This window comes from Ixodes scapularis, unplaced genomic scaffold (assembly GCF_016920785.2).
Source record: "Ixodes scapularis isolate PalLabHiFi unplaced genomic scaffold, ASM1692078v2 PGA_scaffold0__279_contigs__length_252992795, whole genome shotgun sequence".
Classification (NCBI taxonomy): Eukaryota; Metazoa; Arthropoda; class Arachnida; order Ixodida; family Ixodidae; genus Ixodes; species Ixodes scapularis.
In genome coordinates this window covers 38,341,607-38,629,964 of record NW_024609835.1, presented here as the reverse complement: position 1 = coordinate 38,629,964, position 288,358 = coordinate 38,341,607, and the positions used below count along the sequence as shown (strand labels likewise).

Here is a 288,358-nt window from a genome sequence, read left to right as displayed (position 1 = left end):
AAGGTCTCCCCTTCTGACCGCCCGAAATGAAGATTTACACGCTATGAGGACACCGCCTCCATTTTTAATATTCTCTGTGTAGCTCCGGTCCTTCCTGAAAACGGAATACTGATTTGAGAAGTATGACTGATTGGTGCAGGAGGCATTTAACCAGGTTTCAGTCAGAGATGGCAGTACCGAAATTATAAAAACTGAAATTGTGCACTACTTTACAGAAGCCCGTTGCAACATTGAGCATACAAAAGAATCTCCGTCAAATGTCGTATGTGTGAGACGCACGTTACGCTGAATGCGCCAACGTAGCTCCTTCCATTGAGTGGGAAAATATATACGTTCGGTAGTGAGTTGAATAATGACAACTGAAGATTTCACCTGACATTCAGGATCGTAAAAATGACGAAATTCTAATTTCGACGAAAATATATGTTTTACCGAAGTTTCTTTCAAAGAGAAAAGGCTAAAAAAAGACGGTTTCCGCGAATTGTTTGCTTTGGGCCTATGGAGCGTGGAAGCAGCCGCAGCGGAAATGAGTGTTTTCGCGACTGTCACAGCTCCCTTGTTTGAGTCCTTCTTCTGCCGTTATTTTTTTGCTATAAATCATTCGAGGATTTGACAAAAACTCTGTGGGTACTACAAAAGATGTCTTGGTTTTTTGTTGGATTTTACCTGCAGGTAAATATTTTTAGAATTTTAGCGAAATCTGGATATTCTTAGAATTTCACCTCAAGCTAAATGTCTTTAGAATAATAAAGCGTTTTCTTCTGCAATCCCCAAAACAACAATTTTATCCGAGACCGACAGCAAAATAGTAAAGAAGTTTACAAATCTCTGTAATGCAAAATTATAGCGCAGCTCTTGAAGCGGAGGGAAGGGCATGCCCCTCCTACTCCTCCGTACCCGTTCCTCGCCCCCTCCTACTTATCTCTTCGACCTCCTCCAATTCAGTTTCCCCGCCAAAATTAACGGGGAAAATGATGTCACATGACTTGGTGTCACGTCACCTAGGAACAAATTCAGTTTCTCCGCTAGATCTAGCGGGAAAATTGACGTCGCGTAACCTCAACACTTATTTAATTCCTCACTAAAATTGTGAAAAATTGAATTGGTGTTCAAATCATGTGACATCAATTTGCCGCTAAATCTAGCTAGGAAACTGAATTTATCCACCAAATCTAGCGCAAAAACTGCATTTCCTCGCTAAATTTAGCGGAAAATTGAATCGGTGTTGACGTCACGTGACGTCAATCTTCAAGCTAAATTTTGCGCGGTCACGACGACGCCGACGCCACGAAACACGGAAACGTTCGCCTAAGAGCTACACTTATAGATCTAACCACATGAGAGGAAGACATATACAAAGGCATGCATCTTTGCAAATGAAAGGACAGAGTATTTCAATCAATCAATTCAGCAAATTTCATAGTCCCATTTAACACTGATAATTTCGGTGTCCGTGTAACGCCCTGACATTTATTCACAAGTTATTTTACACCTTGAATCAAGATGGATTAAGTGTCAACAAAAAATATTGCCTTCCAAAATTTATGCTTCTAAAATTCTCTTTATGCTTCGGCCCTTAAATTAATTTATAAAAATGAACCACGCTTACAAATCTCTGTAATGCGAAATTAGAGCACAGCTCTTGAGGAGGAGTATGCCCCTCCTCCTCCTCCGCCTCCCCCTCCTCTCTTCCACCCCCTTATACTCTCAACCTCTGCTCCTCCTCCCCTCCTTTCCTGATCCACTCCTCCTCCCTCTTCGTCCTCCCCCTCCTCCCCGAATTAGTTCATAGGTGACGGGACACGAAATCACGTGACGTCATTTTCCTCGATAAATTTAGCGGAGAAACTGAATTGGTGTCAAGGTCACGTTTTATTAATTTCCTAACTAAGTTTAGCAGGGAAACTGTGGGAGGAGGGGAGGAGGAGGGGAGAGAAGGAGGAGCAGGAAGGAAGAGTGAGAAGCAAAAGGGGAGAGTCCTCCAAACCCAGCCCTCCTCCTTCTAGTCCCCTCCTCATCTCCTCCTTCCCTCCTCCTCTCCTCCTCCTTCTTTCCTTCTCCTCCTTTCTCCTTCCCTTCCCCCTCTCCCCCTCGTCCTCTCCCTTCATCCTCCTCTACCATCCTGATCTCCTCCCCATCCTCCTCCTCCCCTCTTACATCCATGCCCTACCCTTCTACTACGTACCCTCCCCTACTCCTCCTGTGTACTCTGCCCTCCTTCTCCTCTGTACCCTCCTCTCCTCCTCGTCCATACCCTCCCCTTCTCCCAGTTTCCTCGCTAAATTTAGCTCGAAAATTGACGCCACGTGTAAACACCCACTCAGTTTCTCCCCTAGATTTAACGGGAAAATTGACGTCATGTCACCTGAACACCAATTCAATTTCCCAGTAAATTTAGCGGGGCGGTTACACCGACGGCGACGCCGCTATACGCAGAAACGGGCGCCTAAGGGCTGAGCTCTAAATATATAACTAATAACACTATGTTACTAGTATTAAGACACATGAGATTTTGCGAGACGTTTGCTAGCGATACTAATTTCGCTATTTTTTCTAAGAGCAGAGCTCATAAGCACCCTTTTCCGGGTTTCGTGTCGTCGCCGTCCGCGTAACCGCCTAAACAACAATTTATATCTCCGCGGAATTGAATTGGTGTTGACGTCACGTGACGTCAATGTTCCCGCTAAATCGTGCGGATAAACTTAATTTTTTCACAGGTGACGTGACATGCAGTCATGGGACGTCGTTTGCCCCGCTAAATTTAGTGAAAAAACTGAATTGGTGTCAGCTAAATTTTGCGGGGAAACTGTGGGAGGAACAGAGGGTAGGGATGAGGAGGAGGGGAGGGTACGGAGGAGGGGGTCGAAAGGTGGACGAGGAGAGGATGGGGAGAGGAGGAGAAGAAGGGGCATACCCTCTCCTCCGTACCCTCCTCTCCCCTCAAGAGCTGCGCTCTAATTTCTCATTGGAGCGATTTGTGAACATATTTCTTTTTAGTTTTTGTTGTTAAGAACGTTTTTATTTGTTTGTTTTTTTTTGTTTAGTGAATACTATGCTTGGCAGCATTCATATGAACCTTAAATGACTTACTACGTGTTTGCTTTTATTCACTTAATATATGCTTGATAAATGTTGCCGCGCGCGCAGCTGACCAAGTAGGCAGCGCGCTCGTGGCCTAACGGTTATCGTGCTTGGTTCCCACTCAAACGGGCCACGGTTCGATTCCCGGTATATTTAGATTAACTCTATAACTCTCTAATTCTAGTAAATTTGGAAACCTTGTTTGCGTATTCGAAGTCCGAATGTTCAGCGCCGAACGTTCCACGCCCAATGTTCCAGAAGCCCACGCGTGTACATAAGGGTCTCCGTGGGGCGAGCCTGAGTCAGTCTCGCCTGAAACGCTTGACTCTGCTGTTTCGCCGATATCGACGCCTGCTACGCTAGTCTTGCTCTATTTTGTTTTGGGCACACGTTCGCCCTATTAAACTTTTAGTTTCTTCAGTTATTCGCCTCCTCATCATTTGTCATTCGTGACATTTTGATGGAGGTGCGGGGTATTGCATTCTATGCCCCTAAAGCGTACCCATCCGAAGACACCCCGGCCAAGGGACGTGGTCAGCCCCGGAAGGCTACCCTTCGCCGAAGACACCGAAGGCCGAACACGCCGTCGTGCTAGAGGTCAGTTCCCCAAACTTGGTCTCTTGCCCGAGAGCCGGAAGGAGATCCCGGCCATGACCACCTCGCCCGTCGTCGTCCTGCCCGTCGTTCCGCGGGCATTTGCACCCTTTCTCGGTGAGATCTATGAGGACGCCGAAAACTAGAACAACCAGTACGATCGCGTGGCCCGCCACAACGGGTGGAGTGACGAGCAATGCCTACAGAACCTCTATTTCTCACTTGAAGACACTGCAAGGCGCTGGTTCGAAATTCACAAAGCCTCCCTCATTTCGTGAGACCTTTGCAAGAATGAGCTGACGCGTACCTTCGCCACTCAAGGCCGAAGAGAGAGGGCCGAAGATCTCCTACAATCGAGGACCCAGGGCCCTAATGAGAGCGTCACGAGCCTCGTAGAAGAGGTCTTATGCCTAAGTGCCCGCGCCGACCCTATGGCTAGCGGGAAAATAAGCTGCGTGTCCTGATGAGGGGTGTGAAGAGCCAAATCTTCGGCGGCATTGTTCGTCATCCTCCGATGACAGTAGATGAATTCGTCGCTGAAGTCACGAACATAAAGCGGGCTTTGCAAGTACTATCGAGCCACTACAATCGACTCACCGGCTGAAATGCTGCTTCGGCGATTGCATCGTCTCCACTTGACATGGGCAGCCTGTGTGTCGACAATCTTCGCCAGATCACCCGTGACGTCGTTCAGGAGGAGATCAGGAAGGTGCTGTCCACTGCCGCCCTGCCTTGCTCTCCATGACCGAAGTAGTGCGAAGGGAGGTGAAGCGAGCCCTCCAGGCGGAGGCTCCCGTCGACCTGCCATCATCGGAACAACCGACGTTGAGCTACTCCGCCATGGCCTTACGACCGCCACCTGCTGCCCCTCAACCTCCTGCGCCGCGACAACGGGACGCACCAGCAAAGCCGTACTCCCGATGTCTCGACGATTGACCTCAGTACGTCCGGCAAGAACAACTGGCGCCCACGAAGACCGACCTGTGGCGAACGGCCAATCGACGTCCGCTGTGCCACCACTACGGTAAAGCGGACCACATCTACCGTCGATTCCCCTAGCGCCAGTTGGGCCTACGAGGGTTTGCGTCTTGCGCCGAACGACCCTCGACCACGTCTTGGAAAGCGACTTCGGTACATTAAAAGCTACCTCCGCCACTCTTCATCTCCTGAGTCGTCTTCCCGCCGAGGATTCAGTTCACCGTCTCCCCGACGCTCACCATCACCCTTTCGCGGGTCTCACTCACCTAAACAGTTTGTCACCCATTGCTTCCCGTCGGGAAAACTAGGCGCGGCAATGCCGGGAGGTGGTGTTGCCGAATACGAACGATGCCAAGATCCTTCAAGGTCGTCGGAGCGTTTCTGTAACAGTGCCGAACAACCTCAACGTTATCACCGACGGCCACGACGCGACGGCACTCGTCGGCACCGGAGCAGACTACTCCGTTTTTAGTGAAAGACTCTCTCGTTGCCTTCGGAAAGTTACGGTGTTGTGGGACGGACCGCAGATACCAGCGCCGGCGGACATCTCGTCACACCTATCGGCAGGTGCCCTGCTCGCGTTGAGATCCATGGTGAAACCTGCCCTGTAAAGTTCGTAGTTCTGCAAGACTGTGCGAGGGAAGTCATTATCGGAATGGACTTGTGTGCACACGGCGCCATCATCTACCTTGCGGAGAACAAGCTGACGCTTCGGAACTTGTCCCATCGGCGGAAGATCCCAAAGCGACGTTAGCTGCAGTGCGAGTCCTTACCAGCCACGTAAACCTGCCGCCGCTGTCGAGTGTCTTTGTGCCCGTCGGGACCGAAGAAGCCACCTGCGGTGTAGCAGTGTTGGAAGGAAGCGTCCAACAGTGCTACACCGTTCTGGAGATGACCAAAGTGGGAATATATAAAACCGGTGCGCGTTTTTGTTCTGGAGATGACGTAGTGTTCTTTAGATGACCAAAGTGGGAATATATAAAACCGGTGTGCGTTTTTGTTCTGGAGATGACTTAGTGTTCTGGAGATGACCAAAGTGGGAATATATAAAACCGGTATGCGTTTAAACAAATGTTAAACTGTTGTACTAAATATAGAAAAACTAAATCGAACCTTTACTGGGCTACCGTGGTACATGGTGTTGGAGAATGGACACGGGACGACGAGGAAGTGGGCAACGGGGTCACGCGGGGGACATGCACCGTCTTCTCATTCTGATAAACCTTTACCATCACGTCGATCGGGTCGTAGTTTCTTCAGATCCCAAACAACTGGTGCCAAAACCCGGGATCTAGGAGACGCCCGACAAAACGAGTGACAGCTGCCCATCTGACAGACACGGAACCCCGACAACAACTCGCCTTCAGAGAATGGACCGACTGCGGAGGAAACGAGCCGTCATCCGGTCAGTGGTGACCAGAGCCACCAACGAGTTGCAAGCTCTATTGGATTCCTCGGATGCAACCGCTGGTGAGCTCACAGAAAACTTCAATATCCTCAAACTGAAGGAAGCAGCATTGAAGGCAGTTGACGGCGAGATTGAAGATGGGGTTGATATTGATCACCTTGAAGAAGAAATGGAAAGCGTAGAGGCTTATCAAGTGTCGATCTGCCGTTTACGGACAAGAGCCACGCTCAAGCTGGATGCCCTGCGCACGCCTAACATCGCATCGAACGCTGTGGAACGACTACAGGATCGGGACCAAGGTCATCCAAGGTCAAGAACGATAGCAATCAAACTTCCAAGATTAGAGATCCGAAAGTTCGAAGGAGATCACCATAACTGGAAACCTTTCTGGGATCAATTTGAAGGGGCTATACACAACAACCCCGACCTTGCTCCTATTGATAAATTTAGATATTTGACGAGCTATCTATTCGGAAAGGCGGAAGACAGCATACGGGGATTGTCTTTACGGACAACAACTATAACATCGCTGTGGATCTATTGAAGAACAGGTTCGGCCAGACCCAGGCAATAGTTGACGACCACATGACGCGACTCTTGAATTTAAAAAATGTTACCACGTCGAGCGACGTCACGGCTCTGAGACGGCTGTATGATGATATCACGATAAATGTCCACAGCCTGGAAGCACTTGGCGTCAAGGCGGAAGAGTACAGTGTGCTGCTTCATGCTGCCGTGAAGAAGAGACTTCCTGATGATCTTGTCCTCCGCTACTGCCAGCAAAGAGCCACCGATATCGCGGATAGCACCGGTAGCCTGCAAACGTTTTTTTTAATTTTCTGGGGTCCGAGGTAGAGAGCCGGGAGAGCGTCCTTGAAATAAAGCCCAATCGACCCAATCTATCAAAGGCCCAAAAGGAGGACTCATCAAACCAGGTACGCAAAGCAAACATCACTCCATCGGCAGCAGTTTTAGTTGCAAGGGCGGACGCTCAAAACGCCGAAAGCTTTTTTTGCGGTGCACGTGAGCACTCGTTCGACCAATGCAACGTGCGTTCCATTATGCAAAAGATATAACCGGGCAAGAGATTGTCGCAATGCCAGATTTCTCCGCTGCGCCAGCTGCCAAGGGAGACACATGACTTGTCTCTACGATCCTGATCTTAAACCCACCAAAGACAGTCCTCATTCGTCGTCAGAGCCAGGCACTTCGGAAGTGTCAGTAACGAGTGCGGTGTCTAACAGCATCGAAACAATTCTGCTGCAAACCGCCACAATCTGGGCAGAAGGGGAGACTAAGCGTCGCCTATTCCGGTGCTTACTGGATGGAGGGAGCCAGCGGACGTTCGTGACGACCAGGCTAGTCAACCAGCTGTCTTGTAAGGTTCTAGGAAAAGATGATTTGAGCATTACACTGTTCGGCAATACTGCCCTTGGTAATGCGAGTAAACTCCGGAAGGTAGAGGTATGGCTCCAAAGCCAATACGATCGGAGACGTGTACGAATCGAGGCTCTGGAAGTTCCTGCCATCTGCCGTTCTTCCGCGTTCCCTGAAAGTCTTTGCAGGACAGCTGAAACGTGCACGCTGCAATTCGCTGATCTTTTATGCTCGGGGCTCGAGAGAGACATTGACATTTATATACTGATCTTAGCGGATAATTACTGGAAAACTGTCACTGGGTCCATCAAGAGACTTGACGGAGATTTGACAGCAGTAGAAACAATATTTGGTTGGACACTGCAAGGTCCAGTACGACCATTTCCGGAAGTGGGCTGGCACCAAGCAACTGTTATGCAGGTAATGACACGACATCAAGGCAACCAGCCTTCTCAGCAGCTACGGGAAAAAAATACCCTACCGGTTCCTGAGGAGGATGTGCCAGGCCCTAGCAGTCAAGCATCAAGGGTGAACTGGTGCCCGAGGAAGCAGTTCAGAAAGACAGTGATTTGGAATCCGACGAACCGGAGGCCCTGAAATGGGCGCCTAAGGCGCTGACACCTTGCAATAGCCCCAGTAATAGCAGGATATCTGGCTTCAAAGATGAACGGGAAGCAGCTGGCGCTCAGCTAGTATCGGAGCCTGTCGGTTGCCAGCGCGAGCTGAGTGCCAGTAACTTTAAGGAGGACAGTGGAATCCCTGACGTGAACGTCATGAGCAATAGTAGGGAGGGGGATAAAGAGACTCCCACTGGTGCTCTTGAAACACGGGGGAACATTCTGAGACCGACCAGCCTCATAAGCGTTTTCACTGAGATTCAGGAGGGCAAAGTGGTCAGCGTCGACGGAAAGAAATTTTGTAAACGGGACCGAACCGGACGAATTATGAGTTCACCTTCGAAGACGTTTGCATCAAAGAAGGAACAGCTGAATGACTCAGCAAATCGAAAGGCGGGGGAATATGGTGACGCAGTTGGCGAAGTTCTTCGTGGCCTCATAGAAAAGAGTGTGCAAGGGCCAAGTGAACCACTGGGTTACAAAATCTCTACCGAAACCCTTAGACATCTCTTGCGAACGTTCTGCGAGAGCAACGGTTACCGCTACCAGGACTTTGTGAATGACGAAGCGGGGCTCAATTTAAGTGCTCTTTTTGAACAGCCTTTGATGGAAATACAAGATATTGCAATGAAAAAGCGTCGCCGTGGTAGCTCGTACAATGGGTCGTCATCCGATGACGGGCTCGAAGTTCCACCCAGGATAACCAGAATGTGGCAGAAATGTTCTACTCCCGTTCCCGAGAAGCGAATGCTCACACGGAGCCAGCGGCGAAGAACAAGTAATGTGAAATATTTCAGATTTGGCCGCTTGGAGTTGCAATTTGCAAACACGGTAGGCTTATCTGTCTCAAGCGGCATTCAAGTGAGAGATGTTGCGCTTCTCAGGAACAACGATCGCCCAAGAACATTTTGACATCTGGCCGTCGTCGACAAGAACTTTGCAGATGGGAAAGTGCGTGCCTGAACTATTCGACTCGGAAGTCGCGTGAAAAGAAGATCCGTTCAACTTCTTTACCGTCTAGAAATTCGACGAAACCGTCGGTTTGACTTTGTTGGGTGCGAGGATGTTGGAGAATGGACACGGGACGACGAGGAAGTGGGCAACGGGGTCACGCGGGGGACATGCGCCATGTTCTCATTCTGATAAACCGTTACCATCACGTCGATCGGGTCGTAGTTTCTTGTTCATTGCAGGCTGAAAAGGCTTTACAGTGGGATCTTTGTCTAGACACTTGCATTCATGTTTCAAGTAGGTGTAAATCAGCGCTGTGTTTGTGTACTTTTTCCACTTGTCTTCCGTCTTTTGCGCTTTTTTTCATTTTAAGAAAAAAAATCTTAATGTTTAAAAACATTCTACGTCTCCAAATCCCAAAATTTATATGAAAAACTAGAAACAAATAAACTGCGGATTTCCTAAAAGAAATAAACACAAATCTGGGAGCCACACGTCCCACATAGGGGTTCAGGACTAGTGGTGTATATAATTTGACTTTGACTTTACACTAATAAATTATGATATAACTTTTTAGGTTTCGAGTTCATAGCAGGGGAGTCGATCGAATATCGTTAACCCACATTCATGATCGTTTTTTTTTTCTTTTCAATTACCCCATGCCTCCCAGAAGGAATACACTATATAATATTTTACTTTGATTGCGCGTCATTTTTTAATAGTTCTACACTGGGCGAATGGACAACTCGGTTCTAGTTTTCACGAAACAAGGTACAAGGCGCGACTTATCCTTTTGCAGCCGAGCAATGCTGCTTTTTTCTGCAATCGTTTTCTTTCTAGATTTTGTAGTACTGTACTGTGTGATGCGTATGTGTTAACAGCTGCAAGGAACGTCCTGCGTTTTTCCAAGGCCACATCATGCCGGATATTACACGCGAACAAAATAACGAAATACAGTTAAAAAAATATGCCCTGTATTTTACTCTTCGTTTCTTTCACGTGTAGCGTCATGTCATGGGCTGTTTCCAGAAAAACATCACATGATCGCACAGCGCTTCTGATCAGACAAAAAAAAACGTACTGCACAAAAAGGAGGTCGAATAAAAGTATATTATGTACTGTGCGGCTCTTTTTTTATAGTGCGTGCTCTCAACACGTGTGCCTTGTAGTCCGAAAGCTGACTTAAGGTTCAGTTCACAAAAGAAAGGTAAGCCCAAGTATAGCACTCTTTAATCATGCAAAAGACAAATAAAATGTGCGGGAAAGCTAAACGCATTTAGTTTGCAGTCCTCTGAAGCGCGTTAAGAATTATTGAAGAAGAAGCAATTATTTATATTAGATACTTATTGGTGGTTTTAACTTAGAAGCCCATGCCATCCTCCTTTAAAGTTCTGAAATGTTTAACAGGTCTTTGCGTTGTCGAATATGCCACATAATTATCACACTCCATGATTTTTCATGTTCTTTCGGAAAGTGACTGTCAATATTTCTTTTTAGTTCGGCTCCATGGGTCAAGTGGACGTCTTTCTAAGCTGAGAAGGGTGTCAAAGTAAATTATCTATTCGGAAATTACATATCACGATGCTGGATCACTTCGTTTGATGCTTGCCAACCCAAAGTTTTTCATTTAATATTAGCGAGATTTGACCAAATACATATCCAGATTACATCAAATTAATGGTTAAGCAATCCAAAATAGCAATGCAAGAATTTGTGTCGATCTCAGCCAATTGAACTTTTCTCGCTTGCTCTCATTAGAATCAAGTTCTCCGAAAAGATCAAACAAATTGGTCAAATATATTTTATGTTCTTAGTTGATATTGAATTGCCTGGGTATGTTTCTTTTTATTGTTTTGAGCTAGAATGTTGATTTTCAAAATCTATAAAAGACGAATAAACAACAAAATTACCTCTACATTTACAGTGTGTATGGTCGGCCGCCCATGAGATATGCGACAGTACTTCATACAGGATGTTGAGCGATCTAGCCAGCTAAGCAGTAGTGTTAACCTGAGGTGTTTCACACACATCGCACATATGTGGTTATGCAAAGTCCATGGTAATGCGAGAATAAAAAAATAGTAAATTTAAAGTTCCCTTTTTATTTATGCGTCTAGTACAGGCACTCCTTTCACGGCACACAGAATTCAAAGCCTCTAGCTGCGTTTAATATTGGTGTTATTGCATTTTCAAGCTGCCAGCTTGCAATACTGCGCGACACTGAGTTTTGACCCACACATACGCGATTTGACCAATATTTAAACGGTTTGGGTTGTTGGAACACCAGTTACGAATTCGTTCATATTTTAATATCTGCGGCATGTTAAACACAATAATGGTCCCTTGTACCTCGGTGCTAATACGCAACCTAAGTCCCCGAGCTGTAACAAACTTGGCCACCAATCCACTTTCCTTGTCACCAAAAGAGCAGATCAGCACAAATATGTGGCATAATGGTCAAGAAACCTTCAGCCGACGAACGACTAACTCGGTTCACCGGCCATCACCAAAGATAAACTCAAGAAGTGTTTACAACCGTTGAATTAGATTCATTGGGATATACATTTTATTCTGAAATTTGTGCTTGGACTGTATAGTCCGATAAGCGGCACCTGTCATAAATTTTAAATATACTTTGAAGTCTCGCAGGCAAAACGCCAGAGGACCGCCTAACCTGGCAAAAGTTTGGAAATTCTAGGGGCACACCAAGAAATGAAACCACGTTCTGGCACTTGCTTGGATATTTAGGGAAAATCCTTCCCAAGCGAAAGTTAAACGACTAGAAATGAAACCTAATTCTAGCATTTGCCCGTGAACAAAGGTCAAAATGAGCCAGGTGACAACCCAACAACATAGCAGGAAGGCGCCTAATTCCGGTACTGGTTTGCCAATTTAGGGTAAGAATACCCATGACTCTGGGCAGTGAACATTAAGTTTGGTTGCACCTTGGCATTTTTAGGCATTTAGGTTTTTAAATCCCATACAAAGCCCAATTTCGACCCCACCAACTATGAAACTTGGTCGTTTATATAAAACGACATCACTGATGGCTATTAATTTAAATCCCAGTATTGCGGCGCACATTTCAGATAGTTTGTGTATTTCGCATGCCGTATATACTGGGGTGCGTAATTGTCAATAACATTGCTAATAAGTTATAACTGGGTATATCAAATGCCACTGTAATCAAATATTTTGTTCGGCATCCTTCGCGGTATTTTAGTCACGTCAATATCAGGCCACGGTTTAGTACACGTATCATTAAAAAATGATGAAAGGGAAAGAAACGTTTAATGACAAATATATGGTAAGAGCAGAAATACCGACTTTTTACTTGGCGTACTTCTATTTTAGAGACTTCGTAGTAATAAATGTTGGAAAATGGCTTTATTTGCATAAATCCCTCTTTTATAGGTAAGGTAGCATTGGATAAAATATTTTTTCTGGTGTTACACCTCCATATCCTATGCCAAGGAATAATTAATTTTGAACTGATATTTTCTTTCCAAGCGCCCAATCCTCTTTACACGCGGACGCCACGCGTTTGGGCAATGTTTCTTTTTGCTCAGGGCTTTTTTCTCTCCTCGTTTAATCTGCATCTTGTACAGCTGATGAATGGATTTCAATGCATAATTAGATAAGTTTGGTCAAAATATTTTGTATTTCATCTGATTCATTTTGCAAGCATATTCTTAGTCCTGATTGTCGTTATATTTCGTCGAATGTCCTATGACTCAAATTGGATCTACTTCTTTTTTGGTATTCTTATCGACACATCTAAAGCCACACCTGTAAATGTGTACTGAAATTACATACCCAGGTCAAATTTACCTATATTAAATCACACAAATGAGCATCTCATATTCAAGGCAGCATGATACATCGCTGGTTTTAATTTGTATAAATCTATATCGACCGCCAATATTTGTAGATTTCCTGTTAGCTATCTTCGAACCCTTTCTAATGATTTTCTTTGTATTTTTCAGAACTAGTTCACGATGACAACAGTCAAGCTGATGATAATGCTTTGTTCTTCTCTTCTCGCTACTTGCTACTCCAGCAACCCGACGGAACAATTCCTTAAAGTATGTTGCACTTGTCTTATAGATATTATTCTCCGGGCTTGCAAAGAGAAATATGCTGAATTAAAAGGTTATGGAAGTTATTTACTGTTTACCGGGTGGTCCCGCGGACACGTGCAAGGGTTGCATCGGCACAATAATGAACTGTGTATAGTTGAATAATGAATTTCACTAGATAGCAATAAAAATATCAAAAGCAAGATGAGAAAGTTTTAACCCAATAGGCTTCCTGAATACCGAGTTGACATGGCAACTCGTAGATGATGCTACATCTCATTTCAATGCGACCTGTATGAGAGGCAACTTTTACGTCAAGACATCACCGAAAAAAAATAAAAGCTACCACCATCTCTAAGGCACCCGATGAATAAAAAACCTTCCCAAAACCATTCTAATTGTATAATGATGCAAGGAAGGTTCAACCCTTTGCATATTTTGTCACCAGTAGATCTCCGCTTTGGTGAACTATCAGCAATTTGAAAACTATGGCTGGTTTATGTTCTACGGCTAACACTTTGCACATTTTCTTATGATCGGTAGAACCAACTATAAAGATTACACGTAGGCAACTGAATGTGAACCTTAAATTGCACTCAGGCGCTACTTTGGTATATGTTACGATAATCAAATTGTGCATTTATTGTGTTTAAAGAAATTTAAATATCGGAGTGTCCGTTGCAATATTTCCAAGAAGCACGTTTTACCATACTTTGAAACGCGAAGCTTCTTTTCACCCTTCTACCTCGGAAATGTAATACCGAGACTGACTTTGAGTGTGAAAATATTTTGTATGGTTTGCTCGCACCAACGGCGTCGTGGTGCGCCACCTGCAATTCGAGCAGAAAACGATAGCGTAAACATGCAAAAAATATTAAAAGAAACAAGATGGCGCTCCAGCTTTCAGCCGAGGTTGGGTATTTCAATTGTCTGGTGATGTTATTTTTGTCAGTTCTTTACGTCCCTCTCCAGTAGTACAGCATATTTGTTTCTTCGTATTATTTTCAAGTTTAAATCCTGTTGCTTTTATTTCGGATAATTTTTGCATAATCATTTTTGACCCTGTCCCCACATGAGAATTTTGTCACCATTGATTGGGGAGCGCCGATTCGGTTCTTCTATACATCTGAGCCATAATAATTTCAACTACATGTAAGTAACACACAATAACATGAAACGGTTGTATGAGAATGTGGCCGTATTAACACGTGTGAATTGTAGCTTTATATTAACACTAAAAACGATTGAAATGCATGATAAAAATATAATGCAGTGAATAAAAAAAACAAATTGTATCTCTTAAAGTAGTAGAATCTTGATGGGTTTTTTTCCCGTCGTTGATTCAACTTTTTAAGAGTTATTACTGTTAACTATTACACACATGCCTATTACATGATGGGCTATGTACATTAAGAAAAATTGATGCTGTTAGAGTAATACTTCTCATGGTTTCTGGAATTCAGCACTTCTTTCCTGCGTTATATAAACTTTGCGAAAATAAGCAGTAAAATGCAGAATCACTACAAAACTTTAATATAGGCGGCCCCAGCGTTTGGGTGCCCCTAAGAAATCGAGGCACCCAAACGCATCAAGATTGAAGCCACCGGCTTATAAAATAGGCTTTTTACGAACGTAGCGCGGCGAACGTGCGTTTCCCGCTTACAGCGCCAATACGGTTAGCAAGAACAATTAAAAAAAAGAGAAATTATGAAAAATGCAAAACCTACGCACTTAGCAATTACTTTTTGTTTGCAAATATTAGTTAATTCAAAACCAAATCAACCCGGCTAAACAAAAGACAGTTTAAATCGGTATATATTATCACGAATGGGCAGGCGATGAGGCAGGCGAAAGAGGAAAGAACTTAAGATTTCATGGGGGCTAACTTGTACCAGAAACGAAAAAGAACACACGTCGAGAAAGCAGCAGCAGCGTGCGTCAGCGGCGGCAGCAGCAGGCGACGGTACGTCGGCGTAACAGCTTCTATCGGGAGAGAAAATTAATCAATGAATCAATCGGCAATACGGCGCACCGCTTCTTATCTACTACGCTCGACATCTGAAATATTCAACCTAAAATGTTCAGGAATGAGCTACGGCGAGCCTGACTAGGAGAGGTCATTATGGTCTCCTTATCGTTGACGCTGGGGGCAAGAGCGTAGGCGAATCTTTTAGATGAACGGGGAAGCGTATCTTCGCAGTCATGCACGCGACAATGTATTATTAGTTGTTTTCAGCCAAAACAATCCGATCCGTAGCACTCTAATTTGGCGCTCGCTCTCGGGCGGATTTCGGCGTTCGTGCGCGGCTTTGAGCGTCTGTCGTGGATGCTTTAAACATTCAACTATGCCAAAACTGAGTCGAACGCGAGTGAGCATACTCTGCGAGCAGATGCCTTATTTAGATCTTAGTTGGAGCGACTTTAAAGTCTTGGGAAACTTTTTTTTAAGCCACTGCTAACCGTGCCACGAACGAAATCCACTCGCGGTCTCGTAGTAGCGAGATGCTGCATGTCAACGGTTACCGCTTCTCTTTAGGCTTAAGAGCGGCCAGAAGCTGAAAACGATCCTTAAAATGGGGCGAGCTCACCGCTTATTCTTTGTTATTTGATCGAGATAAAGCGAAGCGAAAGTTGGCTGCACTATTCACTGGTAATAAAAATGGCTTTTACGGCAGTGACCATGACAAATTTCCTCCGAAGCGAGCGGAAAGGGCGCCGCCATGTTTGCCGATGCCACCCGGCCCCAATGAAATAGGCGTCCCACACTACTTCTCGAATTTTGCGTTAGGGGTGAGCGCCAACCCAAAACCCAAAACTGAGTTTGGGTTCGACGCATGCCCAGTGGGAGGCCCCTATTTTATGAGGGCCCTCAAGCTCTGGCCCTATTTCTAAAGCTGTCAGCTATTCTCACGGCCTTCAATTTTTCTAATATAACGCCAGTAACGTCAGTAAAAATTATTAATCTCCTGGATTTGAAGTCCAAGTACTATAAATGATTTTGCAGTGACTTTGCGGATTTATTTAAGCTGGGGTTGTAAATTGGGCCACTTGTTATCAGTTCAACATGATTAAATACAGCCTCAGTAAACACTGACGACGAACAAGAAACGAACACTGTCTTGTCGGGTTCGTTTCTTGTTCGTCGTCCGTGTTTACTGGGGCTGTATTTCCTCAGATTTACTTCAAATTTAAACTCTCCTTGAATATTATAAATAAAGTCACGTGACATCTGGTGAAGTTAGACCTGCAAATTTCTTAACGAGAAACGTACGTGTGTTTAGGGCGTTTCCTACGAGGAGTCATTAAGAAGTTCCTGTACTAGCAGCACTGAACATTGAGCATTGTACCGCAGCACAACGCCAGGGGATATTTCCGCCAGATTTGCCAGCCAGTCGGCCAAACTTAATTTTGAGGAATCAAAGTGATTCCAAGTTGCGCTTTTATGCTTAGAAAATATATTTTACGGCGCTCACTCCGCTCGAGATGAATAAAAAGCTTCAATGAAATGCCTGAACAAAAGTTTTACTTAAAAATGAATAACAACACGCCAGAAACCCAGAGACTTCTACGGCAAGCATTTGGTGGCCATGTTCCAAGAAATGCACAAATATGTTAGTGGTGTGGGTTTTTAAGCCATGTCAACAACCACTTGAAGACAATTTCACAAACAGTACGCCTTTAACAACCGTTTATCCTGAAAGAGGTTAAAAAAATGGGCGTATTGCTTCATTGAGGCCGTGAGATTAATATTTCGGACGTCTGGTCAAGTCCGCGTCGGCTGTTTCGAGTGACAAATTTAACATGAAACGAATGTCCGCCAGGTGTGTTCCACACATTCTCTCGATCGCGAGAAAAATACAAACATACATTCCAAAGACTTCAAGTACAGTTTTTGGTCCGGAACAACATAGCTGCAGTCAATCCATATACTCCTTATTTGGCCATTAGTGGCCTTTGCATTTCTTTTTTTCTATTGAAGCCTTAAGAGACGGCTTACTCGAGCAGATTCGGGAAAAGACGAGGGTTATCCTGAAAAGCCTGAATTACACGAGGGTTTTCTACAATGGCAGACCTGCTGGCCAGCTTTAATCCAGTCAGTACTCATTGGTATGAACTTTATCGTTCCCCCAAGGCATCGCCCATAATGCTAGTCATCCATAATAAAGAGACAAATCTGCGGGTATTCACCAAAATCGTTCTCAAATCTTTGGTTTATATAACGTGGTTTTAACAGTAACGCGATTCGTTTCAAAGGGCATTGCGGTGTTTCTTTCATAGTCCCCAATTTGCCTGAATATTCGCTAAACACGCTAACCAACGTCGCTGAAATAGTAATACAAATATTGGGCAAAAAGAAAAAAAGATGCCCGAACTTATTGAATTTACAATTTTGGTCCTCACCGTGCTTTTTAAAGTGAAAGGCTCCACTGGCAACAATCAAATATTGACGTCAGAGGAACGCAGTGGTTCACTCTTTGGGCTGTAGACTTTGTTCCCAACTGATTACAAACAGTCTCAGTGTGTCTATCGAATGCTTTGGGAAATTCGCTTCAGCTCGCGTGCAGCAGCACGAAACAAATGTTCGGCATAGTCGCCCGCTCGACCAGCAAGCCTTCCTTCCCTTGATGTCACTGCAATGAAAAGCGCGAGTATATATGAATTTTGGTTTCGGCGTTATATGTATGTGCCGATTCCACAATAACTATTCTCAATTTCGCGATACTAAATAACCTCCCGGAAAAAGTAAAGGCCGGCGATTTCGAAAATACAGTTAGTTGCGGTAGCTCGAAAACTTGCCGGACTAACAATTTTGACGAGAGATGGCTGAAGACTACTTTGAGGGACATAATAGTAAAGTAAACTTGGTAACTTCGTACGCTTCTCTAAAACGAGTTCGAAAACGTTTTGATGCCACCTCGTATTTCGCAGGGCGGCACATTTATTACAAAGAGGTTTATTTATAAGTAGTTAAAGAACTGGAGAAAAATAATATACTGGTGATTTTTGTATTCATAATTATTCTACCCAACGTCTTTGTTATTTTATGTTATATGAAAGATACTCGATGAGAAAGACTTAGGTTGATTTTCAATCCTAGAGATTTACTTCTAAGCGCAAATTTTATTCAATTTTGTATTCAACGTAAAGCGTTTCGGCATGCACTACGACAGCATAATGCGCATGCAGTAAATAATCATGTAATCAATTTACGCTCCTTTGTAATCTCAAAGATTCGTTCAGATTAACTTTTTTTTCCTGCATTTAACAGTTGTACATAAATATATTTATTCTAAGGAAGTGCGCTTATTTTGATATTCCAACGTCGTGCGACCAATGAATTAATCCTGTTAAGGCTTTGATCTAAATAAGGATGTCTCATTCTAGATACAATAGTAAGGGTGCAGGCGAGCTGGTGGATGTTAACCATGTTGAATATACCTGAGACTGGGGTAGAAAAACATAAAAGTCGAAGAAACAGAAACTGGGGTGAGACTGGGGTAGAAAAACATAAAAGTCGAAGAAACTGTTTCTTCGACTTTTATGTTTTTCTACCCCAGTCTCAGGTATATTCAACATGTCTCATTCTACTGGTCTAAATACCACTGTTCACGTTTTACATTCATTAATGTGGAATGTTCTATTCTTAAGCATCTTAAGGCAGCCTTTTTCGAAGACACATGTTCAAATTTAGTTAGATAAATACACGTATAATAAAATATCTTAAAGTTTAGTATTCAAGCATTAACAACAAGTAGTCAATTTAAAAAGTGACGCATTGATGTAAAATTAAGGTTCGCGCTATGGAAACGTAGACTAGAATTTTTGAACTGTATAATAAATATTACAGTCCACCATTCTGAAACATCAAGTGGACTCCCGTGGAACCACTTTTGTGCATGCAATCTAGTCTTACAATAGCATCACTAAACTGAATAAAGAAGATTTCCTAATAGTTATGGTGATCTCAGTGTGAGCTTACACATTAAACGTAAACAATAATCATAGTTTATGTCTATTGTCTGTTATACCAAACTTCGTTCAACACTGTGCTATGCAGCTCTGTGAAAGAGCTCAAGTATTGCGCTGAACCCCTAACCTGTGGGCTTTGCTCGACCTTTTTCTAAGGACACGGAAACAAGACCAATCCTTCTCTACGAGTGCTACCAGAGCGGAAACAGTATTGATGCGCCAGGAACCATTAACTTTACTGCTCTCTATGACGGCACGAGTCAAGCAACGACACTAATTGAAGGTGTCACGTGGGCAGCAACAAATGGAAGTACTGAATCCTACGTTGTGTACGTATGCACGAATTTCTAATTAAAAATAATGTAACAACTGTAGGCATGTATAGTAAATGTGATTACCCTAAGATTATTAGGAAGAAATATGTGGTGGAGAATTCGTTTCTGACAATCCGTAACGGTTTATTGTACACACTTTAAATTATCTGCACAGAGACACTGATTAGGCAGATTGATTGCGCCGTCCGGAATGCATGAATCGTGTAATGAGAGTCTAGTGGCAGGGCACATAATATTAAAATAGCCATCATCATTGCCTATTTTAAACGTGAATACGCGACCGAGTAATATCAATTCTTCTTATAGGTGTACACACGATAGCTCACAACTACTGGTGTTTTTCTAACAATATTTTTATCGTAATTCAAGGTTCCAAAGTGTGCAGAAAAGCGTAAAATGTGTTATCTATTTTAACTCCAATGTGAGGACATCAGCCATACAGTAGTTCCGTAGCTCCTCCAGGATTCTATAGATAATACTCAACGTTACGCTGATGGAGAAAGTGATTTATTAAACGCTTAAATAAATGTGTGTGTGTTTTTGTTTTAATTTCCAGTGGTGCTTTTCTGGCTCGCTACGATGCGGAAAGAAGTACCGGAGTGATCTATACCTATAGTGAGTAAATAGAAACTAGAGAATGGATTACAGTCACTCAGTACATACTTAGAAGAGCGGGGCAAAGAAACATTGGTAGCTGCTTTTGATAAGGGATCTGTGTTTTAGCTGACGAAGAGATAATCCTCGAAAACGATATAATTCCATGGACAAATGTAACATTATATTTTGCACACTATATTTCGAAGGCAATGCTTTTGTTGGGAGCCTTATTTTTCCCCAATAACTCGAACGATATAGATGCTTTGTTTACAGGATTTTGACACCTGTCAAGTAACACTTTTTTTTTAGAGGTGTAGAGGCAACGCTTCTTCTGCTGGAGTTGAATCTGTCCGTATAATCAAACAAATATGACAAAAACATATTTAAAGGCGTCATGAAACGGTATCGGGTTGGAATGTCAATGACTTTGCAGAGGCGCCTGGTCCAAGTATACTTACACAGTCCGCCACTGATTCAGAAGCTTCTTAGTCGCGGTGACATTGCGAGGACAAAAGGGGACTATTTCGTAAAGCTTGATGACGTGAATGTGGGATCAAAACCTCCCACCTAACGACAGTCGAGCGCGGTCTATGGATTGGACACGAAAACTGCGTGAGCACTCGACTTCGGCTCATAACGACCCAATGCCACCTCTTTTACTTTCCTAACCCCAGCGGGTGGCTTTGATTAACGTTGGCAGGCATAGGATAAGCACCAGGCCACGTAGCCGCTTGATCTAGCTCCGAGTTGAGAGGATCAACGATACTTATATGTCTCGAATGTTTTTGCCGACTGCCACGGCATAAAAAGAAAAACTGAGATAGGTTTATTCAGTGATTAATGTTACAGAGTGAATCTACGTAGAATTTAGCGAAATTACAAACCGTTTTTGATGGCTCCTTTAAGCTAAATTTAGTACAGTTTAATTATTTTAGGTGTATAAGTGCAGCGTGCATTAGGGACACATCTATACCGGGTGTTTCTGCGAAGACTTTCAAAAACTCTTAAAAGTAGTGTGTTTGATTTTTGGAAAAAAAAACGGTAAGCCACGCCGAACATCGGAAATTTCATAAACATACTAATTTGCAAGCTATTTATGTACAATTTACTAATTACTCCTAATTAGTGAAAATAAACATATGGTCTAAGTTAGACATTGGCTGTGAGTCATCGGAAACCGCTAGAATCAGTCAGTTTTAGGATGACTTGAAGAACGTGGAAAAAGTGTTGGTGCGCGAAATTTAACACTCGTGCGGCAGACGGAAGGCCACTTTTCCTAAAGCGCAGATGATATTCTGATCACTCGTGTTATCGCGCCCCCGGCGGACTTTTTCTTTTTTTTTACATAACGAATTTAATTGTGGGCCGATGCAAACTTGTGGTGGATAAGAAACGATATAGAATTGGCTTTAATTTCAACTTGTTTAGGGTACCAAAATGAAGGCCACAGTGACCCGCTATGCTATTTTAAAGGTTTCGCGTTGGTAAGGTCTATTTCTAAAGGAGAAACTTACCTTTGTTCAGTCCCTATTTATTCAGTTCTACTCATCCTTCCATATTTCTGCAAAACAAATATAACATAAATAACACCTCTACGTTCATATACACAGCGATATGTTGGAGAATCACGTGCGGAAACAGCTAGAACACTAAATGATTACACAGAGACAGGACTGGACACACACAAAGCTGACTATCCACAATTCTTTAGTATTTGATCTTCCTCTCTCGTCGGTCTAGTCTTCTTCCTCTTCTATTTCACCAGACAAACACACACACACGCACAAACACAAACGCGCGCGCGCACACACACGCACGCACGCACGCACGTACCCGTGTACACACACGCGAACAAACATGCGAGCGCGCGCACCACGCACGCACGCACACAAACATACACACACACACACATTGATAAAACAAGGAATACATCGCAGAATATAAAGCAATACGAATGCAAATATCTTCCAAAAGTCAGGGGTAGTCATAATGAAATAAGTTTACTTTGGCTTAAAGGGACCATGAAATGACCTTTTCTACTTTTGCCCGATAACCTTTACATTAAACCGTCAATGCTCACTGAATGCCGAACAGGCGTCCGTTTTCGCATCGGTTCATTAACTTTTACACAAAAAATTAATGAAATATCGACTTTTTCTTTCTCTCCCACTGACCGCAAAACAAGTCGTGACGTACACTGCTTCCGGAACCGGAAGTTCTCCCGGCAGTAGGAGAATGGGAGCGTTAGCAGCGGCGAGTTGGCGGTGTGCCGGTAGGTTTTAGTTTTACTGCGCTGATGGCGCTGATGTCATCGATGTTTTTCTGAATCGGCGCCTCTCATCGCTGCGATAGCCATGAATACATCGCAACTGAGCGAGATGCAATTAGATATGTTGCGCTATAGCGACAGCATGGGACTAGTCCTATACGCCGGTATGCCTGTTGAGAAGTGCGGCGAGTCTTTCGACGACGACTCCAGTTCTTCATCGGAATCGGACGACGAGGAGTGGGGCGGCTTCAAAGTACGGAATGGTAGGTTAAGTTTCGGCCGTATATTCAGATGCACGGAAGTAACAAAGATATAAAATGATATATTTCTTTGAAGGTGCACTTGCAAGTGGTGCATATTAGCGCCGACCGCTCGAGAGTGCTTCTGCTGCCGGGAGTGCGCCGCCCCCGTCCCAATTCAAAACAACGGCTGCATCAACCATGCATATTTTCGCATTCTATGTCTGGACCCCGTTGTGCTACGGGTAATGTAAGTACTGGGAGCTGCAAGAGCAAGGGTTCCAAATGAACCGTGGAGCGAGGAAGTACGTAAGCTCTCAAACTTTGATTCGGCTGTGCTGCAGCAGTGCGACGGCCCGGCACCAACATTGTTGATTCATTTCGTGCGAAATGCAAGCGGTGCTTCGCCGACTATATGTATTATATTTGTTCTTTGCAGTCGGCTATGTTTTGTTGCCTACCGGCAGTTCGCCAGGTGGTTGTGGCAGAGGCTGGGCTGGCATAACAGGCGAGTTCTACCTGCGTGTGTTGTGGCACGGATTGAAGAATTCGTGTCCGAGCAGTACACAAGATTTTTGGAGGCTCAGTAAACGCCTAACCTGGTTTGGGGGATTTTTTCAATCATTTTACTCTTACCAGCTCACTTGTATCTTTTTGCCGTGCCTAATGAACCTGCCATAATAACATCACAGATTTATTCGTAACATACTTTCAGAAATGCTTGTCCGTCAACTTTCTTGCGGGGCGCTTGAACAGCCAATTGCTGTGGTCCGCGGAGCAATCTTGGCAAATGACGAGGCCAGAAATATGTTTAGACGCAAAAAGAAAGGCTTGAAAGCGACACTGCACCGTTTTTGTCTTGAGCGTACACCGTTAAGAACCTTTGGATCACCCGAGACCCAATTCATCTGGTACAAAAAATAAATCAGTGGAAAGCTTTGGTCCAACAGTTCCACTAGTCGAAATTTAAAGCAAACACTTATGACAAAAATTCGTGCAGGTAGAGAGTTTTCCTATTCTAACATGCAACAAAATTTTGGCACATTCTCACTACAAATGAACAGAAAACCGTGGATTCCGTTCGAATTGAAGAAACCATGAGTCACAAGCAGAAAATGGCCACTGATTTTAATCTGTTTTCACATCTTGGCCCGCGACAGACTTCTTTCGATAATTCAACCAGATTAGTCGAGTTCGTAAAATTTGAAGCCGAAATCATTGTGTGATCCTGATAATATTCGCCACGCCTTCCTTCGTCGTCACGCTGAATCACTTGCTACGTTCCTTGTTGTCATTTTTCATTCCTTGTTTTCATGTGTTGTTTCCTTAGGTTGGCATATTGCACATGTTGTACCTGCCTTTAAAAGGGGACATTGTTCACTGTTAACTAATCACCATCCCATAAAACTTACCAGCACATAATGTAAGCTCTTAGAACATATAATTTCTAAAACATGACTGAATTCTTAGGTAAGCATGACATCATCTCGCCTTTCAGCATGGCTTCTGGAGAGGCCTTTCCACTACCACAGAACTTATTTCTACTAATTCTTTCGCTTCAATAGTCGACAAACCCGGCCGAGTCGACGTAATTTTTCTCGACTTGAGCAAAGCATTTGATAGGGTTTCTCATTCCGGTATTTTATTCAAACATAACAAACTTGTCATGTCAAACTTCTAGCTTATAGCACACTAATAAGGTCTCGGTTGGAGTACACTTGCACTAGATGGGATCCCTTTCGAAAAAACATTAACAGGCTTGAGCAGGTCCAGAGACTAGCAGTTCGTTTTACATATAATTGTTATCGCCGGCATGACTCTACTACCAAATAATTAGAACCAATATCATTCCTCTAGAACAGTGGTTCTCAACCACTGTTCTAGAGGAATGATCGCCGATCCAAAAGGGGTTTGCGGACCCCTTTTGGATCGGAGGAAAGGACGGAGGACCCCGTTTATGATGATGAGTGAGGAAAAGCTTGGGTTAAATATAATACTGATTAAATAAATGGATATAACTAAAGGCTAGTGTTAAGCAGACCTCTCTTATTGACAAACACACGTAAAAGTTCGCCCGAAAACTGAAACATTTCTTCTCAATCTGAGAAAAGACAACTTTTATTGTTGGGCTTGACTGATGAGGCCGGGCTTCGCGGACCCCTAGAATGCCTTCGCGGACCCCAAGGGGTCCGCGGACCCCCATTTGAGAACCACTGCTCTAGAAGATTGCAAGAAGGTAGCTAGATTAAAATTCAATTTTCAGTTTTGGTATCACAAACTTCGCCTCGAGTCATCATCCTACGTTCAGCCATCTACTAAACAGACAAGACATGACCACACACAAAAAATAACTCCCATATTCGTTCGCACAAATGCTTTTAAATACTCTTTTTTCCCCAGAAGTGTAACAGATCGGATCTCCTTGCCTCCCCATGTTTTTACTTTGGAGAATGTTCTATGATCAATTGAACAGCTTATTAAAGTGTGCTCTGTGTTTTATGTAGTTTATGTGTTTTCAATCGCTCCTCCTTTCCGTTTTATGTATAAATTCTAAGTACCGTGTGAAGAAAAACAGCATCCATTCCTGCTTGGGCCCATCACTGGCCTGCGGTATATTATAAATAAATTTAAAAAATGTTTTAAGTAGAAGACAGCTGAAGAGAGCCACATGATATTTGGTAGTTCAGATCGTAATGATAAGTTACACAATCTGCGGCTTCGCCTTGGCAAAGCGGCTGACTCTGGAGTCAATTAACTCTTTTTTTGATGGCCGTTCCGATTGGTCGCTCATATTTGGCTTTGGAGGTGTTCTTGTGGCCTGGAACTTCTTCAGAAAGGTTGAAGAGCCGCACATTCCAACAGCCACAGCCATCAGCTCCTGGACATAGCCTGAAAGAAATGAGACCAGAAGTCATCAAGAGACAGACCAGGTTTTACTTTAGAAAGCATAAAAGAGTGAACTGGTGAACCGTCGGAGTCTAGTGAAAAAAATAAAAATGGCTATCTGCGTCTCCAAACACATGCTTTTAGACCCTCATTAGAAAGTTTTGCGATTTATCTGCCGCACGATTTGATGTGGAAGGGCCATAAAAAACGCAACTCTTCGTCGAGGGGGGTGGGGAGCTGCAGTGCTGTCAGCACTAGCGCGAGCACCCATAGTGCACAATGCGAAAACTGGCTTTCCATAGCTTGCATACTATGGCGACTAATGACTAACGCACTGTGCTGTCTGCCGGCCAGCTAGAGCCATTGCAATGATCACTAGCTGTTTCAGTCCGCTGCCCCGATGGTATCGCTCTCTCCAGATTCTTGACCTGTTCAAAGTTTATTTAGCATGCAATAGTTTCGTAAATATTTAACTATACTTTGTTTCACTTTAGACGTTGCAACCCGATGGGGCTAATTAGGCAGCGCCAAATGAACTTTGATTATGGCCTCGAATAACACCACTCAATTTGATATCTGTGTCAAACACTGACAATACTCGCAAGTCTCGCAAATTTCTCATGTTCGTGATCTGTTCAGGCAGGTTAGCTCTGTTGTGCCATGCTTTGGTGCACTGCAGTGAAGCAAAAACCGCGAAGCAGGCATCGCAATTTTGCGTCTTGCCTTATCGCAGGTACCTAATATTATTCTGTTCTAATATCACGTTGGTTTACCTTTGACTGTGTACCTAAAGAACCATTCACGGCAGTTTAGACTGTCCTTCATCAGTCAGCATGATGTTGTGCCTGGTGTTTCTATTTTGAAGTAGACATCTAGTTTTGTTTTTAGAGCGAATCAAACCTGCCATACAATTGATGTCAATAAAAATTTGCACGGAGGTCGGAAGACAAAATAGACAGCGTCTTCTAGTTAGACAGGTCAACGCAAGAATCTTCAGATATGCAGTGGTAGGAATGCAAATGAGGTGTGTGCCTATACGCTCCAAAAATTATTTTTGCAGCTCCGAAATTCATTTTTGGATGCTCCAAAAGGTGCTCCAAAATGACTGAAGCCAATCACATCACCAACATTGCCTGAAAGGGTGATGTAATATATGTGCATAGTTACCATATGTTATCTCTGTCTTTCTTCACTGGACACACGACATGGTGCCCCTTCCTTGCCTTCGGTGACTTCACTTTCCACTGATGTTCTCCATCTTTCGTCATCGCTTGTTGACGTTCTGCATTCTCATTAAAGTGCAGTGCTGCCAGGCGGGTCCTAAATGGTGTGCAAAGGCCAGGTATTACGACAAACCACAGCATTCCATTTGTTTGGCATGGCTTTGAGTTTATTGTGCCGCTTCCCCCTCCCGTCCTTCTTTTTTCCCAACACTAAAGCAACCAACGTATGCAATAAAAAGATTTCTGGGATAGTCTCTTTATGATTTTTAGATGCAGCCTCAGCATTCAAAAACCTAGAAAGTATTGCTCTGTGTGCCTTCTTTTCTCATTTAAAAGTGCTGTCCAGCTTTCACGGAGGGAGAAGCCTATACAAATGGCCCATTTTAAAGGACTGCCCGTTGGGTAATCCCAAATTGGCTGAGCAATTTTTTGATCTGCAGGCTGCTTCAGTTGTTGGGACTTTGATAGCCTTATCCCTAAACCCACAAAAAGAGTCTCTGAGCTAAATGTCAGGGGGTCGAGTTCCTTGTGGGGGCAAATAGAGATTTCTTTCCGAAGCATCAAGAGTCAGCTGTCAGATTTGTTGTTTGGTGCTTATACAGCGGTCAGTTAGTCTGCAAGAGGTTTTATAAACATTCTTACTTGCTGTAGATGAGAAATTTAGCCAGTGTAGTATGTGCACATTAAAGACCGCTAATCTGGGCTCAGTAGTGACACAGGACCGCATGCTGGTACGACGCTCATTCAGATTGAAATGTGCTGGGATGAGGATTGAACCCACGGCTCCCGAGTTTTGCAGCACGAGCTTATGCTTTACTTCAATCACTGCCGCATCAAGAGGGACTGATGTGCTTTCACCTTGATTGCAACATCATTGGATACTTATGATCACATCATGTAAGTCACTGTTCTGTCAATTACGGCATGATATAGCAGCCTTGAGTTAGTGTATAGCTGGGTCACATATTCACATTACCCAGGATACGCAGACAAAAATGTCATGGTGAATTCCACTCGTAGATCTGGAGCGCTTTCCAAAATCCGTGAGGGAGGCAAAATTCCGCTCCGTGGGACCCGCTCCGAATCGACGAAGGGAAGATAAACTTGCATTTTTGGAGCGACCTCCCCCACACCCCTCCCCACCCCTTCTCCCTCCGCCGTACAAAATGGCCGCTGCTCGAACTTGACCAGCCCACCAACACCTCAGCCGGCTGATCTTTCCGACGACCAGTAACGACTGTCACTGCTTAGCTGCAGAAGTAACACGCAACACAGGCCGGGCGAAATTATACGTACCACGGCACCCATGTCACAAATAACGAAGACGTCCGCGTTCGGCACCGTCGCATACCATTCGGCCGCCTCGAAGCGGCGGGGCACTGACAGCGATTGCCAGCAGTGGAGTTCAGATTTGTAGTACGACTTCAATAAACCCAGAGGTAACAAACCATCACTTGCGCGGTCGTTGCCTAACTACTTCTTGCTTTATTTCACGGGAAAACGCCGACGGAATGCAGTGTAAAAAGGTAAACAATCACTGGCTGCAGAATGAATAGGCCTAACCTTGCGTCTGCCTCCGGCTTTTCTGTCATTCTTTTTCTCGTTCTTTCTCTCACGATCACAGATGTCAGCGCTTACGATTTGCCACTCCACATTCCCGGCTTTTTATCCCTGATCTATGCGAGGTAGAAGCGTTCGAGCCGTCACAATCCAGAGTAAACAACCCATGCACCCGAACAGAACCAACTCCACGACCCGGCCACCCGGCCGTGGCCCCACCGGCCCGCCAATCTCTCCAACCTTGCCGCGCGTGCGCACCGCCGATTTAGACGGAAATCACGTGGGCCGCTCTATCAACTTCCGGAGAGATCTGTGAAATCCCGCAGAGCAAGTTCGGCGGAGTTTGGGGCGCTCCGTGGAGCGGGCGCTGCCAGAATCTACGAGTGGAAGATGACCAACCTGAGCCAGATCTGCGAGCGGAATATGCGCGCTCCAAATGGGAGCGCTTTTGGAGCGCTCGAGATCTGCGAGCGGAATTCACCATCAGACTTTAGTATTGTAAGATACATTATGTTGATCTAAAACTTTGGCACGTCACGTATGTTTGTGTATATGTGTGTGTATGTAATATATATATATATATATATACCAACCTGGCAAGCATGCCCTCTGATGAGAATGCTGTCGACTTAGGAGCGAACCCATTCAAGACGTTGTGGAATGACTCCAGAGAAAATGTCTGGGTGTCGGGCGACAACTGGCGCAAGTCCTTCAAGAGGCGTTTCGAGGTCACGATGGCGGCAAACTTGTCGTGAGCAGGCATCCCTAAAAAGAGGGTAAAGTCCAAATGAGATCTGCCCATGATATACTTCAACTACAAAAAAAAGTTGCACCACTGAAGGTGTCTGCATCTCACAAGCACTTTCACCACCAAAATAAGTTACAGTTTAAGAAGATAGAGAGATGGAAAGGGAGACTGGGGAGGGGGAAGCAGACAGAATGCTTGACAGAGGTTTCTATCTCTCCTCTCCAGCCTTCTGTTTGCTTTGTCCTTTCCAGCCTTACCTTTCCTCGCCCTACCGTCTTGACCTGCAGCCTACTATAGGTAGAAAAAGAGGTATGGCTGCTCACAGTGCTTGTACTGCCGAGACAGCTGTCTGAAACTGTCCGTTTAAAGTAAGATTTAGGAAATTTAGATATGTCATATGAACAAAGATTGTCACGTAGCTTTTTTGAAGTGCTCTGGTGTACCACAATAACGCATGCCACATATACCTTAAAGGGATACTTTAACGAAATTTGAAATGTGCCCGTCGTGTTCAAAAACAGGTTGAATATGATCCACAATATCCGTAAATGACAATCGCACGTTTGTATTTTGAGCCTGGTGGCTGTATTTTTTTCTTATAAACGGCCCACTCTGGCAAGCGCTCGGAGAAAGCCCAGTGGAGACCACGTGACATCCAACGCAATTGTGACGTAGGTCGTCTCGGGACGAGCAAAGCTACGGCAAGGCTGACGTCGAGAGGATGACCTAGTCGTTCCAGCCACCGAAGGGCTGCTTTTGTACGAATTTTGAGTGACGGGTTAATCTTCTATAATTTTGTAGGGGGACAATAGCAACTTGTGCGACGCACAAAAGACATTCCCGGGAAGAGAGGAGTTCCTCCTTCCCCCTTTCTCTCGTCGTGGCCGGAGGCAAGACACTCACCATCACTATAGTCGGTTACAAGTCAAGAAGGTAGCAGCAAATGCCCCTCAAAGGGAATCTTGTATTCCTCCGCCACCAATCGCGCCCCGTTGTTTCCGTGACGTCACGACCCGCCCGAACCAATCTTGTTCTGGCAAATGAATATTTTCAACATGGCTGCTGGGCAGATTTTCTACGACTCGAGTATCTTGCAGCAATTATTCTGTTTTTTAATGCGGTTTTTCACTTACCCGAGCATACGTCGCTAAGTCGTAACCGCGTCCACTTTTATTCGCAATAGGTTCTGCGCGACAGCTTGAGAATCCAGCGATGGCATTGCCATAGAAAATTTCGATGCAGGAGTAAGGCCTAGCATCGTACATACGTCGAACGCCGTCTGCTTCTCTGCCTCAGGTTGCGCCTCGAACATCGTGAAGGCATCGGCTTTTCTTCGCAGTGATTTCCGTGGAGCGACGTTAAAATGCAGCGGTCACCAAACTCTTCTTTATAAGTATACAGTGGGCTGTGCGGATGGGCATAAGTGAACCGCAAACACAGTAGGTGTCTTTACCCAATTTCGACCGTATCTTTGCTGGCGTTAATAAATGCTCTGTCTACTGAAATGACGCCTTCGAAGCAGTATGCATTAATCTGTGAAACGTGGCATCCTTTTCAAGTTTCCGCATTGCAATCAGCTGCACGGTAATCTATGACTGCGATAGTACCCGCGGGTGCACCCTCGTTCGCAATAATGAGCTGTTACATACAGGTGGCACACAAATGATAAAGCCAGTGATGCGTATGTTACAAACATTTAATTGATATTGTTTTGGACGTTAAGAAGCTGATGTCTTCTTTTGGAGCAAATACCAGAGAATTTGAGGGAAGCAGATTCGGTTCTCTCAAATGCTTCCGAACATTCTGCTTGCTCTCGAGGCGGTGACAGTCGTATGTTTATGCTTCGAAACCCGGGTACGTGACGTGTGTACCTCCACTCGCGTCGCACCGCGGCCTGAGGTATTACCGGTAAACACGCACCAATTTTTCCAATTTACTTTAGAAGTTAAATGTGTCCACAATATTGGATCGCAGCATTGGTTTGATAATTTGTAAAAGATGAAAAGTATGTCAATGAAAATTGATTGTAAGGGCAGCTTCCCGCTTCATGAATTGTGGCTTTGTTATATGCGAAATATTTGTTTAAATCAAGAATTGAAAACATACCGAATACTCGTGATGTCCTGATCTTGGTCCGAATGCAAGTGGCAGAATGATTTGTCTTTATAACAATAAAATCAACAATGTTTGAATCAAGCAACAGCTCAAACCGCCTAATTACATTTCTGATGTATGTTTATCTCTGGATTAGTGCTGTTTTTACGATATTTTTCAAGCAAGTACAATGGCGTCGAAAGTTCAAGGGAACTTTCGACGCGTCTATTATGCTTCGAAACGGAGCACTAACACTGGCATTTTGCTCTCCACTGTGCTAACACAAGGTATTGTTATTCCCAGGGTGGCCTCAGTCGTGTGAATGGCCACAGACGTCCTGTTTGTTTCGAAACGAGATCATTAGCAGTTAGAGTTAGCTCCCCGCAGCGCTGATGCACGTTATTGTTATTCTCAGAGTGGCCTCGGTCGTGTGAATGGCCACTGACGTCCAGTTTATGCTTCGAAACAGGTCATTGGCAGTTAGAGTTAGCTGCTCGCAGCGCTGATGCACGTTATTGTTATTCTCGGAGTGGCCTCGGTCGTGTGGATGGCCACTGACGTCCAGTTTATGCTTCGAAACAGGTCACTGGCAGTTAGAGTTAGCTGCCCGCAGTGCTGATGCACGTTATTGTTATTCTCAGAGTGGCCTCAATCGTGTGGATGGCCACTGACGTCCAGTTTATGCTTCGAAACGGGTCACTGGCAGTTAGAGTTAGCTGCCCGCAGCGCTGATGCACATTATTGTTATTCTCAAAGTGGCCTCGGTCGTGTGGATGGCCACTGACGTCCAGTTTATGCTTCGAAACAGGCCATTGGCAGTTAGAGTTAGCTGCCCGCAGCGCTGATGCACGTTATTGTTATTCTCGGAGTGGCCTCGGTCGTGTGGATGGCCACTGACGTCCAGTTTTTGCTTCGAAACGGGTCACTGGCAGTTAGAGTTAGCTGCCCGCAGCGCTGATGCACATTATTGTTATTCTCAAAGTGGCCTCGGTCGTGTGGATGGCCACTGACGTCCAGTTTATGTTTCGAAACAGGTCATTGGCAGTTAGAGTTAGTTGCCCGCAGCGCTGATGCACATTATTGTTATTCTCAGAGTGGCCTCGGTCATGTGAATGGCCACCGACGTGCAGTTTATGCTTCGGAACAGGTCACTGGCAGTTAGAGTTAGCTGCCCGCAGCGCTGATGCACGTTATTGTTATTCTCAGAGTGGCCTCAATCGTGTGGATGGCCACTGACGTCCAGTTTATGCTTCGAAACGGGTCACTGGCAGTTAGAGTTAGCTGCCCGCAGCGCTGATGCACATTATTGTTATTCTCAAAGTGGCCTCGGTCGTGTGGATGGCCACTGACGTCCAGTTTATGCTTCGAAACAGGTCACTGGCAGTTAGAGTTAGCTGCCCGCAGTGCTGATGCACGTTATTGTTATTCTCAGAGTGGCCTCAATCGTGTGGATGGCCACTGACGTCCAGTTTATGCTTCGAAACGGGTCACTGGCAGTTAGAGTTAGCTGCCCGCAGCGCTGATGCACATTATTGTTATTCTCAAAGTGGCCTCGGTCGTGTGGATGGCCACTGACGTCCAGTTTATGCTTCGAAACAGGTCACTTGCAGTTAGAGTTAGCTGCCCGCAGCGCTGATGCACATTATTGTTATTCTCAGAGTGGCCTCGGTCATGTGAATGGCCACCGACGTGCAGTTTATGCTTCGAAAAAGGTCATTGGCATTAAGAGTTAGCTGCCCGCAGTCCTGACACACATTATTGTTGTTTTCAGAGGGGCCTTGGTCATGTGAATGACCATAGGCGTTCCCTTTAGACTTTGAAACAGAGTACTGGTACTGCTATTTCGCTCTCCGCTGTGCTAACACACGGCTTTGTTATTCCCAGAAGCCTCAGTCATGTAAATGGCCACAGACGTCCCATTTATGCTTTAAAGCAGAGCACTGGCAGTGATATGTTGTGTCGTTTTTCTTAGACAAAAAAGAGCTTATTTGCAATCAAAATTCCATTTGCTGCGTGGCAAAGATGTTTAGACAGCAGGAAGGGTCAATATGGCATCTGATGTCTTTGCCGTAAATGGGCTGCAAACTTTTGTTTTCGTTAAGTTGAAATCTATACTGGTGATTCATGGCACAGTGCAATGTATTGACCAGCTTAGACATTATCGTAACAAAAATAAAAAGTTTGTCTGGTGGCTGCATATCGAAATGCTATACGGCAACGAGCAGAGAAGCATGACAACATGAGATACGGGAGGTTAGTGGTGATCAAGAACAACAATCCGATCTCAAAGCAAATGAGTGGTCCTTAAAAGGAGCGTTTTGTGTTCTGAGATGTTCCACGCTTTCTCCATAATGGTGGCCTTAAGCTTCGTCAAGGGGCTCGACACCAGACAGGTTACTCGGACGGGATGTCCTCTCCATTGAGCTGGATGACGATGGGCTGGATGTGGGCACTTGTGGCACCGCCTCGTCGGAATGTTGCTTCAATGTCAATAACGTGCCTGACAGCATTAATCCAGTTGTCAGTGGTGACCTTGTCAACTTCTTCGTTGAGGAGTCTCCCCACGTTGACAATCTTGAACGTCGTGTTTCAAGCAGCAGCGCCGTTCTTGATCTGCGCCCATATCAGTTCAATGGGGTTGAACTCGCAGTGATACGGTGGCAGCCTGACCACAGTGCAGCCAGCTGTCTCGGCAGCAGTGTCCCTACGATACTTTACGTGCTGTGGCTTCACCAAGGCCACAATGTCAAGCAGCTGCTTCTTCACCATCTTGGGGTCCCATGAAATTTTCTTAGACGTGAGCCACTGTCGGATGTCATCCTTCCGGGAACTCGTCGTCGGCACTGCTTCCAACCGCCGTGAATGGTAAGAAGCGTTGTCCATGACGATAACGCTTCCTGTCGGCAGTTTGTCGAGGACACCGTCGAACCACATCTCGAAGCGGGCACCATCCATTTCCTCGTGGTAATCACCGGTCTTTTGTCCACGGAACACGTCCAGGCAGCCGTCAACGAAGCCTTCATCGCTGCCGATGTGGGTGACAATAAGACGCTGGCCCTTCCCCGATGGCTGCTTGAGGCCAGTCGTCATGAGACGAGGCCACTGTCGTGTCTACCCACACCCTTGAGACAGTGTGCCCTACCGTCACCCACGTCTCGTCCAAGTAGAAGATCTTCCGACCATCTTGTCGGTGACGTGCGATCTCATGCAGGTACTTCTGCTGCCCGGCAACTATGTCCTCTCGTTCAATCAACCGGGACTTTCGTTCCCTCTTGTCATGCTCGAATCCGATGTCGTGGAGAAGGCGACGCACAGTCCAAGCCTTCAACGAGGGAAGTTCAGTGCTTGCGCAGAATTCGGCCGTTATCTTCTTGACCGTGGGGACCTCGTTTCGTCGAAAGAAACGGTGGACGCACGATCTCAGCACGCACAACGTGAACTCGCCGTACCTGACTTTGCGCCGCCTCTTGCCTTCACTTGCTGGGTGCTTCTGAGAAGGTGTCACAACTTGTCCCTCGGTTTCTTTCGCCTGCTTCCTAATCTCAAGGACGGTGCATACACCAACGCCAAGCAGTTTGCTGACTCTGATGCAGAACTCCTTCACAGTGAGGCCGGGCTGGCCGGACTTGACGGGCGGTTCGTGTTGCACCTGAACGTACGCGTTCATTATCAGCTGCCGTGCAACTCGGTTGAGGAGAACGCTGCTCTTATGCTTCTTGTAGAGGCAGCTTGGCGTAGGCGGCGAGGCTGCACCAGACTCTCTTGAAGAAGAAGAATCGGAGGAATCGCATTCCGCTGTCTCCACGTTGGGATTCATAACGGAAAAGGATGACTTCGGCATTGTCAAAACGCGAATGGCAGGAACTTTCAAAACCCGAAACGCAGGATTTTTTTAACAAACGCAGCAAATACACGGAATGTACCTAATTCGAGTAGGAAGGTTATCAAGCTAAAACCAACAACCATATATGCATTACTTATAAAAGTTACAATTTTCGTTGCACTGAAGCCGTCTTTTTACGTCAACCTTTTGGAGCGAGTAATTTGCCTCGGCTAGGTGGCGCAAGCTGCTGCCTGCTACAAGGTCTGTCTGTAGTCAATATCCATCCATTGAAGCAGAAGGGGCGTTTTCAGCGAACTATTTTCTCGACTGCGGAGGCGTCTAAAGCGGGCGCATCACGCTTAGTGGGGAGGGGCTTCTACTACCTTCTTAACTTGTAACCGACTATAGCTGTCAAGGTTCCTAGACGGGCATTACAAGCGAGGCGTTAGCGACATCCACCAGGTGCTCTTTGCGAATCGTTTAATTCGTTTTAAAATTCCTTTTCGAGACTTTTTCAACAAGATATTGGTATGTTCGATATGATACTGCTGTGCCGAAATTTCGTTGTAGTATCCCTTTTTTTTCTTTTCTTTCTTTCTTTTTTCTCACCTGGAGGAAGCCACTCTACGTTATCCAGGGGTCCGTGGAGGCACGTAGTGTACAGACCGCCATGGCCATTGTGGATATCAGCGACGTGGCGTGCTATGCTTGCCCACGCTTCCACGAGCAGGTCCCCATTGCCCCTGCTTGCTGCGGCGCACCAATGCATATGATTTGCAGCTGCCTGGACCCAGTCATGAAGTGCGCTGAACCCGGGGGCCTTGCTTGCCGCTGTGATAGCCTTCTTTATACCTGGAGTGAAATACACAACTCAATGATGTGATAGGTCTAGGTCGTTTTGGAGCAGCAAAAAGAACTTTTAGTGCATGATTGCACACTTCATTTTCATTTATAACGCTGCAAATATTACTAAGATTCATGTGTTGACAAATCCAACTAGGCAGTGTCTACTTTGCCTTCTCACTAATGTGCAACCTTTTGTTATCATTGATTACACAGCAGGATGATTTCCTCAAACACAAAACTAGCTGCTTAGTTGCGTATAGAAGCACCAGACGCAGTAACAAGGTGACTGATGACGGACAGCACAAACTGCGGTGAATGGTTATTTTAGGTACGGAATCCAAGTGAAATAATGTTAGAAGTTCTAGAGGTTGTGATAAAACTAAAATTTTTAATTCAGAAAAGAAAAAAAACCTAATTTGATTGTGAAATTACAATTTATTTTATATCTAGAACTAAAATTATTTAATGGGCTGATTAATTAAACATAGCAAACAAAAAACAAAAGTCCCTGTCTTCTTTGTACCATGCTCTTGTGCTACTTTTCGTTTATTATATCTAGAACTTCATAACAATTGGCTTGTAAACAATTCATACACCTCCATAAAACAGTTCTGCCTAACTCGTTGTGGTTCTTCCCAAGCTTTCATTCATTACTCCTGCTAATTTAGTTATAACTTGCTCATTCCTATGTAAAACTTATGACTAAACCAAAAAAATGAAAGCCGCTTACAACTCCCTGTAACGCCGAATTAGAGCGCAGCTCTTGAGGAGGAGGAGGGAAGGGCACTGGGGGGGGGGGGTTAAACTAACCAGGGGGGGGGGGTCACGTTACCTTGGGGGTCACGTGACCCCCAATGCCGATGATGTCACCACTGACGTCACTGATGACGTCATCAGTGACGATGACGATGCGGGTACCGATGACGTCATTAGTGACGTCACTGATGACTTCACCAGTGATGATGACGATGACGATGCGAATGTAGGTGACGTCATCAGTGACGTCGCTGATGACGTCATCAGTGATGATGACGATGACGATGCGGATGCCGGTGACGACATCAGTGACGTCACTGATGACGTCATCAGTGATGATGACGATGACAATGCGGATTCCGGTGACGTCATCAGTGATGATGACGATGACGATGTGGATGCCGGTGACGTCATCAGTGATGATGACGATGACGATGTGGATGCCGGTGACGTCATCAGTGATGATGACGATGACGATGTGGATGCCGGTGACGTCATCAGTGATGATGACGATGACGATGCGGATGCCGGTGACGTCATCAGTGATGATGACGATGACGATGTGGATGCCGGTGACGTCATCAGTGATGATGACGATGACGATGTGGATGCCGGTGACGTCATCAGTGATGATGACGATGACGATGCGGATGCCGGTGACGTCATCAGTTATGACGATGACGATGTGGATGCCGGTGACGTCAGTGATGATGACGATGACGATGTGGATGCCGGTGACGTCATCAGTGATGATAACGATGACGATGTGGATGCCGGTGACGTCATCAGTGACGATGACGTCATCGGGGGGTCACGCGACATCGGCGGGGGTCACGTGACCTCGAGGAGGGGGCCACGTGACTTCGGGGGGTCACGTGACCCCCCACGAGGTCACGTGACCTTGGTGGGGGGCTCGCGCGGTGCATTATGGGACATTTCCCATGATGCACCGCGCGGTTACGCCGACGCCGACGGCGACGGCGACGCCGACGCCGACGGCGACGCCGCTCAAGCCGGAAACGGGCCCCTAAGAGCTGCGCTCTAAAAGTTGGCATAAAATACACCTAAAGAAGAGTCCATATAAAATTTTTCTGCAATAGAGAGCTATACTTGACAAGTCTAGAATTGGAAGAAAGGTACCGCCAGGATATCACAGTCAGTCGATCATATATAGAAGTCGCAGTTTTATTAAAAAAACGGTCACGTCTCGCTTTGGAGGAATGCTTTGCCCTTAGCAGAAAGGTGCGCTGCAGCAAAGCAACACACGCAAAATAACGATGTCAACTCCGAGGTTGCCGCTTCACAGCAGTACACCAATTTTTTTTGAGAATGCACTCAACGAAGCTAACTAACCTGCCAGAACAGAACACAAACATAAGAATTATTGAGGAACTTCAGTACTGCGAGGGCTTGATGCAAAATCAGATCAAATAGTGTGTTTTTCACGCGATAATCTAAAGTTCTAAAAACTCACATTCTTATAGCAGCAATGGGCCAATTTGCAAGGCCTCAGATATTATATTTTCAGCATTACTTTTTGAAGTCAAGTTTGGGCGCAACGTTGGCACGAATTCCTTACATTTTGGTAAAATGCAGCAAGATGTAGCAGGTTACGCACTTTGGCGCAGTTTGGCCCAAATAGCGCAGCAATCACATCACTGTTCACTACAAAATGGTGCTTATTGATGGAGGCCAACTGATCCCCTTCAAACAATAGCAAAAACGTGAGCACAACCAAGACTACATCGAAGTGCGACCCTATGGTTCAATGGGACTTGTAGCCAGCAACCACGCTTGGGGATATAAAACTCGTACAACTTTTGCTCATGCAGCTTCTTGTCGTATTTGAAACAAGTGTTTCAATCGCTCAGTAAGCAGGCAGTATTCCCAAATGTGCCCGTTCTTTCTTTATCAACCACCGTCGGCTGGCATGTCCAAACAAGCTGCAGTGACAACAAACTCCTAGTCATCGCTGATTCCGACTTTCCGTCAGATAAGGTGCTTTCGGGGTTTCCTTTTGATTATGCTAAGAAGAAAATGAATATTAAACTTACTTTTCGATACGTGCCACACATCAAAGTAGTGAAGAACTTCAGGCTCCACCTCCCTCATGTGCTTCGCTATTGAGCGGTGTCGGTCAGTTGTCAAAGAGCGCACCTTGATGTCCTTGGTCTTCAGGAAGTCCAGACAGCGAATAAGTCCCTGCTTCTCCATCTGGACACTGGCCCGTACTTCCTCACACTGCATAAGGTACACAAATGCCCGAATTCTACCCTGAATCATGTCTTCTCAAACTAGATACCCAAAAACTTAATGGTTCCACAAACTTCCACGTTTTCTTGTGATGCCGTTTAAAATATGAGACTGTAGTGCAGAAAAGGAAAAACTTTTAGTCGAAGTGACAAACCTGTGTCTGTTACTTCGGCTAAAAGTTTTTCCTTTTCTGTAGCATATAGTATCAGGTGTTGCTACATGATTAGCTACCACCAGCTTGCCTGTACACTCTGTCTTTACTTTTTCTTGGTTGTTCCAGCCTCCAAGTATAGCTTTTCTTCCAATCTAGCAGTTATTTCAGTAGATCTGAACCAGACGTAAATACAGAGCCATGAAGTGCTCCCTAGTTTGGGCACTATTTACCAAGTTCGCAGGCTTTTGCATCACTTTATTCTATCACTTCTGAGGCTGTGGAGTGGGTTCCTTGGCTGTTAGCTACATATGCTTAGCGCCTTATAATTCTGACAGGGGAAACAGGGGTTGTAACTCGTGGCATAAACTATATTTGAAATAACATGTTTCGGTCGTATTGCATGCCACAAGTATTAACATTGACTTCTATGACATCACAATCATCATTATCTCTTACCTCACCAACCTGAACTTGTTCACAGTGCAAGATCTTGTTGATTTGAGGAGCATAAACGGAGTAAGTCAGGTACTTTGCGGAAAAGCCTGGGGAGTCGCATCTTCCATCTCCGCTCAAGTCGACAGGACTGTCTTTTAGCTGCTCCAACAGCTCATCCTGGTGCTTTGTCCATACCTAATCATGAAGATAAGCACAGCACATCTGTTGCACAATTATGCTATAACAAGCAATATTACAATTTTTCAATTTATTGGGATAGTAAATGGCATCGACAGTAAAGTGGAGATGCAGCCAAGTAGGTTCATGAATCATCAAGGTAAATACAGTGCATCGAAGGATAAAGACAGAAAGAAGATCACAGGACGAGTCCTGAACAAATGGCTGAATTTGTATTGAAAAATGGCTTAAGCAAAAAGCCAACAGAGAAGCTAAATAACCTGCCCGAGGTGACGTCTGTGTTCACATGTGTAAACAAATGTTTAAAGAATGGTTCTATAAACAAACTGATTTCATTGAAATCTGAACACTGACGTCATCTTTGACATTTTATTTTACTTTTTGTAAACTTTTTGCATGAGATGTTCTTTTTTTGTTTAAATAAAACCACAGTTGTTACTTTGGCGCTCGTCCGGTGTGCTTTTCTCAGTCTTTGTCCTGTGCGCTGTCTTCACCTTAACAGTAGTTTGTTTTAATTCTCACCTTCTCTACAGTGGGGATGAGAAATGCCGACTGATAGCTAAAGTACATCCTCAGCGTCATGACTTGGACGTTCATTAGCTGCAGCACACGTAATGTGGCTGTTGGGCTAGCTCCAGAAAAGAAGATTGCTGAAGACAGTAGCAAGCTCCCAGCAGCCTTGCCCTTGATGACTGGCTGACTGCTCCAGGTATGGTAGTGCGAGTCTTTGCAGATGGTCTCCACCTTCACCAGGGTGCCTTTCACAGTTAGGCTGGGCTCGCACTTCATAAGGCAAGTCCGGCAGATGGTAAAGAGTTCCAGCAGGCAGCTTTCGAAGACAACATACTTCTTCTCATCCTGCAAGGGCAACCCGGATTCTACGGTTTCATCCCTAGAAGGAGTATAAATTAATATATGATTAAACAACACCTAAATGTGTTCGTTGTTTCATTTTTTTATCAGCAATAAGCAACAGACAGCTAGGGCCCCTACAAGGCCACAAACAGCTACAGAAAACAAAACTCAAATTTAGGTCAGGTGTAGCTTGATACAGTGCCGCATAGTCGTCGCATGCGGACAAAAAACGATAGCGTGTGAGCGAGGTCGAGCTGAAATATAAGGGGAGTTCCCAACCTGGTTGGATGCAAAAATGTATACAGGGTATTCTTGTTCGTTAGTAAATCGAGTAGGGAACATCAGCTTCTCTTTCACATGAACAGGCATAAAGTGTAGGATTGTCTCAAAGACGGAGATACTAATGTTTACCTCTTCAATATTTCCTTGAACTGTGCCTGTAAAAAAAAAGAAAGGGAGGCACCCTACCCTGAACACGTGTCGTCTTCCGACTGCTCGCTGAGTGGGGTCCAGTCTTCATCCTTTTCTTGGCCGCGATCAAGGTCGTCCTCAAGGGGGGAAGCTGGTGAAAGCGGTGAGGGGGTAGGAAGCACGGGAAAGGAAGGCACCCAGCTTTCCGTTTGCACCGCACAGGCCATCACAGCACAGGCCTCCTTGACCTGCGTGCCTGACCACAGGCAAACAATAAACAATTATTACATCTCTGCTCAGTGTCTCCAGGCAAAGAGAATGTGCAACGGCATAAGGAAAAGTTTAGTAACTATACATGGTATTGTTGGATCCCCCGAGGATTGGGCCTTCGCGTATGACAGTGACTACCAACGAATACATTCCAGAAACAAACCATAAAGACTAATTGGATACAGGTATTTTATGGTTGCCATTATATGGCTAGAGAGCCAATGCCGATGTTTCTTGGAATGCTTACCGACTGCCGTTCGACCAAGCAAAGAACCTTGGATGTGTGTAGCTGCTTGTTGAGTAGCCACTGAAGCTTGCACAGATGCATCCTTCATAGCTGCCTTGCCTTGCATATCAACTCGCAGAGCTACGTCGTGTGTTGCTGGCCTCTCTTGTATGCAGCGATATGTAGTGTCTGCTCCTGCTTTCCAGGCTACGCAGCAGCAGCACTCTTGAAGAGGTGCACTCTCCATAGGTGCTTCATTCGCCGATACCGAATCATCATCCTGGTAAAGGAAAATCGACCACATTATACAACCTGGAAGTGGACATATCGACTAGGTTACGTCAAATCTATAAATTTAAATCATCAGTAAAAGCAACAATCAGTAAGTCCCTACAAGTCCCTAGAGGGAAGTGACATATCACATATCCATTGAAGTCCAAAAAGCAGCTTGTTTATTCCTTGCTGCCTTAAGTTCAATTGTTCTAGTAGTGTGACACCATATTTGGTAAAGTAAAAACAAAAGAAGAACAGTAGTATTCAACAGATTAAATTTTATTCCTCGTCTACAGCAGGACCCGTCGTCCACTCGAGGCAGACCAACAGCCCTGCTGTCTTAACATTCCCCAAAAAAATTTATTTGCGCAAGCACCTCATCTTTAAAAGTCTCGAGCTCATGCTAGTAGCACCTCGAGAGCAACTTTCTGCGGGATTTTGGGGGAAGGAAAGAGCATCTTGTTGCGTAGCAATGATCGACACTCAACGTACGCGCGCGAGCCGTAGCTTGGGGTCGTAGCTTTGATTGCATACCCACAGAAATTTGACAGAGTACAGCACCGAAGCCGCGTCCTTCGGCTCCCTTCCGAGGTTGCGGATCCGCAATGGCTCGACAGTAATTTAGCACATGCAGATCGTACTGTTCGTTAACAGTAGAGTTAATGCACTCGTTATCCTCCGTATGGTGAAATTCGTTTGATGCTCGCGACGTGACTCACCGTGGTCCTTTGACGCTTGGCGACTCTCTCCTGTTCGGGGGGCGACGGTAGCCGAAGTTTCGGAATCGTATCGGGTTCCAGGTGGAGGGCTTTTGGAACCTGCCCGCATTCACGGAGAACACTGTGGATGTGGCTGTAGTCACGCTCGGTGTCAAAATGCTCTGAGCATACAAGAATGACCGTAGACTCGGGGTCTCTCAAACCGATGAGCCTGCACCAGGTGCTTCTACGTGGTTCATCGAGTGGCAGGCGGTGAAACAGCAGTTGTTTCTTTTTAACCTCCGGACTGTAGGAACTGTAATTCGGGCACTTCGGTACACTGCAGCCCTTCGGCATAGCCACCGAGCGATCGATCACAAACGTAAACACTACTCGAGCATCCAGAAAACGAAAGTGCTCCGCAAAGAAAGCGCGACCAGAAGCAAACCCGCCTAGCAGACGACGCCGACGACGCTCGGGGATTGAGTGCGCAGGCGTAGTAGGGTTTTTCTTGCTTCGTTTACCACACGATAGATGGCGCTTGGCTCTGAGCATTATCAAATTCGGCAATTTTCGTCAAATCTCCAATTATGCTACAAAATGCGGATCTGAATATTATTTAACAAAACTTTTAGGAAACATTCGCCGGCTATTTATTGTTTACGATCGCGGTGCTGGTGAGGTAGGCTCTTACCCAATAGGCGACGTGGATTCGGCTGACGTGCACCGTTTCTGCAGTGAAAAGGCTGAGTGCTTCCGAAGGAAAGAAGGCGCAAAAGAGTCCGGTTTTCTTTTAAAAGTTCTATAGCGAAGAATTTTTTTTGGCTCCCTATTTTTGTGTTTTTGTGTTTCTTTTCACACCTTTTACGACGTGCGGTGGATGAAACTCGATTTTAAAATCATTTCATGGTCCCTTTAACAACACAAAAATAACAACAACACAGCCGTTTCGCCATCTATCCGGGTGGCATCATCACTATGCACTGGCCCGGGGGTAGGGAAAGTCTAAACCAGTCCACTCTAATCCAACAGGTCCCCGTAAACGTCCCGTAAGGGGCCACGGTTTGTGTTGCAGGCCTTGGGGTCAAGGCGGATAAACCACGATTCCACGAGCTTCCTCGGGCCCTAACGCTGCTCACGAGCCAAGGTTGCCGCATTGTCAAAGTCAAACGTATGCCCAGTCGTCCAGCGATGGTCCACGAGCGAGGATTTACTTCTCGTGGCCGTGCGTGGCCTTTACCACATTCTTTCCGTACTCCTTAAGCCGGATGCTTCTCCGTCTGCCGGTTTCGCCAATGTACGTGGCGTCGCAGTCAACACAGTTCACCTTGTAAACCACACCTGTCTGGGCGTAGGCAGGGGTAATGTCTTTCGGCTTAGAAAACGCGTTCGCCAAAGTGTACACAGGCTTGAACAGAGTCCACATGCCCAAAGGGGTCAAAGCTCTTCGAATCGAGCCCGAGGTTCCCCGGACATAGGGAATACACACTGCCGACTTCCTTTTGCATCCAATGTCCACTCTGCACTGTTGCATGCGCTTCCGCGTGTCACTTATGAAGCATCCTGGATAATTGCGCCTGCCGAAGGAAGTGGACATCCTTGTCAGTTCTCGGGATCGGAGATAACCTAAAGGTTATCTCCGCTTATCCTGAAAAAGCTGAACATGCAAGCTTTCCACTTGCCGGTATATAGTATTCATACGGCTATCCAGTTCACGTGTGAAACTGAAAGGGATTGTGTGCTGCCGTTTGTGGGCGTATTGATGCGCCGGGTGGGTTGTGGTGCCGTAGAGACTGAAGTGTACCGTAAACCATGTGACAGCGGAAATGTTTTGTGGTTTGATTCCCACCTCTCGGCGAAACACAAGCGCGCCGTGGTACGGACTTTGTTGTCGCGTTGCGTTGTGTTGTCTCTGAATGATGATCTCCGGTCCCAAGAACTGACAAGGATCCTTCCTTCCTTGGGCAGGCGCAGTTATTCAGGATCTTTCATAAGTGAGACGCGTAATCGCATGCAACAGTGCAGAGTGGACATTGGAGGCAAAAGAAAGTCACTAGTGTACGTTCCCTATGTCCGAGGAACCTCGGACTAGGTCTGAGGAGCTTTGACCCATTTGGGCATCTGGACTGTGTTCAAGCCTGTGCACACTTTGGCGAACGCGTTTTCCAAGCTGAAAAACATTACCCCCGCCAACACCCAGACAGGTGTGGTTTACAAGGTGAACGGTGTTGACTGCGACGCCACGTACACTGGAGAAACCTGCAGACGGAGAAGCACCCGGCTTAAGGAGCACAGAAGGAATGCGGTGAAGGCCACCCACGTCACGAGAAGTAAATCCGAGCTCGTCGACCACAGCTGGACTACTGGGAATACGTTTGACTTTGACAATACGTCGAACTTGGCTCGTGAGCAGCGTTGGGGCCCGAGGAAGCTCGTGGAATCGTGGTTTATCCGCCGCGACCGCAAGGCATGCAACACAAACCGTGGTTCTCTACCAGACGTTTACGGGGACCTGTTGGATCAGAGTGAACTGGTTTTGACTTTCCCCACCACCGGGTCAGTGCATCCTGATGATGCCCTCTGGATAGGTGGCGAAACGACTTTGTTCTTGTTATTTTTGTGTTGTGTTAAGCCAGAATAAACTTATTTCATAATGAAGCAATACATAAGAAAAGGAAATAAATTAGATAAAAAGACGAACTAAGAAAAAACGTTCAGCCTTTCCACTCTCGCGAAGAAGGAAGACCAGCGGAGCTGTACTCGATACACTGCCGCAACCCGCACGCGCCCGATTCCCGCGTCTTCTCGTCCGGCACGCCGCCGATCGTGGATACGTCTCTGGCGAACCAGAGTCGGTCGCACACGGCGCACGTGACGCCAAACGCGTTCTCCACGAACTCTCTCCGGAACCCCGCCGTCGCTCCCGGGGACCTGTTCAGCCGGCGTGGAGTGCAGTCGTCGCCGGGCCTCGAGCTTGCGCTTGGCTTCCTAGGCACGATAGTCGTCCGTGGCGTTCACCCGCCGGCGGCTTTCCAGGCGAGCGATGTGCTCTTTGACAAGGGAATCTGAAGCGTTGGACGCAGTGGAAGTCGAGGGACAGCAGCTTTGCGGCGGTTGCGGACCCATTTGCGCTGCTGCGTACATCGGCGCTCCTTCCGCAGCGTCTCACCTTTCCGCGAAAGGGCTCGCGGCCGACTCATCGTGATTCCGAACCGAATCTGATAAGAGCGTAGGAGCGTAGGAAAGAGCGCGCAAAACAGACGAGGACAAAAAAACAAACGTGACGAGCGCTGCGCTCGTCACGTGAGCTTCTTCTTCATTGTCGTCTGTTTTTCGCGCTGTTTCCTACGATGAAGTCCCACCAACGCGCCCAACTATCAATTCTTCTGTGATACCTGCAGAGTGCCTTCATACACACGCGCGCTTTTGCTCGAGTGGTGACATCTCAGCCATTTTTCCGCCCAATCGGTTTTTTTATGCATTTTTAAGTGCGCGCAATTCGGTGTAACTCAGCTCGAGCGCGTAGCTTTGGCTTATGCATAGACGCCATTTTACTGCTCAAGTCACGCACCGAGTGTGCGAGAGCGCCACGCGCTGGCACATTCAGGGCGAGAATGGATGTCTTCACCCTGAGACAGACAGACATGTAGGCACCCTAAATAGCTGGAAAGGTTGCCGGCATCTACGAGCGACGGCGAAAACCATACTGGTTGCGTGCTTGCCGCCGTCGCTTATGGATGGCGGTAGCTGTCCAGGTAGGTTTGTGTCGACATACCGGAAACGATCCTGGGGAACCTAGCCCTTAACAACTCCGCTGTAAAAAAAAAAAAAAAAAAAAAAAAAATCATTAGCCACGGCGAGTCAATGGCCCTCCTTCGCACATAGCACATATTGTTTTTCTTGGTTGTGAAGCGTGCTAAAAGGACTGTCAAATCGGGGCACTTCTTCAAAGCACACCGTGCTACCATATATATTTTGTTTTGTTTTTCCCTTTGTGATAAAATGTTATTGAAGGACTGCTTACGCATTCTTAACATTTTTCGGTAGCGGTACTTCGATTGAGCTTAAGTCCATACGCTGCCCACGCCACGAGCTAATGGGACCAATCACTCAGCTTCAAAAGCGCAAGTCACTGGGCATTTATTTTTATGACTGGTTCAGCGTGATAATAAAACACGTAAAAGAACATGACGAACACCATAAAGGTGCGTTTCTGACGCTCTCTGATTGGTCCCGCCAGCTGGGAGCGTCGGCTGCGTCCGGGCTTATGGTGAAACGAGGTATAGTGCCTCTAGCATGTCCCGTAGTTGCAGATTTTTGTACTTGCAAGAATGCTGACGCTGGTAAAGGCTCGACTATACTCACATGTTTTGCAGTGGGATGAAAGTGTCCTGCTGATGTGCGCTTCACCGCCGCTGCGTGTTCTCTTGTTCTATCACTAATACATTGGCACATTTTGCCGACCTAACACGTGTAGCACGACAAATGAATCCGGTAGACTACTCCTGTTTCGCACTAAAGCTAAATTTGAGTGTTTTATGCGCCAAACCAACGACGACATCTGGCACGCCCCAGTGGAGGATTGAGGATTAATTTCGACAACATGGGGATCTTTTGACGGGCAACCGAGAGCTCGGTTACTCGGCGCCTTCTCCGCAATAAGCCTCCCTCAGATTGCGGGCTCCTCGGTCGGCCGGGATTCAAACCCGCCACATGGGGACCAGTAGGCCGGCGCTCTCGCCGCGGAGCCACCAAGGCGGCCCGTTTCGCACTGGGGCAAATCTTTCTGTATGAGCAATGCTGCTTGCTTTCTTCTGGTTAGTTCTCTTGGTTACCCAGTCACACATGGAGTAGTGTGTGTGGCGCAGGGTATGTTACATGTACGTTCTGTTGTCCGCTATCTTTTTTAATCCATGAGTGATTTCGTAAATGTATGAGATCCCCGCGATTTCCTTTCAAGTCTTTTACGACTCTTGTTTCTTTTCTACTTGCTGGCGTGCGTTCTAGTCTCTTAGAAATATTTTCGTTCATCCCTACTAGGAAATCGTCCGGAAATACCAATGCTCGTAGTCGAGGCATTTGCCTGGCTAAGCATAACTCAATTTGATGTACATGTTGTTTTGTTGTTGCAAGCTGCTTCCCCATGATCAATGACCATGTACAAAGTTGGTACCTCAACCAAAACCGGTAACCAGTTTATGTCGTTAACCAAAAAGGCCATAACGCCACCGAAACCTCAAGGACCAAAGAAACTAGATATGTGTTATGATTTTCGTTAGTTTGTTTATCCACCATTCTCTTGTAAATTTTCTTAGTGTAAAGAGTTTCTGCCAATGTAATCTGTTCATGTCCCTATTTTCAAACTCAAAAATATAAAGGTGAAAACACAACATCATTAATAGAACATAAAAGCTGAAAAAATATCTTAGTGCGAAATTACGTTTCTTGGCAGGCACCCGGCTCTTAGATTATTAAATTCTAAATATAAAAATATATAGAAATTAATACAGTACATAAACGCATACGAGGTTCAAATCAACTCAGGCAAGACGGTTGTTTTAAAAAAACAGGCAGTCATTTTTGTGTTTTTTTTTTAATATAATAAGTTGCTTACTTGCAGATGTCAATGAGGACTTCACTGTTCTTGAACCGTTCGAAGGCGAGACACTTTATCTTAAAATCGGTAAGATAAGGCAGTATTTTGTTTGTTCTTCTTTGTAAAAAGAAACATCACATGTGATAAGGGTCCGAGTTGAAATGGAAAAAATTTCAATCTTCAGTACAGCTCGGAGATCTAGGACTATTTTTATGAACGTACGAGCATAACTATTATATTGCAATACTCAATAATAAACAAGCCACACACATAGTAAAAAAAAATCATAAATTGTAAAGTTTTCTTTCTTTTTGTGTATCACGTTGCTGAAAGCAATCAATTGTAGAATAGAATAGAATAGTTTTATTTTCCAATACACACATATTGGCAGATTAAGCCTAACCGGACAACTGAGTTTGAACTTGTGGTTCAAACTTGCGGTTGTTTATTTTCTACCAGTGTAGAGCGAGCATTTAAGCGGCATAACTTGCTGATGTACTGAAAATAATCAAACAATATATTATAACATGATACACCTTTACGTCATGCATCTTCATCTGAATTCGTCGGCGCGTAGACAAATTGTGCTATGCGCGATATTTATAGTTTAAAGCGAAGACAATTTCCGCGCTTCTACTTTGCTCGAGTGATGTTGCAAGAAAATTAGTACAGCTTTCGTGATTTATACATTTATAATAAGTTCTCAGATCGTTCTCAAACGTTTACAATGGAAGATATTTATTGTCATGGCCTTCCATGTCTTCCCGTGACAATTACAGGTCTAAAACTAATACGCCAGCAGCTTACTTTATAAAGTCACTCAATTGACGATATGTAATGTGTTTTTTTTTATTATTGTTTTATCAAAATGTTTGACAATGCCCAAATGTTTTATTTTAGACATCACCAGACCGAGCCCTAGTACCGTGTACAAGATATACGACGAAGATTTCGAGTGTGAGAATGCCAAGGAACTTTTAGAGAAGGTGTGTCCGGACCCGTGTGACATGACGCTGAGTCGACAGCTCTCCAGTGATTGAAACACAAACGAGTTCGACCCATCTGTGTTACTTCTAGCCCTTGTTGGTTATTTTGAGTTGTCATGTTATGCAAGCTGAAATACTACACGTAATCGAGGAAAAAAATAAATATACATCAAATCTAAAAAAGTACACTTCTTTGCCCGTTTAATATTGTCCGCTTTTTAAATCATATAACTACGTTATTTTATTTGCCTTAGTTCTTATTTAATCCTCCGATTCCCGCGTCAGGTAGCGTGCTTCCAGAGCACCACCTATTGCGTTTTGGCATTTTAGAAAACCAGACAGTGAGATCCTTTTACTCACTGACTTACTCATGATGAACTCAAAAATAAATTTCAACAATGTGGCAGTACTATCAGAGAATATTCAAAAAGAAGGTGGACGTGTTCGGTCTAAATGACAGCCCTAGACAACTAAAAACCATTCAAGACTTCAAAAACTGCGGGTGTGGTCGGCTCATGTCGTTTTCAGTTCGGAGAAAAGTAGTAAGCTTTTATTATCAAAATTACACTTGATTTTTGAGGGACATCTCTCGATTTAAGTTCTTTCCGCTCCCTGGCATTCGAGGTGAGTTGCTTCCACTTTGGGGGCGAGACCGCCTACATTTTGTTTCAAGTCGGAGAGTGTAGTTGATGCTGCGAAGCGGTGAGGTCTATCAAGTAGCGCTAAATGATCAAAGTCACGGCGTTTGTCGTCTTTCGGTGTGTTAGCTATCACGGGCTAAACCAATCAAGGTCAGACCACGCGTTGGACATTTCATTTTAAAAGCATAGTATTTAGAGGGCCACCACCTAGCCCTTTTGTCCATTGAACGTAGCTCAAGCAAGGAGGCGCATCAAGAGGAGGTGCAGGCCTCAATGATGTGGCAAAGGGGGCTCAAGCGCTCAGACCAGGAGGTGAAAAGAAAGCAACGAGGTGAATACGAAGCCAGCAGAATATCAAATACTAGGCGAGGAGATCAACATTAGCGGGCGGTCTTTGCAGCTTGTTTTCCCCAGAGCTCGGTGTTTACCCAGCACAAGACTTGTGGACCACGTCTTAGTCTTACATAACGTGAAATGCGTTGACAATAAACGGAGTTACGTTGGCGGGACACGACAAGCCGGATCACTTCCAAAGCAGTCGTCGGAGGATGCGAACGAGGCCCACTCCGGCAGCAGAGCGCTGCGTCATTGTTATTTTTGTCCCCATGGGTGTAGTTCTAAAGTTAGCCACTTGGAGCGCAGCGGTTGGATCTTCTCCCCAACGGCTGATAACAGAATAAGAGTGCAAGACCCACATCTCCCGCAAAACCCTGAACTCTTTCTATTTTAGCAGAGCGAACGCTGGCGAGGAGGTGAGTTCCTCCCTGGATCCTCTCGAGCGGTCACTCTGCTTGAGGACTTCGCTGGAGGAGCTTCTCACGCACGCTTAACCAATCAACGACTATATCAGAATGCATTCTACTCCGCACATTTGCATTCGAAAGCGCGCATGCAGCACCAAATAATCTCCTACCAAGGGGGACAGCCCGCTTCCGAGATCGCATTGGAACCTTTCAATTTCGACCTTGTGGCCGCGCGCGGTGGCGGCTCCTCGTGAGATGGCGAAGTGGATGACGAATCTGACCCCGAGAAGCAGAAACCGCGTGTCTACAGTGTTCTAGAGGGTGTAGTGGCAAGAGCGGCGCCCGCTTACAATGGGCCGCGTGAAGACTGCCAACGTACACTCTAAGAAAAAAGGGTGTACACGGGTACTCCCCTCAGGGGAGTTAGACTGTGTCCCATATGTGACTCCCCTCGGGTGTTTGTGGCATCCTCTCAAGTTGGGGACTTCAAGTACTCCCCAGAAATACATGATCACTTAGCACCCCCCTCAAAGTCCACGGGCCTTAACCGACACCCCTTACTTCGGGTGCTGTTTGGCGCCCTCTGTTACATTCAGGTACTTATGTTACACCCCTAATTAGATGAATTATTTGGAACCACTTTCAACTCTCAGGGAGTCAACGGATCCCTTCTGAATAGGGTGCTTTTTGACGCCTTTTGTTACACCCAGGTACTCATGTGACACCCGTAAATTCAGGCATTATTTAGTACCGCGTAGAACTCTCAGGGAATCACTTGATCCCCCCTAAATTGGGTGCTTTTTGGTGCTCTTTTTTTGCACCTAGAGACTCGCGTTATCCCCATAATTGCGAGTGCCGTCGGACACTATACACAACCCCCATGGTTTTCCGCGACTCCCCACTTTTGTGGTCGCTTTTGGACACCATGGGTCTCGCGGAGCTCCAAATAGTGAGGGCACTTTTTCAGACCCCGAGACTCAGCTAACTGGCTCGTTCAGGTGTGCTGGTGGGGCGATTCCTGAGGTCAGCTGTCACACGAGAGACTTCTGAATTCGAGGAGGTTTCAGGGATCAGAGAATAATACTTACGGGCAATGCGCCGGCATCAAAATTTCACTAAAACTTTTGGAAACACATAATCCAGACATCTAAAAAAAGTCCTGCCAGTCATGTCAGCCAACAATATTGTCAACCACATTTTTATTGTAAAATCCAAAAACTTGAGAAGGGTCAAAACCTTAAAAAAATAGTAATTAGTAAAAGCTTGTAGCCTGCCAAGAAGCTTCAGGGCAATCCTTTCCAGTGGTGTTTCTTTCAGCCCAATCGTGCGCTCAAAGAGAGCCAAGGTGGACTTGATCCCTGTTGCATATTTGATATTAAAAGTCCAATAAATTACGAGGCTGAAGTCATGGATAAGGTCACCAACATCCACCGACAGGTCCTCCACCTGGACTTGGACAGCTGCAGAATAGAAGACGTCCTCTGAAGAGAATAGGACCGTCGGATGAGTTTATCTTTCTCCTGGAACCTGCAATATAATAAAGTACCACAATTAAAAAAAAGTATGCAAACATGGGTCATGATTATACGTTCTATTATTTTTCATATTTAGATATAATAACCCGAGATTTCCTGCTTTCGTATGCTGTGTGAGTGAATAATTGTTTTTTTAATGTCACGTAATGATTTCGATGCTCGCTGCCATTAACTTTGCATAGACTGTTGAGGCTTTTCACGAAATGGTTACCTATCACAAGATGAAGTGAACAGGTAGTGTTTAAATTATTTTTACATAAATGAGACCTTTATGTCCCTAGTACGAAGCGGGCAAATGTTTTGGTGATGCATATAAGTCGAATATGAATTTAGCTCAATTTGACCCAATTAGTGCAACGCCAATTCTCGAAACGCCGCACAAGATTTGGTCATGTACTAAGCTAGAAAACTGGGCCAGTTTAACTTCGTATTTTTTCAGGGCTCATAAGGAACCCTGCCGGGCACGCGCAGAAAAAAGAAATATTGTCCTGCGCAGATCGCGTTTTCGATTTAAACAGTGTTATGAGCTGCGTCATTCGCTTGGAGCGCTCTGTGGATCAAAGTGATTAACCCACCGCGCATTCTGTGAGGACGTCGACACGGGTTTCGCTGTATTTTTGTGATGGGTAGGTTTTCTTGGTCGGTTGCTTTAGCTACCCTGCGGATGTTTGAGGAATAGCGAGGCGTCCTTTGTGAGCCCACCTTCTCCATGTGCAATTCGAGGATCGGCTAGGACTTTTACTCGAAAAATACAGTGAGGCTTTCATAGGGCATCTTATCGCTGCACTACTCAAATTCATTAAAAATCTGTGGAAACAAAAATTATTGTCTGAAATTAATATTGTTCTTAGAAATAATTAGTATAGATTTGAAGAAGCGTAAAAGGTTGAATAAGCATAGAAAAAACAAGTACCCTAGTGAATAAAATAACAACCTCTTCGCATTCCCTCAAAGTCCTGAAGAGATCAACAATGATAGACATTTCTTTGCCGTAATGCAAGTGGAAGTTATACGTGTCCCAGTAACGTTCAGCGCCTGGCGAGAGACCGTTTAGCGCATAATCAAAGCAGTTCGCTATTGCCGGAGAATATGAAGGAACCTCTTTGCCTCCGTGGCTGGAGTAATAAATTGGGAGTGTGAATGCCTTTTGGCTGATATCAACTACACATCAAGGTCGATTTAAAATCCTGAATTGTATATTACGCCGTTTACAACTATATTCAGCAAAAGCAAAATATATCATTTCTCATTTTTAATATACTATTTATGGTAATAAGCGAAACCGATTAATCAATTAATTAACACAATAAAAAAATTTAATCGTGTTAACATTTTTTTATTGACGTTTATCCTTACTAGTAACCAAGCGATTGAGATGCTTTGAAAGACTAATACATGAATGGTTTACTGAACTTCCCCTGAGAGATTTAAGTAAGAATTTTCTAGACAAGCCAATATCTATGTTAATATGACGGTATTTAACATTTCTCAACTTAAATAAATATTCCGGGAATATTCCTGCTTGCAACATGAGCTCGCCAATTTTGGCAAGCCGTTTATTATGCGACTTTTCTTTTCGAACACCAGTTATTCGACTATAACACCCGTCGATTGCAGACTATTCCAATGGCCTTGGATATAATTTTACGGAATCAATACGCTGTAAGCAATTTTCACTAAGAGAAATATGAAGAGCCACATCTTACCTGAATCATCAGTCTCGTTGACGAGCTCCTTGAGGTCCGATTCTAAAAAAGTTTGGCGTGCTCCTTTCTATGTTCGACTACCACCAACAACGATATTTTTTGTAGATGTCTTGTAAGTCACGAACAAGTGACACTGGCGCACGCCGTTGAAGGTAGGACGGGAGGAGGAAGCAGACGGATTGCTGGAGAGGAGAGTAGGGAACATCCCCTCTCTACACCATTCCGCCTGCTTCCCCCTCCTCAGCGTACTTTTCCCTCGCCCTGAACCCTTAACTCTAGTTGCTTTTTTTTTTTTTTTTTTTTTGTAACATATTGTTGTTTTTTTTTGTTGTTTTTTTGCGACACCCAAAGTCGTACCACGTCACCGGTGACGCCATACGGCCGGGTACGGGATGATATGGCTGTGAACCGGACTTTAGAGGAAAGTCAATGCTCATCCAAGGGCAGAAGGGAACAACAAACCTGTCGAGTCCGTCCTTCCCCTAACTTAGCGAAATCGGGTTCGAGGACGTAAGGGATTATAGAAGAGCGGCCGGGTGCTGGCGCACCTGCCTCCATTGTGAGCGTACGCTGGGAAAGCTTCAGCGAAAACATTTTAGAGCCTCGGGAGAAATCACCTTGACGTTAGTTTTCATAATTACTTCGTCTTCTTTAGGCCGCGCTCTGTATTCTCCATCATGATTCTATGGGAGAGCAGAGCAATTAATAAAACATTGACCAGACTTGTTCTGACGTTTTGTTTATGGAACCACGCCTGTGTAAAAAAAAAAAAAAAAACTTTTTTTGAGAAGCGAATATTTATGGAAGTTTTTAAAATTATTTTTAGCTTTTATTAATTATTACAAAAATTATTTTCATAGAATTACTGAGTTACATCCCGGCCACTGCCCGTTTGGATTCGGATTATCATCGTACAGGAGTGCGATAAAGGGACCATAAAACTGCTTCCTACTATCGTCGGATACCTCCAGTTTATAACCTATCAAACACTTTAGCTTTTCTGGCCACGCACGTGTAGTCGCAAAAAATGTTGAATAAAAAAAATTGCTCTTGCACTTTGAACCGAAAAAGCTGCCACGAGTTTGAGACTATGAGCTGTGTTGTCTGTTTTTTTTTTTTTTTCGATGTTCTCCGTCCCAGGGTTTACAAATACAGCATGTTCTTTTCCAACCAGCTCGCCTGCCCTATATTTCTCTCAGATGATGTGCCGTGAATGATCATTACGGCAATGTGCAGCAGTTGTCAATAAACGGTGCACGCGCCGCACTCCGCACTCCGTACATTTGGTTGTTCCTGCCGTCACTGCAGTGATTGGGTTCGAGCCAATATTTGAATGTCCCGCAAGGCATCGACTGCGGTTAAGCCCAAGTGCAGTGCCAACGCAGTGCTCAAGTCCAACACATGAACCCCATTCAAATATCAGTCACGACAGTTCAGAAGGTATACCCGTGGTATATCAACATCGTGGTTTCCCGAAACTGCGTCAGCAAGCTTTGCGTAGGAGCGACTGCAAGAGAAGTTCGCTTGTACTTTTGAAACTAAAAGAAGAAAAAAAAACAAAAAAACGCACCGTTCAGAGGCACTGTATGTGAGAATACAGTTCACATACTTCTGTCAGCATTCTTTTTGAAGTGCTTAATCTTCAAGTTCAGTATCGTTTCATGGCAAAATTTATTATTATTGCATGATGAACGTTAAGATCCCACGTTAGCTTCCGCACTGCGGTGGCAAAACTGTCCGTCTACAGTAGGGACAGTTTCAACCCAAAACAACTTTTCACTGCCTAGACCTCCTCACAGAAAATATGTCCTTTTGAGTTTGTGACATGTCAAATAGAGTGCATTGCAGCAAACACCCGAAAACATAAACTGCATTTTTTCAACTTAATCACGGTGTTGCTTTTGTTTTGTTTTTGGAGCATGTGTTTCGAACTTTCGATGAATGCGTGGGATTCCTAGATTGCTGTAAAACAAGCATCTGAATAGCCGGTCATCGCACTAAAGCGAAATGTTCTAAAAATAATGGCGTAAAGTACGCAGAAAACATTGCGTCATCCAAATTGTCTCCTTTGAGCGGACACCCCCATAAGAAGCCTTGTTTCTTATAATAAACGCCGTGTAAATATTCTGATATTTTCCATCTCTTATGACAGCTTATACCACCAGAAATATTAGCCGAAGCTAAAGTAGTAGGGACAGTGTATGAAACTCACAAGTAGCACAAAATTAGATGATTTTATTTGTATTTTAACATGGTTGTTTATGGGGTCCTTTGAGTGGCAAAAACAAAGTATGGGACGGCACAGTACCTCGAATGAAATAACAATCAATATATTGCCCACAGGCAGTGCCCATAATGGACGGAGTGACGTTGATCGGCCGCTACAAGCTGCATCTCTTACGAAAGCAGTTGTAAAAAAATGTGAGCTTGACCCACTTCGGCCTTTATGCTAAGCAGGTGCTGGACAGATCCACCGTGCATGCTGCATTGTTCATACAGGCTGGAGGGTCCCTCGCGCGTTCCCCCCAGGCGACGGGAGAATACAAGTCTGAGCCGAACGCTCACTCAGCGGTCGGGTATGTCAGCCGAGCGCTGAGCCATTTTCGTTGTCCCCATCGGTGTAGTTCTAAAATAAGCCACTTGGGAAAATACTCGCAATATTATTTGCCCACACGGTCATTATGTCGTGGTTGTAAACACACATGACCTCGAAATATCTTATCGGAGTCAAGAGGTGTCCTCACTAAACAGGACAGTCTTCAACTTTCGTCAGGATTTTTTTTTTCTCTCCGCTGGTGCGTACGCAAAGCGGAACGACGTCCAGGGAGCACATTTGCATGCGCTCCCATGAAGCTTGAAGTCTTTCATGGCAGAAGTCAGAATAAACTGTATTCTGTGCCGACAATTTTTTTTTACGCGAGACAGCAAATCCCAGTAAATATGACATGTAAAACTTTTTTTTGTTTTTTGCTTCGGGAAGATGCTATCGCTTGAGCAGTTGTAGTAGATTGGTGTTTTATGGCGCCAAAGCAACATCGCTTGAGAGTTTGAGCAATTCAGACAAATGTTATCTGTGCACAAATCCACCATTCTAGAAATAACTGGTGCAACCTGACCGAAAGCGAGGTTCGGGGATTTTCGGGACGAAACAATACTCTCATTAGAAAGGAGAAGAAAGAAGCGTCCCAGAACGACCTCGGGGGCCAAAGATAGCCAACAATAAGCACAAAGGGATGTTGGGGGTCACTGCAGCTCAATAGAGCCAATGGGATCTAGCTTTCATAATCGAAGGAGTGCCCGCGCTCGCTTGAACACGTACTTACATATTTATCTCTTGCACCGGCGATTTTATAAAATGGTCCACTGTGGAATACGCCCACAACTGTTGAAACCATTGCAATTTTTAATAATTAAAAATAATCTTATTTCTTATCTTGGTTGCAACACCACAGCAAAGAGGTTGCCCGTTGTCGAAGCCAAACTTAGTGGTGGGTTCCTAGTTAATGTGACTTAGGGATTATTCATAAGCAGCCTGCTCCCCGACTCGATGAGGAAGGGCGTTCTGTTAACGTTATGATATTGAACGGGACGCAGAAAAGACGGTGGGCGGACATGAACGCCAGAGAAGCTGGGAAAACTGAACTTGCGGGGCTCGGGCCCTTTGTTTCTCTTGGGAAATGCTCGCCTGCAGGCCACCTTCTATCGTCGAGGAGCGCCTTCCCAGTGCTGCAAGCCGCGCCCCAACGTTGTAAGCCTTTTTGCTAGCCGTGACTCATCGAAAAATGAGAGAGACAAGCCCTAACAGACCCCGGAATCGTGAAGCAAAAAATAAAAGAACACAACCATGCAGAAAAAAAAAGTAATGTTTTGCATTTTGGACACTTTGTTCCCTAAAAATGGCCCCAACCACAACTTTAGAGTTGCTTGTGAACACGTTTAGCTATTTCGGAGGTAGTTGTATTGGTCTTGACATTCCTTTTATGCTCATTTAATCTGTCGTTAATGCGTCTTTATGTTTGACCTACATGCATAGACCCACAAGCTAGAGATATTTCATATACGACACTGTTCCTGCAACAAACTTATTTTTCAAGGTGAGCCTTTTGCACTCATTCGTACCAGCGTGGAATGGCGTCATTCTGTTCTACTTGAAAACCGAAATAGACACAGGTATCTACACCAAAGTCATTCGCATAAAAACAGGCGCACAGGTTTAACCTGTTTGTCTGGGTTCTGTAAATAGTGTTTTTAACGTCGAGCCCCCCTTTATCTTCCCTTTTGTGTCTGAACGTGTGTGTGTGTTCGCATTCTTTCACCACAGCATCACAGGGAATGGTTTTGTGCGCCTCATGCAGATGGCGTCACGAAAACTCACCCAGATGTACCAAGATATCCGTCACACCGGCCGCCGCGCGTGGTTTAAAGACCCGAGATATTACCGTTTTCTGCTTTGCATTTTACGATACGAAATTGCGATATTTATAAAAAAAATAGGCGCGATTTTTTTTTTTTTTTTTAAGATAAACGATACAAAAATTACGAGCTACAAATTCCTTCAGCATTAAAATCATTGCATCGCCCCTTTAAATATTCTTGTTTTCGATCCACCACCCAACTCGTCTCAGGTTGTATTATTACCTCTATTCGGTCGGATCTCTCGTACAACAGGGACATAATAAACGAAAACGACCTAAACTCCGCTCGCAGTTTACGGCAGGACCTTTAGCTTGTCGAAACTGGAACACACAAAATGTAATTGACGGAATGGCGTCTCGGCCCATCAGGCAGTGCGCCAGAGCCGTACATGAAGCAGTCAAGAAACTTCTCAAACTGACAAAATGAAAAAAAAGAAGAAAAAAGATGGCTCTGAGAAATTTTTATTCCAAAATACCCTAACGCGAACAGAAGGGTCATCATACCAAGTGAAATATTCCGACGATGTCCTGATTCCCCAGCACTAGTAACTTCGGTTGAGCGAGTTAGGGCGCTGTGTAACAAAAACTTTGTGGAAAGTTGTGCCTCGAATGAGTATGTTCGCTTTCTATTTCGCAAATTATTTGTACGATATATAAAACGCGGCATAAATTTAATATTGGTTGAGCTTTGAGAGTTCGCAAAGACGTTGTGCCCGCGGAACTTCAAATCTAGAATAAATAGTGTCTTTACGCTTTCTCCGCGGTTTTATTTTTTTGCTATATATTTCCTATGTTAAAAGCTTTTCGGTCGCCGGCGCGTGGAGCTGACTAAATTTGTTGTCACCGGGCTGCACCTTTCAGTGTCTCCCACCACTAATAAATTAATGGCGAGATATTTTTATTATCGTTTTAGCTACCCAGATTGTCTCACATTGGTTTGTGTCCTCTATCTTTTCGGATCAGACCTGCGACAAAAACATTTGTATCAGAAGCGTAAACAAAACCGATCTAAACCTCCTTTGAAGGTTACATGCTCAATCGTAAGCTTGTAAAAACTCGAACTCCCAAAATGTAAGCCACGGCATGGTGTGTCGGTCTGTCGACCTGCCCGCCAGCGCCCTCCATGAAACAGTCAGGCAACTTCTCGAACTTGGAAGTAAGTAAGAAAACGTAAAAAAAACAAAACGAAGAAAAAGGGGACGTTAACAATTTCAAAGAATCTACGAAGCAAAAAAGAAAAAAAGAAGTAAAGTAAAAGCTTAAACTCCAGGGTCGGATTTAACTTTCACAAGGCCGTTCCACCTTCAGTCTGAGCGGAGTGGACGCCACAGGCCATCCCAGCCGATCTAGCGCCGGGAAAAAATCGCGTGACCTGCCGGTTGGGCAGAAGGACACAGGGGGCTCAGGGTCACATGACACTCTCTCCACGCTGGATTGGCTGGGATTACTCCTAGCGTCCGCTGCGCTCGGGCTGAAGGTGAAACGGAGTAGTCATCCACGTTCCCCCTTCGCAAAGGAAGCCTGGCCCGAGGGAAGGCTTCCCTGCCCATAATCCTTTCGAATCCCCAGGGGACTCTTGTAGCACCCCATTCTCTTTCCCCTTGCTCGCTCCTTCTGTTTGAGAGAGGATATTCCTTCCGAAGGGGTGCTAGCGCACGCTGTGGGTGTTGTCACGCAGTCTAACTCCCTCGAACTCCCCTCCTTTCTTAGAGTGTAGATGCCGCGAGTGGCGCTGGAGTTCTGTGCCCTAGGAAAATTTGTGGCAGATGGCAGATGTGCGATGAGCGAAGAAGACGACGAAGCTGTGGCGGTGCGCTTCTCCCGAACGTAGCGCCGTAGCACTTTTCTTTGTGGTGTAGTGGTGGGGAGTCTTCCCCGTTCCGTTGCCATCTCGGTCATAAATGCGAGGAAAAAGACTGACGCACACACTGCTTCGCACCGGGATGCAAGTCGGGCTACAGGGTCAACAAGGGCAGCCACCAGCGACCGTAAGCCGTCGCTGTTTCGTGCGCCAAAGGAGGAGTCGCGCAGACTACACTGGGGAAAAAATCTTAATCAAGAAGATAAACGCCTCGCCGAGACATCAACGTTGCGCGAGAGACATTTTGAACCGCGCCTTATCCTTCGCTGCTATGTGCGCATCGTCAATGGTGAAGACGTTAGGATTTTATGCCGCAATATATTGACTATTTTGTAGTCTTTTTGCGTAGTATGTTGCTGGATATCTGTCTTGTGCTTGCTGTGTATGTCGATGAAGTGTATTATTACTTTTCAGAAGTCATAAAGCAGTGAGTTGAGAATAAAATTTTTTTTTCATACTAGGGGTTGTTGAAGTTTGTGCTCATATCGTATTTTAATGCTTCATGTACTCTTAATTGAGGTATTTTTTTCTTAGGGCCACGGTCCCACTGAATGTGGAAGTTTAGGTACTTTTTGGCAGGTCATTACTCATCTCCTTATAAATACTGTTTTGTGGGATTGATGTCATTCGAAAGGTGATGCAATCCTCTTTCATTTGATTTTATGTATGTGTTGGATTTTACTGTTCATGCGCGTTTGTAGCGTTGCGAATATGATGGCGCGGACCCTCACTTGCTCCGCTAGTTCATGTTTTATGAACGATCCATTAAAGATAGCACGGTTCCAATATAGCAGTTTTGTTAAGATGATGTCGGAGCAAAATGTAACGATACACTTTTTTGGTATTTGCACTACTTTGTTTTTTTCCTCCCTCCAAATATTGCCCTAAAATTGACATTTTTCAGCACAAATATGTTTTTATTGACAAGAGCTAGGGCAATGAAATTAGCTACAGATGTAGTGCTTATAATTGGTAATATGCAGAAAAAAATTTAATGTTATGTAAAAATTTTTGTTTAGATATTTTATATCAAACGTAGCACTTTTTTGTGCTTTGAGTCATCGTACTTCAAATGCCTCTGAGGAAATATTTAAACTATGATAAAATATTTTATAACATTTAGAGCTACAATGGTTGCCCAAGAGGTAAACGATGGCTTTTTTTCATTTTCAAAGTCATAACGCTCCAGGAGCCCTTCAAACTTACCTGTTTTTGACGCATATCTTTTTGGACATCAAACAGATTTATCGGCATCTAATAACATTTATTGTTTGGAATAGGCATACATTGCGATGTTTTATATTTTCACAATGATCTTGCTTTGGTTTCATAATAGGTGTAGAGCTTAGCTAATTTTAAAAACAATTAAAAACTGTTTGGGTGTTTTGTTGCGCTACCTGGCGGATGGCAGACAAAGTGCTGATTTCCAGTGTTCGAAAAAATTCCGAGGGCGGCGTTGGCGTCTGTATCATCATCAATCGCCGTGTCTTTTTACCTTCACATTTAAAAAATATATTGGAAGATTTACTATCGATAAATGAATGGTTTAAGTACTGGGTCAGGTTAATAAATCTAAGACAAATAATTACACGCGCGTAACGTGATATAATGTGTTAATTATTCGATATGATTGAAATCAATAAACAATAAAGACGAAGAGGAAAATAATACACCCGAGTTCACTTCATGCCTAGAGTCATCGAATGAGCTTTAAAGTATCGGCACTCTGTTCCCCAAAATTGTTTTGGGCGCCGCCATTCTGGGTCTTGTTCAGTGCAAACGCAACTGGCGATCGTCATGATCCAAAAGCACGACTTCCTCAGCATTAGATGCGGTGCTAGGAAGCTAATGCAATATTGCAATGCTCTGTCGCGGGTAGTTTAAACATTTGTGGGGGACGGAAAAGCGTTTCCTGTGATTTTAAATAATGCTTCAGGTAACTGGCAACAATGATTTTAAGCCACAATATGGCCAAGTGTCGTTACTCTGAACCGTAGCTAATTTACTGGCACAAGCGGGAACAATGAAGAGGAGGCAGGTGTCAAAAGATAGTGGCTTGTGGAATCCACGGGGCTTACGTCTTGGCCCCTCCAGGTATTAGAAGCCTCTTGAACAAGAGCATGAATAGTGTCATTAAATAAGCTACGCGTCAGAGTAGCGACACTTGGCCATATTGTGGCTTAAAATCATGGTTTCCAGTTATTTGAAGCTTTATCTGAAATCACAAGAAACGCTGTTCCGTCTTCTACTTTAAACAGTGTGCGACAAAGCGAAGCAACATTACATGAGCTTCCTAACACCGAATCTAATGCTGAGGATGTCGCACTTTTGAATCATGACGATCGGCTGTTGCGCCTGCTCTGCACAAGAGGAGGAAGCGGCCAGGTAGGAGAAACGCGGGTTTTATGTGCGACCGTTCTAACCGTCTCAAAAGAGAGAACGCGCGAGCTTGCGCTGGTTTAAAAAAACAGGCATCCAAAGAAAAGAGGCGGCACGCTGTGCTCTTTGTTATTATGCGTCTAATTGCAAATTGTTGTGTGTATATGTTGTGGGATTTTGCTACCAACACAGGTACCGATAGAGTAACCAAAGGATTGTCTCAACAGCGGCGATATCTCAAAGGAGACGTCAAACCTAGTAGCGCGGTCCCCACATCTCCGCGGCAATGTAGACGACGTTTAGGGCTACATTACCGCGGGTCGGTTCGATTAATTACCTCCGTCGGTGCCAATGATCGTCTATCTTGTCTCACTCTCTCGGATATAGCGGAAGAGAAGACACACGTACCAGAGTAAGGACAGAGTCCAAGAGCATTTATTAGAACACTCTTAAAATGAACTGCAATGTCCCCACCCAAAATGCCCCCCGCGCCGGCAAGGTAAGAAAAGGTCCTTACCTGGCCAGACGCGGGGTTCCGGAGAGCCAAGACCGGGGAAGCATCGGAGAAGTCGCCGACACACGTCCTATCTCCTTCGCGGTCACCCGGACGAGTCCCTTTCCCGAAAGCGGGATAACAAGAGGCGAAACCTCCTCGCCTGTCGGCAGTGATTTGCGTCCGAGCAACACCACCTAGAGGAGAAGGCCAGCACACGCCTTCGGTGACATCACGGCAGCAGGCTGACGAGCGCCGCGCTATAGAGCTGAGCTGAAGGCTTCGCGCGTAGCTTTTACGTTGTAGAAACACGGGTTTTCGCACAATTTATTTTTTATGAGCTAACGTGAGAACTGTGAACGCCGAGTGATATAAAGAACCAATTTTAGAACGCAGGAAAATTCTTACAACCTACGAATATTGTAGTGAAATACAAGAAAGTGATATCTTGAGACAGATGTGTTATTTTTTTAAGCGATAGGCTGGGTGGTGTAATTATCTCTGAACGACATGGGACTTGTGTAATAAAAAAGAATCCCTATGAAATGACAATAATCGAAGTTGTAGGACCAAATAAAACGAACTGAAGTAACAATTGGATAAATGATGCAGAGGCATTTATTTCATTTAATTTCATTCACCTCAAAGGCATCCAAAGACGCATTACATCAGGGGGAATTGAAAAAAATAAAAGACAAAATAGTACAAAAGAGACACCAACAAAAAGAAAATGTCACACACACACACACACACAAAACCGCTTATTAGCATGTTATTGTTATGATGCAGTTTTACAAATCAAAGTTCAGTTACACAAATTGATGCACTTCTTCAATGAAATGGGATATCTCTCAGTTACAATATGGTCAGGTAGTTTGTTCTAGTCAGTGTTGCAAAGTACTAAGGAAGAAAAAAGGAAAGTGTAATTATGGCACTGAAATGGTTCAATCTTGAATGAATTATCTAATATGGATGATATGAAATTGGCAGCCCAGCACTAAGTAGATTGAAAATTGGAATCTGAGTAATATACATCTTGGAAAAAAAAACACACACACACAATCAGACTATTTTTCGTCTTCTTTCTAGATTAGGAAGATTTATGCTAGCTTTTAAAGCGGAGACACTAGTTTCGAATGAATAATCACTACATATAAATCTGTCTGCTTTGTTCTGAAGATTCGAGCCTCTAGATTGGTTACGTCCCAATCCGGCTGATGCCTCAATTCGGCTATTGCCTCAATTCGGCTAGAAGTTTCAATTCGGCTAGACGTTCCAGTTCGGCTACATCCTCAATTCGGCTAGAAGTTTCAATTCGGCTGGACGCTTCAGTTTGGCTAAATCTTCAGTTCGGCTACAAGTTTCAATTCGGCTGCATGCTTCAGTTCGGCTAGATCCTTGTTTCAATTCGGCTGGACGTTCCAAGTTGATCAAGCTAGACATCCAAGCATAAGGTGCCCCCAATTTTTTTAGAGAGACGTTAACTATATCTGCATCTTGCCTTAACATTGCAACGTGCAAGCTCAGATCAATAAGTTCAAGCAGCTACGAAGGCTTTGGGCAAAGAAACATTTGTGTTTGTGTTGTTTGTTCTGTGGAGCTGCTGTGCAAACACCAGGTCTCTGCTTCAAAGAAATTTATTCACTTGCCCAAAGAATGGATTACAGCAGTCCAAAGATTGCTTCTTCCAGTGCTGGCCACTGTTCACGTGAAAGGCACAGGACGCCTTGGCAGCTCCTACGTCGAACTGAGTTGAAGAAAAAAAGAAGATACCTGCATCAGTTATGAGACAAAACAATATGGTAGGGGTTCAATCCAGTGATTTACATCTTCAGGAGGCTAAGGAGAATGTAACAGTATACCTGTAATTTTTTTCAAGGTCACAAATCTGCCTCAAAATTGGCTAAACACACCAGTAGCTTTGACTGACCTCGTAACCAAAACCTTACGTCCGCAAAAAATTGTTTGGCGACATTTAATTTTCAAATTCGGTCCTCATCATATTTTCAAAGTGAAAGTTTCTACTGGCAGTATTAAAAATATGGAGGCTCGGGCAAGCTGGTGTTGCATACTCCTCTACAGCGCGAAAAATTCGCAACCAAGCACAGGCACACACAAAAGGAAAAGACATTCATGAAGCTCCGACTTGCAACTCAGACTTGTATTATTTCTTCTCTGCCTGCGCCTGTCTTTTTAAACAATAAGATTTTTTTTTTTTGGTTTTATCTGGATGCAAGATTATCTAATTCTTTTTTGTAATAAATCTGGACAAGGTTTAGTGACAGTTTTCTTCTAACCTCGAAATCTTTTCAGCTTCAATAACTTCCCTAATTAGTTGGTTATTATTTTTACTCATTACGGGGCAATGTTTTTAGTTCTGCTTGACATCTGCAATCTTGGCAATGTATGCCTTAGTGTCCAGAAGTGATTCTGTTTATGTTGTAGTCGTGTTCCCCTTGTCTATGTGACATCAGTATTTGTGACGTCGGGGTGGGGAGGGGTTGGGTTTTGGCAGTAGAACTTGTTTCCAACTGATTAGAAGAATTTCGATGGCAACAAATAAAGCCTGCGGAACCCCAACAATAGCTCAGCAGCACGAAAGAAATATGTTCCATTCTGCTCTCTGATGTGGTTGTGCTAGCCATGCTCCAAACAAACAAGAGTTTCGAACAAACCATTTGGGCTTCGTAACGTGAAGAGGGGTACAGTTTCTATCATGAAGGAAGCCATTAGCCCGCAGATTTTGTGGGACGAGCGAAGGCGGCGGAACTTTCTAGATTTCACACTTCACCCCGCACAGCCATGCAGCATGGCACGTTCCCGTGGCACCTACGGCTGTGAGTAGCAAGTATGTCGGGAGCCTTTAAAAAGGTGGGTAAAACAAAGTTTTTCAGTGACCGAATCGAGGAGACTGATAGCTTAATGTACCGACACCTGGATAAGTAACCCTGTTGTTGTTTACGGGTTTTATGGCGCAAGAGCTCCGACGGCCATACTGCGCCAAACTAGGTAGGATAAGTAACCCTGGTTTGCAAGTTTTGTCGTGGGAGAGTTGGTATTAACTGGGGTGTACTGCGAGTTGTAGAGGATCTAGAGTCACACCGCCATATTCAGCTCAAGAAACCTCGTCTAGGCACAGGCAACTCCTTCCGCAATCATTGAGACTATAAATTAATTAATACACTTGTGTCTGGTTATTTTTTCTGTTTCTTTTGACTTTCTGAGAATCGAGAAACTCAGCAAGCAAATTTAATATCTAAATTCTGAAAAACTGAGAATTTTATCAAAACAAGCTCTGAGAAACATCAAATTTTCCACAAAGGTAAACTCCAGAAAGCACCCTCCAATGCCGCAAAGGATTACATTCTTTTCCCGTCTTTCTTCTCCGACATTGTTTCCCTGCTTTTATCAGTCTCGGGTTCTCTAGATTATGATCGACAAAGGATTAATTCTGGAAACACGGAATGCCGCTTATAGTGATGCTGCTATATGTCACGCTAGGGGTAGCCAGGCAGGCTCTGGTGCAGCTTGGTTATGACCTTCCTCGCAAAGGGAAGTTTTGGCATTGCATACGAGGCGATACTTGCCCAAGTCTAGAGGTTACCTTGTCAAGGTTATGGAAGCACCCATGCTCACAAGTACGGTAACTGCCCAGGTCACCTTGGAAGGTCTCAGCACACGGCAGGCACCACCGTCTGTCGTAGGTATGATGTGCTGCAATGTCTGAAGACACAAACTGCAGCAAAACAAAACATATTTTCCTGTGAAACAGTATCCATAGCTGCAATCTCCGTACCAGCACACTGCATGAGTAGCTAATTTCATTGTGCACTTCTTTCTACATTAGAACCACAGTTTAGCCTGAAGGTGTCGGCATATATTGGTTCCACGTATAAAGTCACTCATACAGATTTACGTCAAACAAACATATTTCGCCACGTCTGTGGCTGTGGCAGAAAATACTAAGAAAGGCGAGATAAATCTATGATTGCATGCTTGAAATGGTCAGAAATGGGAGGAAAAAGCCCCGAGACACTTTCCTCCCATTTCTCCTCCTGTGAACAGCAAGGTCGAGGGAGCACACCAGTGGTGCAATCGGTGGTTTGTACGCGGTGCTCGAACGCGATTAATTTACGATGTTTGGATACCATCATTTCAGCCATGTTGCGATTACATCGATACCTTAAGAACTGTCAAACGCTGATTGAAAAAAAATTGTACCGGCTCATTCACGACTTTCTTAGCTTTGGTTGCTCCCATTACGGAATAAAGGGTTTGTTCACCAAATAAACAACGCACTCCCGAGCTTCACCCAGTTTGTCACTGAAGGCTTTGTTTGTGTTCGAAGCTAGATCTTCGCTCAAAAAGCACTTCGAAATTACAAACAAATCTACAACGACTCTCAGCAACCCCCGTCTCATTGAACCGCAGCGCAGTTTTCGCCCAAAGGAGCCGCAAGTAACGACTCTTGAGAACAAAATAATTATCTATAAAAGCAATGCATGGTTCCGGCATTTGAGCACAAGGTATTTGACGTCTTTCGGAGAACGCTACAAAAGCTTAGTATTCCAACAAGAGCCTAAACGTAAAAAAATTTCAGTTTTCTTCGTATCTGCCTGAACTGGGCGGAGCCACCCGAACGACCCGACGTATGCAAGATCCAAAGCATGTGTCGCAAACTGCTGTGTGCAGCACGCCGGAGCAGCCATCTTTCCGACTGTTTGCACGCTGGCTCACATTGTTTCGATGCACATGTGTCTTGCGTTTAACGTTTCGATGGCAGCCTTTCAATTTTAAGAACAAAGCGTCAAGTGCTTGCCTGGCTGTCACTAACACTGTTCACACACACAGTTGCTCAATGCAAAGTGTAAACAAGTACGCCCATGACATCCTGGAAAGGACAGCCTGGCGCCTAGGCAGTACGGCCACGCAGGCCCAATCAAAGCTCGCAGGATGCTGTACATAGACTGTGCGACACTGTTAAGCACTAGACACAACAAAGAAATAAATGCACCTTGATCCTACGAGAAAACTCTGATGACACAGAGTATAGTAAGACTTGCGAAGCTTGTAACTGGGTTCATGAGCTTTTAATCATTCCCGCGACACACACCTGCACACAATGTGTCATCCGAATTTACCCATTGGATCAAGGTACATTAAATTTCTTTCCGCTGCCAAATGGAAGGGAAGGTGCGACAACATTATCCTTTTGTCTTACCCTAGCACGAACTAGCTGGTAATGGTACAATTACAAGCGAGTTGCTTTCACTGCTGTCCCTCCTGCTCAAGCTCTCGTACAACCAAACCACAATTAAACGCAAGGCGCTTGCCCGCACTTGTAGCCACTCCGGCTAGTCCATGTTAAGACGCGACAAAGCATGGCAGGAAGCCTGCCACTACAGCACGTCGGCCGCCGGGCATGACTGGCGAGTGCAAGCGCCACGCGAGTCACATGAATGTTCTGCAATAGCTGCGTGACTTAAAAGAACCCAGATGAAACGCCGTTCGTTGTGCCATTCAGTGGTGCAGGGGTAGAACATCGGGCTCCTAATCAAAAGGCTGTGGGCTCGATCCCCCTATAGGGGAGACATATCATTGATCTTCTTTCATTAAGTGAACCCTATCTTTGCTTTTATTCTCTGTTCTTCTCATTCGACGTGCTTCAGTGACCGAATGGGTAATCCATGTTGATCTACAACAACTGGATCGGTCGTTGCATGCTCTCAACCCTAGATATATAACACAGAGCTGCAAACAAAATCACAAAATTTTCAAGAGCCGCAGAGGGAGGGAGGAGGGGGGGGGGGGGGGGCCGCGGCAGGTTTTTTGTTTAGAGCAATAAACGAAACTCAAACTAATTTCGGTCTATCTTATACGAGTGAAAAGCAGTCCAATTGTGCATAAGGCAGCAGTAGCACATTTAAAACGCGTTTCATTTCTCTTTTTGGGGAAGTGCTCCGGGAGAGAGGGGGGGTGGGGGAGAGAGAGGAGGGATAAGGGAGGGAGCGGCGAGCCGCACTTTAACACGCGGAGAGCCGCAGCTTGGCCACCCCTCTACTAGGGCATCGCCATGCAGGTTCTCAAGGAGCTTGGGAACGGCCTTTCCCTCTAAATTAATTCCTGGCATTGTATAGTAGGCGATACCTGCTGTAGTCTATGGGTTACCTTTGCAGGGAGATGGAGGCATCGATGATCACACGTACGGCAATTGCCCATGTCGCACATCATCAAGGAAGGTCTTCATCAAGCAGGCAACTTGTCCTGTCGATGGAGACCCAAACATATCCTGCATATGTGGGTAAAGTGCCTAAAATTTAATTTAATTACAACTACAACTACTTCTCTCCAAAAGCATCATGACATCAAAGCTTGCCGCTTTCCATAGATGGACTCGCTAGCACAGCCTGGCCTTTTTCGGTCGGCCAGGGTGTCGAGAGTGTTTTGTAGCGACCCGCCACACGCCCTCAAAGTTGAACTTGTGTGTTACTCAAATTTCGGAAGAGAAGCCTACTACCAAGTATGATAGAATTGTAGCAGGGGATCATGATGTTAGCTCCGTAGCCCCCGCAACCCAACCTCCATTATCGCCAGCCCCTTTGCCGTCTACTTCATCGCCCATCATGACTACCCGTCATCCCTTGTGGTTGACGCTTGTTCGTAGGGAAGGACTGGCTGGCACTGCTGGGCTCTGCGCCGCTACTCATCCCAATTCCCAAATGGAGACTGCGGCTGACCGATGACATCTGTCGTCTGCTTCCTTTCTTCGGTACTTTGCTTCGGTTAAGGAACTGTTTTTTGCAGATAGTATAACGTGTTGAAATCGCTTACCTACTAATTTCAACGGCAATTCATCTTGGAAGTGCCCGCGCAAAGCTGGTGTCGCGATGTGTGGTGATATCAAACGCAGAGAGTGCCTGAAGAATTTTGCACTCTAAAAAAAAAAAGGTGTCAAGGGAGAGTAAGTGCCCTAACTTACTCTCCTTTAACTCTATCTGAATGGAAGTTACTCTTTCCCGACCGCTTCTTTCGATGATACTCTCCCTTAACCCTCCCTCGACCTCGAGAGTAACTGTAACGAGAGTTAGTTTCTCCTCGCGATATCACGGGCTGTCGATAGATGGCGCCGCTATGGGTTCGGCGCTAATTCGGCGCAAGTTCGACGCTGTTCGGCGCAGGTATTTTTTTCGTTTTCTCGGGGAAACCTTTTTTTCCTATCCGCTTTTCTTTTTTTCTTTTTTCTTTTTTTTTTTGGGGGGGGGGGGGAGGAGATGGGCAAGGATGTTTTAATAAATGAGTTGGTACAGCCTGCCTCGACGGGTTTATATTTCCGTATTTATTAACTTAATTATTACGTGCGGCAGGAAGATCATTGGAGCGGGGACACTACTTTATCCAAGCAGTAAGCACTTATTGTTTTTGCTACACAGATATATCAAACAATAAACATATAGATCAGTGTGTAAACGGGTGTATGAGCGGGTGCTGACGCGCGTGTGCGATTATGTTTCGTTACATAAGTGCCTAGGGTTGTTATGTAGCCCAGGGATGTTTTTGGGGCATTGTTATATTTTTGGGGGGTCGTTTCAAGTTACTGCTGAGCCCGACCTCACTGATCGTAGGAACAGGTATATGTATAAAAAAAGTATTTTTTCCACATTCGCATTAAAAGCAAGCAAAGAAGAAAACCTCCCTCCGTGACAGAAGAGGTCGGCTTCGCGCGGTCTATTGCATACGCCACGTGACGATCATTTCATAAAGCGTCGCCCTAAACACGGCGTTCGTTTCGAAGCCATGTATAGGTTCAAAAAACCTATACATGGCGGCAAGCCAGGTTTATGGTACGTGACACTAGGGGCTCCCTTATTTTCACCGCCGTGGAGAAAATAAACGACGGAGCCAGAGCGTTTGGAAAAGTTGTTAGCGATGATTTCCAAACTTGTTATGCGGTCTTTGTTTTGAGTCATTAAATAAACTTGGCTTGACTACTACCTTTTTTTTTCAATGTTTACATTTTACTTTCCGAAGCGCGGGAGTCGATCAGTCTTCTGCTCTGTTCAAGAAAAGCTCTGGGGGGTTAAACCTTTAACTCTGCACAGTTTGCTACATCCTTAACTGTTTTAACCTCTCTCTCCGAAGCTCCCTTGACAGGAAGGTTTTCGATATAAGGGAACATTCAAGATCGCTGCTCTTTTCCGCTGTTCATCAAACAGTTCCTAATGTACAGCGGAAGCACCGTGTAGCATTCCGGATATCGATATTTGTGGTACGGATCTCACTGGCTTTAAATATAGATACATTAGTGTGTATTACAGAAGTCTTATTTCGCTGTCCAACAGAGCCACATTTAAACTGCCATTGACGGGTTCACCTTACGTTCAGTTGATTCTACACAGCAAGCGATAGCTCAATTATTTTGGGTAGAACGTAGACTGCTCTATGTCGCCCTACGATATGTTAAAAAGTATGCTAAGCTTCTTATGTTCAATGTCCCCGAGGTAGGAAACACGGACGACAGAAGCTCAGTTAAAATGAATGAGCGAAAATATCTCTATGTTCTGTAACTAGCGGTAGCTTCCTTCATCTAGCATGGCCTTTGAAAAAGCCTGTGTCTAGAGTGCCGTGGTACTCTTGCCAAGCGTTCAAGTGCCCACGTCCGATGGCACTCTAAGCACGCATTGGAGTGCCGTCCGAATGCCCTAAATGGACTGTACAGAAGACGTGGGTCAGCGCGTCCCGAGAAGCATAGCCTGCCGCATCCGTGAGCTAAAGAAATCCGATTCACAAAAAACATTTCACCATCGAAGTGCTTCGGAAGTGAGGGAAGTGTCGCAAGCGAAAATTTAGAGGACCCAGAGGAAATTAGAAAGTAAATAAATTTAGAGGAATTTAGAAGATAAATAAATCTGTCTTTTAGAGACAGCCAAATTTACTTATCAGCTTGGTCTTGGTACCAATCCAGCCAGCTGAAAGTCATGATGTGGAAAGATTGTGAACTTTAATTTGGTCTCCTGTGTTTGTTAGTTACTGAATTGACAACAAACCAGCACCGACCAACTAGCTCTTTTACGACGCAAATATTTTCACGAAAAAACTTTTAAAAAAAACTTCGAAAAAACAAATAAATAAACACAAAAAAGATAGTGTGGAATGGGAATGCTGCGGACACTAAAGTTCGTTAATATTTTTCTCTTTTTTTTTTTTTTTTTGTATGGAGCATTAGTGCAAGCTGGGTCACGGTGCAAGGTGCGCAAGGAACGAGCGAGGCGCCCGTTGAGTCCGGATTCCCTGGATTACCGCCTTCGGAAGCACACGCTGTCCTCAGTTGCCACACAAAGCCTTTAGTCATGGATCGGGGACTTTATCCGCCGTAAGCTGACAGCGCGGTGGAAACTGCGTGCTTGTTAGACCGTTTGACTGTCAGTCTCGCACCACGTGATCACCCCTTCTCCGCATACACACGCGCGGCGAGCGAAATCAAGCGATAGGAGTCAGGCCACTGAATGGTTGGCTAACGCTTAGCTTCACCGCATTGTCAACTTAGAGATGAACGAAATAAGAGCTCACCTCTACAATCAATTTCCGGCCTGTTATCGCCTGACATCACTTTCTGCGCGCGAAACCTCCAACCTTGAAAGCAACAAGATCGTTTTGACCACGAGCAAGCTTCCCGGAACTTTAGAACGGATGCCTTGCGAATGATGGGGCCTAGGAAGAGCAGCGCTGCCATTATTATTATTTTTTTTTAATTCTGTTCTTGATTTCACGAACGGTTTCGGAATATATGACCGAATACCGTTTTGGCATCTCCACAGAACTAAGATTTAGTGACACTATGAATGTGTCATTGATAGTAGGCATTCCATGCGCAATTATGCATAAATATATAGGACAACGATAATTTATTTGTTATGTTTGTGAACACGGAAAATACATAAATGAATTAATTAATATATTTATAAAAGTATCTGTTTCACATTTTTTCTCAAGAAGGTCTTTCTCGCGCGCTGCATGGGTAACAACACAATCATCTAAGTACTGACGTGTGCACTTATATGGCAGCATTTTTTTTATACAAAAGAATATTACGTTAATTTACCTTAATTACTTGTCTCGATTAAATTTTCCCTATAATAAGGGACGTGCTTAAATGCATATATGCTTCTGTGCAACCCTGCTGTCATTGCTGCCAAAAAAAGCAAACATCTTTTTGATAGGACAGGTCAGGAGTGCTTATATTATAAATTTGAAATAAACACCCGTGCCAAAATCACCGGTGCATTTCCAATGAGAGGGGCCGCCATCCCGTGCTCGCCTGGCGTATAAATGATCAGTGACTCGTCATTCGTAATCTATCGATAGTATTTCGGATGAAAACATTATTTCAAAGCAAATAAGGGCGAAATTACAGTCGATGTGCCATAGTGAATCGTTAATTAAACAAGAGTCCCACCTACACCAAATCTAGCACGTCGCGCTTAGGCGGTGGTGCAGCCTGTTGAACGGAGCATGGCCGAACGCTTCACACTTCGGAAAATGGGTACATGCAGCGCGTCGTGCGCGGAGCTCTTGTGTGCAAACGCGTGCTTGTTTACACGCAATGAGTTGGTGTACACTCGATTCAGAGGTCAAACTGTTCGTGAGAGATTATTCGGCGTGAAGTCGGTCTGCCTTTCAAGATTTGCGACACTGGTTCACGCTGTACATGAGACACGCGTAGCTAGTGGAGCACGACCGCTAACCTGAGGTCGTTAACGTGCATCACGCGCTATACTTAGTTTCACCTCCGAATGAACCGCAGATGCTGTTTCAGTGCTTGTGCACCCGCGAGCGCTCGTGTGCCCGCCGAGGCGTCATCCAAAACAATTAGCTCGCGCTTTTAGCAGGTGTGACCAACAATGGTCCATGCTGAGTTGAGAGGAAGTATTCCTGGTGTTCATAGCACGTTCTGCAGAATGCGCTTGCGCTCCTCGTGCTCCTAGCTCCAACCAGTCAGCGACACGCGCGGGCTAGCGCGAAATCCTCCCTTTGAAACAGAAATTTCTAGCGCAAGCGGTCATTCCGCAAAAACACCTCTGAAGGCTGCACTTTCGTGCCGGAAGCCTTCGCTGTTTAAGGGGTATTCACACGAGGGAAAAATCCCGGGGATATCTCCACTGCACGCGCAGCCCGCGACGAAAACGTCAGGCTTTGCGATGTGCAAAAGTCTCCCGTTTTCGTCTCGTGATGCGCGCGTGCCGGGGAGAAATCCCCGGGATTCCTCCCTCGTGTGAATAACCCTTTAAGGACAAGCCTCGGGCACGTGCAGCATTCGCTCGGAAATATATTTTGGTGTTGTTGTAGTATTTTAAAGTGCAGGAGAAAAGCTGGAAGCCACCCGCATCTATTTCACGAGCAGAGTGCTCGCGAAAGTAGCGTAAGTACTTTTAACGTAAGCTACCACTTTTAGAAACAGATTGTAATTGTTTGAATAATCTTCTATTTGTTCTTTTTTCCCCAAAAATTAATTCGTGATTGGAGTGATCTCCGAGAATACCGGTCACCAGTGATACCTGTATAGTGCCATATTGGCGTGACATTTGAGTGCTGTGCTCTTGATGCATCGTGTCCCTTTTTATTATTCCTCTTTTTTTTTGTGTGTTTTTTTTTTTTTTTTTTTTTTTTGCAATTTGACAACTGGAAATTTATGTAGTCGGACGCTGCGTTTCTCTATCTGTGACAATTTGATAGTTGATATACAAAATTCATCCCTAAAATAATGCCGTCTGCACACTGTAGGCATTTTATAAATAAATAGAACAAATAAATATTCGCGTGAAGGGTGCGCTAATAACTGAATGAATAATTTTCGATTAGTCTTTCAAAGGTTGGTATTTTACGGCAGTTAATCATTCAAATATTAAGCTGAGTTCTGTTTTTGTAGTGAAGGCAAGTGGAACCGTTCGCGGGTTTTAGAGATTCGAAGAGCTATCGCTGTAAAATGGTAACCACTCTCCAATGTACTTTTTTTTTCCTTTTTCGGACATGTTGGTTTGAATATATTTACTGTGGCGGATGCTTTCAACGCGTGAGCTCTTGTCTATTGGAGGCATTCCTTCATTAGTTCACCCGCTCTCTCTTGCCTCGGTATTACGTATATCATATGATTAATAACCCCTCCAACTAGCAATCCGGAAAATGGGTTTTATCGACGTGTTGGATCCGCTATGGCAATCAGTTTGTTGGAGGATGCTTCATCGACAAAATCGTCTCGTCGACACTGCGCTGTCCCATCGACGGTTTCATCAAAACGAGCGTTGTGTCGTTTCACAACATAGCTAGCTTTGCTATAGCATTTATGGGCGAGCCCTGCGCACTTCACGCGTACGTAACGGTCCGCCGGTCGGTCGTCTGTAACCATACAACAGATTGGAGCCACCACGTAACCACAGTGGAAATAGCGCTCCATATAATAGTCACAAGGTCACGTGACTATAATCCGTGGGGGCGATGTAAATATCGTCACTGATGAATCCATGAATCCCGAACAAGAGCTCTGCCGGACAAAAGCTTTTCACGGACCCGGATAAAACCTCAGCACTTTTTTTCAGAGACCCGGATAAAAGTACATCATTTTATGACTACACATGAGCAAAGGATTAATGAAGAATTTCTTTAATTTCATTGCCGATCTTGATATGAGGACCGTATGTTTGTTTCTGGGGACCGAAAACTACGTTCAGAAATGTCTCGATATGGGCTCATCGGGGCCGCCAAATGGGGCTGCCGATGTTCGCGTCAATGCCTCGCCGTTCCGTCGCGGTCAAACGCATGGGACCTTTCGCTCCAGATTATTAAGTTGACTCTATGACCTCGAGAGAAAAGCTTCGTACCCTAACTACGGGTTTATGGACTGCATTTCGTGGCCAGTGAAGAACCCCGTTGCGATTGACGGGACAAGAACATATTGTGAAACGTGGTTATACAAGGGCGGCTCTATGACTTTACGGCACAACTGCTGCCACAATAACACGCCGAATGCTTCCAACATGGCACCACCAAGGCACTGATAGCAGACGATAACGTCGTTTTTGATTTAGAGTTTAGCCGGAAATAACGTCAGCTGCAAAACGCAAAAAAAAAAACAATCATACGAACGCTTATCACAGTGGACTGCCAAGTTCCACAAGGGAGACCGCTTTACAGAAAGTTCATGCCCTCTGTACGATCTGGTGGTGCACGAAAGCACCCGATGTCAAAAGCCCGTGTCAAATGCCTTACGACTGACACTCCATCCTTTTGCCCCGCCTTTAAAAAGCTAGCTTGATCAGAAGCCCATGACGCGAATCCCCAGATCATATGGCCGGGTTCTCACCGTGATGGTGAAGCATTCTGCTTTTAATTAAGAGACAGCAAGTGTGCACGCGAGCGTGTGTAACGTAATCATGCCGTCATTTGTAGACCTTCAACATATTAGGTTAAGGAACAATGATGCTACACCTGTACGATCGCCCACATGTGGTTGGTATTTTAGTCTAGAGATCTGGTGCAATCCACATGTTTGCGTGCATTTTTTTTTTTATGCGCATGTTTTGCTGTTTTGTTTATGTTGAGGCATAACCTAGTTAGCCTCGCTGGTGCTCCGAGGCAACGGGAAGTGGCTGACGATTTTCTTAAAAATCATATTGCCTCTTTTTTTTTTTTTTTTCGTTGGGAGACATTTGATTTATCATTCTCGTTTTAATGTTGACATTAGGGTTCAAGTTGAGTTCGGAGCGTCGTGTCTGCCAGACTCTTTTTGTCTTCTTGCTCTAGAGCTGTCATGTTTAAGCAATCTCTATCACATTGGTTTTTTCGATACCGGGCAAGCAAATACCAACAGAGACAAACGACAGAATTCGAGCGCCCTTCCCCCGCACGGGGGGGAAGGGGGGGGGGGGGGGGGGGGGGGGGGGAGGCGCACGCATTGACGGCCTCGAAACGGAATGCTTACAAGGTCGCTCGGCCTGGTGCAAGAACTCGTTCTTTCCCTGGGAAAGGGCGAGAGAATGTGATGAGAGAACAGTTCCCCTCCCGTTTTCCCCACACTGCCCCCCACACCCATCACCAATCTCTTCTAATCTCTTCTTTGTAAGCGAAGAGGACTCGTCCTTGAAGGAGGACTCCCTTCATTTTTAAGCTGACAGTGTCGAGCGAGCTAAGCGCCCACCGGACCAGTTATCACCTGCCTCGCTCTCTGCGCCTGGTTACAAGAGGGAGCGTGATCACGTGGTTAAAGACAGACGTGCGATTAGTTCACCGGGCACCCCTTAGCTTCCTCTACACTTTCAGCTTAGGAGTGACGGAGCCCAGCAAGCAAATCACACACACTAAAAAAAAAAGAGAAAAAGAAAAAGAAAAAAAAAAGAAGAGAAGAAAGCGTTCAGAGGCGCGCGCGCCAAAACGCCGTCGAGTCGAGATCTCTTTGCTTTGGGGCATTTCGCCATCGGAGCGGCGGAGGGAGGCCCACCCGAAAGCCGGCGCACTCAGCTCGCGGACGAAGACGTCTGTCACGTGATGTTCAGGCCGCACCGTCGGCACCCCTGCGTAGGCTCGCCGACGGCAGCTCTTCCAGCTCTTCCATGACTTCGTTGACGCGACCACTTGTCACCATTCAACCGCACTTAAAAGGTAAGTAGCTCATTTTCGCATGCGCCTCTAGAGATAATCGAAGTGCAGAAGGACTGAAAGATGCGTAACTTAACGCGATAGCGCGTGTTGTGTCAGAAAACGCGCTCAACCTTGTTGCTTCCGCTTTCCCCACTCAGTTGCACGAGGGCAACGCATCCTCGCATCAGACTCGACGCAATTGACGTGTGCAGAACAAGGGCTTATTGCCATGGGAGTTTGGTTTGCTCTGGTTTCTTCCAAACACTTTTTGTTCGTACCTTTTCGCTTTCCGGCGCCGTAAGAAGAACGGAAGAAATCAAAAACACTGAACCGCGCTCGGTGAATAGTTACGATGGGCGCTCTCGCGTGCTGAAATTCAAAGAGAGCATGTCATATCTTCTTTAGTCTATTTATTTATGTAAAAAAAAAAAAAAAAAAAAAAAAAAAGTTCTTGTCTTAGGCAGTGGTGTGTTCGTTTCACATCGCGCATCCCCGCTCCGCGAATGAGGCCACCAGACGGTCATGTTACATGTCGAAAAATTGCCTTTCTGGAGCGTTCCGGAGGCTGGCGGCAGCGTGCTGAAGTTACGTGTTTTACTCGTTCGTCGGTATTCGCCGAAAAAGTTATTTAAAACCCTGTGTAAGCCGTGAGACTTGCCGTTGAGAACACGTCAAAAGTTTTACGGAAGCGCAGTGCCGTAGGAAAAAGGCGCAACTCGTCGAAATCAAGTTTACCGCGGCGTGATCAAAGCTTCCTTGGCACGCCGAAGCGCTGCGTGTCTCTGGCTTCGCGCGCTTGGATACCGATCAAGAATCGGCGCCGCGGCAAAGTTTTGAAGGTGTGTCGCGCGTAGATGTTTTTGCATCATATATCGGGCACGGAGTTCTGGGTCGTCCAGCTGTTCCGGCAAGTTGCTTTGAATAAAGAGGAAAAACAATATGGACGGTTGCTCTTATGCACTATTAACCATGGCTATTAACCATGTTCCATATCTGCTCTAATGGATCACATGGCAGCACAAATAGAGCAACGCTGTGGAGCAAGTTTGGTTTTCGAGGGCAAAACTACAAGACAATGAGAATTAAAATTTTTGAAGCGCGACCCATATGGTCATGTGCAGTCCCTTGGCCAATCACAATTAGGTGAGTCGCGCTCAAACGTCAAGTGCAATAAAGTAGGTTTATAATGGTTCAGCACTAATCAGTGATGAGGAGCTATCGTGCACAATATTCTGTAAATCGTCTAACGACGAAAAAAAGACGTACTGAGTGCGACACAGTTTGTGCGAACAAGTGATCGCTGGTTTTTCCAGTTTTTCTCTTTGAAACCAAGGGATGTCATCCAAGTTGTTATTGCTACGGAAAGAGCTCATATAATGTAAGCAAAAACATTTTGTGCTCGCTAATACTAATTGGAAGTGAAATGTGCCGATGTCGTGTTCGCGCTAACAGTATCATGATGTGTACCTTCCCCTCCTCGTTCGTTGCCACTGGCCACTGGATCAAGCTCTTTCTGGACCGCGAGTGCGGAAGTTACAAATACAGTCGTCGGGGTAAAGTAAAACGCTGCTCCAGAAGCACATATATGGCTTCACACACATTGCACTCGCAAAACAGATTTACACGTTGATTCTTTATTGTCATCCGAGCATGCGAAGGCACAGAGTCGCGGTGCTTTTGTGGGCCAGGGAGCTTTCATCACGCCACTAGACCGATGAAACGTGCTTTCGACAAGTTGTGCCTTTTTCCTGTGGCAGTCTGCTGCCGTAAAAATTTCCACGTTTTCTTAACGGCAAGTTTCACGGCTTACACAGGGTTTTAAAAAACGTCTTTGGCAAATGGCGACAAACAAGTAGAAAACATGTCTTTAGCTCGCTGCCGCCAGCCTCCGCCACGTTCCAAAAATAATTTTTTGATGTGCAAGATGGTTGTTCGGTGGTCGCACTCGCGCTGCAGCGAGCAAGCGGGGATGCGTGATCCGGCAATTGTCATAGAGACCAGTGGTTCGTTCGTTTCGCGGTAGGCCTACCGGGCGAACGACAACCGTGCTTGCATAACCTACCGCAGGATGGCGCCACCGACATCATTAGATGCTGACTGGAAGCAGACGATGACGTGCCACCTGCTTTGGCCGCTATGATTTATTAAATACTTTCAGCGGATATGATGTGTTACCGCTTGATAATAAATAGGACTGAGGTACACAAACCACTTCTGTCCCACGGTGAGCTGAGCGAGCACTCTGCCATAGACGGAAACAATTTTGTCCTTTTATGAAATTAAGGAACTCCAAGTTACTCGCTTATATTTCCCTACATAAAAGCAACTATTAAAATATGTGCTCGAGCGAAAAGTAGCCACTTTCCAAGAAAAGTGTTCAACTTTTACTTTCCCTTTATAGTTGCTTCCCTTTGGCTGGAACGATTATTGATGCCTTGCATGGGAGGAAGTGAGGTGTCAATCATTGTTTCAGTGGCCCCAATTACTTGAGGAACACTTCTATGATCCTTCCTCGCTATATTTGCATTTTAAAGGGATGCTGAACTGAAATCTGGATTCCACAAAACACGGCGGCACAAGCGTGCAACGGGATGCTACAAACACCAAAACATCACCCATATAGCGATATCTCGACCATATTTTTTAAAAAAGGAGGCGCATTTGACAGATATGTTGACGTCTTGTTTCTTTGAGAAGAGTCGAGAAGGAGAGGGAATGGTCTTGCGTCTTGCTCGCCTCGTCGCCTTGATGGGGCGAAGCAAAGAGAGGAGAAAACCAGATACATTGACTCCACGTCCCTCGTCGGCCTCGTTCAATCTCAATCTCTTTTTCCAAAAATACTGCCGTCCATTCGAAATATCTCCTTACCAGTAGTACTGTAGGGATTGTAGCGTCCCATCTACAGCTCCTGTATTGTTTTCTGAAATCCAAATTTCGGTTCACCATCCCTTTAAGGAAAAGTGCATGTTGCGACGTGTAGTTTATTCGCTCTGTTAAAATAGTTTTATTGCAATGCAGTTGTCGAAGACTGAACTGATTTATTAAATGAATCGAGATTTAAAGGCATTTTGCGTTTTTACTTTCTATACCCTTCTATTACAACACTTCCAACAACAATCTTTTTGCTGCTAATATTTGTCTGTATTATAATCGCAGTTAAAATAGTTTTTATGGCACTTTGAGGAACTGCGGGGTTTTCTATAGTACTTGCATCGCTTTTTACAAGGTGATGAACGAGAATCACCTGCTCCAAAAGCTGAAATCGGAGGGGTGGGGGACACGCTACCACAGCCATGATGGAGCACTCACACATATTTTTGTTGCAGTATATACTTCTGAGCATCGCCAGCAATGACGGGCCCATGTGCTGGACGGACCATGGGACGCCACTGAACCGATCATTCTCGAGCCAACCACGGGAAAACAGCGGCTCCCAGAACCCGTCCTGGTGGATTTCAAGTTAAGAGCATTAGGAGCCTGCCAACATTGGTCGTCAGCTGCAATGCCTCTATAAAAGCCGCTGTCCCATGCCAGCCATTCGGGGCACGCTACCACAGCCGTGATGGAGCGCTCAGACATCTTTTTGCTGCAGGTTGGTTATTTGAAAACTTCAGCTTGCTGTCATTCTAGCAACTAATGTCTGCTAGTTGTATTGTATTTAACACAGCTCTCTCTAAATTTTCTGACTATTATGTTGTAAATTTTTTTTTTTGATTGTACAGTTAATGACAACTAGTTACTTTCCAAACAAAAGTTGCTAGAATTTATTCTTGCCTTTGTTCTATGTGTTCGTATTTGTTTAGACAGTACTAAACCCCGGTACAAGGAAGATCTTGAAAACTAGGGCAACAGAAAAAAAAGACTAAGGTAGCCAAAAACTCGAATTTCGAGGCAGCCTGGACCAAATATAACTCTCGGGCCAAACTCTGTATCGAACGTATGCATTTCTTCGAAGAAAAACTTTTAGAACTGACCTGCCTTTAATATTAAAGAATAACGAAAAAACGTTTTGGAAACTTATTTTCCTATATCAGTCATTCCGTTCAATACTCTTGATGAACAATGATGGCAGTGTTATTTCGGACGCTGAATGTCCTATGGTTTTGAACAATTGCTTTTAGTCTACTTTTACTGATCGAGATAGTTCCTTCTTACCTTTTGTACCAGATGTCGATTTTAGGTATATGGACCCTATTTCTATTACACCGTCTGAAATTGCGATATTAATGATAACCTCAAAATTTTCAGCTCGGCTGGTGTCGACTCAATTAATACGAAAATTCTCAAAAATACCAAGGGTGTAACCAGTGAAATATTGTCACAAAAAATAGGTGACGAGGCGAAGTAAAACTGAACAAAGTGAAAGGTTTAATGGGGCAAACTTTGCCCAAATTAAAGGGAAATAACAGCACGTCGGAGGCGTCGAGTGTCTTCAATACAACAGGGTCAAGCACAAGCTATAGCTGACTGCATAAGGCCACGCGGGGCTTCTTTTATAGCACTCTCCTTTCTAGAACATTCTGTTTTAGAATTAACCACGGCCTTCTCAAAGTTTCTAGAAGCATCGTCTTAGGAGTACATAAAAACATCTGCCGTCCCAGGATTCAAACCCGGGACCTCTGCATGGCAGTCGGGCGCGGTGCTCACTGGGCTACCCCTAAGCACGTAGTAATATGCAGTCTACTTTTCCAGCATTCGTCCACTGGTTGCGTCCCACCCGAGTGGAAGGTTGGGAAGGTCGTTCCAATCTACAAAAGTGGCGACCGTCACTCTGCGGGAAACTACCGTCTCATATCAATAAGCAGCGTTGTATGCAACTTGTTAGAACTCGAAATATTTTCTCATGTAGTATCGCATCTGGAATCTACTAACAACTTTTTCTACCGAAATCAGTACAGGTTTCGTAAAAGATAATCATGCTAGAGGCAGCTGCTGGAGTTCACCCGTGATATTCATGTTAATATGGACACTAACTCCCAAATATGATGCCATATTTTTTTATTACTCTAAGGCTTTCGATCATGTATCTCACTGTCATTTAATATCAAAACTTTCCTCACTGAATCTTGATTCTCTCACTTTATCATGGATTCAAAGGAAGGACTACCCAGGATAAGTGCTGAATAACAACTGATTTTTCATTGGAATGTGTAGATGGCACTATATTCGCTCAGGCATGGGGCACACCATGGATTTTGCACTTTTTTCTTCTTCATTGCACACTCCACATGCTAACCAAGATCCAGAAAATGAATCTCACCGTTCGTTGGAGTCAGTGAAGGTTGGCTTACTCAAGATGGTCTGTTTTTTTATTATGTAATAGGTTTCCTTCATTTCTCTACACATTTGGTTTTGGTGTTTAAACAATACAGTGGTGTTGGAGAACTGCGGTTTGCGCCCGCAATCTCGACAGTGCAGCGCTAAATGCTAGTATGCGGTCCCTTGCAATGAGCTTTGGTGTTCTCAGAGTCCGATGTTCAGGCATCGCCCGGTCACCTAGGTATCCTGGTCACCAGATAAAAATCAGAAATATTAAAAGATGTATTTTTGTAATTATTGGAGCTTTAAATATTCTGAAAGGTTTTCTGTACGTCCAATAACCTATGGTGGCTGTCATGTAATGAATATTCTAACTTGCCTAATTTCTGTGTCCTGGCCCCTTTCAAGCAATTTCATTTGGGTTTACAGCTTTCTCAAATCACGCTGGCACCTGCAGTGCACTTGCGTGTAACTCATAGTTTGCAGGTATCGGGTGGTTTAGTTTGTCATTGCATTCTGTTCAGAACCTAACCACATTCCACATTTTTTGTTTTCTTTGTTTTCAAGGTTCTATAGTTGTTCATATAGACTTGATTGCTGTGCAAGTTACAAACATTGCCTTCCACTTGTAAGCTGGACGTAACCCACTAATTATTTCTCAAGAATAAAGATACAAACATGTTTTAGTCAGTGCTGCATCTTGTGTGCACTTGCTTGAAATTTCTTACTAACACGGTGTTCAAACACCTATCTCTGGGAGTTGCACTTGGCAGTAACCTCTGAAATTAACTTGTGACAGCAGGCTTGAAGAAACTCATTGAATGTGGAAATATTTTGAAAAGTATTTTTCAAACTTGCCTTTTTAAAATGGTTTCATAGCATAAGTCACAAGTTGGTTGCACTGTTTAGTGCCTGCCAGAATGAATCTGAGTTACCTGCACTGCGATTATGTATAACTCATAGTTTGCAAAAATCGGGAGGTTTAGTTTGTCATTGCATTCTGTTCAGAACCTAATCACATTCCACTTTTTTTTTCCAGGATCTGTAGTTCTTCATATGGACTTGATTGCTCTGAAAATCAGAGATTGCCTTCTACATGAAAGCTGGAAATGGCCCACTAATTATTTCTTGAGAAAAAAAGGTATGAACATGTTTTACCTAGTACTGTATCTTGTGTGCACTTGCTTCAAATTTCTAACAGTGTTTAGGCACCTGCTAATCGCTGGGATGCGCAGCTGGCGTTAACTCCTGAAAGTAACTTGGCCTCACAACCTAGTTACATTTCATGGGCACTAGATATTTAATTTGAATTGTTCCCGCATCAAAACTTAGTTGGCGTGTTGTCCGTAACTTGCGGCGGCAGAAAGCTGCAACTTTTAATCACTGAGCTGCACGTCATGCCTGACAACGGGAATCATTCAGACATTACAAATTAGCTGCCGTGAATCATTCAGACATTAAAAATTAGCTGCCGTGAATCATTTAGACATTAAAAATTAGCTGCCGTGTGGTCCACACCTTGCAGCAACGGCTAGAGCCTGTTGAGCTGCTAGCTGCAATGATCTAATAAAACGGACGTCTCGGGGAACAATAATTATATTAGTAAAATGCTCTGCTTATTGTTCACTGAGACGTCCATTTTGTTAAGCCACTGCAGCTAGCAGTTCAACAGGCTCTGGCCGTTGCTGCAAGGTGCCAGCTACACGCCAGCTAATCTAAACGATTCCCGTCGTCGTGCGTCACATGCAACTCGGTGTTTGAGAGTTGCGGTTTTTCGCCGTCGCAAGTTACGAACAACATGGCAGCTAATTTTTGATGCCGGAACAATTCACGTATCCGTGCATCACGTGCAGTACAGTGACTGAGAGTTATAGTTTTCTGCCTTGCTTCTACGGGTCAAGTTACGGGGAAAACCGCAGGGCCTCATTACTGTCATGCACGTAATACATAGTTAATGCTGTGACCTTGATGGAAGACAACGGTAATTGTACCGGCATCAAAAATTAGGTGGCAATTTCTATTAATTTGTCGAATTTTTTTTTTTTTTTACAGTGAATGTATTTTTTTGTCAGGATTCTAGGAGCTTGGATTGTGTCTAACTCTGGACCAGGAATCTCCGACGAGTCCAGCGTGTAATCCACGGCAAAAGGCCCTTAAAGCGCTATTTGTAAGTGCTTTTTATTCTAATAGTCCGTGAGAGACGTTATGATTGGTTATTTTTGTGTTCGAAGTCATGTTTATTTAATTTTTGCTGTTAAAATATGGCTGTCTTCTTAATGGTAGATGTGTGGTGTAGTAAAGTCCTCCCAGTAGGTCCAAAGCGAAATGCCACAGAGTGTTGAGTTAGTGCTTATTTGCCAAGATTCGGCATGTTGGGTGCGAGTGTAGTGTCAGTTACGTCACTGCAATATTTGAATATCTTTGCCAGTAATTGTCTTTACTCAACGAGTTTTTTTTATGTGACTGATTTATTTTAATTTCTTGATTCATTCAAATGTCATGTTCTGTTCAACTGTCATGTTCTTTCGTATAACAGAGTATTTATTCGACTTAATTTAGTAGTACATTTGACACTGGTGAGCTGAAGAGGGAGGCCAGCGGTTTGATTTTTAACTTGTAAATAATATGGAGGCAATATGGGTACATTTATGACTACATATTGCTGTGCCGCAAATACCGTAAGCCTTAAAACATTTTTTTTTGTTTTCAAATCAACATACAAATATAGGCGTGAACTTAAATGACAAGGTTGTATGTTAAAGAAAATTGAAGCGAAAAAAAAAATTATTTTAGGGAAATATTGATGGTGCGAGGTGCCTTGCAATTAAGTCAGTAGTCACCCCCTTTCAACTGCTTTTCTCTTGGCATTCGGGCGTGTGGAGGAGAGGTGAATCGGCTTCGCCTTCACGTTGAGGTGGAAAGAGCAAATGACCATTCTGCGATGTCATGGACTTTGCCCGCATAATTTCATATCAATCTTTTGCCGTCAATATTGCTCTATACTTTTTTTTTCGCATAAAATTTATTTTTTGACACGTGCGTCCCAACCAAACTGCTTAAAAGAATTTTTTTTTTTTTTCAGAGGCCCTTTAAGGTTAGATGAAAAGTTAAGGGTCACTATGATGTTGCGAGATAGGCCTAAGCAATTTATAAATTCACCTTCCTACTATTTGAAAAAAAAAGAGCTCTAAATTCGACTTTGCAATGCGTGTGCCTGCACCTCCATTATGAGTGGTGCAACCAGTTCATTCACATGCAGCGAGAAATATAGAGGCCACATCTATTGTGCAGCTAGCTGCACGATGAAGTGGCACACATGAACAGCTTGCTGACTTCTAGTAGTGTTGGTTGTGGTGGGAGCTTAGGCACGCCACAATGCATCCTTTGTTTTGTCATGTGGCTCATTTATCAATTATTTTAACTCTTGCGAACCAAAACCTGTGTGTTTTTGGGTTGGGCTACTTTTATATATATATTTTTTTTTTCTAGAATTTGTGCATTTTAGTGTGTATAATTGTTTTCTTTATTAAGGTTAAATGGTACTTTATAGCAAATTAGCTCCTTGTAGAGCTGAAATTACATTTAATTAATGGTCTCCCCAAACTGAGATGTTACATGCATTCGCTGGCTTTTTTGTCTAAAGTTGTAAAATAAACTATAATATACGACAGTCAGCACTGAAACACAATAAATTGTTCACACTAATTAATCTATAAAATTTTGACAATTCCACTTGGACAAATCCAGATGTTAAGAAATTGCATTCATCCTACCCTTCGGGAAAGTCTGTATAAATATAGAGCTATGTCTTTTGCCACTGTGGGCAGAGGCCAGCTGAATTGCTACCGTTTGGAAGGTGGAGGGGTGATGTGCAGGGAAGCTAAACACTGTCCCCCTCTCCCATATTGTCTGCTATAATTGTTTCAAATGTCACGAAAAAAAGGGGGGGGGGGGGGGCAACTGCCCCCTCCCCTTGTACCCTGTACCCCCTGCCACTGGCACGGGGTTCCAGGCATGTAGCCAGGATTTTGTTTCGGGGGGGGCCCGCCCATGACAAAATGCTGTATGAGGGGGAGAGGAGGTCCCAGCAAAATGGAAGATTTTGAGGGGGGCCTGGGCCCCACGGGCCTCCCCCCTGGCTACGTGCCTGGGGGGTGCTAACTTGGGGATGCCATAAATGAATGCAACCACTTACGGCTGCCATTGCATACAAAGGAGAAAATAGAGAGAGAGGGAGAGAGATGGTGGATTATCTTTCTCTTAGGTGTTCATGTCAGAAGGGGTACTAATGGTTTTGGATGGTTAAGGCTGAGCGAGCTAGCCATGAGTGCTGCCTAAGTGTTCGGTTTGGACTCTTGTTCAGTCGGCAAAAAAGCAAGTCCCAGACAACTATTCAAGTATATCCTATGAATGGCTCCTGGGATTTTCGAAAATGGTCTATTGTTTTGCAAATGAGTGCGCCGGTATTAACTAAGGGTACTTAGCAAGCTGTTTACTCTTTTTTAATATTGCTGACTTTACATTTATGCATTCATTCTTCACAGGAGGAGGGGCACGACGGATCGACCTGTCCGGTGATGCGCATTGATGAAGAGGACTCAAGTGCCATAACTCTGGTTTCGGAGGACCACTTCTTCGAGGTGACGGATATTGTGGCTGGTGCTGCGCTCGTTCTTGCGCTGCACTGGGTCCACGACATATCTTACCGTCAAAAAGCAAGCCGGTCACTCGCAGTGATTGGGCACTTCATTGGTTTGAAGTACAAGATAAAGTCCGTCTTGGCTTTGGATCTGATATCAGAGTTAGAACCTTTTAGCCAGAGGGTATTTAGGTGCCAGTTTTGCTTTTTTTGCCATGTGCTGAAATTAAAGTCTTTGTTTGTTAAGCTCTTTTCTACTGTTTTTATTCTTTCTATGCTGACTTTTGATGAAGACCTGTAGCCTCTGTACAGGCTCATGCTCTATGTGCCGTTCCACATTTCCTATGCAACCATCTTGTGAACATGTACAGCTGCAACGGAAAAAGAGTAGCACAAGTGACCGACGACCGGAGCGGCAAAATCGCGACATGCGGCGCTATTGTTCCCGAGCGCGCCGATAGCGAGAGTGCCAGTCACGTTCCATATTTTTAGCGCGGGGGTGGCCGGCAGAAAATTGAGAGATAAGATAGCTGTTAAAATGAGGGCTTTAGGATGGGCTGTTTTTTGCCGGCCACCCCCCCCCCCCGCAATCAGACATGGAACGTGACTGGCACTCTCGCTATCGGCGCGCTCGGGAACAATAGCGCCGCGTGTCGCGATTTTGCCGCTCCGGTCGTCGGTCACTTGTGCTACTCTTTTTCCGTTGCAGCTGTACATAGCCGCTTTTAGATTTTAGGGCTACTGTTCTTTGCAAAAGAGTTGTCCCTAGTTGTATGCAACAACTCCTGCAGTAAGGCCAAAAGTATTCCACATTACAGTGAAATCAAGGGAGGTATTGACATTCATAAAATAATTGCAAAAAGAAAAGTACAGTGGTTGCACTTCAACTGGCTAGGAGTGCCAATTGCCAGTAGAGTTTTTTTTTGTTTTTCCCAGCAAACTTTTTATTAACAAAGAGCCAATTTTACACCTATGTTCTTTTAATTATTTTTTCAGGCGTTTCTGTTACTTTTTACTGGGTTAACTTGCACTCAACAACACAACAAAAACAACATATAACAGTATAATTGAGCAGAGTTTGTGTGACCCCTTCCTGGAGAGTGTGTTTAATTCTTTTATACAGAGTTTAGGCACCACTTCTAACGGGGGTGTACTCTACGCAATTCTTTATGGAGAGTAATTAACTCTATTAAAGAGTTAAGCAGTCTTTGAAAAGGGGTCGCACAAACTGCTTAAGTGTGCTGTTCTTTGACATTAACTCTTGCTAGAGAGCATATTTAACTTTCAGTACAAAGTGTAGTCAACACTTTTAATGGAGTTGTATTTACTCTCCTCAAAATGGTCATCACAACTCTTCCTAGAGAGCATGCTTAATTCTTTAATACGGAGTTTAAGCAACACTTCTAAAGAGTTGTAGTTACTCTGCACAAACAAGTGAAATCATCTCCTGGAGTGTTTTTTTAACTCATTACTACAGAGTTTAGACAACACTTTTAATGGCGTTCTCGTTACTCTACACAAAAAAGTGAAATCAACTCTTCAGGGAGAGTATGTTTAACTCGAATACAGAGTTTAGGCTACACCTCTAATGGAGTTGTAGTTACTCTACACGATGGAGTGAAGGTAACTCTTCCTGGTGAGTACGCGTAACTCTTGAATACAGAGTTAAGGCAACACTCTAATAGAGTTGAAGTTACTCTACATGAAGGAGTGCAGGTAACTCTGCCTGGAGAGCATCCTTGACTCGTTAACAAGGAGTTTAGGCAATACTTTTGATAGAGTTATAGTCACTCTACACAAAGGAGTGATATTAATTCTCGTCAAAGAGTTTAGACAACACTTTTTATGGAGTTATAGTTACTCTACACAAAGGAATGAAATTAACTCTCACACTTACACATCAAAAGAGTAGTCCTGACTCTTGGAAAAGTATTGGCGTGACTCTTTATAGAAGAGTTAAGTGAACACTCGCATGGGAGAGTTAAACAGACTCTCGTCGTTGAAGAGTAACCGTTACTCTTCATAGAGAGTGCGGTTTGCGACAACCCAGATACTCTCCAAAAAGAGTCGAGTCGACACTTGTCGACTCCTTTTTTTTTTAGAGTGTGAGGTTGCTCAAACGATTTGTGGATTTGTTTGGACGCACTTTATGACAAACAAATCAGCGGCAAGCGGCTCATAGTCAGATCTTCTAAATTGCTGATTGGGACACTTCCCTGATGACTTGCTAAGTGCTTGGATATGGTCAAAAAACTTAGAGTGAAACCTATTCCTTCAGACTACGGATACGGAAGGCTCCGCTTCTCAGGGCGCGATGACCCAGGTCCCCTCTACAGCCCATCGAGACTTTGGACGGCGCTCGAATGCGTGCTCAGAGTGCAGTCCAGTGTTACTTTACTGCCATCGGACGGCACTCAGATACAACCTGGATTAAAACAGTTCGCTTTTATTGTTATTGCGGTCACTGTGTAGGTCACTCACTGAGGTGAAGAGGAGGTGAGACGGGGTCAAGTCACCGCCGCGATCAACGACCGAAATCCAACGGTTCCGCAACTTGCTGACCCTTGTAAAACCAGGAGAACTGCCCACAAATTCACTTTACTGCGAATTGTATTATGCTGTGGGACTGAACGGTGAAATGTAATGCCTGCGGAAAAATAATCTCAACGGTCCTTGTAGTCGCGCACACTGCAAAGCCCCATCCTGGCCCCTCCGACGCGCGATGCCACATACTTTCGATTCCTAGAGTTCGCCTGTTCATCGCAGTTCGCCCAGTCTGCCGCTCACGGCAGCGCTCGCTATATCCCTTCCGTTCTGATAAAACCCACTAGACAGAACAAGTGAACGGGTGTGGTTTCGGAAAACGTAGTGTCTAGAAAACTGTCCGACGGCACTCTTGCAGAGCGTTCAAATGCCATCCGACGGTACTCCACTCGCGCGTTCAAGTGGCGTCCGAAAGTCCCGTATAAAACGAGTTCTCAAAACGACTTTTACAAAGGGGAGTGTGGCGTATTGGTAAGATGTGTCACATAAGCACGTGATCCCGGGTTCGATCCCCACTGCGGGCTTATTTTATTGTTTTTGTTTTCTCGAACATTTTATTTTGCCGACGCATTTGGCGATATGTACATTTATTTTTTTACCATTAACACAGGAAAAAAACGAATGTTGTCGCCGAAATTTCGCTGAACGAAATAGCATGGTACTTGGTTTCCGGAGGTGCATCGGGGAAAGCGGGGCTTGGTTTGGACGCCGCGAAGCGGCGTGTACGACAGGGCCAAATGGGTCAATAGCTTTGTAATTAGCAGCCGCATACTGTCGCCGCGAAGCGGCGTGAACGCAGGCGGGGGTGTGTGTTAACGAGCTCCCCAGTGATACACGCGCCGTCCGACTCCCGGACGGCACTTGTAGGCGCGATTGGAGTGCCGTCGGGCGGCACTGTAGACACAGCCTTCGGAAAGTGCTTTGTGGCCCCTTCCCGAACTTGTGCTACCATGCTTTCGTGGATAGTCACCCTTGATGAACGAACTGTGAAGTGGGACCGGTCAGTGATGCGGTATTACTTTCGCTGCAATCGGAGGCGTTGATTTGAACCGCTCGTTCTCGAAATAGGAGCCTTGTCTTGAACAAAACCATCCAATAACTCAAAGGCCGCAACCACGTCGCACACAACTCTCTACCTGCCCCACATGCGTTGCGCCATCTTGGGTCCCAGTGTTGCCAGGTGAGGAAAACAAAAATAAGTGGATACTGGATAGAACTCAATCGAACTCCCTAAAATCAGTTAATAAAATTATACACTTTTTTTACTCCGAGACTAATCTTTTAGCAAATATCATAAGCTATAAAACAGCAGTTTAGATAAAACTGTATTCCGAAATTGAGCTATAATTAGTATTATTTTTATTGCGTCACTCTGCTGCAATGTCCGACAGAAATGTTTTAACGTCCAAAAGTCGGTTTGAGTGTATCAACTATTCCGATGACTTGACTCAACGCTGCAATACAAAAACCCAAACTCCTCTGCGTGAAAACGGAACTACGTGGATGTGAGTTGCAAAACCTCTTCATGGTCTGGAAACACTGTACGGGTGGCCGTCTTGAGTTTCGGTTTCTCCGCATTTCCTTCTAGGGCATGGACGCTCCGCCACTGAGTGCGATTCGGAAATTTTATTGTTTTCTGACTTCCGACCGATCACACAACGTGGCCGAAGAGCTAGGCCGTCATGCGCTTCATCTCTGAGGACACTCTTTTTTCGATGCGAACACCGATGAAATCGTACTGTTTAGCGGTAGACTGTCTACCGTGTTACAAGCGACTCAATTTTTTTTTTTTTTTTTTGTTATTGACAAAAGTGTTTTATTATTATTATTTTTTTTTTTTTAGAAAGCTCTGTGTTTCAATGGAAACTGTGCCCTGGGAAATATTTTTCAGAGGTTGCAAGAGCTAAATTGGTTTCAGATAGGAAAAATTGGGTTGTGTGTGTGTGTTTATACAGCCTAGAACTTGGTCTGCCTCACAGGGACGACGAGTCTCCCAGCTGTAGATGAGCAATTTAGCCAGTGCAGTACAATCGCTAGCCTGGGGTCTTGAACGTGCACCACGCAGTAGTGATACACGACCGCACGCCGGTACGATGCTCATCCAAAAGATAGCACTTACCTCAAGCACAGTTGACGGATGTTTCGCTATTATTGAAGATTTGTTCAACCCTGGCAGGATAACTGCATTGACTTTCTCAAGACTAAACAACTTTTTTTTTCCACCTCGGCTGCAAAAAAAAAAAAAAAAAAAACGATGTAAAAAAATGAGTGTGAAATGAGGTTGGCACCACCCGTGTTGCTCCACTCGACGTCCGCCACGTAAGTTTTCGCCGCCGCGGCCGTCGAATTTTTAGCCACTGCGATAGCAAAATCCCTTCTCCATGAATGGTGAGCAAACAGACACGTAGTCTGTGTCTGTTATGTTTTCTATTCAAGAATATTTCAACAACAAACTTCTGTTTTGTTTTAGATGTGTGTTACAAACCTCGTTTACCGACGCCAGACAAAGTGTATGGAAATCGCTGCAAAGCAACGAGGTTGTTTTTTGGCTTTCCAAAACATTAAAGCAAGACCTCTGTGGTGTAGAATATTTAAACTCTCGGTATTTTCCGCACACATTGAGCTACTTGCGCATCAAGAAAAACGACTCTACAACGCGCATAAAAAAAAATTCATAGAGAGGTTCGGTACAACTTCGTGAAAAGATTAGAGCCCAGTTATCCCAGTTCTAGTACACCATAGCCCAGTTTAACAGTTGTAAATGGCTTCACGCCGCGCGATAACGTGCGCATGTTTCTTCGCGTTGTCATTGATTGTTTTCCTAAATTTTTCTCAAGATTTGTGAAACAAAATATCAATATTAAAAAAAGCTGGAAAAAACGCCCGTTCCTGCTTACATAAAATTGAAAGAATAAAACACAAAGGACAAGCACAGGACAACCACTTTCTTTCGTGAAAGAAAGTGGTTGTCCTGTGCTTGTCCTCTGTGTTTCATTCTTTCAATTTTATGTATTCATGTTCAACCCGCTCGCCTTCACCAGTCCTGCTTACGTCGAGAAGTTTGGGTTGGGAGTCGCTATCAGGTGGATCCTTTTCGCATCCCAAAACAAGATTGAATCGATGTTCTTTTTTTTCCCCTTTTTAAATGTATTTTTTCACAGATAACGCAGGGCTATCTGGCTACGTTAGCACTGAATCAACATTAGAAACAGGGACATAGGTACTTCGCATGAAGCGCAGCAACAGGAGCAACCTAAATGCGGTATACGAGACACGGCCGGACATGCCGGGGTGACTCGCGGTTCTAACATGAAAGCTACATCGGTGCTGTATGTGGGAACAAAAACATCAGCGCTTGATTAGCGCGTGTAGCCGCCGCAGTGAGGTAAAGCCCCTCATCTTGGGAAAAGTGGCGTCATTAATTGTTTTGGAAATGCTCAAGACACGTGCCGCGCGTTACTTCTGGGAAGAGCATAACGTCTGAAATATTGATCATTGCTGCGCTGTGCAGCCATGATCTTCCCAAGTACGGCACGTGCCTCGTGGATCCACGCACGTTGCGCTACTTTTGAAACGTGAAGGGGCTTTAGAGTGAGGATCGCTGAAGCGCCCCTTACGTGCTTCTCGCCGGGAATACATTCGTGTTATCTTAGTGCTGACAAAGCCCCAAGGCTACGAGCGCGAGCTCCTAGTGTGACAGCGGCACGGCTAAACGAGCGCTCTAGCTGCAGGACCAACTGTAAAAATTATTGACACCAAGTATAGAATTTCGAACGGGGGCTGATGGCGCGTGCTCCATTTTTGTTTTCTTGGTTTAAATATTTTTATTCATTAGCGCGCGTGGATAGACGCTGTAGTGCCGCTTTATATTGGCACGCTCACGCCCTCGCCAGACAACACGGCCGCCGCTCCGCCATCACTCCCTCTGACCAGACAAAGGAGCCCCGCAAAAGATGGGACGTTTGCAGTATTGATCTCTATGAAAATATACCTACTACTAAATTACCCAAGCATCAAGAAGAATGCAGGGATTGGTGTTCCAGGCGCCGCACGCCTATGCCTTCCCCGTGTAAAAGATTCGAAGTAAATAAGCAAAATAAAGCGTTGACGAACGCGCGTGTAAGATGCAATTTGTTTTAGACATCTGCTTTGGAAAGTTACTAATGTGAGGCCAGCACGTGCGGCGCGTGGAACACCAATCCCTGCATTCTCCTTGATGCTCGGGTAATTTTGCGATAGGTCTATTGTTGTCGCGCATACCCGCTTGGTCGCTGAAGTGCTAGTGAAGTCACCGGGCGGCCATCTTGCAAATAAACAAATTGCGGTTTTGCTAGCGTTACAAAGGCAGCCGTCAGCGTGCTGGAGAAACGTTTTCTACTCGTTCGTCGTCATTCGCAAAAGAGGTTTTCCAAGACCCTGCGTAAGCGTTGAGACTTACTGTTGAGAACACGTGGAAAATTTTACGAAGGTGCAGGGCCGCACGAAAAAGGCACAATTCGTCGAGAGCAAGTTTCACCGGTCTCGCGACGTAATCAAAATTTCCTTGTCACGCCGAAGTGCTACGTCTCTCTGCCTTCGTACGCTTGCATACCGATCAAGATTCGACGTCATGTGGATGTGTTTTACTAGTACAATGTGCGTGAAGGTGTGTGTGCCTCTACAGCAGCGTTTTACTTGACTCTGCCGACTGTATTTGTAACTTGCGGCACTCGCAGTCCAGAAACGAGCTACATCCAGCATTAAGTGGCGGCGGAAGGAGGGCGGAGGGGGGGGAGTACGTTTTTTTTACGGGTTACAGAATACCAAGGAACATTAGCTCATCACTGATTAGTGGTCTGACCCGTGGGTCTGACTCATGATCAACAACTGCACGTGACATCAAATTTGAGCGCGGCTCGATTAATTATGATTGGTGAACGGATCCGCTTCAAAGATTTTCAATCTCGCTGTCTTGTACTTTTGCCTTTTGCCTGCTCAGCAGCGTTGCTCTATTAGTTCTGCTATGTCATCGATTAGAGATCAGTGCTGCAATCTTTTGCGGGGCGCCTTTGTCCGGCTAGAGGGAGCTCGAACCACCCCTCTATTAGGGTGCCTCAATGTGCGTTTGTCATAGGGCGAAGACACTCATTGTTGTATTGAAAACTGCCTGCGCATGCCGAATGACCTTAAAGGGGCGATGCAACGATTTTTGTATTTGCGCAAATACCGCTTAAAACGGATCCCTAACGCTAATGACCCGTGAAATACCCGTTCGTCTTTCACCACACGCAATCGAAGTCGTAGAAAAAAAAAAGAAAAAAAAAGAAAAACGAGCTCCGTTTACCCCCTCAACTCGCAACCATAACACGCGGCCACGTGATCTGGAGCCTATTATATGCCGCCAATGTTGATCATAGCCGTGCGCTGGGGTTGGCAAGGCACAGGACACGCGCTGAGTTCCAGACATTGTTATGGTTAGGCTGTTGTCGTCATTGCAGCGATTGGACGCAGGATATTACCCAAATTCTTCTCGAGCTAATGCTTTTCAAGCTCGAGCTTCTCGAGCCCAAATCAAGTGCCCACGCAATGCTCGGGTCCAATCTATGAGCCGCATTCAAATATCGTCACTGGGCGGGACTGCCACCGCCCAGCTACGTCATCAGGTTTTGCGAAGGAGAGAATGAATGAAAACGCTCGGTTTTTTCCTCGAAATTACAGCGCTACAAAGGTGTTTTTGGTCAGTGGCGTTGCGTGCGAGTATCCTTGAGTCCCACTTGTGCCAGTGAGCTCGTGTAAAGTGAAAAACATTCCAATTGAATATCGTTGCATCGCCCCTTTAAAATTGCGCCAAAGCGCAGGGCAGGGATAAGCGCTCGCTGCGAACGAGATCGAAGCGCACGCATTCTGGGCATAGAAATGGCCGAGATGCCGCCACCCTAAGACAGACGTGGCGAAACTGTATGAACGCACCCTACCCTCTATCCTGGGAAAAGTGGTGCCATTCAATGTTGTGGAAATGCTCGAGACACGTGCCACGCGCCCCTTCTGTGAAGAACATGTCGTCTAAAATCTAGCTCAGTGCTGCGCTGTGCCGCCATGATCTTCCCAAGGGCTGCACGTTGCACGTGCCGCGTGTATCGACGCATCTTGCGCTACTTTTTTTTAACATGAAGGGTCTTTAGTAATGATAAAAGCCCCTTCATATTTTAGAAGTAGCGCATAGCACGTCGATGCACGAGGCAAGTGCAACGTGCAGGTCTTGGGAAGATCATGGCGGCACAGCGCAGCCCTGAGAGAGATTTCAGACGCCATGTTCTTCCCAGAAGGGGCGCGTGTCACGTGTCTCGAGCATTTCAACAGCAATGAATGCCACCACTTTTCCCAGGATAGAGGGACTTTAGTAATGATGGCGGAGCGGCGATGGAACTTAAAGCGGCGCCATGTCGTCTAGCGAGGACGCGAGCGTGCCTACATAAAGCGACAGAACAGCCTCTATACACGCGCGCTACTGGATAAAAATATTTCAACTAAGAAAACCAAAATGGAGCACGCGCCATCAGCCTCCGTCACCTTAGCCTGGACCATTAAAACAACCTCGTTGCTTTGCAGCGATTTCCATACACTTTGTCTGGCGTCGGTAAACGAGGTTTGTAAAACACATCTAAAACAAAACAGAAGTTTGTTGTTGAAATATTCTTGAATAGAAAACATAACAGACACAGACTACGTGTCTGTTTGCTCACCATTCATGGAGAAGGGATTTTGCTATCGCAGTGGCTAAAAATTCGACGGCCGCGGCGGCGAAAACTTACGTGGCGGACGTCGAGTGGAGCAACACGGGTGGTGCCAACCTCATTTCACACTCATTTTTTTACATCGTTTTTTTTTTTTTTTTTTTTTTTTCGCAGCCGAGGTGAAAAAAAAGTTGTTCAGTCTTGAGAAAGTCAGGGTTGAACAAATCTTCAATAATAGCGAAACATCCGTCAACTGTGCTTGAGGTAAGTGCTATCTTTTGGATGAGCATCGTACCGGCGTGCGGTCGTGTATCACTACTGCGTGGTGCACGTTCAAGACCCCAGGCTAGCGATTGTACTGCACTGGCTAAATTGCTCATCTACAGCTGGGAGACTCGTCGTCCCTGTGAGGCAGACCAAGTTCTAGGCTGTATAAACACACACACACAACCCAATTTTTCCTATCTGAAACCAATTTAGCTCTTGCAACGTCTGAAAAATATTTCCCAGGGCACAGTTTCCATTGAAACACAGAGCTTTCTAAAAAAAAAAAAATAATAATAAAACACTTTTGTCAATAATAAAAAAAAAAAAAAAAAAATTGAGTCGCATGTAACACGGTAGACAGTCTACCGCTAAACAGTACGATTTCATCGGTGTTCGCATCGAAAAAAGAGTGTCCTCAGAGATGAAGCGCATGACGGCCTAGCTCTTCGGCCACGTTGGGTGATCGGTCGTAAGTCAGAAAACAATAAAATTTCCGAATCGCACTCAGTGGCGGAGCGTCCATGCAATAGAAGGAAATGCGGAGAAACCGAAACTCAAGACGGCCGCCCGTACAGTGTTTCCAGATCACGAAGAGGTTTTGCAACTCGCATCCACGTAGTTCCGCTTTCACGCAGAGGAGTTTGGGTTTTTGTATTGCAGCGTTGAGTCAAGTCATCGGAATAGTTGATACAATCAAACCGACTTTTGGACGTTAAAACATTTCTGTCGGACATTGCAGCAGAGTGACGCAATAAAAATAATACTAATTATAGCTCAATTTGGGAATACAGTTTTATCTAAACTGCTGTTTTATAGCTTATGATATTTGCTAAAAGATTAGTCTCGGAGTAAAAAAAGTGTATAATTTTATTAACTGATTTTAGGGAGTTCGATTGAGTTCTATCTACTATCCACTGATTTTTGTTTTCCTCACCTGGCAACACTGGGACCCAAGATGGCGCAACGCATGTGGGGCAGGTAAAGAGTTGTGTGCGACGTGGTTGCGGCTTTTGAGTTATTGGATGGTTTTGTTCAAGACAAGGCTCCTATTTCGAGAACGAGCGGTTCAAATCAACGCCTCCGATTGCAGCGAAAGTAATACCGCATCACTGACCGGTCCCACTTCACAGTTCGTTCATCAAGGGTGAGTATTCACGAAAGCATGGTAGCGCAAGTTCGGGAAGGGGCCACAAAGCACTTTCCGAAGGCTGTGTCTACAGTGCCGCCCGACGGCACGAGCGGTTCAAATCAACGCCTCCGATTGCAGCGAAAGTAATACCGAATCACTGACCGGTCCCACTTCACAGTTCGTTCATCAAGGGTGAGTATCCACGAAAGCATGGTAGCGCAAGTTCGGGAAGGGGCCACAAAGCACTTTCCGAAGGCTGTGTCTACAGTGCCGCCCAACGGCACTCCGATCGCGCCTGCAAGTGCCGTCCGGGAGTCGGACGGCGCGTGTATCACTGGGGAGCTCGTTAACACACACTCCCGCCTGCGTTCACGCCGCTTCGCGGCGACAGTATGCGGCTGCTAATTACAAAGCTATTGACCCATTTGGCCCTGTCGTACACGCCGCTTCGCGGCGTCCAAACCAAGCCCCGCTTTCCCCGATGCACCTTCGGAAACGAAGTACCATGCTATTTCGTTCAGCGAAATTTCGGCGACAACATTCGTTTTTTTCCTGTGTTATTGGTAAAAAAATAAATGTACATATCGCCAAATGCGTCGGCAAAATAAAATGTTTGAGAAAACAAAAACAATAAAGTAAGCCCGCAGTGGGGATCGAACCCGGGATCACGTGCTTATGTGACACATCTTACCAATACGCCACACTCCCCTTTGTAAAAGTCGTTTTGAGAACTCGTTTTATACGAGACTTTCGGACGCCACTTGAACGCGCGAGTGGAGTACCGTCAAATGGCATTTGAACGCTCTGCAAGAGTGCCGTCGGACAGTTTTCTAGACACTACATTTTCCGAAACCACACCCGTTCACTTGTTCTGTCTAGTGGGTTTTATCAGAACGGAAGGGATATAGCGAGCGCTGCCGTGAGCGGCAGACTGGGCGAACTGCGATGAACAGGAGAACTCTAGGAATCGAAAGTATGTGGCATCGCGCGTCGGAGGGGCCAGGATGGGGCTTTGCAGTGTGCACGACTACAAGGACCGTTGAGATTATTTTTCCGCAGGCATTACATTTCACCGTTCAGTCCCACAGCATAATACAATTCGCAGTAAAGTGAATTTGTGGGCAGTTCTCCTGGTTTTACAAGGGTCAGCAAGTTGCGGAACCGTTGGATTTCGGTCGTTGATCGCGGCGGTGACTGGACCCCGTCTCACCTCCTCTTCACCTCAGTGAGTGACCTACACAGTGACCGCAATAACAATAAAAGCGAACTGTTTTAATCCAGGTTGTATCTGAGTGCCGTCCGATGGCAGTAAAGTAACACTGGACTGCACTCTGAGCACGCATTCGAGCGCCGTCCAAAGTCTCGATGGGCTGTAGAGGGGACCTGGGTCATCGCGCCCTGAGAAGCGGAGCCTTCCGTATCCGTAGTCTGAAGGAATAGGTTTCACTCTAAGTTTTTTGACCATATCCAAGCACTTAGCAAGTCATCAGGGAAGTGTCCCAATCAGCAATTTAGAAGATCTGACTATGAGCCGCTTGCCGCTGATTTGTTTGTCATAAAGTGCGTCCAAACAAATCCACAAATCGTTTGAGCAACCTCAAAATTCTTCAGGCACTCTCTGCGTTTGATATCACCACACATCGCGACACCAGCTTTGCGCGGGCACTTCCAAGATGAATTGCCGTTGAAATTAGTAGGTAAGCGATTTCAACACGTTATACTATCTGCAAAAAACAGTTCCTTAACCTAAGCAAAGTACCGAAGAAAGGAAGCAGACGACAGATGTCATCGGTCAGCCGCAGTCTCCATTTGGGAATTGGGATGAGTAGCGGCGCAGAGCCCAGCAGTGCCAGCCAGTCCTTCCCTACGAACAAGCGTCAACCACAAGGGATGACGGGTAGTCATGATGGGCGATGAAGTAGACGGCAAAGGGGCTGGCGATAATGGAGGTTGGGTTGCGGGGGCTACGGAGCTAACATCATGATCCCCTGCAACAATTCTATCATACTTGGTAGTAGGCTTCTCTTCCGAAATTTGAGTAACACACAAGTTCAACTTTGAGGGCGTGTGGCGGGTCGCTACAAAACACTCTCGACACCCTGGCCGACCGAAAAAGGCCAGGCTGTGCTAGCGAGTCCATCTATGGAAAGCGGCAAGCTTTGATGTCATGATGCTTTTGGAGAGAAGTAGTTGTAGTTGTAATTAAATTAAATTTTAGGCACTTTACCCACATATGCAGGATATGTTTGGGTCTCCATCGACAGGACAAGTTGCCTGCTTGATGAAGACCTTCCTTGATGATGTGCGACATGGGCAATTGCCGTACGTGTGATCATCGATGCCTCCATCTCCCTGCAAAGGTAACCCATAGACTACAGCAGGTATCGCCTACTATACAATGCCAGGAATTAATTTAGAGGGAAAGGCCGTTCCCAAGCTCCTTGAGAACCTGCATGGCGATGCCCTAGTAGAGGGGTGGCCAAGCTGCGGCTCTCCGCGTGTTAAAGTGCGGCTCGCCGCTCCCTCCCTTATCCCTCCTCTCTCTCCCCCACCCCCCCCTCTCTCCCGGAGCACTTCCCCAAAAAGAGAAATGAAACGCGTTTTAAATGTGCTACTGCTGCCTTATGCACAATTGGACTGCTTTTCACTCATATAAGATAGACCGAAATTAGTTTGAGTTTCGTTTATTGCTCTAAACAAAAAACCTGCCGCGGCCCCCCCCCCCCTCCTCCCTCCCTCTGCGGCTCTTGAAAATTTTGTGATTTTCTTTGCAGCTCTGTGTTATATATCTAGGGTTGAGAGCATGCAACGACCGATCCAGTTGTTGTAGATCAACATGGATTACCCATTCGGTCACTGAAGCACGTCGAATGAGAAGAACAGAGAATAAAAGCAAAGATAGGGTTCACTTAATGAAAGAAGATCAATGATATGTCTCCCCTATAGGGGGATCGAGCCCACAGCCTTTTGATTAGGAGCCCGATGTTCTACCCCTGCACCACTGAATGGCACAACGAACGGCGTTTCATCTGGGTTCTTTTAAGTCACGCAGCTATTGCAGAACATTCATGTGACTCGCGTGGCGCTTGCACTCGCCAGTCATGCCCGGCGGCCGACGTGCTGTAGTGGCAGGCTTCCTGCCATGCTTTGTCGCGTCTTAGCATGGACTAGCCGGAGTGGCTACAAGTGCGGGCAAGCGCCTTGCGTTTAATTGTGGTTTGGTTGTACGAGAGCTTGAGCAGGAGGGACAGCAGTGAAAGCAACTCGCTTGTAATTGTACCATTACCAGCTAGTTCATGCTAGGGTAAGACAAAAGGATAATGTTGTCGCACCTTCCCTTCCATTTGGCAGCGGAAAAAAATTTAATGTACCTTGATCCAATGGGTAAATTCGGATGACACATTGTGTGCAGGTGTGTGTCGCAGGAGTGATTAAAAGCTCATGAACCCAGTTACAAGCTTCGCAAGTCTTACTATACTCTGTGTCATCAGAGTTTTCTCGTAGGATCAAGGTGCATTTATTTCTTTTTTGTGTCTAGTGCTTAACAGTGTCGCACAGTCTATGTACAGCATCCTGCGAGCTTTGATTGGGCCTGCGTGGCCGTACTGCCTAGGCGCCAGGCTGTCCTTTCCAGCATGTCATGGGCGTACTTGTTTGCACTTCGCATTGAGCAACTGTGTGCTCAATGCAAACACTGTCGCATTGAGCAACAGTGTTACTGACAGCCAGGCTAGCACTTGACGCTTTGTTCTTAAAATTGAAAGGCTGCCATCGAAACGTTAAACGCAAGACACAGGTCATCGAAACGATGTGAGCCAGCTTGCAAACAGTCGGAAAGATGGCTGCTCCGGCGTGCTGCACACAGCAGTTTGCGACACATGTTTTGGATGTTGCATACGTCGAATCGTTCGGGTGGCTCTGCCCAGTTCAGGCAGATACGAGGAAAACTGAAATTTGTTTACGTTTAAGCTCTTGTTGGAATACTAAGCTTTTGTAGCGTTCTCCGAAAGACATCAAATACCTTGTGCTCAAATGCCGGAACCATGCATTGCTTTTATAGATAATTATTTTGTTCTCAAGAGTCGTTACTTGCGGCTCCTTTGGGCGAAAACTGCGCTGCGGTTCAATGAGACGAGGGTTGCTGAGAGTCGTAGATTTGTTTGTAATTTCGAAGTGCTTTTTGAGCAAAGATCTAGCTTCAAACACGAACAAAGCCTTCAGTGACAAACTGGGTGAAGCTCGGGAGTGCATTGTTTATTTGGTGAACAAACCCTTTATTCCGTAATGGGAGCAACCAAAGCTAAAAAAGTCGTGAATGAGCCGGTACAATTTTTTTTCAATCAGCGTTTGACAGTTCTTAAGGTATCGATGTAATCGCAACATGGCTGAAATGATGGTATCCAAACATCGTAAATTAATCGCGTTCGAGCACCGCGTACAAACCACCGATTGCACCACTGGTGTGCTCCCTCGACCTTGCTGTTCACAGGAGGAGAAATGGGAGGAAAGTGTCTCGGGGCTTTTTCCTCCCATTTCTGACCATTTCAAGCATGCAATCATAGATTTATCTCGCCTTTCTTAGTATTTTCTGCCACAGCCACAGACGTGGCGAAATATGTTTGTTTGACGTAAATCTGTATGAGTGACTTTATACGTGGAACCAATATATGCCGACACCTTCAGGCTAAACTGTGCTTCTAATGTAGAAAGAAGTGCACAATGAAATTAGCTACTCATGCAGTGTGCTGGTACGGAGATTGCAGCTATGGATACTGTTTCACAGGAAAATATGTTTTGTTTTGCTGCAGTTTGTGTCATCAGACATTGCAGCACATCATACCTACGACAGACGGTGGTGCCTGCCGTGTGCTGAGACCTTCCAAGGTGACCTGGGCAGTTACCGTACTTGTGAGCATGGGTGCTTCCATAACCTTGCCAAGGTAACCTCTAGACTTGGGCAAGTATCGCCTCGTATGCAATGCCAAAACTTCCCTTTGCGAGGAAGGTCATAACCAAGCTGCACCAGAGCCTGCCTGGCTACCCCTAGCGTGACATATAGCAGCATCACTATAAGCGGCATTCCGTGTTTCCAGAATTAATCCTTTGTCGATCATAATCTAGAAAACCCGAGACTGATAAAAGCAGGGAAACAATGTCGGAGAAGAAAGACAGGGGAAAAGAATGTAATCCTTTGCGGCATTGGAGGGTGTTTTCTGGAGTTTACCTTTGTGGAAAATTTGATGTTTCTCAGAGCTTGTTTTGATTAAATTCTCAGTTTTTCAGAATAATTTAGATATTAAATTTGCTTGCTGAGTTTCTCGATTCTCAGAAAGTCAAAAGAAACAGAAAAAATAACCAGACACAAGTGTATTAATTAACTTATAGTCTCAATGATTGCGGAAGGAGTTGCCTGTGCCTAGACGAGGTTTCTTGAGCTGAATATGGCGGTGTGACTCTAGATCCTCTACAACTCGCAGTACACCCCAGTTAATACCAACTCTCCCACAACAAAACTTGAAAACCAGGGTTACTTATCCTACCAAGTTTGGCGCAGTATGGCCGTCGGAGCTCTTGCGCCATAAAACCCGTAAACAACAACAACAACAGGGTTACTTATCCAAGTGTCGGTACATTAAGCTATCAGTCTCCTCGATTCGGTCACTGAAAAACTTTGTTTTACCCACCTTTTTAAAGGCTCCCCGACATACTTGCTACTCGCAGCCGTAGGTGCCACGGGAACGTGCCGCGCTGCATGGCTGTGCGGGGTGAAGTTTGAAATCTAGAAAGTTCCGCCGCCTTCGCTCGTCCCACAAAATCTGCGGGCTAATGGCTTCCTTCATGATAGAAACTGTACCCCTCTTCACGTTACGAAGCCCAAATGGTTTGTTCGAAACTCTTGTTTGGAGCATGGCTAGCACAACGACATCAGAGAACAGAATGGAACATATTTCTTTCGTGCTGCTGAGCTATTGTTGGGGTTCCGCAGGCTTTTGTTTGTTGCCATCGAAATTCTTCTAATCAGTTGGAAACAAGTTCTACTGCCAAAACCCAACCCCTCCCCACCCCGACGTCACAAATACTGATGTCACATAGACAAGGGGAACACGACTACAACATAAACAGAATCGCTTCTGGACACTAGGCATACATTACCAAGATTGCAGATGTCAAGCAGAACTAAAAACATTGCCCCGTAATAAGTAAAAATAATAACCATCTAATTAGGGAAGTTATTGAAGCTGAAAAGATTTCGAGGTTAGAAGAAAACTGTCACTAAACCTTGTCCAGATTTATTACAAAAAAGAATTAGATTATCTTGCATCCAGATAAAACCAAAAATAACAAAAAAAAAATCTTATTGTTTAAAAAGACAGGCGCAGGCAGAGAAGAAATAATACAAGACTGAGTTGCAAGTCAGAGCTTCATGAATGTCTTTTCCTTTTGTGTGTGCTTGTGCTTGGTTGCGAATTTTTCGCGCTGTAGAGGAGTATGCAACACCAGCTTGCCCGAGCCTCCATATTTTTAATACTGCCAGTAGAAACTTTCACTTTGAAAATATGATGAGGACCGAATTTAAAAATTCAATGTCGCCAAACAATTTTTTGCGGACGTAAGGTTTTGGTTACGAGGTCAGTCATAGCTACTGGTGTGTTTAGCCAATTTTGAGGCAAATTTGTGACCTTGAAAAAAAATTACAGGTATACTGTTACATTCTCCTTAGCCTCCTGAAGATGTAAATCACTGGATTGAGCCCCTACCATATTGTTTTGTCTCATAACTGATGCAGGTATCTTCTTTTTTTCTTCAACTCAGTTCGACGTAGGAGCTGCCAAGGAGTCCTGTCCCTTTCATGTGAGCAGTGGCCAGCACTGGAAGAAGCAATCTTTGGTCTGCTGTAATCCATTCTTTGGGCAAGTGAATAAATTTCTTTGAAGCAGAGACCTGGTGTTTGCACAGCAGCTTCACAGAACAAACAACACAAACACAAATGTTTCTGTGCCCAAAGCCTTCGTAGCTGCTTGAACTTATTGATCTGAGCTTGCACGTTGCAATGTTAAGGCAAGATGGAGATATAGTTAACGTCTCTCTAAAAAAATTGGGGGCACCTTATGCTTGGATGCCTAGCTTGATCAACTTGGAACGTCCAGCCGAATTGAAGCAAGGATCTAGCCGAACTGAAGCATGCAGCCGAATTGAAACTTGTAGCCGAACTGAAGATTTAGCCAAACTGAAGCGTCCAGCCGAATTGAAACTTCTAGCCGAATTGAGGATGTAGCCGAACTGGAACGTCCAGCCGAATTGAAACTTCTAGCCGAATTGAGGCAATAGCCGAATTGAGGCGTCAGCCGGATTGGGACGACACCTCTAGATTATAGGTAACTTAGGTGTGGATTCCAAATTATGCTCGCATATTCTAATGGTGAGAGGATAAATGTTTTGTATGCGAGTAGTTTTGCTTTAATAAGAGCTAGATCCCTACTAAAAATCTCATTTGTATGAGAAACTTCTGTGTCCAATAAACACACATGAATCATACAAGATATATAAGAACATATACGAGCCCTATAAGAGGTAGATTAGAATAATATAAGAAATTTGTAAGAAGTTTCTTATATATCTTATATAGTTATCATATATCTTTCATGATTCATGCGTTTATTGAACGCAAGAATTTTCTCGTTCAAATGGCTTTTTCACAAATTAAGTGTTTTCAGTGCGCTATTTGTTATTTGCTCAATCCATGATAATGCGTCTGTGAAATACGCGCCCAAATACTTGTATGACAATGATTGTTCTAGTGGTTGGGAAAGTAACGAGTACTGGGTTAGTGTTTTAGTGGAGGACTTAATTATGGACAATTCTTTGCATTTATATGTGTTAATGTTCATCTGCCATAGGGAACACTATGATGATATTGTATCTAAATCGTCTTGTGATTAATAGAGGTGTATTAATTTTCCGGTAAATAACTCATGCATTAGCAAACAGTCTAATTGTCGATTTAATTGATAATGGTAGGTCATTGATATATATTAGAAACAATAGAGGCCCGAGTACACTACCCTTAGGGACATCTGATGCAACAGCAACGGGACCCAAATTGCCAGACAAGTATAAAAATAATAACATTCTAAAATTGTGATGTGCTGGTTTGAAAAATGTGTTGCACATAGTTTGAAAAATGTATTGCACATATTTTGAAAAATGTATTCCACATATTTTGGCAAACTTTTCTTAGACCTGCGATCAACCTGCATAGGTTCAGCAATTCAAAGCACTCTGCCTGTTCAAATATAGTACTTGTTTTGCAGCAAGCAACCTATCTGGTTACTACATCAAAAAACACCTGTGACCTATTTCTTGGCAATGTTATATTTGAAAACTTTATATTTGCAAAAAAAAAAGTGCCGCAATACCAGAGCGTTGCCCCATATGCAGATGTACTTCGACAGTACCAAGTCTGTGAAACGACACATTTAGGACAGCTAAAAACAAGTTTTGTACACAAACAGAAGTGGGCATGGGAGCTTCATATTCAAAGTTGCTTGCATTTACAATGCAGAAGAGTCATAAAGAAGAAATTGGTCACCTTTGAACACTGCGAAACGAGCCTCCTGGTATCCATAAGTTCTGAAAATATCCGTCTTCAAAAACATTTATACACATGCATCTTAGATGCTGTAGGTTATGTGACACCGAGACACACAATATCTGTGCAGCATGTTGGCATTTACGTTGTAGCACCACAAGATACCCAACAGACTGCTACAAGGACACCGATTATCTGCACACACAAACACACAGATCGACCGACTTCAGAAAGCAGTTGCCTTTGCATGAGGATGAAGCGCAAGCATGTTGCTGACCGGACACAAACTAATTTGTTTAGCCTTGACCTCTTAGTGTATCTTGCGACAAAGATTTCTCAGTTGAAAGTTTTCACTGCAGTCCAACACATGCTTCAGCTCGAACTCACGATGGGTTCATCATCACAGGCGTCAGACGTACTCTTCCTTGGTCCGAGTTAGCTTCTTGACATCCGTGACGGTTGGCAGCGAGTGTCTTCGATCGAGTTTCAGCTTTACATTTCTTCTGTTTGGCATTCTTGGCGTTAATGCAAACATTAATTTCGCTACAGCCTTTACACCAGCTCTGTCTTCCTGTGCAAGAAAACTGTAGCCAACTTGTTTCGTGCTGTCGATGCGGCCTTGCATTTTTCGCCCCTTAGGTTTTTCAAGGTGGTGTAGACTGCACAGCTGGCCACATAGCCCAAGGCCGGGAGGCTGTGCCTTATTTTTTTTACAGCCCAGGGCCACATTGCAGGTAGGGCGTCAAGTATCCGCTCGCTTGGGAAGATCTTTCTAGTTTCCATTGCTAGCTGTAGTGACTGTTGACATTGTGCTCCGCAGCAGTATTCTGTTTTCATCTTCGCAAATGTGCCTTGTAGACACGTGATATTAGAAGCAAGCCAGTTGCCTATACACTCCGAAGTACTCTTCTAAGGTGTCAGTTTTCAGCTTGTCCCATGGAGGCCGTACAGTAGCCAGAGTTCGTCAAAGCAGTATCCGGGATGTGTGACCGCTTCTGCAGGAAATATAACGGAAAAGGAGGAAATCATATTAATCAAAAGAAAGGTAATGCAATCGAAAATGGTTATAAAAAGAAAAAAACAAGAAGAAAGAATCCTCTTCTTTAAGCTGATGTGGTTCCGTATTTGACAGGAAACACTGGCAGTGTTTCGATCTGGTATTTTGGATCACAATCATCAAAATTATTCTTGAATTTGATGTGCCGAATGCGCTATAATAGTAATAATAATAATAACAAGGCTTATTGCACGAGCACATAGAACCAGGTAGAGAAAATAATAATAATTAATAGAGCTTCCTGGTGTGTGGTGGGATTCCTTGGGGAGCCTGAAGCGGCTCCAGCTAAATCGTTAGTATATGGCTCTGGTGTATGGATAAGTAAACTGATCAATGAACCATATTCCGGCTTGCGTGCACTCCAAACTACAGCTCAGAGACCCGCTGAAATATAGGTCTTACTAGTTAGCTGTAGCGGATCATTTCTGCGCTCCGATGAGGATACGCAGAAACGACACAATGTACTTCTGTTGTTGTTGTTTTTAATTGATGTGCTGGTTGCAACCGCGATAACCTATCACTTGCGTAGCTTGCGAAAACATTCCAACCTGAACTCATAAATCAAGTCATTTTTATTTAATTCTGCACCTGCAAGTAGCGCCAGCATTTGAATATGTTGCTTCCAGGCCACAACCAAATCACTCCCAAGAATGCATTCAGCGAAAAGTAAAAACAAAAAAAAACGAAACCACGATGATAAAAAGTGAAACGTTCTCATCCTGCCATGCCGTCAAGGAGCGAGATCTTCCCATCGATTCGCTGTATAGTCCACACTTTCGTAGTCATCCTTGCAGAAACTCAAATATGGACACTTTTACATCCAGTTTTCCGTCAAAGCGCGGATAAACAACATCTGTACCGAATGACAGCACCGACCAGGCACCGACAACCGAAAGGCAGCTTTCACGTCCACACATGAGGCCGCGAGAGCACATTCCAAAATGTGCTCGATCTCACTCGAGAGTTGAACCTCTGACCCTCGGCGTCCAAAAACCTACTCGATTCCAGAGTTGTTCTAGTTGATTCCTCCAGCCTTATTGTCACGTGACCCAACCCGCAGGAGTAAGTAAAAAAAGCCGTCGAAGAAAGGAACGCGACAAACGACCGTTGGGAAAAAAAAAAAAAAAAAAAAAAAAAAAACTCGACGTTGTGGAGTTTTTTTTTTTTTTTTTTTCCCCTCTATGCTTGACGCCCCGTCAAGCGTAGAGGGAAAGGAAAAAAAAAGAGAACGTGCATTGCAAAGAAGCCAACTGTCAAGGGGAGCCTTGCGGAGAAGCGTACTACCAGTTCAGCCTACTCACGCCGACGCTCCTTGAAGGGAGAGAGGGAAGCGCTCCGGCTTTCCATCTAGGTGGTGTTGGTCCGAGCGGGGGGACGGAAGAGGTCCCCCCGGGAGAGAGTGAGAGGAGAGCCCCCCAAGCCAGGCGGCCCTCCGCCTCACGAACAGGTCGGAGCTCACGGCGAAGGCGGCCGAGCGTTCCGACCCGCGGCCGTTATCACAGCCATCGGGGAAGGGAGACCAGAGGAATCCCCACATCGTTTATACAGCCGGAAGTTAGTCCGCCTCAGTGGGCGTCTGACTCTCAGCTGTAGATAAGCAATTTAGCCAGTGCGGTACAACCGCAAAATGCACCACGCAGTAGTGATACACGACCACACGCCGGTAGGATGCTCTTCCAGATCGAAACGGGCAGGGGCGGGGTGGCTTCTGCAGCGCGAGCTTTCGCTCCAAGTGCTCCGAGCTGGTGTGCGCTAGACCATGCACTCGGCCACCGACCCCCCCCCCCCCCCCCCCCCCCCTTGTGCGTCTAATTTATATACAGGTATAAGTATTTGCAGATCGACGATGGACGTCGATCGTCTCGAGGTAATGTAACGTAATAACATTATATAAATAATAAACTTGTTGAAGGACTCAACGACTCAATTTTTTAATTCTTGGATTGTAATATGGCCGTAGCCTATTGTACTTGCTGTTGATGAAGAGCAATATGAGGTGACGAGGTAATGATTAAATGATGAGGCTCTATAAGGACGACATTAGTGAGTGTCGAACCACAACGTACAGTGCCATACTTGTTTCAGGTATCGTGTACCCAAAGACTTTCTTCTCCCGCAACAGAATATGGTAGAATCAATGAGGATGCTACTTTACAACTGTACGTGGAACAGGAAAACTGCACTGTGCAGAAGTGCGGCTTATTCGTTAATATGAGGGACGGATTTCTAGCAGCATTCCCTGATTGATTACTTGGAACAAATGGCCTCATTGACGTAAAGTGTCCCCGTTACAAAAGATTCTTGAAGCATACTTAAACCGCAAAGGAGTATGAGGCGAAAAATAATAAATAAGAGCCTGGTGTGAAAGGTTCAAATCACCCACCATGGCTTCTACTATCAAATACAAGGGCAGTCACACAATACACAAAGAGAGTTTTGTGATTTAGTTATATTTACACTCAAGGACGTTGATATCCAACGTATACAGAGAGATGGCACCTTCTGGTCAACCAACATAGAGCCTTTTCTACTCAAGTTTTACATGGAAGGCCCGACTTCCGCTGAAATTCCTTACGTAGACGAGTTGTCCGACCGAATAAACTGCAATTATTCCCGATCTGGGAATCTCTCGATCTTCGTTCGTAAGCCATAGTATCATGAGATCGAGGGGTGTGGCTCTTCGTCCACCGAATATTTCTTCGGCGGGTGTTTTTACCGTGTAAGAGGAGACCGTCGCGTGCTGCTGGAACAACAACCTGGCGATTCTTCACTGAACTGCTTCTACCGTAAGCTTCGAAAGGGCTTTTTTTGTTTCGCACACCATCTGTTCTGCATTCCCGTTAGTTGCAGGATGGTATGGTGCACTAATGTGATGCCTGATACCGTTTTTTTTCTTCAAAAACTTGTTTATTTTGTTTGAAGCAAGATTTGGCGCGTTATTAGGGAAAAGTATTTTCGGTAGGGCAAAAGTAGGTAAAAGAGACCGTAGAACGTCAATGACGTGTTTGGACGTCGTGGCTGGCATCGTTTAAACTTCTAGCCACTTAGAGTACGCATCGCGCATGACTCTGCAGATGCTGATACGTTTCGCCACCCACCGATTGAATAGTGGATCGTTTTCAGTTACTGTTCATGATCGCGTTGGACTCAAGGAAGACTTCGAGTCTTTCCAGAAAGTTAGCCTAGCTGCCAGGACTTTTGTCGAAAGCGGTAAGTGTTCGAAACGTCGACAACGTCGGTAGCCACTTGTTGTGCTTGACACTGGACACTTACCATTCGCTGAGACGAAACTTGCTTGTTCGTCTGCCACGAGTCGTCCGATATCAGGTCATCACCGCAACACCATCTCCCGACAGAAACGCATGTCCACAGTTAGCAATCACGTGAATTTATAAATTCCAGAACGCTCATACCTTGCCGTCGCTAAACGCCATTCATTCATAGCGTCATCATTGCAAATAAACTAGGGCTGGGCGTCGATTAAAAATTTTAACCCGATTAATCGCCACCATTTAATCGATTAATTAATCGATTAAACGGTTGCGCTGATTTTTATAAATAATATATTAAAATGTATGGGCAACAACTCGTCTTGCTTTTGAACACTTATTTTACTCTCTGTTACACAGCGCAAAGGACATTTACAATTGAGGATACATATAGTTAAACGATTCAAACACTCACATATTTTTGCTCCAGCTCCAAAACAAAGAAGTTTGTCCACATTTTCCGACAGGAAGAGAAGAAGTCAGGGCTTGGGCGATGCTTTCTTCTTTTTTTCAGAGAAAGGTGCCTCGATTGTTGTCGTTGATTGTTGTCTGCGTTTTGGCGGATGGTCCTTGCTGCAGCGACGTATATGGGTGCTTCGCTCGTAGGTGATACTGAAGCGAACGTACGCTTCCACTGTATGAAAACGGCTTTTTGCCGATGATGCAGTGGACTTCCTTCGAGTTAAAAATTTCACCGCTGAAGTTTACTTTTAACCCCAACTTTCCAGCGAGATTGCCTTTCATACTCGTGAACTCGTCCATTTGTACGGGCCGAATACTGGAACAAGTAACCATGGCGATGTTGGCTTCCCAGCTTGTTTTTCTGCTTGTTTTTCTTGCCTGGGCAGGATCTGTAATAGATCCTCAACACGTGAAGCTTCGCGGTCGTAAAGGGATCAGTTGCGGGCCCGGCTTGTTCGTCTGGCCTCGGTAGAACTGTAATTTATATCCTCGAACACGTGACGCTTCGCGAGCGCGAGAACTGAACCTTGTTCATACTCCTAGTACCTGGCTGGGAACAGAAAACCGCTCAGGACAGAACGACCGGATGCACTCCACGCAGCGGGGAGGGAGGGGGGGAAGGGGGGGCATGAGTCACCCCTAGTTCGGGCAGATCGTCCAGGACAGAGCCATGCGTGCGTCCAGTTGACTTCTTTTTGAGTACCGATTAAAAAAACCGATTAACCGGTTAAAAATTTTGATCGCGATTAAAGCTTTAATCGATTAATCGGAAGGTTAATCGATCAATTGCCCAGCCCTAAAATAAACGCCTCCTTATTTCTTCTGATGGTTTTCATCATATTCCTTCTAAGCTGTACTTACAACATTATGTGTGTCGGTACTTCCGAACATATTGCAACGGCGTTTGTTTTCTGGGAACCCCCCCCCCCCCCCTGTAATGTAACAACCCTTACAACATCTTCCGAATCCCATGAAACACAATATATCGTGACGTTATTTTAGTCGTCATTAAAATGGTGAGGTAAGTACCGTAAATCGCGAAGCCGTTCACTAGACGTCCGCTTCCACGGTGTCTTTGAAGATTGAGTATACTGAGCGTGCATTCCTGCAGAAGAAATTTTCATTGATAGAATATTGACACGTCAATCAACATTTGATTCCTTCTTGGTAAGATTTATTGCGAAAGCCCGTTACAACCGAACCGCATCTTCCTATATCAGAGAACAATTTATACCCAGCCTGACATTCTCGGATACATCCGTTTGATGGGCCACGCTACTTGAGCTTAGAGCCACTCGATATGGCAGCGTAACTGCCAGAGTAGCGCCACGCTTTTCCCTGTGCCGCCTCCATAGAGATCATACATACTAACTCTAGAGGAAAAGGTCCGCCATTTTCCCATACATTCTGGCTGCCGCAAGCGGCGGATCATGCAGGCAGACCTTCTGGGTCCCAAACACGGTTACATCATCAGAGCAGTTTCGTGAACTTCAACAATTCACGAACTTACCGGTGGAAAGATATTCACGTTCCTTTCGAAGCTTTCTTTTTGAAAAGCGCGCAGATGTACGGCCTCGCGTTAACGCTAAACTAAACCATATACCCGGCTTCGCCAGTGGGGCGCGGCTGGGCGCGGTTGAGGAATACGAAACTGCGCAACCACCAGATTTCCGAGATTTCGACAGAAGGGAAGTTAATGCAGCGTAATGAGTTTATTGCTTTTTATAAGCGTTAGAATAGCTCAGAATTTAGTTTACAACGTTAAATTGTCACTGTTTATATTGCTGAGAGTTTTCACTCTTCGCGTTACCATGGCAACGTTGCTTTCTTTCTCTCGTGTTCTGTCGCTCTCTTCTGCGTTCGTTCACTCGGGACCCAGGATGTCGGCGCACGGGATTTGCCACTCCTCCTCACCCACCTTTACCCCCCTGGCCGCCTCTCACCGCGATTGGTCACACGCGGTACCATAGCAACGAGCTGAGCTGGCTCGGTTTCCGTAGCAACGGAGTGACGACTCGTCACGTGACCTCTCAACAGCCGTGATGTCATCGGTAAGATGGCAGCGCCCAGAGCTGGTGGATGCGAGTTCGTTCGGTGCGCAGGAGTCGTGATGTGCCGCAGCTTGCCGACGATTTAGGGCTTCTTCGTGCTTTCTGACGTAGGTATAACGTGAAGATCTGAAAGGATGATACTTTATACCCTTTCTGTGCAAGATCGCTCTGGATATTAGCACCTGTGCGACAGCATCAGTCATATCGCCTTAGCGGTGCTCGGGTTTCCGGATGTGTTTGAGGATCGATAAGACATTTAGCATGCAATTTTCGCATTCTCTTAGCTTTATTTGAACATAGGAGTGTCTGAGAATCGATGCGAAATCTATGCGTCGCATGTTGGGCCTTGGGGAATTTGTTTTTGCCCCAGGTAACCGTATGATCACAAACTTTTAGCGAGGAAGCTTCTGCGATGTTTACGTTTTGTACTAATCAACAAGGGAACCTGGATTCAATCCCCACCCCTGCCCGTTTCGATCTGGATGAGCATCGTACCGGGTTGCGGTTGTGTATCACTACTGCGTGGTGCACGTTAAAGACCAATAGACCTCAGGCTAGCGGTTATACTGCATTGGCTAATTGCTCATCTACAGCGAGTGACTCGTCGCAACTTTGAAATGGCTGACCAACTACACGCTGTGTAAATGTTCACACAACTCCCAAGTATACTAATCAACGATTTTACGATATACGCAGCGCAAGTTTGTCTGCTTCTTTTAGAAGGGGTTGTGGTGACGTCAGAACGCCGAGCTCCGATTGGATCTAAATGAAGAATGGTGGGTAGGCCTCAAGGCAGCTTGCTTTTAGGTCTACCCACTATCCTTCAATCGGAGCCACTCAGATCTCGGCGTTCTGACGTCACCACAACCCCTGCAAAAAGAAACAGACAAACTTGCGCTCCACATAGCTTTTAGGATAAAATTTTTGCATTTTTCTAGCTTCCTTTGAAGATCTGAATTTCTGAGAATCATAACGAAAGGTATACATCTCGTGTAGGGCCTTGGGGAAATTGTTTCAGCCCTGGGTCACCGAATAATCACAGCATTTTTTTCAGCGAGGAAGCTCCTGCAATCTTTAACCCTTTTTACTAATTGCCAATTTTACGAATTGGCAGTTCTGAAGATTTCGATATAACTTGCTTTCGTTGCAACAGCTTGCATTTGATCGCAATGTTTTTTGGTTCGTTTTTCTAGCGAAAAACTGGCGTTTGCTCAAGTGACGTATATGAAATGTCCTGCTATAAAACAATGCATCAACACATACTATTAAACTCAGATGCTCAGAGGTGTGTTCGTCTTTGTAATTAACAAGTTACAGACGTATTTATTTCTTACGAGTGTAATATTTATTTTCTGTAGCTGGGCCCGTTTTGTGCTCCTTAATGCCAGTGTGCTTGGTTCCAAATATCCTCTTTACAATGCCTACAAAGGCCAAAATGACGTCAGCCGACCCCAACTCACGCATTGGACACAAAAACTGCGTCGCTCGGATGTATGCGCTCGTCAGCAATCAATTCGTCCATGGATATTTCAATTCGCTTTCCTGGCCAATGAGTGTCCTGAAAAAACTTATCATCACTTGCGAATGCCAATTTCTACGGTGTTGCTTAAAAAGCGCGGTGAAAGCTTGGGGTCATCGCACCGGTGCCCTAGCATTAGTACACTGTACTGGCATGTCATGACTGCGTGTTTTCACCGTTCTCCTTTGAGGTGAGGATTGCAGGTAAGGACGAAGAGGTTTAAAAATAATTTTGTGGCCCCTTTAACACGGATATGTGTGCTACACCAGATAAAAATATAGACTTTTTAAATGCCGGTAAACTTCCGAACGACCATTTGGCCCGTCGGGAAGAACACCTCATATCCGGCGTCCGTCTCTTTTGATGGCGTCAACGATTCCCTAGAGACCACCATGCCGTCCTTCTTGGTTGAACCCCGTCGACGTCGCACCTCACCAGTCGGTGAAAAAATCTCATCTGGAAGGGATGATCGGGTCTTGAAGAAGTATGATGCTAAACATATACTCGCTCGCTATGGGGCAGTCGAGCAGCAGTCATGTCCCGAGCCAATCGTCCTGTCGCGGCCGGCATAATCGGATTTTGTTCCATCGGAGCGAAGTCCGAAAGTACTAGGACGGTACGTTCGTCCCACGAAGCGGCCGCCATCCCGGCGGCCCCGAAAACCACTCGCTTTGTCCGTGCACGTACGATACCATAGCAGCTCTCGTCGCCCGACAGTCCCCGGGCTGCAAATCGTCTCCACCGTTCCTCCAGAGGTTCTTGCCGTACCGCGATGCCAAGCGTCTTATACCACTTTTCAATGAACGAATGGAGATATCAACTAGGCTACAAAGGTTGCCGCCCGGCGTCGCTAGAAGCACGGTTACCATGGCAACCTCCCAGGCCCAAAATGGAGATCCCTATCAGCGCTTCTGACGTCGTGCATCTAGATAATTTTGCGTCGTGTCGCTACTCTGGCAGCTACGCTGCCATATAGAGTGGCTCTACTTGAGCTAGCTGAGCACAGCTGGCAGCGGCGCGAGCAAGGCCACGAGGGGAACGTGATGGTGCTCGAGCCATCCCACTGTTAACCAATGTTTCGGCCACCCCACGGGTACGTGTCGCCATCTATTGGTTGAACTAACGCCTTGTTCAAGATGGCTGCCGTGGGACCGCAGCCTTAATAGACTGCCTTCCACAAAAGACAATTAGCTATATATGTTCACCAGCGGCAGTGGCACCTCAACCGTTCCCAAACGCGCTTGGTCTTGCACCTTACACAACACGATGGCAAAAACAATACACCAGTTTATTGTTCCTCACACCTTCAAAAAAGTGAGAGATCTATTCAGATTTATTTGTCTATTTTTTCTTGTTATATAAGTATCGCGTGGTTTCTATCACAGCTATTAAGCGTGCAGCCCAAGCGATAGCGTTGCTGAACGACCTGTCAGTACTGCGAAGAGGGGGGGGGGGGGGGTCGATATTAATCAAATGATCTCCATTAAAAACACGCGAATAATAAAAGAAAAGGATAGCACACACTCTAGAGGCATTATTGCAAAGGAAGACTTACAATTTTTTTAACATTTGCACTTGTTCTGCGTCGCGAAAAGCTGCAGTCGAACCACAGTAGTACACGCCGAGCAGCGCCGACGACGAGGCTGACGGGAGCACGTTTCTGTAGCAATATCTAGGAAGGACTAAATAAAGTCTTTAGGAAAAACAAGAGGAGGCCATGTCCGCTGGACTCTAGACATAAAGCGCGCGTGTCGCCGGTGCTTCGTTCTTCTTTATACAAGCGTCTTGCCACAGTTCCTAGGGCACAGAACAGCAGCGCTACGGTGTCGTCTACGCACAAATTCTTCACGCGGTGGCCGCCGCTCTTGCCACTACAACTCTCTAGAACACTGTACGCGTGTCAAACGTTCGTGCAGGGTTTTGCAACGACGAAGCCTGCCACTATAATTTATCCCGCAGCCCGGGAAGCTGGACCGGCGGGCCTCGATTTTCCTGAGGAGAATTCCCGCTAACATTGCCTCCACACCCGCAAGGCGGACGACTTGGAAGGCATCGGGCGTCCGGTCTGCAAGACGCAACTACAGTAGGGAAGTCAAGAGAATTAACCTCGAGCACCTGCTTCTTTTAAGGAAACCGAGCCAAAGAGGCCCTCGGATTAGAGGTCAAGTAGCCTGCCTGGAGGGCTTCCTGCCCGGTCCACCAGACATCCATGGGCCGATACCTTGCGCTCGCTCTTAGACTTTCTGCGTGAGTCGGGTCTAGAGGTGTACATCTAAATTTCCCTCTCCGTACTCAATGTGTGTGTGCAATATTACGTTTAGGCCTCACAGCCATCGACGCGCTCCCTTTAGCTTCCTTCCTTGTTTTTCTGGCGTAATAAACGTGCATTACTACTACTACTGGGCCGTTACAGATAAGGTCGAACAAACACTTTCGATCGGCATTATTAATTCTTACGAAAAAATATGTTGTTTGTGCGCCAAGTAAAACATAACCATGTTTTTGTAATAATTTTTCTTTTAACAAAAATTTTAAAGTTTCTCTCGAGTGGGCGTTTCGCGACTCGAACAAAGTCGGCAGTTTGGATATTTATGAACACATTTTTTTTTTCGATGGGCTTAATATATTTTGTGAAGAAACTGCACATAGACCTGAATGAGTAAAAATGTTTTTGTTTACAAAGCATTGTATTTTGTAATAAGAATCGCAAACATGACACATAATGCAAAATAGTCCATATTTAAAGCTTTGTAACTCGGCATTGAAAATTAAGTAAACCTTTTTATGGCTGAGCATTCGTAGAAGTTTATATTCAAATTCAAAGCGCGCAGCCTACCCGAAAAGTGACACAAACGTAGTCAGGTTACTCATTCTTCAATATCTTGGAAACCATTTAAAAAAAGGCCATCTTCAATTTTGTTCTAGTCTTCACAAATCAAGGACAATAATGTGCCCTATGAGGCTCCTCAAAAACATGTTGTTTTTTTGTTTTTTTTTTATTTGCGGCGTGCCCGATACAAACGAATTAGCAGCACTGCCGTTACTGGAGTACAAAAAGGATAATATTTTGCCGATTTCAAAGAAGCGCAAGAAAATGGCCGAATGAATATACTGTGTTTCTGACCAGACAGTGCAGTGACAGGGGTTTGTCAAAATAAATTGTTTATAAAATATATATTTCAATTTAATACAAAATACAAGCGCTTCCCTTACGAACAATAAAAATAATGTACCGATTTCTGGATTCTGCCACCTATATTGTTTACAAAAGCCGGTCTGTGAACGAACTTGAGAGGCTCCGCTTTTACTCGTCTTTTTGTTGAACGGGGAGTTTGACTGCGGTCAATTGACACGCGAGGTGAGGGCACCACAATAAGGCTGCCCCTGTGTGCGACTGGGAAATAGAAGACGTAACGAAACTTGGTGACCTGAGAGATGCAGCTGGGATCATCCGTTTCATAGGAGTGCCCAAGTTGCGAGTGGCCTGCTATGACGCCACTCGCAAGTCGACCTCCAGACCCGGAGAGTCTCTGTCACGCAAAGGGGATTACCCAACACCATCCAGGGTACCCGATCGCGTGGCAGAATACGTCCGTGTCACTTCTTTGTCTGGTCCTCGTCTTTCCGCGCTGTTTTTAAATCCAGAATAAACGCCTGAGCTCTCCCCGAGGGGGTCGTGCCGAAGAGCGAGAGAGGCGACCTGCGACCGACGGCCGGAGCGGGCGCAATTTTTTTCCGCAGTCAAATGTGGCAATAGTCGATCATTTTCATAAATCATATTTGAAGAAAGACATCAGTACCTATAAGGGACAAGGTTTTACCAAAGAAGCTTTTGAAGTGTGAGCTCTCTGTTCTGGACACAGTTTTGTCAAACGCTCGTCTCTCTAAATAAGGTCTTCCAGTCCGAAAAACGGACTTTATGTGCTTGAAACGCTTCAGCTGTTTCGGGGAGGGGACTGCGGAGCCGTGGGGCACCTCGGGATCTCACAAACATTTTGTTCCTGAATACGCAGCCGTCAAGAAGCTGAACAGGTGAGTGCAGACTTCAGGAATTTTTAAGTACGGGCAGCCTTCAAAACCATGCCTCACTGTAGCGTACACTCTAAAAAAATATCCCTTATTAAAGGTTCTTCGACGCACCAAGAACGCTTTCAGCTCGTGAAAAACGGTTTCAAATTAAACACTATCGACCCCAGGCGCACTAGAAAGGCAAGTGGGCGATGAAGAACTTTTTTGTTAGAAAAGGTTCTCTATAATTCTATTTCACGGTTGCTCGAAGTAACCGAGCCACCGAGAGAAGCGGACGGAGTACAGGACGCTTTTGAGCTAGGAAGCTTCGCAACGTTCGCTAGATGTGACCACATGACAGCGGATACCACACTCACACTCCGATTACTTGCCTTGGCTCGGCCAAATGTTACTACAACATCTCAGCCGAGAAACTGCCATATATCCTGCTTTCAAAAAGTTGCACCCAGCCGTACACCAGGACCGAGCTAACGGCGATTACAACGTCGCCCTTTTTCCCGCAGCGGCCGCTTGAGGAACTGCACGGCTGTATCGGTCAGGGAGTATCGCATTCGATAGAATCTGCTCTGACAGTTCTATTTCGGCTTTAATCGACCATTTTGGAGCTGAAACATATACGATAGAAAGGGTTTCAGGAATACCAATCACGCGCCTCCCAAGCGGACGCGCCGCGAGTTAGTACCGAAGTTAGGACGCGCCGAACTCGGGATGCGCTACCTGAAATCACCGGTGAGACATGGTTGTATAAAAACATTATTAATTGTGCCGCAAAACTTGGTAAACTAAAGATTTCAGAAAACATATCGCGCCGGTCATTTGTACGAATCTCCAGTAAAAGTACCTACAAAAAGAGCTTTTTTTGTTTGTTTTTTACGCAAAAACATGATTTCTAAAGGTTATGGAGGCTCCAGTAAAGAAAAAAGATTGAGCCGCCACCTTGGGACCTCGAGCCTGGGCGTTTCGGCACTCTGGGAACATTCAGTGACTCGCGAAATGGTGACGCTCTTATTCTACTTAGCTCGGTCTCGGTAAACGCTAGTGACCCAGGTTTCAATGGTGGGTTTCCCGACTGAGTGTTTCAGTAACATTGGCTTGGTTTAAGACTCGAGCCAACACTCGCCAAGGATCTTTGTAAAAAAAAAAATGGTTGTCTCCTTTCTTTTTTTTTTTTTCTTTCTTTAATACGTTTTATTTGTAAACTATAACACACTACCGCTAAAAAAATGTCAAATACCTCTCAAACGAAAAAGATAACGTCATCGAGAAGCACTTACCAAGTTAAGAAGTTGAAGCGGTCAAAGTTTGAAACGAAGAAGCATTTGGCAGAAGTTGCGTTTGAAGTGGAAGTAGTGGAAGATGTTCGAGCGCTGGAACAGATGGAGCTTGATCGATTGATGCCCAAAACGTATCAGATATGCTGACAGAAGATAACTTTGGAGACTTCTTCCAGACATTCGAAGCCTTAAGGTAAGAAGAATGTCCCTTCCACTGATATCTATGACAATTCCTCGATCGCGCTTCCACGCTTCGTCGCTGCAGCGCGAGTGAAGCCACCGGACGGCCATCTTGCATGTCGAAAACTGGCTCTCTTGGATCGTTGCGGAGGCACGCGGCAGCATGCTGAAGACACGTTTTCTACTCGTTCGTCGTCATTCGCAGAAGAAGTTCTTTAAAACCCTGCGTAAGCTGTGAGGCTTGCCGTTGAGAACACGTAGCAAAAAGCAAATTATTGTGTGTATGTTTATACAGCCGGAAGTTAGTCTGCCTCGGTGGACGTCTGGTGTCTCAGCTGTATATGAGCAATTTAGCCAGTGCGGTACAAGCGGTAGCCTGGGGCATTTAATGTGCACCACGCAGTAGTGATGCACGACCGGACGCCGGTACGATGCTCATCCAGATCGAAACGGGCAGGGGGGGGGGGGGGGGGGGATTGAACCCAGGATTTTGAGTTTTGCAGCGCGAGCTTTCGCTCCACGTGCTCCCAGCTGGTGTGGGCTAGACCACTCGACCACCGATTTGCTTGTTTTATATCTGTAGTGCATGGAAAAGCACAATCAAAACAAATCAGTACCACAATCACTTCACATTAATACTTAATGTCCACTAGATTTGGCTCGCAATGCCAAGTTTTCACTCCTTGTTGCACGACACATTCAAGCTACTTACTTGTACGTATGTACGGTATGCGAGTCGCGAAGTACAAAACAACACTGACGGACAAGAAGTGCAAAACAAAGTTCTCGCTTCAAATTAGAGTATTAACATGGTCGGAAATTTATCATACCACTCACTCGAAAACGATGAAATGACATGTTGACGTATGTTTAAAAGTGTGGTAGGCCTAGGCATGCGCCGAAGAGACTGAACCATTCTGGTACCGATGGGCGTGCCTCGTATACGCTCCTTACTTTGGCAACTTCTTCAATGAAGATAGATCTTGTCGTACGTGGTGGTTCAGCATTTCTGTCTGTCATGCGGCACTTCCACAGGCTATGCAGGCCTAGAAGCATGAATACATCGCATGGCACAAGTTCCTGTGTTTCGACAGGAAGAAATCGTATACTAAGTTCCGTAAAATCAATATCCTTTTTCAGCGTTCGTTGAAGAACAACCCCAAAAAAAGACTCCGTCATTGCAGTAAATGAAACAATGTTCGATGGTCTTAGGCTTGTTACATAGTCGACAGTTTATGAACCATGGAACATAAAATCCCTTTTCCTGTAGCCACCACTTAATAGGTATTGTTGAGGTATGCAATTTAAAGAAAAATGTGTTTGCACTGGGAGATATACACATCTTTTTAACGCGTTTGAAAACATCCTGTCCTGGACTGTCACTAAACATTGAGCTATAAATTGGAAAAGGAAAAAATTCTTCAACCAACGCATTAGACAAAGATTTTCTTGAAACACTAGATAAATATTCCAGCGAAAACCGACTTTCAGAAAGAACAATGCGTCGACAACCTCTTTCCAAAAACCCGTAAGCCTGTGCTGCTTTACGTTCGTAATTGTAACTATGATAAATGGCAAATGTGATGCCAGCTTCGTTTGGACAAGTGAGAGTAGGAACGGGTATGTGATACTCCTAAAGAAAAACAGCCTAGAGACCAGTTGGCGTACAAACAAATGAGCAAGGCCCAATCCTCCAGACTCCAGAGGTAGGAACAAGTTATCCCGCCTCATTCGTTCCTAAGAGGAACTCCAAAGGAAGGTGACAAACAAACAATGGAATGCTTGGATTCGTTGACGGGCACAGTGTAGTACTTGCAGGACTTACATAAGTTTTGATGCGAGAAAAATATTGCAGACTGCGGCCTTGGAGAAGACGGAAAGATCTCGTACTCGCCAGGCGTCGATTTTCCGTTTGATAGTTGTTGCAACTGACATCCAGTATGGCCCACTATGCCTAGTTCGATCGAGTGGTACGCCAAGATATTTGATTTCTGGTTGATTCCATTGAATTCCTGCAAATTTGGATGGCGTTGTTCCCCACATGCCCAACCAAAATCCATTCGACTTGTCGTTATTAACAGATGCGCCTGTCAACGCTCAAAAATTACGCGTTAGCCGGAGTGCTTCTTCTACACTTTCCTTGTCAGAGCAAAAAATTCGGCGTAATCGGCATAAGCCAACAACTTCACCTCAGTGGAATTGATGATGTACCCTCGAACATTAAGGTTTCTAATTATACTAAGGCACAATGGTTGGAGACATAAAGCAAACAGAAGAGGAGATAGAGGACATCCTTGCCTCACTGAAGATTTCACAGCGATTGGGGCTGAAAGAGTGTTATTAACAATGATTTTAGTAGAGCAATTTCTTTAACATAACTGAACGCCTGAAAGGACAGTGTCTCCAATATTGACATGGGAAAGAATTTGGAACAAAAAAGAGTGACTGACCCGATCAAAGGCTTTTGAAAGATCAACTTGTACCAATGCAACTTGATTGTTACTATCCGTCGCACACTTCACAACGGATCTGGCGACGTGTACGTTGGTTTGAATTGTTCTTTCTCGGATTCCGCACGTCTGGTGTCCTCCAATTAGAGAATGAGTTACCATGTGAAGTCTTCCTGTGAGTAATTTTGCAAAAATATTTTAGTCTACATTACACAAGGATATTGGTCTGTAGCTTCCAGTCATTTTCAGCGCCTTTTCATCTGTACTTTTAGGTATTAAGACCGTACGACCTTGATAAAAAGTGGGTGGAAGTATTTTTCTTGGTATCCTACGTGAAAGACGTCAAGCAGCACAGGAGCCTAATAGGTCAGTAAATTTCTTATAGAATTCTGCGCTAACTCCGTCGGGTCCTGGTGTCTTATTCATGGGAAGTGAGTTTATGGCATATCGGACTTCTTCAACGGTTAACGCTTCATCTATCAAAGCTTTTTCTTCTTCTGAAAGGTCTGGTAAGTTGGACAATAATTCTTCCACACCTTTTGTATCCCCATCTGGTATCACTTCGCCAAAAAGGTTCGTGTAGTGGTCTTGGAAGACTTTAAGAATCTCAGGTGTATCGTACACAGTGGTGCCGTCGTTATCGATTGCTAGAATTTGTTTTCACGAGGCGTATCTTCTCTCATCATTTAGCGATCGACGTGTTAGGGGTTCATTGAGCGTAAACCGTTCCGTTCGTGAACAAACCACTGCTCCTCTATACTTGTCTGCAACAAATCGTTGTAACTGTGCTTTGGTTATGTTGATTTCCTCTGTGTATGTCCCAGGGCTAAACGATTCAAGGTCGTATAAGGTTGCCAGGTTGTTGAATAATTTTCTTCGGTCATTCTTGCGCTCAAACGCCAGGATACTCGAATATTCAATGGCCCAATTTTTGACGTTCTGTTTAAACATATCCCACTTTGCAAAAACGGTAAGTGTCGGGAGGCGCAAAGCATCTGACAACAGACAAGAAATGCGTTCAGTGAACCCCGTTTCAGAAAGGAGAGTTACATTAAATTTCCACAAGCCCCATTCGGGGCGAAAGGATGACGCTTTTTTTTCACCGATGCAAATTGATACCAGAAGGTGGTCAGAGAAGAATATTGGTTTCACATTATAGTCACTGATTTGAGGGAACAAATCACCGCTCACATAAATCCTGTCAAGGCGAGCATGTGATGAGTTTTGAAAGTGTGTGTAATATAGATCTCCATATTTGACATCACCAATGTCTATTAGGTTTTGCTCAGTTATGAATGACTCTAGTTTGGTTGCGCTCGAATCATTTCTGGACGTTGGTTGCGAACGATCTCTATTACTGCAAACACAGTTGAAGTCGCCAAGAAGAACCATATTTCTATCTGTAGTCAAATAATGAGATACAAATGAAAAGAAAATATTCCTAGCCGACACTGCATTAGGGGCATAAACACATATGAACCTCCAATCCTTATCTTCATACGTTAGGTCACACAAACAAAAACGCCCCTTCACATCAATGGTCAAGTAAATTGACAAAAAAGCTCTGACTTTTTTCAGAAACAAAAAACATCCCGCTGAAGTACCGCACGCATGACTTACGGAAATTTCGAAATCACTCATGAACGGTTCCAATGCAATTTCGGTTCCTTGCTCTGTTGAAATCTTGGTTCCTTGTACTGCGAGGATATCTATCTGTTGGTTACGCAAGAGCTGAAGGAGTTGATGTTGTTTCCTCCTAGATTTTAAACCTCAAACGTTTAAGGTGGCCACACGAAGTGGAAGGGCGCTACGCATGACACTTTATGTTTGGGGATTGTGAGCTGCATGGGGAATTTCTCCGACAGATGCAAAACCTGCTTTATGTTTCTCGTACAGTTTGTGTCGCTTGGCTGCCAGTTTGTGGTCTAAAAGCATTGACTGTGGGGCTAAGCTGTCACCTGGCATTTCGTCCTTGCGTGGGTCTTCATGGATCACGCTAGCCCCAGTTGTGGTTCCCTGACCGTCTTCTTTGGAAGACGTTGTCTCTTCACGCTTCTTCTTTTGCGTCGAGTTGAGAGTAAGAGGTGGAAAGTCCTCTGATGCGTCCCCCGTCGTGGAAGCTCGCGAGCACACCATCACCACAGGGACTGCTGTGTTCGCTCCTTGTGTAGCTGGCTCTTGGAGTCGTGCCTCAGCCTCACACGATGGCTGTGCAGGGGTGAGGTTTTCTTCATAGTCAACGGGAGAATAAATGTCGCCTGTAGGTTCGACGACCTCACTGACGTCCATGAGGTTTTCCGTCGACGGTTCTTCGCCTTGGACCGTTCCTTGACGCAGCCTGTCTGCACAGCTAAGCACGCAGTCTTCTACGGTGTGCCCAAAGCGTCGGCACCGAGAGCATCGCGGTATCCGACAGTACCGGCGGATGTGCCCGACCCTGTTGCACCGTAGACTGGGCGGGGGTCGACCAGGTACAAGCACGGGGCACTGGCATCCGAAGACCATAAAGAGGTATGAAAATTGGGAAGATGACACACCTTCCGCCAGCGCCAGTGTCACTTCTCTGTTCATAGTCTGCAAATTCTTCATTCCTGGAACCCTCCACTTCTCACGTTCGATTGAGATCACTTTTCCGAACTGCTCTAGTGCTTCAACTATTCTGCGGTCTTGGATGTGACTCGGTAACCACAGCAGCTTTAGTTTCACATCCTTAGTTTCAGGGTCGATCACAAGGCATTTCCGGTCTTTGACGGTGAGCTCTTTACATGCGGCGAACTTGGTCTTTGTAAGGGCATTCGCGCACGTTATCATCCAGACGTGAGACATCTGGTATTGCCCGAGACTAATTATGTCATCTGGGTTGACGAGGAGGAAAATGGCATCCTTGAAGTCCGGGGCACGATATGATCGGGCAGACATGTCCGCATGAAGGAAGAGAGAATTAAGTACGACGTTACCTGAAGGGTAAACGGGGCATCAGAATACGGTAGGGGTCCATACTGTTGACAGAAGCAGACTCAGACATGGAAGGAATAACTCGGCCAGAGGCCGATTTTGAACTTTCTGTGGAGAGCATGAAAACTCCTGCCGTTCGAAAAGGCGTCTTCTTCTTTCTCCCAACCACCGATCTGCGTATCGATGGCCGGAGCTGCCAGCTGGGCGTAAAGCAAGGAGCAAAACAGCTCAGAGTTTTATGCGCTGGCGCTATCGCACCATTTATGTGGAAGTGGATCATAAACAGAACGTTCTTGCGCAATGCGGAAATTTGCACGTGTTTGGGGTAAGATTTTCAACATTTGAGGAGACTTGTCTAATCCCAGCATGAGCGAACGCTAGTGTAGTGTTTCCGTTGCTACCTCGGTGAAAGTCATCTCAAAACTCATGTGAATATAGCTCACAGTGTCAGGGACTTTAGTTACGTTCTCGGATAACTTGGGTAATGTTACATGTCTGCCCTCCAATACCAAGAAAACATGCGCTCTATTATTATTGAAAAAAGCAAGATTAGTTTTGTATTTTTAAGGTTGATGAATACCTTAATTTGTGTGGTTTTTTAACACCTACCGTATTTTCCAGTGTATAGAAAATTGCAAGCATGGCGCCCTGACTGGTGCCCCATGAGTGCAAGGACGCGCACGCCCGTGCCTTCCAAGCAGGCTACTCCTTCATGGTCTACTTAACTGGACGCTAAGGTTAAGAAGACGTTTTGCTTTTATTCTGATATTGGCGCTGCTTCTATCCTAGCTTAGTACAAGTAGTGTAGGAGACCCACTGTAGCCCTATTTGCCCCCACTGTAGGATTTGCTACATGGAGCGCAAGTTCGTTTGTTTCTTTTGCAGGGGTTGAGGGGATGTCAGAACGCCGAGCTCCGATTGGTTCTGAATGAATGGAGGCTGTCTGACGGGCACCTCGAAGGGGGAGGGGGGGGGGAAGGGGGGGGGGGGGGGGGGGCTAAGCAGGCTCAACCCTCAGCTAAGCCCCCACGTCGTCTGCTTTTTTGCTTTTCCACGAAGATGGCTCGGGGTCAACACCGCCTTCACGCCCGCCATCCGAACGACAGGTCGGCCGGGCTCGTGGTGGACCGGGCCACCAAGGACGTCGGCGCGTTAGGGGCGTCCCAGGAAGCCGTGGACAGCGGCCACCCCCTACAGGACAGAGCTGCAGCGGGCTCGGGTCATAGAGGACCACGTGGAGAGAAGCCGCCTGCTGGAGACGATCCAGAGCAAAAATGTGGCCGCCAGACGAGCGCTGAACCAGAACAAGGATCTCAAACAACAGCTGGAGGAGATGCGGGACGTCTTTGACAAGCCGGATCTGACCGAGCAGCTGCAGAAAGAGCAGCATGTGACAAAGAAGCTGGGGAGAGGGCGGATGCCGAACGCATCGCGCGCGCGCGTCATCCAACTCAATGAGCGCAACCTCGAACGGGCCATCGCACACGTCCTAAGCCGCCGACCTGACCTGCCACGCCAGTCCGCCCAGCAGCGTCATTCACCTCTTGGCGCCCACGACGACGACTTCGTCATCGACATGCCGGGCGAAGTTTGAGTGAGGGGGGGGGGGGGGGGGAGGGGGGGGGGGGGCACCTTGGCGCCTCCCCAGCCCAGTTGGGGCACACTTGGGGAACTTTCCCGCGTGGCGGCGGAGTCATGCCGGCCACGCGCACATCGGATGCGCCGCCTTGATAAGGCGGATCAGAGGCGGCGCACAGGCAGTGGCTGGCTGGACTTAACCGCCACCGGTGTTAGCTATTATTCTATGAGTATTTTTCATCGTATCGTCCATGTCCAATTAAATGTATTTTCTTGCTGAAACCGTGGCTCCGTGTTATTCCTCCGGGTCGGATATCAGACCCAATCGAAGCTCGGCGTCGTTGTGGCGTTACCACAGCTCCAGCGCAAGAAGCAGACAACTTGCTCTCCGCTTAACAAAGTGGAAAAAGAGAGGTCACTGCTAAGACATCTGCAGGAAGTTGAGCAAAATAATACGAAATAAGGTGGCGAGAGAGAGAGTGAAGGGAATAACTCCCCCACCGTTATTTCATCTAAAAGAAGAAATGGACTTGCGTAAGCTTTTTGGAAACGGGACTGTGATATAATGAGAAAGGATAAAAAAAAAAAACCTGGTAGAAAGAGCAGGGGCTGTTCTCAAATTGAGTTACTCAGCTAAGTTTACTTTCGAAAAGTCTTAATATCTTTTTCAAGATATATATATATATATATATATATATATATATATATATATATATATATATATATATATATATACAGGATGTTTTTTTTTTAAAGCTTAACAGATTTGTTTAAAAAAAGCCGTGAAAGTTGCACTTATGCCGCATTTGGAGGTGAGTTAGACGGCCAGGGGGACATATTATAGGGGGCTAATCGTAACGATCGGTCGTCTAATTAATTATAAATTGTTAATTAACTTTTTAATTAATAAAAATAGGCATATGGTTCCAATCAGAAACTTGCTCAGCGTCATCGAAAACCACTAAATCAGTCATTTTCAGAAAGCCTTTCGGCGCGTGAGAAGCGTAGTATTGTACTAAAGTTACCACTCGTGAAGCAGGTACAAGGCTGGGGCTATATAAGAGGAGGAAAAATCGCGCGGGCGCCTTATCGCAACCGCTAGCTTTGTACCTGCTCAAAGAACGGTAAATTTAGTGCACTACCACGCTTCTCACGCGCTCGAAGTCTTTCTGAAAATGACTGATTTAGTGGTTTTCGATGACGCTGAGTAAGTTTCTATTTGAAACGATATGTCTATTTTCATTAATTAAAAAGTTAATTAACAAATTTTAATTAATTAGCCGACCGATCGTTACGATTAGCCCCCTATAATATGTCCCCCTGACCGTATAACTCACCTCCACAAGCGGCATAACTGTAGCTTTCACGGCCTTTTTAAACAAATCTGTTAAGCTTAAAAAAAACACCCTGCACACATATATATATATATATATATATATATATATATATATATATATATATATATATATATATATATATATATATATATATATATCATATACTCTGGTTGTGTATTTGGTCTCTTGCTACATGTCGAGAAACACATTCTCTTTAGTTACACTGGACGAACTTATTCATCAACACAAAATACTGATCGTATAACTTATCTATTTAGCACTAGCCCCACGATTTAAATACCATTTTTTAACATAACATTAAATACATTTCACAGGTCTTATTATTGCACAAAGCTCTGTCCTTCGAATTTTATTAGATCAGCTTGGTGTTGTATATATTAGGTTAAACATCATAATAGGAGATGATGACACGGTCATTGCAGCTCATGGAATGCTGGGGCTGATGAGTGCTTTAAGGCTGCGAAAAACGTGGAACTCCTGCTTAACAAAATGATGGAACGTCCTAGACAAGGAGCGTATTCATCACCGGAAAGATTTCTGCTGAGGTTATCGAGCTGTACCTGGCCCTCTGCTTTCCAAAACTGCCAATTCAACATCTTTTACGTATAAATCTTGAAAACCACATTTTTATGATTGCCCACTATACCGCTCTTTTATATAGTTTAAAGTTCCTCTTTGACGTGTCTCAGTAAACTTGCAATCCTACACTGCGCATTGGAAAAGGGGGACGTGGCTTACAGGTGTTCCAGTTTCAATGCATATATAAAAGAAGAAAAAAACACCCAGGTTACCAACGGGACTAATAACACGGCCTGAATTCAGCTAACACGCAGGTTAGCTGTGTTTGAAAGTGTTAACTTGCGACACCTTTTTTCCCTATGACTGTGCTTGAGATGCGTGCGTCATGAACGTATACAGGCGAGGTTGGAGAGTGCATCATAAGGAGGGGGGAGGGGGGTGGCAGGCAGATAATATTTTGTTCTGCTGACCTCCCTATTTTTCCGCTTCTAAACCTGGATATTCGTCTCGCCCCACCTTATCCCCAAGTTGAAATTGTGAACTATAAAGCATGCATAAACGAGAAAGCAATGAGAAGGTTTTCAATTAACTTTTCGTATTCTCCTGTTAGGTGTATTTGAAGGGTGGTCACAATACAAAACCATGCTTGGTCATGAGACAGATTTGAAATTAAACGTGAAAAAATGTGGGCATTATTTTCTCGCAGCCGAAATCGCCAATGTTTCAAAGCGTCTCATAATGCTCCTGTAAGGGGTTTATAAGAAGTTGCATATGACTTAGGTCATCGAAGCTAGAACTCAATGGCGTTTTTAGATCAGAAGTGTTTAGTTTGCTTAGAGTATATTATAATTTCATTACTGGACACACCTGTAGTCGTCGAGGCCTTTAGTTCCTAACCAAATTAACTATTTATTTACATATGTACGAGATTACTTAAGATGAGGGCCAGTCCACGTAGCACCGAGCCATAGCTGCTTATGGTGGTCGTCGTATTCGTTCTCTGTGCGCGTGTCGAGCCGCTCGTTCATCGTGGCTCCTGCCTCGCTCCATGGTGCATGACAAACGCGCGGTTGGTGCGCCACTCTATGCAACAATGTCGGTCGCTACATGTGCTTCCCCCTAGCTCAAACAGCGGTTGGAGAAGCTCTTAGGGCGCTAGGTGGCATTAGGTGCGACACAAAATTGACCGAGCAGGTACGTGCTTTGTCCTTTTGTGGTCGAAGTGGAACGTCCGCTTTGGCAAAAGACGGAAGAGTCATCGTTTCGGTTTCCGTGCTGTTGGAGGACAAAGGTACGATGCTTTGAGGCGGTCAAAAGCAACGTTGTCTTGCTGGTTCGGGTCGGCCAAGGTAAAATGTTTGGCCGCTCTAGCAAGAAATTTGTATGGGCCGTCGTAAGCACGCTGTATCGATCGTCACACAGAATCATGGCGGCGCACGAAAACATCTGTGGAAGTAGAAAGGTCCGGGCTGACAAATATTTTCTGTTGGTGGGACTTGCGTGTGGGTGATGGGCGAAGGTTCGCCACATGGGAGCGTAGTTTTTCCATGTAGTCGAGGGGATCAGGTACAGAGTTTGATAGTGAAGTACGGAAGAAATCCCCTGGCGAGCGGAGTGGTGTGCCTTAGACCAACTCTGCTGCGCTGCACAAAAAGTCTAGTTTGAGAGCGGCTCTGATTCCCAACAATACGAGGGGAAGGCACTCCGTCCAGGATGTTGACTCAGAAGCAGTGATCCCTGTTTTGAACTGTGTGTGAAAACGCTCAACGAGTCCATTCGCGCTCGGATGGTATGATGTCGTAGATATGTGGTAAACACCAAATAGTTGTGATAATGTTCTAAATAAGGTGGATTGACATTGTCTTCCGCGGTCGGTTGTGACAGTTGTTGGGACGACCCACGAGGTGAGAATTGCTTGCGTGACCTCTTCAGTGGGGATTTCGGTTAGAAAAACTGCTTCAGGCCATCTGGTGAAACTATCGATGACTGTGAAGGGGTACCGATAACCTTGAGATGGTGACAGGGGTCCAACAATGTTCATGTGGATGTGGGTGAAGCGTGCGTTGGGCAGCTGAAATGGATTCGGCGATATAGTGTGACGATGAACTTTGGTACACTGGCAGTTTATGCAGCTGCTCGCCCACTGTCGGATGTCAGAGTTCATGCGAGGCCACACGTAGCGGATTAAAATCAGTCGTTGCGTCGTTTTAATACCTAGGTGCGCCAAGGAATGAAGCGGGTCGAAGGCTTCATGGCGAAACTCTTTAGAGAAATATGGCCGTGGTTGGCTGGTCGTAACGTCGCACACTACTGCAGGTTATGATGCGTCTAGCTGCACTTATTGGAATTGCAGAGCGAAGGAGGGAGAGTTACGCAGCGTCTGAAGCTCGGGGTCAGCTTCCTGAGAGGCTACAAGGGTCGAGTAGTCCATGGACGGGCGTTCTATGTAAGTCGCATTGGTGTTAATGCGGGAAAGTGCGTCGGGGACGACGTTCTTTTGTCCTTTGATTAACCAGATGTCGGTAGCAAAATCTGATACGAAGCTAGCTTGCGTATCTCCCTTGGCGAGTGAGCAGCACTGCGAGAGGCAGTGGCGTACCTCAGCCGCTTATGGTCTGTTAGTGTAAAGAATTATCTACCTTCTAGAAAATGCCAAAGTACTTGATTGCGGAGTAGATGCCTACCAAATAAGTCGCGCCCGAAAGTACTGTACTTGGTCTCAGCAGGTGACAGAGACTTGGAGTGGAAGTGATGCGTCTCCATGATAAACTGTTGGCAAACTACGCCGATCGTTGTGTTTGAAGCATCAACCATGACGCAAGTGGGCACATCAGATCTGGTATGTGTCAGTAAAACGTCTCTGGCTAGTTCTTCCTTGATCTTGTTGAAGGCTCACTCTGCAGCATCGTCCCAGATCAGAGGTGCGGTCTTCGGCTTGATTTCCGCGAGGAGCGTGTTAAGTGGACGGTGCACTTCGGCACAGCATGGAAGGAAACTATGGTAAAAATTGATCAGCCTAAGGAGTTCCCGGAGTTGCCGAACATTGGATGGTCTCGGATAGTCCTGGATGGCTTGGACGTTTGACGTCAGAGGTCGAATGCCATTCTTGTCCAGGTGGTGTCCAAGAAAATCAAATTCTGAAACGCCGAACGTGCATTTTTGCATATTGATGGTGACGCCAAACTCATTTAGATGTTGGAAGATAGTGCTCAGATCACTTTCGTGTTCGTCGAGTCTTACTGAAAACAAGAATGTTATCGAAGTCGGCGAAACAAAATTAGAGATTTCGCAGTACCTAATTCATGGATCTTTGAAATGTCTGCGCGGCGTTCCTGAGGCTGAAAGGCATCCGCACATAATCAAGCCGGGTGGTGTTACGATGGCTATTTTAGGCATGTCACCCGGCTCGATGGGAATATGATGATAACCTTTCACTAGATCTAGCTTCGTGAATATCGTTGCTTCTGCGATGGCCCCGAAGAAATCCTGGATGTGCGGGATTTTATAGCGGTCTGGTACAGGGACTGTTAAGCGCATGATAGTCACTGCATGGTCTCCAATCTTCCCGGTTTTCTTCTAAACCATATGCAGGGGAGAAGACCAACTGCTCGACGATGGACGCACAACGCCGAGCTCGAGTATATGCTCGAACCCGTCCCTCGCCACTTTAAGCTTTTCTAGACCAAGTCGTCGAGGGCCTGTGAAGACAGCTGGTCCAGTTATCTCCATAAAATTCTCCGCAGGGGGCACCTGTGAAAACAGGTGTTTGGAGAGTGGCGTCTCCATGTACCCCGAGCCCCGCTGGGGGCGCCTGCACCTTTGGTGCTAGGTGCTTGGTGAGTAGCATCACCACGGACCCCAGCTACGTGGGCCACCATACCCGCACGCAGGGGGCACCTCCTTTAGTAGGTGCTTGGCGAGTGGCGTCACTACGAACCTCGAGCCATGTGGGTTCGCCCACTCACTCCTGGCTGTGCGTGGCGTACCCGTGTCCGGGGGAAAGGGGACCCTGGTGGTTGAGCTGAGTCCTGGGTATGTTTGGACCCTTCGGGGCCCCCTGGGCGAGGCAATACACCGCTTCGGCCTCTGCTTCTCGTAGACGGGTGTTCTGGCTTGGCCCGACCAGGATGATTGAGTCAGTCGCCTCTTCTACCCTCTTCTTCCTTCTTTCGCTTTTCCTCCCACCTCTTTCTCTTTTCTTCTACACTCTCTTCCTTCCCTTTTCACCTTCTTAGGCGGCAAGGGCCAACCTTGAGTGGAAACAGGACCTATCCCTGCAACCACACTAGGGTATAGTGCCCGGGCAGCACTGGTAGCGTAATTGTGTCAGCCAAGCCCTCTTGCTATGGCACATTACCTACCCCCTTGTTGGGCTCCGTGGTGGGCGGTGGTGCACCCGGGCACTGAACTTTCCTCGTATCTTTATGGGTTCCAGGCAAAAACCTACTGATCGGGCCCTGAAAAGGGTCCGCACCGAAGCAAAAGACATTGCCGCAAAACGTGTTGAATTTCTAAAATTCCCGAAGTTTCTTGTACTACACTCAGAAGACGAAAAGCCACTTGCAAAGTTATCCCCTTTTCTGGTATCAAAAGTTCTTGAAGGTATTATTGGAATGAATTTTAATGCAAAAAAGATGGCATCGGGTGACCTTCTTGTGGAAATTCATACAAAACAACAAATTGAAGCTCTCCTAGCTTTGAATGCCGTCGCAGACTACAAAGTTAGCGTAACACCTCATCGCAAGCTAAACACCGTACAGGGAGTCATCTCTGAGGATGACCTGCTTGAAACATCCGAGGCAGAAATTGTTGAGGGCCTTTCTGGTCAAGGGGTTGTAGCTGCGCGCCGCATCACCATCCGCCGAGATGGTGTTGAAAGAAAAACCAAACACGTCATCCTGACCTTTGACTCTACCACACTACCTGAAACTCTGAAGGCAGGATATCTACAGTGCCGTGTACGGCCCTATGTGCCGAACCCTCAGAGACGCTTCAAATGCCAACGGTTTGGCCATGGGTCGCGGAGCTGTCGGGGAGCCGACACTTGCGCCAAGTGCTCCAGCAGAGAGCATGCTGCTGACACCTGCGATAACAATCCGAAATGTGCCAACTGTGACGGTCCTCACCCGGCATACTCTCGCTCCTGTCCATTGTGGAAGCAAGAGAAAGAAATTCTCACTTTAAAGGCAAAGGAAAATATTCCCTACCATGAGGCCAAAAAACGTTTTTCTTTCTTGGCAAAAGGCGGATATGCCGAGGTCGTGCGTAGGGGACCTGCACGGCCAGTAATGGCATCGGCGGGAACACAGACGTCTCCGGACGATCTGCGGGTCTCGTCGGAGTCTCCACCGAAACCCGCAGGGACGGTGCCAGCGGCACAATGTCCCAAGCCCAGGGAGGGTGCTGGCTCGCCAGCATCCACCCCCGAGCAGGGGATGGCCCCCCCTGCCTCTGTGTTCCCCCGGGGTCGGGGCCAGCCACCCCGAACCACTGCCCCGAGGAAGCCCGGTGAGACGTCGAAGCAGTTGGCCCCTAAGGGTCAACTGACGACACCACCGGAAGAGCCCATGGAAGAGTGTGGGCTCAGATCCGACGACGAGGCTATCCTCTCGGGATCGGAGTCCTCCCTCGCTGCTCCCACTACCTCTAGTGGGAAGCAGAATGACTGCGCGAAAAAGAAAAACGCTCTGCGCATAAAAATTGACTTTAAACCCTAGTAACCTGTTTTTACCCATTTTTGCAGTTTATAAGTTAAAGTTTATTTTAATTTTAGCACTGCTATGACTAAACAATTAGTTATCATGCAGTGGAACTGTCGCGGCCTTCTTCGTAATATTGATGACGTTAATTTTTTTCTCGATGAGCTTCGTCCTGTGGCACTCTGTTTGCAGGAAACCCATCTGAGCGACAAACACACACAGGTCTTACGCCGACACCAGGTTTTTAGGAAGGACCGCCTTTCTCCTAACCCTTCTGGTGGTGTCGCAGTTGTAGTGCAGAGCGGGGTTGTATGTGCTCAGGTTCCTCTACAAACACCACTCGAGGCAGTAGCAGTTCGCGTTCTCCTTGACCGACTCATCACCCTCGTCTCTCTCTACCTGCCACCCAACGTTCCACTGCAGCTCCACGAGCTACAAGGACTCAAAAAATCAGCTGCCTAAGCCTTTTTTAATTCTAGGTGATTTTAACGCCCACCACCCTTTGTGGGGTAGTGTTCGTCAGGATTCCCGTGGTGGAGTTATAGAACGACTTTTATTATCTTCCGGGCTCTGTCTTCTGAATAAAAAAATAAAAAGGAGCCAACGTTTTTTAGTGCTGCTCATAACACATTAACATCAATAGACCTTTCCATATCACCATCAGCTTTACTTCCATGCTTTTCATTGAACGTTTTAGATAATCGATTTGGCAGCGATCATTTCCCCATAATTTTAGAAAGTTCAATACCCCTTCCTTCGCTTTCAACCCGCCTTCCAAAGTGGAAATTAGAGAAGGCTGACTGGGCTCTTTTTGGTTTAAATGCCGTACTGGATCCATCGCTTTTTCGCAGTATGTCCCCCGAGGAGGCGACGGTGTTTGTCACTGAATGTCTAATTAATGCTGCTGCATCTTCTATTCCGCAAACATCCGGCGTCCTACCCCGGAGATGCAAACACTGGTGGAATGAGGACTGCACAGTCACTCGCAGGAAACAGAACCAGGCATGGGGTATATTTCGCCGTTATCCCACTGCTTTTAACCTGATTGAATTTAAAAAATGTAGGGCCAAGGCACGTTGGACATGGAAACAGGCGAAGAGGACGTCATGGGAAAAATATATAACTTCTCTAAATAGCTTTGTCCCAGCTAAAGAAGTTTGGGATCGCCTGCGGAAAGTTCGAGGAGATTACCAATCTTTCCGAACTCCTCTGTTTTCTTCCCCCCCTGTATCGCTGAAAGATCAAGCAAATGTTCTTGGAGAGCATTTCCATCTTATTAGTAGCTCCTCTAATTTTAGCGAAAAATTCAAGAAGTTCCAGTCGACTGTTGAAAAGCAGCCCATCTCGATGTCGGAGGGTGGTTCATTTTTTTACAATAGACCATTCACAATGTGTGAGCTCCAGGTCGCTCTTGGTGCAAAGAAGCAGTCTGCACCAGGGCCAGACAGACTCCACTATGAAATGCTGAGGAAACTGTCCCCTGAATCTATGAACGGTCTGTTAACTTTCTTTAATCATCTATGGCAAGCTGCTGCCTTTCCTCGTTGCTGGAAACATGCCCACATAATCCCTTTTTTGAAACCTGTGAAAGACTCTTCCATTCCTACGAGCTATCATCCCATCGCACTCACAAGTTGTTTAGGGAAGACTTATGAGCGGCTTGTGAATCGTCGTCTTGTCCATTTCTTAGAGACTAAGAATTTTTTTGACGTAAACCAGTGCGGCTTTCGGGAGGGACGAGCGACCACCGATCATTTGGTTCGCCTAGAGACCGCTATACGTGAGGCATTTGTACACCGGCAGCATTGTGTCTCGGTGTTTTTTGATTTACACAAAGCATATGATACCACATGGAGGTATGGAATACTTCGTGACTTGTACAACTGTGGTGTACGAGGCCGCATGCTTCAGTGCATACAGAGCTTTCTCAGCGAAAGAACCTTTCAAGTCCGATTGGGCTCCACACTGTCAGATGTTTTCTCTCAAGAAAATGGTGTTCCTCAAGGAGGAGTGTTGAGCGTTACCGTCTTTGCTGTAAAGATTAACAGTCTAGCTAGGGTTATGCCATCATCAGTAACTTACTCTCTATATGTGGATGATGTGCAAATCTCTGTGTCTTCCTGTAACCTCTCCAGTTGTAAACGACAGTTGCAACTTACAATCAATAGAATGTGTAAGTGGGCAGACGAAAATGGCTTCAAATTTTCTCCTGAAAAAACAGTCTGCGTTCCTTTTTCATTACGCCGGGGATTGTCTCTTGATCCTTCCTTGCATCTTAATAGCATTGAGATATCAGTCCAACAAGAACACAAATTTTTGGGTGTTATTTTTGACAAGAAACTTACCTTTGTGCCCCATCTGAAGAGTTTGAAACGGAAATGCGTGATGTCATCAAGCATCCTAAAAGTGCTATCGCATACGTCGTGGGGTGCTGATAGGCGCTGTCTCCTACGACTGTATAACTCCTTAATTCGATCCCGCCTCGACTATGGTGCAGTAGTATATGGGTCAGCGCGGCCATCCGTTCTTAAGATGCTTGACCCAGTACACCACCTTGGACTACGACTTTCTACAGGTGCATTTCGCACATCTCCTGTGAAGAGTTTGTATGCTGATACGCATCAAATGTCCCTTGAGAAACGGAGGCAGTACCTCAGCGTCTCTTATGCTTACAAGATATTTTCAAATCCAAAACATCCCTCCTACAGTGCCCTTCATGCTTGCAGAAGTTCACAGCTTTTCGAAAACAAGCCGAGCATTATTAGACCATTAAGCCTCCGTTTGCAAAGTACCTGTCAATCCCTTAATATCCCCCTCCATGAGATTTCCTTGCTTAAAACCACTCATAGGGTGTCTCCGTGGGATGTTCTACCGATTTTCTGTGACTGCTCACTTGTAAAGTACAGTAAGAGGGTCATTTCACCGCAAATCCTCCGGCAGGAGTTCCTTTCCTTGCAACAAAAATATGCAGACTACCTGGAGTTTTATACAGATGGGTCCAAATCGTCGTTTTTTGTAGGGTGTGCTTTCTATTCCGCCTCCTACAGCAAAGCCACACAAGTTGACTGTAGGGCAAGCATTTTCACCGCAGAGCTTTATGCTATTTTACTAGCGGTCGAACATATACTTGACAATAGTATAATGAAAGCTGTAATTTTTGTCGACTCACAAAGTGCCTTATTGGCTGTGTCCTCCCTGATGCGCACAAAGAACCGCCTTGCACAACATCTACATGGTAAGATCAATAGCGCCCTGCGACGCGGTCGGGACATTAAGTTCTGCTGGGTGCCAAGCCACGTTGGGATTTTGGGAAATGAAGAGGCGGATAAATTGGCCGTGTCTGCCCGAGGCTCGTCTATAACATTCAATTGCTTACCTTACCAAGATCTGAAACCACTTCTGAGGAAATCTATTTTTCTCAAATGGCAGCTGGAATGGGATACAGAGAGCAACAACAAACTTCACATTATCAAGCCCATTCTGGGAGTTTGGGAGAGCTCTTACAACAGGGAACGTTGTGTGGAGGTTCTTCTGTGCCGTCTAAGAATAGGTCACTCCCGCGTGACACATCAGTATCTGCTTCGTGGTGAGGATGTTGCACTGTGTGAACATTGTGGAGAGCCTCTGACCGTGTTGCACATTTTGTGGCATTGTTCGTCCCATCAACCACTCCGTCAATCATGTTTTCTCGAACTTTTTAGGGATAATCTCCTATTTCATCCCTCTTTTTTGATTGGTGATAAACCTTTAGTTCCATTCAGCCCTGTCTTAGACCTTTTAAAACAAACTGGATATTTATACCATTTGTAAATATGTAGCCTCAAAGTAAACTTTTGTTATAATATGCTCTAAATATGTTAAGTTTGGCGCATTATGGCCCTTGTTGCTGCTGCGCCAATAAACTCCTAATCATCATCATCATCATCATCTCGATAAAATGGGTAATGCTTTGCTGCGGTGATTCAGCATAAAACGATGGTTTTGTAGGCGTCGGAAGCCTGTGAAGGAGAGCTTCTCATCTTTGTCAGTGCTATTGAAGATGGTTGGAGAAACATGAGCTTCAAACCTTGCGTCACAATTCCTTGGACGTGTAAGTGCATCTCAGTGTCTTGAAACTGGTTTGACGCATGTCTACCGTGAGGTTAAAAAACTGAAGAAAGTCCACTCCAAGGATGGCGAATTTGACGTCCACGATTATAAATATCCAGCGGAATGTTCTTCCCAGAGTGAGATCGATTAGGATTGATTTCTCAGCCCAGTTGTAAATGGCTGAACCATTGACAGCTGCCTGGGATGTCAGAGGTTGACGGTTTCGGCGGTCCCCCAGAGTTGATGGATAAAGACTGATTTCCGCACCTTTATTTACAAGATATATCGAACCTTGGCGCATGTCGGTGATAAAGAACAGATCTTGGTTAAACTCACCAATTTTAATTTTGTGCATTTGCGCTTCCCCTAGTGCAGGGCAGAGCTGGCAGTAATGTAATTACTGTAATGAAATTACAGTAATTTAATTACTTGTTCCAGTAATTAGTAATGTAATTCATTACTTTTTGTAGCAGGTAATTTAGTAATGTAATGAATTACTCCAGCGACGGTAATTGTAATTAAATTACCTAATTACTTTTTCACACCAGGCATATTTTTGCGTCCACAATACACAAGAGCGCTTTTCTTTATATTTTACTTTTTTCTTTTTCCTCTACACCTTTCCAAAAAACGCTCTTCGGCCGCCGCTACGTTGCTGATGCTCATGCGGCTGGTGCGACTCTCGCACCCGCCGTCAGCTAGACATTTTCTGCCACTCTCTTGAACTGTGAAAACCCGCTCAGCGCGATTCTCTACCTATGTTTTGCGGTTTCGCATTCGACATTTTCTGGCCCCTCTTGAAAGTTTCCGCTTACTTTTTCTGATGCATGCTGCGTACCCTCTCTATGTTATCTTTCACTGTGAGAAATAGGGCTGGTAAGTGCCTGCCATTCGAGCTTTTCTGCTCGATATTGTCGGGAAACGAAGGAGGGGAAGTAGGTCGAATTAAGGCCCCTGGTGGAACGGCCCTCGACGCGATTTTGCGAACAATGACAATTGTTCTCCCCCCACCCAGAGATAATCTGCATAGGGTCCTCAGTCATCTCATAAAATAGTTGTCCGGGTTGGGGTGGGAAACGGATCAGTCGCGTGCGTTCCTCTGTTCATCGGTAAACATGCAACAGAGAGTTCTAGCTGTGTGCCATAAACTGTGTAAATAATGTAAATAAAGTTATCTGTAAAAGGAAGTTATCAATAGCTCCTTTATATTTAAAATTATACAAAAGTAATGCGAAAGTAATGTCATTACTTTTAAAAGTAATTTGTAATGGTAATTAATTACTTTCTGGCTGTGGTAATTTGTAATGTAATTTAATTACATTTCAGCAATTTTCAGCAAAGTAATTAGTAATGTAATTTAATTACAAAATATGAGTAATTTGGCCAGCTCTGGTGCAGGGTGGCGAGCAGTTGCTTGCGGCATCAACAAACCGGCGGTTGTTACAGCAGGGGTGGTTTTTACTGGGGAAACGACTGCAGTTGGCACTTCGACGGGAGCTAGAGAAGCGAGATCGATGTCTCATTGGTGTTGTACGTCGCAGTTCTGCAACCTCTAACGAAAGCTTTTTGACTTTCAAAGAAAGGTTACTTATGACTTCGACCAGCTTCTTATCGGTGGAGAGAGAAGGCGGCTGCTGCTAGGGCGTCCTCTGGCGCTGAAGAACTGACTTCCAAGATCTTGTCTGCCATCCTTACGAGCGCTTCAAGAGATGTTGCGTCGGAGGTTGAAATAATCATGCGCACGTTGCTTGGAAGCCTTTGAGTGAAGAGCTTGCGGATGAGGGAACAGTCGAGGCTGTCTGCTCGATCTCCTAGCAGCTGCTGCATGCGGTGAAGTTGCGACGGTTTTCGGTCGCCTAGTTCTTCGGCCGTGAGTAACTGCTGCAGCCGCTTTTGTTCAGAGGTGGTGGTGCGCTGAATCAACACGTTCTGAAGGCTTCATATGGAGTCTCAGGGGGAGAGCGGAGGAGATCTTTCTCGACTGATGTTTTTGTCTAAACTATACAGAGAGTTTTTTTATTTTTTTAGCTGCACCAAATATTTAAAAAAAGGGAACGTGAGATAGAGTAATTTGAGCTCTAGGGAAGTGTTAGTGGCCATGGCGGCCTCTAGAAAAAAGGTGAAATTAGGTAATTATTAGCTAATTAACTAAAATGTTTTAATTAACTTTTTTAATTTTTCACTTGATGGCACATGCTGTATTCAGAGGTTTGAAGATCGGCCACAGTATGGTCTAGCCGCGTCGTCAAATATGGATGAAAAAATTCCTAGTAGGCGCCACGCGGTCGAGAAATGTCACTTTGGTAAATGGAGTCAAACCGAAACTAAACAAGAAAGAGCGCCGGTAAAGTTATCGCTCCGCCCTTCCGGGCACGCGATTCGTCATTATCCCGGCCGGCTCGCGTAAGCAAGTGGAACCGGCCGTGATAATGACGAATCGTATGCCCAGAAGGGCGGAGCGATAACTCTACCGGCGCTCTTTCCTGTTTAGTTTCGGTTTGACGCTATTTACTAAAGTGACATTTCTCGACCCCGTAGCGCCTACTAGGAATTTTTTCATCCAAATTGGACGACACGGCTAGACCATACCGCGGCCGATCTTCAATCCTGTAAATGCATTACGTGCCCTCAAGTGAAAAATTAAAAGGTTAGATAAAAATGAAAGCCGTTTACAATTCCCTGTAACGCCGGTTAGAGCGCAGCTCTTGAGGAGGAAGATGGAAGCGTACTGAGGGATAGGTGACTCCTTGAGGTCACGTGACCTCAAGGGGGTCACGTGACTTCAGGGGGTCACGTGACTTCAGGGAGTCACGTGACCTCTGGGGCTCACATGACCTTTGGGGGTCACGTGACCTCAAGAGCTGCGCTCTAACCGGCGTTACCTGGGTGTCACGTGACCCACCCAGGTCACGTGACATCCCTAGGTCACGTGACATCCCTAGGTCACGTGACCCCCCGAGGTCACATGACCCCCTGACGTCACATGACCCCCTGAGGTCACATGACCCCCCTAAGGTCATGTGACCCCTTCAGGTCACGTGACCTCCGAGGTCACGTGACCTCTAAGGGGTCACGTGACTTCAGGGGGTCACGTGTCCTCAGGGGGTCACGTGACTTCTGGGGGTCACGTGACCTAAGGGGGTCACGTGACCTCGGGGGGTCACGTGACCTCGGGGGGTCACGTGACCTCGGTGGGGTCACGTGACCTCGCGGTTACGCCGACGCCGACGGCGACGCCGACGCCGCTCAAGCCGGAAACGGGCCCCTAAGAGCTGCGCTCTAAAACATTTTAGTTAATTAGCAAACTAATTACCTAAATTCACCTTTTTTCTGGAAGCCGCCATGGCCACCCCAGGGCTCAAATTACTCTATCGCACGTTCCCTTTTTTTTGAAAATTTGGTGCAGCTAAAAAAAAAATATCCTGTATAGGGTTTTGACGACGCAGTCAAAATTGGCCCGCTGTTAAGTTATTCTGTTCTTGCGGAAGAAGGCGTCGACGAGAAGAAACCAAAGCTCTGCATCACTTCCCCAGAATTCCGGCAGCCAGACGAAGATAGCGGCAGTGTGCGAGAGAGCATTTGCAGTCCAGGCTGCGGAATCGTCAGATGATGATCTACTTGCTTCGGGGTGGGACAACTCAAAGTCGAAGTCGGAGGTGTAGGCTGAAGTGTTGGGGTTTTCCGGGTCACAAATTTGCAGTCGTCGGAGCCTATAGTTCCTAGCCAAATTAACTATTCACTTACATACGTAAAAGATTACTTAAGTTGAGGACCACTTCTTGAAGCACCGAGCCATAGCCGCTGATGCTGCTCGTCGTATTCGTTCTCTGTGCGCGTGTCGAGCCATTCGTTCATTGTGGCTCCTGCCTGGTTCTGTGACGCATGAGCAAACTCGAGGTCGGTGCGCCGCCCTATGCAACAATGCCGGTCGCTACACTCTAAACTAAATAGTATTGCATTGCTGTGATAATCAAACCAGAAACAATTTACCTTCCAGCTGCAGCGAGAGCTAAATCTTATAAAAGGGACCAGTTCCATTTTTATCGGAGAAAGAAAGATAACGGGTTACCTGCTGGAACCGATTGCGAAATATCACCTTTTGTATATGTGCATTCAAAAACGAAAGGGATTCGAAGAAACTTGCACAGAGGAACAAGCTACAAAGTTTGATTTCGTTTGCACTTAACACAGGCCAAGTGCAGAGATGCGCGCTTAGCATTTTTCTACTCTAATACTTTCGCAGGTCATAGTCAGTTGTTCAGTTTGAACCTACTCAATGTTATTTTACATTTTTTTCAAGTAACATTGATGTTTAAAGTCAACAAAAAATATTGCCTCTAAAATTTACGCTTCTCAAGGCGTTTTGTAATGTTCAAATTTATGCTTCGTCCCTTAAATGAGTATATAGATGTAGCTAATAACACTATTTCATTAGTATTAAAACACATGAACTTTTGCGACACGTATGCTAACACTTATTTCGTTTTATTTTATGGCTAGAGCGTTCTTTTTTAAGTTTAGCGAATGCTATGTTGAACAGCATTCATATGAACCCTAAATGACCTACTACGTTGTGTCTTTTATTTACTTGACGTACACTTGATAACTACCGGTTTCCTGCTAGTCTTATTTATCTTGTTATATGCATCTCGGTATCTTTGCTACAAATAAATTAATCTTATTATTGTAATCTGCAACATTGCCAGAGTATTCAAAGCGATAATCAGCAATCGCCAATTCTATATACGACGTTTAATCATTTATAACGTTCTAGCTGGGAGCACGACCAACGTAAACCCTTCGAGAGTAGTGAATTAGAATTAAAACATAAATAATAAATAAAACGTAATAAAAAAAAATCATGGCAATTTATGACGCCTCTAAAGCTATAACTATTAGTCTATAAATTCTGATAAAGAAAGCTCGCCGAAGACACTTAAGTCTGCTTACGTGTTGTAATGCGAGAGCAGTCCTACACGGAGCGCATTTTTACAAGCAGCGCGCCACGTCTTTCTTTCGCACACGGTGCTCCGGCGGTGACATCAATCTCCTCCACTGTGCAGGTGCGGCGAACCCCGCCGCCCTCACGACGGCTTCCGTGAGAAAACATCTGCGTTGCTGTGATGTTCTTTGTGTTCTATTTCTGAGGCGCGTGCTTGATGACGTAGTTTTATTACCATCTTTGGGGGACAACGCCGACGGCTTTTCGCGTAATGGGACAAGTAAGGCTTTCGCCTTAAAAAAGTCCACGTTGCATCAACCAAATGTCGTTCTGGATTGGGGCATTCCTAAAAGAAACGCTATATAGTCTATCAGTCAAATGATGAGACATCTCCGGGTTGAGCGCAGTAAATATGACAAACTTATATCCCACAAGGGTGAATAAATACGCTTGTTTGAGGCTCACCAAATGAGGCGTCATCTTTCATGATTGGACACGTATATGTAGGATAACCGATACACAAAGTGGAAAAAGTATACTTTTTGTTTGCCGAGATGAGAAAATGGTATGTATTTTTTAAAAGTACTCGCTGGAAAGAACAACGTAAGAAAATGTTTTGGCTAGTGCTGTAGAGATAACTAAAGTCCCAATACATAAAACCTGACAGTGTGTAGCAAATGTTCAACTGTTATACTAAATATAAGTTAAAGTAAGTCGGAAGTTTACTAGGTTACTGTGGTACTAGGGCTTGCTCATTGCCGGCTGAAAACGTTTTACAATAGGATCATTGTCTAGTCACTTATATTTATGTTTCAAATATGTGTAAGTTCGTGCTGTGTTTGTGTATTTTTCGCATTTTGCGTCGTTTTTTCAGTTCAGCAAAAAAATCCTCTATCTTAAAAAAAAAATATATTTTACGACGCACAATTTAGATATTCATCTAAAAAACTCCAAACAAAAAGCGAACTGCCTATTTCTGAAAAGAAATGAATACTGATCCCGGAGCCATACCCCAAATCGGGGTTCGGCTCCAGTGATGTATCCCATTTGACCGCAATTTAAGGGAATGTAAAAAGGTATGAAATATAACTTTTACCTTTCGAGATCAGGGCAGGGCAGTCAATCAAACATCGATAACCTACATGCATACTTTTTTAATACCCCTTGCCTCCTAGAAATAAATAAATATTATATTTTAGTTTAATTACGTATCATCTTTTAGTAGTTCTAAACTAAGCGGTTTTCAAGAAGTAAGGTAAAAACTGCGAACTAACTTTTCGTAACTGAGCAACGCTTCTTTGTTCTATAATCGTTGTTTTTCTAGATTTTACAGGGATGGTACTGTGTTATTCATATACGTATACGCAGCTGCAATTAACATCCTGCAGCTGGAAATATAGAAACACAGTAAAATATATCGCCTCCGTTTTTGTCTTTATTGTTTCCACATGCAGTGCGAGGCCATGTGCTGTTTCCAGAAAAACACCACATGATCGCATAGCGCTTCTGATCAGAAAAATATTCAACCGTTGTGCACAAAAGTGGGTCGTATGAAGTTTTATTTTTTTTTTTACTTTGTGTCTCGTTTTTGATAGTGCGCACATTTAACGTGTGTGCCTTGGAGCCCGGAAGCTGATTGCAGGTTCAGTTCAGAAAGAAAGGTAAATACAAGAATTGCTTTCTATTCATGCAGAAGATAAAAGGAAAATGTCTGGGAACATGAAACGCTTTTACAGTTTGCAGTCATCTCAAGCACCTTAAGAATTATTCAACAAGAGTTTACTATTTATATTAGATACTTCTCAGTAGTTTTACATTAGAAGCATATGCCATCTTTTTGTTAATTTTTATAACTTTACCAGGTCTTTGCGTTGTTAAATATGCCCCAGGATTATCAGACACGCCATTTTTTGTTTTAAGTTCTTTTGGAAAGTGACGGTCATTATTGCTTTTCCGCCCAGCTCCATGGGTCAAGTGGACGTCCTTCTAAATTGAGAAGGGCCATCAATGTAAATTATCTATTCGAAAATTACATATCATGAAGCTGGATCGCTTCGTTTGATGCTTGCCAACCCAAAGTTTCTGTATTTAATATTATCAAGGTTTTACCAAAGTATACATGCATTTTGCAATCCAAAATTGCAATGCAGGAACGTATATAAATTTCAGGCAATTAAACTTTTCTCTTGCTCTCACTGGAATCAAGTTCTCCGAAAAGATAAAACAAATTGGTAGAATATATTTTATGTTCTTAGTTGATATTTAATTGTTTGGGCGATGTCTTTGTTGCTCAAAGCAAGAATGCCGATCCCCAAAATCTATACAACAGGAAAACCAAATTATCTCTACCGTTTATAGTGTGTAGGTTTGGCCGCCCATGATATATGCGACAGTACTTCATACCTGCTTTTGAGCGATACAACCAGCTGAGTGGAGCAGTTAACGTGCATTGCACATTTGTGGTTATGTCACGGGATGCCGGTTACAAATTCTTTCATAGTTTAACAGCAAGAACATGTTAAACACAGGAATGGTCCCTTAGTTCCGCAGTGCGAGTTCGCATTCCAAGCTCCCCGAGCTGTATTGCGCTAACAGACTTGGTCCCCAATCTACTTGCTTTATCGCCAGAAGAGGAGATCAGCACAAATCGGTGACATAATAGCCAAGAAACCTTCAGCCGATTAACGTCTAACTCGGTTCACCGGCTATTACCAGGGCAAACTCAAGGAGTGTTTACAACTTATGAATTGGATTCAGTGACAAATGCATTCTATTCTGGAATTTTGCTTGAACTGTATAGTGTGAAAAGTGGCATCGGTCATAGGTAGTAAATATATTTTCATGTCTCCCAGGTAAAACGCCAAAGAAAGACCTAACCTGGCCCTAGTGTAGACATTTCAGTGGCACAACCAGCACCGAAGCCACGTTCTGGCACTTGGTTTGATATTTAGGACCCAACGTTGCCAAGCGAAAGTTAAACAACCAGATATGAAACCTAATTGTAGCATTTGCCCGGGAACAGAGGTCAAAAGTTGCCCGGTGATAACTTAACAACATGGCAGTGCGACGCCTAACTACGGCACTTTTTTGTCAATTTAGAGTAAGAATACCCAATCATGTCGTATTACACCTGAGACTGTGTGTGTGCGCTTTGACGCGACTGTTAGGATAATTCGGGACATATCTCTCTCAAGGTCCGCAGTGTCCCATGAGGTCCGCAGTGTCCCATGAGGTCCGCAGTGTCCTATGATCCGCAGTGTCCCATTGTTAGGTCCTCGTCTCATGTGTGGGTTGTTTTGTATCTTTTGCGCGTGTTCCATCCGGTTCGAAATGTCTGCAACAAAGGAGTTTATCTGTAGAGTGTGGTTGGGAAAAAGTTCCGTGGGTACTTAAAGGCTGTTTGAGAAATAAACCAGTTAGCTGAGTTTGAGACGTTCTCTGTGTCTGTTCCTTCTACTGAAAGTTCTTCCGATTTCTTCCACCGCAGTCTCAGGTGTAATACGACATGATTAGCTACCACCAGCTCGCCTGCACTCTCACCGTCTTTTCAAGAATACCCACTCTTGGCAGAGAACATTACGTTTGGTTGTACCTCGGCATTTTTAGGCTTTTAGGCTCCTAAATTCCAGACAAAACCAAATGTGGAGTTCACGAACTATGCCGCTTGGTCTTTTATAGCAATCAACATCACAGATGGTCAGTAACTTAATTAAATCAAAGTATTTTACCTACATATTTCAAATACTCTGAGTATTTTGTATTTCGTATATAATAGGGTGAGTAATTGTCAATTATTTTACTAATAGTTTATAACTGGGTATTTCAAATACAATTGCAATCAAACACACTTTTCTGCCCCCTTCGCGTTATTGTGGTCATGTCAACATCCTGTCACGGTTTAAGTACACTAATCATTAAAAAAAAAAAGAAAAAAAAATGAAAGGGAAATGAAGAAGGAATGAAAACGACAATTTTAGGTTCGGAGCAGAAATACTGACTTTTTATTAGCATAAATTTATTTGTAAAAAAAAAAACAGAAAAAAAAAACAAAAAAACATCGCGCTAATTAAATATTGCAAAAAGGCTTCTTTGCCTAAATTCAACCTTTAAAATTAAGTTATACTTCGCCTCACCCTACGATGGACTAAAGCCAAAAGCTACGGACCGCCAGATCCAACCACGAGCCACTTAGAAATTGCCCGGTATTTCGCTTCAATGCACGTATCGGTGCCTGCGTTTTGGATCAGTGATGACGGAACGGGTGGACAGTGGCTCGATTCGAAGAGCACTGAGCTACTCAACAATTTTGCATCGCAAAGAAAGCCATGACATAAAGGCTCTTTGCAGCATCGAAGCTATAGAAACGATGCAGCGCTTTTGGATTCGAGCATAATTCGTCTACCCCTAATCAATCTTAAGCGTGTCATAGTATAGCGCGGAACGTGATTGGACCTGGCGGGCCGTGGCTTTGGCCTTTAGTCCATCGTAGGATGAGACAAAGTATAGCATCGAATCAAAAAATTCCTGATGTTGTACAGCTGTTACGGGAAAGTAACCGATGAACAGAACGGCAGAATCTTGACGCGCGGCGCTATCGTTCCCGAACACACCGACAGCAAGAGTGCCAGGCACGCTCTATGTTGCAGAACGGGGGCGGCCGGCGTAAAGCAGCCCATCGTATAGCCCGCATTTCCGAAAGCAATCTCATCCCTCACTTTCGGCCGAGCGATATGCCAGCGTGTTTAGGCACGTAAGACCGTTTATTTTATTTTTTTTTGCTTTGCGTTGTGAGCGGGAGTATTTCCTTTAGCGCTGTTTTACCGTAAGCTGACAATAGACCCCTTTCGAAAGACTAAATTATGTTGGCAGCTGTGGAATCCTTGCACAATGGCGAACTTAAACCGCAACGTCGCGGCACGCTTTATGCGCTTGGTTGGAGTAGAAGGAGGAAACACATCCACATAAAAAGGTGCTGCGCGTAGCGACGTTGCACTTTCGTCGACATTTGATTGTCTCGTCGGCTCCTAACCGCTCACAACGCCCGCGTAAAAACATATACCAACATAATAAACGGGCTCATGTAACCACGTAGGCGCATCGCTCGGCTGAAAAGTGAAGGATAATATAGTTTTTGAAATGCAGGCATTAGGATAGGCTTCTTTCGGCCGACCACCCCCGCTTTGATACATGGAACGTGCACTCTCGGCATCTGAGCGCTCGGGTACAAAAGCGCGGCGTGTCCCGATCTCGCCGCTCCGGTCCTCCGTCACTTGTGCTCATCTTTTTTCGTTGAAGCTATACCTGCCTATCCTATGCCGAACAATGATTGATTCTGAACAGATTTTTTTTTTTAAGCGCCTAATTTTCGCCAGACATTGACTCTACACATTTGAGCAGGGCCTTGTTTTCCTCGGGATTAGATTTCAGTCAGTTGACGTTAAATTATGGAAGGCAAATGTATTTTTAACAGTATTTGAAGATTATCATATTTACTCCCCCTTAGCGAAAACTAATACGTTTGAAATATACCACATTCTAATTTGAGTGTATTTGAAATACAGTTCATAATTGTAAGTACACGAAAAATATACCGAAAATATAAACTTCTTTTTGTTTACTTGGTACTAAAATATACTTCTAAAAATCATTTTAAAATACCTTTACTTAAACTACATTTGAAGTTCCCTTCATGCGTTTTGAAATATGTAAATACTAAATTAATAGGCACAAAATACCTTTCACGTATATTTCTTGAAATATGTATTTAATTCATGCAAAATATACTCCAACCCTAAAAAAATGGAGCAATCAAAAATACGTGCAGAATACTCTTAAAATACCTGAAAATCGTAAATACTGTTGTGTTATACTCTAAGTACCTTTTGACTGCAATACTTTGGTAGTTTGACTTAAACTACCAAAATATTGAAAAGCTCCCCTTCTGAAGTTCACTTCAAGCAGATATGGAGCACACTGAAGCGCCTAGATACAACATTTGATTAGTTTGTCAATTGAATTGCGCAGCATCGCACTGATAAATCAGCCCAGTTTATGTTATTGTTTCCTTTTTTCTATCAAGAACACACCTGATCAGTTCCTTGCACACCAATCACAAACGGGGTTCGGGAACTACAACCACAACATTTGCTGATGCTGGAAAGCTTCAGCAGGTGCTGTGAACAGATATATTTGGCGTGGTTTTGTTAGCACAATGTTAGTTCACTGAACGTGTATACTCACCATTGTACGTGATGTGAATAGTGACTTTAATACAGTGACATTAACTACCATATTAAATAGTCAAATACTAAAAAGGAAAGGCAAAACAACTACTGTAAAATATTTATTTTTCGCGGGCTCAATATTTCGCGATTTAGGTCAAAGTTGGAGTTTTCAAATAATTCGCAAATTCTAATTTTCACGACGCGCTGGGATCGCAATATAGATTTTAATGTTTTTACTTTTTGTCAGAATTGTTCACGGGACCTATTTTTCGGATTTGTAGGCGATTCGCGAACTTTGCGAGAATTAGGTCCACACGAAAATAAAGTCGTTTACAGTATTTTAAAGTGAAGAAACTGCCTTGATTCGCTTCGTCCTGAGTGGTGCTACGCAGAGAAGCAATAACATGTATTTGATGAGCGGTTTGTATGGATATTGTTTTAGGGACTGTGCCAAATTGTTATTAGTTGTACCAATGCAGTTTAGTAAGAGATATCGTCCACGAACTTCAAAACACTGTTTCCCTTTTGACAGACTCCCGAGGATAAGATCGAATACTTGGAACCTTAATAAGCGCAGAGGTGGTCACCGAAGAAATGATTACCTTCAATATGTAGGCTATATAAGGCTCTAGAGCAGTCAACGAGACTGTGAATCAGCGGTTCAGTGCGTCATGGTGTTTGTGTTTGTGTTAGTTTCTAATGTAGCTTTGTGAGATGTATTTAGTAGGGCCTTCAAATACCACAGGGACACCATTTGCTGACAAAATCAAAAAAAAAATTGTGCAACCGGTTTTTAATGCACAAAATGGCATCTTGAGTGTGAAGGAAATAATATTTTTGGTATGTTTAAATAATTTTTTATTCATCTTTATAATGTATTTTGAATACCTTACGCGCGTATTTCGAATGCGGCCAAAATAATACAGAATAAATACAAAATGAATATTCGTACTAAATATATTTCAACTTCGTTTGAAGTACGGCCTCTTTTTGCTAAGGGCCCCGTTTTTCTGCATCTTATAAAGACCTATCTGATAACTGCAATTCAATGCATGATTCAATACATTTCGTCATATATATTTCCTTTTTTATTTGAGGCATTTTGTGAAAATGTTTTCAGTCCTGATTGTCGTTATATTTCGTCAAATGTCTTATGATCCACTTTGAATTTTTTTTGTGTATTCTTATGAACACAATTTATGCCACATCTGTAAATGTGTACTGAAAATGCATACACAGCTAAACTTTAATTAAATTAAATCACACTAAAAAGCATCTCATATTCAATGCAGCATGATCCATTGTTTGTTTTAATTTCTGTATTGCTATATCGACCATAAATATTTGAAGATTTCCTCTACGATATCTTAGAGACCTTTCTAACGATTTTCTTTGTATTTTTCAGACCTCGTTCACGATAACAACAATCATGTTGATGATGATATTTTGTTCTTCTCTTCTCGCCACTTGCTACTCCAGCAACCCGACAGAACAATTCTTTAAAGTATGTTGCACTTGTTTTATACCAGATATTCTCCGGGCTTGCACAGACAGACATGCTAAATTAAGTGGTTATGGAAGTAGATGTAACAGAAAGAGAAATGCTTTTGGCAGCACCCAACCGCGGTAGGTGGGAGGTAGGTTGTATTATTACTTCTCACCGGATGTTCTCGCAGACACGTTCAAGGGCTACATAAGCACAACTGTATATAGCTGAATCACGAGCTTTCACTTGATAGTAAAGGCAGAATCAAAAGCAAGATGCGAAATTTTAACCCTAAAGGTTTCCTGAATCTAGAGTTGGCATTGAACTCGAAGATGGTGCTAGCTGTTGTTTTAAGGTGACCTGTAGGAGAGGCGGCGTCCACGCCTAAATGTCGCAAAACAAACAAACAAAGAAACTGACATTATTTCTGAGACGCTTCATGGATAAAAAAGTTTCCCAAAACACTTCTAATTTTATAATGATGCAAGAAAGGTTCAACCCTTTGTATATTCCGTCGCCATTAAATGTACGCTTTCGCGAACTATCAGCAATCTTGAAGTGTGGCTGGTTTATGTGCTACGACAAACCCCTTGAGGATTTCCTTAGTCAGACTTGGTAGAACCAACTACAAATATTACAGATATTAAGCAGAAAGTAAATGTTAAAGGAGCTGTGTAACGATTTTAACATTGGAAGAATTTGCATCTTCTACTTTTGGCATTGTTTCTTTTGTCATAATGGACAGAAAACACATCCGCTTCCTTCGAAGTGTTGCGATTCCGCCGCGTAATCGTGAGGCAAAACTTAGAATATTTCTTGACCGGCAGCCGCGACCGGCGGCCACGAGAACCACGCGGCGTGACGTCAAAGGGGACTTGTAAAAAGAGAGGAAGTTGTGCAAATACCCAGTTCGATCAAAGGTAATTTTTCTCTAAATCTTGTCGTTCCAACCTAAATACAAATGCGTCAAAGACCTGGTATAATCGACAAAACTTTTATTCTACTGAGTTTGAATTGCGCCATATATCAGAGGTCAACAAAATTGTCGCCTTTATCTGCCGCCGCGAACAGCCGCCAGAAGCGAGGGGGACGGGGGCGGAGCCCGACGGGGTGGCCTGACCCGGACTAGATTTCCTCCTTTCGCCACGTTGATCGCGCTGCGCAAGCACGTGGTGACGTGGCCGCAAGCGGATGAGTTCTCGCTGCACACTGATGGCACTAGAAAGGGGGCTTCACCGACACCCCGCGCGTCCCCCTTTCACGTCACAACGCACGTGACTCGGAAGTCGGTGAAGGAGTTGATAGGTGCCGAAAACCTCAATTTTCTCAATTTTTAAAATAAAACTAGGACATAGAGGCAAAAGCATTTTCTCTTTTGTTCTTTACTTCAGAAAAGTCGAGATAACAACTCCCAAATTATTTAAGCACAGCACTGAAATTGTTACACAGATCCTCCAAATAACGCTAGAGAGCTAGTTTTGGTATACGTTAGGACGATCAAGTCGAGCATTTATTGTGCTTAACGAAATTAAAAAAACATTGTAGTATCAATTGGAATATTTTCATGGAGCAAGCTTTGTTATGCCATGACACATGACAAGAAAATATATTCCAGTAAAAAAATAGTTCACCTCTTCAAGTGGTAGTGTCTTGTTGGGTTTTTATGCTCCATTGTTGATTCAACATTAAAAAATATCTTGTTGTGAACAATTACACACATGCCTGCTTCGTGATGTGCTATGAACATGAAGAAAAATTTATGGTGGTCGAGAAACTCTTATCTTGTCTTCTGGGATTCGAAATGACTTGTCATGCATTATAGAAACTTTTCACGGCTCTTAAAATTTTAATATAACGCAGTAATTTTAGTAAAAATCAATAATCACCTGGATTTGTAAGGATATGATAAATGATTTTTCAGTCACTTTGGAGATTTATTTAATGTCGGGTTCTAAATTGGGCCAGTTGTTAACAGTTAACCATGATAGAATAAACACGGACGACGAACAAAAAACGAACACTCTCCTTTCGTGCTCGTCTCTTGTTCGTCATCCGTGTTTACTGGGGCTTTATTTTATCAGATTTACTTCAAATTTAAACTCTTTGACTATTATAAATAAAGTCAGGAGACAACTGGGTAAGTTAAACCTGCAAGGTTTATAGTGAGAAAAGCACCTGTATTTAGGGTGTTTCCTACGAGGAGTTATTAAGAAGTTCCCGCACTAACAGCACCGAACAGAACCAAAGCATTGTGCCGCAGCGCAACGCCAGGGGATATTTCCAGGAAATTTACCAGCCAGTCAGCCAAAATTAATTTGGCGAAGTCAAAGTGATTCCAAGTTGCGCCGCTACCAAGCTTAGAATTTATTTTACATTGTTCACACTGCTAGACCTAAATGAAAAGCTTGAACAAAATGCGTGCATAAGATTTTGCGTAAAAATTTAACAAGAACACGTCAGAAACCCAGATATTGCTACGGAAAGCATTTTTTGGACTTGTTCCAGGAAATACACAAATCTGTAAATGATATGGGCGTTTTTAGCCAGATCAAGAATTGCTTGAAGACAATCAACAAGCAGTACGTCATTCAAGAACCGTTACTCCTAAAAGGTTAAAAAAATTAGCGTGTTACCTTATAGAGGCCGTCAGAAAAACATTTCGAACATCTGATCAAGTCGGCGTAGTCTGTTTCGAGTGAATATTTATCATGGGACGAATTCACGCCTGTTGTGTGCAACACATCCTGTCGATCGTGTGTAAAAAAAAGATATCTTCCAAGATTTCAAGAACACAGTTTTTGGTTTGGAACAACATACATGCACTGCATCCATATACTCCTTATTTGGTCATCCATGACCCTTGAAGGTTCCTTAAGATGGAGCCTGAAAAGACGGTTCACTCGAGCAGATTCAGGAAAAGACGAAGGTTCTCCTGAAAAACCTGAATCACAAGAGGCTTTTCGACAGTGGCAGACCCGCTAAGACCGTTGTAATGCCCCCATTACTCATTAATCTGGAATTTTTCGTTCCTCTAAAGCATCGTCCATAATGTGAGTTATTCATAATAACAAAACAAACCTGCATGTGTTTACCCAATTCGTTCCCAAATGTTTTGCTTATTTAACGTGGATTTAATAGTAACGCGATTCGTATTAACGAGACACGTCTGTACCTCTAAAAAAGACTTTTTTGAGGGACATAATAGTAAAAAAACTTGGTAACCTCGTATGTCGCTCTAAAACGAGTTCGAGAACATTTTGGTGCGACCTCGTGTTTCCCAGCGCGGCAAATGTATAATAGAGATGATCATTTAGAAGAAGTTAGGAAATTGAAAATAGTAATATAATTTTGTTTTTTGTATTCAGAATTATCCCACCCAACGTTTTTTAGTTAATTTACGAACTTTTGTCAATTTTGTTAATTTAAAACACGCACGCGAACACACACACACACACAAACACAAACACACACACGGGAGGACTGCGAGAAATTCCCGCACTTTGCAAGGTCAGACTATGCCAAACGCGGGAATTACTCGCCATCCTCGTGTGTGTGTGTGTGTGTGTCTGTGTGTGTGTGAGTGTGTGTGCGTATATCTGCGTGTGCGTACGCTTGCGTGCGTGTGCGTGTGCGTGTACATGTGTGTTTGCGTGTGTGTGTGTGTGTGTGCGTGTTTGTGTGTGTGCGTGTGCGTGTGTGTGTGTGTGGGTGTCCTTTATGATTCGAGGTTGTGTGCGGTTGTCGGTATAGGTAGAAAGTTAGGGTACACTGTATAGTGGGCGAGGAGGTCCTTTGAATTGTGAAAGAGGACTGGTACATGTATATCAGGCGATGGTTGCTCTAAATAATAAACTTCAAGCTGTGTTAGAGATCCATAGTAACCCTGAGACGTAGGGAAAATAAAAAAAACGGAAAAAACAACCAAGTCTTTACATCAATGCCATGCCGTTTTTTTTTGTTTTTTTTTTTTTTCGTCTTAGGGTTATTATGGATGTCATTCACAAGCTCGCCTTGAATGTTTACCTTACTTCACCGTAAGAGAGTCTTCGTTGTTCTCTTTGTTTTCTTTCCTGCGTCTCAGGGTTACTATGGGTGTCATTCACCAGCTCACCTGCGGTTTTTACCTTCTTTCCTGTGGCATTACGTTTTTTGTGCAACCGGAATATTCCATAATCTCAGTGCAATTCTAGTCTGATGATAGCATCACCAAACTGAATAGAGAAAAGCTCCGAATAATTCTTGGAATCTCAGTTCGAGCTTACACATTAAACGTAAACAATAATCATAGTTGATGTTTTTTTTTTATTATTATACCAAAATATGTTCAAGTGTGTGCTACGCAGCTCTGTGGAACAGCTCAAGTATTGTGCTCAGCCCCTAACCTGTTGGCTTGGTCCGACCGTTTTTTAAGGACACGGAAACAAGACCAATCCTTCTCTACGAGTGCTACCAGAGCGGAAACAGTATCGATGCGCCAGGAACCAGTAACTTTACTCTTCTCTATGACGGCACGAGCAAAATAACAAAAGCACGTGAAGGTGCCACGTGGTCAGCAACAAAGGGATCTACTGAGTCTTACGTTGTGTATGTTTGACCGAATTTTTAATTAAAAATAGTATGACCGCTGTAAGCATGTATAGTAAATGTGATTACCTTAATATTATTGCCAAGTATTATGGGGTGGAGAATTCGTTCCTGAAAATCCTTAAGCGTTTATTAAACAAAAAATAATTACAGAGACATTGATTATGCCTTTTTTTATGCCGTCCGGACTGTATGAAATGTTTCCTAAAACTTAAGCAGGATGGCACATCATTTGAAAATAGGCGTCATCATTGCCTAATTGTAAATGTCAATACGTGAACGAGTAATAACAATTGTTCATATCGCTGTACACACGATAGTTCACAAATCCTTGTGTTTTTCTAACAATATCTTTTTCGGAGATAAATGTTCAAAAGTGTGCCAGCAAGAGTAAAATATAGTATATATCTTAGGTTTAATGTAAGGGAAGTAGCCAAAATTGTAGTTCTGCCATGATTCTATAGATATTACCGCGCGCGCAGCTGGCCAAGTAGGCAGCGTGCGCGTGGCCTAACGGTTGTCGCGCTTGCTTTCCACGCTGAAAGCCAGGGTTCGATCCCTGGCCGCGGAGGCACATTTTTTTTTTTTTTTTTGACTCTGTAAAGTAATGTTTTGGTAAATTTGAGAACCATGTTGCTTGTTCGAGGTCGGAATGTTCTACGCGCCGAACCTTCCACGCCGATTATTCCAGAAGCCCACACGTGTACATAAGGGGCTCCGCGTGGCGATCTGCATTCAGTCTCGCCCCAGCGTTCGATCCTGCGGTTTCGCCGACTTCGACGCCCGCGACGCTCTGTTATTATTCTTTGTACCCCTTTTATTTTTGGCACAAGTTCGCCACATTAAACGTTTATTTCTTTCTGTTTATTTATTATTTTTTGGTCACCACCCGTGACACTTTGGTGGAGGTGCGGGGTAACGGATGCCCGTGCAGCGTTCCCCTCCGAGGGCCCGCAGTGCAAGTCCGACGCCAAGCCCACGAAGAACCAACGAAGGCACTACCGAGATCCGGTTCAGTCGTCGCAACCAAGGCCTACACCCGGGATTCGGACTTCTGCCGCCCAGGACCAAGCAGCCAACGAAGCCAACGATGGCCAACCAGTCGCCGACCCCCGCCGCTCCTGCCGTCGTCTACCTGCCCGCCGCTCCCCGCAGGCCGACTCCCTTCCACGGCGAGATCCATGAGGATGTCGAAGACTGGATCAAGCACTACGAGCGTGTGGCGCGGCACAACGGATGGACTAGGGAGCAGCGCCTCCAGAACCTCTACTTTTCGCTGGAGGGTACTGCGAGGCATTGGTTCGAGAATCACGAGGCTTCGCTTACGTCGTGGGACATCTGTGTGGCCGAGTTGCAGCGGACGTTCGCCACCCTACACCGACGGGAGAAGGCAGAACATCTCCTCCGAATTCGAACGCAGGGCCCCGACGAAAGCGTCACAAGCTTCGTAGAAGATGTCCTCCGCCTGAGCGCCCGTGCCGACCCACGAGCCACAGACGACAAGAAGCTGCGGGTCCTTATGCGCGGGGTGAGAGACGACATCTTTGGAGGCCTCGTGCGCAACCCGTCGGGCACCGTCGAAGCCTTCGTCACCGAGGCGACAAACATCGAGCGCGCCCTCCAAGCGCGCGCTTCCCACTACCAGCGACATCCAAGTGTCGCTGCAACCGCGCTGCTTAGCGGCGAGAACGCTCCTGGAACGGACATCCGCGAAATTATCCGGGAGGTCGTCCGGGAGGAACTCCGCCAGTTGCTGCCAGCCGCAAGTCGTCCAGCGACACTCTCCATTGCCGAGGCTGTGCGCGAGGAAGTACAACGGGCGCTCCAACCAGAGGTTCCTGTCACCACGGTGGCACCGGAGGAACCGACGTTGAGCTACGCTGCCATAGCCCGACGACCGCCGCAAGCTCCCCGCCAAGCCGCGGCGCCACCCCGAAGACACGCCCCAACGCCGCAGTATCCCCGACGACAGGAAGATCAGGCGCACGTTCACCCAGACCGACCTGCGCCGAGGAAGACAGACGTCTGGAGGACGGCCGACCGACGCCCGCTGTGTTACCACTGCGGGGAAGCCGACCATGTGTACCGCCGATGCCCATATCGACGACTCGGGCTGCGTGGATTCCACCCAAACGACCCACGCCCCCCGTATGGTGAACGCCCTCGGGAGATCGACGAGTATCTGCAACGACCTCAGTCCCCCGAGCCTGCGTCCCGCCGAGAGTTCCAATCGCCTTCACCACGACGTCCAGTTTCGCCGATGCACCGACCCCGACGTGAAAGCCTGTCGCCCCTCGCTCCACGCCGGGGAAACTAGGCGCGGCAACCCCTGGAGGTGGAGTTGCCGAAGACAACCGACGCCAAGATCCTCCACGAACGTCGGAGGGCCCCCACTCGAACGCTACCGGAGACCGAAACGACGCTCCTGAAACGGTGTCCAACAACCTAAACGTCATCATCGACGGCCACGACGCATCGGCACTCGTGGACACCGGAGCAGACTACTCAGTCTTGAGTGGGAGGCTCTCCCGCCGCCTTCGAAAAGTCGCGACGCCGTGGGATGGACCTCAAATGCGAACCGCCGGAGGGCACCTCATCACACCAGTCGGGAGGTGCACTGCTCGCGTCGAGATCCACGGTGAGACGTGCCCTGTGAAGTTCATCGTTCTGCAAGACTGTTCGAGGGACGTTATCCTCGGAATGGACTTTCTCTGCGAGTATGGCGCCGTCATCGACCTCGCTGCAAACCAGTTGACGCTTCGAAAGCCCGTCGTGCCGCCGGTGGAGATCAACACGACGTCAACCGCGATCCGAGTTATCGCCGACCATGTGAACCTACCGCCGCGGTCGAGTGTTTTCGTCACCGTTATAACCGACGCAGCCATGCACGGTGAAGCTCTTCTGGAAGGCAGCGTCCAACTGCTCCTCGAAAAAGGAATTGGTGTAGCAAGAGGCGTGACGGATCTCCAAGAAAGACGTACAACTGTTCTTGTGACGAACTTTCGAGAGGAGCCGCAGCACCTAACGAAAGGTACCACCGTGGGCCACATCGAGGAGCTTCAGGCGCCAGCCGTGGTCACCGCAATCTCCGAGGAAACCTCGTCGCCACAGCAGAAGTGCACGACACCGCTGCCGCTCGACATCGACCCCGAGCTCCCAGCTCCAAAGAGCCGGCAACTGGTTGAACTCCTCGCCGAATACAGTGACTGTTTTGCCACGACATCGAAAGTTCGCCAAACACCAATGGCGAAACATCGCATTATTACTGACGACGACGCACTCCCTGTCCACCAGTCGCCGTATCGAGTCTCCTTAAAAGAAAGGAAAGTGATTCAAGATCAAGTCCAGGAGATGCTCGACGACATCATTCAACCCTCAAGAAGTCCATGGGCGTCCCCAGTCGTCCTTGTAAAGAAGAAGGATGGGACCCTGCTGTTCTGCGTGGACTATCGTCGACTGAGCTCTGTGACGAAGAAGGACGTCTATCCGCTCCCCCGCATCGACGATACGTTAGACCGACTGCGCCACTCCCGATATTTTTCGTCGATGGACCTGAAGAGGAATTACTGGCAGGTTGAAGTCGACGAACGTGACCGGGAGAAAACTGCCTTCGTCACTCCCGACGGACTGTACGAATTCAAAGTGATGCCGTTCGGACTTTGTACAGCACCAGCCACCTTCCAGCGCGTCATGGACACCGTGCTGGCAGGTCTGAAATGGCACAGCTGCCTCGTCTACCTGGACGATGTCGTGGTATTCTCACGAGATTTCGACGAACACCTCAGACGACTTCGAGCCGTGCTTCAAGCCACCAAGACCGCCGGCCTGTCACTCAAGCCAACAAAGTGTCGGTTCGCCTATGGGGAACTAAAGTTCCTCGGCCACGTCGTGAACAACAAAGGTGTTCTACCTGACCGCGAGAAGACCCGCGCCGTAGCTGCATTTGCTCCGCCGTCTGACAAAAAGGCAGTAAGAAGATTTCTCGGACTCTGTGCCTATTACAGGCGCATTGTTCGAGACTTCGCCAAACTATCCGCACCGCTGACACACCTCACGAAGGACGCCGTGAAGTTCGAGTGGACAAAAGAACACCAAAGGTCATTCGACGAGCTCAAACGAAGACTCCAGACGCCCCCGATTCTTGGCCATTTCGACCAGTTTGCTGAAACCGAGATCCATACCGACGCCAGTAACATCGGACTGGGTGCGGTACTAGTCCAAGTGCAGGACGGTGCAGAGCGAGTTATCGCATACGCAAGTCGGACGCTGTCTAACGCGGAGACGAACTATTCAACGACTGAAAAGGAGTGCCTTGCTGTCTTCTGGGCAATAACAAAGTTTCGCCCATATTTGTATGGAAGTCCTTTTCGCGTGGTTACAGATCACCACTCGCTCTGCTGGCTAGCGAATCTGAAGGACCCCTCCGGACGCCTCGCTCGGTGGAGCCTACGACTGCAGGAGTTCGACATGACCGTGGTGTACAAGTCCGGCCGGAAGCACAATGATGCCGACTGCCTGTCCAGGGCCCCAGTCGAGGCCGGTCCTTCCTGCACCAAAGAGGACGACGATGAGTGTTTCCTTGGCGCTCTGGATGTCAGCGACATGGCAGCACTCCAGCGAGACGACCCTGAGCTGCGAGCACTCATCGAGCATCTAGAGGGACAAGGAAGCGCACATCCGACAAGGTGTGCTCTACAAGGAGAACTTCAGCGACAACAGCACGGCGTGGCTGTTGGTGGTCCCTTCCAGCCTTCAAGAAGAAATTTTTCATGCCTGCCACGATGACCCGACGGCGGGACACCTTGGTTACAGCAGGACTCTTGCCAGGATACGCAAAAAGTACTACTGGCCCAAGCTTGCGAAGACAGTGCACCACTACACCCGATCTTGCCACGAGTGTCAACGACGGAAGAAGCCACCGACGACACCGGCAGGACTTCTTCAGCCTATTACGCCGCCATCTGCCCCATTCCAGCAAGTCGGTATGGATTTACTCGGACGTTTCCCACCGTCGACGCAAGGAAACCGATGGATCATTGTCGCAACCGATTATCTCACGCGGTACGCCGAGGCAAAAGCCCTTCCATCAGGAACGGCTGTTGAAGTCGCGAAGTTTTTCATCGAGTCCATCGTCCTCCGGCACGGCGCTCCCGAAGTACTGATCTCAGACCGTGGATCATCATTCATGGCCCAGCTGACGCGGGAAGTCCTTCGTCTCAGCCACATCAGCCATCGTCGCACCACGGCGTACCACCCGCAGACCAACGGGCTAACGGAGAGACTCAACAAGACCATCGCCGACATGATCTCCATGTACGTCGACGTGGAGCACAAGACATGGGACGAAGCGTTGCCGTACGTCACATTTGCCTATAACACGGCCGTACAAGAGACCACCGGAGTGACACCCTTTCAACTGGCGCATGGGCGCAAGGTAACGACAATGGTGGACGCTATGTTACCCCACGAACCGGCAGTCGACGCATGCGACGACGCCCAGGTGATTGCCCAAAGGGCAGAAGAAGTCCGTCAGCTCGCCAGACTCCGGATTAAGGCTCAACAACGTGTCAACACTGGCCGCTACAACCTTCGTCGTCGGGACGTCCACTTCCAGCCCGGAGAGAGGGTGTGGGTGTGGACACCGATCCGCCGCCGTGGTCTCAGCGAGAAACTCCTGGAGCGCTACTTTGGGCCCTACGAAGTGCTTCGTCGACTCGGGGATCTGAACTACGAGGTGATGCCCGACGGAACACGGACTTCCTCACGCCGCCCTCCACGACCGGAAGTCGCCCACGTCGTGCGACTGAAGCCGTACTGCGCTCGAGAGGACTGTGGACCTTATGTGTTTTAAATGACTCTTTAGTTTACCGTCCTTTTTATTTGCTTTGTTTTGTTTTGGGGTTGCATCGGGACGATGCACTTTTTTGTAGCGGGGGTAATGCCGCGCGCGCAGCTGGTCAGCTCGGCAGCGTGCGCGTGGCCTAACGGTTATCGCGCTTGATTTCCACGCTGAAAGCCAGGGTTCGATTCCTGGCCGCGGAGGCACATTTTTTTTTTGACTCTGTAAAGTAATGTTCTGGTAAATTTGAGAACCATGTTGTTTGTTCGAGGTCGGAATGTTCTACCCGCCGAACTTTCCACGCCGATTATTCCAGAAGCCCACACGTGTACATAAGGGGCTCCGCGTGGCGATCTGCATTCAGACTCGCCCCAGCGCTCGATCCTGCGGTTTCGCCGACTTCGACGCCCGCGACGCTCTGTTATTATTTTTTGTAGCCCTTTTATATCTGGCACAAGTTCGCCACATTAAAAGTTTATTTCTTTCTGTTTATTTATTGTTTTTTGGTCACCACCCGTGACAATATAATACTCAATAGTATGCTGATGGAAAATTAAATATAGTGAACAAGATTATTTGTCTATAGTTACTTAACTGTCTTTGTTTTTATATATTTCCAGTGGCACTCTTTTTGTTCTCTACAATGAGGAGAGAAGTTTCGGAGCGATGTTTTCCTTTGGTAAGTAAATTGAACATAAACAATTGCTAACGGTCACAACGTACTTGGAAGGGCGAGGCGAGGAATCATCAGTTGCTGTATTCGATGAGGTATATGTGTTTTAGCTGACAGGGATGTAATCTGTAAAGACAATGAAACGCCAAGGACAGCTGTAACGTTATACTTTTTGTACTAAATTTTGAAGGCAATGCTTTTGTTGGAGCCTTACTTTATCCCAAAACTCAAAGTAGAGGCATGCTTTGTTTACAGAAGTCTGACAAACACCAAGTAGTAATTTTTCGCCTATGGGGAACGCTTCTTCTGCTTCAATTGGACTTGTCCAAGTAATAATTCAGATATGAGAGAAAAAACTGAACCTAGGCTTATCCAGTTTAGGTGCAAAAGTGCAGCACGCATCAGAAATAAAATTGTATCAAGTGTTTTTTGCGTAGAATTTTAAAACAATTCCTGAAACTAGGGTGTTCCATTTTTCGCAACAAACTGTCAGCCACGGCGTACGCAAGGGATTGAAGAAACATACTAATTAAAAGCATTATTATGAACAGTTTACTAATTACTTTTAATTTGTGAAAATAAATATATAGGTTCAATTGGAAACTTGCTGCGCGTCATTCAAAAACCACTAAATCAGTCAATTTTAGGATGACGTGTAGCACGAGGGAAGAGCGGGGGTGCGCTAAATTTACCACTCGTTTAGCAGACGGAAGGCCGGCGATTCAAAAGCGCGGATGATATTCTGATCATTCGCGTTATCGCGTCTCCGGCGGACTTTTTTTGTTTTGTGAAATCACAAATATAACTGTGGACCAATGCTGCGTTATTGTAATTAGAATCCGGCGGAAGGGCAAAGATATAAAATTGGCTTCAACTTCAACTTGGTTATTTGGCCACAATAAAGGCCACATGACCCGCTCTGCTGTTTAGTGGTTCTGCGTTGGTACGGCTTAATTTATATTGGAGCAACTTGCTTTTTGCTTAGTCCATATTTCTTCAGTTAAACTCAGCCTTTCAAATGTCTACAAAACAAATGTAGCACCTATTAACCTCTATGTTCATACACACCGCGATATGTTGGAGAACATGTTGATGTGCATTGATGATGAGGAAACAGCTTGAAAACTAAATGATTGCACAGAAACAGGACTAGAAACACGCAAATTCTACTAACTACAAGTTTTTAGTATTTGATCTATCTCGCTTTTCGGTCTAGTCTTCTTCCTCATCAACTTTCAAGAAAAACACGTACACACACACACGCATACAAACGCGCGCGCGCGCGCACACACTTTGTTGTGACGCGTGGACTGTCACTACGAGTTACTTGTTCGAAGCACACCGTAGATGTTTCTTTTCTTTGTTATGAAGCGTGATCGAAGGACTGCTGACAGATCCTTTTGAATTTATAATTTGTTCAGCGATGATAGAACGCGTAGGGAAACATGACGAACACCATTATGGTACGCTTTTGACCCTGTCTTATGGGCCTCATTAGCCCATAGCGTCGGCTGCGCCTGTAATTAAGCTGAAAAGAAGTATAGTGCCTCTAGTGTATCTAGTGCATAAAATTGAAAGAATAAAACACAGAGGGCCAGCACAGGACAACCACTTTCTTTCATTTAGCAACGGCGTTTAGTTTGGGCAAAGACATTGCACCCTGAGCGAGACCCCGACAAGATAGGTTGATAAGGAGAAAGGTAACAGGGAGATGGAGAGGGTGATATGGGGGACGGAAACGAAGCCCGGGGGGCTGGAAAGGTGTTAAAGAGGAAGAAATACTGGGAGATTTCATTTCATTTATTGTCCACAAAGGCATCTGGCGATGCATTACATGAGGGGGGATAGCAAAAAATGGGGAAAAGTCGCGATATACACATTGCATGAATAAAGAATGATCTGGGACTAGTTTTCACATAGAAAACACAGCAAACGCCATACACACAGAATGTAAACCAACAGCTGAACATAAGCGAATTCCGTACTCTAAAATAAAACAAAAATAACAATGGGATAGAAGGTGATTATTATGAATACAAAAGGACATCAGGGAGCAACAAATTAACAAAACAGTTCTTCACACCTCCGCTTAAGTCGATTCGGGTCAGATAAAATTACAACGTCGTTAGGAAGACTATTCCAGTCTTTTTTCGATAATGCGAGTAGAGAAAACATGAACAAGTTGGTGCGTGACTTAATGGGTTCCACTTTGCACGAGTGATCAAACCTAGCAGACGTGAACTGTGCAGGTGAACATAAGAATTTGCTAAATATTGTTTCGTCGTAATATATTTGATGAAAAAAACATAAACGAGCAATTTTTCGCCGCGTTTCTAACGGGTATAAACCCAAATTTCTTTTTAGACCAGTGGCACTTGTTAGGGGCGAATACTCATGACTGATAAAGCGCGCAGCTTTATTCTGTAGACCTTCTAATTAGGGCTGGGAAATTGATCGATTAACCTTCCGATTAATCGATTAAGGCTTTAATCGCAATCAAATTTTTTAACCGGTTAGTCGGTTGTTTAATCGGTACTCAAAACGAAGTCTACTGGACGCACGGATGGCTCTATCTTGGACGACCTGGCAAAACTATGGGTGACTCATGCCCCCCCCCCCCCCCCCCCTTAAGAAAAACGCTGCATGGCGTGTATCCGGTCGTTCTGTCTTGAGCGGTTTTCCGTTCCCAGCCAGGTGCAATAAGCAAGGTTCAATGAGGATATACATTACAGTTCTGCCGAGCCCACACGTTGGGCCAGACGAACAAGCCGGGCCCACAATTGATCCCCGCGCGACCGCGAAACTTCAGGTGTTGAGGATCTATTACACATCCTGCCCAGGCAAGACAAACAAGTAGAAAAACAAGCTGGGAAGCTAACAAAGCCATGGTTACTTGTTCCAATATTCGGCCCGTAAAAATGGACGAGTTCACGAGTATGAAAGGCAAACTCGTTGGAAAGTTTAGGTTTAAAGTAAACTCCAGCGGTGGAGTTTTAAACTCGAAGGAAGTCCACTGCATCATCTGCAAAAAGCCGTTTTCGCACAGTGGAATCGTAAGTTCGCTTCAGTATCACCTACGAGCGAAGCACCCATGTACGCCGCTGCAGCATGGACCGTCCGTCAAAACGCGGACAACAATCAACGCCTTCTCATCGAAGCCCCTCTCTGAAAAAAAGAAGAAAGCATCGCCCAAGCCCTGACTTCTTGTCTTCCTGTCGGAAAATGTGGACAAACTTCTTTGTCTTCGGAGCTGGAGCAAACAATATGTGTCTCTGAATCGTTGAACTATATGTTTCCTCAATTCTAAATGCCCTTTGCGCCGTGTAACAGTGACTAAAATAAGTCTTCAAAGGCAAGACGAGTGTGTGCATTTTTTAAATATATTATTTATAAAAATCAATGCAACCGATTAATCGATTAATTAATCGATTAAAGGGTGGCGATTAATCGGGTTAAAATTTTTAATCGACTCCCAGCCCTACTTCTAATTGTAGCGTTAAGTAGTTTTGGTGACGATTCCATATTACACTAGCATATTCTAGCTTAGGAAGGATAATAGTTTTGTAAGCAAGAAGTTTTGTCGATTGTGGGGCGGAATGAATGTGGCGTTTCAAGAAACCCAGTTTCCTTCATGCATTGGCGACTGCGCTCTCTATATGTGTTTTCCAAGACAAACTGTTAGTGAAATGGACACGTAAGTACTTATATAGTGGTACATTTTCAATATCCTGGTTCAAAATTGAATATTGGAAATGCGATATGTTTTTCTTATTTGTGACTGTTAATACGCGATATTTACTGGAGTTTATTTTCATTTGCCAGGTAGTACACCACTCGCTAATTTTGTTTAGGTCGTTTTGAAGAATTGCATGATCAACTGGGGCGGAAATTTTTCGCTAGGCAGCAGAATCGTCAGCAAAAAGTCTGATCGTCGACTCCATATTCTCAGGGAGATCATTGATATAAACTATGAAAAGCAAAGGTCCGAGAACACTTCCTTGAGGTACTCTAGAAACCACAGGCACCTGTGGAGAGACACTATTGTTTACCATTACTGACTGAGTTCTGTCAATGAGAAAAGCCGATATCCAGTCAAGAATGTGGGGGTCGATTTTGAGATGACAAAGTTTGGAAATTAAACGATTGTGGGGTACTGTGTCAAACGCTTTCGCAAAGTCAATGAATGTAATATCGGTTTGTGTTCCAGCGTGAGTATTTAAATACAAATCATGTACGAATTCAATGAGCTGAGTGTTACATGAGTAGTTTTTCCTGAAACCGTGCTGATTAGGAAAGAAAAAGTCGATTTGATCTAAGTGTGCCATGACGTGCGTAAAAATAACATGTTCCATTAGTTTGCACGGGACACTTGTGAGGGAAATAGGACGATAATTCGAGGGGTTTGATGAGTCACCTGATTTGAAAATGGGTGAAACGATTGCAGAACGCCAATCGGGGGGAACATGTCCCGAAACTAGGCTCTGTTGAAATAATTGTGAAAAAATTGGAGACACGAGACATTTTATCAACTTCAGAAACTTTCCTGATATGGAAGCTTCACCCGGAGCACTGTTAGTGGGTAGTTAATCTATTATCTTTATAATGCCTTCACTACAAAATTCAAGGGGGGGCATAGCGATAACATTACGCTCGGAAATGGGGGCAAGAGGGAAGTTCTCTTGTGTAAATACGCTAGAGAAAAATAAGTTAAGTAGGTCTGCTGCTTCATCATCGTTCATGTGGCGATTGTCATCTGTGAAAAACACGGGGTCAGTACGGCCATGACCCGGATTAATTGCCTTCCAGAACTTGCGAGGGTCGGTTTGAAGTAAGTGCGATAACTTGGGGCCGAAGAAGTCTCTTTTTGCTTTTTTAACTTCGCCTTTGGTCTGGGTTGGAAACGACCGATAAGAAGACCAGTCAGAATCATTACCACCCTTTCTAGCTTTTGAACAATCGTTTTTTTTTTGTTTAGTAAACGTTTTAGGGTGGTCGTAAACCAGGGTGAGAGGGTATTTGATCCGATTTTGATTTTAGAAACGTAGGTTGAAAGCAGACGTTGCAGAGTGGTCTTATTCTGAGTCTAGTTCTCTTGTGCCGAACGATGCATGCAGGTCATTATGTATTGCTCAAAAAACAATGCTAGTTCAGCGTTTAAAGCGTCCACATTAGCGCGAGCGTAATTGTGAATATACTTCCGGCAGTTAACAGAGCGTTCTAAAATGAAAGATGTCTCAACATGTACAATGGCATGGTCACTAATAAGGTCGATAACGTTAGTGGAATTCACATATTCAGCACTGGACACCAAAAATAAATCTAGTATTGCGAGGTCCCGTGTTGGAACTCGAACCATCTGTGAAAGTTGAAACGTTTGTAACAGACAAAGAAACTTGTTTGAGTGACTAGAACCCACAGAATTCGGAAGTGGCTGGAGCGTTTCCCAATTTATTTCTGGGTAGTTAAAGTCTCCAGCAAGAATGAGAATGTCATAGGAGTAAGCACTTCGTATTCTACTGAGGCAGGAGTACAAGTTATCGTTGAAATCACAAGGCTTAGTGTTTGGTGGACGGTAACAGGAACCAATCAAGGCGTGGCGAAAGTCTAGCTTTACCCGAATCCAAATTATTTCCAGGAGGGAATCGCATTTAACATAGGAACAATGTATACTATTTTTAATGGCAATGAGCACGCCTCCGCCTCTCGTGGAAACACAATCTTTCAGGAAGATTTTGTAGCTATTATGCAAGTTTAATTCGGAATTTTCAACATTGGATGTCAACCAAGTTTCGGTACCGAGAATAACGTCAGGCTCGCACGACGATGTGAAGCACTCGAGTTCGTCTTGCTTGGAAATTAACCTGCGAAAGTTTGCTAAAAAAAAGGATAACGTTTGTACATTTCTAACGTAAGGGGCCGCTCGAAGTTGTTCGCTTTGAGCAAGTCACTCTGGGGGGCGCGCACTCTCGCACTGCGGTGATAGGGATGATAGGAGAAGGAAGGGGGGAACCACGAGGCACAGGCAGAACTACCGTGATGTTGTGTATTTACGGGGAGTTGCGATATTTAGCAAGTTCAGGCTTGAGGACTTCTCATTCCCGTCCTGATAAGGTTACTGAGGCCGATGAAAGGTTGTTTTTTGCGTTCTGGAGGAGAAAAGATTCGATAATTTCACTTCCGTGCCGATTGCGGTGTCCCCCTCTTGCTTTGGTTCCTGTGAAGTCAGGCGCGCATCCAATGCATTCGTCCGCGTGAACCGCGATCGGTCTTCTGATCGCGGTTCACGCGGACGAATGCATTGGTCGCGCCTGACCCCGTAGCACACTCTCCATCTCCCTGTTAGCCTTCCCCCATATCAACCTATCTTGTCGGGGTCTCGCTCAGAGTGCAATGTCTTTCCCTCAAATAAATGTCGTTGCTAAATGAAAGAAAGCGGTTGTCCTGTGCTTGTCCTCTGTGTTTTATTCTTTCAATTTTAGGTATTCATGTTCAACCCGCTCGCCTTCATTAGTCCAATGTATCTAGTATTTGCAGAATTTTTTATCGCAAGAATGCTGACGCTGTTAGAGGCTGGACTACACTAACACGTCTTCTTTTTTTGCTGACAAGTGTCCTGATGATGTACGCTACACCGCCCCTCTGGTATCCATTGTTCTATAAAGATTACATCGACCCGTTTGACCGATGTAACACGTGCCGCACCAGAGGTGAATGCGGTAGACTACTCCTGTTTTGCACTGGGGCAAATTTTGCTATATGAGCAACGTTGCATGCCTTCTTTTGCTTGGTTCTCTTATTTCCTCAGCGGCACATGAAGTAGGTTTTGTTTATGGCAGAACATGCCATCTGCACGTTCTGTCGTCCGCGATCTGTTTTATTAAATATGAGTGATCTCGTCTTTGTATGGGATCACGGCGATTTTCTTTCGAGTCTTGTCCGTCTCCGTTTTTGCTACTTTCTGGCGTGCGTTTGAGTCTCTTACAAATATTTTCGTACATCCCTACTAGGAGGTTATCAGGGTTTTTGTAGACGAGATATTTGCCTCGTAAAACATAGCTCAGTCTAATTTTCTGTTTTGTTTTTTGTTGTTGAAAGCTGTTCCCCCACCATCAATGACCCATGTACGAAGTACTTCAGCTGAAACAGGTCACCAGCTTACGGGGTTAATTAAAAGGGCTATCACGCCACAAGAATTCCAAGGTTCAAAGAAACTAGAAATCAGTTAATATTTCCGCTAATTCGTGTATCCACCATTCACGTGCGAACCTTCTTAGCGTAACGAGGTTCCGGCAGTGTAATCTGTTCATGTCCTAATTGTAAACACAAACATATGAAGTTCAATACTCCATTATAAGACATCAAAACTGAAAAAAAAAAAATTTATTACTGCGAAATTACCTTTTTTTTGGGGGGGGGGGGGGGGGAAACACCGGACTTTTAGAATGCAAACTTCTCAGTATAAAAAAAATTTAGAAATGAACAGAGTACAGATAATCATTAATGATTCATATTAACTCAGGTAAGACATGTTTTAAATAATGCGCAGTGATTTTTGTTTTGTTTTGAATATAATAAATTGATGACTTACAGATGGTGTTATGTACTTCACTGTTCTTGAACCGTTCGAAGGCGAGACACTCTACCTTAAAATCGGTAAGTAGAGGCCGTACTTTACTGCTCTTTATAAAATGAAACATCATGTGCAATAAGCGTCAGAGTTGAAATGGTAATATTTCCAATCTTCTGTACTGCTCGGACATCTAAAGATTTTTTTTATAAAAAAACGAGCATAACTACTATTTTCCTTTACTCAATATTAACCTAGCGAAATTTGTAATTAAGAAGTATAAATAATTATAAAGTTGTACTTCTTCTTATCCTGTAGGATATTTTTTTAAACTAATCAGTTATGGGACATGTAACCCTGACCGAACAGATGAGTTTAAACTTGTGGTTCCTTATTTTCCGCGGACGTAGAGCGAGTACCTAAATGCCATAGCTTACTGATGTAACGAAAATAATTAAACAATGTAGTATATTATAACACACCTTTACGTCATGCAACTTAATCTGAATTTGTCGGCGTTTAGACAAATGATGAGATATTTATAATTTCAAGCGAAGAAAATGTTCGCGATTCTCTTTGCTCGAGGAACTTTACAAGAATATTAGTAAAGCCTTTGTGATTTATCCGCTTTTAACACGTTCTCACATCGTTCCAAACAACTTACAATGTGCAGCTTTTTATTGTTATGTACCTCTATATCTTCCCGTAAAGGTACACTGATACCCCAAAAAGTTTTTCTTAAACTTTCTGCCGGGCGATTTATTATGGTGTCAGAAGACGACCCAATCAAAATTTTGCAGCAAAGTCACGTATATTTTTAATAAAGTAAAAGAAAAAAAAAAAAAACGCAGCTCCTCAAAACTTAAATTGAAACTGGACTGGGGTGGAACAAGAAATATAAAGGAGGCGACAGTTAGCGAAAGTTGCGTAGCTGTGAAACTTTTTTTTTTCTTCAATCAACGTATTTCCAGTTTCTTAGAAGGCACAAAAAAAATTAGTATCGTATTTTCGTGTATTTCTATTATTGAGTGTTTGCCTTCAATGACCCACGACTTTTATTGTCTTTGGTTGGTTCTGTCTAAATCATAGAAAATTCACGTAACCACGGAGAAGAGAGTAAGCGCGACAAAACCGTCCAGTTCTCGATCGGCGGTTTTCGGGCGGTTAGAAAACGAATTTCGAACCGCGAATCGTGTCCTGGGTAGTTGGGTTCTTATATGTCATGAACAAATAAAAACCGTGGCGAGCGTAAATACCCTGCCAGTGTCCCTTTAAGAAGTACTGATCTAAAGATAATAAGCCGAAAGCTTCCTTTAATGAGTCACTCACTTGATGTTCCTTTATTTTTTTTTCTAATTCATACAAGCTTGACGATATATATGTTATGTGCTTTTCTTTGTATTTAGACAAAACGCTTGACAGTGCTCGACTGTTTCATTTTAGATATCATGAGCCCGTCCCATGTTATCCTGTACAAGATATTCGATGAAGATTTTGAGTGTGAGAATGCCAAGGAACTTTTAAAGAAGGTGTGTCCGGATCCGTGCGACATGACGCTGAGTCGAGAACTCTCCAATGATTGAAAGACAAATGAGTTCAAAGGCTCTGTGTTACTTCTAGCCCTTGTTGGTTATTTTGAATTGTCATGTTATGAAAGCTGAAATACTGCTCGTAATCGAGCAAAACAATAAATATACATAGAATATAAAAAAAAATGAAAAATACTTCTTTGCGTGTTTTAATATTGTACGCTTTTGAAATCATACAACTACGTTATTTTATTTGCCTTCTTCCTTATGTAATCCTCCGATTCCCCATGTCAAGTAACATGCTTCTACAATACCACCTATTGTGTTTTCGTATTTTAGAAAACCAGCCAGTGAGAGCCACTTACGCACTAACGTACTCATGGTGAACTCAACAATAAATTTCAACAATGTGCGGTACTATTAGAGGATCTTCAAAAAGAGGGTGGACGTGGCTGCCATAAATGACAGCCCTAGCCAACTAAAACCATTAAAGACTTAAAAAAGAAAAAAAAAACTGCGGATATGTTTGGCGCAGGTTTTTTTTTCAGTTCGGAAAAAAGTGGTAAACTTTTATTATCACAATCACTCTTTATTCTTCCGGGACATCTCTCAGTTTGAGTTTCCTCCGCTTCCTGGCGTTTGCGGTGAGTTGCTTCCACTTGGAGGCAAGACCGCCTACACTTTGTTTCAAGCCAGGCCGTAGTGAATGCTCCGAGGCGCTGAGGTCTATCACGTAGCGCTAAATGAACAACGTTACGGCGTTTGTCGTCTTTCTGTGTGTTTGCTTACACGAGAGGAACCAATCAAGGGCACACCGCGCGTTTGACCTTGCATTTTAAATGCATAGAATTTAGAAAGCCAGAACCTAGCGCTTTTGTTTACCCAACGTAGCTCAAGCTAGGAGGCGAATCAAGAGGAGGTGTAAACCTCAATGATGGGGGAAAGGGCGCTCAAGCGCTGAAGCCAAGAGACGAAAGAAAGCTACGATGTGGGATCAAAGCGAGGAGAATATCAAATACTACACTGTTAGAAAAACTCCTGTCAAAGTATGGGACACATACATGCTAACCTTGTTGCCACAACATGTACCGTATTACCGGACTACAGAACATGTTCCATACTTCTTTAGTATGGGACATAATCTTGTTGTATGGGCAGCCAGAATAAGTTCCATACACCATCATCACGGAACAAGTAGTGTGTGCTACAGGAAATGTACCATCATGGCACACAGCAGCACATGTTCGGTTGCAAGCCATGCTAGAACATGTACCATTTTTACGAAGTACATCACATGTTCCAATGCGTCCAAAATGACACAGGTTACATTTCTTGTACTTACGGAAAAAGTTCAGTCTTGTTTGTGATAGTACTGGCCCCATTTTATGTTACTACCGCTATTCACGAGAATATCCGGGCTTTGTCTGTCACATGCCAAGCTTCTCTTTAAAAAAGTTGATATGAGACACGCAAAACATGGATGTCCTGACAGTTTGCAGGCGCAACTTGATGCAAGTCTTTGCAACATAAAATTACCTGCAATGCGGAAATGTTCCCCAAACTTGTATGGAAAATTTGAACTGTCGTATCTAATGCGAGCACTAACCTGAAAAACAAAACAATGAATCTGTGACATATATATTCAATAGAACAGCCAGGAATGCTATGAGAAAGTGCTCGCATGCTACGTCAAGTTTAGAGATCATTGTACATGTAGGGACGGGGATAAAGGCATATAAACATTTGTAAACATCCTTATGAAACTAATTTCACGCTTGGTCGTTTTGGTTCCAAACCATAGCAACGGACCCATTGCGAAGAAGACTGAACAGTTTGCTGCTTCAAAAATATTTACATTTATTTTTCTTTTAAATGACTAGAACACATACACAATAAGAAAACATTTCATGCCGCAAATATATTTGGGGCAGCTCAGCCATCAAAAAAAAAATATCAAAGTGAGCAGTCTACTAAAGAAAAATGTCACAAAAAATTATGCTGACAAGCTACACCTCGAAAAGAACCATCTTGGCCTATGACAACAAATAGTAATATTAACAATAGAAAAAAAATGAATCTAAACAAGCACCGAATTTTCTTTCCGCTTCTTTTGGAACTTCGAGAACTCTTGGAGGGCTCCCTGCGCCTTCAGACGCACCAGAGCAACTTTTCTTCAAGACTGCCGGGGACCTCCTGTGGGTTCATTGCCAGAAGTTGCCTGAAAGAAAGAGCACTGAAATAATGGGCGGGATTATTTAGAGGAAGATGTCTAACAGAAGCTAAGGAGTTCCTGACTCCTTCTTTAACTTCTCTATCGGTTAGTAATCCAATCTGAACGAATTCTAAATCTTGACTATAGTATACTTTCAAGCGGAGACAAACGTCCCTAAACTGGACAGTCCGTGCACACACCATGAGCCTCCAAGTCTAATCCTTGCATCAAAACAAATCTTGATTGAACAAAAAAAAATATATATTTCACCCCACTGGCATTAGTTCTCAGTAATAACTGCGCACATTTCGGAACTTGCGTGAGCACACAACGCTAAGACATTCTACAACCCGAGACGGAGGCTACAAAGGAGGACAAACACATCCATCTCAATTGAGACGTATGTCTTCGTAGCCTCCATCCCGGGTTGTAGAATGTCATATTAACCAGCTCGCCTGCCTAGTAACGTTGTACACAACAATACTTCGGTTAAAAAAGTAATTCAGAGTACCAGTCAGTGCAATATTACAAAAAAGCTCGCCTGAAGTGCTTAAGCAGAATATTGTGGTTAATATTAGAACACTGAACATTCATGTCTTTTGGTTCATATTACTTATTTTGACTGATAAGCATAGCCCGGTCACAGGTATATTTATGTGCCCCTGCAAAACAAGGACCCATGCATTTGCAACCGAGTGATACTAAGGCGGGTTAAAATATAAGTTGCACGTACCGTAGGATGCATAAGTTCTAGTATTGGTTCTATATGACAATATATCTGAGTACCAGATTCGTGTTGATTCTTTCATTATATTGCAACATAATAATAGGATTTAAAAAGAAGCGGTCCTCCCCGCAGCACATCCAATTAATGTGAGTAACGAATTGTAAAGCGAATTGCGAATTGCCAAACAAATTGTAAATAAGGGTGTCTAGAAAGCAGCACATTAACATTAGACCTTTGCCTTTCTTAGTGTAAAGTTTCAACAAAAACATGGTTCAACATGTTCCAGGTTGCTGCTGAAGGTGCCAAACAAACACAAAGCCTAAGGCTAATATTCTGCTCTACAAAACATATTTTTTTCCAAATTGCTGTCGAAAGTTAGACACTTTGCTTGATGTAATTGGCAATGCCTCAGCGACAGTGTGACCAAGCTGAATGAAACCCTTAATATTTACATGGGAATACTGCAATACGTTCGAGGAATCGTTATGCGTCTGATATCCTTTTTTTTTTTTCTTTCTTTACAGATTTCTTTAAAGAAAAGCCATGAAAGCTACGCGTATGCGGTTTGCGCGAGTGAGTTATACGCCCAGGGGGACATTACCGGGGTGGCTAATCTTCGCGATAAGTCGGCTAATTAATTGAAATTCGTTAATTATATTTTAATTAGTGGAAGTAGTCGTATGTTTCCAATTAGATATTTGCTGAGCGTCGTTCAAATTCCCTAGATCAGTAATTTTTGAAGGACTTTGAGTGCGTGAAAAGCGCAACAGTGTGCTGAAGTTACTACTCGTGGAGCAGGTACAAGGCTGGGGCTAGCTAAGAGACGGAAAAATCGCGCGGGCGCCTTACCGCAACCTCGTGCTCCACAAGTGGTAACTTTATTGTACTACTACACTTCTCACGCGCTTAAAGTATTTATGAAAATGACTCATTTAATGGCTTTCGATAACACTTAGCAAGTCTTTAATTTGAACCATATGTCTATTTTCACTCATTAAAAAGTTAACCAATTTTAATTCATTAGCCGACATATTGCAAAGATTAGCCACCCACACAATGTCCCCCTGGGCGTATAACTCACTCGCAAAAACCGCATAAGTGTAGCTTTCATGGCTTTCTTTAAACAAATCTGTAAGAATAAAAAAAATCCTGCATATGTACAGTACTCAGCAAAGGAACACGCGACTGTATTACCTCTTAAGATTACATCAATCTATGACGTAGCGCACAAAATTGTTGCATTAAGCATTAAGCGTTCGGCCACCGACAAGTTAGCGCGTTTATGAGGTAATAACAGTTTGTGTGTTCCTACAAGTTTCGGAAACATTGCACATTGCCAAAGGAAAACAGTGTTTGAACTTTTTGACTTGTACCCTATACTGTAAACGACTTATTTTTCGCGGGCTCAATATTTCGCGATTGAGGTAAAAGTTGAAGATTTGGAATAATTCGCGGGTTCTAATTTTCGCGATGCGGCGGGATCCCAATATAGATTCCAATGTGTTTACATTTTACCAAGATCGTTCGCGGGACCTTTTTTTTTTTTTTTTTTTTTTAATTGTAGGCGATTCGGGAAAATTACTATCTTTCGAAAAATAAGTCGCCTACAGTCTTCGAAATCTCCAATTCTGAGCCCAATTGGCTTTGCCGGAAATACGTTGAAGAGCACACCACCATTCAAAGGTATGCCAAACTGCTTAGGATGTTGGCAAGGACACGATAACAGATTAGGTACATAATTTATTGCTAACGGCCTTTTATGTCATTAACGCTGTCAAAAATTACTTATCAGTTATTGCTGCTTCCCAGACAAAAATAAATCGCCTATTTATTTCTTCACGAAATGCAATATCCACTTGACAATTCAACCACTTGAAGGGATTAGAACTGTCCATACGATACATTTTTCCAAAGCAAATTCACAGTGCACATTTTCATAACTGAAAGGCACGTTCATAGTTACCTCTAAACGAGCTTCAACGCTGCTGGCAGCTCAGCAGGGTACTTTAGGTTGAGACAACAGTATGTGGCGTACATCAGCTCCATAGCAGAGAGGAAGCTGACGCCTTCGAAGCACCTGGTGCCATCCAGTGGCAGTTGAAGATGCTTCTGCCTGAAAAAAAAGTAGATCTTTTTAGTCATAAGGGAACGCTGAACCAAACGTTTATGATTGCAATTGTGTTTGAGAGCATTAATACCTAGGACTTTTGGGATTTATACTATTTTCAAACATGGCACACCTTTTCAGTTTTTATCTGGGGAGATTTTCAGTTTCTTCCGGTTAGCATGTATACCCCTGAGTTTTATCGCTTTATTCTGGTGATATGTATAGTATCTTCCTTTAATTCACAACGCAAAACCGCACTCCGTTGCGGTGAATGAACTTGATACGCGATGAAAACAAGTCAAATCCCATCCTCTAAAAAAAGGGAACTTGACACACAAAACCCAATTACAATTCACGAGCATGCTCATGAATGTGCGAGGCTGCATGCACAATGCGCGAGTCTGGTCGCATATTCACGAGCAAGCTCGTGAATTGCGAGGTTGGTTAGGTCATGATGGCGAAAATATTTGTTTGATGGCTCTGCAGTAATTTGTATTGGCAGAGCAAAGCTCTGCCACTATGGCCAGGATTCGGGTCGTCCAATGAAAGAACGTTAACGCGCGTCGTGCGTACAGCAACTTCCAGTAGAGCTGCACGACGTCGTGCGTGTAGCAATACTCTACATAAAAAGGCTGTCCTTCTCAGGCCATAAGCGGGAGTTCACTCTGAGCATGCGCAGCGCTCAGAGAGCTCCAATGTGGCGTCGAGTGAATACCACCTATTACATTAGAGGTTTCGACTCGACCGGGGTAATTTCGAAGTATATTCGTCTATCAGTAGCCCGAGTTATTTCGGAAATATCAGTCCCGAAAAAATGCCATCAATTTAGTCCACAAAACACCTGGAGTGACGGAGCATCCGCGGCGCGCACACGAGCATTAGCAAGACGATGATTGATTACTGGCACAGCGCGGATAAGTTTACTGGGTGACTCAAAATATCGCACGATAATGCGTAGCTATTACTAAGATGCAAAAGCCTGCATTATTTCTCTGCATCAAGCAGGGGCCACCTTTATTTGACCGCATATTCGAAAAGCTGCCAAGAACGCTCACACGGTCGAGAAGGTGAGAAACGCAGTGCTCCGCTATGCCTTTCAGACGCATAAAAAAAAAAAAAAAAAGAAAGTTAAAAACAAGCCCCTTTTATATCGAACGCTGCATTGAGAATATATTACGCTTTGACCTTAGGAATATACTTCGTTCCTTAAAACATAAATGACCAATGTTCACGTCTTCTAATCCGATCTTCCCTCATTCTCCAATTGCCCCATCCCCCTCCCCGATCAAGCGCTGAACTTTGAACCATGTGAGGTTGAAGTTAGCGGCGAATCTAGTTTAATTCGACGCGCTTAAGTCACGCATGTTGACAGCGGCTTGGCATAATAATGCGGTAATATTGCGGAAACCGTGCTCTCCTAGAGCCCAACTACTAAATAGGGTCGGGCAGTATGTCGCCCCGAATCAGGAACTATAAAAGGCCTAGTTTTATGCGGCTGGGAAGACGAGACGCTGCACGATGGGCATCCCGAACTTGGAATATACGACACCTTTAGAGATAGTAGACTAACACTGGCGTTAGGAGCAACTTAACGTATACGTACCTTGGAAAACGAAGCCGTCTACGTACCGTAGAACGCCGCTGACGACGCGACAACAACGCCAAACTCGCCTTCCGAACGGGTAGCAGCATAACACTCCGTGCGACGCGACTGGCGCGCCGCCGCGCGGCCGGTACCGAAGATAGGCAGCGAGAACCCCAGAGAAAACGAAACCGAAACCACGCCGCGTACGTTGGTACGCATTGAAGTCGGAGTGGTGCGGTTGCGCTGGGTTCACAGCATGAAGTGCTGCCTGTGCTGCGTCATTTTAAGTGCTTCAATAGTTATGCGTCGTATCTCGTGGAGACAAAGTTTCACAGTTTTTCACCTCGCCGATGTTTTGTGGGACAGCGACAACGATGGACCCGTGCCGTACGACGTGAGAAATTTGGTCTCCCGATCATGTCTGCCACTGTGTCGGCACGGCTGACATATTCTACACTGCCGCTTTGCGCTCTGCGTTTGTTTTCGTACCAGTAACGCCTACATGTGTCAGCGCCGATAGGACGAACCCACACTCGCAGGTATGCATTGCCAATTTCGTTGGAGGAATGCCCTCCAAAGAAGTTTCGTCCCCATCGTACCTGTCGATGATATTTCCGGACAAGTATGGCACGCAATCTGTACTTCATGAAGAAAGATTCGAAAGGTAAAAAAAGTGACAAATATAAATCTAAAGAAAACAACAATGAAACTCGGAATCACTGGAGAATCGACGTTTGAGTGTGGAAGTTTATGTGGTGTGCTTTCTTTCTTGACCAGCCTCCTTTCGGATGTGGAAACGCTGACACTCCGAGTTCTGTAGACAACATTTTTTTTTCTCGGCTTTAGAGCCACCTATCGCAAAGTGGTTCGAACTGGAAGTACCGTCCACTGGTCCCTTCCTACCTGTAAAATGTGCACCTCCCACGATGAGTGGTATTATCTGACAGCCTTTGACGGTCAAAGCCAGTTCCCATTTAGTTACGCCGCCCAAACTAAATTTCCACCTGGTTTCGCGATGCCAACTCTTTTTGTTATATTAAGTGTTGTGCCAAGTGACGGTCATGTCAAAGTACCTGTGCGCCGAAAATCAGCACCTTGCACAACAGGTTATTACACAACAGCTGACCGCAAAAGCCCTTGGCGGCCAAACCGTGTGTTGGCCGACAACTTTGTTTTCTCGGCTTTGGAACCACCTTTCGTAAAGTTGTTTCAATTGGAAGTACTGTCCACTAGTCCCTTCCTACCTCTAAAGTCTCCACCTCTCCCGACCAGTGGCATTCTCTTGACAGCCTTTTCATGATCAAAACCGGTTCCCATTGAGTTACGCCGCCCAAACCAAATTTTCACCTGGTTTCCCTATGCCACCTTTTTTTTTGTATAATAAGTGTTGTGTCATGTTACTGTCAAGTCCAAGCACATTAGCGCCCAAATCTGCACTTTGCACAGCCCGCTATAACACAACATTTTGGGTCCAATATTGGATGTCCCGTACAGCTTTATTTCTTTATTCGTTAGAAACATAACTGTCCCACCTGCTGTCTTAAAGAAACTTGGCTCTCTTCGTGCACAAACTTAGTGAACCTCTCACTCGCCTCCAAATATCATCGTTCCAGCAGTCCTAGGTTTACAGCGACGAGCGAAATAAATTTCCCACACAGAGCAATTAAGGTGGCGGCCGTCTTGTTTTTCGGAAAATTACTCCAACTCCTTTTTCGGCCGCAATTAGAGAAATTACCCCTAATTACGACTGAAACTCAATATATAAGTCGAGAACAGCTAAATGCCCTTCTGCCCCAGCACTCATGCAACGTCACCCTCAACGTATCGGCTCAAAAAGCAAAAGTTTCGTCCGTGCGCGCTTCCGCCGCCACAGCTTGGCATGCGAAAAGGCGCCGCAGGCTGCTGAACGCGCCTCACAGTCGAACGCCAGCTCCTCCGCTAGGGGCGCTGCGCGCGTTCTTCAAAGCACCCCCTATAGTTCCCGCATGGAGTGTATATGGCTCCTACGGAGCAGAGTAGCGCAATCCTTTGAACCCCGTGTTTTGCCGACAACATGGCCGACAGAGCGGCTCGGCGCGAGTCACGTGGTACTCAGGGTTCCAGGAGGCGGCCCGCCCTATGGGAGAATACATGGAGATCGACACAACACGGCTGATTAAGAAATGAACGGCGAGTTCGCACTTTTCAAAACTAGTCTGTCGTGAAGTTAGTAAAGCACTAAACAGTTTATCAAAGTTTTAATAATATCGGATACGTGTGCAAATTTTGAGAAGGCAATTTCCAAGGCAATGGCGTTTGAAGCAGACGATTTTTGCTCGCAGCGGAGATGGGCTTTTCGGGTTGGCAGGAGCGGGTCACGTGAATGGTGTGACGTCGCCGTGTCGTCTGCTGCATGATGCCGCTCAGGCAATTTTTAAAAAAAGTTACGTCCTTGTATGGCACAAAACTTATCGCATATTATTCTAAAATGTGTCATTATTATGTCAAAAATAATTTCCATTCCGCGCATCCCCACAAAACTGAAGAAACAACGATTTTCTCACGTTCCCCATGCATTTCTGACCGCAGTTGGAACCTCCGGGCGTTCGCTGCTATACTTCATCTCACCTTCGTATGGACTATTGATAGCCGCACGTGCTAAAACCGCGAGCTAGTCGCTTTGAATGAAGCCGCGGCGGCTGCACGAGCGATCGTGCTGCAAGTGCTCTAGTCAAGGTAGTCAAGGCTGGCCGCTCGCGCTAGCACAGCCTTCGCGGTTAGTCCATGTTAGGGTGAGACAAAGTATAGTCGCCGAGAGACGGCGTTCTAGATTGCGCTACTCTGCTCCTAAGTAGCTATATAGTGCTCTACCCGGGCCCACGCTGGCCGGCAGCGGCCTGCGCATGCGCGGGAGAGAGATGTCTTCCTTCGCGCGGCGTAACTCTGCTCACGGGCGCTGTACTTCCGCGGTCTGATTGAGTTCCATAAAAATTCCTGGATATCCGGCACTTTTGGGCGCGTTCAATTTGCTTATACCAGTTGACCAGACTATAAACTGTAATCTTGTCAGGCTTTTTTTATTGATACGGATAAGCTCATACTTATTGCTTAAATAGCACATTTCAATGCATATGGTACAGTTCCCGTTCTTGAAAGCAAACAGCACATTATGTGCATTTCCAGAAAACGGGACATGTTCTAGTCGGTTTTTCCACGTAGATTGATGGAATTTTCTAACAGTGTAGGCGAGGAGATCGAACATGAGCGGGAGGTCTTTGCAGCTTGTTTTCCACAGAGTTCGGTGTTTACCCAACACAACACGTGTGGACTGCGTCTTACATAACGTGAAATGCGTTGACAATAAACGGAGTTACGTTGGCGGGACACGACAAGCCGGATCACTTCCAAAGCAGTCGTCAGAGGATGCGAGCACGACCCACTGCGGCAGCCGAGCGCTGCGTCATTGTTATTGTTGTCCCCATGGGTGTAGTCCTAAAGTTAGCCGCTTGGAGCGCAGCGGTTGGATCTTCTCCCCCGACGGTTGATGACAGAATAAGAGTGCAAGACCCGCTCCTCGAGCGAAGCCCTCAACTTTTTCTATTTTAGCAGAGCGAACGCTGGAGAGGATGCGAGTTCCTCATTCGATCCTCTCGAACGGGACGAGCTTGTCAAGCACTCTTAACCAGTCAACGACTATATAAGAATACATGATACTCTGCTCATTTGCATTAGACAACATGCATGCAGCACCAAATCTTCTCCCATTAGTGGGGACGGCCCGTTTTCGAGAACACCTGCGCATTGGCACCTTTTGGTTTCGACCACGTGGCCGCGTGCGGTGACAGCTCCTTGTAAGAAGGCGAAGTGGAAGAGTAATCTGACCCCGAGAAGAACAAACCACCCATCAAGCTTTCGTGCAGGGATTTGCTACGGCGAAGCCTGCCGGTATAGGATCTAGCGCGCTGCCCGCCTTTATTCTCCTGAGGGGAATCCGTACCAATACCGCCTGCACAAGAGCACCTGCTTCTTCTAAGGGACCGCAGCCAAAGAGGCGCTCCGATTAGAAGTGAAGTAGCCTTCCTGGAGAACTTCCAGACCGATCCTCAAGATATCCACGGGCCTTCACCTTGCGCTCGCTCTTAGACTTTCTGCGTGAGTCGGGCCTAGAGGTGCACATCTACCTTTCTCTCTGCGTACTCAACGTGTGTGTAATATATGCGCCAGGACGTCTAGGCCTCGGAGCCATCGACGCACTCCCCTTACCAGTATGCCTTCTTTTTGTGGCGTAATAAACGTGCATTACTGCTCTTACTGTGCCGTTTTAGATAAGAAAGAATAAGGTCTTCCGATTGGCATTATTAATTCTAATGAAAAAACGAAAAAATACTTTGTTGCTTGTGCGCCAAATAAAACGTATTCAAACTTCTTTTTTTTTAATAAAATATTTTTTCCGGAACAAAAGTCATAAAGCCGCTCTCAACTGGGCACTTGCCGACTCGAGCGAAGTCGGAACATTGGATAGTTATAAGCCCTAATTGTTGTTTCTGTGGGCTTAATATATTTTGTACAGAAACTGCACATAGACCACAATGAGTGAAAATGCTTTTGTTTACAGGTCATTGTATTTTGCAATCAAAATCACAAACGTGGCCCATAATGCAAAATAATCCATATTCAGAGCTTTGTAACTCGCAATTAAAAGTTCCGGAAACTTTTTTTATGACTGAGTCCAGTGTGTTCCACATTCATACAAGATCTCGAAAATCATTTAAAACAAGGCCATCTTTACTTTTGTTTCAGTCTTCACCAATGTAGGTCAATATTGTGCCCTATCAGGCTCGTTAAAAACATTTTGCAATTCTTTTTTTTTTTTTATTTACGGCGCGCCCAATACCACGGAATTAGCAGAACTGCGTTTGCTGGAATACAGAAAGATTATATTTGGCCGATCTCAAAAAAAGGGGCAAGAAAATGACCAAAAACATATATTAAAGTTCGGAGCAGTCAGTACAGTGACACGAGTTTGTTAAGATGAACTGCTTATAAATATATGCTTCAGCTTTATACAAAATACAAGCGCCATGAACAATGTAGACACTGTACCGGTTTCTGGATTCTGCCAACTATCTTGTTTACAAAACCCGGTGTGTGAACGAACTTGAGAGGCTCCACTTGCACTCGTCTTTTTATTGAACCGGGATCGAGGCCGATGGCGTTAAATTGACACGCGAGGTAATGGCACCACAATAAGACTGCCCGTGTGTGTGGCCGGGAAGTAGAAGGGCGCAACAAACCATTGGTGACCTGTGAGATCCAGCTGCAGGAACTACCCTTTCACGGAAGTGACCAGGCTGGGAGCGGTTTCTTCCTGAGTTCCGCCTGTGATTTCTCTTGCTTGTCTACGGATCCTTCGCAGTTTTTAATGGCTGAACATCACAGTTCGAAGCGCGTGTATTGCGCTGATTACTTGAAAAGGCGTGTGGAGGCCCACTACGACGTTACACGCGAGTCGAACTCCTGACCCGTAGGAGTCTCTGTCACGGAAAAGGGATTCCCGACACAATACAAAATACCCGACCGCGTGGCAAAATAAATGCCGCAGCCCTCCCCGACGGCTTCCTGCCGAAGAGCGAGAGAGATGACCTGCGACCGACGGCCGGGGCGGACGCAAAATTCTTCCGCAGTCAAATGTGTCTATAATCGATCGTTTTAATAAATCATGTTTGTAGAAAGACTTAGGTCCATATAAGGAAGAAGGTTACCAAAGAAGCTTTCGAAGTGTGGTGTATCTGGACATAGTTCTACAAAACGCTCGTCTCTCTGAAGAAGGTCTTCCCGTCCGTGAAACGGACTTTGTGAGCGTGAACTGCTTCGGCTGTTTCCAGGCGCTGACTGCATTTTCGTGTGACACGTCGGGATGTCACAAGATTTTTGTTCCTGAATAATCAGCCGTAGAGAAGCTGAACAGATAAGTGCAGCCTTCAGGATGTTTTTTTAAGTACGTGAAGTCTTCAAATTCATAAATCAGTGCAGCATTCACTCTAAAAAAAAATTCGTTCTTGAAAGGATCATCGACACCCCAAGAATTCTTTCAGCTCGTGATGAACGGTTTCGCCTCAAGCACTATCGCCCCCTGGTGCACTAGAGTGCACCAGGGGGCGATAGTGCTTGAGGCTTGCAAACTTAAAATTTTCTATTTTAAGTTTGCAGGCCAATACTTATTTCAGGCTGCAACAGTGGAAAAATCGGTGATCAGTGGCGCCCAACTGAAAGATGCGAAGTACTTCGCACAAGCATACTGACACAAGCGTGACACAAGTATACTCACACGTAACACTGCTGAGCCACAAGTTTTGTGATTGCTGTGTAATCTCAAGAGTAAGACAAGACTGTTCCCTTCCTTCCCTCCTTTGCAAAGCTTGGGGACAAAGTCATAGGGCCACGGCAGAGGCAGGGCTAGCATTCTGCCTTCCTATGCTTGTAAGAGTGCCACCTCCCCCCTAATTTTTTTTTCATATAAGCTTAGCCAACAGTGGTCTTTAAGAAAGCTGCCGTTGAAACAGACAGTAGAGGCAGTACATACACGCAAATTTCTTCTGAAATTCACGTCCATGTTCATTTGTACGAAGCGCTAAGAAGAGCATTTTCTAATGGTGTTCGATGGTAAAACCTGTCAATATTCTCCGATCGGCAATCGACCGTTCAATAAAATTGTACTCTATTTCGGTTTCAGAGAAACCTTTTGGAACACCTAATTGATGTTTTGATTTTCCAATTCACGGAGTAGCTGACCAGCATACTTGCGGAGTTAAAATAATAATATTTTTTCTTTCACGGAAAAAGCAGGAGGTACACTAATAGATTCAATGTCATACACTGTTACCAGCTATACTCTTGGAATTATTGAACTTGTGATTCGTCAGTTGCATGCTTTTTTGCAGTCCCTAGATTTAGAAACTGAGAGACATTTAACATTTACTTTCAGGATTTGATCTTGTGGGTGGAGTGAGCGTCGAGTATATGCACGCCGTTCTTCAAGGAGCAGCAAAGCAGTTTACAGAACTGCTGCTTTCTTCATCCAACTCTCAAAAACGGTTCTACATAGGTACGTCGTACAGTACCAAAATGTCTCATTTCCAGTTACAAGTTGGCGCATAAGTTGCTCTTTTCATAATTTGTGGCACCTCTTCGACCTATTTTTACCTTAATGGCGTTTACCAGGCCAATTCCTGACTTGAATCTTTACATGGTAGTACTATTCGCGTTTCCTGCTCGTTACTTGCCCACTCAGCAGAAGCAGGGAGTTCTCCAGTGAGGGTTCCCCCTGGTTACTAGCTCCACAGTCCGGGCAAACCTAGAGATGTTGCAAACCTCCCAAGGTTCGAGTTCGAAAGTTTGAAGATATTGAATACTTTGAACCTTGCAACCTCGGACTATCAGTCCGAGATCGCAAGGTACAAATTTTATGGGGTCTGAGTTTCGCACAGTCTCAAATTCATCTTCATGCTATTAATCATTTTTATCAGAATATCTTCTAGGCTTGAAAAGGTTTACTCCGACTTAACAAAACAAATTAATAACAAAAGGTACAGACGTTTCGCCACCTGGATAGGTGGCGAAACGTCTGTACCTTTTGTTATTAATTTGTTATGTTAAGTCGGAGTAAACCTTTTCAATCATGAATTCACCCGGCTTTTGGAACATTTTTGCATATTCTAGGCGTAACTCTATATTTAACAGCATTTTCGTCCCTTTGAAGCTGACACAAATGCCAATAGTGGTTGCCAAGTATAGAGGTTTTTTGCGCGACACAGGGGACAATTACAAGCGAGTAGACACGGACAAGCGCAAAAAACCTCTATACTGCATCATGAACCAACTCGGCCAACAACAAGTTTTAAGTGGTTGCCAAGGTTTTGCCAAATCTCCAGATCTGTAAAATCAGAATTTTAGCTTAACCTTCAAGAAGATTAGGCATAGATTGGGCAAAATAAAATTGCCAGGCTGGTTGACCGATTTTGATTAGCTCTAGAGCTGCTTGTCACATTTTTTAATACGTATCTAAAACTAAGTAAAAAGTCTAAAACTAACAGATACATATAATAATCGCTAAGCAAAATGTTATCGACACGGGTGTCTTTGTTAGCTGCTCCAAATTTTCAAAAAAATAGAACGTGAAATAGGGCAATGTGAGCCCTGAGGCAGTGTTAGTAGCCGTGGTGGCTACTAGAAAAAAAGGCGAAATTAGGTAACAAGTTAGCTGACTAATTCAAATGTTATATTAACTTTTCAGTTTTTCACTTGAGTGCACCTAATATGTCTAGAGGATGTAGGCTTGACCTCAATATGGTCCAACTGTGCCATTAAATTTTGATTAAAAAATTTGTGGTAGGCACTATGGGGTCGAGAAATGTCACGGTACTGAGCATCGGACTGAAACACAGCGGACAATCGCACCGGTAATGTCATCGCTTTGCATGACACTGCTGACGCCCCCTGTGGCGGGGCACGAGAATCGATGTTATTGCAGCCGGCTTCACTTAAACAAGCCAAGCCGGCTGCGATAGCTTCAACCCACGTGCCCGCACCGCAGCTGACATCAGCAGTGTGACACAAAGCAATAAAGTCACCGGCGCTTTTGCTCGCTTAGTTTCAACTTGGCACCGTGTACCAGGGTGACATTTCTCGGCCCTGTAGCGTTCACAAATTTTTAACGAGAATTTGACGGCACGGCTAAACCATTATACGGTCAAGCTTAATTCATTAGCTAACTAATTACCCAAATTTGCCTTTTTTCTAGTGGCCACCATGCCCCGGGCCCAATTTACCCTACCTCCCATTTTCTTTCTTTTTTTTTTTTTAATTTTGTTGCAGCTAAGAAAAATATTACGTATAGAAATGGTAACAGTGTCATTTTAGCATGTTTATTTACAAAACAACGTTGATTTTCTTCAAAATGGTCACGGCATTCAATTTTAGTTTGTGTTTTGCAAAATCATAGCATGGGTGCCCATCTTTGATGGCCGGAGTGCATCCAATATATGCTTTATGTCCACTGTATTTTGCTGTTTGTCACTCTTTGTACTTGCACGGCGCACTACAGATGCTTGATCTATGGCTTTTGAGACCACCCACAACCACATTCGCAGAAGCTGAAAAACATACAGTGCTGTCACCACTTGTTAACATGTAGCGTAAGCTTCTACTTCGCTGTGAAATGGACTTTCTGTACCACGTCGCTTTGGCCATGCCGAAACCAGATCAAACATCGAGCTGACCTGTCGTCTGATATGTGCTTGTTCCTATGTTCGCATAGTCTGCATGCATGAACAGATAGGTACAATTTTTTTCCAAAGCTTAGCCCAATCAAAACAGGTAAAACTGATTTCATTACAGCCTGGCGTTTGAGAAATTCGACTGACCTTCGAGGTTCATTGAACATTTCAAATTGAAGAGTTTGAAAATTGTCATATTTTTTAGCGTAATGAATTTAAATGTTAGGAAGATTGATTCCGAAATTTCTCGAACCTCTTTAAACCTCATGGTTTGACTTTTCACTTTTGAACCTTGGGTTTGAGCATCAAAATTCTAGGGAGGCGAACTTTCATAAATACATTTTGGAGTGATTGTACTTTGTACACAGCCTCATATATATGGTTATTAAAGCAAGATAAATTACTCATGTGCCCAGTCACTTATGGTGCTTACAGGAGCACCGTCCTGCGTGGCACGGGTCAACAGCCGCCTCCTCCAGATCAAGCCACCACACTGTGTGACAAGGCTGCCTCGGTCACTCAACGAGCGCAGTTTCTGGAAAGCGTCAGAATGGAGACTCTGGCTTCTGTTCTACGCTCTTCCTCTCCTCGTGGACATTCTGCCTCTGGAGTATTGGAAACATCTCTCCAAGCTCTCGCAAGCAATACACATCTTGCAACGTGAGACCATCACAGCCGAGGAGATCAAGCGTGCAGGTAAGCTTCATACTTTTTTTTCTTCTATTTGCCTCATAAAGGTCTTTTTTTTATACCGTATGACAGTCTCATGAGAGTGTCAAGATCTACCCGCATTGATTAGACAGAACGTTGTGTGTAAAGTCTCAGAGCATGCAAATCAGGTAACTGTGGTAGGAAATCACACCCAGAAATCATCCAATGAGCTGCACGGCATTTGAAATTTCAGTTAATCTTATGCATTCATTTTATAATCTGAGATTATATCCTGTGCATGCTTATTTTTTTGTTTTCAGAAAATCTGCTGATCGACTTTGTTGGTCGCTGTGAGGCCTTGTGTGGAGTGGCTTCGCTTACGTTCAACGTGCACCAGCTCCTCCACCTGCCCAACTCCGTGCGCCAGTTGGGACCACTTTGGGCGCAATCCGCATTTGTTTTTGAGGGAGGAAACGGAAAGTTGGTGAAGCTGGTCTCTGCAGCTAGAGGACTTCCCGATCAAATCGTAGAGCGAGTCGTAATGATGCAGCAGCTTGAATGCCTTCTGGCAGATAGCAACGTGGCAATCACTGCCAATGAGCGGAGTGTGTGTGAAAGATTTCTTGATTATTCACACATCCAGAATGCCTGCTATGTTGATGAAGCATGCTTGCTAGGACGTGAAAAAGCTGCCGTTCTAACATCTATCGAGGAACGTGCGCTAGAGGACTACGGTGGGACAGGCACAGTTGGCAGCGCTTTGGAATACTAGCGTTTTGTGTACAAGGGGCAGGTGTTCCATAGCACCGCATACACAAGAGCTTCAAAGAGTGACACCACTGTAGTGTAAACTGCTGATGGAGAGTATTTCAGAATTAAGAGAATTCTCCATGTTGCTGGTCTCGGGTGCACGCTCCTTAGCAGACGGCTGGTGTTACGGGAGACACCACTCTCTCCTGAGCATATAAAGGAATGTTTTCCTTCGTAGGTAGACATCTGTAAGGTGCTGAAACCCGAGGACATTAAGGCCAACTGCCTTTTCATGGTGTTTCCGGCTGACAGCAAGTGCTTTGTGTGCGACATGCCAAACAAAATTGAGAGGGACTAAAGTTCTTTAACATGTATACAGGGCTTTTTTTCCTCATTCTTTACAGAATTTTAAAAAAAGCTTGTGTTGGGTACATAGATTCCGTCTTCTCTGTGTGCTTCTGGGGCTCGGCAGACATTAGATGAGGGGGTAAATGTCACAATATTTTGACTAATTAATCAAAATGTGTAGATTGATGTTTTAATTAACAGTTTAATGGGCCACATACACTATCAGTTTTAAAGAGCGCAATGTCTATCTGCCATTTAAGTGATGCGACAGGTCTCTACGCTGTAGATGAGCAATTTAGCCAGTGCAGTGCAACCTCTAGACTCGGGTCTTTAATGTGCATCATGCAATAGTAATACACGGACATGTGCCAGCTCGATGCTCATCCAGATCGAAATGGGTAGGGGTTGTGGATAAAACCGAAGAATATTACCGCTTGCATGTGATCGCACATACTTCATTACTTTTCTCTTTCAAACTTAAAATGCTTTTGGTGGTGCATGTTTGTGCACTTTTTGGCTTGAGTTTGCTGTGTTGTGCTTGAGCAGACCTCTAAAGAGGGTACTACCTTCTTTTGGGTAATAATACAGAGTCGTTGCATTTCATGCTTTGTCATTGTTGAACTTCACTGTCATCAACCATGTTCTATTTATGTCCTTTGCTGCTTGTTTTAGATGCTATATTTTGTCAAAATGGTTCTATTGTGTAAAGCATTGCATATTATAACATGAACTAAAGTGGAAAGAAAAATAAAGCACTGCTGCCTGATTGCACTAAGGGATAAAGACCATTACCGGGTGGTCTGTGTGTAGAGCCCAGACTTAAATAGACCTAAAATTCGGATTGCTGAGGTACAACACTGTAATTTACCATACAAGTTCAGCTAGGTGGTGGAAATTTTATATGTGATAATATTGATGAAACTTGCTCGAGTCAAAAGTTACAAATAAAAACATAACAAGTTGCATGGGCCGACATGTGGTTAAGCCTTTTCTTCTCAAAGCTAGAAAACGTTCTGGTCCACTGGAACGTTTTATGAACAAAAACGGGGAACACCAGTAAGATGAGAGCTTTTTCTTTCCCTTGCACTTTTTGTTAAATAAAACATTCTAATGGCCTACGAGGATGCTTTTTTTGGTTTCGGAATGAGTATTCTTGTGTATTCCTTCGTAACTTATGACTGAGCCAAGTATTTTTTACCATATCACTAATGAAATCCACGACCTTGCGAAACTAAGGTAGTAAAGTACAGCGCCATAGTTCACAGATCCGATTTTTGCTATAGGTCTCGGACCGACAAAGCTGTTATATGAAAGTATTGATGTCGGGTAGCTCAAAGGATGGCAATTGAGTGAGTGATTTATTTGCACTTAAATTGGTCCGTACACGGCGGTGAGCCAAGCAAAGCAGATAGGCAAAAACCCTTACGCGTGTGTGTCTGCCATCCTGCGGCTGTGTCCGTTGGGAGTAGTACTACCCGGCTTTATAAGCATTAAAATTATGATGGCAGTAATGATGGAGGTGATGGTGATGACGATGATGTTGCTGGTGGCGGTGGAAATGGTGATGATTCAAGAGGAAGAGAGGGTGAGGGAGTGGAGATCATGATGGCTGCAGACGCGAAGGCATTCGTCTCGACAATACCTTGCAAAGTTCCCGGGATTCATCGTGTGATGTGGGTAGAGGGCTACGAGAAGCTAATGGGAGGGTCAAAAAGTCTCTAATGGCGGCGGGCAATAGGGATTCGCTGTGACGAACAGTCCTAGCTGCCTCGAAGAAGTTCGGGCTGACCTGATCTTCTACCGAGACGCACGGCGGCCGATAGGCGAGTCCCCGAAAGAGATTCATTGAGCAATCGGCACAGCACGCGGACTCGAGAAATCCTTTGTCTCTGATCGAGGGGCCGCCAGCCAAGTTTTCTGAGCCGTGCGTGGTACGGCACGTCAGTCTTGCCAGGGACCAGGCGCAAATTTTGCGGGTTGCACGGCGCTGCACACTCTACAGTCTCTAAATTAGATGTTGTTGAGGGGGAGACCAAACTGCATGCAGAGCAGTATTCCAATGAAGGCAGGACTAAGGATGTATATTGTGCCTGCAGGACCGACGGCCCACCTGGCCTTGCGACGCGGGTGATGAAGCCAAGCGTCCTGAGGGACTTCGCGATAATGCCGGCAATATGTGGGGAAAAATCAAAGTTTTGCGAAATCGTGACACCTAAGATAGGCAGGTGCTCTGATGTGCGCAGTGGAGTGCCTGCTACAGTATATACAGGGCAATTGTCTGTTTTTTGCAGTTTGAGAAACGTATCACGGAACTCTTGGATGCGCTCAGGCTTAGGTGTTGTCTCGAGATCCATCTCTCTACATCTTCTATATGGTTTTGCAAGTGACGTGCGTCAGACTGTGACGAAATTGTCGTCGCGATTGATGTATCGTCTGCGTATTGCACTAGGATACACTTGTCATTGCGTGGCATGTCGTTCACGTATATGAGAAAGAGCGTCGGGGCGAGGACAGCGCCCTGTGGCACCCGTGATGACATGACCCTCTCTGTAGAGCGTGCCCCACAGTGCGCAACTTGTTGGCTGCGATTCCGCAGAAAGCTTGATATCCAGGTGAATAGGAAACCGTGTATGCCTGCGTGTGTAAGCTTCTCAAGCAGGTGGTTAATGTCGAGCATATCGAACGGATTGCTTAGGTGAAGTTGGATTAGATCTGTCATGGTTCGATTATCCATGTGATCACTGATAAAATGGGTAATAGTTGCCAGTGCTGATTCGCAGCTGCAACCTCTTCGAAAGCCATTCTGACTGTCAGAGTGATAGCCGAATTCTTCAACGTGGTTGAGAAGCTGGCTGTTAACTATCCTTTCAAATGTTCGACAGACAATCGAGGTGATTGACACAGGACGGTAATGTTTTGGTTCATTCGTCGGCTTCCTTTTCCCTTGTGTAGCGGAGTGACCAAAGCTCATTGCCACATTCCTGGCACAGTACCACTGTCGAACAGCCTTTGCAGAATCTGGCAGGTGGTCGGCAGCTTTAGCGGACCGAGCTTTTTGAACCACGTCGGCGTGGTTCAAAGTTCAAAGAAAGGAATGCCATTCTGAAATTGCATTACTTTCTAAAAGTAATGTAAATTGCAATGAATTACTTTTTGTTCATTAGTCCTAATTGTAATTACCTTATTTCGGACAAAGGTATAGTTTTGTTTGTTTAGACCAAAGCTCTGGGAAGCTGGAGCAAAAGGCGGCAAACGTTGTAACTATAATTAAATTACATTTACGAAGTAATTTACCAAAGTGTGCTGCTAGGCAGATTATAAAACAACCTTTCTTCGGTATATATACACGATTTTGAACAGTTCAACTGCCTGTTAGAGGAGCTCGATTTCCAATTTGAACAGGTTGACTACCAGTTTGAGCAGTTAGCTACCAGTTTGAACAGTTCCACCACAATGCACTGCTACAAGTTTAAAAAACAGTTTGATTATCAGTGTAACCAGTTCAGTCACCATTTTGAACAGTTTGAATACCAGTAGGACCAGTTCTGCTACCACTTTCACCTGTCTAGCACTCAGTTTAGCCTGTTTGGCAAGTTCAGCTGTCTGTTTCCCCAGTTTGGCTGCCTGTTTGGCAAGTTTTGCTTCCTATTTGGCAAGTTTCGCTGCCTGTTTTGTAATTTTGCTTCCTTTTTGGCAAGTTTAGCACCCTGTTTCGCCAGTTTTGTTCCCTGTTTAGCCAGTTCGGGGACCTGTGTGGCAGGTTTGGCTGCCTGTTTGGCAAGTTTGTCTGCATGTTTGGCAAGTTTGGCTGTCTGTTTGGCAGGTTAAGGTGCCAGTTTGGCTTGTTAATGGTCCAAGTCGGCCAGTTTGTTTTCTTTTATCACCAGTTTAATCAGTTCGATTTCCATTTTGCCCAGTTCAAATTCGGGTATGGCGGGTTGAGAATCATACTGTTTTTTTCAATAGGGAGTTGCTTGGTGCCGGGAGGCGTTTTTTTTTATTCCCATTTAGTTATGCTTCAAGCTCCTTTACGCAGTCACTAACCGGATCGTAAATGTAACGCTTGTTATGAATGTGAAGTTTATCAAAGCGGATTTTAAAGGGCACGTTTTGCGGCTCTGCAAACTGGTATAACTTGCCGCGCGCTAGGCGAGCTGATTCAGAAAAGTCTTCACGGAGGGCGAAAGTAGTATTTTTTAGTTTGTGACCGGCCGCCAAGATTGATTCCTTATCTTTAAAACGTAGCAACTTGACAATTATAGGGCTGGATTTGTTTTCAGTGAAGCGTCCCAAGCGATGGGACCTTTCGAGGTTGGAAGGGTCCAGCTCCATGCCCAATCTATGTAAGCAGAAACTAGTAACAACTTCTTCGGACTTCGCCCACGAGAATGGTGTTGTTTACGGGGGAGTTAGGGCAAGGGTTAGTCTCAATATCTCCCGAGATTAAAAGCAAAAGATGGGAGATCATTGCGTGGTATGCGCAATTGAATAAACATCTCAAAATATTATTACGGCACACTGACAAGTCGTAGGGGCACGACATCACCATAAAACAGCAGAAACCGTTACGAGCGTTAGCAGCGTTGCTAAGATAACTAACCTGTAGCAGACGGGAAGTTTGCATGACAGTTCCAGCGGCAATGTCGTGCCCCAACTGGGAGGCGGATCGGGCGGGCTTTTGTAGACAATCTTCACGTGGATCACATGACGTCCCCGGTTGCCAGATCCTAAGGTGGTTGGGAGCCAGCGTCAGCTGAAGGAAGTGCGGGCAGGGTAATGGCTGATCGGAAGCCACTCGGACTGGTGGCGGGTGAATCCAGGTGGTTTCCTCTCCACGGTGGTCGTAGAGTGGCGGGCTGGCGGGTAGAGCCACCGCAAGGGCAGCAGCCAGGAAAACCTCTAGCAGACGGGAAGTTTGCATGACAGTTCCAGCGGCAGTGTCCAGCAGGCCAAGTGCAGAGATCCGTGTTTAGCATTTTTGTACTCTAATACTTTAGCAGGTCATAGTCAGTTGTCCAGTTTGAACCTACTCAATGTTATCTTACATTTTGTCAAATAAGATTGATGTTTAAAGTAAACAAAAATATTGCCTCTAAAACTTAAGCTTCTCAAGGCGTTTAGTAATGTTCAAATTTATGCTTCGTCCCTTAAATGAGTATATAAATATAGCTAATAACAATATTTAATTAGTAATAAAGCACATGAACTTTTGTGACACGTATCCTAACAACACTTATTTCGTTTTATTTTATAGCTAGAGCGTTCTTTCTTAAGTTTAGTGAATGCTATGTTGTAAAGCATTCATATAGACACTACATGACTTAGTGCGTTGTTTCTTTGATTCACTGACATATACTTGATAACTATCGGATTCCTGCTAGTCTTATTTTTCTTGTTAAATGCATTTCGGTATCTTTGCCACGAATAAATTAATTATACTATTGTATTCTTCAACATCGTCATAGTATTCAACGGGATAATCAGCAATTGCCGATTCTATATACGACGTTTAATCATTCATAACGTTCTAGCTTGGAGCACGATCAACGTAAACCCTTCCAGAGTAGTGAATTAGAATTAAAACATAAATAATAAATACAACGTAATAAAAAAAAAAGAAATCATGGCAATTTATGACGCCTCTAAAGCTCCAAATATTAGTCTATAAATTCTGATAAAGAAAGCTCGCCGAAGACACTTAAGTCTGCTTACGTGTTGTAATGCGAGAGCAGTCCTACACGCAACGCATTCTTACAAGCAGCGCGCCACGTCTTTCTTTCGCACACGGTGCTCCGGCGGTGACATCACTCTCCTCCACTGTGCAGGTGTGGCGAACCCCGCCGCCCTCACGACGGCTTCCGTGAGAAAGCATCTGCGTTGCTGTGATGTTCTTTGTGTTTTATTTCTGAGGCGCGTGCTTGATGACGTAGTTTCTTTACCATCTTTGGGGGACAACGCCGACGGCTTTTCGCGTAATGGGACAAGTAAGGCTTTCGCCTTAAAAACAAGTCCAGGTTGCATCAACCAAATGTCGTTCTGGATTGGGGCATTTTTAAAAGAAAAGCTATATAGTCTATCAGTCAAATGAGGAGACATCTCCGGGTTGAGCGCAGTAAATATGACAAACTTATAACCTACAAGGGTGAATAAATACGCTTGTTTGAGGCTCACCAAATGAGGCGTCATCTCTCATGATTGGACACGTATATGCAGGATAGCCGATACACAAAGTGGAAAAAGTATACTTTTTGTTTGCCGAGATGAGAAAATGATATGTATTTTTTAAAGGCTGGAAGGAACAACGTAAGAAAACGTTTTGGCTAGTGCTGTGGAGATAACTAAAGTCCCAATACATAAAACCTGACAGTGTGTAGCAAATGTTCAACTGTTATACTAAATATAAGTTAAAGTAAGTCGGAAGTTTACTAGGTTACTGTGGTACTAGGGCTTGCTCATTGCCGGCTGAAAACGTTTTACAATAGGGTCATTGTCTAGTCACTTATATTTATGTTTCAAATATGTGTAAGTTCGGGCTGTGTTTGTGTATTTTTCGCAATTTGCGTCGTTTTTTCAGTTCAGCAAAAAAAAAATCCTCTATCTTAAAAAAAAATATATTTTACGACGCACAATTTAGATATTCATCTAAAAAACTGCAAACAAAAAGCGAACTGCCTATTTCTGAAAAGAAATAAATACTGATCCCGGAGCCATACCCCAAATCGGGGTTCGGCTCCAGTGACGTATCCCATTTGACCGTAATATAAGGGAATGTAAAAAGGTATGAAACATAACTTTTACCTTTCGAGTTCAGGGCAGGGCACTCAATCAAACATCGATAACCTACATTCATACTTTTTTAATACCCCTTGCCTCCTAGAAATAACTAAAATATTATATTTTAGTTTGATTATCTATCATCTTTTAATAGTTATAAACTAAGCGGTTTTCACGAAATAAGGTAAAAACTGCGAACTAACTTTTCGTAACTGAGCAACGCTTCTTTGTTCTATAATCGTTGTTTTTCTAAATTTTCTAGGGATGGTACTGTGTTATTCATATACGTATACGCAGCTGCAAGGAACATCCTGCAGCTGGAAATATAGAAACACAGTAAAATATATCGCCTCCATTTTTGTCTTTATTGTTTCCACATGCAGTGCGAGGCCATGTGCTGTTTCCAGAAAAACACCACATGATCGCATAGCGCTTTTGATCAGAAAAATATTCAACCGTTATGCACAAAAATGGGTCGTATGAAGTTTTATTTTTTTTACTTTGTGTCTCTTTTTTGATAGTGCGCACATTTAACGTGTGTGCCTTGGAGCCCGGAAGCTGATTGCAGGTTCAGTTCAGAAAGAAAGGTAAATACAAGAATTGCACTCTATTCACGCAGAAGACAAAAGGAAAATGTCTGGGAACGTTAAACGCTTTTACAGTTTGCAGTCATCTCAAACACCTTAAGAATTATTCAACAAGAGTTTACTATGTATATTAGATACTTATCGATGGTTTTACATTAGAAGCATATGCCATTCTCTTTTAAGTTTTATAACTTTACCACGTCTTGCGTTGTTAAATACACCCCAGAGTTATCAGACACGCCATTTTTTGTTTTAAGTTCTTTTGGAAAGCAACGGTCATTATTGCTTTTCCATCCGGCTCCATGGGTCAAGTGGACGTCTTTCTAAATTAAGAAGGGCATCAAAGTAAATTATCTATTCTAAAATTACATATCATGAAGCTGGATCGCTTCGTTTGATGCTTGCCAACCCAAAGTTTCTGTATTTAATATTATCAAGGTTTTACCAAAGCATATATCCAGATTACTTAGAATTCAGTTTTTTGCAATCCAAAATATCAATGCAGGAACGTATATAAATTTCAAGCAATTCAACTTTTTTCTTGCTCTCACTGGAATAAAGTTCTCCGAAAAGATAAAACAGATTGGTAGAATATATTTTATGTTCTTATCTGATATTTAATTGTTTGGGTGATGCCTTTGTTGTTCAGAGCAAGAGTGCCGATTCCCAAAATCTGTGCAACAGGAAAACAAAATTATCTCTACCGTTTATAGTGTGTAGGGTCGGCCGCCCATGATATATGCGATAGTACTTCATACTGTTTGAGCGATACAACCAGCTTAGCTGGAGTGTTAACCTATGTCAGTTAACGTGCATTGCACATTTGTGGTTATGTCACGGGATTCCGGTTACAAATTCGTTCATAGTTTAACAGCAATGACATGTTAAACACAGGAATGGTCCCTTAGTTCCGCAGTGCGAGTCCGTATTCCAAGCTCCCCGAGCTGTATTGCGCTAACAAACTTGGTCCCCAATCCACTTGCTTTATCGCCAGAGGAGGAGATCAGCACAAATCGGTGGCATAACGGCCAAGAAACCTTCAGCCGATTAACGCCTGACTCGGTTCACCGGTTATTACCAGGATAAACTCAAGAAGTGCTTGCATCCCATGAATTGGATTCATTGACAAATACATTCTATTCAGAAATTTTGCTTGAACTGTATAGTCAGAAAAATGGAATCGGTCATAGGTATTAAATATATTTTCAAGTCTCCCAGGCAAAACGCCAGAGAAACACCTAACCTGGCACTGCTGCAGAAATTTCAGTGGCACAACCAGCACTGAAGCCACGTTCTGGCACTTGGTTGGATATTTAGGACCCAACGTTTTCAACCGAAAGTTAAACAACCAGAAATGAAACCTAATTCTTGCGTTTGAACGGGAACAGAGGTCAAAAGTTGCCCGGTGATAACTTAACAACATGGCAGTGAGACGCCTAACTCCGGCACTTGTTTGTCAATTTAGAGTAAGAATACCCACTCTTGGCAGAGAACATTACGTTTGGTTGTACCTCGGAATTTTTAGGCTTTTAGGCTCCTAAATTCCAGACAAAACCAAATGTGGAGTCCATGAACTATGCCACCTGGTCTTTTATAGCAATCAACATCACAGATGGTCAGTAACTCAAATCAAAGTATTTTACCTACATATTTTAAATACTTTGAGTATTTTGTATTCCGTATATAATAGGGTGAGTAATTGTCAATTATTCTACTAAAAGCTAAAACTGGGTATTTCAAATACAATTGTAATCAAATACAATTTTCTGCCTCCTTCGCGATATTGTGGTCATGTCAACATTTTGTCATGGTTTAAATGCACTAATTATGAAGAAAAAAAAGATGAAAGGGGAATAAAAGTTAAACGACAAATTTAGGTTCGGAGGAGAAATATTGGCTTTTTTGTTAACATAATTCTCTCTTTTTTAAACATCGCATTAATTAAATTGTGGAAAAAGGCTTCTTTGTATAAGTTCAACATTTAAGATTAAGTTAGCATCGAATGAAATATATTTCTGATGTTGTACAGCTGCAACGGAAAAATATCAGCACAAGTGACCGATGACCACATCAGCAGAATCGTAACACGCGGCGCTATCGTTCCCCAACACACCGACAGAGAGAGTGCGTCTCGCTCTATGTTGCAAAGCGGGGGCGGCCGGTGTAAAGCAGCCCAATGTATAGCCCGCATTTCGAAAGCAATCTTATCCGTCACTTTCGGCCGAGCAATATGCCAACGTGTTTACGCACGTAGCGCGTTTATTAATTTTTTCCTTCTTTTTTTTTTGGGCGTGCGTTGTGAGCGGGGGTATTTCCTTTACCGTTGTTTTCCCATAAGCTGACAATAAACCCCGTTCGAAAGACTAAATTCTGTTGGCAGGTGTGGAATCCCTGCACAATGGCGAACTAAAACCGCAACGTCACGGCACACTTTATGCGTTCGGTTGGATTAGAAGGCAAAAACACATCCACATAGAAAGGTGGCGAGCGCAGCGACGTTGCACTTTCGTCGCCATTTGATTGGCTGGTCGGCTCCTAACCGCTCACAACGCCCGCGTAAAAACATATACCAAAATAATAAACGGGCTCATGTAACCACGTAGGCGCATCGCTCGGCTGAAAAATTAAGGATAATATAGTTTTCGAAATGCAGGCTTTAGGACAGGCTTCCTTCGGCCGACCACCCCCGCTTTGATACATGGAACGTGCGTGGCACTCTCGGTATCTGAGCGCTCGGGGGCAATAGCGCCGCGTGTCCCGATTTCGCCGCTCCGGTCCTCCGTCACTTGTGGTCATCTTTTTTCGTTGAAGGTGTACCTGCCTATTCTATGCCAAACAATAATTGATATTGAACTGATATTTTTTTTCTAAGCGCCTCATTTTCGCTAGACAGGATTAGATTCCAGTCAATGATGTTAAATTATGGAAGGCAAATGCATTTGTAATAGTATTTGAAGATGATCATATTTACTCCTCGTTTTATCTGCATCTTGTATATAAAGACATATCTGATAATTGCAATTCAATGCATGATTCAATATATTTCGTCAAAATATATTAGATTTGTATGTGAGGCATTTCGTGAAATGTTTTTCAGTCCTGATTGTCGTTATATTTTGTCAAATGTCTTATGATTCATATTGAATTTTTTTGTGTATTCTTATTAACACATCTAATGTCACATCTCTAAATATGTACTGAAAATGCATACACAGCTAAACTTTACCTAAATTTCATCACACTAAAAGGCATCGCACACTCAAAGCAGCATAATAAATTGTTTGTTTTAATTTCTGTATCGCTATATTGATCATCAATATTTGAAGATTTCCTGTACGATATCTTCGAGACCTTTCTAACAATTTTCTATGTATCTTTCAGACCTGGTTCACGATAACAACAATCATGCTGGTGATGTTACTTTTTTCTTCTCTTCTCGCCACTTGCTACTCCAGTAACCCGACAGAACAATTCTTTAAAGTATGTTGCAGTTGTCTTATACCAGATATTCTCCGGGCTTGCATAGACAGACGTGCTAAATTAAGGGGTTATGGAAGTAAATGTAACAGAAAGAGAATTGCTTTTGGCAGCACCCAAGCGCGGTAGGTGGGAGGTAGGTTGTATTATTACTTCTCACCAGATATTCTCGCAGACACGTTCAAGGGCTGCATCAGCACAATTATGAACTGTATATAGCTGAATCATCATCTTTCGCTGGACAGTAATGGCGGAATAAAAAGCAAGATGCGAAATTTTCCATCCAAAAAAATTTCTGAATCTAGAGTTGGCATTGAACTCAAAGATGGTGCTAGCTGTTGTGTCAAGGCGACCTGCAGGAGAGGCGGCGTCTACGACTAAATGTCACAAACACAAAAAAGCTGGAATTATCTTTGAGACGCTCCATGGATAAAAAAGGTTCCCAAAGATCTTCAAATTTTATAATGATGCATGAAAGGTTCATCCCTGTGCATATTCCGTCGCCATTAGATCTACGCTTTCGCGAACTATCAGCAATCTTGAAGTGTCGCTGGTTGATGTGCTACGACAAACCCCTTGAGGATTTCTTTGGTCAGACTTGGTAGAACCAACTACAAATATCACAGATATTAAACAGAAAGTGACCTTTAAAGGAGCTGTGCAACGATTTTAACGTTGGAAGAATTTGAATCTTCTACTTTTGACATTGTTTATCTTGCCATAAAAAACAGAAACACACCCAATCCTTCAAAGTGTTTCAAATCCGCCGCGTAATCGCGACGGAAAATTTTGAATATTTCCCGACCTGCAGCCGCGAGCGGTGGCCATGGGAACCACGCGAAATGACATCAAAGGAGACTTGTAAAAATAGGAAGTTGTGCAAATACAAGCTCAATCAAAGGTAATTTTTCTCGAAATCTTGTCGGTCCAACATAAATATAAATGCGTCAAAGACCTGGTATCGTCAACAAACCTTTTATTATACCGAGTTTTAATGGCGCCATCTATCCGAGGTCAACAAAACCGTCGCCTCTATCTGCCACCGCGAACAGCCGCCAGGAGCCGGAGGGGGATGGGGGCGGCCCCTAACGGCGTGGCCTGACCCGGACGAGACTTTCCTCCTTTCGCCACGTTGATCGCGCTGTGCAAGCACGTGGTGACGTGGTCGCGAGGGGGTGAGTTCTCGCTGCACACTGATAGCACTAGAGAGGGGGCTTCACCGACACCCCGCGCGTCTCCCTTTCACGTCACAGCTCACGTGACTCGGAAGATGTTGAAGGAGTTGAGAGGTGCCGAAAACCTCAATTTTGTCAATTTTTAGAATAAAAACTAAAACATGCAGGCAAAAGCGTTTTTTTTCTTCACTTCAGAAAAGTCGAGACACCAACTCCCAAAATATTTAAGCACAGCACTGAAATTGTTACGCAGCTCCTTCAAATAACATTCAAGTGCTAGTTTTGGTATATGTTAGCACAATCAAGTTGAGCATTTCTTTGCTTAACGAAACTAAGAAAACCTGTAGTGTCAATTGGAATATTTTCATGGAGCAAGCTTTGTTATGCCGTGATACCCGAAGTAAATGCATGACAAGAAAATAGATGCCAGTAAAAAAATAGTTCACCTCTTGAAGTGGTAGTGTCTTGTTGGGTTTTTATGTTCCATTGTAGATTCAACATTTAAAAATATACTGTTGTGAACTAATACACACATGCCTGCTTCGTGATGTGCTATGAACATGAAGAAAAATTGATGGTGGTAGAGAAACTCTTATCTTGTCTTCTGGGATTCGGCATGACTTGTCATGCATTATAGAAACTTGACGTAAACCCACAGCAAAATACGATATGCAGAGCCACCATTTTCACGGCTCTTAATATTTTTAATATAACGCAGTAATTTTAGTAAAAATGATTAATCGCCTGGATTTGTAAGGATATGTATAAATGATGTTTCCGTTACTTTGGAGATTTATTTACTGTAGGGTTCTAAATTGGGACAGTTCTTAACAGTTAAAGGGAAGCTACGGAGCTTCTTGGAAAAAATGAGTTCAAAGTGAATTCTAGTGTATTTTTACCCCGTGAACCCGAATACCCAAACCGTTTGCTGCGTAAGTATTGTTAAACGCGAGAAAAACGCGAAAGACAGTCGCTGTACGTGACGTCATCGACGGATCTTTTGGCTGCCCAAGGCTAGGGAGGTGGGGCTTCAGTCCTATTCTGAAATTGCACGTATGGCTCTCCGGCGCGTCGTATTGAAATATAATTTTGATATCTGTTATTCTAAAGGACAAATGAACGCAATTCAAGCGTTTTTTTTCTCAAATGTAGAAGTGCCCCATCTTCCCTTTAACCATAATGGAATACAGCCTCAGTAAACACGGACGACGAAAAAGAAACCAACACTCTCCTTTCGTGCTCGTTTCATTTTCGTCGTCCGTGTTCACTGGGGCTTTATTTTATCAGATTTACTTCAAATTTAAACTCTTTGAATATTATAAATAAAGTCAGGAGTCAACTGGAGAAGATAAATCTTCAAATTTTATAGCGAGAAAAGCACCTGTATTTAGGGTGTTTCCTACGAGGAGTTAAGAAGTTCCCGCACTAGCAGCACTGAACAGAACCGAAGAATTGTACCGCAGCGCAACGCCAGGAGATATTTCCAGGTGACTTGCAAGCCAGTCAGCCAAAATTAATTTGGCGAAGTCAAAGTGATTTCAAGTTGCGCCGCTACCAAGCTTAGAATTTATTTTACAGTGTTCACACTGCTGGATATAAATGAAAAGCTTGAACGAAATGCGTGCATAAAATTTTTGCGTAAAAATTTAGCGTGAACACGTCAGAAACACAGAGATTGCTACGAAAAGCATTTGTTGGCCATGTTCCAGGAAATACACAAATCTGTAAGTGATATGGTTGTTTTCAGCCAGGTTAAGAATTGCTTGAAGACAATCAACAAGCAGTACGTCATTCAAGAGCCGTTACTCCTAAAAGGTTAAAAAAAAATGAGCGTGTTACTTTACAGAAGCCGTCAGAGAAACATTTCGAACATCTGATCAAGTCGGCGTAGTCTGTTTCGAATGAATATTTATCATGGGACGAATTTGCGCCAGTTGTGTGACACACATCCTGTCGATCGCGTGAAAAAAAAAATATCTTCCAAGATTTTAAGGACAGTTTTTGGTTCGGAACAACATAGATGCACTCCATCCATATACTCCTTATTTGGTCATCCATGACCCTTGAATGTTTCTTACGATGAAGCCTGAAAAGACGGCTCACTCGAGCAGATTCGAAAAAAAACTAAAGTTCTTCTGAAAAAAACGGAATTACAAGAGGCTTTTCGACAATGGCAGACCCGCTGGGACCGTTGTAATGCTGTCATTACTCAATAAACTGGAATTTTTCGTTCCTCTAAAGCATCGTCCATAATGTGAGTCATCCATAATAACGAAACAAACCTGCATGTATTTACCCAATTCGTTCCCAAATTTTTTGTTTATTTAACGTGGATTTAAAAGTAACGCGATTCGTATTAACGAGACTCGTCTGTACCTCTAAAAATGACTTTATTGAGGGACAAAATAGTAAAGAAAACTTGGGAACCTCGTATGTCGCTCTAAAACGAGTTCGAAAACACTTTGGTGCCACCTCGTTTTTCCCAGCGCGGCAAATGTATAATAGAGATGATCATTTAGACGAAGTTAGGAAATTGAAAAAAGTAATATAATTTGGTTCTTTGTATACAGAATTATGCTACGCGACTTTTTTGTTAATTTACGAACTTTTGTCGATTTTGTTAATTTAAAACAGGCACACACAAACACACACAAACACACACACACACACACACACGCACGCACGCACACACACACACACACACACACACACGAGAGGGCTGCGAGCAATTCCCGCACTTTGGAAGATCAGACTATGCCAAGTGCGGGAATTACTCCCAATCCTCGTGTGTGTGTGTGTGTGTTTGTGTGTGTGTGCGTACATGTGCTTGTGCGTACGCTTGCATGCGTGTGCGTGTACTTGTGTGTTTGCGTGTGTGTGTTTGTGTGTGTGTGTGCGTGTGCGTGCGTGTGTGTGTGGGTGTCCTTTATGATTCGAGGTTGTGCGCGGTTCTCGGTATAGGTAGAAAGTTAGGGTACACTGTATTGTGGGCGAGGAGGCCCTTTGAATTGTGAAAGAGATCTGAGACATGCATATTAGGCGATGGTTGTTCTATTCAATAAACTTCAAGCTGTGTTAGAGATCCATAGTAACCCTGAGACGTAGAAAAAATAAAAAAAACGGAGAGAACAACCGTCTCTACTTCGTTGCCATGCCGTTTTTTTATATTTTCTTCGTCTCAGGGTTACTATGGATGTCATTCACAAACTCGCCTTGAGTTTTTACCTTACTTCACCGTAATAGAGTCTTCGTTGTTCTATCCGTTTTCTTTCCTACGTCTCCGGGTTACTATGGGTGTCATTCACCAGCTCGCCTGCGGTTTTTACCTTCTTTCCTGTGGCATTACTTTTTTTGTGCAACCCGAATATTCTATAATCTCAGTACAAATCTAGTCTGATGATAGCATCACCAAACTGAATATAGAAGAATTTCTAATAGTTCTTGGAATCTCATTTTGAATTTACACATTAAACGTGGACAATAATCATAGTTGATGTATTTTTTTTTATTATTATACCAAAATCTGTTCAAGAGTGTGCTACGCAGCTCTGTGAAACAGCTCAAGTATTGCGCTCAACCCTAACCTGTTGGCTTTGTCTGACCTTTTTTTTAAGGACACGGAAACAAGACCAATCCTTCTCTACGAGTGCTACCAGAGTGGAAACAGTATTGATGCACCAGGAACCAGTAACCTTACTGTTCTCTATGACGGCACGAGCAAAATAACAAAAATACGTGAAGGTGCCACGTGGTCAGCAACAAAGGGAACTACTGAATCTTTCGTTGTGTATGTTTGACCGAATTTTTAATTAAAAATGGTGTGACCACTGGAAGCATGCATAGTAAACGTGATAACTTTAACATTATTGTCAAGTATTATGTGGTGGATAATTCGTTTCTGAAAATCCTTAAGCGTTTATTAAACAAGCTTCAAAATAATTTCAGAGACATTGACTATGCCTTTTTTTATGCCGTCCGGACTGTATGAAATGTTTCGTGAAACTTAAGCAGGAGGGCACATCATTTTAAAATAGCCATCATCATTGCCTATTTGTAAATGTCAATACGCGACCGAGTAATAAAAATTGTTCATATCGCTGTACACACGATAGTTCACAAACCGTGGTGTTTTTTTAACAATATTTTTTTCGGAGATAGAGATTCAAAAGTGTGCCAGCAAGAGTAAAATATATTATATATCTTTGTTTTAATGTGAGGGAAGCAGCCAAAATAGTAGTTCTGCCATGATGCTATAGATATAATAATCAATAATATGGTGATGGAAAATTAATTTAGTGAACAAGATTATTTGTCTATAGATTCTTAACTGTCTTTTTCATATATTGCCAGTGACACTTTGTATGTTCACTACAATGAGAAGAGAAGTATCGGAGTGATCTTTTCCTTTGGTAAGTAAATGGAACATAGACAATTGCTAACAGTCACCACGTACACGGAAGGGCGAGGCGAGGTAACATCAGTTGCTGTATTCTATGAGGTATATGTGTTTTAGCTGACAGGGATGTAATCTTTAAAGAAAATGTAACTCCAAGGACAGCTGTAACGTTATATTTTTTGCACTAAATTTTGAAGGCAATGCCTTTGTTGGAGCGTTACTTTATCCCAAAACTCAAAGTAGATGCATGCTTTGTTTACAGAAGTTTGACAAACGTCGAGTAATAATTTTTCGCTTATGGGGAACGCTTCTTCTGCTACAATTGAACCTGTCTACGTAATAAATCAAATATGACAGAAAAACATTAAACCTACATGTAGTAAATTTATCTAGTTTAGGGGCACAAGTGCTGCATGCATCAGAGATAAAATTATATCAAGTGTTTCTGCGTAGAATTTAAAAAAAAAAAACATTTTAAAACTGGGGTGTTCGATTTTTCGGAACAAACTGCCGGCAACGGCCTGCGCAAGGGATTGAAGAAACATACTAATCAACTACATTATTACGAACAATTTACTAATTACTTTTAATCTGTGAAAACAATTATATCGGTCCAATTGGAAAATTGCTGCGCGTCATTCAAAAACCACTAAATCAGTCAATTTTAGGATGATCTGTAGCACGAGGGAAAAGCACGGGTGCGCTAAATTTACCGCTCGTTTAGCAGACGGAAGGCCGCCGATTCAAAAACCCGGATGATATTCTGATCATTCGCGTTATCGCGTCTCCGGCGGACTTTTTTTGTTTTGTGAAATCACCAATATAACTGTGGGCCAATGCTGCACCATTGTAATTAGAATCCGGTGGAAGGGCAAAGATATAAATTTGGTTTTAATTTCAACTTGGTTATTCGGCCACAATAGAGGCCACATGACCCGCCTTGCTGTTTAGTGGTTTCGCGTTGGAACGGCTTAATTTATATAGGAGCAACTTGCTTTTTGCTCACTCCTTATTTCTTCAGTTAAACTCAGCCTTTCAAATTTCTACAAAACAAATGTAGCACCTATTAACCTCTATGTTCATATACACCGCGATATGTTGGAGAACACGTTGATGTGCATTGATGATGAGGAAACAGCTTGAAAACTGAATGATTACACAGAGACAGGACTAGACACACGCAAATTTTACTATCCACAATTCTTTAGTATTTGATCTATCTCGCTTTTCGGTCTAGTCTTCTTCCTCATTAACTTCACAGAGAAACACACACACGCACACACAAACGCGCGCGCGCGCACACACACACACACACAGACACTTTGTTGTGAAGCGTGGACTGTCACTGCGAGTCACTTGTTCGAAGCACACCGTAGATGTTGCTTTTCTTTGTTATGAAGCAAGGAGTGCTGACAGATTCTTCTGAATTTATAATTTGTTCAGCGATGACAGAACGCGTAGGGAAACATGACGAACACTGTGATGGTACGCTTTTGACCCTGTCTGATTGGCCTCATTAGCCCGTAGCGTCGGCTGCGCCTGCACTTAAGTTGAAACGAAGTATAGTGCCTCTAATGTATCTAGTAATTGCAGAATTTTTTTCTGTAAGAATGCTGACGCTGTTGAAGGCTAGACTACACTCACACGTCTTGTTGTTTGCTGACAAGTCTCCTGATGATGTGTGCTGCACTCCCCCCTGGTATCCATCGTCCTATCAAGATTACATCGACCCGTTTGACCGATGTAACACGTGTCGCACGATAGGCGAATGCGGTAGACTACTCCTGTTTTGCACTGAGGCAAATCTTGCTATATGAGAAACGTTGCATGCGTTCCTTTGCTTGGTTCTCTTATTTACTCAGCAGCACATGCCTTCTTTATGGCAGAACATGCCACCTGCACGTTCTGTAGTCCGCGATCTGTTTTAATATATATGAGTGATCTCTTGTTTGTATGGGATCACGGCAATTTTCTTTCGAGTTCTTTCCGCCTCCGTTTTTGCTACTTTCTGGCGTGCGTTTGAGTCTCTTACAAATATTTTCGTACATCCCTACTAGGAGATTGCCAGGGTTCTCGTAGTCGAGATATTTGCCTCGTAAAACATGGCTCAGTCTAATTTTCCTGTTGTTTTGTTCAGTGCTTAAAGTCTCCCGTAAGTTGAGGGGGGTCCCTACAAGAGGGTTGGGGGGGGGGGGGAGGGGGGGGAGGGGGGGAGGTTGACGAGATGTACTAGATGCACATAAAATAAACCCCAGTGCTGGCTCTACCCACGATGCACCTGCAACCTTCAACTTGCTAATCCCCAATGAAATGTTACATACCTGCAAACAAATATATTTTATTGCAAGATATGATTTTTCTTTCAGTAATGCTAGGACTGTAGAGGAGGGTCTCAGACCATCTTTTAAAATCAGGCGCGGGGGGGGGGGGGGGGGGGGGGGATCCGAGACCCCCTGAGATCCCCCAGACTTCAAGCCCTGGTTTTGTTTTTGAAAGCTGTTTCCCCGCCATCAATGACCATGTACGAAGTACCTCAGCTCTAACAGGTCACCTGCTTACGGGGTTAATTAAAAGGGCTAGCACGCCAGAAGAATTCGAAGGTTCAAAGAAACTAGAAATCAGTTAATATTTCCGCTAATTCGTGTATCCACCATTCACTTGTAAACCTTCTTAGCGTAGAAAGGTTCTGGCAGTGTAATCTGTTCATGTCCTAATAATAAACACAAACATATGAAGTTAAAAATACTCCATTATAAGACATCTAAACTGATAAAAAATTTATTACTGCGAAATTACCTTTTTTTGGGGAGGCATCGGCTTCTTAGAATGTAAACCTCTAAGTATAAAAAAAAAATTGAAATGAACAGAGTACAGATAATGATTAATGATTCATATTTACTCAGATAAGACATGTTTAAATAACACACAGTGATTTTTCTAATAAATTGATGACTTACAGATGGTGATGTATACTTCACTGTTCTTGAACCGTTCGAGAGCGAGACACTCTACCTTAAAATCTGTAAGTAGAGGCCGTATTTTATTGTTCTTTATAAAATGAAACATCATATGCAATAAGCGTCAGAGTTGAAATGGTAGTATTTCCAATCTTCTGTACTGCTCTGATACCTAGAGATTTTTTTTTTGAAAAAAACGAGCATAACTACTATTTTCCTTTCCTCAAAATTAAACTAGCAAAATTCGTAATTAAAAAGTATCAATAATTAAAAGTTATATTTCCTCTTGTCCTGTAGGACGTTGTTTTGGACTAATCAGTTATGGGGGACATGAAACCCTGACCGAACAGATGAGTTTAAACTTGGGGTTCCTTATTTTCCGCAGACGTAGAGCGAGTACCTAAATGTCATAACTTACTGATGTACTTAAAGTAATTAAACAATATAGTATATTATAACACACCTTTACGTCATGCAACTTAATCTGAATTTGTCGGCGCGTAGACAAATGATGAGATATTCATAATCTCAAGCGAAGAAAATTTCCGCGACTCTCTTTGCTCGAGCAACGTTACAAGAATATTAGAAAAGCCTTTGTGATTTATCCGCTTTTAACACGTTCTCACATCGTTCCTAACAAGTTACAATGGGCAGCTTTTTATTGTTATGGACCTCTATATCTTATCGTAAAGGTACACTGATACCCCCAAAAGTTTTTCTTAAACTTTCTGCCGGGCGATTTATTATGGTGTCAGAAGACGACCCAATGAATATTTTGCTACAAAGTCACGTATATTTTAATAAAGTAAAACAAAAAAACGCAGCTCCTCAAAACTGAAACCGAAACTGGACTGGGGTGGAACAAGAAATATAAAGGAGGCGACAGTTAGCGGAAGTTGCGTGGCTGTGCAACTTTCTTTCTTTTTTTTTTTTTTTCTTCAATCAACGTATTTGCAGTTTCTTAGAAGGCACAAAAAAGTTGGTATCGTATTTTTGTCTATTTTTAATATTGCGTGTGTGCCTTCGATGACCCACGACTTTTATTATCTTTGGTGGTTCTGTCTAAATCATAGAAAATTCACGTAACCACGGAGAAGAGAGTAAGCGCGACTCAACCGGCCAGTTCTCGATCGGCGGTTTTCAGGCGGTTAGAAAACGGATTTCGACCCGCAAATGGTGTTCTGGGTAGTTGGGTTCTCATATGTCATCAACAAATAAAAATTGTGGCGAGGGTAAATACCCTGTCAGTGTCCCATTAAGAAGTACTGATCTAAAGATAATAAGCTGATAGCTTCCTTTATAAAGTCACTCACTTGATGTTCCTTTATTTTTCTTTTCCAATTCATACCAGCTTGACGATATGTTATGTGATTTTCTTTGTATTTAGACAAAACGCTTGACAGTGCTTGACTGTTTCATTTTAGATATCACGAGCCCGTACCACACTATCCTCTACAAGATATTCGATGAAGATTTTGAGTGTGAGAATGCCAAGGAACTTTTAAAGAAGGTGTGTCCGGACCCGTGCGACATGACGCTGAGTCGAGAACTCTCCAGTGATTGAAACACAAATGAGTTCGAAGGCTCTGTGTTATTTCTAGCCCATGTTGGTTATTTTGAATTGTCATGTTATGCAAGCTGAAATACTACACGTAATCGAGGAAAACAATAAATATACATAGAATACAAAACATTAAAAAATACTTCTTTGCGTGTTTTAATATTTTACGCTTTTTTAAATCATACAACTACGTTATTTTATTTGCCTTCTTCCTTATGTAATCCTCCGATTCCCCATGTCAAGTAACATGGTTCTACAATACCACCTATTGTGTTTTCGCATTTTAGAAAAACAGCCAGTGAGAGCCACTTTCGCACTAACGTACTCATGGTGAACTCAACAATAAATTTCAACAATGTGCGGTACTATTAGAGGATCTTCAAAAAGAGGTTGGACGTGGCTGCTATAAATGACAGCCCTAGCCAACTAAAACCATTGAAGACTTAAAAAAAAAAAAAACTGCGGATATGCTCGGCGCAGGTCCTTTTCAGTTCGAAAAAAAGTGAGAAACTTTTATTATCAAAATCACTCTTTATTCTTTCGGGACATCTCTCAATTTGAGTTTCCTCCGCATCCTGGCGCTTGCGGTGAGTTACTTCCACTTGGAGGCAAGACCGCCTACACTTTGTTTCAAGCCAGGCCGTAGTCAATGCTCCGAGGCGCTGAGGTCTATCACGTAGCGCTAAATGAACAACGTTACGGCGTTTGTCGTCTTTCTGTGTGTTTGCTATCACGAGAGGAACCAATCAAGGGCACACCGCGCGTTTGACCTTGCATTTTAAATGCATAGAATTTAGAAAGCCAGAACCTAGCGCTTTTGTTTACCCAACCTAGCTCAAGCTAGGAGGCAAATCAAGAGGAGGTGTAAACCTCAATGATGGAAGAAAGGGCGCTCAAGCGCTGAAGCCAAGAGGCGAAAAGAAAGCTACGATGTGGGATCAAAGCGAGGAGAATATCAAATACTAGGCGAGGAGATCGAACATGAGCGGGAAGTCTTTGCAGCTTGTTTTCCACAGAGTTCGGTGTTTACCCAACACAACACGTGTGGACTGCGTCTTGCATAACGTGAAATGCGCTAACAATAAACCGAGTTACGTTGGCGGGACACGACAAGCCGGATCACTTCCAAAGCAGTCGTCAGAGGATGCGAGCACGACCCACTGCGGCAGCCGAGCGCTGCGTCATTGTTATTGTTGTCCCCATGGGTCTAGTCCTAAAGTTAGCCGCTTTTAGCGCAGCGGTTGGATCTTCTCTCCCGACGGTTGATGACAGAATAAGAGTGCAAGACCCGCTCCTCGAGCAAAGCCCGCAACTCTTTCCATTTTAGCAGAGCGAACGCTGGAGAGGATGCGAGTTCCTCATTCGATCCTCTCGAACGGGACGAGCTTGTCAAGCACTCTTAACCAGTCAACGACTATATAAGAATACATTATACTCTGCTCATTTGCATTAGACAGCATGCATGCAGCACCAAATCTTCTCCCATTAGTGGGGACGGCCCGTTTTCGAAAACACCTGCGCATTGGCACCTTTTGGTCTCGACCACGTGGCCGCGTGCGGTGACAGCTCCTTGTAAGAAGGCGAAGTGGAAGACTAATCTGACCCCGAGAAGAACAAACAACCCACAAGCTTTCGTGGAGGGATTTGCTACGGCGAAGCCTGCCGGTATAGGATCTAGCGCGCTGCCCGCCTTTATTCTCCTGAGGGGAATCCGCACCAATACCGCCTGCACAAGAGCACCTGCTTCTTCTAAGGGACCGCAGCCAAAGAGGCGCTCCGATTAGAAGTGAAGTAGCCTTCCTGGAGGACTTCCCGCCCGGTCCTCAAGATATCCACGGGCCTTCAACTTGCGCTCGCTCTTAGACTTTCTGCGTGAGTCGGGCCTAGAGGTGCACATCTACCTTTCTCTCTGCGTACTCAACGTGTGTGTAATATATGTGCCAGGACGTCCAGGCCTCGGAGCCATCGACGCACTCCCCTTACCAGTATGCCTTCTTTTTGTGGCGTAATAAACGTGCATTACTATTACTGGGCCGTCTCACATAAGAAAGAATAAGGTCTTCCGATTGGCATTATTAATTCTAATGAAAAAACGAAAAAAAAATACTTTGTTGCTTGTGCGCCAAATAAAACGTATTCAGACTTTTTTTTTTAATAAAATATTTTTTCCAGAACAAAAATCATAAAGCCGCTCTCAACTGGCCACTTGCCGACTCGAGCGAAGTCGGAACATTGGATAGTTATAAGCCCTAATTGTTGTTTCTGTGGCCTTAATATATTTTGTACAGAAACTGCACATAGACCACAATAAGTTAAAATGCTTTTGTTTACAGGTCATTGTATTTTGCAATCAAAATCTCAAACATGGCTCATAATGCAAAATGGTCCATATTCAGAGCTTTGTAACTCGCCATTAAAAGTTCCGGAAACTTTTTTTATGACTGAGTCCAGTGTGTTCCACATTCATACAAGATCTCGAAAATCATTTAAAACAAGGCCATCTTTACTTTTGTTTTAGGCTTCACCAATGTAGGTCAATATTGTGCCCTATCAGGCTCCTTAAAAACATTTTGCAATTCTTTTTTCTTTTTTTTATTTACGGCGCGCCCAATACCACGGAATTAGCAGAACTGCGTTTGCTTGAATACAGAAAGATGATATTTGGCCCATCTCATAGAGGGGCAAGAAAGTTACCAAGAACATACATTAAAGTTCTGAGCAGTCAGTACAGTGACACGAGTTTGTTAAGATGAACTGTTCATAAATATATGCTTCAGTTTTATACAAAATACAAGCGCCATGAACAATATAGACACTGTACCGATTTCTGGATTCTGCCAACTATCTTGTTTACAAAAACCGGTGTGTGAACGAACTTGAGAGGCTCCACTTGCACTCGTCTTTTTATTGAACCGGGATCGAGGTCGATGGCGTTAAATTGACACGCGAGGTAATGGCACCTCAATAAGACTGCTCGTGTGTGTGGCCGGGAAGTAGAAGGGCGCAACAAACCATTGGTGACCTGTGAGATCCAGCTGCAGGAACCACCCTTTCACAGAAGTGACCAGGCTGGGAGCGGTTTCTTCGTGAGTTCCGCCTGTGATTTCTCTTGTTTGTCTACAGATCCTTCGCAGTTTTTAATGGCTGAACATCACAGTTCAAAGCGCGTGTATTGCGCTGATTACTTGAAAAGGCGTGTGGTGACCCACCACGACGTTACACGCGAGTCGAACTCCTGACCTGTAGGAGTCTTTGTCACGCAAAGGGGATTCCCGACACCGAACAAAATACCCGACCGCGTGGCAAAATAAATGCCGCAGCCCTCCCCGAGGGCTTCCTGCCGAAGAGCGAGAAAGATGACCTGCGACCGACGGCTGGGGCGGACGCAAAATTCTTCCGCAGCCAAATGTGTCTATAATCGATCGTTTTAATAAATCATATTTGTAGAAAGACTTCGGTTTATATAAGGAAGAAGGTTGTACCAAAGAAGCTTTCGAAGTGTGATGTATCTGGACACAGTTCTGCCGAACGCTCGTCTCTCCGAAGGATGTCTCCCCGTCCGTGAAACGGACTTTGTGAGTGTGAACTGCTTCGGCTGTTTCCAGGCGCTGACTGCAGAGTCGTGTGACACGTCGGGATCTCACAAAACTTTGTTCCTGAATAATCAACCGTAGAGAAGCTGAACAGATAAGTGCGGCCTTCAGAAATTTTATAAGTACATGAAGTTTTTAAAATCATAAATCAGTGCAGCGTTCACTCTAAAAAAAAAAATACGTTTTTCAAAGGATCATCGACACCCCAAGAATTCTTTCAGCTCGTGATGAACGGTTTCGCCTCAATCACTATTGTCCCCTCGCGCACTAGAGAGGCAACTGGTCGTTGAACAACTTTTTCGTTAGGAAAGGTTCTTGACAACCTTATCGCACGGTTGCTCGGAGAAACCGAGCCACTAAAGCCCTTGTCCAAAATTTACTCGATGTTAGTCCAAATTAAAGGTTTTGTACCTCTAATCTCTATGGCAATTGCTGGATAGCGCTTCCGCGCTCAGAGCCGTGCCTGTAGAGTTTGGCCATTCATTAGAAACTATAGAAGACAAATGAGGAGACACCATCGGACGAAAGCAGGCCGGGTGTTTTCCAGAGCGGCTTCACAAAATCGAATGTGGTCAACCAGGAGCCGGAGATAATACCAAGGCGGCGGTCGCAAGAAACGAAATTAATAAATAGGTCAGAGTAACTCTCGGTGACTGAAAATATGGTATCAGGTGATGTTTCAATCACGGTCATCCCAGATCATGGTGGAAGGACGCAACTAGCGGAACGATCGATATAATCCATGCGCCTGGCGCCTAGGGCCGGAAATCTGCCTTCCGAGCGGTCACACTCTGTCCGAGAAAAACAGAGTTCGAGCGGCAGATCCGCCGCTTACATTTTTCTGCATGATCATAATCGAAACATCACGTGCCCCCCCCCCCCCCCAATTTTTAATCATGAGGGGTTACTACATTTAACTCTTACGCGCTTATTAAAACCGTATACATATGATTAAAACAGTTCCTCGCTAGCACCACTAGGTGATTCTTTTCGGCTTCTGCTTGTCGAAGAAGCATGCCAAGCCCACTTTCTGCGTCTGGTGCATGCCCTGGCTCTGCCCGCGCTTCCCATTGACCAAACTCTCTCTATATATACACGGCTCTGGCCGGAGTAACCCGGATCCATTTGAGTAAGATTTGGAACACAGCCCGAGAGAGCAGCGAGCTTAGCGCGAGGGCGTTCGTGAGCTCGGGACAACGTTGGCACGGGAGTTTCACGACGTTCGCGATGCGGGACCACGTGACAGAGGACGCAACTCGCACTCCGGTTACTTGACTTGACTCTACCCAAGACTCGAGCGAACACTCATCCAAGAACTGTTGTCAGAAACATGTTTTGGTCTTCTTTCTCTCTTTTTTTTTAAGTTTTATTTCTAAACTCTTACTAACTAATGCTGAAGAATCAAATACATCTCAAGCGAAAAGGATTACGTCATGAAGAAGCGCATTCAAGTTGGGGCCATTGAAGCATTTGAAAATGTTGAAGTTTGAAACGTAGAAGCATTTGGTAGGAGTCACGTTCAAAGTCGAAGCACTGGAAGCGGTTCGTGCGTTAAAACAGTTGTAGCTTTTCGAGTGATGCTCAAAACGTGTCAAATTGGCTGACAGAAGATAACTTGGGAAACTTCTTCCAGAGATGCGAAGCCTGAAGGTAAGAAAAATGCCCCTCCTATCGGCTCTTCTGGGGGCTATGTTCAACAAATGTTTCGTTTGTCCTAAAAAGAAACGGAAGTGACGATATCGCGTCTAATTGGTTAGAGGCTCAAAAGACAAAAGTTTTCTATGAAATTCTGAGCGAAGACGACACCTCCTAGACAGCGTCAAAGCCTGCGCGTTACGTCACATGATGTCACGTCCGGGGGTCCTGCACGGTCGCTGACTGGATGCGAGTGTCGCGTCAGCGTTCGCGTGGGACTATGATAGGAAACGAGCCCCACGCAAACTCTGACGGGGCACTCGCATCCAATTAGCCCACGACGGACCCCCGGACGTGACGTCATGCGATGTAACACGCAGACTTTTCTATCTAGGAGGTGTTGGCGAAGACGGGTAAACCGAGCGCCGAAGTGACAAAACATTCACATATCGTTTTCTTGACGTTTCGTCTCAAAGGGAACGAGTCCGTCGATGGCCTCTTTCAGTGTGAAACCGATTGACTTTGTCTCCTTTTAATAATTGGTGCCTTTTTGTACCGGTAACAAGGGTCGCCTGTGTTTATTAGTGTTTCTGACATGAATGAGGAATATTTTACGAGTATCTGCCGCTTGCAAAAAACGTTTCAAAACGAATAGTGCTACCGCGTCGTTGAGAGCGCAGTGGCGAGGCAGCCGAGGCTGCGACGGCAACGTCCGTGTCTCGGGGCCGTGGTCGTTTTAGCATTTACCGTTATGCAAACAAAGCTGTGTTGGTGTCGTGTTGTTACCGCATCGATTATGAATTCTAGCGAAACCCGCGAAACACCCAGCCTGGCGTTCTTCTCGGTAGTTCACGTACTACGCCGTGTTGACACATCGAGATCGCCGTGGACCGTGTACTCGGGTTCACACTCGTGCTAACTTCTGCCACTTCTCCAAATGAGTTACCGGCAATACACCGTTTCGACTACGGTACGTGTAATTCTTCTCTGTCTTTAGTGCTAGTAATTTAGCCGTGCGCAGAGAGCACATCAGAACTACGTTGCCCAACTTGTCATGTGTTTTGCTGTACTCCTAATAACAACAGTAATAATACCCATGTTTGCTTGACATATCCGTATCCGAGAGCGAACATAGCTTGTGCACAGCTATACATAAAGAATGATTCCACTTCTCCGTCTGGGATGCGTCCGAATCAATTTATGACCTGATACGGGGGGTGATTTACCGTACCTTCTAACTTGCGGTTAAATTCTGAAAATTACCTGCTGTGGAATAGGTCATTTTAAGCTCAGTTCGTTGTAGGGAAATCTCGCAAACTCGCTCAATCGCGGCGCACGCTTGCTTGATATAACCCAATTTTAGGGCGCTTACAATGCTCTACATCTATTTTACTCTTAGTGTTCTCCATCCTTGCAGCGCGCCAGCAACATTGAGAAGATATGTCTGGCGGAAGTTCTAGATGACATAGTATTGTCAGACAGTGAATGTTGCATGAAAAAAAGCCATGAACATGATGGTCCCTGCGCAAGGTTTCAGCTTCAGCTAACTACACAACATTGTTCGATGCGTCTTCTAATTAATTTTGCAGGTTACCACAGTGATTTCCCTTATTGAAATCCGTCCCAAGTCTCGGACCAGTGTCGTGCAAAAGATCTTGCTGTTGGCGTGTCACATTTCCCAAAGTTCCCAGACGTTCGTAGTCCCTGGACGTCTTCAGTCGTCCGAGCGTGTTAGACTGGCACATTTTGTCACTTGCTGCACATGCACAGCGGTCATTACATACTTAAAAGTGCCCACCTAAACGCAAAACTGGCGACACCGCAGGAGGCTTTGCTATTTGTTGCGTCTTTGATGAGCAATAAAAATTATATTACCCACGTTGTTTTCCATTGCTGGGCTATTTATAGTTTTCGAATTAGACGCTCCGCGCACGTGATGCTGACTTCTCATACCGGCTGCTCTTGCGGTAGTGTCCTTGGGAGAAAGCACCGGTGCTTCAGATTCAGACTTCCGACACTTTTCGGTTATAAATTAAAAGGATAGTACCTCATCATCCGAAGGAGAAGTTGTGTAAAGTACCTCCGGTTAGGAATTTGAAGCAGCTAGAATCTTGCGGAAGCGGATGTGCTAAAATAAAAGCGAATGGAAGAAACACTAACAATAATATTCCATGGAGAGGAAAAACAAGGGGGACAAAGGACAAACACAAATCTCCAAACACAGCTAGGTGACTGGACTGAAAAAATCTGCCTGGCCCTGGTATCAAACCAGGGACCTCTATTTCCAGTGTCGCGTTTTACCGACTGAGCTAACCTGGAGTTTGATACCGGGACCAGGCGGATTTTTAAAGTCGTGTTGGACCCTTGTCCCCCTTGTTCCCCCTCTCCAAGGATTTTTATTGTGATTCTTGCCCAGCTCGCTCGGACCTTTGCATTAATTTCGTTATCATCGAAGAAAGGTGACAACTTGTTGCCTTCAATATTTTCATTTCGTGTTCCTAAGCCTAAACAGTCTGTGCATTGACCCTTTCTTTATGCTATTACCTTGCAAACCAAGCCGGACCACTAAGAATCGTCTATTGGGGAAAAAAGAACTCGACCGGTCAAAACTTTAAGATATTCTGCATGAAAACAATGCTTTCGTGGACAGTTTCTGGGAGGCGCAAAGCCCATAGTTTGTGTATAAGGCGCATGCTTTCCGAAGCGGTGAACACGGCTGTAGGTCCGTTCGTCGATCGACAATTCGTCGTACGTCAACTGGTAGCAGGGCTCTTCGTCACTTAGAGCAATTTGTAAAATCGTTAACAGTTTTTCCCGTTTTTTTTTTTTTTTTACTTTTCTGATGAGTATCGAACATAGTTTTTTTCCAGGTGAGTAGAATTATTAGCGACCCCATTCCTAGATTTAATTATTTTTTCTCGCAACAATAACTTAGACATTTACATTTTTCTAATTGACACTGACTACCGTTGACTACCGTGCGTCGGCTCATTCCAGACTAAGTGGCCGTGTCCAAATGTACAAAATCTGAGAAAATACACACGGTACATTTTTATGTAAACTTGACAAAAGCCCATCCCCCATTTTTCCGCGATCAACTCAATTTTGAGTGGGCGCTCACCCGGTATTTTATGGTACTCATGTCCTGTCCACCACAATCTTGGCACCTCTCTCAGTCACTAATAGAAAAGGAAATGGATGGCGAATTGCTAGGCAATCGTGGAATTTACGTGAAACGTTTCGGTCGTGCATGTGCAGTCTGTGTCTCCCGTATGCGAAGTCTGTGTCTGCGTCGCGCACATGGACGTGTTACATTCTTTTCGGGACGCGCATTTGCCATATCTGTGTCGCGCACGTGGACCAACTTAATTATCTTTGTGTCGCTGTGGTTGTTACATTCTCTCCGCGTTGCTGTGGCTTCATGTGAAGGGAGGTGTATGAAAATCTATCACAAAGTAGCATCTCTCCAACTCATTCCGTCTGGATGACTTCCATGGCAACTTCAGAGATAGATGCACGAAACTAAATCTTTTATAGCAGTCTGCTGATTCATGAACGAGCCATTAGAAGTGACATTTCAAGATACCCAATAGCTAAGTCAACGGTGCTAAAGAAACAGATGGGTGTGGAACTTAAAAGTTAAAAGGAAACAATTAGACCAAACTTTCTAAACAGGAGGTGAACAACAAAACTGACCAAACGCTAAAAAAGATAGTACGTGGGCAACAAACATTCAAGCATTCAAACATTCGAAAAGTTGTCGTAGTGACGAATCACCCTAAGATGAATTACCCTATGTGACGAATTGTCCTGCTACGAGTTGTCCTAATACGAATTGTCTTTCGACGAAAGGCCCGAATCCCGGCTAACGCATACTAGATTAACCATGGAGGTTGCATGCTCGGTTAGAGAACTGTAAAGCCGCAGTCGGACTGCTCGTCAATCATACAAAAAGGGTTTCTGCAGCAGACAGAATTGTATGCGGCCACGACTCAAGCACGGTAGAAGCCATTCACATGTACACCCGCCGGCAATATGAAGGTGAACACCTTACCTGGTTTCTTGCCTGCTTTACGGCTCCCTAAAGCTATATTAACTTTCAACGGCTCAAATGGTACGTGGCTTGTGGTCTAAATTTTGCGTACTAGCCCTCTTCTGGAACGGAGCTTGTTCCAAAACTTGCAGGAGCGTCAAAAACAAAAAGAGGGTTGTTCACCTTTATATCGCTCATGGGTGTACCATATGCATCGGACATGCCTGGAGACAGCTGTTTTAGGTGACGGCATACAAGCAAAGCCTCAGTTTCTGCAGACTGTCTTTTGTGTGATGGGATTCTCTTTGTGACCGCGATTTAAACGGTGTAAGAAAACAAGCTGTGAAACGCTCTGTCGCGCGCACTTTTATCTACCTTGCCTTCATATCTCTTTCAGGCGCTCATGCACCTTGAAGAGCAAGAGGATCAGGGTCATAACTTTTGCTCGCCTTTCAAGGAGAGCTTGCGCGAACGAGAATTTAAACGAGCTCACCTCCCGCGCTAGCGATGTTACAGATTGCATATTATTGGTTCGTCGCCAGTCGGTCAAAAATGGCTATGGCACTGAATATAATTTATAAAACTAAATTGAGCCCTGGCACTATTGTGTTGCGAGGATTGAATGTATAGAATCCACTCTACGCTGGCCAAATATTTCTTTTTTTTTGCGAAACATATCTACAGGGTGATTCAAAGAGACGCCAGGCTCTTTAAATCGACCGCTAAATTCGGTTTCTTAACCTATCGCGCTACGACTTTGTGCAGCGTTGCCCACAGATGGTGATTTTTTTTTTGTGTGTGTGAAATTTGCAAAGAGCGAACTTACCTGAGAAAAAAGTAAAGAAAGAAAAAGGCTTAGCTCATACGGAAACGCAGCGACGTCAACGGTCTTGAAACAACGTGGCACCGTTTCGCACGGGAGGCAAGAGATGGCGCAAGCGGTCGCGACGCCAACTGCCGCCAACGAACCAGCATACCACGCAGAGAACCGGCGTCTTTAGCAGACAAGAAACTGCAGTTCCTTGCTGTTACCGCGCCTGTCTTTTTTCTTTTTTCTTTTTTTTTGTTTGCGACTGTCGTTGTTTGCGGAACGCGCGCCGCTTTTGAGTCGAAAAGATCGTCTGATAAAAAGACCTGCTCTCGGCGCCGTATCCTCGTTCGTTGGCGGCGTTTGTTGCGCCATCTCTTGTCTCTCGTGCGAAACGGCGCCGTGTTGTTTTACAGACCGGTGTTGTCGCTGCGTTTCCACAGGAGCTAAGCCTTTTTCTTTCTTTACTTTTTCCTCAGGTAAGTTCGCTCTTTGCAAATTTTACAAAAAAAAAAAAAAAAAAAGCACCATCTGTGGGCAACGCTGCACAAAGTCGTAGCGCGATAGGTTAGGAAAGCGAATTTTGCGGTCGATTTAAAGAGCCTGGCGTTCCCTTGAATCACCCTGTAGAAGAGAAGAATGATTGATGCAGGATTCGTCACTGACTATAAGTACCTATTGATTAGTTATTGGGGTAAATTGCCCTTGGCATAACGAAGAGTTCGTTAAGTTTTACGGAATTGATATTTTCAAGGGAGAACACAACGATAGATTTGCGGTTTTAAACTTCACGGGACCGCCCAAGGGGAAACAATTCGTCACTTCTGGCCAGCTTAAAAGCGCATGGGCCTGTTCCTCGGAGTCACGCCAGGTGTGTTGCTTCAGTCTTAAACCTACTTCTGAATTTGTCATGATCTAAAACCTGACCATAAGGAGAAATAAAATAACGGACAATTCGACTAAAATCTCACACGGAGCTGAGTTTATTCGCAAGGGTACAGCAGTTAGAGCCGTCCACAAAGATAGGAAAAAGGAAAAACAAAAAGACATGTCGCCGCAAGGATGGCGGAACTGAACCAGACTGACTTCCACTTAGGTACCACACCACCAGCAGACACCCAGCGCCAAACTACCCGACAAGGTGATTCCCATCAATGCCAGGTAAACCGAGCAAAAACCAGCATCCGCCCCCCCCCCCCCCTCCCCGCCCCTTCGACCAACCGTCCCTCGACGACAACAACAACAACAAAAACACACAACAGAAAGAGCTTTCTCAGGCATTTTCTAAGAAATATGGACAGCTGGCTGCTAGTAGAGATGAAGGAGAAACATTTTTTACACATGTTTTGAATTTCAAGAGGCGGTCATTTACACACCGGCCCGTCTCTCACATAGCATAGCCAACAATTAAACAGAATTTTATACAGAAATTCCTTGATGCAACCAGTTGAAAGATCCCTGCGTTTTCTTGTTCTGTTTTTTTTTCACACCTCTGTTTTCGCTCAAACGAAAATGGTGAAAGACTGTGCTCCAAATAAATACTACGCGAGTAAAATTGAAGAATATATTACCGAAGTAGTACAAAAGTTAAGGTTCACGGCTGGTTTTACAGTCATGGGAAAGTTGCAATTTCTAGATATACAGTTGTTAAACGGTATAAGTGTCTGTTGGTCGTATGGAAGAGAGGAGCCCGATAGGGTCTTGTCTAGACACAGCGCCGATTCAAAACTCGTAAAGGTTGGTGTCGTAAGGTCCCTTCTGGGCAATGCTTTACAAAAATTGTGTATTCCTGTTGTCAGCAGCGCGCGTGAGACAGTTGGAGCAGTTAAGGGTAGCTGGGTATAGTTTGGATTTCATTGAATTAATTTTGCGTAGACAAATTGTAGACAGGCCTAAAGGCTCTGAGGGGACTCGAGCATAAATGTAGTAATTTCGTACTTTCAGAGGTTTCGCATATTCTCAAAGCTTTGGCTCAGAAGTTCGAAGTAAATGTCGTGTTTGAGACGGATTTTTATATAAGTAGTCTTACATCGTACTTGCTTGAGCGAGAACAGAGCTGCATGCAACAAAAATTATAGGGGTCCTTCAATTAGTTGCATCAAGGAAGTTGTGTTTAAGTTTCCGCGTTATTATATGCTCTGCTATGTCGTCCAGACGGGTTCGTGTGTAAATGGCCGCCTCTTGAAACACAAAATATGTGTGAAAAATGTTCTTCCGTCATCTGAACTAGCCAAACATCATGTTGAATGTAACGCGTGCTCGCCGTTATGAGAAGATACTTCAATCTTCTGCAAAGGAATAAATTATTTCAAAAGGATCTTAAAGGAAACTTTCAGCATACAGGACCACTGAAATTGTGTGAGTCAGCCGTCTACAGTTGTGAACAAACGCATGAAACAGTTCCTCCTGCGGCGAGTTTTTGTAGCTGCCGAGGGGTGGGTGGTCGAAGAGGGGGGGGGGGGGGGGTGCTGTCTTTTGCTCAGCTCACATGGCCTTGACGGAGATTATCTTGTCTGGCAGCTTGGCAGTGGGTGTCTGCTTGTGGTCTGATGTCTGAGTGGAGGTCAGTCAGTCAGGCTCAGTTCCTCCTCTATACGGCAGCATGCCCTTCTGTCTTCCCTCGTTCCCGCTTTTGTGGACGGCTCTAAATTTGTCCCTTGCGAAGAAACTCAGCTAGGATGAGATTTTCTGTGGTCTTGTCCGTTATTTTATTTATCCCTTTCTCAGGGTTCAGATTATGATGCGACCTCACCAGCTAGCATGTGTACATTCGTTCCTCGCAATGAAACCTCCGAATTCTTTTTATTATTTATTGATAGTATATTTTCATTAAAACAAAAACTGAAGCTATACACCGACTGAATCTTTACGGAAGGAATGAATAGACAATCAAAATACCCTCCGCGCATATTCAAAGTGTCTGGAGCGTTTTTGGAAGGCGATTGCTCTCAATAAACTGACCGCTGCTGTGCTCAATACATTCAACTCTTATTTTTCCTAATACGTAAAAATGTAATTTATAACACAATTTGAGGATAAAGCTCATTTCATATAATCTGGTTCAAAAAGTAGTGGCGTTCACGGTAATACACGTAAAATATCTATTGTTTTCTACATTCAAATATAACATCACTTAATATTAAAGCATCGAGCGATGATTACTTAGATTTGTGCACTTCAGTCGACATAAATCGTCATTGTCGACACTATAAAAAATATTATGGGATGTGTAGCCAACACGGCAAATGTTGGCCTCGTTTCGGGAACCCCAATCTGATTCAAACATTATCTGGAGAGGGGGAAGAAGGGGGGCAAGGTACAAACAAATCTCCAAACACAACTAGGTAACTGGTGCGCGACCGAAAAAATCCGCCTGGTCCTAGTATCAAACCAGGGACCTCTCTATTCCTAGTGGCACTCTCTACCATCTGAGCTAACCAGGAGCTAGATGTCAGTCGACCGAACGTGTTTTATCAGCTGCCACCCGTCAAACACCGAAGGTGAACGGCCTGTATTTCAAAGTTATGATGATAATGCAATTTATGCAAAGGTGCAAACGAGCTGGACAAAAATGACGAAAATAATCCCTGGAGAAGGGGAACAAGGAGGAAAAAAGGACAAACACAAATCTCCAAACACAACTTGGTGACTGGTGCGCGACCGAAAAAATCTGCCTGGACCTAGTATCAAACCAGGGACCTCACTATCCCCGTAGAGCTCTCTACCATCGGAGCTAACCAGGAGCTAGATACCAGTCGATCAAACGGGTTCTATCAGCTGCCACCAGTCAATCACCCAAGGTGAACGGCCTGTATCTTAAGGTTATGATGATAATGCAATTTATGCAAAGGTGCGAGCGAGTTGGACAAGAATGACGAAAATAATCCCTGGAGAAGGGGAACAAGGAGGACAAAGGACAAACCCAAATCTCCAAACACAGCTCGGTGACTGGTGCGCGACCAAAAAAATCCGCCTGGTTCTAGTATCAAACAAGGGACCTCCCCATTACCCGTAGAGCTCTCTGCCATCGGAGCTAACCAGGAGCTGGATATCAGTCCACCAAACGGGTTTTATCAGCTGCCGCCAGTCAAACACCAAAAGTGAACGGCCTGTATTTTAAAGTTATGATGATAATGCAATTTATGCAAAGGTGCAAACGAGCTGGACAAGAATTACGAAAATAATCCCTGGAGAATGGAAGAAGGAGGACAAAGGACAAACCTAAATCTCCAAACACAGCTAGGTGACTGGTGCGTGACCGAAAAAATCCGCCTGTTCGTAGTGTCAAATCAGGAACCTCTCCATTCCCCGTGGAGCTCTCTACCATCTGAGCTAATCAGGAGCTAGATGTCAGTCGACTAAACGGGTTTTATCAGCTGCCACCAGTCAAACACCAAAGGTCAACTTCCTGTGTTTTAAAGTTATGATGATAATGCAATTTATGAAAAGATGCAAACGAGCTGGACAAGAATGACGAAAATAATCCCTGCAGAAGGGTTACACGGAGGACAAAGGACAAACCTAAATCTCCAAACACAACTAGTTGACTGGTGCATGACCGAAAAAATCCGCCTGTTCGTAGTGTCAAATCAGGGACCTCTCCATTCCCCGTGGATCTCTCTGCCATCGGAGCTAACCAGAAGCTAAATGTCAGTCGACTAAACGGGTTTTATCAGCTGCCTCCAGTCAAACACCCAGGGTGAACGGCCTGTATTTTAAAGTTATGACGATAATGCAATTTATGCAAAGGTACAAACGAGCTGGACAGGACGATCGAAAATAATCTCTGGAGGAGGGGAACAAGGAGGACAAGGAATAAACTCAAATCTCCAAACGCAGCTAGGTGACTGGTGCGTGACCGTAAAAATCCGCCTGGTCCTAGTATCAAACCAGGGACCTCTCTACCATCTGAGCTAACCAGGAGCTAGATGTCAGTAGACCAAACGAGTTTTATAAGCTGCCACCAGTCAAACACCCAGGGTGAACGGCCTGTATTTTAAAGTTATGACGATAATGCAATTTATGCAAAGGTACAAACGAGCTGGACAGGACGATCGAAAATAATCTCTGGAGGAGGGGAACAAGGAGGACAAGGAATAAACTCAAATCTCCAAACGCAGCTAGGTGACTGGTGCGTGACCGTAAAAATCCGCCTGGTCCTAGTATCAAACCAGGGACCTCTCTACCATCTGAGCTAACCAGGAGCTAGATGTCAGTAGACCAAACGGGTTTTATAAGCTGCCACCAGTCAAACACCAAAGGTGAACGGCCTGTATTTAAAGTTATGATGATAATGCAATTAATGCAAAGGTGCAAACGAGCTGGACAAGAATGACGAAAATAATCCCTGGAGAATCGAAGAAGGAGGACAAAGGACAAACCTAAATCTCCAAACACAGCTAGGTGACTGGTGCGCGACCAAAAAAATCCGCCTGGTTCTAGTATCAAACAAGGAACCTCCCCATTACCGGTAGAGCTCTCTGCCATCGGAGCTAATCAGGAGCTGGATATCAGTCCACCAAACGGGTTTTATCAGCTGCCACCAGTCAAACACTAAAGGTGAACGGCCTGTATTTAAAGTTATGATGATAATGCAATTTATGCAAAGGTGCGAGCGAGTTGGACAAGAACGACGAAAATAATCCCTGGAGAAAGGAAGAAGGAGGACAAAGGAAACACCCAAATCTCCAAACACAGCTAGGTGACTGGTGCGCGACCGAAAAAATCCGCCTGGTTCTAGTATCAAACAAGGGACCTCCCCATTACCCGTAGAGCTCTCTGCCATCGGAGCTAATCAGGAGCTAGATGTCAGTCGACTAAACGGGTTTTATCAGCTGCCTCCAGTCAAACACCCAGGGTGAACGGCCTGTATTTTAAAGTTATGACGATAATGCAATTTATGCAAAGGTGCAAACGAGCTGGACAGGACGATCGAAAATAATCTCTGGAGAAGGGGAACAAGGAGGACAACGGATAAACCCAAATCTCCAAACGCAGCTAGGTGACTGGTGCGCGACCGTAAAAATATCAGTCCACCAAACGGGTTTTATCAGCTGCCACCAGTCAAACACCAAACGTGAACGGCCTGTATTTTAAAGTTATGATGATAATGCAATTTATGCAAAGGTGCAAACGAGCTGGACAGGACGATCGAAAATAATCACTGGAGAAGGGGAAGAAGGAGGACAAGAGATAAACTCAAATCTCCAAAAGCAGCTAGGTGACTGGTGCGCAACCGTAAAAATCCGCCTGGTCCTAGTATCAAACCAGGGACCTCTCTACCATCTGAGCTAACCAGGCGCTAGATGTCAGTAGACCAAACGGGTTTTATAAGCGGCCAAAAGTCAAACACCAAAGGTGAACGGCCTGTATTTAAAGTTATGATGATAATGCAGTTAATGCAAAGGTGCAAACGAGCTGGACAAGAATGACAAAAATAATCCATATAGAGGGGGAACAATGAGGAAAAAGGACAAACCCAAATCTCCAAACACAGCTAGGTGACTGGTGCGCGACCGAAAAAAATTGTCGGGTTCGGGGATCGAATTAGGAACCTCTCAATTTCCAGTGGAGCGCTCTATCAACTGAGATAACCAGGAGTTAGACGTCAGACGAATTTTATAAGCTGCCACCAGTCTCACGCCAACAAGGGTGAACGGCCTGCATTTTAAGGTTATGATGATAATGCAAAGGTGCAAACGAGCCAACCGAGCTAACTCCTGGTTAGCTCAGTTGGTAGAGCGCTTTCTAGAAAATGGAGAGGTCCCTGGTTCTACATCAGGACCACGCGGATTTTTTTCCGTCGCGCACCAGTCACCTAGTCCTGTTTGGGCATTTGCGTTTGTTTTTTGTCCCCCTTGTTCCCTTCTCCAGGTACTTTTTTTCGCCATTCTTGTCCAGCTCGCTTGCACCTTTGCATTAACTGCATTACACTCAACTTAATCTGATATTTCTTAAAGCAAAAATGCAGGACCTGTTGGAGCGCCGCTTGTTAATGAAGTAATACTTGCCATTTGGAAATATAAAGCTAATACAAAACGTGTACGTCTATTGCGTGGGCCTAATATATTTAAAGTCTGTGTCATGAAGGTCTTCTTTTTTTTTGTCATGAAAGTTAAAAAAAAAAGTTCTGGGCATAAATTTCTTAGACAATCCCTTAAGGTGCCATGTTTAAAATCTTTGAGCAAATATTTTATTACTGCTATTACAATTAGTTCCATTTTTGATAACTTGACTCCGCATATATATTGTTTTGAAAGGTTTTAAAGTTCTAATAACATTGCATCAGTTGCTTGATATGCCGAAAAAAAGACCGTGCCTGTGTTGTGCTTAAATGCGACTATCCACCGCATCATGATCTAGAGATTTGTTTTCTAAGATATGTTTTTGTGGTAAAAGAACTACTGTCATCGTTAATGTTATTTATTTGGATATAAAACACAAAATGCAAAAAAAAAAAAACACATAACTCTTTGATCTAAGATTATCTGAAATCATCAAACCTTTCAGCGTGGAATTAACGATCCGGCACGCGTTTTAAAAGCCTAAAGGAAATGAACGAGACGCAGAAAGAAAGAGAAAGCAGGAGGTATCACCGCTCTACAGGTGTCTCTGAATGTTACAAAGAAATTCAGTTAAACTTACAAGAGTTGAAAGAGGGGCAAATTACTTGTGTAGGCACGTGGGTTTTTTTAATGTTTAGATTTATTTATATCTTTAGGTGCTGCAGACGCTATAAATATATTTAAAAAAATATTTTGAAAAAAAAACATTTCTTTTGAAACAAGTGTAAAAAAACCGCTGTAAAATGTATAGGTGTGCTAGTTGGTACATGTTTAACTTGTATAACGCCTAAAAACGAGGACACGAGGAAGACGAGACGTTCATTTGTAAGTTAGCGCTTTGTCTTCTCTCTTCTTCCTCGCGTCATCGTTTTTTTGGTGCTTTACGAGTAAAAAAAATATCCACGGAACTGAGCCGAGCACACCTGTAGGCCCGATTATATTAATTATCAATCTATATTTTCTTATGATTCAAAGCATGTTTATTAAAATATTGGTAATAGCCTGCGCATTTACCATATTTCCATAAAATAGGGAATGAAAAATTTGATATTTCAGAATTCAAAATTACACTTTGTTAATTTTAGTAGGGAATTTCGGTTTTCCAGAAGTCAAGATTTCTTAACTACCCCACCCTAATTAATCAAACGTAATGTAATTTATTTCGGAACTAACCCTATCTCCCCTAATCTGATACAATCTAACCAAACCTGAGGTAACCTAATATAACTTAATAAAATATAATCTAACCTTACCCAACTAACCTTCTTTTATCCCCCTATAGGAGGATTAACTCTAGAATTGTTCTTGCGAGGATAGCACTTCATTCATTATATAAATTCATAAACGAAAGAATGCGTAAAAAAAACGAAAAATAGTCGAAGTGTAGGCGACCCGTAAGTTTATCATCATGCTCCTAAACGTTAGGGTCGTGTTAGCGTACCGGACATTATAACGGTTGCCCGCTTTCAATTTGTATAAGCGTAAGAAGGGAAATATAATTGCTCTTTCACCTGCATTGATTTACGACTTTGGAAAGAAAATATTCAAAGCGAAAAAGAAAATAAACCTTTGTAGCTGAATTTTGAACGTTGTCTGCTCCTCTTGTCTTGCTGAATAAAAGTGTAGTTTTTTTTAATAAAAAATAAAGATTTATTTTGACCTGCCAACGGGAGAATAAATGAAAAAATATATGGTTATATATGCTCCTAGGAAAATATCTTCGAAATTCACAGGCTACAGAAAACTAAAGTTGACTCCGATTAATAGAGATCGGCTATACAATCGTCTTAACGGACGCGGATGCTTTTTTTGTTGCAATTACAGTGTATAGCTCTTGTAGAGGCATTTACTATTTTAAAACCAATGGTAGGTAAGACAATTTAACTTAAAATCGGTAAGATAAGAACGTTTCCCCTTTTTTACAAACGTATATTATATAGGATACGATATGAGCATCAGAGGTCATGTGAAAAAAACAAAAACATTATAAATTCGCTCGGAACCGACAAAAATTAAAGCTGCTTTCGAAAAAAATAAGCATGTGTTCTTGTCCGTAACTTTTAACCGTGACGTATATATTTAACGTGATAACCCGAAGCTAATTTTTCCTTTGATAGAGAAGTCCGAAGTCATGTTTGTCATACTATGAGTTATTGTTTAATCGAATAACCTTGAAAAATCTAGGATTAATCGTACAAATGAGTTCCAGCATTTGGTCCTTTATTTATTTTATCTGCGTAGAATGAGTACGTAAATTAAACTTTCGATTGTGAAATAAATATTGAAATACATTCTACCCCCAATTTGATCCAATCTAGCCCTGTTAAACTCTCACGCAACTACGCGCGACGCGCGTTCGTGAAGTATCTGTTGTTATCTACATTTCCACAAAACATCACGTAACCTTAACCTCACCTCATTTTGTGCACTTACATGAAATGATTAGTCAACCTCGATACGAGTGTATAAAACTTTGTGATGTGGATAGCCAACACCGCAATGTTGACCTCGTTTTTGGGAGCCCCGATGTGAAATTCCCTAAAACAAGTCGCGTAACACCCGAGAATGCACTGGAAGAAATCGGAAACTTTTAATAGAAGTAGTAGTCGTTAGTTGAGTTCGAGACGTCCCTTTCTGTGTGTGTCCCACACACAGAAAGGGACGTCTCGAACTCAACTAACTGGTTTATTTCTCGACCATCCTATATATACCCACGAAGCCCTTCCCTACCACACTCTCCGCAGAAATCTCCTTTGTTGAAAACAGTTCCAAATGGAGAGAACATACATGACACACAAAGAGACTAAGCGCACGCACAGACAAAAAAGGCCCTTATCTGTAGGACTTCTCGGGACATGGCAGTGACCTTGATAAAATTGTCGACGACAGCACACATAAAATGAGGACACTGCAGGGCATCGCAGTGACCTTGAAAGAAAAGTGCCGAACTAGCCTAAACAGTAGCATCGAGACCACACGTACCCTCCAAAAAAAACCAAAAAAAAACGAGAGAAGAATTATTTTGGGGAAACCCATCTTGGTGATCTCTAAACCGCGGCAATGGACCCTAACTGCAAATTGTCCCCCTAATCCCCTTTTTTTCCCTTTTCATTTCCCTTCTTTTTTCTCGCGAGTCGGTGTGTTGGTTTATAGCCTCAAAAACCTTTTGGAGTTGCTCCCAAGTTGCATTGACGCTTGAGTTATGCAGTTTACCATTGATTTTAATCTTATCGTTTCTTTAACGACCTTCTTAATATCATCTCGCTCTTTGTGTAGAACTTCCGTTTCTGATCAGTGCGCAGCACAATGGTTGCATTCCTCTATATGCTTTGCAAATTCCGAGTTCGGCGCTTTCGTGTTTCCATTTCTCTTGTGTTCTAATAATCTATCGTTGAGGCATCTCAAGGTTTGTCCCACGTACTTGAACCCGCATGTTAACGGAATTTCATATACTACACTTTCTTTGCACGGAACCGAAGTTTCCCGATGGGCCTTTTGACAGCTTTTGTGGTTTACAGAATCGGTGTCAACCCGCTTATTTTGAAATCTGAGGAGAACACTACGTCTACTCCGAACTTTTTGGCGCAAGCCTTTAGGCTCTGGGAAATGCCGTGGAAACATAGGATTACTGCTATCTTTTTTCTTTGTTTTTCCTTTTCGTGGTGTCCACTATGAAGGATTTATACTATTCGCTAGAGAAGGTTCGCTTGGTGCAAAGGGTTAGACAAGTGCTAGAGCTGAACCTGGTAACTTTTAGGCCCAAAACAGGTATCGCCGTCGACAGTTTCCTTTTTCTTCATAATTTATATTTTCAGGCGAAGGTTGTTGAATATCATGGTCGGAAATATGTTCAGAGAGATGGTGTATGCGCTGGCTCTTTCGTGGCACCGATATTAGCAGATATCTATCTGAACACTTTAGATAAGCGCGTAACTGAAAACCTTAACAAAAAGAATTTGAATGGGTGCTTGGTAAAAAGGTACGTTGCTGACATTTTATTTGCGCTTTTCGAGGGAACGATGCTTGGTGTTTGGAATCGAGTGTAAGAACAGCAGCTCCGGAGCTTACGTTTACAACCGAACAACCTGAAAACGGGGTCGCCCAGTTTCTTGATTTACGCATACATGTCGAACAACGGGAAGAAAGCCGCAAAACCTCTACTAAGTAGGAAGAGTTGACACGCCGAATCGGTTGAAGTGAAGTTCTTAGTAACAAACGTATTGCGTAAATCGTGCACTCATTTTGTGGGTAATTCGGTCAAAGAATAGTGGTAGAGGCTGGAATCTGCAGGATATGAAGAGGAATTCATCAAAATGGCAGTTAGAAATAAAGATTCAAAATGGACACCAAGAAAAGAAAAAAAATAGCAGTAATCCAATATTTCCACGGCATTTCCCACTTCCTAAAGGCTTGCGCCACAAAGTTCGGAATAGACGTAGTGTTCTCCTCAGATTTCAAAATGAGCAGGTTGACGCCATTTCTGTTAAACCACAAATGCTGTCATTAAGCCCATCGGAGAACTTCGGTTCCATGCAAAGAAGGTGTAGTATATCAAATTCCGTTAACATGCTGCTTCAAGTACGCGTGACAAACCTCGAGAGATGCCTCAACTATACGTTATTAGAACAGAAGAGAAATGTAAACACGAAAGCGCCGAACTCGAAAATAGACTACTTCCATAAAGCCCTGCATGCATTACGGCGCGCGTTGCAGTCTGGGAACTAGTTGGCCAGGGAGGAGAGTGGCGTGGTTTCGGTTTCAATCGACACGTCGACAAGAGATTACATACAGAGCGTGGACTATTAACGGCCGTTATCTCATGTTTTCTGGTCCCGAGAGCGTCATTTGTGGTTTCTAAACTAACCTAAATGGCCAGACATCGAAGCTTTAGCACAATTAAGCCCGAGACGTATTGCTTGTCTTGACACATGCTTGTTGTATTTTTGTACTTGAGCCTTTCTGTTAACGTTTCCAGGTATGTGGCCGAGCCAATGCTGGGAATTTCGACGCTGCGAAGCTCGGGGATCTTCCTTATGTACGAATCAACAAGCTGTAGCAACCAATAAGTATGCATACAACGAGCTCGAGCCTTTATATTAGTGTTGTTGGCCAGGAAGTTTGTTTGTTTCGTGCGCCCATAGACGAAATATTACTTTTTGCAGCTACTCTTTTCTTAATGCGCCTGAGTACGCGAAATAAAACTCGGAGGCGCCATTGAAAAGCTCAATTATAACAGACTTCGTATCTCTTATCTATACTGACCCGCAGCACTGCACGAAGCGAGGTCCCCTCCCACTTGCATTTTACTAATATTCAACATCGCGTATGCGCATAACGTTATCCTGCAATCGTATCGGCACATTTGCGCATACAAACCGTTTTAAGAAAGCAAAAGTCGAGCACCTGTGTGAAAAATGTCGCACCGTTCACCAGAAGTACGCCGGACGGGCATGAACCCCTATGCGGTGCGCCAAACGAACGAAATTATTCAAAGTGCATTTGACGGTTGCTCATGGCCATAACATTTGTTATATGTTTGCTCTCTTTCTGCCTGAGTATGCCGAGATAATTTCAGACACACCGTTCAGGCACAGATCTTGGGCGCCAGTATAAGCTCGTCCAAAAAGGCTTAGCGAGGAGTAGGGGACGCTTGTTAGGGCCACCGTCGTAGCTAGCCAATCTCAGCGTTTGCGAAAACTGAATCTTCTATCTGCATAAAATTTGAGTGGAAGATATATGATGACACGAGGAAGACAGTAACTTTGGTGCAGTAATGAGGTCGAATTTATTGCGTTTCCTTAAAAGTTCATGCGTCAACGCTGGGCTCAACTTTGATACTCCTCTGAGGGTGCGGCTTGCTTTTCGTCCAATGAAGCAAGTAACAAGAAGCGGACATTTGGCAAACGAAATACGTGTAAGGCTCCAGGTGACGAAATTTCAGTTGTAGCTCACTGGTACTAGACGGGATCATTGAAATTGAACTCAAAGGTGAGGTGACTAAGCCACGTCTTACTACGTTTGCATACGCACTCATAATATCCGGTGTTTCCGGAAGCAAAGAAAGTGCCTCGGTCTTCGTTTTGTATCGCTCGAGAATGAGTGTATTGTACGTTCATGAAAAGTCAGATAATCGAAAACCTAAGCAGCGCGTTTGGTCGCGGCGCGATAGCAAGAGATGGAGCTGCCCAGGGGAAACCGAAGCTGAGTGGCCAACTGGTTTCCAGAGTGCACTGAGTGGTATTTCGCCGCGATGGGGCGCGTCGGTTTTGGAAAAAATCCATTGCAAAGCACATCGAGGAATGCAAGAATTGTACTGCGTACTGGTCTGAAACGGAAGTGCTACATAAAGAGCGAGATGATATCAAGAGCGTCGTTAAAGAAACGATAAGAATAAAATCAGTGGGAAACTGTATAAGCCAAGTGTCAATGCAACTTGGAAGCAACTCCAAAAGGTTTCTGAGACTATAAACGAACACATCAATTCGCGAGAAAAAGGAAGGAAAAAGAAAAGGGAAAAAGGGGGATTAAATGGACAATGTGCAGTTAGTGTCCGTTGCCGTGGTTTCGAGGTCACCAACATGTGTTTCCCCAAAATAATTTTTTCCTCGTTCTTTTTTTTTTTTTTTCAAAGGTACGTGCTGTTTTGGTAGTACTGTTTAGGATAGTTCGGCACTTTTTTGGGGGGATCACTGCGATGCCCTGCAGTGTCTTCGTTTTATGCGTGCTGTCGTCGACAATTTTATCAAGGTCACTGCCATGTCCCGAGGTGTCCTACAGATAAGGGCCTCGTCTGTTTGTGCGTGAGCTTGATCTCTGTGTTTGTCATGTATGTTCTCTCGATTTGAAACTGTTTTCAACAAAGGAGGTTTCTGCGTAGAGTGTGGTTGGGAAGGGCTTCGTGGGTATATATAGGGTGGTCGAAAAATAAACCAGTTAGCTCAGTTGAAGACGTCCCTTTTTGTGTCTATTCCTTCTACTAAAAAGTTTCCAATTTCTTTCACCACAGTCTCAGGTGTTATTTGACATGATTAGCTCTCACCAGCTCGCCTGCACACTCACTGTATTTTCCCTAAAACAAAGCAGCGGGACATGTTCAAAAGCACCTTGTTGGTTAACTAATTGTTGTTGTTTTAATTTTTTCATGAACGTTAAACAAATCACTTGTATACAGACGTAAACTTCTTAGACAATTACTCAAGGTTTCATATTTGAAATATTTGAGAAAATCACGTATGTTTCGATATCATTAGTAATATTTTTGACGAATAGAATTGACATAAATGATGTTTTTAAAAGTTAAGAACTTTCCAAAAATATTACATCAGATTCTTGATGCAAAAAAAAAAAAAACGCGCCTGTGGAATGCTTACATTTGAATATCCACCTCTTCATGATGTAGAGTTATTTTCTCTCCTGAATTTTGTTTTCAGGAGCATTACTCCCTTTTTTTAATTTTATACATTAGGATATATAATGCTGAATGAAATAAAAATGTCGACCACCCAACTCTTTGTTCTGACCTGATCTGAAATCATGAATCCGTTCAGCGTAGATTTAACGACCCGACAGGTGTTTTAAATGCCGAAAGGAAATGAACGAGACGCAGAGAGAAAAAGAGAACACGTGGTATCACCGCTGTACAGATATGCGTTCCTCAATGTCACAAAGGCATAGAGTGGAAAATATTTTGCATGGCCACATAGGGTTTTTCAATGTTGTCATTCTCTTTATATCTTTACTTGCGTTATATTTCAAGATAAAATATTAAAAAAAACGATGATGGAAACTTAAAAACAAAATCATTTTGCTCAAAAAAAAAAAAAAAGACCTCAGAACATTGTTTAGAAGACATGAAGGTCAGATTATAATAAATGGCAAACTAGATTTTCTTGAGTATGGGAAAATCTGTATTTAAATATTGGTAATAACCTGCGCATTCGCCATATTGCCATAAAATACGGAATGGCAGTTCTGATATTTTGGAACACGAAATTACTTCGTTCATTTAAGTAGAGCATTTAGGTTGTCCAGGACACGAAATTTCTTCCTTGTCCTAACCTAACTGATCAAACGTAATGTAGTTTAATCCATACCTAATCTCATCTAATCCATTTTAAGAATTTTTCAAGGTAAGCTAGACGTGACAAAGTTTTGTGAGCAAATATACGGGGATTTTAATCGACCTGGAATTGACTGGCTGGCCGGTTATAACTCGTTGACGAGAACTGTAACCAGCCTGAAAGCCTCGAGCTTGTTTGAATTTATTTATTTCAATCGGTTTGAACAGCATAATTTCATACACAATTCGGCGGGAAATATACTAGATGTTGTATTAATGTCTGCTCCAATCAATTATATTTGTCAACCACTCACCCCCTAAGACGTGTTGACCATTTCTATCCACCTTTGTTGTGCCATTCTGTTATCTGCTGCGACAACGGGCCCTATGCAGCTATGAATACTTCTTGTACATCAAAGGCGAATACTTCGATATATATAAGTAATTCCAGTGCCATGACTGGAAACCGATCCTGAGTGATAAGTGCGTTGATTCAGCTGCTGAGGCTCTTGCAGAAATAGTCTCGAGCTCGATAAATAACTTGGGGTCTATACGTGTTTCTGGACTAAAAAAGACCCCTTCTTGGTTTCCAAAGGAACTGAGATGTTGCTTGCAACGCAAGCTTCATTATCATCGTCTTTTTTAAAAAAAATCGTGATTAGACAAGGGGTACGACAAATTTAGTGAGTGCCGAGCTTTGGCAAGATAGCTTTTTCAAGAAGACAAAAAAAAAGCCGAGTAGTAGCGTGGTTGCGATGCGGAATAGCTCTGGTTATTTATACTTTTGATTCAAGTGAAATTGCCAACATGTTTGCTCAGCAGTTTAAGTCATGTTTTTCTATCAGCATCAGTTCCTGACGGTAGCACTACGCGTCATGGCATAGTTGATTTTCTTTTCTTTTGTCCCAAATGACGAACCTAAAATTGAGGAAAGCATTCGTAATTTTAAATCAAAGCTGTCTGCTGGTGCAGATGGAATCCCCCGTTTTTTTTGTGAAAGGGTGTGCTGAACTGCTGACTCCTGTCTTACTACAAATATTTAAATTAACGTTAAATTTAGGAATATTTCCTTCCATATGGAGACGCTCTGTTTTTCTTCCAATTCAGAAAGCAGGGGACCTTAGCATTGCAAACAACTATCGTCCCGTTTCATTACTGCGTAGTCGTTCCAAAGTTTTTGAAATGATAATGCATAAACGTCTGTACAGCTACTTTAGACATAAAATGAAACCAGAGCAACAAGGATTCCTGAAGGGCGAGTCAGTTGAAACTATTTTATACCCTTTTTTAGTATATATGTCGTTTCGTTGGTTCACGACCGTGAGCAAGTAGACGTAATATACTTTGATATGACGAAGGCATTCTACAAGGGTAATCACAATACACATCTGATTAAACTCTATAGGTATGGTCTGTGCTTGACTTACTGCCATTGGTTCCAAAGTTTTGTTTCATGCCGTACAAATTATGTTCGTGTGTCAGGATTCGGATCCGGTTATTTTTATCGCCTTCCAGAGTACGCCAAGGAATTAACCTGGGTCCACTATTATGTTTGACATTCGTGAATGGAATTTTGATTTGTGTGAAAAATTATAAAATGTTCTTGCTTGCGGATGACCTCAAGCTGTTTCGACGTGTACAATCTCACTCCGATTGCGTGCGTCTTCAGGAGGACGCATTGGAAATTTCAAAGTGATGTTCACAGCTTTATCTTTTGCTGAATGAACAAAAAAAACAAAAACAATATATCTCACTAGAAGCGCGCTTCACTTGTATTCCTTTACACGTTAGGTGGCAGTGCTATCATCGAAGTTTCCGTCATTCGGGATCATGAAAAATCCTTTTATTCATCCTTAAATTCCAATTATCATGTTTAACTATCTGTACCGCCTCTTTTAGAGACCTTGGGGTGATATATCGTTTCACGATAAAAGTTTTTGCCCCTGTCTGCCTTGTGCGTTTAATTTGTTCCCTAGTGCGCACGACGCTCGTGTATTCTTCTTCTGTATGAAATGGTATTGATCTCACTGCATCGTGCTCTATTGAGCCTGTCCAAAAAACGCTTCATACTCATAATTTACGACAGGTATTTTGACCGCATTTGTTACTACAACTATTACAAATTACTTTAAAAAATTTGGTTGTATACTTTGCGTGGTAGAAGACGATAACGTGATTTTATGTTTTTACATACCGTTGTGAGCGGTGCTGTTGATTTACCACTTTTGTGAAGCACTGTTTGTTTTGATGCTCCCTTGCGGTTCAATCCACTTCAGAATCTTTAATTACCTCGTATAAAGTTTTGTGTTCTCGGCTGTTTGGCCTATTTTTATGTGCAGACATTTGTCTAGTTTTTGGCTATATCTCATAAACATTTGGCGGCATATTCTGCGAGTACCTGGCAACCCTGCGAATTGTCATTCTATGCCAGTTCGACCCAGCCAGGACGGTGCTTCGCGCCGTTCGGGAGCTGCGGTTAATGTCGGATAAACGCACACGAATACCACCGCGCCACTCGACAAGAAAGATTTTTGTGGCGTCGATACCCGATATTCTCTCACCTAGTTGCGCCATGGCCTTCCTTCCTCCGACATTGTGACGTAACCACTCGGAGCGCTACAGCCTTCTTTTCTAGGAGGTGTCGAGTAACGTCACGAGGTGGGGGGCAGGGAGGGGAAGGACGAGGGGAGGGAGAGGAGAGGATAATGAGAGGAGGAGGGAGGAGGATAGAGGAGGGGGAGAGGGGGGGAGTAGGAAAGGAAGAGGGAGGAGGAGGGGAGGAGGAGGAAGGGCATACCCTCCTCTCCGTACCCTCCCTCCTCATTCTCAAGAGCTGTGCTCTAATTCGGCATTGCAGGGAGTCGTAAACGTCTTTAATTTTTTTTTCTTTTTAAGCCTACCTCGGCTTAAAAAGGGGGAGTATTGAAACCACGTAGTTCCCCGCATCTCTATATAGGCCTAGCTTAGGCACACCATGGGGTTTCGACATGTCGAGGCGTGGATGCGAGGCGAGGACGTATTCCCTTCTGGGCGGCTCTCTGTCTGCCATTTAGGGTGATTTTCCAAAGGCACACCATTCGGGACATTGATACTGGGACGCGTCCGCCCTGCTGGGGAGGAAACCTGCTTCCGATAACCCCGGGCGCGTCCGTTTCCGCAGATTATATAAGACGGCCTTAAACAACCGCAAAGGGCGACTCTCGCTTGGGGTGGCTCTGCTCGACGGAACCCTGCTTGCTTGTCCTGGCCTTTGCTCTTCCGTGATACTATATAGAAGCAGCGCGAAGCCCGAGTGGTGATACTGTCAATAGAGACAGCGCCGTTATCTTCGACTTTGTTGGCCCTCGAGTAAACCTGTTGGAGTATTCTTCAATAAAACACGTCATTATACAGCCCCGATGAACCTACTGTTTTCTTTTTTTTTTTCCACCAAAAAGGGGAACTCACAATGGTTGTAAATATATATAATTTTAATAGAAGCGTAGGCAGCTAGCTGGAAGTTAGTCTTCGGTAGTAAGGCTACTTGGTACATTCCTGCGTATGAGCAGTTTGGCTGTGGAGTGACACCTCAATCTAGGAATTTGGAATGATGGACTCAGATCTGGATTTTAATGCAAATGTTTTGGCGACTATTCTTACCTAATTTTGATTGAACACTTAAATAATATTAATTTCTCTAGCAAACTGAGCTAAAAGGAGAAACCAGATCGTTGTAAATATAAGTAAAATATAAATAAAGGGCTATGGAGTCAAAAATGCGCTTCTTAAGAAAACATGGTTTTAGGTTCACGTGCTACAAAATATTTATTTTTTTATTTTTTGCAGTGATTTTTTTGGTTTCGAAATTCTCCCCACGGCTGGAGGGAAACATGCTGCACTTGTGAATCGGTTCATCATGCCATTAAACGCAGCGGAACGGAAATGTGAAGAAGTAACAAAATACGGATTCTGTCTGCCCTTGCTCACTGTTTCCACGTGCGGGGTCATAGGCTGCTTGAATTGATTGGTTCTACCATCGCATGTCCTGATAATGAAAATAAATCAAACGCACCATGATAGCAGAGAAGACGTATACAATTATTTTGTTGCTTTTCTTACGAACTCTGTTTAGTATATATTACGGACTGTTTTAGAGCCCCATCATTCGTGTGCAGGTACACTTGAGAGCTTGTCGCAGGTTCGGTGGCCAACGAGAGGTAAGAAATTTTAGTATGTTGGTCATTCGAGCAGCACGCTGATAAGATGTGCCGAGTATGTTGGCACAACTAGTTTTTACAATCATCTCAGAATACTTGGCGCGAAAAAAGGATTAATCTCAAGTCAAGACCGTTTTTTTTTTTTGTTACTCAAATTATCAGCAGGGTATCGTGGATACATACGAGGCAACGTTTCGTAGATTTCATTCTTTGCATTAAGGCTGCTGTAACTATATGTTCCTAATATTCTGCGCCCAGCTTCCTTTGGCGAATTGTAGGTATTTCTAAATAGAATAAACATCGAAGTTTCTTTTTAAAATTTTCTTCTTCTAAAAACCACTCGCTTTTGAGGACGTTAAATGAAACAATCAGATTTAATAGAATTAAAATTGATTATTTTTAAAACAGATGAATTCGAGATTTTAGGTATATCCTTAGAAAACCTGCAGATAACAGATCAATTAATTTCCATAGAAAGCATGTCACGTATAACATGATTGCCACACATATAGGACATGCCCAATACTGGTGCTTTTTGTCCGGTTTATATATTCAGTGTAGCCCTTTATAGACATTTAACGCATGTAGATTCCTAGAAAACTCTCTTCCAGCTTTCTTTGACGGCTTTTTGTTTTCTTTTTTCAGAACAACAACAGCCATGCACACGATGAAGCCAGTCATGCTGATGATGGTATTTTGTTCGTCGCTTCTCTTCACTTGCAACTGCAGCAACGTCAATAACCCAACAAAAGATTTCTTTAAAGTATGTTCTTTCACTACCATACGCTTGATGCTTTTTTTTTTAATGCGCAATGGGTTATTTTGAACTCTTGTGGCTGTGGGAATTATCACCGCGACAGACAGATCTGACCGAGCTAGGCCCCAAGTGTGAGGGCCAAAATGTCTGAGTAAATTAAACTTGATGCGCCCTAGAGGGCATTCAGGGGATTTCAGAATCACATATCTAAATTACGCCTTGCAGAACATTGACATTTAAATATAAGGGGCACCAAACGTTAAAGGCGGGATATGAACGTTTCAGCCCAATAAGTTACCTGATTAAATATTCGGATGAAATTCTTCCATCGGCTAGTCACAAGAATACGCAGACGACGTTAGATGACAATTCCGTACAGCAAGACACACTGAAACGTCATTGCATTAAACTGGAAGCTAGTACAATCTTCGAGCCGCCCTACGAAATATCCAGCTCTGACATTTTATTTTCAGAGATGCCGCTTCCCCTAGACTCAGTCTCAGAACATTACTCACAGTGTTTGCTTTACGCTTGGTATCGGATAAAACGTATCGCATACTGGCTTTACTGTTGTATTCATTTTGATGTTATTTCTTCGTTCTGCAAATATTGTTTGCTATATCTGCTGGTTGAACCCCCTGATCCCCTTTTCGTGGAGTGCCTGCGCAGTAAACATAGTCTAAACTGAAGCATACTCGTGACGAGCACTCAGAAGTAAACACAAACCTTTTGGGTGTTCCAGTTTTAGTATTCATACATTTTTTTATTAAAAAATATGTCAGTGTCAGAAATGCACTAGACTGAGTGACTGTCAGCAAGCGATAAGCCACTAAATTTAACATGTAATGTACTGTTATTGATGCTACTGTGCCTACGCAGCTTTTTTCTGCAGCGCGGTGAGGTAATTTTGTAAATATACAATATTCAGAAGTGGTATTGATACGAGCTTGTTAAGTCAAATGTGCAACTGACTTAAAAATGTAACGATATACAACTAAAGTATTCAAGAAACGTATTCTTGTGCTCTCTAACTCTTGAACTTTTAAATGTATGTGTACAAACTCTGCGGCTTACCTCTGTCGAAAGATACCGCTTTCTTTAAAACGCTCCAAAGGAATACTATATTCAACAATTTCAGTAAATATAGTTAATATCCGGGGTTTATAAAATATCACCTTCAGCAGACCGTTTTTATCTTGTGATTCTGAAGACTCATTTTGAATAATCTAAATTTAAACTCACATTGCTCCTTTTGAATAAGCGCAAAGCAGCTTATAAAGTCATCTCTCTCTATTCCAAAATCGGAACTTAATGTTAAGAGGGCAGGGCAGCAAACATTGTGCTTTTAGCAAACGCCACTTCGAATTAGCCTATAACGTACATAACCCAAGAAGTCTGTATAACTTTCTTACTCCACGCAATGGCAGTCACAGAAAATTAGAACAAGCAGCGTTATCTTCCTTAAAACGCATCCAGAACAAGTGGCTACGTGAACTGGAGCTTCATATATGGTGCCAATGTTCGACATAGCGTCCTGTTAAGGTTGCGAAAAGAGATAATTAGTAATGAGCTACTGATAGTGTTAGAACTTAGTTATCCCCGTCACCACAGTGATTAGGCCCAATCCACTGTTCAAAATTTCGTCTAGGCATTGATTGTCACGAATCTATTTTGAGTGATCATGGAGTGTTCGGGTCCAATTCATTCTACTATTGTCACAAAGATGTAATTACCTTGATGACGCCTCTACTATCACTCTGCTACTACGTCATAAATATTTGTGAAAGAAATTCTAAAAATAGCCCGCGTTAGTGGTGTTAAGGGAAAGTATACTTGGATTACAGTAGTGCCTGTAAGCTTTTGTGAAGTACGATGCATACAGTAAGTTAAAACACTTATAGAAAAGGGTCGAACGGGGACAGTCAGTGTTTTGTTTGAGATGCGCTGCCTGTCTTCTTTTTTCTCTCTCTTCCCTTTTAGCTCCTTTTCGCCCCAGACTCAGTGCTTACCATCGTGTTACGTTACTGTGTTGTCTTGTATCGGCATGCCATAGCCATTAGAAAATAATGCAATCAGCGAATAGGTTATAAATAAACACGTTTCCCCGGTATAAACTGGGTCGATGGTACTGTTGTTTCTACGTGTAGTAACCCTTTAGAGTGTCTGGAATTTATAAGCCTTCTTTCCGCATTTGGACTTCCTAAGAAATTTGCTGACTCAACTTGTGGCGATTCAACATTAGACTTGCTTCTTACAACCCATTTTAAACATATCTCTTCGATGCATTTCTTATCAAAGATGAGTGGTCATGCCCTCATAACAATCACTCTTTCGGTAAAAATCCCAGAAAGGCAAAAGTTCTCGAAAACAATCTGGGATTACCCATAGGCACGTTTAGAAGCTCTGAATTCTTCTCTCATCCAGACATCCGCAGGTTTTGAAAACTCTTTCAATGATCTTCCAGTAGAGGCTAATTGAATTGTTTTCAAGAACGTACTGCTTAGCTCCGCGAATCAGTTTATTCCTAAAAAATAATTACCTCCTTGGTTCTCATTGCAAGTAAAGCGAATTTTAATAAATAGAAATGTTTATACCGTATCAATTCAAAACGAGCGTGTTGGTTAATAGATACAAAACTTGAAAGTATAAAACAGAGAGGACGAGGACGGCAACAGGACACCTTTGAAAGATGTCCTGTTCCCGTCCTCGTCCTTTCTGCTTTATACTTTCAAGTTTTGTATTTATACCGTAGGGCTAAACCTAAACACAAACGACATATGACTTGAATTTCAATTGTAGTCCAAAGAATGCAAAAGTGAAATTCAGTTAGCAAATCGAAGGTTTTTCAACGATGATATCCGGAAAATACTAACTAAAAACCCCCAAAGGTTTTGGTTTATTATCAATTTTACTCCTCGCGGTGCCACCCTACCTCTACCAACCCGCAGCATTACTCATTATCATCTGCAGCGACTGCCTCTGATTCCACGCGTATTTCGGTGACATCTATTACGCCCGAAACCTTCCCATTGCCTTTCGTGCCTACTTTTGAACTCCCAACGGACATGCATGATGTTTACCTCTCTGTAGTCGGTATTTTGAATGTTATTGATCGCCTTCCCCTAAACTCTTCTCTTGATTGTGATGAAATTAACTCCAGACAATTAAAAAGGACGAACAATACATCCGCTAAATTTCTGCTTCTCATCTGTGAACCATCTGTAGCCCTTTCTCAACTGCCATATGATTAGGTTAATGCGGACGTGCTACTTATCTTCGGATCAGGCAATCCAAATGAGCTAACTAATTACAAGCCTATCGCTTTGACTGGTGTATTACACAAAATATTAGAGCATATTATTTTCAGCAAATTATTGCCACATTTGGATAATAACAACTTGTTGCTCCCTAATCAGCATAGATTCCGTAAAAACCTATCTTGTGTTGCTCAACTATTCGAACTCAAGTACGATCTTCATAGTAACATGCACTTTCAATAACTTCGGATGAAATATTTATAAACTTTTCAAAAGTGTTTGACCGTGTTCCGCGTACCAGATTAATATCCAAACTTTCCCATTTAAACGGGAATAATAATATTGTCTCCTGGATTAGGGTTTTCTTGTCTAATCGCATGACCGTCGATAACGCCACTTCCTGTTCCTTGGACGTCATCTCTGGCGTCTCTCAGTGTTCGATTCTTGGCCTTCTTTTTCTAGATTATTTAAACGACTGCTTCTTCTTTATCTTTTTTCGTAAGACTGAAGCTGATGACCTTGTGCTCTATCGAAAAGTTTGTTCCAACGAGGATTGTCCAATCTTACAAGAGCATCAGGAAAACCAACTTGGTGCTACTATTGTCCCATGACGATTAACCAGGATAAACATAAAATAACATAATTTACAAATCGATAAATAAAGTATGTTTTTTATGTACTATTTTTTCTCGCGAGTTCGAACGGGCGGCCACATTTAAATACTTAAGAGTGTACCTCGATCAAGATCAATCACGGAAGCGTCACGTTAACTACATCTGCTCTAAAGCTAACAAAACATTAGGATATTTAAGAAAGCACCTCTACCTCACCGACTCATATATCAAGCGTTTAACCTTTACTACGTTAGAACGGACTAACTCAAAATACGCATCTATCACATGGAACTCTTATCAAATATACCTTATTAACCAACCCGAAGCTCTTCGAAACCGTGCGGCCCGTTTCATTACTCGCGATTTTTCTCGGAATAGCGTTTCTCCTTTAAAAGAATTCATATCTCTACAAACTCTCGACACTCCCAAAAAACTTAACCGGTTCTCTGTTGTGTAGAAACTTTTTTATAACCCACGGTGACCCAGCACGTTCATTTCCGCGGTCCATTATATTTACTCCTGCCTGTATCATCCTTGTAAAATTGGAGCCATTCTTTCTAGAACTAACGCTTACAAATATACTCACCTCTCCCACTATGCATTTCTGGTTGGAACAGTCTGCGCTCTAGCTTGGCGATAGCAAGTGGCTAAAAATTTTTACGCAAGGTGTTTTTGTTTTTTTTTGTTTTTCAGTTCGTTTCAGAATGTCTGTATACAAATGTTTTTTTCATGTACTCCTTTGATTTCCCCCACTTTTATCATTAAACATGTGAGTTTGATGTACACGCCTTATGTAATACCTCTTCTACAGGCCTTTAAGGTAATAAAATGAAATGAAATGATATGAAACTTAACACTGATTTAGTATTCAAAAGCCTGACTTCTTCAATAGCTATCTCTGTAAACTTAACTGTTCCATATCGGCCTACATTTATTGAATGCACATGCACTGTTCCGAATGTATGACACGTTTGACTAAGAAATGACTTGTGTTGTCTCAATATGCTAAGATTAAATACTCCTGAGTGACTTATACGTGCATTAGTGCATATTTCATTCTAGGGCTTCACGGAATATTTCTTTGTGAGATTTTTGTAATGAAAATAGATCACCTTTAGATTATTGTATTTTACATAGTGATACTGATAACCAGCGTGACGGAAAAATGAAATTTAAATATTAGGTGCTGAATTATTTTCCGGCTTTTACTACGGGAGCAAAATATTTAAATCATTTTGTATGTATACAATTACTGTTATGGTTAAACTTTTGTGAAATATAAGGAGAACTTCACGGGGGACTCCACTTTTGCGTAGCATGGTTGCTTTGATATTGTTATTGAAAGTTGTTTCATTATTTCTAGTTTGTTTAACATGTGTATGGTGACAAAGTACTAAGCGTTTTTGTAATCTTGTACTGGACAATGGTTACAAGTTATTTACAGAGCTTTCAAATATGACGCATTTGTTTTCTTAAAACAAAAGTCGCGTTCAACCGTCTGGTAAACATCGTTGTGATGCAACGCATGTATAGTGTGATCAAATTATAACTCGTCGGTTGATCTGATTAATTCAAAGGATATGGAAGAGAGACCAATCCTGCTGTACCAGTGCTACCACAGCGGATTCAGCATTGATCCACCAGGATCTACTAACTTTACTATTCTGTTTGACGGCACAAATCCAAGCACAACAAGCATTGTTGGTACCACGTGGTCTGCGACGAAGGGAACTCCGAACTCTTACGTCATGTGGGTATATTTGAATTTCTACTTAAAATAATGATAACCGAAGAGCGTTAGAAACGCAGTTATTTTTACGAATTGTACTTTGAAGTGTAAGTTTTTTCAATTTTAGAACTCCTTAGGCTGCACAAAGCAAAATAATTACATCACATATGAAACACGGAGTCCCACTTCTTAGTTTTTAATAAAAAAAAAACAAAAAAACACTCCTGGCAGGCCGGAAAATTGTGTTCATAAAACCTGCAATATCGAATATAAAGTTTATACAAAAAGGTGAGGTAGTTGAGATTACCGGAGACGCAGAGACGACAAGAAAGGGACCAAGATACGCGTCTCGAACGCAACTGAATCTATTTTATTGACACGCCGTGCCTTGGACATCACTTTCTCTCATAACCCTCGACGGTTTTGTACTTTCTTTTTGCGACCACATCACGCGCTCTATATCACAACGAACGGTAATATACCCACACTAATGTTACGAAAGAAAGGTAAGGGACAAGTCAACTTGGATTACAAGAGCAACCAACCTCAAGACCCTAAGCACTTACGAATGCAAACAAAGATTCCACGCGAAATCAAATTGTACAAACGATTCCTACCCCATCGAAAAAACCACAGTATAACTTTTCACCACCTGGATTATGAAACTGAAATTTAACTGTAGTTATTTCTAGAAACCTGAAGTCCAGAATGTAGAGAAAGGAATAATTTCGGAAAACCTGAAATTCTGATAAAATGCAGACAGCTTTCCATTTCCATAATCGGGATAGCGAAACGTTATATGGTGTTTTTCGGTAGGGTATATACCTTTCCAACATTTATCACCAAGGCGAAAATTGCTGAGTCACCGGGCCGTGGAAACATGCGTGGTGTCTGATATTTCGTAGAGAGAGCTAGTGCACATGCTCAGATGGCGTTGCACATCCCTGTAGACAGAGATGGCAGCGAACAAAGGGCGATTATTGGAAAGGTCTATAGCAGTGTACATGATGGTTACAAACTATAAGTACTTTTGTCCCAAAATCTGGGAACGACTCCAGCTTGTTTGAAAAGTGCCTAGAAGATACCCGTACTAAACACGAGTTGTTGTTGGCTACGCTTCATAAAATGAAAATAGTTATAAACGTGTCGCTCTGATCGTTGCCGATAGCGAGCTCTATAATTTGTTCACCAGTAAACTAATCGCGCAATGAAGGCTGAGATAATGGTAGCTAACAATATACACAATGTATGACATTGTAATCAGTACCTCCATATTATTTTTGTATTTACAGTGGTTCTCTTCAGGCCTATTATGATCCAACTACCGATCAAGCTGTGCTCACTACATCATGTAAGTAATTTATATGTAAATAATTTCAAGCACTTAACAAGTGCTTAGAGACACGACCTGGAATTGGCTTCAGTTATTGTTTTAATCGCTCTATGCCCTTTAACAAGATTTAGATAAAACTATATTGTTAATAATAATAAAGCTTTATTTTATGACGAAGATTCGGGATGGTAAAGCATTTATACGTTTCATGCCTTTATGTTTCTCGCAAAAATTAATGTTTAAGATTATCTGGTCACACAGCATCTCTTAGTGCATACAATCAGCATTTAAGATTGCTTACTCTCGTCACTGTGCTAAAGCAACACATCAAATATTTAACGAATGTTTAAATCATCAGCACGTTTCCCCGAATATGAGCACTACCATATTTAGTAAGAAAATTACGAATTGAACTTAATTACTGGGAGCTACTGAAAAAATGCATTCCAACAAAAATGCAGCTCTCTACGCGCAGGCGCCAATTTTTTCCGACTGATTTTACAGCCGGTCGATATTGTAGATTTTACGCCATATTTTTCTGCAAGTTTGTCTTAGAGACACAAAGCTCAACTTTGCAACAGACCTCTAAATGTAACGGAACTTCTCTATGGGCCACGTGTTTGGTGCCTTAATGAGTCACCTGCTCCTGTGGCTGGTGCCACCACGAGTCACGTCATCACGTAATGTTCATCAGGCTACACCAGTTCACAAGATGTCAATGTGTCACGTGACTCACCGTACAAAGTGAAGGTCTCGCGTGACTTCACGGTGTTAACAACGTAATTGCGTCTAAGAACGTTTGCTGTCAAATCGTGGTGTAAAGTGAGATCACGTGATGTGGCCACGTCGTGTGATGTCAGACGACGTGATGTGTGTCACGTGAAGCCCCGATTTCGCAGCCTGAGTTTAGGTGCCACCGTGACGTGACGTGTTCATGCTATCTTGAATTGTGTATACATCGCCGACGCGTCCGCATCACATGCGTTTGGGTGATAGATCAAAGCGCATTTTCTTGAGTAAAAAACTGTTTAGCCCACGTCTGCGTTTTAGTAATACCTACAGTTCCAAGTGCATTTAATGGTTTATACATTGACAATAGTACGAACAATATTTTAAAAAGAGGGAGAGTTAGGCGAGTGCCGTCTTCTCCACAAATGTTAAGGTTCTTTTTAATGCTATCGCATTTCAAACAATTAATTTGTTTTATAATTTATTGATCTTTTGCGCGTTCCACCATTCCTCTAAACACGTAATTTCTTTGCAAAGCTTGGTTTACAAAAATAAAATGCAGGGCGATTTATTGCTGGACTCTTAGGAAATGTGTTAGCATGACGCTTTGAAACGCCAAACACGTCCACTTTTGGGAGATGCTGACGCTGACACCGTCACCTCTTTATTTTGGTTTTCTCATTTGGGTTTCTGTTTTGCTTCCTATATTTTTGCTTTCTCTTTTTGTGTTTTTTTACGGGGTCAGTACGAGTACACGAAAGGATAAAACATCCAAGACGGGGACGGAAACAAGGCCCCCATCCTCGATATTTTATCCTTTCATGTATTCGTATCTATGACGCAACACGCTCTTTAAAAAAGATTTTAAAAAATTGGGTCGCGTGTATGTTTATACAGCCTAGAACTTGGTCTGCCTCAACGGGCGACAAGTCTCTTAGCTGTAGATGAGAAATTTAGCCAGAGGGGAATTGAACCCAGGATCCCGGTTTCTGCAGCGCGAACTTTCGCTCCACGTGCTGCTTGAGCTGGTGTGCGATAGCCCACTCGGCCACCGATCCTTTTTTTTTTTCTTTATTGCGCTCGGCCACCGATCCCCACAGGCTCTTTTGCAATTATCACAGGGTCAGCATTAGCTTTTCCCAAAGTGAGACGTGTGTGGTGTTTCCCAAGGATCATGCTAATGCATTCCCTAATAATCCATCAATGAATCCTCCTGTAATGTGTTTCGCTCCTTTTCTGTACTCTGCCTGTCAAAGTGCGTCAACACCTTTGGATGTTGTCATCCATAGCACTCGTGGAAGGAACTGCACCCATCGCTTTAACTACACACACATACCACTGCCCAAGTACCGTACTATGAAAACCCAGAGCGAAGAACAACCGGCGACGGCAGCGCGGCAACTGAACATGCTTGCATTCCACTGCGCCGCGGCGCAACACCTCCTTGATAACAAAGCCGTAATGGTGAATGAGATGACGTCATCAGAGAAGGCCAACGCAGGGCACAGATTGGGCACGACGACCGCGCTAACGTTCGCCTCAAACTTGACTCAAGCCGAGCGCCCTGACGCAGCACTCGTTTCCTTCCCTGATGACGCTATCTCATTCAGCACTGCGGCTTTGTTATCTACGAGGTGTTGCGCGGGCGGCACCTCCTCTTCTCTGTCTGCGCGCCGCTTGTTCGCGTGACATTAACGATAACGAAAGGGCTCGTTCTGAGCAAAACCCGGCGCTGTACTTCAGTTTGTCAGCGCCGGGGAGAGAGAGAGAGAGTTTGACGCATGCTGACGTCGGCTCTTTAGACATTTGGGAGCCTGGTAAGCGTCACCCACTCTCCCCAGCCCAGACAAACGAAAGACGCCGCGGGGTATTCGTCCAAATGAGCGTTGAAATGATAATGCATTATAAAATGTCCTGAATCTACTTTGTTCGAGGTTTTTTTTAGAAACACAAAATGTAAAAATGAAATCGCTGCGCAATCGCAATATCAAATCTTGCAGACTATATCTGCAAGTTAATAAGTGGTGGATTATATTTTTTTCAAAAGCCTCCTGCCCTTCGCTATTGGATGCTTGATCATATAGAAAACACAACTTCTTAAAAAATAATGAATATCTTTTTATTCCTACAGCTAATGTACGGAGAAAATTTAAACATAAAGTGCGATTCGCGTATCAAAATAATTTATACAAGAACATGACACAATAATGAAGTTTTGACTTATGGAAGCTCAAGAAACTTCAAGGTTGCACAAACGACAGTGTGTTTCTTGTTTTTCAATAACATGTATTTCTGAATACAGCCTTTGAGGAATACATTACTGTTCTGGATCCATTCGTGGGCAAGACTCTCTACATCAAAATCGGTAAAGTTCCGACAAGCCTCTTTATCACGCGAAATAATAAACGTCACATAAGGAGAGCTATTATCCTGAGAGTATAATTTGTAATATTACATATCTGATGCGTTTTGAAATTATTAAAAGTGTTTGAAGAAACAATGTTTTGAATTTATAAGATTGGTGATTCTATAAGATTGGTGATCGGGCTTGCCGCATCTCAGGCTAACTACCATATGGGCACTCAGCCTATGGTCCCACGCATGACATCTTAAATTGATCAATAGTGGGAGACTTTAAACCTTGAACGATGGTTCAAGAATAGTTAAACAATGTAAGTAAGCGAGATGTCTTGCACTATAAACAACATTTCTCAGGTTGTAATGCCGAGAAGTCGTCCATTCTTTATTTAAGCGCCCAAAGTTTCGGATATTACACCATGTTGGAAGCTATACTCTGGCATGACTTCACATATATTTCTCGACTAATGCGTCAACTATCTTCAGAAACCAATTGCATGAGGACGATGATGTTCTAACTTGTAATATGGAATTCATAGTCCTAACTAAGCCTAACAAAACGACTCTGTTCTGTCGGTCCACTTGTTCAAATCTTTACGATTATATGTTCTAAAGGGCCCTTACTTAGTCAGGAACAAGTAGTTTTCGGAAAGCTTTTGTTAGTATTGAACAGCATGTATAATCTCAAAATATTTCCTCCTGAGAAAAATTATAAAACCTTTTCATTTTTAATAATTACTTTTATGTTTCCTCTTCAATATCATTGTTTTCATTTAGGACTTCTGGAAACACTGGATAAATACTGTGTAGGATTAAGTGCAGAAAGTCAATTTTACACTAGCCTGTACCAAAGTTAGGAGCTGGGCTAGTTGGTGCAGGAAGAAAGGGGGGAGGGGGGGGGGAAGCACGAGGCGCGTGAATGACCGGTGCCCTATATGATGTGGCAGAAAGGTTGGCGCATGTGTAGATTGCTGCATTGCGTGTTTACTTTTTATGTTTTCTGTAATAAAGCCTTCAGTTGCGAGTCAGTGCCTGTCCCGCCCAGTTTGTTCCTTCCTACAAGTCTTTGTCGTTCTGCGCTGTTCTGCCTACATTATGTTTACACTAGCATGCATTTCTTCTATATTGCAGAAGAAGTCACCAACAAAGACACTGTGGTCTACAAAATATATGATACCGATTTTAAATGCAAGAATGCAAAGAAACTCTTGAAAGAAGTGTGTCCAGACCCTTGCGACATGGAGCTGACCCGAGAAATTTCCAACAATTGAAACTAGAATCAGTCGGAAAAAATTTGCCTGGTACTCCTCTGCATTTTTATTCCAGAAATTAGGACGATATCCTGCATCTAGCCTAGAAACCTTCAATGTACACTAGACGCCTGATGCACCTTATTCCACTTGCACCCGTTTTCTTTAATAAAATATATCTTAATGAAAACTGGCAAGCCTCGACCCTACTATCAATTGCATATTCTCCAAATGTTTTGGGAATATTTTTTCTCTGCCTTCAAATTAACTGTCAACCATAAGAAAGATTGAAGCACTGAGCGCCGCAAACACGGGCAGATGACTACCTAATTATCAGTTAAAAGAATAAGATACCAACTGCATCAGCATCTGATGCAGATGACGCAGATGACGCAAATGACGCACTCCGAGTTCCTCGAGCCATCTTAATATTTCGTGTTGTTTTGTTTCCGTAAGAATATAGTTATTATTTAATACCTGATCGTACGTCACATCGCAAATACAACTGGCGGGAATTCAATTTTAAAATCAAGGACCCCTAAAAAACGAATTTTCCTAAGCACTTCTTTCCATGGGATGCGGAATGATTTGATTTTTTTTTTCTTCTATGAGGTCCAAAAAAGAACGATATTTTAAACTGCAAACTGAGTCTAGTCACGCCACTCCAGGTATCCCACCAGAGAAACGTCTAACTTGGCAACAAGCTTAACATTACAATGGGCTTAACTTGGGCTTAAAAGTGTTTTGCTTCAAAACGTTTGTCAGTGCCAGAGTACTTTTCTTTTTTGTTTTATGCGTTAGAATTAGAACGCTCGTTTTGACGAAAACCCGGCGGTCTTTTTTTTTTAGAGCGCCAGGGAGAAAGGGAGAACAAAGAGAAGAGGGTGACGCTAGCGGCACTCACATTGGTCAGAAGCGCTGACGTCAGCACGCGCCAATCTCCTCCTCTATCCCGGGCGCTGCCAAACTGACAGACACCGCAGGATCTTCGTCACAAGGAGCTCTTCCGTCTTCGTCATTTATGTGCACAAGTGGCGCGGATCCAGAGAGGAGGCGGCGCCGCGCAGCACCTACTAGGTAACAAAGCTGTAGTGCAGTATGAGAAGACGTGCAGAGAAGGCGAACGCTAGACACAGATTGGAAACGATGGCTACGTCAGCGCTCAGCTTCAAGTCAAGCTTGAGCCGCATGTTGACCAAATTGCCGTGTCCAATCTGTGCCCAGCGTTAGCCTTTTCTGATGTCGCCATCTCATTCAGCACTGCCGTTTCAATGCGAAAGCATCAACTTTCCCATGGAGCGAAGCCAATAAAGCCTGCGAAAAACGACAACTGAATTTTCATTGGCTGGGCGTTGTCTGAGCAGCGAAACGGCACCTAAATTCCCATTTGCTGCTACGCGTCATGTGGCTCCATTGGAACGGCGTCATCGTTGCTAACGAGCCAGCTTAAGTGCTGGTGGCGCAGTGGGAGGGGGAAATGCGGATATGGCTCTTGCCTGACATAAGGCCTAAAGTTAGGTTAGTCGTTACGCTTTGAGGTCTTACGTCGTCAACCGGTACGCGCAACTATTCGACATGAGGAAGGAGGCGGGTATCCGCTGGCCTGACGTTAGGCCTAACGTTAGGCATAACTTTACCATCTGAGGTCCAACATTCTCAACCGGTACCCGCAGCTAGGGCGAAGATGATGATGAATGGACACGTGATCTCAGCACGCGCCGCGCCGAGCTTCGCACTATCGGCGCCGCACCGAGCTTCGCGATCATGCCGCTGTCTCACCCAGCGGCGCAGCAGTCATCAGTCAGCCAGGGCGGTCCGTACGGCGCACCGCCGCTCTCCCTGCCGGCGCTGCGGCGACTTCTCCTCCTCTCGGCGCCGAGGAACATGGTGGCACCTGAAGCATCTATATCGTCGGCAGCCGCTATCTCGGCAGTAGCGAAACGTGGCCGTCCACACCAGTACACCGCAGACGAACTAAGGGAGCGAACGTTATTGCTTTCCAAGTGTCATGCTAACCCATTCCCTATGAATCCACCAATGAATATGTCTGGAATTTGTTTCATTCCAATGACTTTTTTTTGGCTCGTCACATCATTTCTTGAGTGTCCCAAGTCAGAGATGAAACGTGTTAACCGAAAAACCTGTCACCCTTTTGGCCATTTAGGCCCCAACGCGCCAGATGAGAGCCAAACTGCCAGCAGTGAAGCCGAGCTTTGGCACCTGTTTTTCTAATTAGGGTTGATACCCTGACTCTGGCCAGCGAAGGTCAAATTGGGCTCTACCTTGGCTTCGGGCTTTTAGGGCCGCGGAACTTCCCACACAAAAAGTGAATTTTGGCTGAAAAAACGGTGATACATCGGAGGTTACGCTAAATACTATTAGTTTGAAAGTTATTTGATGAGCTAGTATAGTATACACTACAGACACTGAAAAAACAAAGGACGATTACAACAGGCTGAAGTTGAGCTAGTTGGTACACACACAAAAAGCTTTTCACAGAAACCTCAGCTGCGAAAAAGGGCTTGCCATCTCTTTTCCTACTCCGCCCTTGTACATGTTCAGAAAAGATGATGCCCGTAAGTTTGGACAATGGCATATTAGATTTCTGAAGTTTTCGTTTATGCCCATGTTGGTCACACCTACTACGCAAACAAGTACCAGAAATCTCGAAATTTTTCCACTTATGATAAATCGTAGAAACTGTTGATTTTGAACATGTACAGTATTGTCCAAGCTATGTATTTCGAGTCAAAAATTCACAAACATGGCTCCTTTGACATTTTGTCTCAAGATTTCTGCGCCATTATCTAAACAAATTGAATAACTGCAACATTAAAACTCATGTCATATATTCGTATTAAAACTTTCTTTCGAATGATATATAAATAACTGCTTTATATAAAAAAAATTCAATTTTATGTCGCTCCAAACTTGTAAAGTACAAAGTCAAAAAATTTCAAGGTGTAATACAAAAATAACTAAAACCTCTCGAATTTTTGAAAATATATAGTGACATTTTTCCCCTGTGTGTTTTTTGTACTAGTCATAAAAAAAACGTGTTGCATCATTTTTTTTCCTTCGAAGTTACAGTGCTGCACAGTGCACCTTCCACGCCGGCATTTTATCCCCATGCCACGTAAGAGATTACCTTTCAATCCGGCGTATTTTAAGACTAGGTATTGTTTTGTGCTGTATTCGGGTATTGGTCTCAAGTTCAAGTATTCTACTAATTAAAACACTACCCGCGTTGCGTTTCCTATTTATTAATTCAACCAATAACTCTCTTTTGCCTTTTAAACTTACAAGTTCTAGGAGCTTTATATAAACTTTATCCACAACGGCGTGACGAAAACTATTTTAATCGCTGCTACATGTTTTTTTTTTTTTACAAAATATGGTAGAAAAGAAAATACAGCGGTGCAAATTATATGCTAATGCTTACACATATATCTGCGATGAAGTGGGAATGTTTGAGCTTAAGCTTCTTACACTGCTATTCATGCAGGTTGTACGTGCGACTGAACAAGGTAAACCTGCGAAATTGGAAACAGCGCGCAAAAAGACGAAGACAACGAGAGAAGAGCACAGGACAAGTCATGAACCAACTCGCTTGCATCGCCACCTTAATAAACCTGCGACTTCACTGGCAGACTTTCACTAAGGCGTCCGTTAAGATTAAGGATATTTGTAATTATTCGTGATCGTAAAATGTAAAAAAAGTAAAAATAAAAATAATAACCAGTAAAGTTATTGAGCGCACTATTTGCCCACGTTGGCAAGAGGGCGTGCTGAGAAGTCCGTCTTTTGTCCCTCTTCAAACCAGTCTGACGAATTCCGCGAAGCACTCACCTGTGCTGCCATAATTTTGACGAGTGCGAGACAAGCGGTCAACTCCCAATGTGTGGCTACAGATAGGAAATGCACGAACTGGAGAATTTCGCCCAATCCTCTTCGTAGAATTCACATCCAGATCTTACACACTGCGAAAATACCTCTGCTTTACCAGGCTTCTTTTTTCAGTTTACTAAGATAGTCAATGCAGAATGGGTCTAGGACTTTTCGATGTAGGGCGTTTCGGTGTAGGACGTTTCGGTGCGGACTTTTCGCTGCACGGACTTTTCGGTGCACGCACTTTTCGGTGCACGGACGTTTCGGTGCACAGACGTTTCGGTGCACGGACGTTTCGGTGTACGGACTTTTCGGTGCTCGGACATTTCGGTGCACGAACTTTTCGGTGCACTGACATTTCGGTGCACGGCCAATCAAAATCAGGAGTTTCTTTTTTGTTTTTTGTAAACGTAATAAGCACTATTCTAGCTAGAGATGCATTTTTCGCGCTTTATAATTTTGTAGACTTGGTCATACATTTACGGTCACTTACTAATATACAACCTGAGTGACTTTGCGTTGGCGCAGTACCATATTGTGTGAGGATTGGAGAAGCTGGACGTTATGGTTCGTTTGCCGGTGTATCTTTTCCAACGTACGCATTAGTCGCATCACATCGTGTTTACGCGTTGGGTCGACAGAGGCGTCCTTGGCGTCTTCTTTAAAGGTTTTTGGCTTTATGATTGGTAATCCGTGTAGGAAAGGCACCAACAGCAAGATGCTTGAGAACGTTGAAAATAACCCGAGTAAAAGTTAAGAAATTTCGCAGGACTTCGAGACCGCCTCCTTCCTGTGTCATTTTTCTTCCACAAAGTTTCCCATCTTTTACCAACGTCTCGGGTTATTTTTAAAATGAGCAACATCCACCAGCTCGCCTGCACACTCACCGTTTTTTTGTAGAGCTTGAGAAGTTGTTTATGTGTGATAGCTCAGAACAATTTGGAATATCTTGAAATGTGCGTGCACCGCGAAATCGTGTAACATCAATTGTTTAGCACACCTGACAGGAGAAATTAAAGTTCTTCCTATCCGTCACACGTCGCAAGGTTTCTAATATAAATCAAGACATAAAACAAATTAAAATTACCGGAGACTGTGGTAAAAAATGGGAAACGTCGTGGAAGAAAAAGGACACAGGAAGAAGGACGTCTGAAAGTTCCACGAAGTTTCCCACCTTTTACCCTAGTATCAGGTAAGTTTAAAGATTCTCAAACTTCTTGCTGTTGGGGCCTTTCCTACACAGATTACCAATAAATAACAAAGCCAATATCTTTACAGAAGACGCCGAGAAAGCCTGTGTCGACCCGACGCGTAAACACGATGTGATGTGTCTAGTGCATACGTTGGAAAAAAAAAAAAGACACCGGCAAACGAAACATAACGACCAACGTCTCCGGTCCTCTCACGGGATGGTGCTCCGCCTAAAAAGTCACTTAGGTCGCATATCAGTAAGTGACCGTAAATAGATCACCAAATCTACAAAATGAATAGTTTTTTTGGTTTTAGAGAAAACAAAATTTAAAAAAAAATCGCGGTTTTGATTGACCGTGCACCGAAATGTCCGTGCACCGAAATGTCCGTGCAGTGAAATGTCCGCGCACCGAAAAGTCCCACACCGAAAAGTCTGCCCACCGAAATGGCCATGCACCGAAAAGCCCGCACACCGGAAAGTCCGTGCACCGAAAAGTCTGTGCACCGAAAAGACCGCACCGAAACGCCCTGCACCGAAACGTCCTACACCGAAATGTCCGGATCTTTTGCAGAATACACTTGAGACATTGTAAGTCGCGGCCATGGCTGAAGACGTTCTGCCAAGACGCAACTACATGGGAATGGCAACCACTTCGTTTGTTTGTGACAGCAGCGCGCCTGTTGTCTCTCAAGATCAGAAGACACCGCGACCTCCCGAAAGCACGACAGGAGAAAGAAAGAAGGAAAGATAATGCGTTACTATCTTTTCTATGAAGCAACGTAGAGAGAAGGTATAAGCATGTCGCAATCGGTTCGACCCAAAAGAAAAGTGCACCAGGATACAGGCGGTAATTGCGTGTGGCGGCACGTGCCGTCCCTGGTTCCCGTAAAGCCCTTCTTGAGGTTCACAAGGGGTTCCACCGCCGGCTTGTGGGGTTTGCTTTCTGTCGTAGCCGTCGCCTTTCTGATTTAGCACTGGTTAGGTCGGTGCCGCTAGAATTGTGCATGGCACTTTTAGGTCTCGCGGCATTTCTCTTTTGACGCCGGCGTGGGCTCCTGGGGACGCTAGCATATTAACAAAAGTCTTCCTTAGCAACTCTGCCGCCAGCGAGTCAATGCGATAGCACGTCCTTCTGAAAACTGTGTGCATGTGAAGACAAGCTTACAACAGGTGCCCTTCAAAGCTCGTGACTCTAGAATTGGTTTCACTGGTGGTCGTGTGGTTCTTTATAGGCTTAGCGGCTTTGGTTCGCTTTCCGGTCTGTCACGTCGAACCATGCAAGTCGAGAAAACAGCTTCCGCATCGGTAGAACGCCATCCTTAAATACATCGACAACGTGCCGGGGTAAATTCAGGCCGAGTTTTGTCTGCTGTTTCATGAAGAACTCGCTGCCACGTACCTTAACTCAGACAATCAGAGAGCCGGAGTTTGAATTTCTCCACGAACGCCTTCAAATTCTTCTCCCAGAACGCTACGCCCGTTAGACAGCCTCAATGAGTTCCTGCATTCCCTATTGTCCGCATTCGGAGTTCAAGGATTTTCTCGAATTCGTTAGAATCATTGCAATGCATCCGAGAGCTTAGAGAAATTCGTTAATCTGTCGTTAATCTGGGTTAGGGAAGGGCAGAAAACAGACTTCTCAAGACCCTCTCCTGCCAACGCGGGCAGCTAGTGCACTCGATATCTTTACTTATTAGTTCTATTTACTCTTTCAATTTCTTTTTTTTTTTATTCCATAAATATTTACAAAAATATATATATATACATATATATATTTTTTTTTAATCTTAACGAACTTCTTAAGGCAGAACTCCGTGGAGTTCAGCCTTAACCGTAGAACTTTCTGCGGTGGCGTTCGCTCTTGCCGCAGAGTAAACAAAACTGGTTGTTGGTCGTATATCTAGCCGAGCTAGATACTGTTCGCCCGGCGAACGCCGCTGCAGGGAGCGGCCGACGCGGGGCGAAGGACACGGACGAATGAGGACGTCGTAAGCAGTTTTACTTCCGCCTGGCACCGAAGTTCGAAGGTGCGCGCGCACTTTGCGATTCGGTCAGCGTGGGCTACGTAGTCCCTTAGAGAGGGGGCACAGCGACGCGCAGAAAGCGTATACGGGCCACGTCCACAGAACGGGATTGGCTAGGATAGCTCGTAGCCTTCGCTGCGTCCGGATGTAAGGTGAAATGGGGTATTAGGCGAGTTCTTCTTTCGTTTATGAAACGCTAGTGTCGTCACTTCCACGTCGCAAGCTGCCGTCGCCGCGGCAGCTTGGGCAACAGTAATCTCCGTAATCTTCACCGGGAACGTGTGCGGAGAGCGCTACGTGCTTCGCATTGTTTTCAGGAGCTCTCGTCATTAAATATATGGTTAGGATGCTTGTTTCGTGCTTATTCTTTATTGAAACGAATGTTGTGCTGTATGTTGAATTCGTGGTGTTTGCACTTTTCGCTTCAATCTTCTGAAGCCTTTTTCTCCGTGAGAACGCCGACACGAAAACACACGCGGGGAGAAGGAACGTGCTTAGCATTGTTCGCAGGCGCTGTTATCAACCATTATGCGGTTTGCACGTCACACGAGGGCTTTGAATGGCGTCAACCCTTTTCGAAGCAGCTGCAAACCTAATCTTTACCGGAACGTGTGGGAGGGTGTTCCTATTGTTCACACGCGCCTTATCAGCCGTCATGTGGTTTTGATGCTTGTTTTGTTGTCGCTTGTTTTGAGGTTTTCTTTATTGAAACAGATACTGGGCTGTATGCTGTATGCCGGATTTCAGGCATACAGCATCAGAGGGGACACATCGGCATATAATCGAATGTTCGGATATATATTTTGACAATATAATTATCAAGCATTAATAAGAGCGGTCCGATTACCGACCTTGCTTTACACTTGATATCATTTTACATTAGGGAATTCTATGTTGTTAATAAATATAGTCTGTTTTTCTTAGCTCAAGTAATCGCCAATCCAATTATAGGTATGACCAGGCATTTGTAGTTTTCTTAGATTGGACAAGAAAGAAACGTAGAAACATGTCGAAGATCTTTTAAACGGGAACTCCGCCGACTTTTTGGTAGACTTCGATTTGGCTGGGAATTAGCAGACCGCGTCAATAACCCTTTCTCAAATGATAACCAAAATATTTTAAGAAAATAAAAATTTTCCGTGAAGTTATTGAATTTTCAAATTACGCTGGCCGCGAGGGTTTTAGGAGGCGACTCTCCACTGGCAACAATGAAAAATCCCTACTTTTCTCTACCCGCGTAAGTCACGAATGTGCTGGCAGACGAGCGGCTCGGGCAGCCGCGGCCCGCGAAGTGGCTTTCCGGACGCCAGCGATCGAGATCATTTTTCCGCAGCTTCAAGGTTGAAAGTTCCTTTGCAATGGGTAGCAATATGTGCTCCGCGGTAGATTGTAGAAACAGTGCCGGGAAAAAGCTTCTTTTTTTACCCTTGTTTTAGTGGGAGAAAAAAAAAAAAAAAGCGTTCCCCGGCAGCAATGGAGGCCAGCCGCGTCAAGGTGCTTTTGCGCGAGCTGTGTGCCGATAAAACTAGTGTCACGTGAAACATTTTCACTTTTGCTCGGAATACTTTATAGCCGCGTGCTACGAGTTGAGTTTCCTTCAGCAGCTGGAACAGCTTCAAGAGCGACAAGCGCAAACTCAAGCCGGCTGTGACCATTACGACAACCGTCTAAAGAAGGGCGCTAATAATATCGAGAAATATAGTACACGATCTAGCACTATAGTCGACATTTTGCACAGTCATATTTGTTATTCACAACTGGTTCAGCGATCTTTTTTTATTTTTATTTTTTTATAAACACTCTATTTTTTTTCGGACGTCGAATCTAGCTCGGGATACTCTCGGAGTTCCACTCACGCGGCCAATATGTTGAAGACGAGAAGTGAAACGTCTAAACAAAGTTCAAGTCTTAATTTAAGCATGACTTTCGACATATTGCTATTCCTGTCTGCTATTACAGAGGTTTATGGAGCAGGTGTTGAGCTCCATTAAAGTACGATAGAGCCTCGCCTGGTTTGTTTTAATGGTTGGCGGGCAATATTATTTGCAGAAAAAGTGGTGAAAACGTGTTTAATTTATTCTATTGCGAAGAAATTTTAGATCGGGCTGAAAAGTTTTTTTTTAACCATGAAAATATTAATGTTGTTGAGGGGAGGCATGCCAGATTTACAGCTGATGAAAACTGTGCTAAACCAACTTAATTAAAAAACATCTTACGTAGAATTACCCTTTTCCCAAGTGCTCTCGTGGAGGGGTGCATGAACGCGTTGCATTCTACTCAAAAAGTAAAGAGAAAAAAATACGGGTACATATTTTTAGCAACGTTTTTTTAACTTATTTTTCATTAAAATATTTATGATGTCTTTCTGTACCTCACACACTATTGTATATTCAAGCAAATATTCTTTATTTTGAGATGACCACTGTATTTGTGTATTTTATACGCATTGCAAACCAGTCCCGTGAGCTGTATTCAACACTTCTACAATACCCTCGGTGGAGCAGATATTGATGTTTTTAACCCAAATTTCGTAGCTTTCAAGACTGTTGTAACTAACCTGTGAAAATTTCGTTGTGCATCTTTACCAAGGCGTCAAGCTGTTCATGAGCACAGAAAATAAACAAATGAATGAATGAATGAATTCCATTGCACCTTGATGTTTGCCTTGGTGGTTGCGAAGTTCTTTTAATCGTCATTTTAGCACGATCTTCATGACCAGTAACCTGGCATCTAATCTACACGAATGCAGTTCATTCTATTCTATACATTTCGTTGTTTACGAGAATCTCAGTCTACATGTCTTAGGTCCCAGCCCAGCACGTACATGTTCATCGCTTTGGAAGGCGAGCAATGTACGCGCCACACGCACGAACGCTGAAAATGGCATCGACCAGAAGCGCTTTTCAGAAATGGTCTACAGATCTTTTGCTAAATTACTTAAGCACCAAAAAGCATATTCATGCCACATGAGTAGTTACATGTGCTGACGCCTGCAACAGCAACTTTTCAAAAGGAGATCTAAAACAAATGGCAGGTTCCTTCAGGTCATACGAGCGTGTGGGGCATCTGTACCCACATTCCGAGCATTTTCTGCGGTGCTTTGGCAATTCGTCAAAAAATGTATTGCGTGACCCTTCGACCTTTCTTCGCCAGCTATCTTCTAATAAAAGGAGAACGGGTTTACTGGCGATATTACGAAACTAGCGAGCCGCGGCTTGAGCATAGCGAGTTGCAAAAACGGTTTTATGAAAATTCCAATCGCTTCCGTTTTTCTTTTCTTTTTTTTTTTACTTTCTTATAGTTAGGCACGTAGGCCAAGGCCGTACTTTGCGCAAATATAGATAGTTATCAGCTTCGAACAGCACGAACGGCCAGGTTCTTTTGCTGTTAGACGCGAGAAAGGCGGGCGCCAGCGCACCCGATTGCCGGCCGCGCGCCTCGCTGCACACAAGTGACGTCACGCTTGGGCGGCGGGGAAAACTGGGGAAAAACTAAGGAGAACGATGTTTCGGTTCCGGCAACAAACAAAATTATCACTTTTTTAATTAACTAGAGCGAATCTGGGAGAACGACATAGCATTTCGGAATCAGGAAGCCATCCGCATTCAGATTATGCCTTTGTATTAGGTAGTTCGAAATGTCGGCGGAGTTCCCCTTTAAGAGTACAGAAAAAGGCAATCAACATGTTCATCATCGTCGTAGCATTGTACATTGTCGTGAAGAAATTTCTGTAAATTAGTAGTACAAAAAAAGCCTGAGCGAAAATCCGCAGTCCATTCTTTAGATTGCGAGTAACCACTCAAAATGGCGTTGTTAGCGAAAATGACACTACCCCATTATTACGGAACAGTACATGAAGCACACTTTGTGCACCTTGTTGTAAATGGCTTTATTGCAGATATATCTTGTTCTGAATTTCTTCGGGAACTGTGTAATGAAATTTTCTCGAGATGTGAACTTCGCGGAAGCGCTCATCCCACGCCGTGCTGTCACTTGAAACTACATTAACGAACAAAACGACGGCGTAGGTTTCAAGGATAATGGACGCGTTGGAACTGCGAGATAGCTTACTGCTCCAAACTCCAAAAAAGGTCAACACGTTAAGGAGGATATTCAAGACGCCTGTGTTTTGCCTACTAGTTTCGCAGTGACACCTGGCAAAGAGCACCCGGAGCGCAGTGTTTCTAAAATGCGAGTGTTTTGCGGGAACAAATTGGGCCAGCGCCTCAAGTTAAGAAGCGCCACATCATTGAGATAGGCTACCCACCCGACGATAGCCCGAATAAAAAATAAAATAACCTATATGTTTGTATACAAGGGCTAAAATTTCTATAACACAAAGAATGAATTCTGTTCAAAAGTGATTCAACAGTCGTTTCAAAATGTAAGGGAGGTTTTGTTTATTAATTTTTTCACTAAATTCAACAAATAAATTGATGCCGCGTGACCTGTTGTCCCGCGACATTGTTGTATTGCACTACACTAATACTTAACACCGTGGCTTCATGTCACGTGACCTTGCATCACGGGATGTGGTCACCTGATATTGCATCAGGGCGTCAAGTCGTGGTGTAAAATCATATTCTGACGTCACCCGTCTTCAGTCGTCCCGCTAAATTTAACGGGCATATGCGCAGACGGACAGACAGACTGACAGATTTGTGGGGTTTGGCGGTTCCACTAAAAAACCGTTCATTCTCTAAGAAACGTAGGGAAACCAGACTCCTCAAAAAAAAAGCAACACTACAGCTAAGATGAAGCACTCTGCGGTCTGTATATGAGCAAATACGCTGTTCTACGTCTATGAGAGGCTCCTCAGCTCCCGATATTCGTGCCCTGTGAATCTACCGGTTTTATGGTCCTAGTTGATCTCGTCCATTCGAGTAACCCGTCTTGTCGCTGCAGCCTGTGCATACCGCCGCGATTTCGTTCCAACTCGAAGATCACGACAGGCCGGACAATTTGCGTTAGAGCTTCGGCAATCCGTCAACTATGGTATGTGCTCGACACAAATAATATAAAAATACATAACGTGTTTTTTTTTATGTTCGCGATTATTTACCCTCGTGCTCTCCTCCACAAAAAACACTGCAGCGAGCAGCAAACGCACTGAAACTCTCCCATAAGCCGCGCGCCGCCAAATATCACGTGCACAACAGTACAGCACATTGTCGCGAGATGGCAGCACGAGCACGCCCTATTCGCTGCCTTCTCATTTTGATGACTGACGGCCTCCAAGGACGACCTGATCCAGCAGGTTGCGACACGTGGTGCTCCTGTTTACGACACGTGTCCCATCGTTCTCAGTCGCGCAAGGTCGATAACGCTTGGCTATCTCCCAGTGTCTAAATGAGAGTGGCAAAATGGAAAGCCTCACAAACTTTCCGCTCGCTGCGTCCGTACTTTTAGTCGGGACTGTTTTGATCCTGCTTTACCTGTAAGTCGATGATGCATTTCTATCTTACCAACAAGATAATTGGGCAGTAACTCAATTTTACTAATTAAATTAATGTGAATTTTCTTAATGAAGTCCTGTTTCTGAAATATAATCGCTTTATAACTTTTACGTAACTCTCACTAATTGCCTCGACCTGAATAAGCTGGAATTATAATTCAGATGGTTTTGACGTGAACGACTGCAACACTTCCGTTATGCTTAAAACTATCTTTTTGTGGGACATTTTAGCACCGAAGTTTCCTTCCAAAAACACTATATCGCACCTCTGTGCAAGCACATCAATGATAGCAATTATGCGCTAACATAAGTGAAACTCTCTCAAGGGCCAGTATTCCTTAGTGCGAGTAAATTTAAATAAGTAGCACGGCGTCTTTGATCATTTGGCCCTCAGCCAGCGAATTTGACACCGGTGGTAACGTAATTTGACTTTTACGTTGAATGGCCGCGATAAGAGATAACCCTCTATCAACTGTGGGGGCGTTGAATCACAACAAGACAACTTCTATGTTACAAACAACGCATGTCACACGCACAAAAAAAAACATATCTATTGCTGGTTTACCCAAGTGCCCCAGCGCGCGCCCGACGAATGTGGATACTGTGTTCCCGGCTGCTCTCCCTTCGAAAAGCCTTACTGGCCTCACCGCGGCGTTGACGTCCTCTCAATCTGTCCTTTTTATAATTAATTATCTATGTTTATAAATTCCATTGTACATCTATTGTTGGTAAGTGTGTTTATTTCGTTCTGCGTGATACATTTTCCTTTTTTTAATATTTGGTGCTTTTGTATCTATATTGTGTCGTTTTGTCATTGTTTGTGTCGGTTGCCGTCATATTTTGTGTTAAGCTTTTATATATAGTGTTTTTATGTTTATTATGTTGCTGCTTACATCGCTGCCGACCTGAGTCCTACTATTGTCACGATGCTCTATTGGCCCTTTCTCGCGAGAGTTTAAACATGGCGGCGCCAGTGTGCAAATAGCCCTCAACCACTTCCGGTTCCGAACTATACGGTGGGTTTCGTTGTATTTGCGAAATCAAATATACACGCTATCGTTTAGTCATGCCCACTTATAGCACTGTCAGACCTAATTCACTCTTATGATAAAAGAACGACGAGTAAAATATTTGTAAATATACGGGAACCCAGTAGATAGCGCCACTAAGTTTGTTGCCACAAAAAAAAAAAAAAAGGCAAATAACGGTTTATTGTCACTCATGCAGTCTCGAGAGAGCTCTTTCGTATGTCCATGCACAAGGCACCAGTCTAGGCAGAGCGACGACGAAGCAATCGCGACGAGGGATCTCACTGCACCTCGAGCTGGCCGACCGCGCTCGCTCTGCTAAAATGGGAGACTCAAGAGTCGTTAGCTTGCTGAAGATGCAAGACGCTGCTTCGTCATCGAGAATGAAATGCACTGTTAACGCCTGCAAATCCGTTCAAGCGCTCGGCGTACCCTACACAGCGCCTGTAAACGCGCGCCCCCGCTGCATCACTACCTTCTGTCTGCGAGCTCCGGTGGTTCATCATTGCGGGGATTTGTGCCCCGTTGCAGGCACAGTATACGACGTTGCCAAGAGAAACTTTACTACCGCGGGTCTCAAATAGCGCCCAGGCTCTTTAAATCGACCGCAAAAATCGGTTCCGTAACCTATCGCGTTATGATTTTGTACAGCGTTGGCCACAGGTGGTGCATTTTTTATATAAAATTCGCAAAGACCAAACTCACCTGAGGAAAAAGTAAAAAAAGAAAAATACTTAACTCCTATGGTAACGCAGCGAAGCCACCGGTTTTCAAACCAAACGGCGCCCTATGGTTTGAAGACCAGTGGCTCCGCTGCGTTTCCATAGCAGTTAAGCCTTTTTTCTCTTTTTACTTTTTCCTCGAATAAGTTTGTTCTTTGCGAATTTTATAGAAAAAATGCACCACCCGTGGCCAACGCTGTACAAAATCGTAACGCGCGATAGGTTACGGAACCGATTTTGCGGTCGATTTAAAGAGCCTGGCCGCTTTTTGGGACATGGGGCAGATCAACGTTGGCCAAAGGTACTGACGTGAGAGCATAGCGTAGTCAACCGTCTAGTGTTTAATAGAGCCCTTGCACTGGTGTTCGGGGCGGCTCTTACGAGCGCCAGGCGTGGGTCAAATAGACTACTCTATCGGGGAGGAGATCGAACAGTCACGCCTCTAGCGGTAGGCCACCGTGCGATAGGCTTTGAGTGTGGAGACAACAAACCGTTTTGTTTTTTTTGTTTTTTTTCATCCTATAAATTGAAGACGACGATTTGGAGGCCGCTCCTCGTGCTACTGAAGCACTGGTCAGAGCGGAGAGCTCGTGCCCGGATCGTGCTAGGTGAGGTTTAATTTATTTCGTATGCTGTGTTAGTAAACACCGGGCTGTGAGGACAAGAAGCTCGGTAAAGCGACCCCTATATAGTTCAATCTCTTGCACAATAGCGCGATAGAGCGTCGTGACAACAGTACTCACTTCAGCAGCGGCGTAAGCAGCGACGTGATATACGTCTACGCGTGCACAAAAAAAAACACACAAAATATACGAAAACAAATCAGCACACAGAACGAAATTAATACGCTTACAGACAATACGAATGCACTGACATAATAAAAAAAAATAACTAACGCTAAAACGAAATATTTAGAATACTTCAACGCCGAGGCAAGAAAATCCAAAAGAAGAACAGCCAGGAGACGAAAACACCGTACCCACTTGGGTACAACAGCAATAGGTTTATTATTCTTTGAATAGTATCAAATCTTATTGTAATTATCTGCCTCTAGATCTACCTTAGTATAAATTTACACACAGCACATTTGCAATTGATAAATCAGTTTTAATTACAACTATAAATACACTCAAGAAACTGTCACTCATGTACAAATTAGCTATGTCAGTATCATCGCAGGCGGACTCAAAAATATTGCACACTAATCGCGGATCAGCCGACAGTCTAGTAAACACAAAAAATAAATCAATAAGATGAGCGGACATTCTGGAGAACGCCATAAAAATATTTAAAAAGCACTTACTTGATATTCGAATGGTTAATTTCCAACGTCGAACATAAATAACTAATTAAGAATTAATCGCGCAGGAATATAACACTAATTTAAGCTAATAGCTACACGTACCTATATAAGAGCCGTATTTGAAAACAATAGGCTACAAAATGAAATCGGGGAGGATATATATACAATAATTTTTGTGCACTTTCTATTAGTCTAGTTCGGCACTCAGGCACTCTCAAATAAGCGAGGCACACTGAAGATGTCTGTGCGCCCACAGAAGCCCTGAAGACTGTATATTTTTTTAATAAATAAATCCCAATTATTGACAGGTGATGATATCAAGTAAACTACGTCCACCCAGGAACTCCAATTATACTCCAATCACCCCAAAGCTGGCAGTGCGACGGAAGCTTTACCGGACCAACCCGCCGCCTTTCCTGACCTCGCTTTCTGCTCATGGTTAGGAGCGAATGCGTGGTCACTTGGTGTCGAAAGATCGACGCATGACTGGTGTAGCGGACGTGTTGCTTACCCGGCATTATGAGCTTAGGGGTGAACATACCATATATAGCCAATCACTTAGTCCTGCGTAATCGAAGCCACAGATAATTGAGAGTATTCGTATTGGGTATAGGAGCAAACCGAAGCGGCTGCGCGTTTGCGTTAAAGTTGCGTGCTACACGCTGCGCATGCGCGTTGCCGCCATGCACCAATCCAAGGCCGCAGTTTAGGCTCCCTCACACGCGCAGTGTGGAAACGCAATGCTAACGTAGACGCACGTGCTTGCGTTTGCTCGTATACGCAGTAAGCTCCCTAAAATGTGCGTATATAGAAAGCTTGGAATTAAGGCTTTTTTACGATGGTTTTCAGATATCTTGCCCGATTTCGAAACCACTGGAAGAATCAGCACGTCCCGCATGAAAGCTATGCGCTCCTTTTTGGACCGATGTTAAAGATGCTATATCAGGTAACCTTGTAATATCAAGCACTTCTACTTTGGCGGCCTCTTCAGCAAAAACAATGCATTGTGCATGCTTCAGACCTATTTAAAAAGCATTCATTTTAAAACGATACTACATATTTCTGCTCAAATGAATACAGGCAATCTTAATTTTATATACTTCACTGTTCGGCTTACCAGGAAATCTAATATTTTACGTGACAATCCGCTAAACATTCGAACACATTATGCGCAATATTTGTCATATCGGTCTATTTTTCATTGAAACAATTAAAAGTTCAAGGAAAAGAAAACAAAAACACTCAGGATGCTATCTTGAAAAGTATTGCGTAACTTTAAATCGTTCCTGAACCAATATTTTGAGTGAAAAGTCTTAATCGTAACGGCCTTTATGGCTCACCAGTTAGTTACAACTTCCGTTGTCGTGAGTGAGACCGTGTCCAAAATTTAAGAAGTCAAAATATAAATATTGTACAAAACGTCTGGTGCCCATTTTCGGAAGCTCATTTCGTGACGTCACGTCACCTTCCCGGCCTGGTAGGCCAGTTTGGGTAGGTGTTTTTCTCGGTCGAGGCCAGGTGACGCAACCTGCCGCCCATTACAAGGGGCATAGCAGCTGGTTACGCATCCCTCCGGTATTTGGAAACCTCGGCCCGTTCTGCGCCCTTCAAGCGTGCTATACCTGCCCGTGCCTCGAGCAAGGACCTCGGCTGTGCTATGCCGACGTGCGGCAACAGCAGCAGCAGCAGCACAGTACACTCTAATGAGGAGCCGGAGCATGTACCAAAAAGAAAGATGCCTAATGTGCTTCCATACAACTGCGACCCGTGCGCGTCCTCGTCGTCGTCATAGCGCGTGCTCAAAACGATGCATGGTCAACTTTTTTCTGGCCTTTCAGAAGAAACGAACACTGCAACGCGTGTACAGCCTTCATAGGTGCTCAAGGTCCGCGATCGCAGCGGTCCCCATAGCTTTGGCTTCACTGCCTTCGAGGAATGTACACGGATGCACGTTCATCAGCTAACAATATGGCGCCCCGGATACGTCAGCTCCGCCAACACTACACCCAGAAGGATTCGCTCGCACCGTTTGTTTTCGGCTGACGGTTCGCCCAATCAACGCGATCAGAGTATTTCGGTCAAGGAAACACAATGATTCGATCATGATTCATATATGTATCATTCATATCATTCATAAGTACCTAACTCCAGCAAGCCCAAATTCTCCTGCCATTTGCCAAAATACTTAGGAATCGACACCTCGTTTGTGTTATTTCCCTGTTTGACAACCTTTGAAGTGGTAGAGGTTTCATATCGTGAAAAACTAATATTTAGCAACGAAGTATACAAGGGCAACGGCATGTGGAGCTTTCTAATTCATATAAACCCTGATTTGACATTTTTTCACGCATTCAAACGAAACCGGAATTTTAATAATCATAATAGACCACCTTGTTATCTCGTTTTTCCTATACACAGCCATTTCACGATATCGACATCGAGAGATACAGGAAATATGGAAAAGTTTTCGGGTAAATATGAGACTTAAACAAAGTCAGTTTTTGTCTGTCTTGATCGCATTCTAACTGATTTACTGTTATGTGTTTCTTGCACGCAGCATATTTGAAAGTGGGAGGCCCTCACTCTTTGTCGCTGATCCCAAGTTGGTGAAGCGAGTACTTGTGAAGGACTTTTTACTGCTTCCGAACAGACGGGTATGCATCACCTGTTCTTTTTTTTTTCTTTTTTAAGATAACAACAAATAAAAACTTAACTCTGATGCCGATATTTTTTTTTTTTTTTAGACAGATAATGTATTTTCCAGCCTTCAAGTATTTTTTTTTTCTTTTTAATCTTTATAGAAGAAACCCGATAACAGGTAAAATGCCATCATCACTAAGAAACTAAAATGGTGCGACCGTTAATATTGCTATTGTGCGAGACCATCTTTTTAACAAGAGCTTCAACATTATATTGAATATTTTTTCCCCTCCTGACAATCGCAGGCACTCTAGCTTTACGTGGGGCGTTCTTCGTTACCATCGTCGAGTGCTGTCGCTTTGACAGTTGCCCATCTGTGCGTCCGTGATTGGCGTCCGTTCTGCTGTCGATGCCTCACTAGTCTGCAGAAGGGCATTGTGTATTTTCGCCTATTTGCTACTTCATAGATCAAAGCTCTAGCTCGGCGAAAAACTAAGAAAAAGTTGTTGTAATTGTAATTTAAATTTTTTAATTTTTGATGTTGAACCTAATGATAAATAAAATTACCTTTAGTCGAACATATTTAACTAAATCTTAGGTTACTAAAAATGTAGCTGAATTAGAATAGTTAAATTCCTGTAATTGAATCACTTCCCAATCATATGACAACCTGCTAACAAAGTCATTCCGACAAAAACGGAGCGGAACGCATTTTGCCTTATTTTCTATTTCTGGCTTCTTTTCTAGGCAGATGCATGAGCGCAGAATAATAGATTTTCTCTTACGGGCACCACGAAATTATTTTTTCAACTTTTTCCTCCTTAGCGTTGATCCTTCATTCAAAAGGGAAATGAAAAACTACGTAGTCGTGATGTCCCTGCGCACCGGGTGCGGCGATTTCAAGCTTCCACCGTGCTTTTAATGCGAAAGCATTACCTGGTCCCATGCAGCGAGCTGACGTCATCAGATTGAAGCGCGAAAACAGTCCCTAGTTTCCGCCGCGATCCCATAGGACCGATTCGCCTTCGGTTCCATTGGCTGGCGCGCGTCAACGGGGCTCCCATTGGCCGCTGCGCCATGGCCTCCCAGATCGCGAAGCGCGCGCGCGCTAGTACGTAGCAGACGACAAAGGCAGCGGACGAGCAGCCAACACAAGGAGCGGGCGAGCGGCTTGCATGCTTTCGCATTCACAACTCCTAAGAAATGCTTAGGTGTACCTCGAGCTTTTGAAGCACACCATCCAATTTATCATTCGCAAGCGATTTTAAGTACCGTCAAGGTACTCATTGGCCACGAACGCGAATACGAATATTCGTCGACAGATTGATTGTTAACGAGCGCATACTGTAGTGGGCGCTACTGAGGTGATGGTCCCTCGGACGTATGTCCATCGGACGGACGTAGTTCTCGTGTCCAATGCGTGAGCTGGGTTCGGCTGACGTGCTTGGGCACCGCGGATGCATCACGATGAGAAGGCGGAGAGCTTTTGAGGGAAAGGAGGTAAGAAATAGTCCGCCATATTTTCAAACGTTCGTATCGAAAGGCAGGCTTTTGGCATACTAACCCTCTCTCAAAACCGATATGCAGTTAGCAAAATCCTAATCTGAAATCATTTGTCCCAGTCGAAAATTCATTTCATGGTCCTTTTAATTCTTGCCATATTCAGCCGCCCTTCGATTGCAATAAACCGACGTGACTCTTTTTTTTTTTACGTAAGGCATATTAGTCGGACAGTTTAATTAGTGACGCTATACACCTTTCCGAAAATTGCCTTCTGGGCGCTGCCATTTTTGTCTACTGGGCTGTGAAAAGCGTTCTGAACGTCCACGGTATACCTCTCTCGCGCTGCTTTCGCGAAATACGAGACACTGTGCATGCGTTCATATGCCAGTGACTCAGCATTTTTCGTCCGGCTGATAAGCGCTGGAAAGTTCTATTCACCGCATTCGGTGGGAGTTGATTCCTCGAGGGCGCCATAGTATTTGGTGCCCCAGTAGACTTCCCGGTAGAGTAGTTACTTCTTCTTCAGCAACGCAGAGCGATCGGGTAAGAAGATTTTACTTCTGAAAAGTACCTGTTAAATGTCTGTAAGATCATGCGCGCATTATTTAAAGTACGAATAACAAAAAGATGCGAGACAAATGGAAAATAAGAAAACCGGAAGCGCGCAGGGGTTCACTGATAGGGGGCGGTAGCGAGCTTGTTTGCAAACAAACATCGGTGATTACGGCCAGCAAGTGTTCCAAAATGTGTATTTGCGAATCGGAACGCAAAAGAGGTGCACCCCAACCAGAGAACAACAGAAATATGTGTTGGGAACGCACGATAACAAGGCAACCAATTGCGCGCAGTCATTGGCTTAGGTCGGGGGCAAACAAACGCACGAGCTGCGTAATAAGCAGACGAACTTGCACGCCATATACGTAGCGCAAGTTCATCTGCTTCTTGCACACCTCGTGCGTTTATCCCCCAAAGTTGCCCACGTGCTTCTCATTGTTTCCCTCGCCCCGACATCAACCAAGATGACGGAAGCTTGACTGGTTGACGGAAGCCTGGACGGCAACGCAAGGATGACACCAGCTTGTCGCGATGAGGCTCGAAAAACAGCGCGAAGCATGGAGCGTCTTTTACCTGTTCTCGAGTATACGTTGCCCTTTTGGCTGCAGCTCGCCCCTCGTTGCGTTCCGACGCGAAAGAGACGCAGTTTAAAACACTACGCCGCAGACAACTACGCTCCACCCCGTCTTTGTGCGTTCCCGGCCACCGGCTAAACTAGACCAGTAATTGAGCCGCTGATTCCAAACAAACGTACAAAGACGACGAGCGCCCATGACAGTGCCCATATGGTTGGCACCAGCGGATCGTATACCGTTGGCTGCGGCCGAACTTTATGTGAAACTGTGATGCTGGAGTTTCCGCGTCACCTCCGGGAGCCCAGCGCGGCGCGGAGTTTGGGTACGAGTCCGGTGTCGTCGTTCACCTGACACTGGTCCCCCTCACGTTGGATCACAAGTCAGAACCGAATGATGACACAGTACTCGTGTGATGTCCTTTGGTAGGTTATGTAGACAATTCGCCGCTAGGCCATGCGGGTATGCGTTGGGGAGGCACATACATGCCTTGTCAGCGATCGCGAAAGTCGCTGAAGACACCGGATTTATGTAACTGAATGCTTCATCTATAAGAGAAATGAAAACTGAAAATAGAGTAAAGCCTGAACCACATGTAAGCGTTTTAGCGAGCGACGAGACGAGCGACGGCGACAGCGGCAAGGGTGGGTGACTAGCGACGGAGAATTCTCACTTTCGCTTGGGTTTTGGATTTCTAGGAAACGTCGCTCATCGCCTCGGTCGCTTGCTCCCGTCGCTTTCATGCGGTTTGCCTCGTCGCGCGACTGACCGAAAGACAGCGATTGGGTCGCCGTCGCTTGCCTCGTCGTTCGCCAAATCGCTTACATGCGGTTTATACCCAAGTTATGAATTTAAAAAAAATAATAGGAATGTGTAGCTGACCGCAGGCTTTAAAGCAGCAGACATTCTTCTATGTGTCACGACCTGGTTATGGGTATTTAATTTGTCTAGATCTAACTTTACATCATCAAGCCCCTGTTGAAGACAATACACAAAACCTGCGCTAATTCTGTACTTTAGGGAAGCACCTCGTGCATATTTAAGTATATTGATCCACAATTTAAATATGCGCAGCATACTTTTCTTATATTTCAGTGTTGTTTATGTTTCAGCAGTGCAAATGCTCATGTATACCGAGTCATGCAACTAATTAAATAACTGGGGTGTAGATATAGGATATATTTATAATATACCAAGAAAAAATTCGAGATACGCTTTAAGTATGCTTTCGACAGCGTTCACTTAAACTCGAACCTAATCTTGTCGTGCACTGCTTTTTGATAACTTTCCTAGATAAACTTAAAGGACCTCGAATGCTAAAAGAATGCCAATAAAAAGCAAAGATAGAATATGTGTCTATGCGCTTGACGCAGTATCCTGATGCAGATTAAGACCACTTACCTTAATTGTAAGGTTGCCAACTCTATAGCAGCAGATACCCCTACCCTAAGTGAGCCAAGCTAGCAGGTACACCAAAGAAAAGCCTAACTTAGCAAAAGCTTTGGCATCCTGGGCCTAACTTGGACCTTAAATAGGGTTTTGGTCCAGGCATTACCACACAATTGCCAAAGTGTGATTTCAGCCATAGATGCCAGGTACAAACCAAAGAACAAGCTGTGAAGACAAAATGTGGCACTTGTTTGGCAATTTAAGGGCACAAAGTTGCCACACAAAAACCGAACAACCAGAAGTGAAGCCTTTCTATGGCACTCGTTTGTCGATTTAGGCCCAAAGATGCCAGACGACACCAGGGTCCCTAAACTCGTCAAACACAAAGTTGGAGCCAAAAGTTCGCGGAGCGCGCCGATTGGACGTCGGCGAAAAAAGCGTGAAGTCATCGTCGTGATAGGCCAGTCGGTGCGCTCCGTCGACCTCGGCCCCAACTTTGTGTTTGACGAGTTCAGAGTTACAGAACTACCTCCACGGAAGCCCAACTTTGCCACTTGTTTGGCGAATTGAGGCCAAGATACCCAGACTCTGACCAAAGAAGCTCGAGTTTGCGTTTACATTGGGTCCTCCGGGCTTTTTGATTCCTTAAAATTCCAAGACAAAAAACAAAATTTTAGCCCGAAAAACTGTGCCGCCTGGGACGTTATGCAGGAATTAGGCAGCTTGATTTGAAGATGACCTAGCAAAAAAAAGTAAAATACTATATTAATTTGCAATATTGTGTGCTTCAAACAGACAACAAAGTTTCTTCATCCGTTACTGGACAATATGCTGTTCGTCGTGCCATTCGATCGATGGAAGGTAATTCGCCGAATCTCAACCCCGGCGTTTTCTTCCGGGAAACTTCGAAAGGTAGGTAGAATATTTTGAATGACTACCACTTCATTATCTTGAAACGAATTTTCCTATACATTATAAGTTATTACGAAAGCTTTTTAACTCGGGATATCAATAGCACCAGCAACCTAAGTGTACAGAACTTTGTTGTAACAAATATTGAAATCCTATGAACCCAAATAAATTTCGCACCACTCTTTGTTGTCGCATATGTACGCCGTTGCACTATATATTTCTGACATACTTTCTACAAAATATTTCATGAATTTCGGAAACCTATCTATACCTTTAAAAAGCGTTTTTTCGCCCTGATATGGCCATCCACCTGCCTTGAATATTTAGGTTGCTTATTGGTAATGAATAACCATGTAGTTCCAAAGCGGCTGCATATATAATGTTCTGATCACTCGCTTTTTATCAAGTGCAAACATTTTAATATTTTCTTTTATGTATATATATATATATAGATGATGGTCCACGTTGAATCTTGTACGAGATCTACAATTAAGCACCTTCGGGAGGCAGCCGAAAGATGCGAAGATTTGAATCTCAGCCAGTGAGTATATTTTGCTATAGCTCTCGGTAAGTAACTTATTCACATGATGTCTTCCCCTGCTTTTCAATAGATTCTGACGCAACGTTCGTTTTAAGTTCTTAGCGGTTTGATTTCGGACAGATGTTTCAAACTAAAGATCACACCAAATTTAAGGTTTTGTTTTATTTTTGAAGTTACATTTTATCTTATAGATAATAGCAATTTCAATATATCAGAATCAGGCGTTTATTGCATGCTGCGTAACTTTGAACACCTAATTGTCTTATGCATTTTCTTTTTGGTTGAGTCATTAAAACTTCAAAGGAGAATAAACAAAAATGTTTTGAAGCATATGGCACAAAAACGTCTTCCAGGGAAGTAATAAATTTAGGTGACATCCTTACAAATGAAAGGTTAAATATTGCGGCTGAGCTACAGGCCAAGTGTACAAAAAGAAAACCTTGTTTTTGTTGCCTGGTACCAAACAACGCGTGATTTATATTTTGAATGCAGGTTTTATGGGAACTTCACACTGGATCTTGTGGCGCGATGTGCATTTGGGACGATGCTTGAATCGCATTCCGACAAATCAAACGAGTTTGTTTCCTACGGAACAAAAGCCTTCGGAGAAGGCATATCATTTGCAAGTGTGATCTTCTGTGGGTTTCAAGATATAATTATTATTCTAATTAACTTATCTGTTTATTCTGTTCCACTAGCTACAAATAAGTGTATGATATTATTTGTTTATTTCAGTTTTATGGCCAGGGTTGGCAAAGCTTCTGAGGTTGAAGTTCTTCAACCAGAAAACGTTGATATATTTTAAGAAGCTTAGCTTGAGCGTCATGAATAACAGACGTCGAGAAAGAACTGTAAGCAATTTTGTGATTTATTATTTTTATTGGAACCTTTCCTATATCCCATGGTGTGCTAATATTTCTTATACATTGTAACTTTTAATGTAGTTATGAGTATGGACGTTGGCAGTTATATGTATTAGGTCCTCCATCACGTGAATTGCTTTTCGCACACCCTTATGAAAATGTGGCCCATATTTCTAGGCTTTTATTTTTTGTGTGTGAAGCTAGCCCTAATTATGATGTGAAGATTTAAATTCAGGGCACTCAATTAGTCAGAGATCTAACACAGCAAAGCCAAGTTTCAGAAATTTGAACCTTATCGCCTCAGAAAAGGCATTATTGAAAATGGCTAGTTAATGTCTTAGTACAACAAACAGGTCATAATCGCAATATTAAAAACAAAACACGGTTCGGCTCTTGAGTTTACACTGAAATATATTATACAATCACATTGAAAAGAGATGAAGATATTCCTTTATAACTACGGCTGGGCGATTTTTGACAAAAAAGATACAACGTTTTCACCACGCAGACGTGAAACAGTGCACAAAGATCTAGATGAACTTTTGGACTAAAGTGAAGTGTAGGGACGATATTTCTAACTCAAAGCGAGGCTATGGGGGTATGTCTCGGACACTTCTACGCCGTACGAGTTTCCGTTGGAGCTCTTCGCGTTTGCAAATGTGAATGTCTTTGAACAGTTCTAACTTCTGAGCTACACAACGAGGTTGATTTATAATCAAAATTGTGCAGGAACGGCGCCGGTTATCACATATTCAACAACAAACAAAAATTATGCATATGCCTTTTTTTATGAAGTATTTTGCATGGAAACGAATGACACCGATTAATCGATTAATTAATCGATTTATGGGGGCAAGAATCGGGCACAAATTTATGATCGACCCCAAGCCCCATTAGGAAAAAGGGAGGATGTGGTAGTATTTCGTCTGAAGACATTTTCTACCCACGTGTTTTTATTTAATATGGCCTATGAGGTAGGCATTGTCCAATAGGCTTGTCTTTGTCGTTATTGTAGACTGATCGTTCCAGTATATACTGCATATTTAATTCAAAATTCCTCACAAAATAGCTCCTAAATATATGTGTTCAGCAAAAAAAAAATATTCTGTAAGAATATCAACATATCTTATGCCAAAACTTTTGCCCTTTTATTTAGAGGCACTGGCGCCCTGTTAAAACCGCAATACTCTTATTTGTAAGTAGAAAAGAAAACTTAAATTTCTTATTTGACTGACTAAATAAAATTTTTCATTCAAGAGAAAAATTAACTGCTACAGTTTTTCATTTTTATATATTACATTATTATGGCACCTGAAGTTGCCAGCATAAACTATTTGTACATAAAAAAACCTCTTAGTGTCCTCAGTATCAGATCCTCATTATATATTTCCAGAAACAAGATGATTTTCTACAACTGATGGTTGATGCCCAAGAATCAGACATGCTATTTGGAGATGTGGAGGAAGAAAAATACAGCGATTTCGATCATGATTCTCAATTTCAGACTGACAATGCTATGACGTCGAAAAGTAGGAACTATTATTCTGATATTAAAATTTTAGTTCAATAAATAGGCTGGAATGTGGTCCTACCTCCATCAGCACTCGCCTTTTGGCAGCAAACTAAAAAATAGAACCATCGCGCGTTTTAAAACATATATACTTTTAGGGTCTAGAATAAAAAATTTCGATATATATTTTCTCAGTAGTGTGCCAAAAGCTAATTAAACATACATCGCTAAGATCCTCCGCATATTAAGACATCATTAACGTGATGATTATGCACAGTTCCTCTCCCCGTATGTATCACTTTGTTAACGTCATTTCTCATTGTACCTAAATGTATTGCTTTTTAGTACGGTACTTCAAACACTGAACTAAAGAACTTATGGATCAATTTAGTGTTGTGTAAAAACTGTTAAATTATTTTCAGTTTAAAAAATCTTAGTCCCAATAGAAAAAAAAACCGCGCCTCGGGGATTTCTCTTACTTTTTAAAGGGACGGAATACCCTGGGTGTGTGTTCGTTGATGTCTACTGATGGGTCACTAAGTTTATTTCTTCAATACTTTTATATAATATTTTTTTTAACACACGAATAGACTTTCTAATAATGTGCAAGTACCCGAGAAAGAATATCACCATGAAGGTAAACGCTAGAGTGCTATAAGTGTTTAGAATTTTACGATTGCTTTAGAGAGATCGAAATGCGAAAACGCTGTTGAACTTTGTGGGAGCCCAGTCACAGAACACATTTCTTTCACTCAGAACTACATAATATTTCTGAAACGGCAAGCAGTGCTTATAGTCTTGAGGACGCGCTACTTACGCGTCTTTTATGTAATATTTTATACTTTTAATAACTTGGCAGATTCTGTTTCTTTGTTGTCAGAAGCGCTTTGCAACTGGAAAACCTCCAATGTAAACTCAAATTCGCTGACGACTTGCATAATCACTGTGACTAATCTTTTTGTTTCTGCAGTTCTTAGCGAAGACGAAGCATTGGCTCAATGTATGACTTTTCTTTTGGCTGGGCAAGGCACCACGCAAATGACCATCGCCTTCACGCTCTACCTGTTGGCATTGAACCAAGATGCGCAAGAGAAACTACGTAAAGAAGTTGACGGCTGCTTCGAGAAACATGTAATTTACATTTACCTCAGTTTCACCCATCTAATGTCATTATTAATAGCTTTTCCATGATTATACTTTAACCCGAGCGCGTCATTTTGTTAATAATAGCTTTATTCATCATTTATGTATGGTGGGAGTTTAAGGCCAAGTATGTCCAAGCAGTTTCGCTGGTCCTCATCCCCCGTCACACAAAGGGTAGTGGCGATAGAAAAAATGGATAAAAAGAACACAATAAATTATACTATATTACAAGGTACTTCCATCATGAAAATAATGTAAACGACCAACAACGTGGTTAATGTAGCTTCTGTAGCCTAAAAAACTCGAGTGATAGTATGATACAGTCACGAGCCGGAGCGAACCACCTTAAATAGTGCATTCTTGTGACAGGTGGTACTGAGCTGCTTGAGCTTCAAGTCAGGATCGCAATCAGCATATATATATATATATATATATATATATATATATATATATATATATATATATATATATGTGTGTGTGTAAATATATATATATATATATATATATATATATATAGCTCTGCGAGTACATACCAGTTGTTTTTAATTTTGATATACTTTTTTAATGGGGTGGCCATTAACAGGCTTCGTCTGCAGTGCGTGTTTATCGGGCTCATAAAACCATATATGTGGAATAATCGCCATGAGCATTAGCGTTTTTAAGAAATATATAGATTAGTTTCATTTAAATTTTTGTTTCACGTGAGAATTATTTTAACGTGCTTATTCTTTAATTTGGATCAAATTATTACTTTTCACATTGCGAAAACGAGCTTTGAGGTACTCATCAATCGGACTGTGATTTTTTTGGCCGATTTCCAAAATGGATCCAAACGAAGTGCCGCTTGCCCTTCCCGCAACCACGCGTAGAAGAATTGCGTAATCTTGATGGGCAGTAGTGTGTGCTTGATGATTGACATTAAGCGGGTGAGATAATGGTGAGTTTTAGTATTGCGTATACGAGTGAATGAAAGCACCGTAAGCGCATTCATTTTAGCATTGCGTACTCCTCATTGTGCCTGAACGGAGGCGGAACTGCTGTTTTGGATTGGCTCATGGCTACGACGTGCATGCGGAGCGTGGAGCACGCAATGCAACCGCAAACGCAGAGCGCTTGCATTTCCTCCTATACGCAGTAGTAAAACTCTCTAATGATACGGTGCCCAAAATGAGTATTTGGCGCTTAACTGTGGGCAGGGCTTGCGGCGCTTCTGCATCAATTTTCGAACTCTGGTCACAAAAACGCTAAAGCTGATTGGTGGCCACCGCAAAGACCTTCGCCTCCTCGTAAATTGTTTAAGTCGTTTCAAATTTTATTCATGATTTCCCTCGAAACCAGGATGGCAACATTCCCAATAGAGTTAATAATTAAGATTGTAATTAAGAAAGTTAAGTTTCTTTGACAAGTGAGTGATCATAGTGTCCATATATAAAACCCGGCGAGCTGGAAACGCACTTTCTCGTTTGCAGATGTCTGATGTCTGGTTTCTGAATACACAATGTTTAATAGCACTGAAGCTTTTGTTTTGTATCTTACCCTCTAAAAGATGGAAATGTATCTGCAGTGTGATTGGTAGAATGTTGGCTTTTATTGATATACCATCACGGGATAAAAAAAAAGCGTTGATTTTATAGTTTTTTTTTTATACTCATGCTCCTTCTTGTTTTACATTTTTCATAGGGGCCAAATCCAGATTGCGACGTAATATTCAAGCTGCAATATCTTCATGGAGTTGTTTCTGAAACATTAAGAATGTTTCCACCGGGATCAAGGTGAGGTTGAGCGGATGGCTTCGCATTAGAACACTTATCAGTATTTACACAAATATTTATCGATAGCTATATATCCTTTAATATCTAATATTGCTTAATGATTAGGTTAAGATATAGTTAATATCTTCGTTTTCCTTTTTATCCAATCATTAGTTATGTCTCCATATGTGCTTCACTCGACATAATTATTTAGCTTTTCTGTGCATGCATAGTTATTGCAGTCCAATTAATATTGCCAGAAGAATGTAACTGAGTGAACGAACTAGCACTACCAGTTCTTCAGATAACACATCGTAATAAACTCCGGCTGGGCTGAAAGATTTTAATTAAAGCTCGTGGTTTGCTTCGTTTAATATTATTTTGCTTTCAAATATTATCTCAAAACAACAGCTTGGTGACAGCCTCAGGTGTGCCTGGAAAAGGACTAGTATATATTGAAAGCGATGTCGAAAATATTTCGATGCCGACGCCAATGAAAGTCAATAAAGAATGAAAGGCCTTGAAAGATTGTAGAAAGGGCAATACTTCTTGTTCATAGCATTTTCAAAGTACAGGTTGTACCTCACGTGTGCGAGTACGTTCTGTCGTTGTTGGATTACCAATGACATATGAACTTTTTAAAGAAGTAGCTTTCACTCAACCTCCGGAGCCGCATATGTACAAAATGTGTAGGTCCGTTGGTTTGTAAGCGCTAAACCATCTTGAAGAAAAAGAAACGGCGACCGGTTCCAAGGATTTATACCCGGTCACCGGCGTGGAAACCAAACGCGCTGCTGACTGAGCTACGGACCCAGATCGCAAAGAACGGGTGGAGCAGAAGCATGTGGTGTCAGAAAGCGCGGGGAGCAAAGGGGGTGGAATAGCAAAGAAAGGAAGGAGCAGAAACAGGTGGTGTCGAAAGAGCGCGCGGAAAAAGGTGGCCTGGAAAGGGCAGGAAAGCACGCTTTCTCTCTCTTGGTGACCCACAAAATGCAAAGCAAATGCTTTGTTTACGGCAAGTGCTGAAGGTAACCACGCGCAACGTCACAACGAAACAATGATGTGTCGTAATATGTTTCCATATAAGACCCTACACTAGATACCACCTGATCTAAGACCACCACCCACCCCAGGCACCGAGAGGCTAATGGCCATCGTGTTCTAAGCACCACCCGCACTAAGAGCAGAACACGCCCTATAAAGCTATCACATTTGAACGGGCTTGGCTGAATGACTAAACAACCAGCCAATTTGTCATTCACATTTCGCGCATACGTCTCTTTGAAGGCATGAGCGAGAAGCCACAGAAGATTATGTCCTCGGCGACACGGGGATCAAGGTGCCACGCGGCTGCGTCGTGGTTGTGCCGGTTTACGCCTTGCACCATGACCCAGAGTACTTCCCGGATCCGTTTACTTTCAAGCCTGAACGGTATTTATTTATTTATTTGACTACCAACATCGCCTAAAGAGGCATAATTGTAAAGGGGGGGGGGGGGGGGGGGGGGAGACACAGACAGAAAAATTATACACTAAAGCAGAAAGTAAATCAGAACAATAAAATAAGTAATACACGATAATTAAAAGAACCCTTGAATCTTTTGACAAAAATAAATTGTGCTGCATTACTACTTATTATTATATGACATTTATTTTGCACTAACGCCATCATGGTTGTCACCTAATATGTTGACATTACTTTACTACAACTTTTGTTTCTGAAGTCAGTAGCATAAGGAAATTGTTCACGAGACTGTAGCGCAGGTATCTGGTTTCTTAAGAGTGGCAGTTTCGTTCCGATATTCTGGTCCAGGCATTTTAGCTTATATCATTTGTAATCTAAGAACCGCACTGTAGTACGTCTGGCGGGTTACTGATTTCTGGCTCATGCATCCCACGTGATTCTTCTTATTTCATAAGATAAGCTAATTAGATATTAAATTAATTTTCGCTCAAGAATCACTGACACAACGTTTTTGTTCCAGTGCCAGTTGGTAAAACATGGCATGTGTATACGTTTTTCGTAAGCAGGCAAACCTATAACGCTTTCGGACCAAAAATATATACTATTTTTTAACTTCAATTAAAAACAATGAATGCACATTTGCAGATCGCAACACTAGCCGCTGCTGACATTGTTTCATTTTTAAATTTTACGCACAGCTGAATCCCTCCTTCCACCGATGAAGTCACTTTCAAATGGAAAAGCGTACATTTCGCTCCATGTTTACCCATAGTGTTTCCACTAGGGATCGGATCAATTTCGAGTATCTAAAATACTCTTTCTTTTTTTTTAATTGACCCTATAATATTTTTCAGCTAATAAGCGTAGGAATATTATTGTCTGCGACGTACAATAACCTTTACGCATTTCATTCTCGTCGAATGCATTCCGGAAACTCCCCTGAATTCCTCAACTTAAAAATCGGTTGCATTCTCCTCCCCCTCAAAATGAATTGATCGAATTTCGATGTCGTGTAACATACAAAGGTGTGCATAACAAGTGGCGAGTAATGATGACCGAGCATCGCTTCCCATTTGAGCTCTTTGATAGACGTTGGGAGAGAAAATAAAAGAACGACAACTTTTTTATTGCGTGTTCTCGACAGGTTTTACGGCGAAAATGCAAGTTCCATCCAGCCCTACACTTACTTACCTTTTGGTGCCGGTCCAAGAAACTGCATTGGTCTTCGGTTAGCTCTGCAGGCGGTGAAGTTTTGCCTCTTCCACTCCATACGGCACGCAGAATTTGTGCGCACGTCCAAAACAATGGTGGGTCCCAAATAATATTTGCTTTATTGATATTTAAGGAAAACCTGGAGCGGTATTAAAGAATGGTCTTTTTAAGCCTTATGTCCGGACATTCAAAAGCCAAACAGAATATTAATTTGAAACGCTGAGCACCACTAAAAGCGATAATAAAAGGACAGCGACGTTTCCTCTTCCTTGTGGTTAGTGCGGAGAGCCAAGAAGAGGGGATCCGAGAGAGAGCATAACGTCATAAAAAGAGCTTTCGGTAAATGCGCCAGCTTTCCTGACAGTTTACTGAACACTCGCAACAGGATTTGTATTTTCTCCTTTTTCTTAGGTTTCTCGCTCACCTGTTCGTTAAGGTTGTCAGCTCAGTTGGCATTTTCTTTTTGCGTACTTTATTTACCTGTGTATGTGGCTGTGCTCTTCTGCCAATTTCTATCCAGCTCGATCTAAAACGCCATTTTTGAGGGCGGAAAGGAGCACACGCTCAAAGAGCAAGTGCACCTCAAGTGACGGACAAAGCTCCGCACGCGCGCTTAAACTTTTTGTGCAGGCACGTGATTCGTGTACGGGAATTGGCAAGCGCTGGGCAGCCGGGGCTTGGATTTTCACATCACGGCTGGTGACGTTCACTGGCTTTAGTTGCCTCTTTGATTTTTAAGATTTTCGGACTGAATGTTTCCCGCAAACGGGTTCAAGAGAATTCAGCAAGTCAGTTTTTATAAACTTCATTATCTTTACTTTTTAAAACAGTATAATTTTTCAAAATTTCAAGTCACGTCACGAAATGCGAACAGCGGAGCTTGCGGTCGTCAATACATGCTGCGCAATCTAGAAACAACTAGGTACTGATAAAATTGCGGAGTGGAAAGAGGGGCTGCGAGGTTGTGTTCACGACGTACACCTCAGAGTAGGCGCACACCAACTTCCTTCCACCCCGCAGTTATGCCGCAGTGCTATCACCTCCCAGTTGCCTCTACGTAGCGCTGCATGTATCAAAGGCCACGGACTTCGCTGCTCGCATTTCATTGGTACTCGATAGTAGATAACAAAAACTGTATAAAACACCTATATTATCCGGCTCAGTAAGGGTAAATTTGTGAGTTTTAATTTACATTTTTGCTATGTCTCCGAGGCACGATCGGGGGTCGGCCATTGTGAAGTCAGAGTAACTTCAGCTTGTGCTCACAGCTTCTAAGATAACAACTGTGAGGTGTTTGCGACGTGCGTCTAGTGCGACGATTTTGCCTATTTTGCTTTACCGACGAAACATTGAATGTCCCCAGGGCAACAACACTTACGTATCAGAAATATATGGAATTTGGAAGAGATTGATAGTATGAGAACGCTTGTACTCACTTTCTTGCGGAAGAAAAAAAAATGCAGAAGGCTGTCAACGACACCCATAATGTGCGGCGTTATGAGGGTTGCGCTGAAAATGATAAGGACCACCTGAAATTGCGCTTCACCTTCAAATTCAGTACGGTGTTGTGGTTTCGGAAAAAAAGTTGTCCTAATAGAAGCACTGAGTGAATGGTACTACAAATAGGATTCTCTTGTTGATTGTGAGCTTGTTGCTTCGTGAGGTGAATGAGGGGCATAAACAGGACGTTCCACGTCACATGGCATCTCATAGCGGACCTATTCTATAGATTGATCATGGATTAAAAAAGCAACCTTTGAAATATTTTTGTTGGTGCAGGCCGAATATTAAAACGCTGGGTTACGTCGTGAACATGTATATTTAAGATGATCAACAAATAGGCAATCATTGCTTTTAGAGATGCGTACTTTAGTCTTCGTCAGATCAAAATGGATCCTTGCCTTGGTTGTTTTATTTTTATTTTATACTACTCTTACTTTTTTAATCTATAGTTTAATTTCCATTTGTGACAAATTTAGACTGGCGTCCCATATAAAGGTTAATAAATCACATCCTTCATTACTTTTCAGGTTCCCTTGAACTTTTTCAAGGGCTTCGGCATCATAAGCTCCTCAAATGTGACGGTCGGAGTGAGAAAACGTAGCGTATAATTTGGTTCGTATAAGCGTTTGATAATTGTAAAATCCCTTTTTTTAAATTGTGTTTTGTGAATTGTAATTTCTGGTTCATATATATAAACAAAACCTTTTTCTAAGCTAACTGTTGTTTTGTCTTTCTTCTCTTACTCCGTATCCGCTTGAATGATGATTGTGCCTTGTACTATCCTTAATGTGCCAGAAATATTAGAGATCCATACATGTTGGTGTGTTTCTCTAATAGAACCAGTTACCACTTCGTTGGTTCTGCTCTAACTCAGTTTGAATATGACTGCAGTGGTTCGGCCCGGGTTCAGAACCGATTGACTTGAAAGTTAGGTAATAATTGCGACCTCCAATTCGCTTTAGTACCAGTTCGACAGCTAAAATATGCCCACAGCGACATTTGGGTTCATCAACAGACCGCAATCAAGGTGAAGGTCAGACATGGTTTGTCACACATTTAAAGTGTTCACAATAAATTAAACCTGAGACGGACTGAGAAATCACCCAGCATGTTTCTGTTCCTGGTTGACAGCATATAATCCAAAAAGTATCTCGGAATACAAATACTCAGCTTCCGATCATTGAAAATGATGCGAAAATATGATTTACTTGAATTTTAACCTCTATTGTTAAAGAAATCCCGCCACACTAGATTAAAAAAAACCTCAGTATTCTGTTACCGAGAAAGCTGCATTTTCTTTTCTTTTCATGATCTGATGTTCTTGCTGTGCGACATTACTTTCCAAGTTTACGCTAAGTTCGCGTTCAGATTTGATTTCAAAAAGATGGGGCGTAACTGACCAACGAAGTTAAGATTTGCATCTAAAATTTCTTTACGATACTTTTATAGTTTGTCACAAATTAAAAAATTTCAATCTTTGTTTGAACCGTTTTATGTATCGAACAAAGTAGATCATGAAGTAGAAGTTTGCGAATGCATATAAAATTTGATTTGTACTGCAACTCTTTTTGTTTTTCGATGAATAAAAAAGGAATAGAAAAGTTTACCGACTTAAATTGTGACCTTAAAGAGTAGATTATTTTTTCTACAACTCCAGTGAGTTATATAGTGCGCCTTTTGCTTTAGCTTATTCACTATTTCTATTTAAAAAGATTGTCCTTTTTAGCTAGGTTTGTTATGACACTCTTGAACGTTATCTTATGTGTTTTTGTTATCAAAGGTCTAAACACCATTACATGTCATTATATGTTTGAACGTTATTCTTACGTCTGCCCCCTACTCATGCCCGAAATAAATTTTGCGTGTACATTCATTCTTTGACTTAAATACATGACATATGCACGTAGAAACTATCAAATAATGAACAAATAGTAAAATAAAAACAAGATATATTTTGCGGATTATCTTTGAGGGAAAGGTTTGATTTAAATCATCCTAAAAAACGGTCTGATTTAAGTCACGATTGAATCAACTGCTGTAGTACTTGTTCCGCTTTTATGTCAACCCATTTCGCTGGAGTATTACCCTATTTATTTCTGGCGTAGCAGGGGTAGGGGAAATGCGACGTTTTTATTTTCTGCTCGAATGAGGTAAGAATTGCAACCGCTGCTTCTTAAACAAAGAAATAAATGTGAAGATTTAGCAATGCGGTGTCGGTATACTAAACAAAAATTAATTTCATGAATAAATATGCAGACATTACTCAAGCTGCAGCCTTCTCACTGGTTTAATTCCCCCCTTAAATGTCATTTAGCGTTCAATTGAAATTATTTTATTTTCGTCGGGCAATGCAATTAATAATACAGGACCTCACAGGTCTTGAATCCGAAAGTGGCATTTTACGGCAGAGTCTGCACAAGCTTCCGAAAGATAAACAGGATCCGGACCAATGGCTTGCTTCAATTCCTGCAGAACAGTTACGGGCACCTCGGAAAGCGGACGCTTCAAGATTTATATGCTCCGTGCATTTTGTGGAAAGTAACTACATTGAGTTAGCAGGAGTCACAAAGGGAATCACATACCATTTAGTTGAGCAACGTTTTCTCCGCAACGTTGTTTTTTTTTTTTTTTTTTTTTTTTCAGGTATAAATGTAAAAAGAAAAAAGAAATGTGCTAATATCGCAAAATGTTTGACAAAAAAAAAAAAAACACAGGACGCCCACACCTTGTATTGAACTTAGGTCCGCTGCTTGTGAAGCGGAGACCTTTCCACTGAGCTACTGGGGGACCTTTTTTTTTTTTTTTTATTCATCTACTGAGGGAACTCTTCGTTCGTAGTAATGCAGCCGGTAGGCAGTAGGTTGGAAAGTTTGCTGCTGATTTCCACCCGGCAAAGGCACCCCCCGGCTCGAAGTCGGGCAGCACCACGCATTGGCCATATTTGCACCTAGTAAAGAAGTAGTACGCGTGCATTTTCAACTCGAAGTACGCACCTAGTGCTTGACGTTTGCGCTAGCGATGTCTTCAGCCACGAGAAGGGGCGACGGCTCGGCGACGTCTTCGTGCAAATCGGCTAGGTGGTCGGGCGGGTCGAACGGAATGAATCCCAGTTCCTTTGATCGGTTCGAAATTTCTCTTTCAAAGAAAGAAAGATTCGCTGGTACCGCGAACGATTGTTCTGAAGTTGAGGTCCCACGCAGCCCCACGCCCGTCATTTTTCGTCATCGCCGTCCAGCCCGCGAGCCCCACGATACGCGATACGACGCCATGTTGAGAATTACGCAGTGAACGCACAAAATGCTTACAATTTTCTGTGCAACTTTCTTTTTTCGATTAACATATTTGCAGTTTTTTAGAAGCCACAAAAAAATGGGTTTCATTTCTTTTTTTTTTAATATTGAGCGTGTGCCTTTAATGACCCACGACTTTGATTAAATTTGGTGGTTGAGTCTAGACCTCAGAAACGGCCCATGACCACGGATAAGAGAGTGAGCGCGACTCTAACCGGCCAGTTCTCGAAAGGTGGTTTTCGGGCAGAAAGAAACTGGAAT

At 43.9% G+C, this 288,358-nt stretch overlaps 4 protein-coding genes, 1 long non-coding RNA gene and 1 pseudogene across 5 annotated transcripts; 5 read left to right on the top strand and 1 right to left on the bottom strand.

Annotated features, from left to right (window-relative positions):
* Nucleotides 1–13,002: 13,002 nt before the first annotated feature.
* Nucleotides 13,003–20,008, top strand: LOC115316530. The gene is made up of 3 exons (XR_006078320.1): nucleotides 13,003–13,091; nucleotides 19,212–19,384; nucleotides 19,947–20,008. It is a non-coding gene; the product is annotated as an uncharacterized LOC115316530 (long non-coding RNA).
* Nucleotides 20,009–25,196: 5,188 nt separating this feature from the next.
* On the bottom strand, nucleotides 25,197–40,305 carry LOC120849432 (annotated as a pseudogene).
* Nucleotides 40,306–47,360: 7,055 nt separating this feature from the next.
* LOC121048549 lies at nucleotides 47,361–185,402 on the top strand. Its single transcript, XM_042291701.1, has 8 exons — nucleotides 47,361–47,478; nucleotides 47,825–47,887; nucleotides 48,701–48,786; nucleotides 155,881–156,053; nucleotides 162,513–162,571; nucleotides 170,156–170,218; nucleotides 171,576–171,661; nucleotides 185,257–185,402. Exons 1-8 carry the CDS (start codon nucleotides 47,361–47,363, stop codon nucleotides 185,278–185,280), a joined length of 672 nt encoding a protein of 223 aa, XP_042147635.1. The 3' UTR covers nucleotides 185,281–185,402.
* A 2,566-nt stretch (nucleotides 185,403–187,968) lies between these two features.
* LOC121836703 lies at nucleotides 187,969–190,265 on the top strand. The gene is made up of 2 exons (XM_042291699.1): nucleotides 187,969–188,242; nucleotides 188,518–190,265. The coding sequence occupies exons 1-2, from the start codon at nucleotides 187,969–187,971 to the stop codon at nucleotides 188,967–188,969; spliced, it is 726 nt and encodes a 241-aa protein (XP_042147633.1). The 3' UTR covers nucleotides 188,970–190,265.
* A 49,996-nt stretch (nucleotides 190,266–240,261) lies between these two features.
* Nucleotides 240,262–251,834, top strand: LOC8042262. Its single transcript, XM_029975924.3, has 5 exons — nucleotides 240,262–240,373; nucleotides 245,816–245,988; nucleotides 247,260–247,318; nucleotides 250,332–250,394; nucleotides 251,519–251,834. The coding sequence occupies exons 1-5, from the start codon at nucleotides 240,269–240,271 to the stop codon at nucleotides 251,656–251,658; spliced, it is 540 nt and encodes a 179-aa protein (XP_029831784.2). The 5' UTR covers nucleotides 240,262–240,268; the 3' UTR covers nucleotides 251,659–251,834.
* Nucleotides 251,835–264,098: 12,264 nt separating this feature from the next.
* Nucleotides 264,099–285,482, top strand: LOC8042264 (cytochrome P450 3A24). The gene is made up of 14 exons (XM_029975898.4): nucleotides 264,099–264,178; nucleotides 268,099–268,195; nucleotides 269,668–269,720; nucleotides 269,807–269,903; nucleotides 274,704–274,820; nucleotides 275,273–275,361; nucleotides 275,854–275,999; nucleotides 276,097–276,212; nucleotides 277,618–277,753; nucleotides 278,705–278,865; nucleotides 280,558–280,649; nucleotides 281,916–282,059; nucleotides 283,237–283,399; nucleotides 285,335–285,482. The coding sequence occupies exons 1-14, from the start codon at nucleotides 264,105–264,107 to the stop codon at nucleotides 285,413–285,415; spliced, it is 1,566 nt and encodes a 521-aa protein (XP_029831758.2). The 5' UTR covers nucleotides 264,099–264,104; the 3' UTR covers nucleotides 285,416–285,482.
* Nucleotides 285,483–288,358: the final 2,876 nt, after the last annotated feature.

Excerpts from the sequence above, each read along its gene's own strand:
- LOC121048549 (XM_042291701.1), top strand. The coding sequence starts at position 47,361 with ATGTACAAAGTTGGTACCTCAACCAAAACCGGTAACCAGTTTATGTCG. Across the intron at positions 48,787-155,880 it reads CCAAGGAACTTTTAGAGAAG|GACACGGAAACAAGACCAAT; the intron begins GTGTGTCCGGAC and ends CCGTTTTTTAAG. Across the intron at positions 171,662-185,256 it reads CCAAGGAACTTTTAAAGAAG|GATTTGATCTTGTGGGTGGA; the intron begins GTGTGTCCGGAT and ends ATTTACTTTCAG.
- LOC121836703 (XM_042291699.1), top strand. The coding sequence starts at position 187,969 with ATGGTGCTTACAGGAGCACCGTCCTGCGTGGCACGGGTCAACAGCCGC. Across the intron at positions 188,243-188,517 it reads CGAGGAGATCAAGCGTGCAG|AAAATCTGCTGATCGACTTT; the intron begins GTAAGCTTCATA and ends TTTTGTTTTCAG.
- LOC8042262 (XM_029975924.3), top strand. The coding sequence starts at position 240,269 with ATGCACACGATGAAGCCAGTCATGCTGATGATGGTATTTTGTTCGTCG. Across the intron at positions 240,374-245,815 it reads CAACAAAAGATTTCTTTAAA|GATATGGAAGAGAGACCAAT; the intron begins GTATGTTCTTTC and ends ATTAATTCAAAG. Across the intron at positions 250,395-251,518 it reads GACTCTCTACATCAAAATCG|AAGAAGTCACCAACAAAGAC; the intron begins GTAAAGTTCCGA and ends TCTATATTGCAG.
- LOC8042264 (XM_029975898.4), top strand. The coding sequence starts at position 264,105 with ATGGAAAGCCTCACAAACTTTCCGCTCGCTGCGTCCGTACTTTTAGTC. Across the intron at positions 268,196-269,667 it reads TGTTAAAGATGCTATATCAG|CCATTTCACGATATCGACAT; the intron begins GTAACCTTGTAA and ends TCCTATACACAG. Across the intron at positions 278,866-280,557 it reads ACGGCTGCTTCGAGAAACAT|GGGCCAAATCCAGATTGCGA; the intron begins GTAATTTACATT and ends CATTTTTCATAG.